The 288,358-nt window shown below is 36.1% G+C and overlaps 2 protein-coding genes across 5 annotated transcripts; both read left to right on the top strand.

The window, feature by feature from the left end:
- Nucleotides 1–78,291: 78,291 nt before the first annotated feature.
- Nucleotides 78,292–88,536, top strand: Slitrk3 (SLIT and NTRK like family member 3). 4 transcript variants are annotated; one of them, XM_036189533.1, is made up of 2 exons: nucleotides 78,292–78,355; nucleotides 84,405–88,536. In XM_036189533.1, the coding sequence occupies exon 2, from the start codon at nucleotides 84,423–84,425 to the stop codon at nucleotides 87,363–87,365; it is 2,943 nt and encodes a 980-aa protein (XP_036045426.1). In that variant the 5' UTR covers nucleotides 78,292–78,355; nucleotides 84,405–84,422; the 3' UTR covers nucleotides 87,366–88,536. The 4 variants fall into 4 exon arrangements, with proteins under 4 accessions (XP_036045426.1, XP_036045425.1, XP_036045427.1 ...); XM_036189532.1 differs by lacking the exon at nucleotides 78,292–78,355 and adding an exon at nucleotides 78,387–79,354; XM_036189534.1 differs by lacking the exon at nucleotides 78,292–78,355 and adding an exon at nucleotides 79,393–79,469.
- Si (sucrase-isomaltase) lies at nucleotides 78,299–251,807 on the top strand. Its single transcript, XM_036189531.1, has 50 exons — nucleotides 78,299–78,355; nucleotides 112,088–112,403; nucleotides 178,520–178,570; nucleotides 179,473–179,590; nucleotides 181,039–181,145; nucleotides 184,784–184,901; nucleotides 185,280–185,389; nucleotides 187,026–187,177; nucleotides 188,694–188,865; nucleotides 191,667–191,766; nucleotides 192,691–192,803; nucleotides 193,532–193,657; nucleotides 195,270–195,401; nucleotides 195,489–195,608; nucleotides 197,768–197,881; nucleotides 199,657–199,741; nucleotides 201,216–201,333; nucleotides 202,802–202,973; nucleotides 205,448–205,564; nucleotides 207,334–207,488; nucleotides 208,876–208,960; nucleotides 209,661–209,717; nucleotides 211,423–211,547; nucleotides 213,634–213,722; nucleotides 216,068–216,117; nucleotides 216,790–216,960; nucleotides 217,197–217,352; nucleotides 222,180–222,386; nucleotides 222,602–222,756; nucleotides 224,131–224,299; nucleotides 226,527–226,623; nucleotides 226,733–226,845; nucleotides 226,932–227,057; nucleotides 228,372–228,500; nucleotides 229,309–229,419; nucleotides 230,679–230,741; nucleotides 231,707–231,823; nucleotides 233,469–233,556; nucleotides 235,084–235,222; nucleotides 237,215–237,348; nucleotides 238,276–238,310; nucleotides 238,403–238,519; nucleotides 240,903–241,051; nucleotides 243,297–243,381; nucleotides 243,463–243,519; nucleotides 244,070–244,194; nucleotides 246,898–246,986; nucleotides 248,755–248,804; nucleotides 249,002–249,169; nucleotides 251,367–251,807. Exons 4-50 carry the CDS (start codon nucleotides 179,473–179,475, stop codon nucleotides 251,433–251,435), a joined length of 5,454 nt encoding a protein of 1,817 aa, XP_036045424.1. The 5' UTR covers nucleotides 78,299–78,355; nucleotides 112,088–112,403; nucleotides 178,520–178,570; the 3' UTR covers nucleotides 251,436–251,807.
- The last annotated feature ends 36,551 nt before the right edge of the window (nucleotides 251,808–288,358 follow it).

The raw sequence follows: 288,358 nt of genomic DNA, 5'->3' as shown, positions 1-288,358 counted from the left end.
TTTGCAATTGACATTAAAGAAATTTATCAACTCATGTAAAAATGATAAAACTCATTTTATGTAATATAAGAATAGGATAGAATAAAATAAAGAAGGGAGTGTTGCTCAAATCTGCAAACCCAGAACTGAAGTTGAGGTGGGGGATCATCCAAAGTTCAAAGCTGTACTGGACAACATGATAAAATTGTCTCAAACACTGAAAACAACAAAATGCAACAAAAACAAAAGTATAATATTTCTGTAAAATAAAAACATAGTACTGAAAAGTGTGGCACTGGATTATATTTTTGCTCTCATCTTTTTTGTCCTTGTAAAAAGCACAGGGACAAATAGCCAAACAAATGGAAGCACATGAATTAGGAACCAAAGGCTGTGGAGCCCCGAGCTGGAGCAGGCCCTTTGGATAAGTAAGACAATTGAATAGCTTCAACTGTTTGGGAGGCACCCAGGCAGTGGGACCAGGACCTGTCCTTAGTGAATGAGCTGGCTGTTTGGAACCTTGGGCTTACACAGAGACACTTTGCTCAGCCTGGGAGGAGGAGACTGGACCTGCCTGTACTGAATCCACCAGGTTTAAATGAATCCCGAGGGGAGTCTTTGCCCTGGAGGAGATGGGAATGGAGGGGAGGGGCTGGGGGGAAGGTGGGGGCAGGAGCGGGAGGGGGGAGGACAGGGGAACCCATGGCTGATGTGTAAAATTAAAACACAAATATAAATTTTAAAAAGGAAAAAAAAACATATTCTCACATTTCAAGCATACTCTCAAATATAGCATAATGCTTTGAAAAAGAACTTTGTCGTATGATTAAGAAGTAGTTTGAGTTTTGTAGTATCCACCAAAATAGCCTCAAGGCTGCCCAGATTCTGATACCTTCTAAATGAATAAACTTTATTACAATATTTTTCTTAATCCTGTAATCCTGAATTTAATTTTTGGTTTACATCTCTGTTGTTAAGCTTTTCTTTGTGTGTGCATATCAAGTTTTCTAAAGGTACTTTGCAGCAGCATTGAAGATGTGTGCCTCAGAGGAAGAGAAGGGGAATGAAGAAGTCTAAAGTAATAAGAAATGTATGATGGCAATAACAGAATTGTAGAGAACAGATTCAAAGCCAATCTAAATAGAATCGGGCCCACGCTTGAAGCTGACCTGAATCCAGATGGCAAAAATGTGTGATTTGATATTGATTAGCTGAAGTCCCCAACAGGAAGCTGACAGGTGAGTGAATATTTGCCAAATTAAGTCAAGTCCTGTAACATGGGAGCTAAATGGGAACTGTGGGTATTTTCCATCACATTGTTGTAAGAAAATTATACTCAACTTCAGAATATATAGGATATATATATCCAAAATTATAGGAAAACAACAGAAAATGATCCCTAAAAAACAACCACTTGCCAAATATACTGGATTCAGGATGAGATGTTATGGTTTACATTAAAAAATCTTTGGATAAAATTTTTGTCACCACATATGACATCTTAGTGAATAGCCTAATCATTTTAAGATGTCAGAATGATAGCTAATATTTTTTAAGGTCTAGGATACAATATCAGTAATGGTAATATACATCCTAAAACATTTAATTGGTATTACTAAAAGAAAACAGTTAAATATGTTTGATATGTACATTCTGTAGGAAGAGGTTCTGGTTATTTTACCATTATTGCGGAAGCATTTAAACATGTTCAAGATATATATTCCAAACTAATGTTGTGACTGTAATAAAAGCCGGAAAACAGACTATAGGGGAGGTGATAAGTTTAGAAATTTCCCACTGGGGATGGGATAGTATGAAATGGGACACATGTCTTAGGTAAAAGTAAGGATATAAAATCATACTATGGAATCAAAACCAATCTGAGGAGTCAGACAGCATCTTGCTTAAATACAGAGGAAAGGTGGATTAGATGAAGGATGAAGAAACCAAATAGAGAGATTTCAAAAAACCCTGGCATAACCTGAGGCAAAGGAACAAGTTGTCTCCTTCATCCATCACTTACATACACCAAAGACAGGGCTCTTCTTAGACAAAGCTTTTAAGTCACACTTTACATGAGGCAAGAACTTCTACGACTAAGCTGCAACTACAATCCTGTTTTGAAAAGCAAACACTCTGTCTTTTTTTTTTCATTTTTCTTTATTAAAAAATTTTCTACTCACTCCACATACTATCCACAGATCCCCCCTCCTCCCTTGTCCCACCCCAGCCCTCTTTCCCAAGCCACCCTGCAACCCCACATTGTCCAAATTGAGGTCCCCTATTGGGAGTCAGCAGAGCCCAGCACACTGAGCTTGGCAGGTCCAAGCCCCTTACCACTGCACCAAGCCTATGCAAGGTGTCACACCACAGGCACCAGGTTCCAGAAGCCTGCCCATAGACCAGGGAGAGATCCTGATCCCCCTGCCTGGGTGCCCCTCAAACAGTCTGAGCTAAACAACTGTCTTCTGTATCCAGAGGGCCTAGTCCAGTCCATGGGGGCATCACAGCTACCAGTCCAGAGTTCATGGGCTTCCACTAGTGTGACCGGTCATCTCTGCACATCCTCTTATCATGATCTTGATGACCCCAGACTGTAATATCTCTCCTCTCTCTCATCCATTGGATTCCCGGAGCTCAACCTGGTGCCTGGCCGTGGATTTCTGTATCTGCCTCCATCAGTCACTGGACAAAGGCTCTATGATGACAGCTATATTATTTGCTAGGCTGGTCATCAGAGTAGAATGGTCCTGGCACCCTCTGGACCCTTGCCAGCAGATCAAGGTGGGGACAACCTTCTGGATTCCCAGCATCCTGCTGCTTCCTATTCCCACGATTTTCTCATCTATCATGGTATCTTCCTCCCTGCCCTCCCACTCTGTCCCTGTTCCAGCTTGACCTTCCCATTTCCCTATGTACTCATCCCCCACTCCTCACCCTCTGCCACTCCCCCAACCAGTCCACTCATGTAGATCTCATCCACTTCTCCTTCAAAAGGTCATCCATGTGTCCCCTCCTAAGGTACTTCCCTGTTAGGTAGCCTCTCTGGAGTTGTGGCTAAGGTAAAAACCAATAAAGCAGCTTATGTTGGAGAGGATGTGGAGCAAGGGGGACACTCCTCCACTGTTGGTGAGAATGCAAACTTGTACAGCCACTCTGGAAATCGGTATGGCAGTTTCTCAGAAAAACAGAAATAAGTCTTCCTCAAGACCCAGTTACACCACTCTTGGGCATATACCCAAGGGATGCTCAATCTTACCACAAGGACACATGCTCAACTATGTTCATATCAGCATTATTTGTAATAGGAAGAACCTGGAAACAACCTAGATGCCCCTCAACTGAAAAACGGATAAAGAAAATATGGCACATATACACAATGGAGTATGACTCAGCAGTAAAAAACAATGACATCATGAAATTTGCAGGCAAATGGATGGAACTAGAAAACATCATCTTGAGTGAGGTAACCCAGACTCAGAAGGACAAATATAGTTTGTAATCACTCATAAGTGGATACTAAATATGAGGGAAGGGATGACCAGACTGCAACACTCTATCTTTTAATAGATCATTTGGTAGAACAGAACACAAGCATAGAGAAGAGGTAAAGATGGCTGGTGTGCACATTTCTCATGAGTCACAGCTTTTACATATTTTTTACAGTCTCTGGTCATGAGGTATCACTGCCTCTTTTCTCATAATATAGTACTCCAGATTGTACATGCTCTTCCAGCATGCTCTCTTCCCCAAACTCCCCACCCCATCGCTTAAGGATGCAGAGTCTCATCTAAAGAATATTTTGGAGCTTGGCATTGTCCCTTATGTTCTGGAGCTTGGCCTTGTCCATTTTCTGACCACAGGCTCAGGAATGTAGCTACTGACTGCAAGTTTCTAATTCTAACAATTCTTAGACATTCTGGCACCAGCCAAGGGAGAAAGAGCTCTAGTGACTGCTGCTTATCTGTGATGTGATGAGCTCTCAGAGGCTCCATTTTCAAAATGGACCACCACAGTTTATTCCTTACAGTAAGGATATTTTTTCTCAAAGATCAATGTTATAATGGTTAATTATTTCTCTGTTCAATTACTTAGATTAAATCAATTCAAATTATAATTAATTATAGAAGAAATGAGTATGAATAAGGAATAAATAGCAAATCTGAAATTATTTAAAACAAATAGCATCTGCTAATGTTTTAGAATTCTGTTCTTTTATGCGCTCTTCTCTTTCCCCAAAATGTCATTTTTTCCTTGTAATTTACACACTGCTGTTTGTTTATTCTTCAAAGCATTTCTCAAATATACTGCTAAGCTCTCATTGGAAGTAAATGAGTTCTGTACCATAGACTCCACAGTTCGGCTTCTTTATTAGGCATAAGAAGTAAAGATCATTCTCTTGACTAACACCAAATAAATGCTGACAGTGCTATGAATCTTGGTGGATTGTTACGAGAGTTCAATGAGAGTAAACACAAAATACCTGGGGGGAAAATAGGCATCACTGTGCCTGAGCATCTTTCTCATTAATCCCCCACTAACAACAGTGTTCAATGAATACTTCTAATCAAGAAATAAAAAGAGAAAAGAGATTACAAAAACACAAAAGAAAATCACAGTTTTAAGAAAGAAATCAATGCAAAATCCTTGTTCTGAAAAATGAACATTTTAGTGCAGAAAGGCAGATAAGTCATAAATAAAGCATAATATATGCTAAATGATAATAGATGTCCATCAAATAAATGAACAGGGAATATTAAGGCCATAAATGAGTTGGTATTTTAGATAAACAGGTCACGGGTCATCTTACACAGTAATATCTTGACTGTAGTGGTCTCAAAATAGTAAGAGCACCAGAGAACAACAAGAAGGCTAGCAGTGCTCCTGGGAGAAAGAGCAAAGATTCTTCTCTCAGCATTTTTACCACAGTGTCACTGTAATTACTTCTGTGAGCTACACCAGACTATTCAGTTCCTAGTAGCTGGGATCACTTCTTATCCATCTTTGAATATTGCCAGTAGAAAATGAAGTGATTAACACCTGACGTTCAATGGGAAATATAGTAGAAAAACTTAAGTTCACTGTGGCTTCCATAAGCAAATTAAAATCTTGTTAGATACTTTGCTGTCAGGTTAGGAACTATGTGTTTCAACTCTCTTGGGCTTTTGTTGTGTATTCTAAAAAATAACTAAAGCTTTATTTCCTAGAAGATTCATTAACTGAGATAAAGTGATCCTAGTTTGCATTTAGAATGATATAAATGTAAATTGTATATTGTTTCTCTTACTTGAGACAACAGAGCTCCTAATCATTTGAGTGTCATGTGGTTCGAAACTTTAACAGATTTGGAAAGCACTGAATTTGGGTAAATGAAAGGACCAACACCTAATTTTTAGAAAAGAGGATATAGCCACCTACCCTGTTAGCCTGGGCACATCCAAAGGATGAGCTAAAAGGTATGCTAAAGGAACAAACAAACAATGAGTTTCCTTATAAAAATGCACCAATATATACAGAATTGGAGTGTAACTGACTCCGAAAGAAGAAAGGGTCCTTGAAAAAATGTGCCATAAGCATTAGAAGAATGAATGATATGTAAGCTTTTGAATATAAATAGATTTTTATTTTTTATTATCTGATGCTCATTGTATGAAGTGGGGACTTCCATAATGACATTGACACAAATATAGCATGTACTCTTTGACCATATTCACGTCTATTATCATCTCTTCCTCTCTCCACATTTCTGATTGTCTTTTTTGATTTTCCCAAATAGAATCCTTTCCTTTCTTCATGCATGCGTGTGTGCGTGTGTGCGTGTGTGTGTGTGTGTGTGTGTGTGTGTGTGTGTGTGTAAAACTACTTATGAGACAAAACATGTGATACTTACTTTTCTGACACTGGCTTACTTTAATTAATATAACAATATCTAGTTCCATCCATTAAAATGGCAAAGGTTTATTCCTCATGTTTGATTAAAACCACACATGTGTGTATTCTGAATTTTAAACCACTCAATTTGATGATCAATGTTTGGCTACATGAATAATGCTATGATAAACATGGATGAGCAGGTATCTCCATTGTATGTTACTTATTTTGCTTTGAGTATCCCAGTGAGGGCTTCTGGTAGTTGTAGTTTGAGCTTGTTTGAGACACTTTCACCCTTATTTCCATGATGGATAAACTTGTTTTTATTTTCCTACCAGCAACGTTAGGGTTCACATCCACATTGTGAAATGTTCATCAAATGTCCATGTGTTTGAATACTTGTTTCCAAGTTTCTTCTGTTTGGAATAATTATGGAACCTTTAGGAAGTAGATCCTTGCCAGAGAAAGTATATTACTAGTGGCAGGTTATGAGGTGCTTGGTGCCATGTCCTCTTGGCTCTATGCTCCTTGAGTGCCAATGCAATGTGATAGGCAGCCATCATGACTTGACTGCCATGATTTCCTTTTGTGATGGAGATGGGCTCTAGTCCCTTAGAAAGTTTAACCCCAAATAAATCCTTTCTCCTTAAGTTGGTTTGTTAGGGTATTTTTATCACAACAAAGTTAAAAGACAATCAATGTTTTCCATTCTCACTGGAGCAACATAAAATGTCAATGTCATTTGGATGTCCATTTCCCAGCAGACTATAGATATTTAGCATTTTACTTATTTATTTATTATCTATTTGGATTTCATCTTTCAAGAAGCATCAGACGCATAGTTGGCAAAAAGTGTCCTCAAATACTATAGCATATTTCTTCACCCTTAGTTAGTTTTAGGACCAGCAAGATGTCTCAGTGGGTAAAATCATACAGCATGCAAACACAGCAGCCTGAATTCAGTCCCAAGATTTCATAGTAGAAGGAGAATACTGCCTGCTAAATGTACACTCATCTCCAAAGGTGTACCATGGCACGTGTACACAAGCATTCAGATGCACACACACACACACACACACACACACACACACACACACACACACACACACACACACACACACAGAAAGAAGGAAGCCCAGTAGGAGAAGAATATGGATGGCAGAACAACATCAACAACAAGCAGAAGCCCTATACCTTCTCTAAATAGATTTGGGAATACATTAGAAACATTCAATTCTAAAAAGTAAATGTTATTGATAATTAACTGAGAACAGTGGAATTATAAATAACCCAAAAGAATGTCTCAAGAGAGAAAAAGAGAGATCTAGGGAATGCACTCAGATAGTCTAATCAGGATTTCTGCAACATGTGCATTGAGACTAGAGACCCAACTTGTTCCTATATGTAGTAGGAATCTTAAAAGTTCTTATTAATGAAATCAAACCCAGTTATTGGGGTGATTGCTGGAAGATCAGAGACACAGAACAAGCCACAGCTATCTCACCTTGCTAGTTCCTCAGGTGATCCTTTTTCCTCAGGCTGGAAGCTTCTGAGTCCTCATCCCAATGGCTCTCAGCTGAACTGTGTTGCTCCAAATCCTGAACACTTAACCAACCAAATGCTTAACTAACTACATGCTTTTTCTCCTTAGTTCCTGGCCCTCACGCCTTATATACCTTTCTCTTTCTGCCCCCACTCCCTGGGATTAAAGTTTATGTTTCTGGGATTAAAGGCTTGAGTCACCATGCTTAGCTGTTTCTAAAGTGGCCTTGAACTCAGAGATCCAGCTAGCTCTGCCTCCCAAGTGCTGGGATTAAAGGTGTGTACCACCACCACCCAACTTCTGTTATGGTTTACTCTTCCCATTTTCTAGCCACCATTTCTGGCTCTGTTCTAGTGGCTGTCTGTTCTCTGACCCCAGATATGTTTATTTCGGGGAACACACAATATTTCAGGGAACACAATACCCACCACACCTATACTTGGAAGAAAAAACAAAAACAACAACAAGGAAAGGGGATTAGTAATATACACAGCCTTCCAAGGGTTTTTGTTGTTGTTGTTGGGTTTTTTTTGTTTTTGTTTTTTAAATAAAGGTTAGTAAATCTCTGGAAGACATCCAGATGAATACAGGAATCAGGTTTACTTCAGACCTCTCCTTTACTGGAGGAAAGGGAGCCCTATAAAGAAAGCTTAGAGCATGTTAAACATAATACACAGGAACTGGGAAAAAAGCTCAGCATTGAGAACACTTGTTGATCTCCAAGAGGACTCAAGACCAGTTACAGCATCGCCATGAATGATTATAACCACCTAAAATTCCAGAGTCATGTGATCCAATGCCCTCTTCAGGTCTCTGTGGTTACATAATCAAAAACACAAAATAATAAAATATATTTTAAAAACATATTCAATTTATTTGTAATTTATGAGTAAAGACTTCATGGTAAATATATAGGGTCACAAAAAATGACCCTAATAAATACCCTTAACTTGTAAGTAAAATGTGTCATATAATTTCTTAGAACACAGAGCATGAGATAATAATTTTTAATGTTAGAATGAAAATTATAGTATCAGTAATTTAATAGAACTTACTGCTTTAATATTCAGTCCTAAGTCAGTCAGTTCTACACAACTACCTATTTCTGACCACTTCTATAGTTTCACACCTGAAGTAATGTTTTGCTCATGTAATTTGTGTTTGATAAACTTCTTTTTCAAGACATATCTCTTGAGTATACAGTGTTAATCAAGAAAGCAGATGCAATGTGTTCATTGGGCTGATAAATGCTGAAAACATAAATATTGCTCATATTTCATAATTGATACTAACAGTCTATGCAGATGAGCTATTAGGTCAATGGATTATTAACACAAAGTTTTGATTTTGTTTTATTTGATTCTTGCAAAGTTTTTTGGGGGGATTCTCAACAACATGAGGTGTGTTTTAATTTAATAGCAAATAAGTTTACTTCATGACTTTCTTAATATTTATAATTCATGTGGAGTTACCTGACCCAGTGTGCTGCCTTGAGTTTAATTGAGAAACAATAAATCAATTTAATGTGAAATTATTTGTCATTGCATATCTTCTTAAATCTCAAGACATGTTGTGCTTCAGTAATTAAGACAGAGTTAGCATATAAATGTGTAACGACACAAAAGAAAGATGTTTTAATGCTATAAAAATGTTGAGCTATTACTGACAATCTATAAAATTATATATGATTTTAATACTTTAGAATATGCATTTTCAAAGTGAAAATTATTTAAGATGAAAAAAATCAGTATTTTAAAATTCTGCATGTATTTTCTCAATGAAATAAAGTAAAAGCTGTGCCTGAAATACTAAATATAATATACATTATTACTTATCTTATCATGCTAGGTTTATGTATTTTTTTAGTTTTAAGATATTCTATGTGAAGCTTGGCACTGGTGGTGTATCCCTTTAATCCTAGCCCTTGGGAAGCAGAGGCAGGCAGATCTCTATGAGTTCAAGATCAGCCCAATCTACAGAGCTAGTTCTAGGACAGCCAAGACTACACATATAAACTCTGGATCAAAAAAAAAAAAATGCTATGTGAAATTGTAATGCACTTAGTAACTGAAAAAATCAATTTTAATTTTTTTTTGCTTTTTATTCAACTGCTTTTCTCCCTGATATTTTTCTTACTTGAAACAGTGTGTTAACCACTGAGTGATAACAGTGCACCCTTATATATCTTAAAATATTTTATTCTTATTTGATTCAATAACGTGTATGAAGAATACAAAATTTTCAAGGTTTCCAAATGTTATTAGTCATAAGAAAATTGATTTGTAAAATATCTATTGTGCTAATGAATTGTTTTCCATTATAAATTGTATTTATTCCTCTGTGTCTGATTGTGATTCTTATGATGAAGGTAATTTTACAGTAATCTGTAGGTAGTAGAAGAGCTATGCCTGATCCCCATTACACACACAGTTATAAGTAGACCATCTGATAGACCACAGAGTCCTTTACATCTATATAGTGAAAAGTGACAATGGACCCACAAATACAGCATTCAGGAACTTATAAAACTAACACATGGATAAGGTTCTTGATTATGTAGTATGACATATTTGGGGAACCACTAACTGAACAAATAAACTGAGAAAATGAGTATAATATATTTGGCTTAAAGTTGGGAACAACCCAAATGTTCCTTTTCTTAGTTGTTCATGTATTGTGTACCTGAAAATTTCTAGGCTTAAAATGCTAAAAGTGTACTGTTAAAATAGTTTCACAAAAATTTTAAATATTGCAAGGAGGCCTGACCTTCTGATAGAGACTCCCTTTACACTGTAGTCACATGGTATGCATATTTTATGAAAGTAAAGCCTTTATTTTTCTTCTTCTTGAAATGGACTTTAATTTTATAAACTTGCAGTAGAATGCTGTCCTGTGGGCATGACATGGACTTTGCCTGTGTGTGACTGACATTAAATTGGGCCCATTAACTTTGTATCATGGAGGTGTGTGCGTGTGTGTGTGTGTGTGTGTGTGTGTGTGTGTGTGTGTGTTCACAAGGCCCAGTCATATGCAGTTAAGAGTTGTTGGGTGAGAGACTAGTTATTCCCCCTGTCCTAAGCTGCCCATGCTACCATAGGATTCCAATTGTTCTCATTGGCTTTCCAAGCTACACCGGGATTCTTTGTCTCTACCCTTGGTGCTTTAGATGGGCTGTGCTCACATCTTCTTAGATAAAGTCCAGAAGCCAAAGCTTGTAGAATTGCTTCACCTGAATATGAATTTAAGAAAAATTCTGAAATTTAGCCGATTATGTTTGTTTTGAGTTTTGTTGTAATTTTGCTTATTTTTGAGAGGAGAATCTCATTATTGCTTAGCAGGGAATTCAACCTGCCACTCTCTCAGCTGGATGGGTGCTGTGTTTAAAGGCATGTGGCACCATACCTAGCTATAATTTTTTTTAATAAAAAGAACAAAAATTACATCATTTGTTGAAGGACTTATAAGGTCACTTAGCTCCTGTTGTCATTTTTCAAAAAATATATATCCATTCATTTGACAGTAAGGTGAGTATGAACCTCAAGATGGTTTTACTGAACCTGGAGTAGAATAAGAAAAATAAGCTCTTCAAAGAGTCTTCTAAATATAAATCTTTATCTACAAAGCTTTGTGTTTTATATTCCCTTAGAAGAATACTTGACTGAAATAAAATAAGAAAGAATTCCCCTCTTAGTATCCAAAGGCAACAATGGATATTATTCTGTTTCGGTCACAGTCAGCAAATGGACTGATGGAAATAACACTGTTCACTGTATCCCCCAACGGTACAACCAAGGAAAGTCATCTTGGAGTGGAGGCAGGGAGAAGGGAAGGACAGGGGAGAAAAGAGATGGGGAGGTAGAGCTATAAACGTTTAAAATGTAGAAGCTCATTGTGAACCTTAGAAATTATAGTGATTAAATCTACTTTTTACATATTTACTAGTATATGTTAATTATATACAAGATGGGTTTGACATTTCCATACATGTGTGTGCATTTTGATAATATTCTCCCCAGTTATCCCTCTTGTTTCCCCCTGACAGCTGTCAGTCCACTTCCTCTTCCTAACTACTTACTGTAGGTAACCCTAATTAAAGTCTTTGGGTCACAAAATAAGTCTGTACTTCAATATTGGCATATTTAAAATACGTATCATATTAGACAATTTCAAAATCGTTCTCTTTTATGTCTGTGTATAAATGATTCCCAAACTGTTGAGATTTATTTATTTCTATGTTATTTGTATGGATGGGTGCTTTGTCTGCATGTATGTCTGTGAACTACATGCTTGTAGTGCTCAAGTTAATCAGATGTGGGTGTTGGATACTCTGCGACTGGAGTTATAGACTGTTGTGAGTTACCATGTAGGTGCTGAGACTCAAATCCTGGTCCCTGAAAGAGCATCTAGTATTCTTAAGCTGTCTCTCTAGCTCCAAACTTTCTTTGTAAATAGACTTTGTTGGATATTCAAAAATTTTAATCCTCCCCAATGAAATATCATTTTTGTCTGTGCTGTACCTTCATCTCAAATTCCACTTCAATGGATTTGTGAAATGCAGTACAGTGTGATATATCTTAATCACTGAAGCATACTGTTAATTCAGTATATTTAAAATTGATAACAATTTAAGATACTGGACCCAGAACAAAGCAACCACCTGCTTTACAGTTGATCTACAGCTTGTGTGATACACTGTCCCTCCCCTACAAGGTATACTTTCTGTCAAGGGGTAAGTCCTGTTTCACTAATGAATAGTTGGGTGTCATCAAAATGGAATGGACTTTGCATCAGTATTATATGCTCTAACACCTGAGAAATAGCTGCTGCAACAAGGCATGAAATAATGATAGTATTTATGAATACCACCTGACTGACTAAACTGTATCTTTTGGCTCGAGTCTGTTATCACAATTTTGTCCTGAGTGGAATGACATCTCTAGTAGACAGATATCCGTCCTGCTTTCCATTTCTGTTCTGTAGTAAAATATTCTGATAATAAGCATTTTAAAAGATCAAGGACTTATTTACTCTCACAATTGTATGTTACACACCACCATTTGGGGGAAGTCAAGGCAGCAGTCAGCCCAGCATTCTGGCATATCTCATCCAGACACAGGAGCAGAGATAAAAGGAGGCATCATGCAGCTGGTCCACTGCTGTGGCTCAGCCAGCTAGCTTTCTTCCCTCTTACACATTTGGAGCCCACACTTAGGACAATTGTCCATACCTCAAAACATAAACAAGACAATACCTACACACACCCTAATTCCAAGGAACTGTGAATACTGTCTTATGAGGACAAAAAGATCTTTTACATGCCACCAAGTTCTTTATATAATTATGTGTCTAAAAAGGCAATCTAAAACCACAAGAAAAATTGGCCTTTTGGGCATCTAGGGTCACTAAATATACATCTATCCAAAATAATCTTACACCAAGAAATTCTGCAAGACAGTTGATAAATCAAGAATATTCTGGTGGAATTAGGGAACATCAAGTGGGCTCAACCTTTAAAATTCCAGGGTTTTCTAAACATCTGTGATGGCAACAAAAAGAATCTCTAGAAGCATGATATTACAATTGTTTTCAGCTTTCCTCTTTAGAGGCACAGGAGAAATAAGTTTATTTGTATGACTGAAGGTAAAGATTACTGTATATCCTGTATAGTGTGCTGTGGAGGAAGCAAGAATAAAATAAAGGGTAATCTACCTTACAAATAAAGCACACTTGCAAAAGAATCTCCCGTCTTTCGCTCAAATAAAAGAGAATTTGACAGGAAATTTATAAGCTGAAGTAACAACAAAACTACAGGAAAATAAAAGTCAGAAAATGCTGGAATGAGAAAAACTCAGACATGAAGTGATCGGAGGAAGCAAAATTGCAAGACCAAGAGAGATCTCACATCATTCTAGTATTAACTAAAACAAAAGAATATAAACAATAAAACCTAAAATAGAAGTATTTTCTTCTTCAAAGAAGATAGGTAGAAAATATTATATTAACAAAAACCGGATACTTTGCAACACTATGAATAAATACGATGACAGAAAGTGAGTTGGGAGGAAAATGTTAATTGTGGCTTACAGATTATAGTCCATAATTGACAGTGAAGACAAGTCAGTGTCACAAAGCAGACTCTTGAAGCAGAAATCAACTGGGAAATGCTGCATTGTGGCTTGCTACCTTTCACATACAACCCAGACATGCCTGCCTCTGGAAGGCCCTACCCACAGTAGGATGGGTTCTTCTAAAGCAATTAGCAGTTCAGAAAATACACCATAGATTTGGCACCAATTCCTCAGCTGAGGTACTCTCTTTCCACGTGACACTTGGTTGTGCCTAAATGACAGCTGAAACTGCCTATCACAGACATAAAATATTTAACCTATTCAGAGACTGCTAAATAAGTGATAATGAACAATGAAAATTAGGATTAAGAAATCATCTTTCTGAAGTAAGAGAAGTTTTGTAACAGAGCATTTACAGGCAAGACCACATACCAGGAAAAGTTGATCCACAAGAACATAAAAAAAAGACACAGTAGGAAAACTTTAGAACTTTAATAACATGTTTGCACTTTTCTTATAGTTAAAAAAAGCATGTGACTGAAGAGAAAAAAAATGTTTTGTCGTCAAAATAAATGTTAACATGCAGGAAAGAAGAAATGTCACGTTTATAAAGCTCAGGGAAAGAAATGTGATTTTTAATAATTTCACACAAACAAGTTTATGTTCAAGCTTAGAAACAGGGGATGCTGTTTTCAGTGAGCCCTTCTTCATATGCAATACTGTATAGTAAAGATAGCTGGGGAACCAGGAGTGTAGTGAGTTCCAGTGAAAACTAATCCATCCTGGAGCTAAAGTCACAAGAAAGTCAAATAGTTCCTAATGTGGATACACTCAGAGAAATTACAGATATCCACCATGATGCATATTTGTAAGGGCACTTCATCCTACCTTGTGTTTGCTTTTGCTTTGGTTTAACATTGCAATTGATTAGATAAGTCGAGATGTGCAATATTTCACATGAGTGACAGTAAAGGTTGAGGGAAACAGGAGAGGGGGGACACAGTGGAAGAAGAATCAGATGTTTTTGATCTGGGGCAATAAAGGAATGATGTTTCCAGAGATGATGCTGCCTCTAAGGAGATGCTTTAACAGTAGACAAGGGGTGGGTTTAGTGACAGGTGACACACATTAGCACTGCAATTGAACTGGGTGGGAGCACAGAAAAACACAAATTTCAGCCAAGAGGATAAAGTGTGTACCCGGAGCATCACATCCACCAAATGTCAATGAGAAACAAACAATTGTCTATAGCACATTTTGAATTTGAAGTCCAGATTAATGATAGATCTTGTGAAATTAATTTAGAACCAAATTTGCTTTCTTACAAACCATAAAATATTCACTGCATTCTAATTCTGCTCGCTTGAATTAGAGAATTTAAAAGAATTTAAATGTCTATTTCCTGACATTTAATTCATGTTTCTAAATTATATGCAAAAATCTACCAACTCTGAATTTTTCAGTTAATAGAGTATGTATAATTTCTTAGGATAGATATTTAGGTTTTATACCCACAATTTCAATACATTAATGTTTACAATTGTATTTGGGGTTTTCATGATTATGAGAAGCTAAGTATTGTTACTCTTGAGCCAGTTAGTGTATCACAATTACATTCATTTCTTGGTGAGCTGAAAGGAGAGGGTTCAGAGGGTCAAGGTGCATGCCACCAGGCCTGTCAATCAGAGCTCCATCCACAGGACTCACATGGTAGAACAAAGAACCAAGACCTGCAAAGTGTCTTCTGACTTCCATTTGCATGCTGTGGTACATGAGTACACACACACACACACACACACACACACACACACACACACACAATCTACTTCTTTTTCTTTTCTATACAAAACTCCATTTTTTTCTAAAAATCTGCTTGTCCTTCACCACATTTTCAGACTTGATTTTCTTTTTGTGGCAACATCTTGCTGTGAAGGCCAGGCTGGCCTTGAACTTTCTATTCTGTTGTTTGGCTTTCTCTGTTTGGGCATGCAGGCTTTGTCGCCATGCCTGTGTCATTTAGCAACTTACCCTACTCCTTCTCATATCATGTAACAGCTTATATATTAAATTATCTCTTTTTATAACTTTATTTGTGGGAGGAAAATGGTTATTTAGCTATTCATGAGATCAAAGGTCTTTTATTCTGTTAGTTTTTCCTTTTGTCCTCTAAAGTCTTGGAAGGAATATGCTTTTCTGAGGCTGCTAATTATCTATGACCTCAAAGTTTCAGAATCATAACTATAAGAACATCTTTCCTTCTACTCTCCCATAGAAAAATAGTACCAGTTAGGGTTGTTAAGCATAGATTATTTAATTCAATTATAACTATGTTAAATTACATTTCTTAGATTGTTATATATAAAAGTGAATAGATTTAACTACAATGTTTGGAGAAGTTCATTTTTAAAGTTGAATGACATACTGCATTTAAGAATAAGGTTTCCCAGCATTGCTTTGGGGCTTAGAGTCTCGTGAATTACTCAGAGTAAAGTAGATGGTACACATGCTTGAAAGGATGATGGGAATGAAAAGGTTGATGTGTTTCATAGAGAAACTATCCTTCCTCTATTTTTATAATTGTTTAAAAATAAAATAAAATCATGTATTAAATTAATTACATTGAAATCAGTCATGTGATTAAATCGATTGGTTTATTTACCAGTTAATTAGTGTGCTTTTAAAGCCCACAGAGCAGTAGAATAACGATACCATACATCAAAAATTAGCCCTTTTGCAGGTAAAGACTGTCAGTAATTATAAAAACCAGATATGCAGGGCAGTGGTCACAAGTCATAAACTGGACTACATAAAGATTTATAAATCCATTCATATTCCTTGAAAAAAAATCTGGGGCTCATCACTATTTCCTACCACTTGAAACATGTCTGTGGAAATGATGACCCACTTCCACTGAGGAATTCTCTTGATGATGATGGATGGTACATTATACACATGAAATAATGTTTATAAGAAGTTCTTGGTCACTCCTTTGCTTAGAGAACACATTTCATCTACTAGAAACCAGCACAAAAAGGAGGGAAAGGAAAGGAGGAGTGGCAAGATATAGAGGTTCTTCTGGGGGAGTGGGAAAAGAAAGGGCTTCTGAAGGAGGGGAAGGGGGTAAATAAATAAGAAATGGGGAGCAGGGGAAGGGAAAGGGAAGGATACAAATGATTTGAAAAAAGAAATGGGAAAGGGTCTCTTTAGTGAGTGGATGTTACTATACATACAGAAAAGGGGGAGATAGCAGTAAAATAATAATATGGATGCCTGAAAAGGCCATGGGTAATCATATTATTAATTATTTACCTAAAAAGCTATAATTCACATAATTGAGTATATATAGTTTGAATGAACTTTTCTCATTTAGGTTAATGGTATGAGAAGATCTCTTATGAATTGCTGGTAAAGGCTGTCTTAAGAGACTCCCCAAACCCACAGGCTATTGGTGTTGCCTTTGGTTATCCCCCAGAGGTGGAACATAAGCCCTTATTGCTTAGGACACCATACACTTTAAAAATAGGGCCTCTGGAAACTGAGTTGGAACTGATCTAAATGCCCCTCCCTGAGGAATAGCTTTCCATAGAACCAGAAGGCACCATGTAAACTTCCAAAGGACAGAGGAAACCAACAATTCTACCCAGCTATGATGCCTGTGAACAACATCAACAAGCAGCATGGCATGAAAACCCAATGAATGTATAAGTGTCACACATACCTTGGCAGTAACCAATAGCTTTCTAATTAGACTTAAGACATGCCAAACAAGAAAGATACCATGCGTAATATTTAAAACATAGTTAAATACTCAGTGTTATTGAAATCATGGTTATTAGAGGAGAATCTACCGCCACTAATCTGTTAAACTAGCATAATCCATAACAATGATCTATCAACATTTGTCCTCATACCCACAGATAAGTGCAATCTTCAGCCCTATCAAGGAAACATCTCTTCACAATAGATATTGCTACAGAAAATCACAACCAATCAAAAGGCAGGCCTGTGGCGCAAGTTCCTAATGGTTCCATCTACAAAACATTTCTACACCTATGGCACAGGGAACACTGTAGAAAAGGGATCAGAGAGATTATAAGAGCCAGAGTTAAAGGAGTTTTCTTCACGATTATGACTCTTAGTAACAAAAAGTTATAGCAGTAAAGTCTCACCAACATGATTGCCAAAGCATGAGCTGAACAAAAATGAAACTAATAACATTCCACAATTGACAGAGATAAGCTCAAGAGATCTTAACCCTACAGAAAGAGCTACAGGCAACTGAATAGAGCTGGGAGCAGGAGATTTGGCCAATCCCAGGGGAGAGCACATCAATGGATTGTCCAGTGCCAAATGGTCAGCACTGAAAACATACATACAAACAACATTATATGTACTCAACAGGTTATATATAGAAATACATATAAATATGCATATATATATATATATATATATACATGCAATAACATATAATGAAAAAAAGAGCCCATGAATATGATGGAGACTGAAGAGGCATGTATGAAAGGGCTTGGAGGGAGGAAAAGAAAAGAAGAAATGTTCCAATTAAATTGTAATCTCATAAACAAGCAAATAGGGAAGTAAAAAAGAAAATCTTAAGAAAGCAAATATTTCAGAAAAAAGAAAACTAAAAGCACCAACAATAAAGGAATAATCGCAACCAAAGTCAGAACAAATGGCAGCCAATGTAAATAAATCTAATAGATGAAATAAAGGCAGAGTAAGAAAACACCAGTGTCTTAAAATAAGCAAAGAATAAATTCAAAGCAAAGTACTTAGATAAAAGAAATATGCTAAATGATAAAAATCATTTTTTATGTTTAACTTGTATTGAATATTAATAAAATATTAAAATAAGTAAAATTTAAAGCAAAGAAATAAAATAGTTAGACAAGTAATAGAAAAATAACAATTTTCTACTAAAAATGAGGAGGCAGAATAGAATATTTTAAAACAATTCAGTTCCAGGCATGTAAAATATGAATCTCTGTCTCTTCCCACACACAACACCACAGAACAGCAATAACAAAAGCTGGTCTTAAAATGCATAAGCGTCATTTCTGCAGCCTCACACACGAAACTAACACTAGAGAGTAGGCAAAAGTATCACTATAGAATTGAAATTAAGCACTGACAGATAATACAATATGTACTCATCTCAATAACTATTGATTAAGTGCTATGGAGTGTAAAATGTATAGGGTAAAGGGGAAATTTTAAAAGAAAATTGCAACAAAAATATAGAAACTGAAATAGATTTCAGTCTCTACAGTGAAAACTGCACCATACTGAAGAATTCTGTCAAGAATATCACCCCAAAACATAGATTCATGTAACATAATTAAACACTAGGAAAAGAAAACATGAAATTTTACACTCAAATCTACACAGGCAAGGTATTGCATTAGTATTCCACTTTTTACATCTTCAGTATTGGCCGAGATAGTCAGGTCTAGAAGTTATATCTTCAGTGTCTCCTCAAGCACCCCCTTCCATGTTGCCTTATAAAGCAACTACATGGGCCTTTTGATTCATACTTCTAGCCCATCAGTCTTATTTATACATTGGCACTTTTGAATGTGCAGTTTCCTACACCTGAAATATTGGTTTCTTGTGTTATTATTTGTAATGCAATGTTCTCACACAGTTTAAGTTGGAGTATATTTCAAAGGTGACCAGGTCCTGAAAGTCTTAACTTTACCAATGGATTAACACATTTGGGTTCATTATTCAGGAGACTATTGGAAATTTGTGGAAATCACTGGAGATGGGAGCCTAGGTAGAAGATTTTTGCTGTGGAGTTTACTCAAAGTTTCTTTTTCCAGGTATCTGCTTCTTCCTCCATTTCCTCTTCCACCTCCTTCTCTAGCCTCCACCATGACAGACATGCCTACCCATGGTCTACCCTATGACTGCCAGCCAAGCACAGGCTGAGCTTCTTAAACTTTAAGCCGGAATAAACAAGCCTTCCTTCAGGGTTTGTACTGAGGTGTTTGTCACAGTGACACAAGCAGAGAGGAGTGTATATAGCCCATGACTTGTGCTTGCAGTTTTCACCCAGGACAGAGAGGTTTAGTGGGACTGAGCAATTGCTCTATAAGGTCTACCCGTTAGAGGCAGACAGGAAATGTTAACAACTGAGTTGGTGTATGAATAATCAAAGAAATGGCTGCCAGCACTGGGAAACATCTTAGATAGAGATATTGAAAGGCAACTTCCATGTTTCACTTTTGGGGGTTTCTGATATTACTTGTTGGTAGACCACTTGCAGTCTCTACAGTGAAAACTGTACCACCATACTGAAGAATTCAGTCAAGAATATTACCCAAAAAACATAGATTCATGTAATATAATTAAACACTAGGAAAATAAAACATGAAATTTTACACACAAATCTACACACACAATGGTATTACATTAGTATTTCACTTTGTATACTTTGTATATCTTCAGTATTGGCCAAGATAATAAGGTCTAGCAGTTACACCTTCCAACCACAGTCCTTTAAATAAAATGTATTTACTCTGTAGTCCTTTAGTTATATTTGATATAGTTATACTTACCTTGATTCTGAAACAAAATATTTCTAAGGCAGGAGGAATTATTCTGATGCCCAGTCCATGGTTTCAATACATCCTGGCATGGGATAGCAGTAGGAGCTTGAGGCTGATAATCATATGTATCCACAGTCAGGGACCAAAGGAAAAGAATGCTAGCTCTCATGTCTATTGCATCCTAGGTGATTCTAGTATTAACATTGTGTTTGCTTTTTCCTTTCTTCTCAAAATGCTTTTCTTTATTGTATAAAGACATATGGTGAATGCAATCTCTAATCTCTTACTTTCTTTGATGCCTTTTCTTTCTGAGTAGTGTTGTCATCTTATTTTAGTGCCTATTAGTTGCTTTAGTGGCAATTACTTTTCGTTGCCTTCATAGATAAACAAATGAAATCAAGTTCATTAATGGTTAGTAAAATGATGCAAAAAAGGTTTAGAAGAAGAGATGAGCAGTATCACTAAGTGAGTAAAGATGTGTGGAGAGTCAGTAAGGGCTAAAGAAGAGAAAAAGCAAACAAGAATTCATTACACACTTGACTAATTTCTGCCTCTAATGGGCAAGTGCTCACTGTCTTGTGATGTTCAGGCCTCCATTGGTTTCTGTCCACAGAATAGACCATAAAATAGAAATGCATGTTGCCAAAGTGAGGCTTTGAGCATTATGATTTTGCAGTTTATAAGAATCATATAAGATTAATAAATGGCAAACAAACTTGATATTTTTACCAAAATATTCTTGCCTATCTATTTCCTCTTTCTCCTCCCACAACAAGTCCTTAGTAGACTAGGAGGTCTTAATTGCTCAACACTCTCACAAATTATCTTTTCACTAGCTGATGCCTCCACCCCTGTACTTCAACACTCCATAACTCCCAGAATTGAGGTAATTTTATTCAATAGGCAACAGGTAAAATCGGGAAAGGAAGTAGAGGAAGTGGGCTGGGTCAAGGGTCTGCACAGAAAGGTCTGGAAATTCAGCTTTATTTGACCAGTATACTTCGCTAATCTTGCTGGGGTCCTTTGAAACCACATGATCCTGATGGAGAAGCAATAAGGAGCTTTAAACTGCAGACTTGGAAGAGGCTTTGCTTGCCTTCTTTGGGGAATAGACTGCCATTCTTACTGCACTAGGACTTTGCCCAGGTTTCACCCCATTCTACTCTGAAGCACCTAGTCTCTATGCTCAAGTGACTAACAGTAGCTTGTGTTTCTTCCTTGGTTTTCTCCAGAAAAGCTGTAAATCCTAAACCTGGGCTGTGAACCAGAAGTCTTCCCTCCCTAATCACCCAGGTTGATCAGCTAGAAGCTATCATCAGTGGCTAGGGGCTCTTCTCCTGCAGAGGATAGCAAGAGCATCATGGGTATTTTCCTAATTGACAGGGGCAGTGGTGGCAAACATGATATAGCCTAGAGTCATTTGGGAAGAGAGGACTTTGATTGAGAAAATGCACCCACCAGTCTATCCTGTGAGCAAGACTGTGGGGCATTGTCCTAATTAATGATTGATGTGGGATGGTCCAGCCCAATTTGGACTGGGGCAGTCTTAAGCTGAGGATCTTGGGAGCTGTAAGAAGGCAGGCTTAACAAGTCATGAGGAACAAGGCTGTAAGCAGCACCCTGTCATGGTCTCTGTATCAACTCTTGATGCTATATCAAAACTAAAGGTTCCTGCCTTTACATTCTGCACTAACTTCTCTATATAATGAATGTGCTGTGACAAGGAACTATATGTTGAAATAAACCCTTTCCTATCTAAGTTTGTTTTGGCCATGTCATTTTTATCATAACAATAGAAACTGTCTGACCTGAAGAGGAAATGTTGTGTGGTGTAGCCCTATGTTAAGGAGTGTTTTACTTCGATTTCTGTTGCTGTAGAAAAAAATAAAATATAGAAAACAAACAAACAAAAACACACTATACACTAAGAAAAACAAATTACAGAAAGAAAAACTACTCCGTTGTACACTTCCAGAACTTTATCACAATTTATAGAAGGTAATTGGGAATCCATCTCCCCCAAAACCTAGCTGTAGCACTCTTGGGCATATACCCAAGGAATGCTCAATCATACCACAAGGGCATTTGCTCAGCTATGTTCATATCAGCATTGTTTGTAATAGCCAGAACCTGGAAACAACCTAGATGCCCTTCAACTGAAGAATGGATAAAGAAAATATGGTACATATACACAATGGAGTACTACTCAGCAGAGAAAAACAATGACATTATGAGGTTTGCAGGTAAATGGATGGATCTAGAAAAAATCATCCTGAGTGAGGTAACCCAGACTCAGAAGGACAAGCATGGTATGTACTCACTCATACTCTGTGGATTTCGCTCTGTATAAATAAAATGCTGATTGGCCAGTAGCCAGGCAGGAAGTATAGGCAGGAGAAGGAGAGAAGAGAATTCTGGGAAGTGAAGGGTGGGGAAGAGAGAGAGCCAGCCACCACTATGACAAGTGAGATGTAAGGTACCAGTAAGCCACGAACCATGTGACAACATATAGATTAATAGAAATGGGCTGAATATAAGAGTAAGAACTAGACAATGGTAGGCCTGAGCTAATGGCCAAGCAGTTTAAATAAGAAAAGCATCTTGTGTTTATTTTATAAGTGGGCTATCAGACTGCTGGGGCTTAGTGGAATCTGAAGAAAAGCTCTCCAACTATACTCATAGGAGGATATTAGATGTAAAACAAAGATGACTAGACTTCTACTCACAACTCCAGGGAGGCTAGAAATCAGGACCCTAAGAAAGACACAGGGATCGCCCAATGACAGAGAAATGGATGACATCTACATGAACAACCTGGACAACAGTGGGAGTAATGAAGGGCAAGGTTCGAGGGAAAGAGAGCTTAGGGGAGCAGGAGATCCCAGCTGGATCAAGAACAGAAAGGGAGAACAAGGAATAACAGACCATGATAAATGAAGACCACCTGAGAATAGGAAGAAGCAAAGTGCTAGAAAGGTCCCCAGAAATTCACAATTATACCTCCACTGTAGACTACTGGCAACGGTTGAGAGAAAGCCTGAACTGACCTAGTCTGGTGATCCGTATGGCCAAACACCCTAACTGTCATGCTAGAAATCTCATCCAATGACTAAGGGAAGTGGATGCGAAGAGCCACAGCCAAGCCCCAGGTAGAGCTCTTTGAGTCCAATTGGCGAGTAAGAGGAGGGTTTGTATGAGCGAGAATTGTTGAGACCAAGATTGGAAAAAGCACAGGGACAAATAGCCAAATTAATGGAAACACGTGAACTATGAACCAAAAGCTGAGGAGCCCCCAACTGGATCAGGCCTTCTGGATAAGTGAGACACTTGATTAGCTTGAACTGTTTGGGAGGCACCCAGGCAGTGGGACCAGGACCTGTCCTTTAGTGCATGAACTGGCTGTTTGGAACCTGGGGCTTATGCACGGACACTTTGCTCAGCCTGGGAGGAGGGGACTGGACCTGCCTGGACTGAATCTACCCGGTTGAGCTGAATCTTCAGGGGAGTCTTTGCCCTGGAGAAGAAGGGAATGGAGGGTGGGCTGGGGGAAGGTGAGGGTGGGGACCAGAGGGGGGAGGACAGGGGAAGGACAGGGGAACCCATTGCTGATATGTAAAATTAAATTATAAAATAAAAGAAGAATATAATTACTTTATTATAGATTTGTTAAGGAAACCATATTCACTCATGCTTCCCTGGGATGAGATGTGAATAAACCAGAACTACATGTTTACCTGACATAAAATCTTTAGTGATATCTCTGACTTCCTGAGATACTTTCAAAGTGTAAATTTGTATATTACCACAAGTTAAATCTGTCCCTGAAAACACATGCAAATAACATGTTATGGGATTAATATTTTAGTAGGAAGATGGAGCCCCAGGCTGGTAAAGGCAAGCATTGCCCTGAAGGGGCTTCACACTCTAAGGACTACACACTTATTTTTTTCTTAATCAAAGAGAATAGTCAACTATAAGTGGAATAATCCCAGCCAAAGAATTCACAGGCCTTACGTTAATTTCTATTTGTGTACAGAAAAGTGTAAAATAGCATTGTAATTTTCCTTACTTTTATTTTACAGTTATTTGTGTCTATAGGGGAACACACATCTAAATATTCTGAACCATATTATGGCATACAAAGAATTACAGACAGAAGAATTGTAAAATTTTTTTCTGAAAAGGTATCCCTCATATTCTTAATTTTGACGTGCCGTCCTTGAGTATGCTTTCTTTTTCTGCATGGCTTTCGGGATTAGTGGTATTATTCATTAGTCATACAATTCAGCACCATATTTAATCACTTTAAATCTACTCAACCTATTAGAATAAATAATCATTAACTGTGTAACTCCAAAGAAATGTGACTTGAAAGATAAGCATGCATGGATGCAGAAGTACTTGTTTTTATTTTAACTTCCCTACCAAAGATAATGTATCTCACCTACATGTTAACATTTGATTCCCAAGAAACTGTTCACACTGTTCAGCTTTTCTCTTATCCCATTCTTTCCTCTTATTCTCATCTTTTACCAACCACCCACTAAAGAGCAGAATCCACTGGGGTAATGATTTTGTAAAGTGAATTTCTATTCAAAGCAAAGTAAACAGCTTAGCACAGTGAAAACTGCCATGGCAATAAATGTTTTAGTACAAGTTTCTTCACCTGCAGTGGGAAGTGCTCCCATGGTACCTAATACCAGAGGTCACAATTCGAAGGTCAACAGCGCCCTCCACTGGCGCAACCATCAGTGCATGTTCTGAACTACAGATTTTTGTGAGTGCCAAATTGGAGATTTGAACAGATCAATGAATGCTAAAGATGTTTAAAAATGTGAAACCTTGGCTAGCAAGCAGGTAAGTGGTAGCCACAGGGATATTAAGACTTCAGTGAAAATGTAATAGGGAAAAATCATGATAGTTCATTTAAATCCCAGAACTTCTTTCTGGAGAACACTGAATGTATCTTGCTGATTCTGCAGTTCATGACAAGATTCCAATGGAAAGAGCAGTGGTTTGCAAACTACTGCCAATGGAAAGTGAGTGAGACTGACTCCTGGGCTTTTTATCCTGGTATTTAGAAACTGAGTAAGTACATTTTCAGATTGAGTGACTCATGACTCATGTTTAGCTTACATAGCCCATGCTTCTTCTTCCTAGGCATCATCTAATCTGTTATAATCTGAATATGGTCCCCACAGAGTTCATGTGTTGGCGATATAATCTTTAAATGCTTTTTTTTGATAATGTTTGGACCTGGTCCCTTGGAAGGTGATGGAGACAAAGGCATTCATGCAGGTGGGGACTGCATGATGGCATTAACGGCCTTCTAAGAGGAAAGGACATTGCTTATCTCACTGTAAGGTGCCTCCCATCATGTCTTGGCATGAAGGCAGTTTCCATAGGAGGAGCTGGTGTGTATATACTGGACTTCCCAGACATTTGAACTTTGAGAAGCAAAAGTCTACTGGGTGTAAATTAACCACCCTGTGCTATTCTTTTATATGAGTAGAACATGAACTAAAATAGAAGTGGAATTCTCTCATTTGCAGGTGATGTGATTCACGAAGAAAAAATAGCATATTAAAGCATGCATCTGCCCCCAGGCCAGATCACCAGACACTTATTCTCCTATGTTCTTTATGAACAGTGTTTCTGATAGTGTGCTGCCAGCACCAGAGAACCAGTAGTATCAGCTGGGACTTTGTAGAAACTGAAACTCTTCACTGAGCTTGGTAGCTCAGACCTCTTATCACAGCATTTGGGAGGTTGAGGCAGGAGGAGTAAGAGCCAGAACCTGGCCTGGAATGCATAGCAAGAGAGAATGGATTTGAAAAAAAAAGTGAAGAAGGAAAAGAAATTATGATTTAGAGCCTTATTACCACATTACAGGTATTTGAAGTAAAAAACCTGGGAAGTGAAGGTCAGTGTGTGTTTTATCAGGCCCTCAAGGTTATTAAAGATGTGTGTTAAAATTTGATAACTTAATTTCTCGCAATTATATTCAATTTTTAAAGATATATTTATACTATTAAGGACACAAAGGAATTCTGACATTGTTTTTATACTTTTTTTAGTAATTGTGCATTCAGACAAACAAAGGATACACTGTGTTCTCACCTGAGGCAACTGTATCCATCCACCTGTCTCATCTTATTTTTGCCTCAAACATCTGTTCATTTTTTAGAGTCACTCGGGGAACAATTTATGAACTGTTATTATTATTATTATTATTATTATTAAATTTTGCCTTCTACCTTGAGATTAAAATCCATATCAACTAGGATTTACTTCCTTATTATTGGAGACATTTTTCTACCAAAGCAATTTTAAAACTTCATTTATTAACTAATAGCACTGGCTATCATGTTCCTATACATTTGGGGAGACAAAAATATTTTATCAATGGATATCAATATTGCTCAGTGGTTAAGAGCACTGCTTGCTCTTCCAGAGGACCTGGGTTTGTTTCCCAGCACCCATATCAGATGTCTGACTGTTACCTATAATGTCAACGACAAGGAATCTGAAACCTCTTCTGGCCTCCTTGAGCATCAGGCACACATGTGGTTCACACGCATACATGTAGGCAAAACACCCATACACATGAAGTTTTAACATATTGTTATTTATTTTATATGTTATATAATATATATCTTATAAGTCTATGTACATATCTCATGTTTGCATCTGAATTTAACAAATGAAATTACACTTAGTGTTTGTTTCTAATAAAACATTTTTATAAGGGAGACTTATCTAGACCTCCAGGTTTTTGTTTGTTTTGTGAGGCCTGTCTAAAAGCCTTGCACATACTAAGCCCACAGCAGTACCTATTGGCTATAACCCCAGTCTATGTTTTCATGTGTTTATTAATTAATTTATTTTTATTTAATATTCATTGGTGTGTTGTAGTTGGAGTTTTCCTGCCTGGCCCACAGTCTAGGACAAATTTCTCTTACCCACCAATCCCATAGTCACTCAGACCCAACACAGTATGGCCGTGGGAGGCTTCTTACTACTTCTTCTATCTTAAATTAACCCGTTTCTGTTAGTCTATACTTTGTTACATGGCCTGTGGCTTACCGGTGTTTACATGATGTTTCTAATGGCAGCAGCTGGCAGTGTCTCTCCCTCTGCCTTCCTGTTCCCAGAATTCTCTTCTCTGCTTCTCCTGCCTATACTTCCTTCCAGGCTACTGACCAATCAGAACTTTATTTACACAGAGCGATATCCACAGCAGTGTGTTGACTACATGTATGACTGTGTGAGCATGTCCAAAGCCCTGGAACTGGAATTACAGACAGGTGTGAGCAGCCATGTGAGTACTCGGAATTAAAACCAGGTCTTCTGGAAAAGCAGCCAGTGCTTTTAACTGCTGAACCATCTCTCCATCCCCTGATTTTTAAGATTCTTTATAAATTCCTGATTTAAGATAGAATTCTACTCAAAAATATTCATTTGGAATGATACTTCTCTGCATTAGCAGGATCAACTAGAGTTGATGAAATACTGATGCTTGGATTCTTTTCACAGCCCATGAAGGCTCTGATTTAATTGTTATGCAGTGAAGAAAATGTATTAACTTTTTTTTTTATTCCCAGATAATTCTAATGTGAAGTCAAAGATGAAAGCAATTGATTATGAGTGACGTCCACATCAGCATCAAACGTTGTATGAAAACATGAATCAACCCAAGCCACTGTGCAGAAAAATAATTATGTCTAGCTCAGAACTACCAGATTAGTTTTTGGAGATTGTTGTCTTTACATTAAAAGGAGAAAACGATGGGAATCAGAGAAGAAAGTCAAATACTTATATTACTGAGAATTTATGTTAATTGCTTTCAATATCTTACCTTTGCACACATCTGAGTCCAAGGCTGACATATGAAATTCAACTTTCATAAACAGATACCTGTGAGGATAATAACATGGCTCTGAGGACAAAGATGACTGCAACCAAGCCTAAGAATTGGAGTTCTGTTCTCTAAGCCCACATGGTGGCAGGAGAGAACCAACTCCTGCGACTGTCCTCTGACCTTCACACCGGTGTTGGCATGCAACTCCTGTCTCTACTATAGAAATACATAACTAGAAAAACTTATGCTTTGTCAATACTTTGGGGAATTCAATGAAAGGTTTATTCATTTGTCTAGATAGTTTTTAGGGTGACATTGTTTTTTCTTTTTTTTTTTTTTTTTTTTGATGAAAAGTCTGTTCCTGGAATATAAAAAGCAATGCCAACTATTTAAGTATATTAATAATGGAATGTTGAAGTATTCTTATTGGTGTACCTTTGTGAAAAATACTAGGTTTTATCACTTCAGCAAGAACTTTCATATCGTTGTTTCTATGTACTTATAATAGGATGTATTTGAAAATAATAACTAAAGGAAGGGAAAGATAAAGCAAAAGCATGCTTTTAATTTGATGGGTGTGACATAGAGAGTGAGAACAGAATCCAGAAATTTAAAGTCAATACTTGGTAAATGTTTCACAATCTCAAATGTGCTGCTGATTGCTCGATTATAAACTCTCTGGATCTTGTCTCTGATAGGCTCTGGGTATAATACGACAAAATATAGAACCTTGAGAAGTTGAATATTTTAAGGAATTTGAGAAAAAAAAAAAAGAAATGACAGAAAAGTCCCTGGCTTTCCCTCATCCTTTCTCTCCTGAAGTGGGTCATAAAGCGAAGAGTTTTCTGCCCTTCTCTCCCAGCCTGGGCCTGATGAAATTGCTCTCTCCAGGCTGAGGAAAGGATCATCCTTATCTCTGAATTCAGGAACACAGAAAAAGGACTAAAAAAGGAGCATTGTTAAATTCCCGCAGTTCATTACTTGCTAATGGATCATACCCTCATTGCTCTATCATGTTTTTTCCAAACTATGCACTCTTCAAATAAATTACATATATTATATAAAATAGGTTTGCCTATTTCTTTGGGTCTTTGTTCCTTAGGAAGATTCTTGTGTCACATAAAGTTTGTATTGAGTAAATCATTTTGCTTTTGTCTTATTAATAATTAGTTTACAGCCAAGAAAAGATTCCTTTCTTCCTTTATCATTATGCTTTCAGTTTCTTGGTGAAGATATTAACACTATGCGAGATAATGGGAATGAATAAAGTAAACTCTATGGGATATTATACAGAAGTGGCTTCCTGTGAAATCACCATATTCTTCTGTTAAATACCAGTTTTCCATAGTGACCCAAGTCTTTTGCAAAGATCAATCTTAAGAAATTCTGTCCAGTCAAAAGAAATATTTTTTTTAAAAGAGGAACAAAATGGAAGCAATGTGGCTGGAAAGGTGAAAGGAAAGAAAACTAAGAATACATGGAGGAAGAATGTTTTAATTTAAAAGCCATCATGCATTTAAAGATAGTTTATGAAATTCAAATGTCAGCATGTCTTACAAATTATAATTCAGAAAAGACTAAGGAAATGAGTTGATGGATGTACATATGCACAAATACTAGCAATTATTTCCTCATATTCTCAACTTTTTCTTTGTTCTGTAAATTTCAGCTGAGTGACAAATTACAAGTGGTTTTTCTTTTTGAAAAAAAAAAAAGCCATTTGTCTTTACAAATGCTCTGATGTGCGTGACAACATTTTTTGAAATATTTTTTCTTGTTACAATCCAAAATATGTCAGCCATAAGAACCATGCCCTTCTAGTTTTGTTTTGTTTTGAACAGCCTACAGCTTCACGGAATACATTTTATTTGATCTTTAATCACTTCCTCTAGTAGATGGTTATACTCACACAATCTAAATTAGAATACTCTCCTTTTCACATAGTTCTATGTATGTCTCTAAGTCTAACTTTTGGAATGTAAGAACAGCCCCTTTGTCCTTTCCTTTCCCAATCTCTCACTGTGCTAAAATACCATATTTTCAGGACATAGTTTGAAGCTTCCCTCAATATTCACAAAAGATTGATAATTAAAATTAATAATATCATAAAATGTAGAGATTCAGTCTGTACTGAGAAGTTTTATGCTGCCATGAATTTTTGTCTATGTGTATATGGTTTTGCTGATGATCTATGTAAAAGTGGAAATGGAGTTTTTTGTTCTACACAGAGCCAAAGATTCTTATTACATTGCAAATAAACTGATCAATGAGTATATCATAGTGTTTTTACATATTATTGTGGCAATGTATTATTATAGTTTTTGATGAATAAAAGGTGGGCTAGAACTCTGAAATTCCCAGAAATTTGCACATATGTAAAATGATGTATCTATTAAGATCTGAACACATATTCCTCCACATATAAACACTTGGTCAAAGACTCTCAGCCTTGTTTTACAATCATCTTTGAAAATTGTTGGTTAGGGTGGGTATTTTGTACACAGTAGGCTGCTCAGTGGTATTTAGAGCCTCTAAAAAATCCTTCGAATAATTTCTACAGGAACACAAATGTCACTTGTGCAAAACTATTTCCACTAAGAGTCATTGATTCTGCCCTTTCTATCTCGATGCTCATCATCTCCAAGAAATGTATTAGAAATGTCAACTTTAAGGGAAACCTGGGAGCATTAATACAGAAAAATTATATTAGCTTAAGTCTAAATCTCTAGAATCATCTTAGGTAAATATTTATGGAGTCCCACGTATATGTAAATTATATCCTTTTCTTTGTTATTAGTAAAATTTAATATAAGGTACAGGGTCTGACTTACATAGTGTATCAAGTAGATATGACATGATTTTAGTAACTTAGAAAGTAAATTTTATATCACAAAATATAATTCCTATTCACTGAAATTCTTCACAGCCTTTAAACCTCAATATTCTAAAGTTCACTAACTTGTTTTGGCATAAAATTCCTATTTTGCAAGATCTAAAGACTCACAATAAGGTGAAACATTTAATGTAGTCTCAAACTTACTTGAACATTTTTTAATCAAATAAACATGTTCTTTCACAAAGGTGCAAAATATGTACTGGCAATTCATCACCCCCTATCCATAGCTGGAGAGTCAGCCTCCAGCTACCCCAGGAATGCAAAAAAATCAACGAATTTGTCAAGGGCTAGACTTTTTCTATCTGAGGGGAAAAAATAAAGAAACACACACTTTTCATTGGTAACTTTCTCTTTTACTTCATTTTAAATAAACCTCTCTGAGAATCTCTCTTTCTCCACACTGCTACATTCTTTACATAGAGCTATATCTCTTTCTTTACCTACATACATCTCTCTCTTACATGGTCATACATCTCTATACACAGTTACATCTATTTTCCCACAGCTACACATCTTTCTTTTACATACATTTGTGGTATTGTGTTCCCCTAAAATATTGTGTGTTCCCTGAAATAAACTTATCTAGGGTCAGAGAACATGTCAGCCACAATATTAAACATGAGGATAGGCAGTGGTATCACATGCCATTAATCCCAGCACTCTGGAGGCAGAGCCAGGCGGATCTCTGTGAGTTCAAGGCCAAATTGGAAACAGCCTGGCATAAGGTGACTCACACCTTTAATCCCAGAAAGAGAGCCTTTAATCCCAGGGAGTGATGACAGAGAACAGAAAGATATATAAGGCGTGAAAACCAGGCACCAGAGCTAGTTAAGCATTTGGCTGGTTAAGCTTTTAAGCTTTGGAGCAGCAGTTCATCTGAGAGCCATTGGGATGAGGACACAGAAGCTTGCAGCCTGAGGAAACAAGACCAGCTGAGGAACTGGTGAGGTGAGGAAACTGTGGCTTGTTCTGAGTCTCTGATCTTCCAGGATTCACCCCAATAACTCACCTCAGGTTTGATTTCATTAATAAGAACTTTTAAGATCCTGCTGCATACATTTTTCTTCTACACCTCTTTCCTACACAGCTTTATCTTCCTTGTCTCCACATAGTTACAAATCTCCACACAGCCACAGCTATATATCTCATTTACGTAGCTCTGTCACCATACAGCACTTTACACAGTTCCTTCACATTGTCTCACACAGCTCTTTACACAATTCCTTTACACAGCTCCACTATGTAGCAGCAGGTCTTTCACATATTTCTCTCTCTCTCTCTCTCTCTCTCTCTCTCTCTCTCTCTCTCTCTCTCACTCACTCTCACTCTTTCTCACATACACACATACACACACACACACACACACACACACACACACACACACACACACACTGCACAGGTCTTACATAGCTCTACACAGCTGCCTCTCTCTAAACCACCACTCCTCTGAAAGCCAAAATTTTCAGGGCCCAACGCATTCTGATAACACAAAATAAGTCACATAGTTTCTCTTAGGCTACAGGTTGACTGGACAGTGAGTAATGTTTGGCCATGCAAATAGTTCTAAATTGGTGAGGCTTCCCAGACAGAAAGTAAACAGCTGACTGAACTTTGAGCCTGTAACATAAACTGAGGCTAGGACTGTGTGAAAAAAAAAGTTGATTACTGTAGAAGGTTATATCTACCACAGTTGCCTCATATCTGACTTGACTCAGAAACAAACAACACCTGGGAATTCATCCCTGTATATTTGTTTCAACCAGTTTATTTTGAATATGTTCTGAAGTCTAAAAATAGCTGTCTTTGTGACTGAAAATACTATTTCTTTCCTGTATCAGTTATGAAAAATATTCTAATATTATTAGAATTATATAGCTTAAGCAGAAATCATCTTCCTGACCATCCTCAGCTATATGTATGCCCAAAAGATATAAAAACACAACAACAGATACCAAGGAACTCTAGAAAATAATGAAGGCATACTTTAAAAACCTGCACTAGGGCTTGGGGATTTAGCTCAATGGTAGAGCGCTTGCCTAGCAAGCGCAAGGCCCTGGGTTCGTTCCTCACCTCTGAAAAAAAAAAAAAAAAAAAACACCTGCACTTCTCCAATTGGAAAATCTAAAAGAAATGGATAAGTTTCCTGATATATTATAGGTATATGAATATATATGGACATACATATCCTCTTACAAAGTCAAAGGAAGATACATAAGCAATTTATAGAGACCTATAACCCTTAATGAAATAGAAACAGTCATTAAAAAATCACTCAACAGCAACAGCAACAAAAAAATTCAGGGCTGGTAGCTTTAGTGATGAATTTTCCAGGTTTTTAAAGAAGAGGTAAGGCAAATACTTGTAAAATTATTCCACAGAATAAAAACAGTAGGAACACTGTAGAATTCTTTTAATGAAACCACAGTTACCCTGATAACTAAACTACAAACAAGAAAGGATTACAGACTATTTCCCTTATGAACATACATGCACAGAATATAAATAAAATAATTACAAACTGAATATAGCAACACATCAAAAGAAAACAAAATCTTCCACCATGATCAAGTATAATAAAAATCAATTAATATATTCATTATATCAATAGACTGAATGACAAAAAACACATGATCATCTCATTAGATACTGAAAAGACCTTTGACAAAAATCTAGCACTCCTTTATGATAAAAGTCCTGGAGAGACTAGGAATACAAGGCACATACCTTAAAATAATAAAGATTATTTATGGAAAAAGAATCGCCAACATAAACCTAAATGGCCACAAATTCAAAACATTTCTACTAAAATCAAGAACAAGATAAGGTTGTGCAGTCTCTCTGTACCCATTCTATAAAGTACTTGAAGTCTTAGCTAGAGTAATAAGACTACTGAAGGTGATCAAGGCAATGCAAATAAGAAGAAAAGAAATAAAAGCATCTTTATTTATGATGATAAGATAGTATGTACAAATAACCCTAAAATTTTGAACAGGTAACTCTTACAGCAGAAAAATACTTTCTGCACATTAGCAAGACACACAATTAATTCATGAAAATCAGTAGCCTTCCTATATAAAATGACAGATGGACTGAGAAAGACATCAGGGGGAAAAGCATCTTTCACAATAGCCTCATAAAAATATCTTGGAGTAATTCTAACCAAATAAGTGGAATTTTGTATGATAAACACTTTTTAAGACATTGATAAAGAAACTGAAGAAAATATCAGAAGTTGCAAAGATCACCCATGCTCATGGATCAGTGGGATTAATAAGTAACGTTTGCCAACCTACAAAAGTGAACTACAGATTTAAAGCAATCCTCATCAAAACTTCAACAAAATTCTTCACAGATAAAGAAAGGACAATTTTCATTTTCATATGAAAACAAATACACACACACACACACACACACACACACACAAAATGGTAGCTAAAACGATTCAGAGTAATGGAACCACTGGAGGTATTACTATCCCTGATTTCAAATTGTAGAATGCAGCTATAGCCATAGTAATAACTAGTATTATATTGGCAGAAAGACAGACATATCAATAAATAAAATAAATTTGAAAACCAAGATAGAAGTCCACACACTATGGACATCTGATTTTTGATAAATAAGCCAATAGCACACACTGAAAAAGTAAAAGACCGCATCTTTACCAAATATTATGGTAGTTCCTCAAAATCCAGGTATACAACACTTGATCATATACCCAAAAGATGCTTCATTCTACTACAAAGAAACGTGCTTAGCCTTGTTCATTGTTGCTCGATTAGTAGAAGTTGGAAACAGCCCAGATGTGGTACATTTATACAATGGATTGTTACTTGGCCATTTACAAAAATTAAAATCATGAAATTCACAAGTAAATTGATGGAGCTAGAAAAAAAAAAAAAAAAAGATCTTGAGTGAGGCAACCCAGACCAAGAATGGCAAATATGGTACCTATCTGCTTGTATGTGGATGTTGGCTGTTAAGTCTTAGATAAGCAAGCTTCAATCCATATAACCACAGAGGTTATGTATAGAGTAAGTAATGAGTGTTGCATGATGTAGCTCCCCAGGAAGAGGAAACAGAATAGATAGTTATGGATGGACAAAATGAGTGATGGGATGTGAGGACAAAAAGGGAGTGGAAGAAAGGAAGGGATAACTAAAACTAAGGGCCATTTGAGGGGTTATTTGAAAACCTAATTCAATCAAAGCTTCCTGAAATATCTACATGTATGACAACAGTCTCAATGAAACCACCAAATAAAGGGGAGATGCAACCTTAACTGAACATCTCTTGTCACCCATTGAAGCATCTGGTGTCAGGAATGGGTTACATCTAATTGAGTTGTTGCACAAAATGGGCACCATGTGAACTCTCCAAAACCAAGTCTATTGTCAAGGCCTTTGGTTGCTCTCCTCAATCTAGCTGTGAGGCACTATTGCTGAAAACAACACCTATTCTACTCATGAACATGGAGAAGTCAAGCTGGTGCTCACCCTAGAGGCTTCTCCCATACCAAGTAGTGTTCATTGTACTTGAAGGTACTCTGTGTGCTACCAAAGGCAAAGGTAAACACCCACCCAACTGCAAACACAACACTCTATAATGATGGTATGTCTACAAGGTGTGCTAGTACAATAGTGGTACAAAGCTTCTGGGAATAACCAAGAAATATCTGTTTGGATTTAAGACCCACTTCATGAGATGAAACTCATACCTGACACTGTTTGGTGGTCAAGTTCCTAGAAAGCGATAGGTCAGGACTTAGGGGAAACCCAAATACTATTGTGTCCTCAAGAAATGTTGCAATAAAAAGAATCCTAGAAACATGTGCTATATTTGTATATCAGCGTCTTTCTCAGCCATCATCAGAGAACCTTATTCCTGCTGTATATCTGAACAAATAGAGAGACCTACAATTGGACAATGTGCAGAGATTGAGAGATCTTGAGTGCTCTGTCATGAATGGCATGACATCATCAAATTCCTTCAGTGTTCAAGGAACACTGCAGAAGAAGGAAAGCAAAGATTGTAAGAATCCGAACACCAAGAAACAAGGCCTTCTGAACACAGCAAGTTAGATGCACATATGACCTAACAGACACTGTGGCAGCAAACACAGGGCCTGCATGGATCTGTATCATTTGGGGTTCTAGTGCTGAAAGATGAAGTGTACACAAGCCCTCATCCCTAACCCAGACACTATATCCAACTGATAACCACTTACAAATCAAAATTTAGTTTTGTCCAACTGAGACTCACGGCAAATACACACCACTTTCAAGGGCAGGTCCAATATTCAGCAATAGATGGCCAACACAAAACAAAATCAATGTTATGTTTTTTAGGTTCTTTATATCATAATGATTTGTCAGGGCTCATTATTACTTTATTTATACCTGTCATATCTTGTTTACATAACATGGCTTCTAGTTTTGTGTTTCTGTGGGAATCCTGTGTCTGTGACTATGTGTGTCTCTGTGTCTATATGTGTTTCTTGTGTTTTTTTCTTCAGCTCTGGTTCTTCTGATTGTTTCTTTTGTCCTATTCCAGTTTGCTTGGTTTTGTTTTGCCTTATTTTATTATTACTCTGCCTATTTATTTTCTAAGGAAAGACATAAAGTATGTGGATCCAGATGGGATGGGAGATAGAGAGGATCTCAGAATCATTCTGGGAAGGAAAACCATTATCAGAAAATATTCTATAAAAATGTATTTTCAACAAAGGAAAAATAGAAAAGAACAAGAAAGAGAAGAAGGAGAAGGAGAATAAATGAAGGTGTGAGGGGATATGTTAGAAGATTAGGCAGTTGAAGGGAAATTTGAGGGTGGATGTGATTATATTTCATTGTATAAATTTATACAATTCTCTAAATAATGCCTTTGGTCTAAGATGACGCATCCAAATTTCCATGATTTCAAACAAAATTCATTGTGGGTAAAAGAAAAAAAACTCTTGTATATTCTCTCTTTCACAGAGATATCTCCTTCATAATTTGGTGGATAAAGGTTAGAGCAATGTATATTCTGTGCAAGAACTCTGTCATTGACCCACCAGGCCAGAGCTAACTGTACCCTTTGAACATTAATATTTTATGATTTTGCACATAGGGGTTTTGCTTTCATTTATTCATGCACAGAAAGTATAGATCAATCATATAATTGTTGGAGCTCCTAGAACATTAAAAAATTATGCTTGTGCTGTAAGCAGCCTCTTATTCAACAATTCTCCAACATAGTTATTCACATATACATTCAATTTGATCTGCACCATTACTTAGGGACTCCTTCTGGTAATGTATGGGTTGTGGCATTTTCTATGTGTCCCTTCTCACTTCAGCTTACAGGCAATGGATTTTTCCATGATTAGAATAATGTCAAAATATATAACCACAAGGAGTCATCATCTCACTAACAAATCAAATCCTTCCATAAAAGCTTCTGATTTAATTTCTCAGCATAAAATGACCTCTTCTATTAAAATCCCACTCACTTACAATAATCTATCATTATGCTTGTCAATCTCTTCTAGTCAGGAACATCCCAGAAGCTGAGACTTATTTATGTTTGCTTTTTTCATTTTTAAGTCATTTCACTAGTATTTAGGAAAATGACTAAACATATTACATGCTCAGTATGCTACTTGCTAATTACCTGAAATGATGGAGGTAATACAAGACAAAGAAAATAAATCATCAATTTATTTTTTACCAATTTAACACAAAGGGCTTTGTCCGGGGTTCAAACAGTGCTGTGTGAGACAGGGATAAGAATACATGCAAAGTTCTTTGCCTACAAATAGTGATTGTAGATCCTAATACATACTTTGTCTTACTATTGAACAAAAAGTTCCAAAAATGACTATTTAAAATGCTTTCTGATTACATAGCATGACATTTTAGTGAAGATCAGAGGAGTTAGAACTGTGATATATGGACAAGCCACTGACAGACAGTATGTATGTCATAAGCAGACAAAGAGAAAAGACAAATTCCATAGATATGAAATCCTTTGTTGTATTTAGCTAACCGGAAGGAAACCAGTGTAGTCGAATCTTGTAAGCAATAGGAAGTGTGACATGAATGACATGCGGAGAGGAGATTTAAGCAATTAATCAGAGGCAAGGTTTCCCAGAAAGACCTGTCTAGCTTTCAAATACTAATCCTCCTGCCGCAGTTCTCTGAGTACTGGGATTATAGGCATGTGTCACCAGGCTTGACACAGATTACAAATTTAAAACGTAATGTCACTGGTGAAGAAGAATAAAAGAGGGTAAGAAGACCAGAAAAATGCAAAAAAAAAAGAAAGAGGAAAGAATCGTCAGTGAACATAAACCATTTTGTTTAAAATTCTATCTAAACCAGTAGTACTTAAAGAATGAAATGATACTCAGAAGGAGGAGGACAATGAAGAAGAAAAGAGTTGGAAAGAATAAGGAAGAAAGGAAGGGAAGGAGAAGACAGAGGAGTAGAGTAAACTCATTAAACGAAAGTATTAACAAGAAAATCTACAAGATGTGATAACATGTTTCTCCTGTTGTCAGAAAATACTTTCCCTGAAACTAAGGGAATGTCTCTTGGTTCAGGGCTGCTCACACTGTAATACTCATTAGAATAATCTTGGTCTTTCATTAAAGTGCAAGTTCTAACTCTGTAGGTCCAAAGTGGAAATTTTAGACTACATTTTTTCCTATATTTAGTTGGTGTACATTATCACATATTTGTTGAATAGTAAGGTAATACAGATAGACAACATGTCATCATCAAGTTGGGCGTATTAGCATTTCCAACTCAAAACAATGCATTTTGGAGTTTGAGCAGATCTTACTTATGAGGCTCATGCTGTTCTCAGATCTGTGTTCTACTGCCTCAGCTTCCATGGCAAGCCCATCACTTTATAAACAGAGGCCATTTCACTGTGCCTGTGTTCTATGAACTCTTCCTCCCTACTTAAAAATTACAGTAAATCATTATCAACTTGGTAAAGAAAGTGATAACTTACCCCAGATAACAATATAGAATATATTATCCAACCTCCATTTCCTCTTCCTTACTTCCCTTATGAATCTGGTGTAACACTAGCTAGTTGGATGATGCAGCAAAAACTGGACATACTGTGTTACTCAGTTCACTGGTCACAATTGTAGCCTATTTGAGGTCAAAGAGAGGTTCTCTCTCACAAAACAAGGAGGACAATTCTTGAGCATGGCACATAAGATTGTTCTCTGGCCTCCACATGAATGTACACACACACACAAAAAAAAAAAAAAAAACAAAAAAAAACAAAAACTGATCATATCACCTGCTGCAGCATTTTCAAGGTATTTACAGGTGTCACTGATGTAAATAGTTATGTAAACACACTTTGAGCATCAAAGTTTAGACAATGCCCTAGGCAAGACATAGCTTTGTTACAAGAACATGTAGAAAGTTTGGGACAATTCAAAAACAAAATTGAAATCTGCATGCTTGGTTTTATGAATTCTGTACTATATTAAAGGGTCAAGTTAAATGATGAACCAGCAAATCTAACTCAGAAAAACTGAAAGTCAAATAGTATATTCTGTAATCATTTCTATGACACAATTGAGATTTGTCAAATCTAAGAGAATGAAAGAGAAAGGGGTCTCCAGACAACTGTGAAGTGCTGCTGGTCTCCAGACTTTGTACTTCCATACACATGAAATCTTCTAAACTACCTACTGATCAGCTCTCCCATACTGCTGTGGAGTTCCTCGATGCTTAACTTTGCTTCTTCTGTTTTTAACAAATGGCTAAGTTTTTAGAGTAGTGATGGGGTGGTGAAATATTCTGGGGTGCATTTGAGATGAACTCATCTTTCCTAACCTTTTCACCTTATATTAGCTCATATTTTTAAGTGAGAAAAGACCTCAGAAAGAAACGAAGATTTATATCCTGGCATTATAGTCTAACTTAATTAACTAATTACACCAGGCAGTCAATATAAATTAGTTTGTACCTATCAAAAGCTATTTCAGTGTTAAAGTTTTGACAGTAATCTGTATTGCTTGGAACTTGAAGATCTTCAAAAACCCATATGCTAAACTCTTGTTCTTTAGGGTTGTTTGTTTTTTCTTAGGAGATGATAGAACATGCAGAAGGTTGGGCTTGTTGGGCAGTCCTGGAGAGATTTGGAGAATCTACTCCCTTTTGATTCCTCAGCATAAACTTTGACCAGGTACTCTACAATGTATGGAGGGCCCAAAAGAATACTTTCACCTCTTCTTGGACTAGAGCCAGGAGAGCTGTGAACCAAACTCAATCTGTTGTCTTATATGCAAATCATCCCAGGTATTTTGTTGTACTGGTGGAAAGCTGAGTAACCATCAGGAAATTAATATCAGAACAATCTTATATTTTCCTTCTATTTCTTTTTTTATTTTTTACATGTCTAAAGTGAATTTTAGTTGGTCTCACCCATTATCTTTTTTTTTTTAAATCTCTCTTCTTTCTCCCATAAAAGTAACCCTTTCATTCTTAATAAATCCACCTTCTACTTGTGTGGACATGTGTGCCCAAATGATGGCTGTTTGCATGAGAGTTACTGGAAAATGGACAATTTTCTGCTGGTTATACCTCTGAAGCAACTGGCAACCAGAGCCTCAGAAGCCCTTCTTCCCTTTGTTGTGGGGCCTGACGTTGCACAGGTCTTATGTAGTAACCAGAGCTTTGGTGAATTCAGGAGTAGGAGGAGGGGCCTGTCATGTCCTGAAGACATTGTTTTGCACACACCTCCCCAATCTATTCTTCAAACTCTTCTGTTCTTTCACATTTTTATCTTATCTTCATTGAAGATGATGGCTAAATAAATGATTTCCAATTGTCCACTCTGATGTTTTGAGCTTTTGAATATAGATTTCAAAAATCATAATGAAACTGAAAATATTTTTATGACTAACATACTTTGGTGCTATGATTATTTGGGATTTTAAAATATTACACATGCTGGGTTTCTCTGAGTAAGAATTTCAAAATAGTACATTGAAGACAGAGAGATTAACAGATTTTTCTATGTTATTTTAGCACATTTGTAAAGGAACAGTTAAAAATAACAAGCACTAACTTCCAGTATTATACAAGCAACAGCACATTGAAACACAGATCATAATTAGGAAAAAAAAATCAACCAGTACAGTGATACTTTGGGGACATGTAACTAACAGGAGCAAAGTATGATTTTTTTTCACTTTACAAGGTTAATATACAATACTAATGTCTTGAACTTCATTCATTTACTCAATTTAAATTTATAAAACAGATAAAATATCTAAATCTCAGGTGGAATTCATTACATTACAAAGTGCATGTTTCAACAGTTTGATATTTTTCTTCATGATTTCTGTCCCAACTGTGAAAATTCTTCCTTTCATTACTAGATTTTAGAATTGGGATGTTCCTTTAGTAAAAATTCCTCTGTTAGCGGGAGAGTTACATTTGAAATTATTACCTTCCTTCAGTGGTCAATAATTGATTGACTTACACAGAAGTTTGTAACTTGGTCCCAGTTTCCAAACCAGCTATGCTCTAAGGAGCCATTCAGCTCCCTGTACCAGCTTATTTTCCTTTCCTGTCCTCCATAACTATTAATTCCAAGAGTACCAAAGCAATTTAGTACCCTCCACCCCTGCCATCCTTTGTAATCAGCATTAACACATTTGACTTGTGTTTTTGATATTAGATACTACATTTTCACTGGTTCTACTTCAAGCATGAGCAACCACAACTTTCAATTACCAAAGGCCAACACAGTGCTCTCTAAGAAATCATGCTAATACCTTTCACCTAGCCTAACCCTATAGAAAGGCAAGGCCAGGGTATAATTCTCTCTACCATAATCCTCTTCAAAAAGGAGATTGTGGTAATAGAGGGGAAAGAGAGATAAAACGGGTAGGCATATAATAATTAGAGTATACTGCATACATATATAAAATTGACAAAGAAGAAACTCAATAAAATGATAAAAAATTCTCTGGCACCCTTCTATTGTCCTTTTTCTTCTTATGTTTCTTATGAAAAGAGTAAGTTGCATGAGAGTTTGTAACTCATCATTTTTATTTATTATATCTCAGGATAAACTGAACAATAAAGGGGGAGTCTGATAAATATTCAGTCACTTAGATAAGATTTGAGACTCCCATGGTCTTATAATGTCAGAATAATACAAACTCAATAAAAACATCACAGAACCAGTGGGAGCTAATCAAATTGAGGAAAATCAGTACTAATTTAAATGACAGTTTCAAGTTATCTTAAGATGATTAATACAATTAATCCTTATAAAATATGCTAAGAAATAATAACAAAATTGAAACTCAAGTTGAATTTATATGTAATACAATCAGTGAAAACAATTATATGAATATTACTGACTTTCTCCTGCACAGATGGTATTTTCTGACACACAGCAGGAATCAAACACATTAAGTCTCTTCTAAGACTAATGATGATGGATTTGCAACTGATCTTATAGACTTAAAGAACCATTTTTTTTCGTATTTTTTAAAAGCAAAAATGACCATATGACCCAGGTCAATGTCTCCATAATTGACAGGATTGCTTGTCTACTTGTCAGCCTTAGAAATCATATTAGAATTTCAATATTAGTTGTGGTAGTATTATTTTTACTATGCAATATATATTTATTTATAACAATCTCTATCTCCCATGCCCAGACTACTCATTAATTTAATAAGGCTTATTATACTAATGTTGACATTACTGAGATAAATCAAATATATGGGCCCCATTCTCTTGATGTTTCAAAATCCATCTTGGGTCACTCATACCAACAATTTAAATTATATTTGCAGTTAATTTCTTAACTTAATTTGTTAATTTTGCTGAGCCAATGTGTACTATCATGCACTTGTGGAGGTCAAGTACAACTTGTGGGTATTGTTTTTCTCCTCCAACCTTATGGTTCCAAAGACCAAGCCAATGACCCCAAACTTGGGGATGAGTGTTGTTGCTAGCTTAATTACCATGCAAGCCCTCAATTAGTGACTTTTAAAATCTATATTTATTAACTGCCAGGTTCATTTTAATATTTCCATTAGCTAGTAAATACTACATTGCAAGAAAATCTAGCTACTTGGCAACGAACTTTCACAACATACTCTTCCTCAGTTTTATGTGTTCCATGGGTGGACACATGCTGTCTTACTTATAGAAGGACCTCTAATCTTCCAAGCATTATCTGTAAAGAAACTGTGAAATTATCTCCCAGTACTCTAAGTAACTTAAATAAAAACTGAATTATGCTTTAATAACACTAGAGAAATACCATAGTGAAACAGGAAAAGTGTACACCTCTGTACAGGATTGCTCTCTCTGGGTCCATATCTATCACTCACTTGCTGTTTGGCCAAAGACAAGTCAGTGTCTGCACACAATTCAGCCTTCTCTGAAAGTGGGACTGGTGCTATCCACTCACAGGACTCATTATCCTAAAGCAATGACTATTACACTATGAAATAAATGTGTAAAATGTCTATGATGTAATAGATGAGTAATAATAGTTTTATATTATAATAAAAAGAATGGCTAGACCTGTAGCTCCTGTGGCTGCATGTGATAGAATTAAAGCCAAGCACTATATCTTTCTCAGGTCCCATCCTTCATTTAGCAAGGTGAATTTAATGAACCAAAAGCAAAGTCTCAAAAGTTGAAATATTTCCATGATTTAATATACTATAACGATTTTACCAAGAATATGAAAACTGTACATCTAAAGGCAGATGGTAGAAAAAAAAGGAAATTTGTAACAGTGGCCCTTAATTTGGAGGAAATTAATAAATCTAGTGATGTGAAAAGAGAAAATAGGTTTCCTTATTCAGACAAAAATATCTTTCTTGCTATTTTGGTGATTATATATGTCCATTTTGTTCTCCTCTTACTATAGACTCCAGCATAAAGTGACATTAAATTTTCACTTTTTGAGAAAAGTTACAAATAACTGTGACAGAACCATGAATTAGGTGCTGTAACAAAGTCAAGGTACTTTTTTGTGTACTTGGAAGTGACTTTTGTTTTTCATAAATCAATTGACAGTGTTGGTGTGTTTGCATTTCTGGGTTTTCTATTCAGTTCTCTAGAAATACATGTATATGTTTTTCTGATATCATACATTTTGTTTACTATAGTGTTGTGTTTGTAGCACAGTTTGAAATCAGACAGGATTATACTTTTACATGCTAATCCTGACTATATGGGGTTCTGCTTTGTTTTAATTTTGGTTGGTTGGTTGGTTGTGTATGTGTGTGTATGTGTGTGTGTGTGTGTGTGTGTGTGTGTGTGTGTGTGTGTGTGTAGTTCCTTATGAATTTTAGTATTCCTCTTATTAAAGAGTGACAACCAATTTATTGTAAGGATATGTTGACTCTATTGATTAGATTTAAAAAATCAAAAATTTCAAGCAGAAATGGCTAGATATTCCATGTTCATTGGTTGGAAAGTTAATGGTGATAAAATTATTCTACATTTAAATGCAATCAATAGAGAAATTTTGCAATTTCATGGTGGGTCTTTCACCTCATTTCTTAAATATATCCTAGGTAATTGATGTATCAGTTTTGAAAATTTCAAGGTTATTCTGATTTCTTTTTCTGATCACTTATTAATGTATTAAAATACTACAAGTTTTTGTGTAATGATTTTCTACCATGAATATTAATATTATTAATTATGGAAAGGTATCTTAAATAAATCTAATTAGAAAAACTGACAATTTAAATGAAGAACAAAATTGGACTCTTTTCTAATAATAATATGCTAATATCAACAAAAATGAGTTAAATATTCAAGGAGCAGACACTATAACATTAGTAAAAGTGAAGGAATAGTATGCAACACTACTCTGAGAAATTACTGTTTGGATTTGACTTCAACATCACAACAAAAACAAAGAGAGTCATGTATTACTTATGTACCACAGCCAGGACAAATGCTAGTGTATAGACAGTCCACAAAATATCAGGGAACTTACAAGTCATGCATCCAATAAGACATTAGTAAACAAATAATCCACACTGTTCAAGCAGCTCAGCAGTGAGAAAAAGAGGAAAAAGCACTGATTAAGGAATAGACAAGAAACCTGGATGGACATTTTTCAAAAGTAAATTTGCAAAAGCTCCAAATCTCTAGAGACTACAAAGCCTATGCTAGCTATGGACTTCATGGCCATACACTGAAAGTTGCATATAGCACCAAGCTGAGAGACACTAAGATGGTACTCTCAGTCAGACAATGGGAAAAAAATGGAAGGCTGTGGGGAAGAGATACTGCCAGCTGCTGCCATGACAATCGAGATGTAAAGCACAGGTAAGCCACAAGCCATGTGGCAATTTATAGACTAACAAAAATGGGTTAATTTAAGATATAAGAACTAGATAACAAGAAGCCTGTCACAGCTATACAGTTTATAAGTAATATAAGCATCTGAGTGATTATTTTATATGTGGGTTGTGGGACTGTGCAGGCTTGGTGGCACCTGGAGAGAAGCTCTCCAGCAACAAATACCACTATCTATGTGCCTATGAGGGACACTTTTTTCCCCAACCACCAAATTTCTATCACAGAAAAAGGACCCAGGGTCTTCCATCTCTCTACTGTGCTCTGTGCTTTCAGCATAATGATACCTGTTGCCATATCAGTAACAAAAGGAAATCATAGGTAGAGATTTAAAAGACAACTGAAAAAAACAAAACAAAACAAAAGAGAACAAAAATCATACTAGTTTTAACCAAAGTATGATTGGTTCGTGTATGGCTATTGGCTGCATCTGAAACTATAAAGTAGTTCTCACACTTCCACCAGATTTACAAGGTACGCTTGTGAAAAGTTTCTGCTCGGCTTTCCCACCAAATTCTCAGGGTTCATATGTTTGGGAGAGAGGTGGAAAATATTCATTCCCAAGAAAGTGCTTTGGTCTTGTGGAAGGCCCATGGATCCCTCTTTGAGAACGCTGTATATTGAGTTTAATCTCGACAAACTGTGAAAAAATATCTCCAAGTAACTGGAAATAATTTAAAACAGTAGTAAATTTGTGAGACATATCTTTTAAAGACAAGTTAAAAAAAAGAGAAAACACATAAAAGGAAGAAAAGAAAAAAACTATCATGAAACACCCTGAAAACTGTTTTCAGCTCCAACCAATGTTTCTCAGAAAACATTGGCTATAATTCTGTTTGTCTAAATTGTTTTAAATTTTACACATGAGTACTGTATTTACACTGTGTCACCACTGCCCCCCTTCCAGTTCCTCCAGTGTCCCCATTTTTCCTAACTCTCAAATTCACAGCCTTGTCTTCTTTATTATGTACATCTATTATATTCGGTCCATCCATAGCCACCGAATCTACTTAATGTTGCTTGTATGGACATGTGTTCACAGCTGACTCCTTGGAATTGGATGACCTGTTGGAGGATTGTCACTGGAGAAAACTGATTCTCTCTCACCCAGCAGCCCTTGATGGCCTGTAGCACTTCATCTAAGGTGAGAACTATGGAATTTCCCCATCCACATTAGCATGCCAATAGATATTCTCATTATGCCAGCCTTGCTTAGGAAACCATCTTGTTGTTGAGGTTTCCTGTGTGCAGCTTGCCCACCATGTCTAGAACTCTCGGTTTCACAGTAGGCATCCTGGTCCTCTGGTTCTTACCACCTATCTTCTTTTTCCTGCATCTTACACAAAGTGTCCTGAGCCTCAGGTGTGGGTGTGTCAATGCATTTCTTATCAATTAGAGTTGAGCACAGCATTGTAATGTGTTCTCTTCATTTCTACAAGATGTAAACCTTTGTAATAGTGTCAATGTGTTTCTAAAAGGAGATTCTTTGATGAGGGGTAAGAGATATGCTTATGTGATACATGAGTATAAGGTTGTTTTTAAAAAGTTAGAAATTAGCCAGGTGGTGGTGGCACACACGTTTAATCCCAGCACTCAGGAGGCAGAGCCGAATGGATCTCTGTGAGTTAGAGGCTAGCCTGATGTACAGAGTGAGTTCCAGGACAGGCACCAAAACTATATAGGGAAACCTTGTCTCACCCCCCACCAAAAAAAAGTTAGAAATTATGTTGGTTTAAGAAAATGGTAGTACTCAGTTTATCTATAGCGACTGTGACCTCTGTGGCCATGGGTAGTTGGGTACGTGTGCATTACCAAGCATGAATTCCCTGGTCCCAAGAGGGCTTAAAGTTGAATTAGACAGCTCTTGGTTACTGCTAAGATAAAGGTGCCACTATTGCTGAATTGGGGATGTTAGCCAGCCTGCTTATCATTGTGCTTTGCAGGCTTTGCTTTTCTCTTTTGGCAGTTTGCAAGAACTGTCCTACAAGAACCAGTCCTCACATAAATACCTTAGGTCAGTTCGCGCTCAATTCCTTCAAGGCCTGTGCCTGAAGCATGTAGTGTCTTCAGTAGTAGGACTGGTCTTATCTTCAAAATCTGGTGGACAACCAGTGCAAATTACAATAACCTATGTTACGATGGAGGCCTCTTAGACTTCCTTGGAATGGATGTTTCTCATGCATGGCAACAGAGCTTTTGTTACATAGTCTATGTTCCTGCTGAGATCTTTATCACCCTATGCCTCATAGGGCTCTCTCTCTCTCTCTCTCTCTCTCTCTCTCTCTCTCTCTCTCTCTCTCCCCTCCCCTCTTCCCTCCCTCCCTCCCTCTCTTCCCTTCCTCCTCCTCTGTACACACACACACACACACACACACACACACACACACACACACACACTACATTTTTATATGTAAAACTGTTTCCCTAAAAGAGGGAAGAGAGTTTGTAATTCATTTTTAAATTTTAAGTACCAAACACAATAAAGAATGTAGGACATTTTGGCAGAATTTTCTTTTAATGTAACTCATTTAACTACTGTAGACTCAAGCACTAAAAAGGAATGTTACTCACTGATTACAGGGCTTCAGGAGAAGTACTTAACTTGAGAAAATAGAAATCATTCATCAATGGCACACCACTGTCAGTCATTGAAGTAGTGTGGGAGTGTGCCTTTTTAGACAAAATTAGATAATTCTGCTTGAAATACCTTCACGCAATCATATACATCGCCAAATTCCAGGTTTAGTTCATACCTATTCACGACTAATATTCATAAGAAAGAAGAGGGAGAGAAGGAAGAAAAAAGGGAAGGAGGTAAGGAAGAAGAAAATCAGGAGAAAGAGGGAAAAAAGTTCTTTAATATCACTCTTGGCAGTGTGCTGGCTCACTGGTTTTGATCCCTGTGCCTCTGGGATATGCCCAACACTCCCTTTTGATTCTGCTATCCTTGCCTTGAAGTTTAACCTTCATCTCAAACTTGCCAATTTAAGAGATAACTGATGGCCACCTCCATATCAGTCTGACTCTCCTCTGTCATTTTTCTCTTACCAGTTCAGAGATATTAAAGCAAAATGAAGTTAATAAATGCTAAGAGATATTACCACTCTTCTTCAAGATACTTCTGATTTATGGAGGTTGTTAAATTGGCTCTGGCCTGAATAAGGCAGCTTAATAGTGATGTGGCTTTTCAAAGATTTTGTTTATTTGGTTGGTTTTGTGCAGTCTCACGATGCATCCCTGCCTAACACAGTGCTATGTTGACCAAGCTGCCCTTAAACTAAGATTGTCCTACCTTTGTCTTCTGAGTGCTTGGATCACAGACCTGCACCAGCCATCTATGCCCTTCTACAGTTAATCTCTTACAGAGCACAGGGGAATGTTTGGATGACAGCTTCATCAGAGGGCTGCAGGCACTCCCTTCTTATGCATTCTGTGTGGCTAAGGAGGGAGACTGACAACTCATTTTCTAAGTAAGAGTAGAGTATTAGGTGTAATAGCTTTAAACCTGCACAGTCCTCTTAACTGAACAAATTACACCTTGGAGGTCTTATAGCTGAACAGCTTTCAGTTCATGTCTTGTCAGAGAATAATTCTCAAGGAGCAGAGAAGTGAGGCGAGGGATTGAACGAGTAGGGAAATGAAACATCAACCATGTAAAACTTCTTCTTCTACTGGCATGGACTTTAATCCCCTAAGCAAAGATGGAGAGATGAGACCAATGCTAAACAGGAAGGCTAGATTAGAGTAAGGTTTTAAATCCCACATTCTCCAAATCTGAGGTTTATAGTGAATGGAAAAAGATCCTAGAAAAATCCCAAAGGAATTCCTAAATGGGATACCTAGAGCCTCATTGGATAAATTTTACAAGCACATCATCAGGTACTGATTGAGTTAGTATAAAGTAGGGAATTAACAAGGCAACTCCATGTAGTTTATTTGGTAATTATTAGGAGGTTTATTTCAAAGTAACTTAAAATCAGTAGAGGCGTCAGTTACAGGATCTAGGAGAGGTGAGGTGCAGTCCTGTGTGGGTTCTCTAGAGAACTCTGACTTGGTCTGCAGTCCAGCATCCATGATCACGAGTAGCCAAGCAAGCCTGCATGTAAGGAACTCGGGTCTTAAGGGTTCCCATCTAGGCCACACCCCAGGGGCAGGTAATAGGTAGGCATGGCGGTTACCCACAACAGCCTCCCTAGGGGCAGTGCTTCAAGGTCAAAGCTACATTGGTGGTTAGTTTTCTTCCTCCTATTGTCTCCAAAAATGCTAAGGGAAACATCTTTAATAATTTTCAATTTATTGTCTTGAAGGACAAGGGTGATTTTATATTTAATGAATGACTTAGTCTAATTTAAAAAATAATTAGAAATACACTGACAAATGATTTAACAGTATTATATCTTTGTCATTTTAAAGGTAGTTATTTGTCTTCAAATCTTAATGCCTGAATTTTATTTTAAAGTCTTCTTTATTGATTACAAAAACAAACATAAACACAGCTGGATGATGGAGGTGCAGGACTGTAATCCCAACAGTCAAGAGGCAGAGGCAGGCCAATCTCTTAGTTGGAAGCCAGCCTATTACAAAAAGTGTGTCCTAGGATAGCCAGGGCTTCACAAAGAAATACTGTATTGAAAAACCAAAACCAAACTAAAATAAACAAACAAAAATAATAAAAAATTTTTTTTACTATTTTGGTAGCATTCTCTTTGGATGAAGTTGATAATGGAAAATGGCTTTTCATATTCTCAAATGCCTTTCTTTGAAGGGAGGGAAAACAAAGCGAATTACTTGAGTCTCACATCTAAAAGACGCTAATGCTCAAATGAATAATGTGATGGAGTTAACTGTGGCCTCAAAGGTTCGCAAAAAGAAGATTGATTCTAGAGATATCATTATAAATATTGATTTAAAAAGTCTTTGCCTCAATGATTATAATAGATAGAAAATGGAGGAATCCTGAATAAAAGGGATTCTAGCATAGTGGAGCAGGAAGTCATACTGTCATTAATGAAATGACAACTAAAATTAGGGGGCATGTTACATGAACAATTTTGAAGGGGACCAATGACAAGGCTGTATATCATATGTTCAACTTTTTGTCAGTTAAGCATAAATACAGAGATGGAGAACATGTGTTCATAAGTTGACTCAGACACACATTTGTGATGGAAGGGGTTAGGATAGATTCAAGTCTTCAATACAAATAAGGCATTTGAGATCACATAGTGAATTCAGTCAAAACCATACAAGCACAAAGAGGTGGTAGAGCCAAGGACAGAAATCTCAGTGACTAAGTACAGAAAACAAAAGATGTGGGAATCAACTGTATTTTACTCTTCAATAATCACATGAGTGGATCATCTGCTGTAACAAGACAGCAGGGCAGCAGCATTAGTTCTTGCTAATTTATTGCAACCACATTTTAGTCCATTTATCTCATCTTAATAAAACTCACCACTATTTTAAAAATGGTAATACCTGTGATTCTCTTTCAATGTGTGCATAAGACATTTCTCATAACCTGATTTTATGCCAAGTTTTCAAAGGCACATAGCTTAATTAGACATGACTTTTGCCTTCCTGAGATATCCTCTGCAGAGTGCTCAAACATTTTACTATGGAATACAGTTATTTAGCACAGTAATTATTCCAAAGAATTACAATTTAATTCCCAGGGGTTGGGGAATAGTTCAGCTAGTAAAGTGCCTGCCTGAGTTTGGACCCCTAGGACACATGGTTTGTTGTTGTTGTTGTTGTTTGTTGATTAGTTTGTTTTTACCAGAAGCTGTAGTTAAGCACCTGTAACCCTGGCTCTGGGAAGATACAAACAGAGGATACCTGGGGCATGCAACCAGAAAGTCTTGCCCAGCCCACGAGCTCTAAAGAGAGAATCTCTCTCAAGAAAATAGAGTTATATTTACAAAGGAAGGCATTAAACATCAATCTCTGGCCTCTTTCACACAAACATGTAAATATCTATAAATATATGTATATAACACACATAAATATGTGTTATATAAATATAAATATATATGTAAATAAGAATAATTTACCACTGAATAGGGCTTTTTAAACATTTGGTAAATTGACTTTTGGATTTATCACCTTACTTTATATACATAAGGGCCACCTTAAGAAAGATAGGCAACTATTTCTTCCCCATGCAACAGGTTCTCCTAATCTATAAAGATGGTAAGTGTATCTTGCCATCTCTTATTAGGCTTGTCAGCAGAGCAACATGTCAATGATGGAAGCGTATCACTGATGATAGATGAAATTTTATCTGTTCTTTGCAAATATTGAAAACTTGTATCTCTGTTATGGATTTTCAATTCTGGACAAAGACTAGTTCTTTTCCTCAAACCTGTGAGACATCCATGTTTTGTTTTTATATTTTTAATTTTGTGGTTCCAGAATTATATAGTAGGAGTTAGGAGTAGAGCTCAGTGGTAGAATTCTCGCTTAGCATACAATGTTCTTGGTCCTTGAGTTCATCTCCAGTGTGTGTGTGTGTGTGTGTGTGTGTGTGTGTGTGTGTGTGTGTGTGTGTGTGTGTGTGTGTGTGTGTGTGTGTGTGTGTGAATAAAAGTCATATTATATCATAAATGCAACCATAATTACTACAGAGGAAGCTATCATTAAAAATTAAGAATTTGGTTTGTGATGTATGTACTTATAGTTAGACATTTTTATCTACATATACTATAATATCTATTTTTCTCATTTATAAAGCACTGTAGTAAAATAAGAAAACTATTCAATAGTGTTTTTCCATATTGATTTCCATAAAATCAAATATGAGACATAGGAAAGCAATGGAGAAAAAAAATCACTAGTACAATGCAAACCCATTATCTCTGTAGCAAATATACTCATGGCATTAGTAGTAGTGATTTGGATGGTTTTGTGTGGCTGGTGTGCTGATCAGCTGTGTAGATGGCAAGAAAGTGGTAGCAACAATGATCAAGTTAAGTGATGAAATCATAATCCATGAGGATCCATCAGGTGTCCACAGTAAGCTAAATACAGATGCAGTTTAAAAGGAATGAATATGTATTTCCACTCTTTAAAATTTTTAATATATAATATGAAATATGATTTGACAGAAAGTTCACACAAGGTAAAAACTAATAAGCAGGAGGAATACATAATCTGGCTGATAAAAGGCATTAATGTAATATTGAAATATTTTAGTATATATGCTATGATGAAACTCAGAAGATGACATTTCATTTTGCTCTAAATTGAAGCGGTCAACCATAGAGTTTGTTCAGATCTCTTCTCTACAACTTAAGAGATATTTCAAATGACTACAATTAAATTGAAAATGCCTATGATGTCAGATTCTCAAGATGTAACTTTGAGGGGAAAGTTGAGAACATTAAAACCATTTAGCCAGGACCTAAGAAAGCAGAAACTTTTGACAGCTGTGGACAGATTTATGAAGAAATTTGAGTTTTAGTCATACACTTGCGTATTGTTGCATAAAAGCAAACTTAGGGTCAAAGGGGACTAGATACAGAAATAAAAATTAGGGACCAACACAGTGAATTTGCCCCATTTAGTAGCAGCATATCACAATAATAATGTATATCAGCATTTAAAGGTATCTCAAAATATGATCAACTGCCTAAGTATGTTTCAATGACCAGAATTAAACCATTTGGTATTGAGTAACCAATTGGTGTGCACTTGCCTGGGGAAGACTATTAATCCTGCTCTCAACTCTCCTAAGTTTACTGTAGTTCTTTGTGTGGGATGTGGCTTCCTGGGCTCCACCCTCCTCCCCTGGATCATAGTCAATGATAGTAAGTTTCTTATTGGTATCCTTGTTCAGCTCATTATTAGACAGTTATGTCATTGAGAATTTATGGATGCAGCTCCTGACATTATCAGGAGATACAATCTCACCATAAATGACTATATATTTAGGAAGATATATGTGTATACACACACATACACACACACACACACAAACATATAAAACACATATATGGATGTAACAACAGTTAAAGGAAAAGAGGTCATGAATTTGACAATGAGCAAGGAGTTTACAGGAGTGCCTGGAGGGAGGAAAGGTAAGAAGGAACCCTCCCATATATAGCCCTTGATCCTTTTGAAATTCATAGCCTCTTCTTCATGAATTGTTGTTATGATATACATGCATACATATATATTTATAATATACATAATAGATTTTAAAAATAAAAGAACTGTTTTTAAAGGTTAAGTAATTTCACTCTCTGGAGCTGCCAAAACAAAGAAACAAACTCACAGCCACATGGCCACATGACAAGGTACTTTTTTTTCTTCAAACAATCTCATATCTTCACATTTGCATTACTTCTATCTCTGCACTTTGAATTAAATATTTATCTGTTTCCTCATTTATAGACAATTAATTGTATCATCCTCTTTGTTGTATCTATCTCTTGGTTGTCAACCAGAGACAATTTTGTCCCTGTCTCAGGTAACACCTGGCAAAGTCTAGAAATATTGACTTTTTGGTACAAGTTGGCAAGGTACTACTGACCCCTAGTGGGTAGAGGCCAGGAATGGTGCAAAACAAAACAAAACAAACAAACAACCAAAAACACCTCATTAAGAACAAGGAACTCTTCCACAAGAACAGACCAGTGTGAGGAGGGCCATGGCTGAGCAACAACCCAAGGCCTTTAAGAAATCACCCCTGTTCTATCCATCTGCAACAGTTAGTAAACTCAGTTCAGCACACCTGAAACTTACAGCTGCCTCTTTTGTACCCCACACCCCACTTAATCACAAGCATCTGAGCTGGAGGCTTAGCTCAATAGAGAAAGCTCATAGGTAGATTGCCTGCCTAGAACACACAAGGTTCTGGCTTTCATTCCCAGTATTACACAAAACAGTGCGGTGGTTCATGCCCGTAATTCTAACACTCTGGAGGTGGAGGTAGTGAAATCAGAAATTCCATATCATCCTCACCTACATAGTGAGTCCCAAGCCAATCTTTGTCTCAAAATATAAATAATTAAGATTAAATTAAAAAAAAAACCTCCTGGCATCCTACTATAAAGCTAAGGTACTGTCTATTTTTAAAAACCACCACATTAATTGCTCAATATGAGCTAAGAAAAAAAGTGTCTTTAGCTTCTTCTAATTTCAAATCTTCTGAATCTACTTCTTTTTTATTTGTTTGTTTTTGTTTTTGATTATTTGATCAACTCCTAAGTTGTCTTTCTGAATGCCTTCCCCCCTTTCTTTCATTATCTTCACTGACAGTACTTGCACACAATCTCACAGCAAGATTTTTTCCTATTTCATCCATTTCATTGTTGCCAGTAATATTTTCATAAATCACAAAAGCACCTGCTTCTCTGACCCTGTAGGCACCACAGAGAAGCCCCTTTGTCCACTGAGTGCAGGGCCATGTGGTACATGCCTGGAATCTCAGAATTCCTCCATTTGTGATGGTGGCAGCATGATCACAAGTTCAAGGTCAACTACAAAAAACGATTGAATTTGTCTGAACAAAGAAACGAAAGGCTAAACACCGAAATACAGACAAAAAAATGTTTGAAATTTTCTGTTGCCTTGCAGAGATCTAAGCATTTCCGCCTCAAGTTCTCTCAGCAGTTCCGTGCTATATTGTGTGTATCTCTTGGGTGCTAAACTGTAATGACTGGGCACAAAGATGTTTACATATGAAATATGAATTTTAAAAAGACACCATGGAATGTGCTTAGGTATGTATGTACAGCAATGAACATATGAAAAGCACACAGATCTCAAAGTTGTTTTTAATAAGGTAAAAAAGTAAGCCTGGGGTCGAGCCAATGGAGCCAGGCCTTTTCTATTTGCCTTCGGAAACTGAAGCGATTTATCCTGTCACACACACATGCACTCAGTCTCTCATCTAAACCGAATTCTTCCTACAGAGAATATGCTGGCCAAGAGCAGAGCCAGGTGTACGAGGGAAGTGCAGATGGGGCTCCAGCCAAATATCCACAAAGCAGAGAGTTCTGTAAATAATGAAGAGTTTACCAGGATAGCAAAAGTCTTCTTGCAGGTGCAAGATCCTGGATGTTGGTATATAAATCAAGTTGCTAGCTCAGTTCACACTGAGTTCTCGGCTTACTGAAGTTCTGTACTCCTGAATGTCTTTGTTTCAACCTGGTGCTTGTGTAGGATAGAGTAAGAAACCAGAGAAGACAAATGAAGCCACTCATAACAGGGTAAATAAAATGAAATTAAAATTGAGGGAACAAAGAGTTAAATATCCTTCTCCTTCATGAAAAGATCTTTATTCCTGCCATCAGCACTATATTTAGTTTTCTTTTATCTGGATTTTAATACCTTAAAATTAGTTGTCATGCACACGTAACTGCTATTCTCTGTGGTAAATAAACTTCTGAAGTGCAGCCTGGGTATCAGTTCCTCAATCTGTGTCATTACTGTAGCTTTAAAAACATCCTGAAGTCTTGCTGTCTAAAGCTCTTTCATTTCTGTCTACTTCATGCATTGTGTATTTATCTTTATAATAAACCTGATCTGATACAAATTAATACCTTATCAGACATTAAGAAACCATTGCAGAAAATACAGTTCTGGAGCATTTCATTCCCTCTGTGCTATACAGGAAATTTCCTCCTCACAATCTCTTCATAATAAAAACCAGATCAGTAATTGATCTGTTTAAGTAGTGTTTTAGGCTAAATTAAACAGAGCAATTTCTCAAGCTCCACAGAATGCTTATCAGCACACAAAGAATTTAAAAAACTAGCAGACTCGTTTTAAAGTATCGGCTCTCACATCTAATCCCCTTATATAAACCTAGATATTTCATTCTTCCAATGTTGTACACCATCCTGTCAGACTTACAGTTTTTTCACGTCGCACATGAGAGCTCAATGCACCATCTACTTGTCTATTTGTGATTTGCTCAATTTTGATTTATATACAAACATAAGCTAGGACCAAGTTCCACTTTAAATTTTCAGAAACACTTAAGGATGCAACAATGAACCATATATATATATATGTATTTATGTGTGTATTTAGCTGAAAATATATATATTTTAAAATTGGGGGTTGGGGATTTAGCTCAGTGGTAGAGTGCTTGCCTAGCAAGTGCAAGGCCCTGGGTTCAATCCTCAGCTCCTCAAAAATAGAAAAATGTTCTTCCACTAACCTATATTTCCAGCTTTAAAAAAGTAAAACAACAACAAAAACAACAACAACAACTACAAAAATCTAACAACAAAAATAGCCAGGCGGTGGTGGCACATGCCTTTAATCCCAGAACTGGGAGGCAGAGCCAGGTGGATCTCTGTGAATTCGAGGCCAGCCTGGGCTACCAAGTGAGTTCCAGGAAAGGTGCAAAGCTACACAGAGAAACCCTGTCTCGAAAAACAAACAAACAAAATTTAACAGTAGCAGTTGAAGAGGTGATACCACAATTGAAGAGCTTTAGCTATTCTTGCCCAGGACAACTCCAGTTCTATCCGTATCACTTACATGGTGGTCTACTGTGACCTGTAACTTTAGTTCCAAGGGATCCATCAACGTCTTCTAACCTCCATGGGCGCCTGAAGAAATTTGGTATACGTACAAATATACACTCAAGCACATTTACCACGAGAAATAAGTAAATGACTATTAAAATGTAATAATGAATATAAAATATATTTCAATGATTAAGACATGAAAATCAGACCTGGCAGTGGTGGCACACACCTTTAATCCCAGAACATGGGAGGAAGAGGAAGTAGTCTCTTTTCCACTTTCATAACTCATTTGGTCTCTTGCCCACCCCAGCACTGATACTTCATTTCTCCAGATAGAGTCTTTCAGTGGACCTGGAACTAGATGAGTGACTGGATTACCTGTCCAGAAGACCCTAGAAATCTATTGTCTCCACCACTCCAATGTTAAGCTCACAGGCACAGGATACCCCAATCAACTTTTTATGAAGGTGCTGTGGTTGGGAGGTCAGGTCCTCATAGTGGCATGGCAAACATTTCACTGACTGAATCAACTTCCCAGTTCCAAAAAATATTACTTTTGAAATAACAGTATATATATAATATTACTTATACTAGGATTGTTTCTGTGATTTAATGCACAGCAAGTAGATGATATTGCTTATGTTACTTGGTGTTAGAAATCCTTCAAGGTCAAAGGTGACTCTTCTTGTTACTTACCATCCCCACTACTTGGTACTAAACCCTGTACCAGTATCTCTGAAAGGCAATGAGTTAATACAAAATTATCCTGAGGCCAGGTAGTGGTAGTGGTGCATGTCTTTAATTCCAGCACTCAGAAGGCAGAAGCAGGCGGATCTCTTTGAATTCCCAGCCTGGTATACTGAGCAAGTTCCAGGACAGGCTCCAAAGCTACACAGAGAAACCCTGTCTCAAAAAACAAAATACAATAAAAAACAAAAATTATCATATGTGAACTTGCTTTTTGTTTGTTGGTTTGTTCCTGAAGGTGTCTGGTTAAAGGTAGAAGGTGAATAGACATGTGAAGAAAGTCAAGAAAAAAAATTAACTTAAAAAATAGTCAATTGGATAAATCACAAAGCTAAGGAAAATTTATTTAAAGGTTACAAGCAAGGTACAGCAGGTTAAGAAGCCCTTCTTGAAGCTCTCTGGGTTGAAGCAAGAAAGGACCTGTCCAGAGGCAGAATTCTCAGCATTGGCATATGCATAGGTTGTCTGTAATATTTCTAGTTTCAGTTAAACCTTCTAATATCTAAGTGGCCAATTTATGTTCATCTCCACATATATGAGAGTATTTTAGGATATGTTTTAACCAACAGTTTCACAGCAAATATGTAGTTGAAGGTGGATTAACAGAGTTGGACACAAATCCTTTGAAAATGTTTTAGGAGTTGTGGAAATGGTCCCACATATAGAAACACTTGCCCCCAAGTAGGACAATCTAACTTCAGTTTCACAGTAGAAGGAGAGAACTGAATGCCAAGCATAATCTATATGTGCTTACATTTACACACCCTACATCACACATACACACACACACACACACACACACACACACACACACACACACACACACCATGCACATATGCACATAAAACACAATACAATAAAATAAAGAAATGCTTTGAAATTGTAGAGATTGCTTAAATTTCCTTCTAAACACATCCAAACTATTCTTCGACCCTCCGTATTTCAAGATTGTATGTTAGATCAATTTCAATGCTACTACTATAAGAATTTAAAGGTTATATTTAATCAGAACATGCTTTTTTACAATAAACTAGAAATATCACTTTCATATTAGGAAATACATTAAGCTGCCCCACCTTTACTGTTCAATAACAGATCTACAATTATTAGTAGGTCACTTGAAATACAGTCATGGAAGTTATGCCACCTAATTTAATATCTTCACTAATAATACTAAATGTATTATTGTCAAAAAGTTTGTAAGTCTTTAAAATACATATTTTGGATGATTAATCTTCAGTATTACAAGTATTTTCATCAATTCATTTTTCCTTACAGAAAGCAGTTAAGAAAGATCTTGCTATATAGCTCTGACTGGCTTGTCATTTGTGTGCACTCAATTTAGAGGGATACTCCACATCTACTTCAGAAGTACAGCTATTGAAGGCCTGAACCACAATGCAGGTATCTTTTGTATATTATTTAGAGCAAGACCCAACATGTACACTCTAAAACATAATACAAAACAATTAACCTCAAAGGTGTGGTACCATTTTACTTTAAAAAGAGCAGTCATATTGTGTTTCCCAAAGAGAACTTAAGGAAGCTCTAATACAATGTTTATAGCAAGGACTAAAAAAATGATGATATGAACTGAAAAAAATCAATTTATTTTTTTAATTATCTATAAAGCTTCACCTTTATTTATTTTTATTTATTTATTTGTTTGTTTATTTATTTATTGGTTTTTCAAAACAGGGTTTCTCTGTGTAGCTTTGCACCTTTCCTGGAACTCACTTGGTAGCTGTCCTCGAACTTACAGAGATCTGCCTGGCACTGCCTCCCAAGTGCTGGGATTAAAGGCGTGTGCCACCACCACCCGACAAAGCTTCATCTTTAAATGGCACGGTTTGCCCTCACTTTCTTATCCTGAGAGATCTACTAATATAACAGACCAGCACAGGCTCATCAATTGCTGTCCAGTGTGAAATTCTAGAGGATTATTAGGAAATGCAGAGAAGGAAGGAACTAATCTTGTGACATCTTGCTTTAAAAATGTTAATGGTTATCTCAGTGGTGAGGTGTTTTTCCAGCACACAGAATGTTGTCCTAGTTTCTAATCACAAATTGACACTGGTTGTGTTAGTTTAGATAATCACAAAATGTACATTGGTTATGATACACAGACATAGAACAGTCAGTGTATTTACTTTCATAAACTTGCTACTTCCAGACACATCTTACTTTCAAGAACCTTCACTGTTTGCCATTTATGCTTAGTTATCTTATTACATTTTTTTTAATTATTGCAAGTTTGTGTTTTAAATAGCCTGAGAAAATGAAGCCTTCAAGTCTTGAGTGTTTTTGCTTTATTTTGACATTAACCAGCTGTAGTCTTCCAGGATTTATATTTATTTATATTTATATTTATATTGTAATAGTAGTAGATCTATATTTGTTGATTTGAGATTAGGTCTCACTCTGCTACCCACCCAGGCTAACCTGTTCCTCATTAAGTAGCCCAGGCTGGCCTCATATTCAAAGCAGTCCTCCTGCCTTAGCCTTCCATGTGTTAGGATTGCAGAAGTGTGCTTTTACATCTGTCTTAGTCTATCTACTTTCAACAAATGTATGGTGAGTGACAGATTGCCATGTCTCTTAAAATTTTTCATTCTCCTTTCAGCCTCATTTCCTAGTCATCTATCTTTGTGATTATCATTGCAGCATATAGGCAGAATCATGAATGGTACTTGTTATAAACAAAAACAGTGATCCACCACCTCTAATACTGAATCCAAATTTTCTGGATTCATCTCTGGGGAAGCAGATTATAAGCATCACTCTGAGCTTGCTGCACGTCTAGGAGTTGACAGGCTCTATGAAGTAATTTATGGGATAGGTTCAATCTCAATGTTGGCATTCAATAGTAGTAGAGATTGTGTGGATCTCTCTAAGTGTTATTGAAATTAATCATCACAAAAGGCCTATACAGTAAATACTACTCTTGACTTTACACTCAAGGAAACTGAGGGTTAAAGCAATACCAGGCCAAGTGCTGAGAATTGCCACCATGCTGTGTGGATTCTACAGCAGGATACAAAAGACAAAGCACCCAGGAGTTAGACTTACCTTTGAATTCTGTCACTGTCACTAAATGACTTGATTTTGTCAATGAACTACTTTGAGCAGCAGTTAATCATGGGAAAGTGCTGAACTTTGTAAGTGATAGCGTACCATGATCATTCAAAAAGCATTGGTCCATTCCTGTCTTTAACTTTACCTCTACTGTATACTATTTCCTATTTTAAAACTCTTTCTGTGGCCTGTTTATTTTTGACTAGACATGCTTCTCCACCTTTAACAACCTTATTAATGGATTAAATTAGTAACTTAAGATGATTATTTAAGAGGCACATGTATTATATAAATCATCACAGCAAGCCTGTTCAAACATGCTAAAATCAGAAACAATGAAATTTCAAATTAGAAGCATATTAGACAAAAGCAAAATTCTTGCAAAATGATACAACAGTTTAGTACAGTACTTTTTGGGTAAATGAAATAATATATTTTGAAGATTATGATAACAGAAACACAGCATGCTATAAAATTTACTTATAATCCATACTGTGTACTTATGTACATATCCATATGTATTTGCATATAATTGTGTCTAAATTTGTGGAGAGGAAATGTCACAGTACGACCAGTAGTTCAGGGTTTATGAGCAATGCTATCCCTTCATGGCAGATCCTAGGTATTTGGCATATTTTCTTAAAAATGCAGTTTTGAAAAAAAAAATAAGCATTACAAGAAGTAAATGAAATAAAAAAAAACCCTGCTGTAAACTACTAAAACGAAGCACACTATCTTCTCTTCTTTCTCGGCCTAAGACCCAATAAGACTATATTTCTCACAAAGGGTTTCTTTTGTTTCTAACATGCCCTGTGCTTGAGTTGTTCAATGACATATAAAGATCCTCTCAAGCTGTGTACATGAGAGAGTTTAGCCTGACCATATATGGTTTGCATGGAAATTCTTCAAAAAAAAAAAAAAAATCTGCAACAGAAGGCTCTGAAATCAGGGAACAAACTGTTTTTCACTGTGTGGGGGTTAATTATCCATTTACATGAGAACAAGCTTTCCCCCGATAAAAGCAAAGCAGCCCATTCCCACCTCTAGCCCTTGTTTAGTCTATCCCATGTATGGATCTATATCTTATATTTTCATTATTATTCTCTCTGTGACCTTGGGAATCAACTGGACCTATGGGTGCTTTTATTTTTAATATAGTGGAATGCTAATATTGCATAGCTGACTAGTTTTTTTTTTATTATTTTAAAGACCAGCTCAGTAATTAATTACAATCTAATGAGTAATTCCTCAGTGTATTACCCAAATCATATTTATATGACACTAAATCAAATGCTGCCTTTACTGACATCAGAACATGTAAACAGACACAAAAGACCATTTCATCAATACTTTGGTCAAGCAAGACACAGACACTGAGCAGTGTTGGACAATATTCAGCTCTGTGTCTAATCTGGGAAGGAGAGAGCAGGCAGAAACTTCAGGTGGTAAGTGTGAGAGCCAGGGAGAGAATTAGAGTTAAGGGGAATGGAAGAAAGGTGCTAAATGCATTCTAGAGAGCTAGGGCAGAGGAACCTCAGGGAAGCAACACTTCAGCAAAGATCTGAGGAATGAGTAGGAACTAGCCAGCAAGCTGGGCAGGACAACAATCAGTTGGCATTTGCTCCCTGATGCTCTGTGCTGGATCTCAGGAGCTGCCAACACTAACTTCATGCCAGATGACAAAGGATCTGAGTGCCCACAGCTGCAGCTGTGGATATATATGCTCTCCCTCCCACGTCCATTGTTAATGAGTCCAAGACCTGAGAAAATATGTCTTAAGAACCACAAATCTCTCCTGTTAGTCTTTGGTCCTCAGACAGCAGAGAAGCATCTACATCTGCTAGGAATACAGCTGAAGACCTTTTCTCTATCTCTATCTCTTGCTAAAAAGAGTAATTGGCCGTTCCTAAATCATCTTTATACATCTCATGGCATGCTTATAAACATGCATATTATAAGAAATTACTGGATATTTTTTCCAGGAACAGCTCAAAAGCATTCAAAGTCTCCTTGTAGTTAATTCTTTCTGTTTAACTGAATGTGCTCTTACATATACAAGATGTATTCTGATTACTATAATCCTCCACCATTCCTAATCTCCCTCCCACCACCATTAACCCCTCTCCTCTCTACAATATTTTTTTAAACATCCAAATCATTTTTTTCCTTGAGACCCACTGAGTCTAGGCATGTGTGACTAAAGTTTGGAACTATGTATCACAGTCTGTTCTTTTCTCAGAGTGTACCCAACTGGAGATGATTTTTCTTGCTATAAATTTTTCTCATTTTTTTTTTTTTTGAGCCGAGGATCGAACCCAGGGCCTTGCGCTTATTAGGCAAGTGCTCTACCACTGAGCTAAATCTCCAACCCTATTTTTTTTTTTATTAGAAGTTCTAGGTTGGGGCCATACTAACATGAGCTTATGCAAAATTTCAGAGAATGTGGTAGAAGGTGCCTATACCAGATCTAAATAGCTTCATGGAGTCAAGATCCATTTCATGTTATGTCTAAAGAGCTGCTTAATTTCACACAATTAATTAATAGCAAGGGAATGTCTCCCTCTTCTGAGACTTATGAGATGAGAAGCTTCCCCAAACAGTCATTGGAGTGACTTCCACTTTGTGCATTAGAACCCACTGCTATTTCTTTACACCTATATATTTTAATTTGTATGAGAAATAAGGATTTCATCTTTATTTGATTTCATAAAGTAAGTAAACTTCTGCGGCTGCCAGTATGTGTCATACGTCAGGCAACGCCAAAAGAAGCATTGAGTTTGCTTTCTGCCTTTGTGGAGTTTATTGCACGGTCAGAGAGGCTAAAGAAAAATCATGTTAAAGGGATTCAGTGACATGAATGCAGAAAATAGTGACACCAGGATACACAGAGAGAGAAGCAGCATTTTCCATCCACGATTAAAGAAGACTACAGCACACTACCAGGGACAGGAAAACCTTCATTGGTTTTTATATTTGTGGATTTTTTTTTCAATATAAAGCAAGGTCTCAGTTGTGTTACAGTACACTGTTCATCTTCCAAATGCTAGATTTTATAAAATCATATGATCTTCTGAAAGAAACTTTTAAAAACTCAAAGAAGCATGTCAATCCCAATATAGTATACAAAGAAAACAAAGGTTGTTTGCATTGTTTTAAGCCAAGCACTAGGGTAAAAGTCCACAGTATATACTTCATTGCCTTTTTCCCAAGCTGAATACCCAGCACTAGTATCACAGTGCAGCTTTCCTCATGATTTAGTTTCCAAGCTATGTCATAACCAGGGCTGAGAGTCAGTGAAAGGACTGGAATGTCTTCCTACTTCATCTCAAGCAACTGACAAGAAAGCATGAGCAGGTCCAGCAAGATGGAAACCTAAGAAATTTGTCATATTGACGCTGATGGGAGTAAAAGCCTGACTCTGCAGATTCGCTCAGTGTGAAACTAAAATTCTGTAGTTGGTTTGACTGGCATATATAAACTCCACTGACACTCGGGTTTTAACTTTAGAAACTCCACCCACTCTTGTATATGTCTAGCTAAGTAAGGGGCAAGTAAATCAAGACTATAAGTCATCTTTATACAGGAAAGTTCTCTCTTGCACAACAGGGCCAACTCCAGCTATATTTTTCTAAAGCTGTTTCCTCACTATGAATGGTAATTAGGCATTTCTGTTTATAGTGTACTATGCATTCACTTATTGCTATTGACTTATCGCCATGCATAAATTCCTGTATTTTTTTCCTTCCCATTGGATGTCACCATCTCAAGTAACAAAACCTACACTTATTCCCTAGTTTTCTCATACTCGTGTTCTAGTCCATACAAGGCATAGACATCATTAATATCCTGGGGAAGAAGAGAGGGTGCCTCTTGGGAACAGGAGCTGTAACCCCAATCATGCTATCCAACCTCCCAAAATACCACGGAAGGCAACAAAGGTCTCTCAACTGATCACTTTATATCACAGGAATTATTTTATTAATATGATGATGGATGATGATGTTGATGATGATTAGAGAGTTCATCCTAAACTAATTCATACATACCCAAACCAATATATTGAAGTATTCTCACTGATTAGGTAAACATTTTAGCATACAAACTCTTCCTGTAATTCTCAACCTGCTTCCCTGTAATTATCTCGTTAACAAGTGTCATATCCCACTATGGCTTTGGGAGAGATATGAAGTTGAACAAGAAAGTTGCCCCTGAACAATCACGTAGTTTACAGTTATCTTCACAACATTAAATAAAAAAATAACCTGGAAGCTAAACTAGTAAAAAAAAATAATAATAAAGGTAAAGTGGAATAAAATTCCACATTAGTTATGATGATTCCACAAAGCCATAAGTCTATTTTAATGAAATACTAACTGTAAAGACATGGAAGGTGGAGCGTGTATTACATGGCGCATTATCAAGAATAAAGGGAAATGGTCAAGTTCTCACAGTAACCCCATTTCACCATTCATTCACTCCATCCTTCGCCTTCTTTCCCTAGTTTGGTAGAGACAGATTTTTTTAGACAATTTCTAATCCATCAGCACATAACATTGAAAGAAATGAAGATTGTTGGAAATTACGTCTTGATATGATGGGGAAAACTTAAATAAAATGTCATTTATAATTGAACCTTTTTTCCAGTTCTTACTCTCATGTACCACATTAAGGTATTGTGAGACTACTAAATATTCATGTTGTTTATTATATTGGGGTGAACTAATGCCAACCCTCCACAAAAAGCCTGTGGCATTTAAAACCCACATAGTATTCCCCTACCTAGATCCAGTTCACCACTGGCATGAAAAACGAATCCAGCATAATCGAAGTGCTTAACTGGAGTGTCTTTCTAGGGCTTCATCACACCTGCCCAAATCATGCTTCCCACGGGGTCTTTAAGAAGAGGACTTCACATCACACATTCCAATTTCCCCGACCCAGGTATTTCACTCTACTCAAATTCTATGTACCATACTCTTGGCCACATTCTAATAGCATTTAATTTTTGTTTGGAGTTTACTGTGTATTCCTCTTCTTAAATTTGCCCAGGTTGGTGATTGAATTGGCAACCTTTAAGGGCAGAGTCTCAAAAGTTTCTAACTTGTCACAGCATCCTGGGCTTTGTCTCATACACATTCTTGCCTGTGTAGCTCTCATTTTCCATTTATAAGGTCAAGTGGTGATGCTTTTCAAAATTCAGTTGCTGCTCAAGCTTCTCAGGGCATCGTAGGAAGGTAAATACATTCTGATGTCAGTGTTGGGTAACGACAGTAAGTAAGTCTTGGTTGCACTTGTGCCCATGCATTTCTGAACCTTTGAGACTTTCAGTTTTTAGTTGGTCACATAAACTCCCAGTCAGAACTATCAGGAATATCACACATAACCCGGGATGGAAAGAATCTGTATTTATAGGTCTATGTACCTTGTCCCATATAATCACCTCAGAAAATAGTTTACACTCAGTACACAAAACCAATCTTTTCTCAGAATTTAAAAGCGCAGAAAGCTAACAGCACAGCTGAATGAAACATGTACGATTTAAAATACATCAGCAAAGCAAGTACAGCCTCCTCTAAATTCACATTTAATTTCTGATCAATGTTCAACCTGCTTTCCAAGTTATCTAGGCAGAAATACGGTGTGAAGGTACAGATGTCCAGCCATGTGCAGTAACTGCGCAGTGGCAACTTGGAATCTGGAGCACATATATGTTAGTGTGTACACAGACACAACACATCTCCTCAAGGCACATCAGACCTTACAGAATGTACATGCATGTATATATTTTTTCATGGTGTTCTCACAGGTACACAATGCTCTTGCTGGAACACAGCTATGAAAATATTGATGTTTTACAGGTGTGGTTAAGTCCACACCTGCAAATAGAAATATTTCAATCCTAATCCATAGTAGAGAAATATTCCTTTCCATTGTGTTTTAAAAGTCATATTTGTTTTTTTTAAAAAACTATACAGCAATACAATTTAAGTTTATTTCTTTTTCTAAAAGAATACTCAAAAAAGTATTTTAGCGTCATTATCATGTGATTGTTTAGACTATAACTTGTGTCCTTTTTTTTCCCTCAACAAACAATTTTCTTTAATCATTGTATCACTCTTGGGGGGAAAATAATGAAACATTGTGACCTCAACAAGCACCCATGATCTTAGTGAAAATGAAATGGATATATACATATAGGCACAATTCAGGACACAGAACATTTGATACACAAAGGATGATCAGACCAGTTCATACCCAGCACAGTTCCATTGAGAGTTTCTGTTGCACATATCGGCTCCTCTGCCCACGATCAGCGCTGCTTTGAAATACTACAAAGCAATCTACACTCCGCGTGCCTCCTGCTTAAGTTCTTTACGTTCTCAGAAATGGAAAGACTCGACTCGTACAGTGAGTGATGTCTTGCTGCCGCGTTCCACCAGAGACTTCCGAAACCCCTCTCTGAGCTGAGCCGGTGGAGCCCAGATGCTCAAAGCTTCACTCTCAGCAGCAGGCAACTAGCCACTCTCTGGGCTGAGATTGGACTCTAGTTCGCCATCTGGGGGCAGCTCCAGGCAGCTGCAGCGAATTTTTAACAACTGTGGGTGGAACAAGAATGTCAGCAAATTCTTTGTTAAATAGGCAGCATACTGTTTTATTTACACACTCTGCAGATAAGAAAAGGGAAAGAAATGGAAGGAAGGAAGGAAGGAAGCAAGGAAGGAAGGAGGGAGGGAGGGAGGGAGGGAGGGAGGGAGGGAGGGAGGGAGGGAAGGAGAGGGGAGGGGAGGGACTAAAAAAGAAGGAGGGATGGAAAGGAACAGAACTAGGGAGTAGAAAAAGAAAGAGAGAGAACAGAGGGCATGGGGTAGGGGGAGAGAGAGAGAGAGAGAGAGAGAGAGAGAGAGAGAGAGAGAGAGAGAGAGAAGAGAAACGAGAAAGAGACCGTCACAAAAGCACTCCATTCTGTCCCTTATACATTTCTATGGGATTTATTATTTTCATATTTTACAATAAAGAAAATACTGCTATTTCATATATGCATAAACTCCAAAAGAGTGAAATTTAGTTTTCTACTTCTTGGAAATTCATCTCAAAGTAAGGTAATAATCACAGGCTCCTATCAGAAATGTCCACATCTTTGATGACTTGACTCAAAGACAGTTCTGCAAAACAGAAACTTGGTGTCCGCACTGAGAAGAGCAGCATGTTAAAAATGGGCTGCAGCCCAGCAACACTTACAGACCTTGCAGGTAAAACATGTACGACACCAACTAAGCGAGTGTGGGAACCAGAAAAAGCAGTTTTAGTGAGTGCCTGTGACCAGAGGTTATAAGATTTCCAAATTACAACAGTAGTGTCTTCAATGATCTCTAAATGCCCTTTAAATTTGCTTCATTAAAGAACAACACGTTTTAAGCTCTGTTAAATGGATCAAATATTTAAATTTTTTCTTCTGTAATGTCTATAGAAAAATCTGATCACTGTGTGTTTCTGTATTGCCTATGGATTGGAACATCTTCTTTTGGGTGCTGGCACATAGATTCTGCCATGGACCAATACTCGGGACTTCATTTTTCCCTTAAAATTCTACTTTCAACCTATGTGATTGGAAATTCAGCTATTGAGATAGTGTATTTTTCCAAGAGATTGTGGATCATTGTTAGGTTACGCTTTCTCTAGGGCCCTTTGGGGAAATAGAAATTCTTAATTATCACAGTTTAAGTCAGGAATTAAGATTTTATAATAGAATAAACATAGGAGGAATGTGTTTTCTTGGTATTCAAACTGAGTTTTTTATTTCTATAAGTATTATGAGTAAATATGGTTTTTATAATATATTTAATTAAAATATTTTAAAATAATATTTTCTATAAATATGTGTAAAGCCATAACTTTTGGAGAGTTTGTAAAGACACTAGAAAATACATGTTGTGGTAGGATCCAGACACAGTCACGTCTTCATGTATGGCACTCGCAGCTGCTTGCCTGCTCAGAATGAGAACTCCTACATGAAGTGACTTTTTTGCTGGCCTATGACTACCGATGTCTAAAAGCACTGAGACAACCAAAACAGTCATATATTCTCCATAAGACTACAGGCAGAGACGTTTAGCAATGTGGAGATAGCAAGGAAACAGCAGACAAACTGTGCAATACTTATCAAAACATCTTACATAAACATTTAATAGAAGCATGTAGATAAATTTAAGGAAATGTTTTCTTCTGTAATGTTTTGGGCTTTGCATGACAAATTTTTTTGTAAATATTCCTGCAAATTCGAAGAATGATTTTTATATAAAGAATAAATAATCTAGTCTTTGTGTGAAGAGAACCTTAAAAAGATGAGGGCTTCACTTCGGATTGTCATAATCAGAGATGTTTTGCCTATATGTATCAGAGGCAGGAGCTTGAAGGTTTGTGAGTTGCTGTTTCTTGCAGAAGAGGTGACTGTGTAATTAAGAAGGAAGTTCTTGTTGACACCTTTTGCTCTTTAAAAAGAAGGCTTAAATTTGGTTCTATGATATTCAGAGCAGGGAAAGTAGAGTGAGAGAATAGAATCCTCTAAATAGATAATTTAAAAATGAAAATTATTTTTCTTTTTTTCAAATATTTTGATATTCATGCATGCATATTATGTATTTGGATCAGTTCTACCCTGTTCTCTCTCCTTAATTCTTCTCTTATCCTCCCTCTCCCAACCACTTTCCCCTTTCAAATTCATGCCTGCTCCCTCTGAGTCTATGTGTGTGCCTGGATAGCCTTTCAGAGGCAGAATCCTGAAAAAAAATACCACCCTGTCAGACATTCACTGTAAATAGTTCATCATATAGGGGTGGGACTTCATGAGAAAATTATTTTTATTTCCTTAATTTTCCATGTCAAATTTAAAGAAAGATTAATGAGACATACAGTGAGGTCTAAAGAACTGAGTTCTAAGTGTCTGTCTTTATTAAAGAAGTACAATAAAGGTCTGAATTAGATTTACATTGCTATATAACAATCTACTAAAAACTTACTGAGTTAAACAAAACATATTTATTATATCTCAGTTTCCCTAAGCCAGAAAGTGGTCCAGATTTAGCTCAGATATTTCCTGTCCTCTGAGTCTCCCAAGGTTGTAAACTGGGTTTCAGGTGGATTATGCTCTGATCTAGAAGTTTAACTAAGGAAGAATCAATTTTGAAGTTCCAATAGATTGTCAAAAATCTCATTTCCTTGGGGCCATAGAACTCATCATGGCTTGCTTCTTCAAGGCCACTAGGAAAATGTCTTCCCTTGAGGGAAAAGACAAATATTTCCTGAGGACATTTACCCTATTAAGCCAGATCTGCAAGAAAAAAACTTACTCAGGTAACTAAAAATAAGACCTCGAGGGACTTTAACTAGATGTGCAAAACTCTTTCACATTTTTCAGGTTATATTGGGTAGAAAAGAGTAAATTCTGCTTATAGGAATACAGAGGAGATGAAGATAACCCTATGTTGTCAATCTAGAATGTGCTAAAAACATATCTGTATGAAGACTCACATGGCTTCTTGCTATTATTTAAAAGCTTGGAAGAACAGTCTGGGAGAAGTTGGAGTCTAGAGTCAACCATGTCCCATATGTTAATAATATTGTCTTTCCATAATATTATTTAAAATATTATTAAATTGTAGCTTTTGTAGCAAACATGCTGTGCATCAATGTCAATTCACAACACTTAGTCTATATTTTTGTATATTTTAGTATACCCAAGAGGTACTTGAATTTTAACATATTCACTTAAGAAAATGATAGAAAAAGCTTACACAATGGAAGTTATTTCAATCTATTATATTCATAAAGTTTAGATCAAAGACATGGATATATCTATCAGAGCGATGTTGTAGATGTGTACTGTGTCTGTGGGGGAACTGAGTGTCAGAAGAACTCAAAAAGTTATTTTGTCAGGAAGTGGAAAGGATGCAGAAGGTACACATATTAAATTGATACAATAAAGACAACTGATACAGATATAGCCCCAATGATCTCACATGCTAGGCACATCCATGTATATCTGTTCAAAGCCTCCCACATGGAATGAGCCATGCTCTTAGCTAGCTCAGTTTAATTCAACTAGGTATATACACCTGGCTACAAAAATTATACACCCTGTCCTTAGCCAAACATCTATGAATTGTGTGACCTTAATGAAAAAATACCAATTAGAGTATTATATAAAGGAGAAGTCCAGTGGTTTCCAGTTCCTCAGCTGAAAGGTCATGCAGTAACTATGAACTTGGTGCTTGCTGATGCAAGGAAAATTGATTTGAGGGAAGAAAAATAATGTAAACTCAGAAGGATGTAGCGGTTAAAAACAGCATTTACTCATTTGATCCTTCAGTGCTTTCTCATGAATTTCCTGTTAGAGACTGTGTACCATTCTAGGGAGCACAAACACTACATTGAGCTACAGTCCCTGTTCTCAGGAAACTTGCTCTTGTAGTAAGAGGTTAACAGGCTGTCTACCAACAAGTATATTATACATCACTGTCATGGAAACTACAAGAATCAGAAGAGAGGAAATTATGATGTTCAAGATCAATGGGAGAATTACTACAGGGAATCACTCTCTTTGTGTGTTTTCCATATGACTGAAGGACTCTAGTCCAGCTTGACAAGTAACTAGTAGTGGGCAGCTATGGTGGCCTCCTCCTGCAATATGTTCCTGAATGAACAAAAACTTACTACAAACTTCCAATAATGTGCAAAGTCCACAATTCTTAGTCTATTGTCCTGTGTATTTTAGTAAAAGAGACAAAAGATACTGGAATTTTAACATATTACTTTTAATAAATGAAAGGGAAGTCTTATAGAGACATTAATTATTACTGATTATATTGTTGAAAGCAGCCATTTTTCAATAGCATTGGCTTAACATCATAGAACCAAAAAAAAAAAAAAAAACCCACAGCCTCATGAATATCTAAAAATTCTCCTGATATCTGATATCAATAAAAGTGTATTGAATTTTAAGGAATGTAATTCATTCTTACACTTTGCTTTTAGAGAGTCATTTTGTCTCACACTAACTAAATTTTGTTATTCATATGAGGTCTCACTATGGAGCATAGCTGGGTGGCCATGCACTTCACTTCTTTCAGCCTCAGCTTCCTGAATGCTGTAATTTCTGGCATGTACCATCACACCCCTTAAGATACTAAGAGCCAAAACAATGAAGCAAATATTTTATAGGAGTCAATTTATTTTACATTTTACATCTTCCTAAAATACACAGGGAGAAGAGAGAGAGAGAGAGAGAGAGAGAGAGAGAGAGAGAGAGAGAGAGAGAGACATAGAAACATATATATATATATATATATATATATATATATATATATGTTGAGATTTTTTTCCCCAAAAATGTTGGGGTAAGGGATGCTTAAGGGGCATTTCCCCAGTGCTCTTTGAATGATAAGGCCCTACTAAATTAAGAAGCAAGAAAAGTTGTTTAAGTCAGATTGTCGTTTAACTACTTGAGGATGCAATAGGAAAACTACATGCACAGATGAAGAAGTAATCTTTTACATTCTAATTAAATATTTCGTGAATTCTTTTAAAAGATGTTTTATGATGGTGAATGGATGTGGATGATAAGGGTAGGAGCTCCATATTATCTCATGAAAAACTAGTGAATAATGCCTTAACTATATCCCATATATTTACATTTTTGTCATAATATTATTTAAAATATTCATTAACTTGAGCACTTGTAATAAACACATTCCCCAGTTCACCAATATTTTTAAAACACTTATATATGAGGAAATACAATTCTTAGTAATCACCAGCAAAATTGCTGTGTTTCATCAGATCTGATGGGAAATGGCACCCATCTGGCATTCTGTAATTTCCGTTGGACATTCATATGTGGAAAAGAATCAATTTCAGTGCTTAAGAGACATAGTTATGGACCTTAGAACTAGTAAACATTAGTTGTTTAATGGCATAGAAATGAAGAGGGAGCTTTAAGATAGCCTGTGGACACCAGAAGAAATTTTATAAGCCAATCCCAGCTGTGACATAAGGGCAGCCACATTCACGGAATCTATAGCAGGCTTTTTTTGTGATGAAGTAACTTACTTCAGAAATTGATGACATTGAGAAAAACAGTGTTCCACGGCATTCTTGTTCTACATTTAAAGTACAAGACCAAAGTCAAGAGTCCCATCACTTGTAAATTCCAAACATAGGCCAGATGCAAACCTAGCACATTGTCCTATAGTCAATGAGGAAATAATTTTTAAACATTCATATTGAAATAAATCTCATTTCAAAATATGCATGTGATATTGATATTTTCTAATAACTTTTAAAAATTCAAAAACTGAAGGCAAATTAATTTTATTTATAAACATCAGCCTGTACCATGTAAGTTAATCTTCAGTTAATACCATCACTGTTGTCTATAATGTTCTCACCAGTTTTAAAACTAGATGAAAGAATATATACGTACTTTATGTTTGCTCCCAGAGAAATCTCCATGAAAGTGAAATGTCTATTTCAGAAATAATTTTCAGTACTATAAATCCTGCAACATTTATCACTCTAATCATACTAGACCAATAGCTTGATGGCTTCTGTTACACCTCAGGCTCTAACTCACCTTTTAATGTCTATTTTTGCCTTCTGTATTATTTTATATTATCCTATTTTCTGAGGCAGAGTGTTGTTATGTATCCCCGACTATCTAGAAACCCTGTGTTGCTCAAGCTTGCCTAGAAAATTCAGTACAGCCCAGTGTGTCCTCAAACTGAGCATGTGCCAGCCTTACCCACCCAATTCCTGTAATCATAGGCATGTGTTGCCACATCTGGCAGCACTACTTTTGGTCACTACTTGTCAGGTGACTCTCTTATATGCATATATCCATGAATGAATAGACAGCTCATCACCTGACATTTTAAAACAAACCTCCAAGTGATAAAGCTAAGTCAAATGAGTACTAAGTGGGGTCATTAAAAGGAAATTCCTCCCCTCAGAGCTCAGGGACCCCCCATGAAAGGGGAGATAGAAAGAATGTAAGAGGCAGAGGGATGATAGCAAGCAGGAAAACAAGGCCCTCTAAATCAACAAAGTGAGGCTCATAGGAGCTCACAGACTGAAGCAGCAATCACAGGGCCTGCACTGGTCTACTCCAGGTCCTCTGCAAATACATTGTAACTTTGTGTTCAGTACTTCAATGGAACAACTGCATTTGTGAATGAGTGGGTCTCTGCTGATTTTGCTCTTATCCTTCTGTTGGTTTGCCTTGTCCAACTTCCTTGTGATGGCTTTTGTTTCACCTTATTATATTTTATTTTGTTATGTTTTTTTTCCTCCTAGAAGCCTGTTCTTTTCTAATGAGGGACAGAAAGGGGATGGTTCTGGATGGGAGGGGAAGTGAGGTAGTACTGTGAGAAGTAGAGGGAGGGCAAACTGCAATCAGGATATATTGTATGAGAAAAGAATCTCTTTTCAAGAAAAGAGAAAATATTTTCTACCAGTTAAATTTTTCTTAAAGTGAGCTGTCCTGAAAAGCAGCAAGCTCTACTCCATTGGCAATATTTAAGCACTGTCTTGACAATCACTTGACTTCAGATAGTAAAGTACAGATTCCAATATTACATAATTGATCATGGTAGGTCAGTGCTTCTCAACCTTTATTATGCTGCACACTTTAATACAGTTCCTCATGTTATGATTAGGCCAACCATAAAATTATTTTGTGGCTCTGATTTTGCTACTGTTATGAATCATAATGTAAATATCTACTTTGCAGGATACCTGATATGTGACCCACAAAAGGGTAGCAATTCACAGGTTGAAAACCACTATGCTAAGTCTATCTTTCAAGTCCCATTAAGATGATTCTGCAATTCTAGAAAATCATTATCAGGGGCTGGTAAGATAGCTCAGCAGTAAGGTTATTTGCTACCAAGCTTTTTCGATGATGTAAGTTTCATCCTCAGAATACACATGGTTAGGAGAGCACTAACTCTTTGAAGTCGACATTTAACATTCACAAGTGTACTGTGACATGTGCATGCACACACATACACCCTTTGGCACACATCCTCACAGAGAGAGAAAGAGAGGCAGACATACACATTCACATATTTACACCCAAATGCTAAAGAAATAATGTAAATGCATTTGTAAAAATTCCTATTTCCTTCTCTCACAATATTAGCACATTTAAAATCTTCCTTTACTAGTAAAATACATGTGATTTACCTTTTTCCAATATATGTCACACTTATTTTTATTTCCAATTTTATTATTCAAATTTCAAATTATTTTAAAGAGTGTATTTCATTGATCTATCCTTGTTTCAAACTTCAAAGACCTTTTATCTTTGTAATTTAATTTAGCATCTACAGTTAATTAGTGCCAAATAATTTAGGCCAGTCCCTTGAAATTTTATGTAGGAATCATCTGTGTTTAACCCATTCTTTAAACAAACATTCAGAAACGCTGCTCACAGGAACAGATAATCTTCGATTGTCTTAAAAGAGTTCTACTAACTTTTCAGATTCAAACACTTTTTTGCTTAAAAAAAATCTGAGGTCTTAATTAGTTGAAGCATAAAAAGTGTTCTGAGATTCTTTAGTGAAACAATATAAATGAATGAGTAACTGAATTATCATCTAACACTTTCTTCATATTGAGACTAATCCATTAAATTCCTAATAAGGCTAACAAACATACATGTCTGCTAAATGCTCGCTAGGTTTTCATGAAACATTTTTGAGGAAAAAGGGTGTGAACTCCTTTTGAAGCTTTACAAACAGTTCAAAGTGTTCATCTATGAAGGTGTAGAAGATCTGCACAAATAAACACTTGTACAACTATTGCACCCTCAGTCTCAACTGTTCAATTCCTCAAATTCCTCAACTAATGTTTACATTTCCTCACACACACACACACACACACACACACAAAGAAAACCACAATAAAACCACCAATTTCTGTTTCTCACATTCATATTTGCTAATTTTTTGAGGTTATATTCTCATTTAAAACATCGTTTATAACTATTTTCAATTGTTTCAATGGTGGTAGCTCAAAGTTGCAGTTAGCATTTTGCTCACTTAGTGTGCAATGTTAATTATGATGCACAAATAAAGAAAAGTTGTGGGCTTTATGATTGTTGTGCAATAGCTTAAAACAGATGAACACAACATGTATATAATCAGGGTATGCTGCAATTTTTCAAAGATGTTTGCATGTAGGGTGCAAAGGCTTTAGGAGCCCATTGCATGATAAACTATTCTCATATTTTTCATTCAATGTTACACATATCAAAATATGTGTTTACTTTTAACCATCTGACTGAATAATATATAATTAGCCAAGAAAACTCTGTCAACATTATTCATCTTAATTCCATTGTTTTCTTCTGGAAGATCACAGAATAATTAAAAGAGAATTATTTGGAAAATGTATTTTCTTTATGTCATAAAATTTATGATAGCTAGCATTATATGGCTTTTTGGCTGGTCTGAAAATTGCATCTTACATATTGGTTTTTATGTTCTACTCTTACTCACTATTACATCATCAGTAAAACGCATCTTATTTTCTTTTTTTAAAGTGGAAGTTCCTACTTTCACAGTGTGAATGTTTCATTAAGTAAAAGTATAACAACAGATCCCTTTGTAATTAACACAGAACAAAGACACCAAAGGCATTTTACTCCACACATTTTTTTTTTTAAAATCTGGCCTGAAATGTCTGTCCTTATACTGTCCATTTGTAATACTAACAACCTGTTCTACCAACTTGACGTTACTTCTTATGAGTAATAAATATGTGAGTATATTTGGAGTTTTCTCATCAAAAATAACCACAAAAATCAAATAAAGGGAAAGTAGAACCAAAAGCCAAAGAGAGTCATCTCCTTTAGGGATGATGAGGTAAGATTCTTTCAGGGTTATATTCCCTGGCCTGGAGGCAGGAGGCACGTGTTGATTTCTCACTTGCCTATGTGGAATATGGCAGCCCCAGGAGTTGTGCAGCCACACCACAAAGCCTGAAGCATCTCGACTCATCACCCTACTATTGCAGTTTGGTTTTCTGATTTTTTTTTTTAAGACATGTTGGCAGCCCTTCCTGTACAAAGCTCTTTGAAACCCAATTTGGAAATCTCATTAGGGAAACTTCTGTGACAAATGTCCCTTCCATACCTAAGTCTTTACACACAGAATACTCACAAGGAAGGTAGTATTAACCTAGAAAACACTGATAAAAGTCTTTGGATTTTGTCCCATAAAACTGAAACACTATATTTAAAAAAGAACAGCCTTGATGTCACAGTGCTTTGGTCATGTTCTGGGTCATTGTAGATACTTTATTAATAATCTTAAAGGACATTGAGTATTTTGAAGAACAAGCTGAAATGTTGAAAGTATGACATTCTAAACTCCCACTTTACAGAATACCTACATGGTTACCATCCTGAATCAACTTCGTTTGTATGCTCATGTGTTCTGTAAAGCTGAACAGGGCCTTCTTTTGGGCGTGACTAACTCTGTTCTCTCCTTTTTAATGATAGTAATATGGCACTAGATCATGAGTATTTATGTCTATAAAGCAAATGGACAAAACTCTACAAGGGGTGAAATATCTCCATGCCTGTCTCCTATAGGTTGTCATGTGTAACTTAAAACAATGCTTAGCTTCTTTACAAGAGGTAGGCTCGAGTTCTTTTGAAAACTTCTGAAATTAGGGCCAAGTTCATTTTATGCTTACGATGATATTACAAACATAATTTCACTTGTCTTGGGCAAGTTAATGTTTTCACATCTGGAAGGAATGGTAAGAAGTACAGGAATGCCTCCCACAGAGTGTACCCTATCCAGTTTTGGAGTTAGTGGGAATGCTGCCCTTTCTCCAACACAGCCTCTGATGAAAAGGATCTATTAAAAACAACTGCGTTGGTTTGCACTGCAGATTGGATGGAGGAGCAGTGAGCGACTGCATTATCAAGACTGCAGTGGGGGCAGTGGTCTTCTGGATCATGGAGCACTTCCACATGTGTGCAATCATTTCCCTAATGTCCTCATCTCATTTGTCACGAACTGGTATCTGGCGGCTCTCTCTCAAATACGCTCCCACCTCCAGCCATGCCACAGTTTCATCACCGCCCCCCCCCCTCAAGCCCCCACGTTAGCAAGTATAAAGAGATGAGGAAATACGTGTACTTTCAGACTGTCAACCTATGTTGCATGACCATTGGCGATTTCTGCAAACCACTAGGAATGGCTCCTGGTAGGCATTCAACGATGTCGCTCTCCCACCCCCCAGCCCCCGATATAGTTCAGATGTTCTTAATTTGAACATCTCCCCCCACCCCACCCCCTTCAGTTTGGACTGTAATTTTCCGAACAGCCATCTCTCATTTGCAAAAGTTAAAAATCAATCTACAGATACAGAATGCTGACTTCCTGACAGGATCTCTCTTAGTGAAGCTGGCAAATTGTGACCAATAAATAGAAAGGAGAGAGGGAGAGAGGGGGAGAGGGAGGGAGGGGAGAGTGGGAGAGAGAGGAGAGAGAGAGAGAGAGAGAGAGAGAGAGAGAGAGAGAGAGAGAGAGAGAGAGAGAGAGAGAATCACTTGCTTCCTAAGCAGGGATTTGCCTGCGATGCGCGGCGAGAGGACTGCGGCGGCTGATTTACACAGTTGGCGCGGAGGAGGGGCCGGGGGTGCGGGGGGACAAGCTGGCTGAGGCTCCAGCGATGGGCTGATCTGGGGGCTCCCGAGCGCCGCTCCCTCGGTGCGCGATTTGGGGGCGGCTGATGGCTTTGCATTCGGGTTCCAGCCCTGCGTTTTCTATATTGCCTCCTAGTCCCCGACCTGGCGCTCCCAGTTTAGAGGCAGACGTTTGGTAAGTAACGTGTAATCTGATTTTAGTTATTTCCTAGGCCATCAAAGCGGTACTTTTAAAGCAGGTCAGTCTTAAAAAGATGCGGTCGCCGCCACCGCCGCCGCCACCGGGAGCGTCTCCTTGGCCTGAAACGCTCGCCCCCCTCCTCTGCCCACCTCCCCCTGTCCTCCGGCTGGAGAAGTGAGGGCACTCGAATGGTGGGCTGTCAGGGGACTCACACTCCGCCAACGGGATCGCATCGCCTTCCTGTTCTGCCTGAGATTTCCCAACGCCAAGTGCAATGTGGTGTGTACAGCCATACTGTTGTATCTGTGTCCTCACCCCCACCCCCCACCCCGCCACCTGACCAATGCTGGGATCTGAGATCTAGTCGCCCCCTTCCTGCCTCTTTTCCGTCTCTCCCCACCCTGTCTTCTCTCATCTCCACGCCACCCACCCCCACTTCCACCCATCCAAAGGGCAAAGAGCAAAGACACACGGAAAAGGCAAGGGCTAGCTGTATCTCCTCTAGGAGACCGAGGCCGCAGGCAGGGATTGCGCTGTGAGAGACAATCTTTCAGCGAGATACAGAGCAAGAGAGAAATCCAGAAAGGAACCGGTGCTCCCGGGAACCGGGGAGCTCGCCACTGAAGGAAGAGCACCAAGATTTTCCATCAGGCGATCCCGGTCCTGGGACGCTCATACAGCCTGCCTGCCATCTGGGGCAAGGACCGAGAGCTATGGTCCTGAGTCCACGGTCGCCAGCATCACCGCGCTAGGTGCGCGCCCCGCTCTCCCATCGCTATGCAGCGACCATTTCCCTCTAAATCTCAAAGGTGGACCACTCTAAAAGGATTACAAGCGTGATTTGGTAGCCTTTCCGAAAGTTGGTGGCCGGAAAAGGGGAAGATCCTGGGCGACAGAATGACGGATACAATGCAGCCTTGCGGAGAGTTTGCCCCTCCCGCTGGGAAGCCCCTCGGAGCGAACCTCGGAGATCCTGAGCGCTCTGCACCATAGGTACTAGTCGCCATCACTTCCTACTTTGCCTGATTGAAATCAGTCTGTCTCTTATGTAGGATGTGTGCTGTAGAACGCGTAGACTTTGGCCGCTGGATCTTTCACACACTCACAGGTGCTAGGATTTTTTTTTATTATTATTATTGTTATTTTTAAAGAATTGGATCTGTTAGATTTAAGGGCATTGGTGAAGGAAGGGCTTCTGGAAACTAATATAACCTCAGACCCCCTTCTTCAGGGGGAAAGAAATCTTAACTCCTACATATAGGCCAGGTGGCCAAGAGGAGAGCCGCCCCCCCCCCCCCCCCCCCGTGAAGCACTGGGTTGTATTTTAAGAGATAGAAGGAAAACGGATATATATATATATATATATATATATATATATATATATATATATATATATATGCGTTGTGTGCCTTGCCTGCCGGCAGCGGTTTAGAAAAAGCTCTATAGAAGGCTCATAGCTCTTCAGAAAATGAATGATGCAGCATTTTAATTATTTGTTCCAGGGAGATCGTTTCGCTTCCATATTGGAATATTTAATCTTAGATCTGGAATGAAGGGGGAGCACTGACGAGGGGGAGGTGGGAAAGGGGCTCGCTGGGTAGAAAGAGCTTCTTGTCTTCCTGTCCTTCTCTGGACAAATAAATGGTGCCGGCGCTCCCAGCAGGACGCAGAAGAAAGCAGCCCAAGGGCCCAGCATCCTCTAACTTTCAGAGCTTTTCCCATCCTTTAGAAATGCAATGCTAAAATAGAGGAAAGGGAGCTCGTGAAAGGGCCTTTAGGACGTGGCCAAAGTCCAGCACTTAAGACTGTAGTTTCAGAGACCACTGGGACATGGTCACAGAGGCCATTTACCATGGTTGGGAAGCCCAGGACAGCCTCCTGAGTACCCTTTCATTCCAGTAGAGCCTCGATTCCCAGAGGATCCCTGGAACAGCTGCTGCCTTTGCAGGCTGGGGTTGCTGAAGAGGGAGGTAGAACTGCCCTGTCCTGAGCTTAGGCTTTCTATGTAGGCTTGTTTCCAGATGGGAACCTCTCTGAGAAAAGGGTGGGTCTGGGATGTGAAGGGTGCAGGGTTTTAAAGAGTCTTTCAGCCTGCTTACAGATTCTGGTAGCTGTTTCCAGTCTCAGCTACTGTGGGGCAATGGACAGCAGCGTGGATATTTTGAATGCAAGCTATCATCTAGATCTTGGACTGACTTTTAAGGACACTTTGGTGAACTAAATGAAAGAGATTTCAGATCGATAAGAAATTCACACCTATCCCTTGCTCTTCTCCTTTCCCTTCCCTTTCCCTTTCTCCTTCTTCTTCTTCTTCTTCTTCTTCTTCTTCTTCTTCTTCTTCTTCTTCTTCTTCTTCTTCTTCTTCTTCATTTACAATTGGATTTTGCAAGATGCCTTAGAGGAAATCCATCTTCTCTACCACCAACTTTGAGGCCCTAGCAATGGAGTTCATTTATCTAGTGGTCAGAAAGCCCCCGCCACCTGTGAGTTGATGACAGAATGGGGGGAGGGGTTCTTGCACATAGCATCATACTTCCTGATTAACAGATTCCCTTGCTGCTTGCTTGACACTCCCCAGATTCACCACCAAGTTGTGCTTCCTCCTAACATATAGGGCCTTTGAAAACTCCTTTTAGAGGGAGGCTGTGAGAGAGAGCAAGAGTCAGAGAGAGAGAGAGAGAGAGAGAGAGAGAGAGAGAGAGAGCTGGTTGCTTCTACCCTGTCAAATCTTCATTCGTCTGGATACTCAATATTATTCCCTTTGGGGAACACTAGAAAGGAGAGAGAAAGAAAGAGGGAGAGGAGGAAGAGGAGAAGAATGCAGCAGGAGGAACTAAAGGAGGGGAAAAGCAATGCCAGAAATCCCCTTCCCTTGAAGTCTTCCAGAGGAAGAATGTGGATTGTCCCATTGCGATTCAAGGTTCTTCATTCCCTACTAGTGGAGGGGAGGGGAGTGAGAAAGGGAAGAATGAAGGGAGAAAGGGGTAGAGACAGGGAGGGAAGAAGGGATGGAGGGAGCCAGAGAGAGAGAAGCTGGGAGGGAATGAAAGAATGAAGGAAGGATGGAAGGAAGGAAGGATGGAAGGAAGGAAGGATGGAAGGAGGAAGGAAGGAAGGAAGGAAGGAAGGAGGAAGGAGAGGGAAGGAAGGAAGGAAGGAAGGAAGGAAGGAAGAAAGAAAGAAAGAAAGAAAGAAAGAAAGAAAGAAAGAAAAGAAAGGAAGGAAGGAAGGAAGAAAGGAGAGAAAAGCAGAAAGTTGGAAGGCAGTGCATGGCAGTTGGATTCAAAGGAAATTTAAGGCTTTGGGCAGCAACAAAATGATTCTGGTGCAAAGGGATCGAAGCAAAATGCAGGAGAAAGTCAGTCCAAGTATCTTTGGATGGTTCAGGGTTGAGCTCTTATTTGGGACACCCAGCCAGAGACAGCCAGACTCAGCTCTTCCACCTGCGGGATGTGGGTCTATAGCTCCTCACAGCCTCTGAAGGAAGTCTGTGAAAAGAAAGGACCATTCCAAAGACAGTTTCACTTTCCCAAGCCTTTGCACGTGAGATGAGACCTAGAAAGCAAAGGTCCAGGGGCCCCTACTCTTCTCAGCCTCTGCCCCAGGCCTTTTCTCCAAAGGAATGTTTCCCTCGGGGGCTCTCTTCCTCTTTCTGGATTTTGCTTTATTCTTTTGAACATTTATCCTCTTGAATGTTTTACTTTTTTTTAACTCCCCTTCATGCTCCCGCGCGCACCCGCATATGCGCGCTCACGTGCACAACACACACACACACACACACACACACACACACACACACACACACACTCACACCACATGCAATTGTATAGTCAGGGCTTCTTAGTGCTTGCTCCTGACCCAAGGCTAAGCGAGTTCCTCTTCTTGGAGCCTATTTTCATGACGTGAAACGCTGGACGGTTTTCAGCATACATTAAAAACCAAACAAAAAAATGCAACGCCAAACAAGTCCTGAATCCTGTATTGTGATTTGTGATTGAGCCTGCCTTCCCCTCTGCCTTCCTCCCCACCTCCCCCCACCCCTGTGCCCCACGGTGTAGGGTAACCCGGGAGAGCAGCAAAGGAGGAGGCGCGCCCAGCAGCAGCCTAGCTGGAAGCCTGCTGCAGCCCCATCTCCTCCCTCTTTTATTGAGAGTGCCAAGCAGCAGTCCTGCATCCTAAAGAAGCCCATTGAAGAGCCCCTTGCATTCTCTGCACGTCTCAAGCGAGCTTTTTAATTTTTTTAGGGCCTCCTCCCCTCTTCCCTAGCCCCTAGCTTCAGTTTCAACCAGACTAGACTGGATGAGAGAGAAACCGTAAACTCAAGCTTTGTTTTCGTTGCTTTTTTTTTTTTAATTCTTTTCCATACTCAGTGCTGAGAAACAAAAAATTAAAAATCAAAATCCAAACCTCCTGCAAAATAGGTAAGTCGAAGAAGCCTGCAGCCCGGCTGCATAAAGCCCAGAGGAGTGGGAACCCCCCCCCCCCATTTTTTTCTAGAAATGAGGAGGAGGAATGTAAGTAGATTCTAACATTTTACACCGAAGCCAAGGGAAGACCAAGTGATACTGCGATGTTCTCTCATCTGCCTTCTCTGTCTCTTTTTCATTTAATTGTTTCTAAAAATTGACTATTACATGCCGGAGGCAGATTCCACTTTGCTTTCTCAAGAGTTTCTTCTTGCAGCTGTGTTCATGATATGCCAGTGGAATGTAAAGATTAGATTCTTCCTACTTTCCCTATAAATTATTTCTTTGTGTTCCTTGGGTTTTAAGTTAAGGAATGCTGCCTTGATATACGTATCCTGTGTGGGGAGAAAGCATATGTAGGAGACTTTGATTTATTTTTATTTATTAAAATCAACGTTTAAATTCGACTGATAATTCACTTAGTTGGGAAGGACACTGTCATAAAACTGGAATATTATGATGTATTTACGTACACATTTTCCTATGCTGATAACAATAAACACAACAAGAAAACCTTTGATAAAGGCACTGCATGTTTCCAGAATAGGGCACTGGATTCATTTCTTCTCACTGGAAAAATAAACGTCTTTTCTAAAATGTTTTCACAAGCTAAATAATTTGTCAGAAAGAATTGAGGTTCCCACCCATTTTAGCCTTTAACTACCTACTTCTCTTCTGTCCCTGTACAGCTTTTTATGGTTCCTCAGCTGATCCCCAAAGCGCAGATTCACTCCAAACTAAGCTCTTGCAAGTGTTTTGCTGCAGACACTCCCAGGCTTAGCGACCTTTAGCTGTCACTATGTTTAGCTCTGACAATTGCATGGGCTTGTTCTTCAGGGACCTCATCACTCCTAATGCTTTCAACAGCCAAATTAGAAGATATGCAGAAATTATTTATTTAACTAAAGGATACTTATATTTTCTTTGCTTGGGCAGAAGGGATTGGGGTTGAGTACACACTTGGGCAAACATAGTAATTAAGTAACTTTTCATAGTTCATTAAAATAATTTATTAAATTTTTTATAACAATCTTTCACATCTCAAGATCTGATATTGGGCAATAGGCTCACCTGTTTTCATATTCTAATGTCTTTTGGTTATGCCACATTTGTTTTTTTAATAATAAATGTGTACAATTTGAAGAACACCCCTTTTGCCTATGACTTCCAATAAGGTTTTAAATGGCAAGTCTTAGTTTAAATAGGAAAGCAAGTATAATGACTAAGCCATCGCCTTTATGTCTTAATCTGCCTATGCCAAGGCCGAGTCAGGGTTCTAATTCTGTTGTTTTTATAAGAGGAAGTCAGCGAAAGCTGCTTTTGTTCAAGTCACATAACACTGACTGAACAGGGCTTCGTTCAGGAAAATGTCACTGTATGTTGCAATATGTCAGTCTCTTAAACTGAAAATACAGGGAACACCTTAAACATTAAGCATGGTGTTGCCTCATTTGGACTATCAGTTCAATACCTGCTGAGGTTTTCAAACCACTCTTGTTTTTAAGAAAGAACCCAGTTGTAGGAGTCCATTAGAGTAGTTCAAAAGCTAAAAATCTGCATCTTTATTTCTGTTGCAGTTTTACAATCAACCAGGAATGATGAAGCCGTCCATAGCTGAGATGCTTCACAGAGGGAGGATGCTGTGGATAATTCTTCTAAGCACAATCGCTCTAGGATGGACTACCCCAATCCCCCTGATTGAGGACTCAGAGGAAATAGATGAGCCCTGTTTTGATCCATGCTACTGCGAAGTTAAAGAAAGCCTTTTCCACATACATTGTGACAGCAAAGGATTTACAAACATTAGTCAGATTACTGAGTTCTGGTCAAGACCTTTTAAACTGTATCTTCAGAGGAATTCAATGAGAAAATTGTACACCAATAGTTTTCTTCATTTAAATAATGCCGTGTCCATTAACCTTGGGAACAATGCGTTACAGGACATTCAAACCGGCGCTTTCAATGGTCTTAAGATCTTAAAGAGACTATATCTCCATGAGAACAAACTAGATGTCTTCAGAAATGACACCTTCCTTGGCTTAGAAAGTCTGGAATACCTGCAGGCAGATTACAATGTCATTAAACGTATAGAGAGTGGGGCATTTCGGAACCTAAGCAAATTGAGGGTTCTAATCTTAAATGATAATCTCATTCCTGTACTTCCAACCAATTTATTTAAGGCTGTTTCTTTAACCCATCTGGACCTCCGTGGAAACAGGTTAAAGGTTCTCTTCTACCGTGGAATGCTAGACCACATTGGCAGAAGTCTGATGGAGCTCCAGCTGGAAGAGAACCCTTGGAACTGCACCTGTGAAATTGTGCAGCTCAAGAGTTGGCTGGAGCGAATTCCTTACACAGCTCTGGTGGGAGACATCACCTGCGAGACACCTTTCCATTTCCATGGGAAGGATCTCCGTGAAATCAAGAAGACAGAACTCTGTCCATTGTTGTCTGATTCTGAGGTGGAAGCCAGTTTGGGGATTCCCCACTTACCATCAAGCAAAGAGAATGCCTGGCCAACTAAACCTTCCTCAATGTTGTCCTCTGTCCATTTTACAGCTTCTTCTGTTGAATATAAGTCCTCCAATAAGCAGCCAAAACCCACCAAACAGCCCCGAACACCCAGACCACCATCTACATCCCAGGCTCTATACCCCGGTCCAAATCAACCTCCCATTGCCCCCTATCAGACCAGACCACCTATTCCCATTATATGTCCTACTGGGTGTACGTGTAATTTGCATATCAATGACCTTGGCTTGACTGTCAACTGCAAAGAACGAGGATTTAACAACATCTCTGAACTCCTTCCAAGACCCTTGAATGCTAAGAAGCTCTACCTGAGCAGCAATCTGATTCAGAAGATATACCGCTCTGATTTTTGGAATTTTTCTTCTTTGGATCTCTTGCACCTGGGGAACAATCGCATTTCTTATGTCCAGGATGGAGCTTTCATCAACCTGCCCAACCTGAAGAGTCTCTTTCTCAACGGCAATGATATAGAAAAGCTGACACCAGGTATGTTCCGAGGTTTACAGAGCTTGCATTACTTGTACTTCGAATTCAATGTCATCCGGGAAATCCAGCCTGCAGCCTTCAGCCTCATGCCCAACTTGAAGCTGTTATTTCTCAACAATAACTTGCTGAGGACCCTGCCAACTGATGCCTTTGCAGGTACATCCCTGGCTCGGCTCAACTTGAGGAAGAACTACTTCCTCTACCTGCCAGTAGCTGGCGTCCTTGAACACTTGAATGCCATCGTGCAGATAGATCTCAATGAGAATCCTTGGGACTGCACTTGTGACCTGGTCCCCTTTAAACAGTGGATCGAAACCATCAGCTCAGTCAGCGTGGTAGGGGATGTACTCTGTAGGACCCCCGAGAACCTCACCCACCGTGATGTGCGCACTATTGAGCTGGAAGTGTTATGCCCAGAGATGCTGCATGTTGCACCACCTGGGCCATCCCCACCTCAGCCTGGAGATTATGACCCCAATGGAGGACCCACAAGTGCTTCACCATATGAGTTCTCTCCTCCTGGGGGCCCTGTGCCGCTTTCTGTGTTGATTCTCAGCCTGCTGGTTCTGTTCTTGTCAGCTGTGTTTGTTGCAGCAGGTCTCTTTGCCTATGTGCTCCGTCGGCGGAGGAAGAAGCTGCCCTTTAGAAGCAAGCGGCAAGAAGGTGTGGACCTTACAGGAATCCAGATGCAATGTCACCGGTTGTTTGAGGATAGTGGGGGCAGTGGTGGTGGGAGTGGAGGTGGAGGTCGACCAACTCTGTCCTCTCCGGAGAAAGCCCCTCCCGTGGGTCATGTGTATGAGTACATCCCGCACCCAGTTACCCAGATGTGTAACAACCCCATCTACAAGCCTCGAGAGGAGGAAGAAGTGGCCGCCTCAGCAGCCCAGGAACCGGGAGCTGCAGAACGTGGATGCCCTGGGACACAGCCACCAGGAATGGGTGAGGTGCTCTTAGGAAGTGAGCAGTTTGCAGAAACACCCAAGGAGAACCACAGCAACTACCGGACCTTGCTGGAAAAAGAGAAGGAGTGGGCCCTGGCGGTTTCCAACTCCCAACTTAACACCATAGTGACGGTGAACCATCACCACCCTCACCCTCACCACTCCTCAGTTGGTGGGGTTTCAGGGGTAGGTGGAGGGACAGGGGGAGATTTGGCTGGGTTCCGCCACCATGAGAAGAATGGTGGGGTGGTGCTGTTTCCCCCTGGGGGAGGTTGTGGTGGTGGCAGTATGCTGCTAGACCGTGAGAGGCCACAGCCTGCTCCATGCACAGTGGGATTTGTGGACTGTCTCTATGGCACAGTGCCCAAATTAAAGGAACTACATGTCCACGCCCCTGGCATGCAATATCCAGACTTACAGCAGGACGCCAGGCTCAAAGAAACCCTTCTCTTCTCATCTGGAAAGGGCTTCACAGACCACCAAACCCCCAAAAGTGATTACCTCGACTTAAGGGCCAAACTTCAAACTAAGCCGGATTACCTCGAAGTTCTGGAGAAGACAGCATACAGGTTCTAACAGAAAGAAGAGAATAAATTAGTGGCTTCGTTTTGATTTTCAAAAGAAAAGGAAAATAAAAAGAAATATATCCCCGGCTCCCATTACACTTGTCCCAATAACTCCATCCTCACAGTCCCCCCCTCGCCCAGGACAGAACTGAAACGCATGATAACTAGAGAATACAGAAGTGGGCTCTCCCCTTTCAGATGTGACTCTGAGGAAGGGCCGTACTCAGATCATTAATCAATGAAGTGCCTTCGCAGACTTTTGCCAGCAAATGTTATCATTATTTTTTTATACTGAAACCCGAGACTTTGACTGTGCCATGTGTGAGGTATAGCGGGGATCATTGTATTGATCCTAATTGAGTAAAATTCAATGTGTCTTTTTATTTTCAGTAACTTTTATTCCCTTTAGTTGCAGTTTTGTTTGAAAGGGAGTGGGGAGGTTGACATTTATGGCTTTCTCTCCTTTTCCCATCATGGCACAGATTCTGTACATGTATTAACAATGCAGTTTGCTGCATGCTTGAAACTGCAGGATCGGGAGGGAGGGGCGGGTCTTGCTCGAATGTTCTCACACTGTTGTCTCTTACACACATATTCATGTGCACACAGCAAACATCTACAAACACTTAGGTCCTTCAGTCTGCACTGGGTGCAGTACACACACACACACACACACACACACACACACACACACCTCCCACACAACTTAATCTGCTAAGTTCGGGTTTGATCCATTTTTTCCTCTCCATAGCTCCACGTGCCCTTCACTCCTAGTGTACAGCTCACAGCATCTCTCCTACCACCCTGGGAAAAGTCATATTTGAGGCTGGATCCTACTGCAGTGAAGGCTTGTTGGTTTAACAGCTTGGAGACACACCTAGGGATGATCACCCTCCTTGTGACATTTCATCCTGATGCCAAGATTTTTTGAGAACATCTGCACTTTCTTATATATATATATGATATTAAAAAATAAAGAAGCAACTGGGTATATATCACTAACAGCTTTGTAGGAAGCACTTTTAATGTTTTCTCTCTCACACACAAAGATTCAAAAGAAATGTGCATATATTTATTCTGTAATTTCAGTGATTATAAATTGTAAAGGTAATGTTTAATCATTGTATAGTGATTATGCGTCTGGTATAGCTTTCCTAATAAAAAGTTTTTGAAAAACATAATACATTATATATAGAAGATACAAAGCTTGAATTTAAACCAGCTGTACCACGCCTTTCCTACTTCCATTTAAAAGTATTTATTTTACTTGACACACAGAAGGCTAATTGATTAACAAGTCTGATGCACTGTGATATTGATAAATCTTACTATACATTATTCATATCCCATATCAGGATTAAATTGGGGCTTGGATATGCTGATCTATAGTTCAGTTTTTTCATGGGTTATAAATCTCCAATTCAGTTTCCCAGCGAGGCACTGTTCCATAGGTGGAGTGTGACCAGGAGAAAATAAAGTGACGGGAGTGAGGAAGGATAGGGTTGTTCTGGGCAAGATCACTGAGCATCTGTGTGTTTCAAAACAGGAGATGACTTGAAGGAACAGAGAAACGAAATAGCTCTCCTTTAAATAAAAAAAGGAACACTAAAATTAGATCCATCAGCAGCTTAGGTAGCATCACACTCTCCATGCACATGAACAGACCCAGAAAAGCTGAGGATAAAAGGGACTGTAGAATATCTGTTTCATCTGTGAAAGTTGTCATTTTTATGTTTGGACATTGTTTTCCCAATCACTCACAGCAAATGGACCCAGAAATGATTGAACGAAGACATATGATATTGATTAAGTTTTCTTTTTCTGTCTAGAATTTTTAAAAATGTTTCAAAGTTAATTTGAAGATACGTTGAGTTATGATCCATGTACACGTGAGCAAAACCAAAGAAAATAGAAATTTAGGATGCAAGACATTAGCGATAGAGGCACTTACCGAGAAGGGCCAGTAGAGGGCAGCAAAACTCCAGCGATCTTCAGACGCAGCCACTGCTGGATTGTAAAGTGAAGCTAGAGTTCCTTCAAGTTGCCCTTAGAAATGATCATTACATGCTGAATGTAATTCACCACGAGTCGCTGAGGCCTTACATTACATCATTTTCCCACACACATGCACACACAAAGGATAAAACCACAAGTTTCTAAAGCTGTATGGTGTATACATAAAGGCAGTGTATTAAATGATGGGGAAAAGGTGAATGTCTAGAACATGTTTATATAACCATTAAAACTACATACAATGATCAGTGTAGATGTGCATAAAGATAAAATACGCAAGTACTTATATATATATAAATGCACTTTCAGGGCTTCTTTGCATTTGATATGTGGCATCTGTAATTTCTGTCCTCAACTGTTCAGTCTATTTTGGAGTTATTTCAGAAAGTCCATAAAACTAATTACAGTCTCTTTATGTAAAATACCAGAATGAAGCTCTCGTTGCTCAGGAGAGTTGGGCCCCTTATAAAAAGAGATGACGTTTATGCTAACTGTCCTACAAGTCACCTTTGCTGGATATTTCATCTTCCATACTCTTTCTGATCATCATCTTTCCCTATTTACTGTTGCTTGTTGTTCTTATTTTTTGGGGGAGGATAAAATTACAATACTGTGTTCACCGGCTTCGCAACCTGATTTAGAGGGAAAAATCTGCAGTGACTATTATCACTGTAGTCAACTACGGTTACTAGTAACCTGGTTCTTCCTAATCAGTCTTTTGGTGAACCGAAGAAGTAGGAGCAAAAAAACCCTAGATCCTACAAATACTAATAACATCTTCCTAGAAAACCATGCATTCTCACAGCCCAGTATATTAACCATATCAGGTTAAATGTTATGCCTAAGGACCCTGGTGCTTTTGACAATTGGAAAACAAGTCTCCGCAAACCTTACTGAATTAAAACATAACTTGATAAATGTAATATTTATATTTTACTTATCAAATATTAAAATAAGACTGTCTTATCTTAAATTTCACCCACGAATGAAGAATAAATTCATTTATACAGTGAGAACAAATTTATATAAGAATGAAATTTTGTATTTAGAAGGACAATATTTTGCTTTCGTGTAGATTTCTACCCCTGACTCAGACACTTATTTTAATTTTGCATTAAAACTAAGTTAACAAACTTTAGCTTGTAACAATAGACATTATTTCCATTAAATTCCCTGGATAGTGATATAAGGATGGGTTAGCAACTGTTTAATGTTTCTTATTGAAGTAAATTAATTATTATTTTTTTTTTTACTAAATAACTAATTCCCTCAAAGCAATGTTCTGCTACTGAGAATGACCAAGGATCTGACAGTTTCACTTTTATTCATTACTATTTTATTGGTAATTACAATAATAGTGTTTGGAAATAGCAAACGTATTGTGATGTCCCTTCAACTCTGACATGATCAGTGTGAAATGACGGCAGATGATCAGTTTAATTGAGACTAGCTTTCAAATATTGTATATCATTAATAAGATTATTTATGTAGATGCTTTTATATTTTGACTAGAAAGATATTATTTCATCAAATTGCAAAATTATTTAAAACAGGATGATGAATATAATATTTTAAATAAAAGTTCAGAGATAAAATAATGAAGAGAGTTTAATGACTGATTTGGAAACTTTCTCTTTTTTTTTTTACTTGGAAATTTTAGTTTTAAAGCCTTATCATCTTATGAGAGCTTGTTTGTGTTTAGGGTTCTGAAAGTCTTAATGCTGCTTCAGTAAGAAGCTCCTTCAGCAAGCGTAGCACAGTGTTAGACTCATCCAGTGTAAATCCAGTATTTGCTCACATCTATCCTTTGGCAATTACACTGTCCATATGAATAAGTTTTGTGATTCTTTGAAATGATCATGAAGGAAAAGCCCATGAAAACCCCCACAAAATGTGGTATGCATGACCATGACAATCAAGGACACTATGCAGGGAAAGGATAATGTAAGGACTTTCAAACTCATGTGATTGAACATACACATTTGTAACTTACTCATCTCAAATTCCTCATCTGTGAAATTTCAGGTGACCAGACCATACCTTTAACTAAATTCATTGCACACATGTTCTATCTAATGTATTACAGGCCTTTAAAAATAATTAGAGCAATAACAGAAATAAATTTGGGAATTGTGTGTAGAAACATGCACATAGCACTATCATAAGTATATATACATCGTATACACATGTATATAGTTTATATGCAGAATTATATGCAAATTATGCACTGTCCTACATGTGTAATGACTTCAGTTTTATGCAACTATTTTTCCTGCTTTCCAGTAGCCACCATCCAGGTAAAGTTGGATGAAATGATAAGTTTTCACTTTGTGTTCTTTCACATTTAAAAAGTAAAACTGCAATCAAGATTTCTGAATTTAAAAGTTTTTTTAACCTCCCATTCTGTTTCATTTTGTTAGTTAAATCACAAGGGAAACTTTTCAGTTAAAATGGTGATTCATTTTAACTAAAAATTCAGAGTGAAGGGATGTATATCTTATCTGAATGTGACATAAGTCAAGTGAAAAAACACATGCTGCTTCTTACATTTGCCTGCCTAGAATAATTTTCAGAGATGAAAACAATTTTAGGGACCCTGCTCATTGGACTAGCTATTTGTAAGTTATCTAGAAGCAAGACTGATGTTGTGAAGTTATAATGCAAGAGAATTAAAATATATTTTATGACATACATATCATTTACTGTTTGGGACACCAGTTACTATTACTATTCTGAAAATGTTTAATTATAAATACAGTCAAAGGCAGGGGTAGCCATGTTTATTATGCTCTTCCATCTACATCAGAGATTGGTGAGAACAGAATTCTCTCCTGGTGCCAATGTGATGCCTCAGCCCACTTGTCGGTTCTGATAATATGGGCCTCTGAAAATCATGTGCATATTTCTAAGAAAGCATATTTCCTTTCCATCACACATGGGTACTCAAGTAGCTTTAGAGTTTTAATAAAAATTATATTTATATATATATATATATATATATATATATATATATATATATATATATATATAAATCATGGATACATGGCCATATTATAAGAATTTATGATTTGACCCAACTCTGATCTTTAAACATTATTTAATAATGAACACTAGCAAAAGAAGGGTTCCTTCACCACCACTCAGTTATGCTAAGGCCCAGGCTGCCTGAGTTGATTTTGCTACTATTTGTTGCTTAGCTGTTTTCAGAGAATCACCTAATAGGGTTTGCAATGTGCACTGTATCAAAACAAAGTAAGTTCAACTAGAAAGGGTGTGCTGGTGACAGCATTCATGGATCACTTTGTTCCAATTAATTTGCAATGTTCTCTATTTTTGTTTGTTGTTTTGACATTTGGACTTAGAAGCCCAAGCTATTTTTTAAATCTCTAATTAGTCCAGGCAGGATTTAATCTCATGGCAATTCTCCTGCCACTGCCTCTGGACTGCTGGGATTAGAGGTATGAGCTACCATGCAAGGCAATACCTTAAGTGTGATGTGTCAAGACATGCTTTTATTTTTCTGACGTACTTTATTACATTTGAATAAAAAAAATAGCACAATGACTGTAAATAGCTTTAATTCCAGGATTACATTTCCCTTCCTAAAGGATGACAAAACTGACTTCTAAAAATAGATTGGAAGCAAAGGTATTGTCCAACTCTGGACAGAATGGAAGAGAGGTATTCCTCCAGCACGTTCCTTCCACTATTCCTGACTCTGCTCTGCACTATCACCAGGTTCTGAGTCAGTGCTCAGGTGTCTTGGCACCAAAGGCCTGTTCAGTGATCTCAGGGCAAGCTGAGGTGAAACCAGGGGTTGATGAGAGCCCTCAGCTCAATGGCTGAACATCTGGGTCCCTTACCTTGTCTCTAAACTTAGAACATAATTCAGTCTGTCCTCCTTATAGAGAAGTCATTTACATTTGGTGAGAAAAGTCAAAACCTATAATTTACTGAAATCATTAGTGACAAAAAGAGAATCAGAGTGCATTTGAAAATTCAGAGTCAAGTGTTGAGGTCTTAGACCTTGCTTTCCATCCTCCAAATACCTATTACCTTTGTCATAGCATCCAAGTTATTGACTTAACTAACTTCAAATGGTAATGTTAAATTTATGTCAAATAACTTCTTTTTATGACAACTTTTCGTACTATTATGAATTAATATTTTAATTAATGCTATTAATATTTTCATAATATCACATTGCCATGTGGAATTCTTTCTTTTTAAAACAGAGTTCTTGTCGGGCAGTGGTGGCGCACGCCTTTAATCCCAGCACTAACGAGGCAGAGGCAGGCAGATCTTGGTGATTTCGAGGTCATCCTGGTCTACTGAGCAAGATCCAGGAAAGGCGCAAAGCTACACAGAGAAACCCTGTCTAGAAAAACCAATAATAATAATAATAATAATAATAATAATAATAATAATAATAAAAACCCAAAGTTCTAATGAAATGATCCAAGTTGTTTTGAGATTCACTATTTTAAAAATATATATAAAAAAGTCTCTCCATTGCTATGTTGAATTCTTATCTTTCTTTTTAAAACTGAATTCTGATTAAATGATGAAACTTGTTTTTAATATTTGGTATTTAAAAAAACATAAAAAAGTCTGTCAAACATGAAAATTAATAACCATAATCTGTAATGAAATGTATTTGGATAAACTACCTTCTGATCTACAGAAACAGTACTTTATATGTGGTAGAGGTGTTTTTTGTTTTTAGGGTTTCATTTGTTTATTTTTCTATTTGTGTTTTTTGTGGGTTTTGGACTCAAAATTGAAGTTTGATTCCCTATTTCTAATAGATAGTTCTTTTTTAACTAGGCATCAACTATATTAATTTGATTAACTGCCATCAGTATATGGAAAAATCAAGTCTGTAAATTTTTCCTTTTATCTTCATAATTTCCAACAAAAAGCCTAACCAGAGGAGAAATGAAAATGTCCTTCTCTGACAAACACTTAATTTAGATTTAGTAGAGGAAATTTGAGCTAGATTTTCATATTAACTCCTTGGGCCCCTAACTTTGGAAGGTTTAAATCTACAGGAGGCTCCTATGTATTTTCACCTGTTTTTAAGTCACGTCAGTTACTATCTGTTAATATGTTGATTGACTGACATGCAATTCAACTTGAAGAGTAGCTAAATTAAGTGTAATTAAAAATGTTTTCTGATGTAAAATTATCATTGGAAAGACATACAATAATGTGGATTACATTATTTAGCTTAGTTTATGGTCTAAATACACAAAATAAATTGTGACTTTTTCTATTTCTTTATACATTTAACATTTTTGTTATTTGATAATGTCATATACGTATATAATCTATTTAATCACATCTATCCCCTGTACTTTCTCCTGGGTCCCCAATATTAATATGCCCTCCCAAGTTCATGTCTTCTTGTTTTTATAAAATAACCCACCGAGTCCACTTAGCACTGCCTATAAAAGCAAAGGATTTGCTAGTTTTTCCTGTATCAATTTTGTTTATTTGGGGTCAGTTTAATACAGCTTTTGCATGAACCCTGTGCCACAGTTCATTTAAGAAACTAATTATTAATATCTATTCATGAGTGCATTATTGTTTAAATGTATGCAATTTATCACATAGTATATTTAAGAACTATTATTACTATTCCAAATAACAAATACTTGAAGAGTTTTTTAAGTAATGGAAATCAGGAACTTAAGATTTATTTAATGTGGTCACATTGGCAAGAGGGACACATATTCAGCAAAGCCCTCAAGACTGTCTTTGGGGTTCTGAAATGAGATCAAAGTCTAAATAGAGAGCTAAGGATTTGTACATCCAATGAAGAGTTTGTATTAATTACAGTACTTGGTTCTTACTTTTGTTTGTATTTAGAATTCTAATAAGGTAAAAGACATTGACCCTGTTTCTTGACTTGAATCATAATCCTTTTCACCATTGGTCAGAATTTTCAATATGCTTTTCTGTGAATGAAGTGATGCGGATGAGATCTTTGTTCTAAGGTTGGGGTAGGGAATGTGGAGAAGAGGACCTACAGGTACACACAGCCTGAGTTTCTTCTCTTTCAATGTTCATGACTATAACTGATAGCTGAATATTGTTCAAATGAATTCTGAGTACATTGGTGTGTGTGTGTGTGTGTGTGTGTGTGTGTGTGTGTGTGTGTGTGTATGTATGTATGTGTTTTCCATCATTAACAGCTTTGTCAAATAAGACAGTTTATATAATGGATTACTATACAGGATAATATTGTACAGATTAGGATTAAAATTTGATAAAGCATAGTGAGGAAACATGATGACTATATGAAATTGAGATGTCATGCTTTGCTGACTGGTCTGTGGCTGACATTTAGTAGTCTCTAGTGGTAATTAGATGTGGATAAATAGGTCTGAGATGTTCTTTTCAATGGTCTCACCTTATTTCAAGAAAATAAAATTCAGAATTTCTCAGTGTTGTTAGGTCTTATCAGGGGGAGGCAGAGTGCAGATGTTTATTGGGAGGCATTTCTGAAGACTCCCTCCTACTTAGCATAACCACAATAATATGTTCACTGTAAATGTATCTTCATTCATAAACTGCATATCTGTGGCAAGAATCCTGGGGTTGCAATGGCATTATAAGAATATGAAAGTATAGTCTACCTTCACAGTACTTTGTCATTGAATATGTAAGGATGCATATTTTACAGTTGTATGTTATCTTATTTTAATGGCTTTTGTGTTTGGTTTTTGAGTCAGGATCTTATATAGAGTAGACAAACCTCAGTCAAACTCTAAGTAGCTTTGGATGACCTTGAAATGCTGACTCTTCCCATTGTGCCATACTTTGCAACATATTTCTAATCAGAACTCCTTCCTTTTCTTGTTTTTTCTCCTTTTTTATTTATTATATTTGTGTTTTAATTTTACACATCAGCCATGGGTTCCCCTGTCCTCCCCCCTCCTGCCCCCTCCTTTCTCCCAACCCCTCCCCTCCATTCCCATCTCCTCCAGGGACAAGAGTCCCCTGGGTATTCAATTCAACCTGGTAGATTCAGTCCAGGCAGGTCCAGTCCCCTCCTTCCAGGCTGAGCAAAGTGTCCCTGTGTAAGCCCAAGGTTCAAAACAGCCAGTTCATGCACTAGGGACAGGTCTGGGTCCCACTGCCTGGGTGCCTCCCAAACAGTTCAAGCTATTCAATTGTCTCACTTATCCAGAGGGCCTGATCCAGCTGGGGGCTCCACAGCTTTTGGTTCATAATTCATGTGTTTCCATTAGTTTGGCTCTTTGTCCCTGTGCTTTTCCAATCTTGGTCTCAACAATTCACAGTCTTACAGTCCCTCCTCTTTCTCAACAATTGGACTCCTGGAGCTCCACATGGGGCCTGGCTGAGGATCTCTGCAACCACGTCCATCAGTTATTGGATGAGAAGAACTCATTCCTTTTATCTTTCCTATTTTTTCCTTTCTTTGCTCTTTTCCCATCTTCTTGTTCCATTTTTTTTCTTTCTTTCTTCTTCTGATGCTAATACTTAGACCTAGGGCTTTGGGTGTGCTATTTAAGGGTTCTAGCCAATGTTTTTACTTCCTGGATCCTATAGTACTTACAGAATACCAAGAACTCATCCTTCTTCCCGTATTTCTAACAAATTTATTGATAACATTATATATTAGGCACACAATTGTGGGATCAATTGACAACATTTTAAACTATATATGGCTTGACAGTCCTACAAAAATTGGTGTTCCTTGGGTATGTAACTCAGAGAAATGTTGTAAAAATGTTTGTAATGTGAGAGAAGGTATAAGCAATATGAGGTTAGGAAATGTAATGAGTCTCTTATTCTTCAAGTTCCTTTTCAGCAGTATTTACTTTATCATTGGTAATAAACACTGAAGGAATTGTGTCTGTTGGGAATGTTTCTAGACAGAACCCAGTGTAAAGAAAACAGAAATGAAAGAGATGAGTAATTAAGTTTATTTCTGTCTTCCTGAGTAGCAAATTGTAGAAAAGCAAATCGTCAGTAATATTGAGGAAGAGTAGACAGACTGTAAGAGGCAGATGACCTGGGCATCTACTTTAAGACAGTGTCTATTAGACATGACAAGAGAGCTGCTCCCATGACATCTCAACAATATAATCACCAAAAGAATCTGTGCATAATGACAATAGCATTGACATGCCAAAGTTAAAAAGGGATATCTCAAAAGACTCCACCTCTAGATGAAGATTTATAGGTGTTTGCTAAGAGAGAGAGAATCAGTTTTCCCAAGGATGAACATCTAATAAAATATCAATCCCAAGTGGCCAGCCCCAAACACATACACATAGGAGCAAAACTAAATGAACTAAGAAGGGAGGGGGTTATATTTATATATTCACATGTATGTGTATACAGAGTAACTTTCACAGAAAAACCCTGTCCAAAAAAACAAAACAAAACAAAAACAACAACAACAAAAACCCCTGTGATTAATTTGAAAATTTATAAATGATTTTATGTGGGTGTTAGAGTGCAGATAGGTTGAATGGAGGTTCTAGGAAAAGGTTTCCTTCCCCAACATTGAAAATGTTAACAAAATTTAATCACAGATCATGAGGGACTGATTCCTAAGAAAGTTAAAAGCATTCTCACTGTTCATTAAAGTATACTTGCTTTATTGTTTATAGTTCAGAGACTAGAATATCAAAATTGTTTATAGTGGTTGAAGATTTCCCATTACAGCATGATTCTGATTTTGCTGAGCTGATATCTTTTCAAGTGGAATGCTGTTATCTATGAAAGGGAACAGTAACAAAAGCAAAACACAAAAAACTAGAAAAACAAATCCTCTCATAATAACAGAAATGGGAAACAGTCTAGATGTCTATCAACAGATGAATGTGGTACATTTAAACAATGGAAGACTGTTCAAAAAATCATGAAATTCAGAGCAAATATTGGATCTAGGAAAGAAATCATCCTGAGTGAGGTAATCCAAAAGAAATATACTATGTATTCTTTTATATGTAGAAGTTAACTTTTGAATTTTCAATAGGCACAGGACAGTCTTAATAACCATAGTCTTATAGTTATTGAGTAAAGAACTAGGTGAAGAAGGTGATCGTCTGAGGAAGAGGAAATGGAATATATAGTTATGGTGAAACAGTGGGCTGACTGAATTAAGAGGATTAAATGATGATGAGGAGGCTAGCAGGGCTTAAAGAAGGGAGTAAGGGAAAGGACAACTAACACCCTGTTGGTCTCTATGAGAATGATCCCCATAGGCTCATGTTTTTAATGCTTGATCCCAAGTGAGTGGAACACTTTAGCAAGGATTAGGAAGTATGGCTTTGCTGGAGGAGGTATGTAACTGAGAGAGGGTCTTGAGGCTTTAAAAGCTCATGCTAGGTCCCCCCTCCATGCCTCTGTCTCTCTCTCTCTGCTGCCAGCAGATCAGGATGTAAAGCTCTTAGCTACTGCTGCAGCACCATGCCTGTCTGCTTCCCACCAAGATGATCATGTACTAACTCTCTAAAACTGTAAGCAAATTCCTAATTAAATATTTTCTTTTATAAGAGTAGTCATGATGTCTCTTCATAGTAATAGAACAGTAAATAAGACAAATACTAAAGGACATTTGAGGGGTCATATGAGAATCTACTACTGTAGAAGCTGTTAAAAATATATGAAAGAATTGTAAATAGAGTCACCAAATATCAGAAGAAATAATACCCCAACCAGATATCTTTCTACACTAAATGAATACTCCAGTATCAGGAGTGGGTCACATCTAATTGAACTGTTGGCCAAAGGAGTATAGTGGAAACTCTTAAATAACACTGGTTATTGTAAAGGCTATTGGTTGATCTTTACAAATTGATGGTAAGGTCCTATAGCTGAAAACAACACTTACATATCTCGTTGAACTCCAGCTGGTGCCTAACTAGAGAGTTCATCCCTACTGTCCATTGTTCATGGTATTTTAAAGAGCACTGCAAAGTAGCACAAGAGACCCTTGAAAATCAACCCAGATACAATTCCAATGATTTACAATGGTGAAACCTGCAAAACACGAGGGTGCAATAGCACAAATGTGGTAGAAGTAGCCAATCACTCTCTGATTGGATTTAAGGCCCCCTCCTCGAGAGGGAACACATGCCTGACATCTCCCAGTCTCCCATCTCTAACTGAGAAGCTGTCTCCAACTGGCATCTGCTGTCAAAAGAAAATAATCATTTTTCACCAACAGCATTTCAGTGGGTATATAAAACACACTTTAAAGTAGGTCCCAACACAAAGTCAACTGAATGGTGTTTTTGTAGACTTTTTATCTCATATTCCTTTATTTGGGCTTTTCTTTTTTTTAATCTCACTGCTCTTTTTCTTCTATGTTTTGGTTTCTAATTTTGTGTTTCCAGATTTTGCGTGTGTGTGTGTGTGTGTGTGTGTGTGTGTGTGTGTGTGTGTGTACACATGTGTACACATGTGTATGTGTGTTTCTTGTGGGTTTTTTTTTTTAACTTTTAAAAACTTTTATTTATTTTGTTTTGGTTAATTTGCTTTTTGCATTTTGCATTTGTCTATTTTTTTTTCAAGAGATAGAAAGTATAAGGAAGGTGTGGAGTAGAATGGGTAGGGATGTGGAGAGGATCTGGGAGTAGAATGAAAAGAGGAACTGGAATCAGAACATAACGTGTCAACATTCAATTAAAGAAAGAGGATGAATCAAGATTAGTGAAAAGGAGAAAGAAAAACAACCCAACAACTATCAATGTTTTAAGTGACTATTTTAAGGATTAGATTTTTTTTCTGTTTCTTGCTATTGTCAGGTAACAACACCACAGCAGTATGCAATGTCATCCATTTCTCTGTGCCTCTCTGCTGAAGCTGGAACTGAGACACCAAAGGCTTCATCCCAAGAGAATTCTAAAGCTTATACAAGATAGTGAGTCTCTGCAAAATACACATAGCCAGGAAAACAGGATTTGAGAGATTCCTCCTTGCTTCAGTACTGCTGGTCTTGTTTATTTTTGTTTCTAGTATTGAGGGTGGGACTCTCTGCCTCAAGCATGAGTATCAAGAGCTCTGTTACTGAACTGGCACACACAAACTCACCCTTGTATCACAAAGTGTAGACCCAGTAAAATATGGCTTGAAAACTCTCCAAGACTTTTTGAAAGTTTCAGTTCTCCATTGGCCTCAGGATGTGAGAAGAGACTCAATTTCAAGACTCATCGATGGCATCCATAGAAAGAAGAGAATGAAAATCCACATTCAGAATAAGGGACATGTACTAATGAACATTCTAATGGTCCTCCTTGGCAATGTCAGTTTTGCAAAACCTTAGAAGAAAGTAATTATACCTATGACAATGGCCTCATAGAATTTTTTCCCCCTTAATGTAGCAAAATCTCAGATCTCATCATATTTGGAACCCATTAGAGTAGATTATAGTAACGGGGGTTAAAAACTTTTACTACACTCATGATCTGTTAGTTTAGCTGATATTTAAAGACCTCTTGTTTAAGTAGGTAACTGGTTAAGCATGTAGAAGAAGTGAATACTGGTTTAAGAGATCCTTTATTTCTTCATAGGCATCCCTGAGCCAGGCACAGATGAATCTTTGTGTGTTATTTTTCATTTTGGATGAATAGGAAGTAGTAAAGATTTTAAGGAAAAGTTTCTTCAACCATCTTGATGTTATTATCTTTCTTTTCTCTCTCAAAGCTTTAATTTCCCTCAAATAAGTCTTAAGTGCCACAAGGCAACAACACATAATTTGTTGAGTATTTTAAAATTACACTTTTACTTTCAAATAGTAATTGAAAATGATTTTAATGTGTTTCAGAGCTCCTGGTGATAGAATATTTCAAAGAAAAAATGTAAAACTATTGTTAATGGAAATCTAAGAAATAAGACAGTAGAAGAGTATTTGAGTATTAAGTGAGCATTATTTTACATTTTTACCTAGAATTTCATGCCATAAAACTTAGGTATAGGTACCTTAGAAACTAATTAGGCTATTGGTTTTCTTTATGTATTCGTGAATATTTAGACAAAATTTTGAGGCCTTATTTTAGACAATTCTAAAATTTGAAGACTATTCTAAGTACTAATATGCCAAATGACCTGGGTTCTTTGGGATTTATTATTCCCATGTGGCACAGTACTAAAGCTGTGTCTCAGGAAATAGTTTTGCTAAATTTAATATCAACCTGAACAGTAATGGCTGAAGGTGTATCGATGCAATCTCCTGCGTATTTATGTTTCCCTAACTCTTTTTTAATGATTGCTAAATATTTGATGAAAGTTATGACATGATTGGTATATCTCTGTGCCAAATAATGTCATGAATTGCTTGAGGCACCAAATCAGGCAAAATGAAAATCATGGGTGGAAAATGTGTGAAGTCAGTAGACACTGGAAAAATCTCAGTGGCTTATTTCTGACTAACTACTGAATCCAACACACTGAAGACCCAGGTGCAGCATGCTCTAAATGCTATCAGTCCTGGGCAAATCTCTTACACTCATAAAGTCCTAAAAAACATTTGCTACAGTATATATACATATATATGTATATAAATGTATAAAATTTGAAAATATAATAAACTATTTATTTACATAATAAATAAATATAAACTATTTTATTTTTATGTATTTTAATTAACAATATACATTCCCAGATTCATTGGTTGATTTAAAGATTTATTTTATTTTATTTATTTTATTGCATTGTTCTGTACACATTCAACATGGCAATGGAGAGACTAGTTTTTATATTTGTTTAAATACTGACTCTCAGAAACAACCTGAATCATTTCATCAGAATGCTTCTGATAAAGAAAGATAGAATTCAACATGGAAATGTGATACCTGGTGAACATCACTTTAAATAGTGAGAAGTATGAAAAGCTGTCATAAAAAGAAGATATTTCACATAAATTGAACATTACCTTTTAGTTAAGCCAATATTTAGTGAAGTCAATATTTTGGATGCTATGACAAAGGTAACTGATAGTTTTTTAAATAGAAAACAAGGTCTGAGACTTAAAAACTTAGCTCTGTTTTCAAATGCATGCTGATTCTCTTATTTACTAGTGACTTCACTGCATTTCTGGATATGGGTATGTTCACATGTGAGTGTGAGTATCCATGAAGTCTGGAAGAAGCTGCCATGTCTCCTGGAGCTGACGTCTTTAGTCCTAGTTCAGAATGTGAGAGGTGGAAGTGTAAGAAGTCAAGTTTATACACGTATTTATAAAAACTAGACAAGGAGTATATAAGGCATGAGATGTTAAGAAAATGTTTAATTTGTTCCACAGATTGGTTGAAATGCAATTGATATGGTATATTGGTAGTCTCCCGAGAAGAGCTTACATGCAAACAAAGAAACTTAAAATATATCTATGTAGATCAGTGGTTCTCAAGCTATGGGTCACAACCCCTCTAGAGATCAAAAGACCATCTCAGAAGGGTTCAGCCTAAGATCATTAGAAAACATAGATATTTACATTATGATTCATGACAGTAGCAAAAGTACAGTTATGGTGTAGCAATGAAAATATTTATGGTTGTGGGTCACCACAACATGAGGAACTATATCAAAAGACAACAGCTTAGGAAGGTTGAGAACCACTGTTATAGAGGGAAGAAGAACCAATGTTACAATCCCAAGGTACTATTGATAGAAAAACTACTCTAAGGTCATAATGGAAATTTGATGTCAAGAATCTCGAATGATATGCCTTCCAGTGTTCAGTCCATTCCTAGTCTTGTCCTCTTTAGAGAAGTAAACATTGCTATCTTGAATATAATGACAACTTATCAAAATTAGTTAACTTTGGTAAATCTAAAATATATTTAGTATAATTCTATTCCGAAAAAGTTCAGAGTACTTTAATTTTTAATTATTATGTGCCTCCCCTTGTCTGCTAATGTTAAACTATTTCTTCCAACTCAGAGAGGATGAAGATACTAGTAAATAAAAATGAGGGATTGCTCTCTGTTTACATCTTGTGAAAGAAGGGCACAATATTTTAAATACAGCAACATAAGTATGCTTTACTGACAGAAAGCTCACCAGTGAACTCAGTTGACCCAGTAAAAGTGGAGCAGTTGCAAGTTGCAATGTGAGGGGTAAGAATGTTGTCACAAGGTTGCCTTTTTTTTTTCCAGTATTGGATATAATCATATGACTCAGCTCTTGTCAACTATGTGGTTTTGCAAGTGTCAACATGCACATAGCTTTTATGTCAATGGTAAGATTTTTTGGTGTAGTTGTCTACTGTGATGCATTCAATTTATATGTTCTCTGCCTGCCTATCAAGAAGGGGGAGTGTCAATAAGGTAGTGTGGGTTTCATAGGAACTACATTGAAGGGATATTAATACATTACAAAATGTTACATTTCTATTCCCAAGATGGAATGTTACATTTCTATTCCCAAGATGCATGCCAATTGGTAGAAGGAATTCAAACAAATAAAGGCTCTTTCAAATTGTAGAAGAATCCTCCTGACACTGATTACATTTTCCTGAGTACTGGTATCATGAGGCTTGGTATACCTTGTATTCAGATTATTTCCCAGTAAAGACACAGGTCCTCAGGCTCAAGCATTTTCAATAGGTTTTAACTGAGCAGTGCAGGGAATACTGGAATTGATTTATCTTACTCCTGATCCTGGTCATACAGTAGAAGTGCTATACTCTGTGGTCTCTCATATACTTCTTTGATTTATTTGATCTGTTTGTGTTATTTTTCTGAAATATTTTATATGTCAAGCAGTGGGAATAACAAGTGATGCTTAAAGCATTCACAAACAAGAGAGTGTTATTAAGAAAATGAATGTTTTCATTCAGAACTAGCATGGCAGAACCAGACATGAATCCCATTAGAAGATTTTGTTCTTTAACTGCAGCCCCGGGGGAGAGATGAAATGGCAATGATGAGTGACTTCATGTGGATAAACGAGTGACAGATGGGCATGTGGGCTACACAAACCTTCCCGTTCCTTCCTTTTCCAGAGGGTATTTAATTTTGATGGTGTTTTTGTGGTTACTGTTGTTTTTGTTTATTTGTTTTTAAGTTGGAGCCAGCTCTGCTTTGTGTTTTCTATACCGAATCAAGCATCACAGTTTGGTATGGGTGGAAGTATTAAGGCAACTCCATATAGTTAAGAGGGAGGTTTATTTTGGGGTTTTATTTACAACAAGTAACGTGATAGGTTACAGCATCTGGGAGAGGTGAAGTGCAGTCCAGAAGTGTTCTCTGGAGAACTCTGCTTGGTCTACATCCAGCATCCAGGGTCCAGAAACCAAGAGAGCCAGCACATCCAGATCTCAGATCTTAAGGGTTCCTGGCTCAGCCCACCTTGTAGGTGTGACAGTTACCAGAAGCCTCAATAAGGGTAGTACTTCTATGTGAAAGCTAGAACAGCTACCCACTACAGTTTGGTGATTTTGAATTTATTTATTTTTTTGATAATTTCAACATGGTGAAAATAGGAGAAAACCTTTCAATAATATATGTATCTTTAGAAACTCTCTGGATAAGCTTCTAGAGACTTCTTTTCTTAAAGAAAGAATAGTAATTTTACAGTCTCAGTTCTGAATGTCTTTACCATGGCTGTCTGTGATACCGGTGTCTGAGTCTACTTTAGACAAATCCTTTCTCTGCACTGGTATGTCCTCTATATTTAATTATTTTTCCTGATTCTAGTGAGACATCTCAAATCATGCCTGAGCCAGAAGCTGGTGACAGCGAGTAGCATGTACACACTCATGACTAGGCTGCTCTTCACAGCTCATTCCCATGCAGTCTTCCTCACCCAGAATCAACTACTATTTGTATACAACAATAGCAAAGTCTGGATATTATCTAGAAGAAAACTTTAACTAAAATTCTGCATTTAAAAGTCTATAACAGGGCCAGGCGGTGGTGGCACACGCCTTTAATCCCAACACTTGGGAGGCAGAGCCAGGTGGACCTCTGAGTTCGAGGCCAGCCTGGTCTACAGAGTGAGATCCAGGATAGGCACCAACACTACACAGAGAAACGCTGTCTTGAAAAACCAAAAGAAGCCGGCACATGCACTAGGGATGAGTTCCGATCTCACTGCCTTGGGGTCCCCTAAACAGTACTTTGCGCAGCCTTGGTGCAGAGAGGAGGGCCTCAACTGAATGTACCAGGCTCTGCTGACTCCCCATTGGAGACCTTGCCTTGGAGAAGGAGAGAATGGGGGCATGGGTTGGGGGAGAAGGTGGTGGTGGTGGTGGGGAGGGACGGAGGATAGGGGAGTCTGTGGTTGGTTTGTAAAATGAATAGAAAAATCTCGTAATAAGAAGAAAAAAAGAAAAATGTCTGTAATAGGAGAATCACTCAGTGACTTGGTTGTAATTATTCAGACATCTGCACTTTTAAAAGGGCTCCTAATTTAGAAAAGTTGCTGACTTACTCAAATAACATAAAATTATTAAGCACTCCTTTTACTAAGAACAAAAGCATCACATGCAATTACATACTAAAATGGCTCTGCCTATTTTATAGAGAGAAGTCTGAGGCCTTGAACTTGATTGTACTGCCTTGAGCTTGACTATAGTGCCACCTTTACATATTTCTCTGAGTTTGATCAAAATTATATACTTTATGATAGACAGGAAAAAAGGTACCACTGTGACAGATTGGTGGAGATTATAGCAGTTAATCACTATGGGTCAGAATTTCCTCAAGTTGTCCAGATTGCAGTCCCACCTAGTTGTCATCCTACACTAATTTCAACAAAACTATCATTTGAAATATTTTTATTAATTCTTCGAAAGTTTTACATTACATATTTTGATAACACCCTTACCTTCTTCACTCAGCTCCTCCCACATCATAGTCTACCCTCTATCTACTCAACCTCTTTTTAAATAGTCCATCAGCTCTAATTTGTGTTGCCCACATGCTTCTAGGTGTGTAGCCAAGTACTGGAGCATGGACAAACTACAAGGAGTCAAAACTGTATAGAAATTTAATTTTTATCTTCCCCAGAAACCATCAGTTACCCATAGCTTCTGTATCTTTGAAGTTAGGGGTAAGGTTCATCTTTCATCCCCATTCTAGAATTTTGACTGCCTTGATCTTATTCAGCTATATGTGTAGGTGACTATAGCTACTGAATTCATAAGTGCATCAGTCCAGTTATGTTAAGAAGATACTGTTTTGCTCTTGTCCTTCCCAATCTCTGGCTCTTAAAATATTTCTACTATCTCTTCTGAGGTGGTCCTTGACCCTTGGGGAGGGGCTTGTGATGTAGATGCTCCATTTGAGCCTGAACATGCCATAGTCAATTATTCTCTGTACTTTGACTTTTTGTGAGTTTATGCCTTAACCCTTATCCACTATGAAAAGAAACTTCTCTAACAAGTATGAAAAGCTAGACTAATCTACGCACACAGAGATATGAATTGAGAGGTCAGTGTGGTATTATGTCCATTTAACAAAATAATAGTAATAGTTTCTGTTGTTATCTGTTTTTTATTATCTACAGTAGTCAGAGATTGCAACTCTGCTGCTATCAGCAGTTGTTCAGCTGCAAGAGCTGCAGCCTGAGGAGATCCTGTTCCCTCAGGCAATGACTCTTTCAAAGCTACTAAGGAAAACTTTATCTAAATTTAAAGATCTCATGATTCAATAGTTTAGGTGAAATTCTGCTTACTGACAGAGGCTGAATAGCAAGTAGCTAACTTTCTCTCTTTGCTGGCATCTTCCAAAACTCCCAGTGTCCTTCTCTCAGCTCCCAATTTAAAAAAAAATGCTCGTGGGATTGTGGATTTAGCTCAGTGGTAGAGCGCTTGCCTAGCAAGCATAAGCCCTGGGTTCATTCCTTAGCTCTGGCAAAAAAAAAAAAAAATGCTTGCTACATGTCAGCTTCCTGTCAGCTACTTGCTGTCAGCCTTCTTCTCACAGATTAATTTTATTTACTCAAACATCTTTGAATTATTAACAAAAGCAGTAGGAAAAATTCAACATGCTTTAAAATAATATTCCACTAAAGGTTCAATCATGAGACCTGGGAATTTCCTGACCGTTTCTTTGCCATGTTTAAAGTACCATGCATGTGTTTCCTCCTGGAATAGGATTTCAATACAAAGAGAAAGCAGTTGGTTAATCCTATAATATACATGTCACTAATGCACTCTTGGGCATATGTTGCCATACTGGTCATTATTACAGTTCAGAGGTGGATTGGGCTGTTGACACAACAAAATTATTAACTTCAACAGTAAATCTATAGGCATTAGAACCATTCGGATTTCTAGAAATTTAGGAGATAAGACACCATAATCGTAAAGTAAAATTATAAACATAAACACACACTGCATAATGGTAACTCTCAGCCATCTTTAGAGTATCCAGCGTAGTAATTTCTGTGTCAAAGATCTATAACAGGGAGAGTATTCTGTACTCTTTATTCTATATCTATCTATGCAGTTGTGTCTCTGCATCTCCTACAAGTCACAGTATTTTCTTCCTAAACTGTTGAACTATTTCTTCCCAGTCTTGACCCCCAATCTTATCAACATTTTGCCTACAGCAGACAGATGATCATTTCAAAGTGCTACCAGGCTCATATTTGCATCAAAATGCATATAACCATTCATTTGTCTTAGCAGTTCTAATATCTGTAACATCAACACCCAAAGCCCTATCATGATGCCTACCTCTGTCTTTTCTTTTTCATTGACTATCTTCTAAGTCATTCACTCGTTCAGGTGGTATTATCTTAAAGTTCTGGCTTCAAGTAAAACTTGACATTAGTATTTGGAGAACAGGGTTGTGGGTGCTAACCAATATAGCTTTCTTTCTTTCCATCATTTAAAAAATGCTAAAGTGATGTCTTACAGAACATATTCCATATTGCCAAATTCCATCATTTCTTCTTAGTGTTTAGATATTTATTCTTCATTCTTCACATTTCAGCTTAAAGCCACTTCCACAGGAATGTCTTATCTGACTTTGCATGGAAATCTGGTCTTTTGTACTACAATCACAAAAGACTACTTAATATCTCTTTAGAGTAATGACAATTGGAATACATTGTTTGTATGATCTTCAATCTAAAGAATAACTATGTCACTAGGTTCTGAGTGGTTTTGTATTTGAAATCTCTTCTAGTAATACCTTTATAATGTTAAGGTGATTTCTTAATTGGTTTGCTCAGTACTTAACACATTATGTGCACTCAATAAATATTTTTGAATGAATTAATCAATTAATATATGAGCATTTAAACCTAATCAGATGCAATGTGACTAGTTTAGGGATCCCCACTTTAAATCCAGTACTGACTAAACAGCCTTGGCACAAGAACATCTCCTAGGCATTTTCAAGATGTTTAAGTCTCTTGTGGAACCAATACAGTCAAATGTCCTAGTGCAAATAATACATTGCTGGTTAAAATGACCTGATTTTACCCATGCTTTTCTTCTATTTTCAGCAAGTTATAGTCCTTTTGTAACTTTTGTATTTGTTATTAAAATAGCCTGAGGAATTGGTGTAATTTTTCATCATTATGACTCAGTTCTCACTGTAAATAAAGACACTAATGTTCTGGTTTACAGATCATTCCTTTCCTATTTTAAGTAATATTAAACATTGTCTCAAGTCTACAAACAAGTTTCCTGTACTGAGAGTAGAAAATAATTTAGAAGAGGGGTTGTTAAGGAAGACAAACCAGTCAAGACTGGAACCAATCTTAAATGCATAAGCACACCCATGTGAATAGCAGTCTAGAATCTAGTATGTGCTTTTAAAAGATTTTTCAGATAGTCTCACTAACATAGCTGCCTAAACATGAGCTGAACAAGGACAACAGCAATCAGTGTGCCAAAGTATAAAGTACATGGGAAAAAGACCATGATGGGTCAATCCTATAAACACAGAGAGAGTAAAAAGGAGAGGGAGAGAGAGAGAGAGAGAGAGACAGACAGACAGACAGACAGACAGACAGACAGAGAGACAGAGAGACAGAGAGACAGAGACAGAGAGAGACAGAGAGAAATAACAAAACTCAAACAAAACAGCTAGAGAGCAGGATGAGCAGTCTTTCCCAGGAAGGAGCACACCAATTAGTTATCCAATAGCAAATGCTCAGCCCTGAAAACATACATACAATAACATGATACAGACTGAGCAGAAGAGAGCAAGGAGGCAAATACGGGAGGATTTGGAGGGAGGAATGGGAAATGGGAAATGATATAATTATAATCTCAAAGATGAGAGAATAACTACAAATATGTACATGGGACTTTATATCTAGAGCATAGATGCTTATGTTAAAGGGAACATTTTAGATCTAGGAATTCAGTATCTAAATTACTCAAAATGGGAGAAGGTCTAGCAGAACAAGGAAGGAGTTTTGAGAAAATTGCCACATGCCTTTCACTTATGGTGATGAAACCAGCATCAATAGACTCACATGACTAGTGAAACATCACTTCAAGACTATTTCAATGAAAGGTACCAGGATCTGTACATACATGTAATAGAGAGCAAACTTATAAGTAACATCTGTATTAGTTTCCACATATCCTAAAGAGTCCATAACGAATTAATATGGACTGAGTCTTTGACACATAAATCTTTTCAGGAGACATTTAATATTTGTACTCTTGCACTAATTGTAAATCCAAACAGGATAGTTAGTAGTGTAATTGTTGAACTCCCCAGGAAAGCAGATGAATATAAAATGTGTAGTATAGTTTGGCAAGATATGAGCTCTAAAATTAGAATGAATGGCCCTCAGTCCCAAAGTTCTACTGAGGACGAATGAAGAGAAATTCTGAGATTAATGTGAAAGATCCTTTTCATATAAGTCTCTGTAATCTAGTAAGGGGCTGGTCCAGATTTTAAAAATGTATGAGCCAGTAGCATTTTTCTTCCTATAAAACAGATTATATTAGCAAATAAGAGTAACGATACAAGAGGTAAAAAAAGGGGAAGATGCTAACACAAAAGACCTCAGGTAGGATAACCTTAAAAAATGAATTTTGTGAAATTCAGTAAATAAAATTTACTAGAAGATAATTAGTACCATGGTTTAGAGACATGAAAAAAATTAAATTACTATTTGAACATTAATAATATTATGTGTCAAAATAAAGTGTCTGTGTGAAGGAGCCAATGAAGAAGAATTAACATCATTTTTTTTTAATTTCAAATGGGTAAAATTAAACAGTAATAACTAAACTAAGTTCCCCTCTTTAACATATTCTGAGGAGTAGGCCTGGCATGTGTTTGCAATGGAGACAGGTAAGGTTTAAAAAATAAATAATTCCTCAGAGTAAAAAGAAGAAACATAATGACCGAAATAAGGGTAGTTCGAATTAAACCCTGTCTTGGAAAAATATTCTAGACAAAAGGCATTTGCAATAATCTATAACAGTAGTTATTGAAATAGTAAATTAGAAGATCAAATTTATATTCTTCCAGGATTACAGGAAATATTTATTTATTAATAGAAAATCATCTTGAGCATGTTAAAGTAAGTGATGCCAGTAATGTATAAAAGTAAACTGTAATTTGGCTGCTCTAGCAGCCCTAGAAGAGGTTATTATGTACAAAAGTCAAGCACTAGTTTTGAGTTCTTGAATGAAACCATACCATTTTGGTAGATGGAACTTCAGTGGAGAAATGCTTCCACCAGACTGACATGTGGGCAAGTCGTAGTGCATTTTCTTGATTGGTAATTGATGAGGGTAGGCTCATCCCACAATGGGTAGTACCACCCTTGGGCAGGTGGTGCCAGGTGACATAATAAAGTATGCTGAGCAAACCAGGAGGAGAACGCTAAGAAGCAGTACTCTTCCATGGCCTCCCTACAGTTCTGCCTCCAGGTTTCTTCTGCCCTTGAATTCTTATCATGACTTCCTCAGTGATGGACTGTGATATGGAAGTGTAAGATGAAATGAACTCTTGTCCTGCTGATGTTGTCTTTAGTAATGGTGTTTTATCACAACAATAGAAACAATGAGACAATATGGTTTGTTTTTATGGAAGCTGCATTAAGCTCTAAACATATAAGTGGTGTTGTATGGTGTACTCTTTGAAAACCTGTGGGATAGGATTTTATAGGACCTGATTCAACAATGCTCAGTGAATTATGTTCAAGCAAGGGCTAAGAAATGAGAAAAAAGTTCAGGATATAAAGTAAAAAGAAACAGGTTCTTAGGTAACAAAGATTTGTGTGTTCCAAGTTTAACAGGGCTTCATTTTTTTTCCAAAAGGAAAACTTTTCTCATCATTGTCCGTCCATCTTCGTCTCCCAGTTTTTGTCAACTATGTCTAGAACCTTTAGAGGTCACACATTTTGAAAAGAACTGAGTAAAATTCCTGAAGATAATTAACCTCCATTGTGATTTAGTTTACCATAATAAAAAGTATGATACTACATGATTGTGGAATTAACTCTTTTGGTAAGGGTCACATGAAGGGTGGGACTTGTGAAATTCATCACACATTTTTTTTTTCCTGTGAAGTTACATATTGAGGATGGAGACTTAAGGAAATCCATACAGAATATTTCTAAGGAAAATTCTGTGTTGTGATAAGCCCTTCCTAACAGCTATCAGAGGATACACACATCATGAATTACCTGTTTATCTAGGATTATCTGTTGCTAGTGGCTTTCTGGGTACAACATGTCTGTATGTAGAGATATAAGCATAGTCTAGTATCTTTAATGAATTTAATAAATTTTGTCATTTTTTTCCAGGCCATTGCTTGACCCTGTGTTATAAACAAAATTTCTCCAGAAAAAGAAACTTGAAAGTTTTGGACTATTCTGTCATTGCGGACTTTGAAACGAATGAACTTGTTCATAGCTACTTAATACTTATATTGAAGTACTACATTCCTGCCAAGGGAGAACTTTTGCAAAGAATGGTAACAACTAGAAAAAATGTAAATATTGTTCCTCATTATGAAAAATAAAAACCAAGAAGACCAAGAATGTAGTATTTTCATGGATTAGTTGAGAAATGAACACCTTTTGTTTCGAGAGAATGGTGAACTTGTTTGGAGAGACAAATGTAAGTTTTAAATGAATAAGAGGGTAAGACTATAATATTTGTTAAATTAAGGAGAAGGAAAATTTTCTGCATGCTTTAACGAATTATAATAAACAGAAAATAAGACATAAGTTGTTGTTTTATCTCTGGTAAAATGATATGAATGAGAATTTCAAAATGGTTGATGAGATGAACCAGTTCTTTAGAATCAGATATCCATTTTTTACAGTTATTTCCAAAAATTTATGCTTATATATGCTAAACGTAGTAGAACAAATAGTTTGCAAAACAAACAATCAAAAGCATCTTCAAGGTAAACAAAAGGAAGACTAGATCTGAAGTGTATGTTGCATGGATCTCTTGTAGGTTGTAAATAGTGTCCATCTCTATCCATAAAAGGTTAAAACCCTGTAAACATTTCTTACACTCCTACCACACATCTGAAGCAGTAAGAGATATATGCAACACTTGAAATTAAGTTCCCTGAATTGAGGGGATTGTTTCTTTTCATGGAAGAAGAAATTAAGAATTCATTTTAAAAAATAGAATTTAAAACTTGCAAAAAGACATTGAAAGTTACCTCTGTGACTGTACTGGCTGTCTCACTTTCTAGTTGTATCTGTTTGTATAAGTAATAACTAAAAATAATTTTGACACGATAAGAATTTGGGCTACTTGGTATCTGAAAATAGAATTAAGAGTATACTAAGTAAAAGAGAAGCATCGGCTTTATAAATAAAGATAACTAGGTTCAGAAATATAAATTTTACAGCATTTAAAACCAGTAAGAGTGCAATACATGCCCTGGGGAACTGTGTGCTGTGGATAATTTTACAGGCAATTCTACAAAACACAGAAGAGGGACACATTCCAAAGATCTTCGTGGAAATTGTACTAAGTTTATAGCAGAACTGATCATAAGATTTGGAATCTCAGTCCCAGAATGGAGTTCTCATCTACATATAAGCATGTGTTCCCCATACATAAACATACTTCAATAGATTTAAAGTTAACATTATCAATATGTATTGATTTGTTATAAAAGGGACAGGGCAAGGGAAACAGTTTGGCAGATCTGCTATGGGAACAGCCTCTGAAGTCTGATTGCTGGGTTCAAACCATTTTAACAACTTCTGGGCAATATTAGTCAAGGATCCATAACAGAACTAACAAGAAAGTCTTCCTCATAGGATTACTGTGACAATAAAAGAGCCAACTTATTGCAATCAGCGTGAGGGTAAGCAGCTTATAACAGTACCCGGAGAGCAGTCATTCCCTCTTTTATATGTTACAAGCATTGTTATTATTACTCTAACTAGTTGGAGACATAATAGAATTTGCTTATACTTGTAATATAAAATGTGACTGAAAGTTCAGTGTCATGTTCACATTAGATGTGACAGGGATGCTTCATATACATTTATTTTTCTCTTCATTTATATCTGCTATTATTCCATTTCTGTGAAGAGACACCATGACCAAGGCATATGCATCTCTCTCTCTCTCTCTCTCTCTCTCTCTCTCTCTCTCTCTTTCTTCTTCTTCTTCTTCTTCTTCTTCTTCTTCTTCTTCTTCTTCTTCTTCTTCTTCTTCTTCTCTTTCTCTCTAGTTATTTTTTATTGAAAATAGAATTTTTTTCATACAATACATTCTGCTTATGGTTTCCCATCACCCTGCTCTTCCCAGTTCCTCCTCACATTCTCTCTCATCTAGAACCTTACCCTTTCTGTCTCTTGTTAGAAAGCAAATAGACATCTAACTAACAATATAGATAAGATAAACCAGAATATGTTAAAATAACCAACCAAACAAACACACAAAAAACAAAAAAGAGACAAAGAATAAGCTCAGGAAATGCATATAGACACAGTGATACACATGTTTGCACACATAGGAATCCCATGCCAACTGAAAACCATAAGCCATAATACATATGCAAAGGGTCTGTATGGTTCACATTTAAAAAAATAATTTAAAAATTAAGAAGTTCCTGATTTAACCTTATGAGACAAAGAAGCTCCAAAGATTCAGTTGAGTTCATTTCATGTTGGATGTCTACTGCCAGCTATGGGACCTATCCTTAAGAGTTTACGTTTTCCCAGTGAAACTTGCTTAAAGAAAAGTCAGTTTCCATTTGCAAATTGGCTATCCATTATAGACTGATTTCAGGTTAGGAATGAGTATACATGTCCACTTCTCCTTTTCCTTCTAGGAGCCCATCTTCTACAGACCTGTGCAGCTTGCCACAGCCTTGATGAGTTCATATGTGTGTAGGTTGCGCTGATTTTAGAAGGCCTTGCTTTCTCGGTGTCCTCCATCCCCTCTGACTCTTACATTCTGTTCTCCCCTTCTTCTGTAGGGTTCCCTGAGTCTTGCATGGAAGGATTTGTTGGAGACATCCCTTTTAGAGCTTAGTGTTTCAAGGATTCTCACTCTGTCTGTATTTCTGGCTGTGGGTCTCTATATTTGATTCCACCTGCTACTGGAGGAAACATCTCTGCTGAGGGCTGAGCAAGGCACAGATCTATGAATATAGCAGAAAGTCATTAGGGGCCATTATATCACTATATTTCATTAGCAGAACAGTAGTGTTAGGTTTTAATTTAGGTACTTGGCCTGTCTAGTCTTAAGTTCTTAGCTACCAGTGTTAGGTATGTGTTCCATCTCTTGGAGTGGGTCTTTAATCTGATACTTGTTGATTACTCCCAGAAAATTTGTGTTAGCTGATTTTAGGCCTCAGAGCAAATTCAAACTAGGCTGAATTCCTTATAAGTTAAACATTCACAGATAATATACAAGGACAAATTCGCTGATTTCTAATTGTTGAACCAATAACAGGCACAGAGCAACATTGGTGCCAGTTCTCCACTTGCTAAAAGTCTGGCTGATAAAGACCCTACTCCCTATACAAATTCCTCAGTAGCTTGTCTCACTGGGAACTGTATCCCCAGCCTGAGCTCAACCTTGCAGCTGAGTGTTGCTATGGGTACTCACTCCCCTCAGATGTAACTTTTATTTGTTTCCATGGGATGTATAGGGGGGAGGTATAACCGAAGAGAGAAAATAAGAACTTGAAAAAAATAGAGTGATAATCAGTATGTGTATGAGCCTTATTCCCTCAGATAAATAAGAAATATTCCTAAGTTCCGCTACTCTGAGAATTTCTTTTTATTGCTGAGTGCAGTTCTGGAAGCTGGTCTCACAGGCTGCAATAGGAATGCTTAAGTCCTTTATCTAGGCCAGGTAGACTATGACAACTTACCTATAGTCACTGTCCCATATCAAGACACTTCAAGGTTGTGCCTACCTTTGGCCATTTTTTGATAGAGCAGCCTATGTCACACACAAAGTCACCAGAACGACAAAGATTCCTTATACTCTCACCTAAATCAACACAATGTTTGATTAGGACCAAAGACTACATTTATATGTGTTTCTTACTGTGGCTTGTGTGGTAATATTTTATTTGTGCTCTAGCAAGCAAAGTACAGGCTTGGGCCTCACAGATGATAGATATGCTTCTGTAAATGGTACAGGCAAGGCTAGGACTGTGTGTATCCCCCGGCACTGTGATATCTCAGAGGTCCTACCCATAGGCATAATGGAGATGGGAATGTCTAGGATATACCCAATGTTAGGCCACACCATCGCTGTAGATGAATTTCTAAATGGTCTTATTAAATAAAAAACATGGAGCCAAATACAGTGGTGAAAGCCTTACAGATATCAGGGAAATAGGGAAAGCCACCAGCCAACTTTACCTCACCAACTCTGCAGCTTCCAAATGTGAGTTACTTCCTGTCTACCCACACACACATATGCCTTGCTGTTCTGCCATCTGATTTGCACTCTGTCCAGCTACATCACTTCCTCTTCCTACATAGCTCTGTAACTTTCTGTCTATCTGTACAGACCTTCAGGCCTCTATGGTTAGTACTGGGATTAAAGGCATGTGTCACTATGCCTTGGCTCCATTCCCTAGTGTGGCCTTGAACACACAGAGGTCCTGTCTACTAAGTGATAGGATTAAGGGCATGTGCTACCACTGCCTGACTTCTTTGTTTATTATAATGGCTGGACTTTTTCCTCTGATCTCTAGGCAAGCTATATTTATCAAAGCACAAATAAAGTATCACCACACATTCCTGCATTAAGTTTCAGGGCAAATAAAAGCAAGTACTTTTCTGTTCTACCCTAGGGAGTAAAGAATCTCATTTCTACATATTATCTGAGGTTAGAGTATTCTTTTTTAAAGCAGTCCCAGAATCTCCTAAATATATTCTATTATATTCATACAATATATTCTTACCATATTTCCCTCTACTTCAAGGCCTTCTATATGCTCCCCACCTGCCCAACTCCATGTCCTTTCTTTTTTCTCCCTATTTTGAAAACAAAAACAAAAACAAAACAAGCAAACAAAAATCCCCAAACAAACAAGAATTAAAAAAAAAAATCCCAAGAAACACATCCCCCCAAACCAAACCCAAACCAAACAAACAAACGCTGATATGAACACAAAGTAGAAAACTACAGTATACAAGCAAAAGGCCAGTAGGACAAAAAGTTAAATGCCTGAACAAAGACAAATAACACAAAATGTCTAGAGAAATACCACTGAGGTTGTTTTGTTCTGGTAGCTACAGTTGGGCATGGGGCATACCCTTAAATGTGGTTAATATACCCTGTGAGACTCCATTGGCGAAAAATGAATTTTCTTTCTAAAGCAGATGTCAATTGGAGAAAGCTTCTCAGTGAAGGATAGGAGATCATGTCTACCTACCTGTTGCAGCACTAGGACTTCATCTGGTTTGGACTTGTGCAGGTCCTGTGGATGATGTCACAGTCTCTATGAGTTCATATATGTATCAGTCCTGTTGCAGATAGAAGACACTGTTTCCTTGGTGGTGTCTTCCATTCCCACTGATGCTTACTATAATTCTGCCTCTTCTTCCAGAAAGTTCCCTGGGCCCTGAAGGAAAGTGTTTGATGAAAACATCTCACTTAGTACTGAATGTTCTAAGGTCTCTCACTCTCTGTGTATTTTCCAGTTGTGGGTTTCTTTTGAATTCCTTTCTCCTTCAGGAGGAAGCCTCTTTGATGGCAGCTGAGTGAGAAAATGATCTCAAGTTATAGCCGAATGACATTAAGAGTAATTTTGCCACATTTATCTGGCAGAAAAATAGTATTTCATTTCTCATAAGCCCATGGCCTATTCAGTCTCAGGTTTTTGACACTAAGCTGTGTCATGCATGGCTTCTATCTCATGGAGTAAGCTTTAAATTCAATCATAGAAGGGTTGGTCACTCTCACATTAGTGCTATTCTTTTTGTTTTGTTTGTTTTTTTGAGACAGGATTTCTCTGTGTAGCTTTGTACTTTTCCTGGAACTTGCTCTGTAGACCAGGCTGGGCTCGAACTCACAGAGATCCACCTGCCTCTGCCTCCGAGTACTGGGATTAAAGGCGTGAGCCACCACCTGCTGGCTAGTGCTACATTTTTCCCAACATGACTTGTAGGTAGGTCACCATTGTAGGTCACAGGGTTTGTAGGTGCATCCACTTTCTATTTTGGTAGCACGCAGACTACATTCTAATACCATAAACAGTAATTATTGGGGGTGAAGGCTCTAGATAGGCTGTAGCTAAACTTCATGTCCAATGAGATATGTGTCTACAGTAATAGGACTTAGCATCAGTTTGTGAAGAGCAACCTATAACCATGGCAATAATAGGCTGGTTCTTGACTGGGTCCTATCTGAATCTTGTAAATATAAGGTCCTGTATTTTCTTAGTGGTGCACTATGATACACACCAAAGACACCAGCAATATAGGCTGAAACATGATCCTGACCCACTTTAGTGTAGGTTTTGCCTGGTACTTGGGTTATTCCAAATTCCTTAGAATACTGTCCTCTAGACATGTTTACTGAGGTTGGGAAATAGAGGGTGTAGATATTCTCTTGACTAAAATTTGTTCTAAACTTATATTTGAGTCTTACTATTGGGGTGGACTACACAGGCTAAAGAATCAGGCAAGTATTCCTCCATGTCCACTCAATAGTCATAAATGATGGCAACCAAACTCAGGCCTGTTCTGTAGGCACAAGTCTCTGAATGTTGCTGGAATCAGTTTCATTATTGAGGTTTGGGTCACTTAAAGGTCTATCAGTTTCTATTAGATGTTTGATCTCTTCACTGGAGGGGTTGGCCCATTTCTTCTGCCCTACTCACAAGAAGGTACCGTCCCCCACTGCACTGTGGTGACTCAGTTTGGGGTCTTTCTCTCTGCTGATTGCTCTATCCAAGATCTATAGGCTTAGTCTGTAGAAACTGACTAGGATATAGAAATTGTGAGGGCTTGGCCCAATACCAGCTTATACAATGATGTGTCTGGTACTAGGTTTCAAGTTGAAATTTTGTTAGAAGTCTTTCAACCAAAGTGGACGATGTCTTTTTCATAGATGAGTGGTTTGGAGTAGAGTACTTCCTTCATATATCCCCAAGAGTCTTTTTCTAAAAGCAGGCATGGTTGTCTCTCAGCTGTTGACCTCCACTCTTTTGATGGTAGTTCAGTGAGTGAATGACAGTTCATCTTGGTGTGTCTGTGGGGAGCACTTGTTGGAAGACTTGGTGCAGCTGCTATCTTACCCTCTTTCCCTAGTCCAATTAAAACCATTTTTTTTTCTACATGAGCAGGTACATATCCTCATATTTAAGTTTATAACCAAATTAAATATCAATTAAATATATGATGTGGAAAGCCTAAAAGACACAAGGACTATATAAAATAAGAACTATGCTCAGCTTCTCTTAAAGCTTGCATATAAAGAACTAAGAATACATTTCTAGTGGATAGGTTTTATTATTATTAACTAAATATTTATGGCTTTAACTTTTCTTTTTTTGTGAAATAACTTATTAATACACATGGAAACATAGATTTCAACAAATGGCTTCTGCAGGTGAGCTCTTCCACCTGCTTCCACTGTGAAAAATAGCTTATAAGAGTTGTGTTGCCAGACGGTGGTGTCGCATGCCTTTAATCCCAGCACTTGGGAGACAGAGCCAGGCGGATCTCTGTGAGTTCGAGGCTAGCCTGGGCTACCAAGTGAGTTCCAGGAAAGGCAGAAAGCTACACAGAGAAACCCTGTCTCGAAAAACCAAAACCAAAAACAAAACCAAAAACAAAAAAGAGTTGTGTTGTGAATGGACTCAATTGATTTGCATCATGACACATTGTGATTTTCTGCAATGGTTACTGTTTGCTGCAAAGAAAAGTTTCTTTGATGGTGGACAAGAGCTACACTTATCTGTGGACATGAAAGTAAGTCTTGGAATATAGTTAGGAATTATATTGGTCTAGAAAGTAATGGTAATAAGGTTCTCTTCTGAGATCCATTCCATCAATAGTCATATGTAGTTGGTTAGTTTCTAGTTCCATGCATGACTCCCCTCCTAATGTTTGGGACTTATGTCCCATTACATAGCTATTGTTACTGCCAAGACATGAGTGCCATGCTTGACATTATGCCTAAACAATACCTGAAAAACGGCAATATCATATTAGTGCAGAAGGGAAAATCTCATGGGATCCCTCCCCTAGGTAAAGAACTACAGCCAACTAATAGCAGTTGAGAGAGGAAGAATTGGCTTCTTCCATGGATAAGCCCCCTAATTGCTTACCCCAAATAAGATGGTCAGGCCTGAAATCACATACACATAGCAATACTAAACAGACCCAGCATGTTATATTTATATATTTATGCATTTTTTTTTTTTTTTTTGGAGCTGAGGATCAAACCCAGGGCCTTGTGCTTGCTAGGCAAGTGCTCTACCACTGAGCTAAATCCCCAACCCCATTTATGCATTTTTTAATGTATACCATACTAATAATCAAAAGAAGCTATCAAATTTAGAGGGAATGAAGTGGAGATCATGGAGGAGTTGGAGGAAGACAGGGAATATAATATTTTAATTAAATATAGTATTTTATTCAATAAATATATAATGTTTTAATTAAAATTTTTAATAAAAAAGAAGAAAAAAGTTTATAAGAGAAAAGAGTGATATATATGCCATTGGTTTAATATAACTCACTGGGTTTTCAGGCACCACTGATTATCTTGTTAGGGAATGAATGAATAATCTTGCTTTTGCATAGATAGTGTTTCATTATAGCCTAGAATCTACTGTAGCTTATACAATTAACATTGTGAATATGGATAGAGAGTGGGTGAAGGGAGTTCTTTCTTTTTTCTTTTTTTTTTTTTTTTTTGGTTTTTCGAGACAGGGTTTCTCTGTGCAGCTTTGCGCCTTTTCCTGGAACTCACTTGGTAGCCCAGGCCAGCCTAGAACTCATAGAGATCCGCCTGGCTCTGCTGGGATTAAAGGCGTGGGTGAAGGGATTTCTAGATAGGGAATTTTGAAGGACTTGGGAATTATTTTACTTGCTTTGATTTTCATATTTGGATAATAGTTGCTATTTAGCAAACATATATGTTTAAAATTATTTCTTCTTAAGGATTATTGAAAAGGTTAGAAGAAAACCATATCAAGAAACATTTAAATAACGAGTTATTTTGTGAATGAAAATTAAATACAGAGACCCACAACCAGACAATATGCAGATAATGAGAGAACTTGTAACATTCAACCCTAAGTGCTATGTATCCATCAAATCTTTCCTCTACTCAGGGATCAGGAATACCCCTGCCTGCTGCTTCCAGAAGAGGAGCCAGAAATACTGAAAGAGCCTGGTTATTGTTGTGCAGAGTTCCATATCCCCAGGAGGCCCGCTCTTTTCAGAAGAGGAAGGAGAGTGAGTGGATCTAGGGAAGAAGAGAATTGTGGGTGAGGGACTAGGAGAGTAGATATGGAGGAAACTGAGGTCAGGAGATTTAAAAACAAAAACCAAAACCAGCTGGAATGGATGGAAGACTCCAAGAAAAAATAAAAAGCCCTCTAAATCAACCTGATGGAAACTCACAGAGATTGAGACAGGTCTTCTGGATATACATTGTGGCCTCACGTTTAGTGTTTTTTGGTGGGATTCCTAAGTGTGTAAACTAGTACGTCTCTGGTTACTGTGCTCTTTTCTGTCTCATCCGATTTCAATGAGATGGTGTTTCTTTTATCTTATTGTGTTTTATTTTGTCATGTTTGGCTGTGATCTCTTAGAAGCCTGTTTTTTTCTGATGAGAGACAAGAAGAGAGTGAATTGGGATGAAGGGGAGGTGGACAGGAACTAGGGAGAGTAGAGGGAGGGTAACTAATCAGGATATTAAGTGAGAAAGAAATCTATGTTTAATTAAAAATGGAAAAGAAATACTCAAATAACAGTAATTTCATTACTAAAATTAAATTATTATATTTCAACATTTTCAGCTTTTGTGAACATGTATGTACATGTGGATACATATGTGTATGTATATTTGAATGTGTGTTGGTTTATGTATATGAGGGTACATATTTAGGGGTGTGTGGATGCTCAAAGATTTTCTCAACCTTTCTCTATATCTTCATTACATTCCATTAACACACCTTCCTCCAGCTTCCCCCAGACCTCCCTAGCATATCTCCTCTGGTTATACCCGTTTCACGAAACCCCCAGAGACCACCAAGGAGCTGGTGTCTGATGCAAGCACATAAGGGTCAACCTAGGCCTCCGAATGGCAGATGGAAGGAAATGTGGCTGTGGCCACGAGCCCAGGTGTAGAGGGTTTTTATAGGGAAAAACTACAAGCCTGGAATTGGCAACTTGAGATTGGGTAGAAGGGGTAAGGTGATTTTTTGAAACTATTGATATAGATTTTTGGTGGGGAACCACAATCTGCTGAACAGGATTATCTGGACTGCTCAGCAGGATTATTTAGATATCTCCAAGGGCCATAAGCCACAGACAGGATCCTGTTAAGCTTTCTTTCCTGTATAAACAGCAGACAGGATGTCTGCAGGAGGATACAGCTCTGTATCTGTTCGAGTTATCGTGGCATATTCCTGAGCCTGTAAAGTTAAGTCTAGGCCTTTACACTATCTCTCACAACTTCATGTTGTTTTTGTTTGTTTGTTTGTTTGTTTGTTATAATTCACTAAATCCAACATTCGTAAGTCTCAAATACTTATTCATCTATATGTGGTTGTGTATTCACATAGTGTGTATTAAAGTATGCTCTGCTTAGAGCATACTTATTTTGCGTAATACATCTATATGAATTTTTCTTTTTCTTTTTTTGGTTTTTGATTTTTCGAGACAAGGTTTCTCTGTGTAGCTTTGAGCCTTTCCTGGAACTCATTTGGTAGCCCAGGCTGGCCTGGAACTCACAAAGATCCGCCTTCCTCTGCCTCCCGAGTGCTGGGACTAAAGGTGTGCGCCGCCACTGCCACCACCACCACCCGGCTAGAATTATTTTAAAGATACTTAAAATCATTTACTAATCTTCTGGAGAAATAGTTTATTGGCTAAGAGTACTTTTTGTTCTTCCTGAAGACACAAAGCATATTACCTGAATCCATGAAAACTGGTTGACAACCTTCCAGAGCTCCAACTCCAACTGCTAAAATACCTTTTTCTGAATTTGGCTGGTACCTAACAAATGTGACATTGGGACAGGCTGGGAGTGAAGTGGGGGCTGGGGGCAAAACAGCTTGATCACACAGCTGCCATGTCAGGCTTAGAATCCCAGAGACAGCTTCTGGCAGGCAACACAGGGACCTAGGAAAAGCCATAAACTGACCCCACCCAGGGAGAGCTGGCATCTAAGGGGAAATACCTGACATTCCAAACATCCCTATACCCCTAGACAAATGTCAGCCAATCAGGGCCCTGAACCCTGAAAATCCCCTCACCTCAACCTCTTCTATGATAAACAATCAAACAAACAAACAAACAAACAAAAAAACACTCTTCATGGGCTCTGGGATCTCTGCTTTTGTCACTTTTTTGGACAGAGAGTCCAAGCTCCAAGCTTGAAAATAAATGCTCTTTGCTTTTATATACAGAATCCAGTCTCCATTGTGGTCTTTTGGGGGTTTCTGTGATCTGGGCATAACAGCATGTACTCACACTCAGATTATTTGTATATACACCTAAGTATACATACATATAAATACTAAATATCTCTATCTATCTGTCTATCTATCTATCTATCTATCTATCTATCTATCTATCTATCTATCTATCTTGATGGAAAAATAGGTTAGACCCAGAGGTGCACAGAAGTTCCAAATAACCTAGCATTAGGTTGTGTTGGTCTGGATATTGGGGTGGATCTGGGAGGAGTTAAAAGAAGTTGGGAGTAAAATGTTCAAAATTACATTGTATGAAATTCTTAAAGCATTAATAAAATATTTAGTACAAGTAAAATAAATATATTAGAATGTTATTCAGCATATTCACAAATTGGATGTTTGTTATTGAATTTTTTACTGTATATTATTTGATAAAACTATATTACTTCAATGCGTAAAAATATACAGACTTTAGCAGAAGTATTTGAATGTTATATCAATTAGCTTTTAGAATAGTTCAAAATCAGAATAATAAATTCTGCATGTAGTAGGTGTTATACCCAGAATCCCCCAAAGACAACCAAGAGAACAAATTTGAAGAAAAAGAAAAGAGTCTTTTTACTATGAGTTAACTCGGGACTCTCCATCTGTCTGACATAGTAGCAGAGCAGAAGAGACCTCCAAGTAGCAAGTGGGTAGGGTATTTATAGAAAGGGAAGCAAGGAGGGTGAGGCAAGGAGGTTTGGGTTCTGCAGAGTACATAGGAGCAGACTCAGGATTGATGTCTCTCCCATCCAGAGGTGCTGTCCTTGGTTAGTTTGCAGCTGCAAGAAAACTATTATCTCTTTTAGTTTGAGTGGTTGTTGTGGCTACTACTCTTTTCCTTTATCATGAGCCCACTGGCTGTAACTTCATTATTATTATTATTATTATTATTATTATTATTATCATCATCATCATTATATTTGTGTTTTAATTTTACACATCAGCCATGGGTTCCCCTGTCCTCCCCCCTCCCGCCCCCACCCCCACCTTCCCTCCATTCCTTCCCCTCCATTCCTATCTCCTCCAGGGCCAAGACTCCCCTGGGGATTCATTTAAACCTGGTGGATTCAGTACAGGTAGGTCCAGTCACCTCCTTCCAGGCTGAGCAAAGTGTCCCTGTGTAAGCCCAAGTTTCCAAACAGCCAGCTCATGCACTAAAGACAGGTCCCGGTCCCACAGCCTGGATGCCTCCCAAACAGTTCAAGCTATTAAATTGTCTCACTTATCCAGAGGGCCTGATCCAGCTGGGGGATAATGTGGTACATATACACAATGGAGTACTACTCAGCAGAGAAAAACAATGACATCATGAGGTTTGCAGGCAAATGGATGGATCTAGAAAAAAAATCATCCTGAGTGAGGTAACCCACACTCAGAAGGACAAAAATGGTATGTACTCACTCATACGAGGATACTAGATGTAAAACAAAGATGACTAGACTGGCTGTAACTTCTAGTGGGCTTCTTCTACTACAAGAGGAAATTCCTGTAATTGGAATTAGGGCCAAGGTTGGAGGCTCAAGGGCAGATCATGCCAGGAGCCTACATTCTGTTAGGTGTTTTCCACAGCCTGTCCTTGCTGCAGAATAGTCAAGGCAGGGATTCGGGTAGGTGCCTGGGTCCGTAGTAATACAGAAGTAAAAGGTACTTAAATGAAGTCTCACTCAGATTTTACATCAGGTCTCTTGTTTCCCCTTACCCTCATTCTGCACCTGAAAAAAAACAAAGAGTATAACTTTTACAGTATCCTTAATAAACTCTGAGTAATATGTTATTTAAGATATTCTGCATTTTAGTTAGTTTGGTTTTTTGTTTTGTTTTGTTTGTTTGTTTGTTTTACAGACACAGTTTCTCTGTGTTACACTGGAGGTCCTAGAAATCATTCTGTAAACAAAGCTGGTCTTCAGCTCCCAGGGCTCTACCAGCCTCTGCCTCCCTAGGGCTGGGATTAATGGTGGCCTGGGCCACCCTTTTCCTTTGGTATAAGAGAGATATGGCAGGGGAATTTCTTCTGCTCTCATTCCCACAGTCACTGCTCCCCTGCATCCCCACCAACAGGATCAGCTCTAGTGTGCTGCCCAGTGGAGGAGTAATGCTTGCTCTCCCATGTACTGCAGCTGTTGAGGGTCAGGGCCAGTTCTCCCACTCTTGTGGCCCCAGGGGCCAGTTCTCTCATCTGCCCAAGGTTGCAAGGGACAAGGGGAAGAAGGGCAGGTTTTCCTCACCCATATCAAGGAGGAAGTGGGGTCAATTCTCCTGCTCTCATGCACCCCCAGGTCTGTTCATGTGCGCCCCGACAACAGAGAATATTTACTCCTAAGTTCCATGTTTTTCTACTTTCTTGCGCATTCATATCACCAATGGACAGATGCCCCAAGTAGAGTAAGCTAACAGTGATGATTTTCACTTCTGAATCTGTCACATATATGACCCAAAGCCTATATCTCAAAACCAGTATAAAGTATACTATATTTGGTTTCATTTATTCATTTGTTCAATCTCATTTCTCTGAGTGGGCTTCTCTAATACCAGTCTCTTATGACTTTATTCAGAAGCTACTTCCTCTTAGTTTTTGCTTGCTGTTTGCCTTTCTTGTATGATTGTTTTGCTCTTTATTGAACAGAAGTGGAAATACAGGGAGATGTATGATATCAAGTTGGGTCACTGGAGAAAATATTTTGTGTTAATTAACAAAAAATATAATAAATATTAGTTTTATGAGAATTAGGAAGGAAAGGAATTATGGGAGAATGAGCTAAGCTAAAAGAAGTTAAATTTGGGTGCACTGTATTTGAAAAGCCTGTAGGCTATTGGATGGGAAGTAGTAAACAGCTGAAGTACACCATGATCCAAGAGTTTCATAGTGAAGAGGGGGGGAGCAGTTCTAAGTCTCCTTTAAATGAGAAATATCTGAAAGAGTACAATCAATGAAAAATAGAAGGGACAGAACTCTGAGGACCTACATTCCATGGCTCAGTGGAAGTTATACACTTAGAAGAACCTTTTGGCTGAAAGTGGCTTTAAAGGCAGAGCTAGTGGCATTTCCATTTGGCATAGAGTTTTCCCCGTAAATGAAAACAGATTATTTTCTCATATAATGTGTTCTGATTATGGTTTCCCCTCCATCTTCTCCTCCCAGTTTCCCTCTACCTCTCCTGACAATTAAGTCCACTCACTTTCTGTCTCTCATTAGAAAAAATAAATAACAGTCATCTAAGTGATAATAACCGAACATAACAAAATTAAATATAATAAAGTAACAAAAAATCACATTGAAATTGGACATGGCTAACAAACAGAAGGAAAGGAGCCCACAAGAAGACATAGTAATTTATAGTGGATATCCCTTGATAGGCTCATATGGGAATTTCTCTTTTAATTACAATTTACAGAGAATAGCAATGTATCCTAGTTCTTTTCTGACAGTTAGTGCTATGTTATTGACAATAATCTTTGGTATTTGCCCAAGTAAGTATTAATACATTTATTTTAATTTCACTAATTCTTTAGACATCATCTTCTCCACCTTCGTGATTTCTGTTTTAGAGGAGGGATAGCAGTGGAAACGCAAATAATAACTTAACAGAGATTTATAAGCGAATAAAAAGTTGCAGAACTGAATTGCAACCTAATATACTCAATAAATTTGATGGTACAGAGAATGTTGATTTTGAGTTTTAATGTTCTGATCACTGAAATAATGTGAAAAAGGAACTGTATAGTTTGCAACTGTGGAGAAAAGAACGCTGGAAAGATGAGGGAGGCAGGAAGAGTTATGAGTTTGGTTTTATGGAAGGAAAGCAGTTTGGAGTCAGGCAAAGAGGCAGCTCAGCTGTGCACGTGAATTGTGAGTGCTCTGACTTTCTCGAGCTATAAAGTGAAGGTGCTGCAAACGACATCAAAGGCAAAACAGCATGGTTAATATAACTAGGGATGACTATGATAAAGCAGCATAACGTGTTGTGTTAGTGGTAGATTTTGACCCTTGGAATTTAACACAAATAGCTATGTTATATTAAGTAGACCTGCATCATAAAATAATAAAGCTCTAAAACTGAAGTAGATAGTCCAGATAGAATTGTTCAAATTACATCATTTTTACAACTGAGGAAGTAGAGAAAACTTAGGTTATCTAAGGTTGAACTGTATATGAGTAACAAAGTTAAATTAATTGATACACTTGAATCATATCTTATTGACACTACCACGTGACAGTTTTCTATGGATTTTTTTCCTTTTAACTGAATTGAGTTTTGAGTCCTTTGTTCTCCAGTACTCAATGGATTGGTAGTGATTTATTTGTTGATAATAAAATTTTCATCAGGTAAAAATACAGTGATGTGTATTGGATATTTTTTGATTCAAACAGATTATATCACTATTTTTAATTGGTGTTTTCATGGCAAGAATACAAAGTATAAAGAATAAAAATATATCCACATTTTTCTTCAGTTAATATTGAATTCTTGGTAAATTCTATTGCTATTTGTGGAATGGATTTCATTAATTGAGTGGAATATGATTTTAAGTTAGTCTTCTATATAGAATCACATAACCAAATTGGAGAATTACATTGCTAGGTGTCTCCTGTGTCATATGTCCGTAATTTCAGCACTTAGAAATCTGAGAATAGTCAATGTCAATGTCAATCTAGGCTACAATGGAGAACCACTGGAGAAGCTGAACATCTACCTCTACCATGTTGCAATGAAGAGTTCCCATTCTTCTTTGAGGAATCAAGAAGTGTCAGAAAAAGCCAACTAAAATGGGAAATTTTCTTACAACATAGCAACATTTTCATATTGTATAAGATATAATACAATATAAAAATATGCAGGTCACAAACATAAACTAATCCACATCCAAAGACCAGAAACACTTTGAGGCTGAAGGTAAAAAGTTGATTAGTGGTAGTCAGCACTGAAACAGTAGAGATAGGATAATTTTTTGACAAAGATAATTTCATGACAAAGTTGCCATAAGAAAAAAAATGCTCCCACAAGCACTCATAAACCTTGAAAGAAAGAGAGAGAGAGAGAGAGAGAGAGAGAGAGAGAGAGCGACAACAGGTAAAAAAAACTTTTTACCAAAATCATTAAAATTCTACCCACAAAAGAAAACCAGAAAGTGGAAAGTTTATAATATAAAGACAAAATAATAGAAACAGAAGTTGCAGGGGATGGGTGAGAAGAGACTGAGATGAAATTAGAAGACAGACTAAATAAAAATTGCCAAATATGAGCAACAGTGGAAACTAAATCTCTTGACAGAGAACAGAGCAGCTACACATATGAAATAAAAACAATCACAGTAGCATGCAAAGACCTGTGCAGGGTCAAACCAAACCAAATGTTATCATGGACACTGGAGTTAGGCATACAGTGCCACCCTCAGCCAAGGAATATTTGAAAATGTATAGCAGTTAAGAGAGGGAGAGTCAGATTCCTCCAAAAGCGTAGACACTCATAAGCAAACCACATGCCAGTGGAAGGTCACACAACTAAAAGTATCTGGACAACACAAACTGGATTTCAGGGTTTATTTAAAAAGAAAGAGAGTACACAAACACAAAGTTATTTGGGTAGGGAAGAGAGTGGACCTGGGATGAATTGGTATTAAAACACAATGTACAGAATTTTCAAACAAGTAATTTTAAAATGACCAAAAAAATTACTATAAATAAAGAGGCCAAAACAATTAAGAAAACAAGCTAGCTCTAAGTCACTTGAATTGATTAAATGAATCAGGTATCCTGTGTTATTCAATATAATTTATAATGTAACACTCAGGGAAGTCAAGCAAGTACTAGGAAAACATACAAAACCCAAAAAGTAACTCTAAGCAAACTTTAAGTAACTCACAGAAAATCAGAAACAAAGAGACTTTTAAAAGGAACACAATTAGTGAGTATGATGTAGTTGGAGTTTTTCTGCCTGGCCCATAGTCAGGACAAATCTCTCTTACCTGCCAGTCCCACAGTCACTCAGCCCCAACCAAGAAAGCACACAGAAACTTATATTGCTTACAAACTGTATAGCCATGGCAGGCTGCTTGTTATCTACCTTTTCTATCTTAAATTAACTCATTTTTGTAAATCTATACTTTGCCACATGGCTTGTGGCTTACCGGTGTCTTTACATGTTGCTTCTCATGGAAGCGGCTGGCAGTGTCTCTTCCCAGCCTTCCTCTCTTCCTTGTCCCACCTACCCTATCCTTCCTCCCTGGCTACTGGCCAATCAGCACTTTATTTATTTTAACCAATCAGAGCAACACATTTGACATACAGAACATCCCTATGCACTATGAGATATTACATTAATTATGCAAACACAGTAATTCAAACAATATTGTCAGATTGGATTAAAAGCTATGAGTCTATACACAACCCCATGTAACAATCAGCAGTTTAGGTTAAGTTGAAAGTACAAGGACATGAAAAGAGTTTATGGAAGTTTTACTGAACAAAACTCAGGAAAGGCTATATGAATTACAGAACAAAGAAGTCTTAAAACGACACAACTTGACAGAAAGGAGACTTTACGTAATAATTAAAGTGTCATTCTATCAAGAAGACTCAACTGTTCTAAGTACTGGATTGTGGAAAAAGTGTTATATAATAACTATCAACTTGGAAAACTTTGGTAACCTCAGAAAGCTGAACTTTGACACATATTTTTTGCAGTATTAGACAACAGGGTAAGTTGTCTCATCCAATTGTATTCTGATACTAGGTGTACGTAGATGAAGTCTTGATAGAAGCTTGTTCAACCTTCACTTTAGATGCCCGTCATTAATCCTAAGTTGATTTAGTTGTGTTGGCTTGACTCTAAATCAAGATTTCCACAACTCCCTACTTAGGTTCAGTGAATTAGCCCCAGAAGCTGGCAGAAATAAGAAAAATTCCCAGTAGTTTATCATAAAAAATAAGACAAAGAAAAGGTGGGGGATCTGTGGTTGGTCTGTAAAATGAATAAAATAATTCTTAATAAAGAAAAAAAAAAGGATAAGACAGAGAGTGTGGACTATGAAAGGCACAGGGTAAGGTTTTGAGCAGGGGAATGGGGACTTGAAAATTCACATGTGGATATCTGTGAGAACTTGTGAGTAGACCAGAAGGGCATAATCCATATGAACAGACATGGTAGGGAGCCAGGCCTGGTGGTGCAAGCTGATCCTAGCACTTGCCTGAAGCACGGGGATGATGAGTTGGAGGGCAGGAAAGCCTGAAAAATATAGCAAGCTACTTTCTCAGAAAGCAAAAATGAAAGAAGCAAGGAAAAGGGGAATAAAGAAAGAAAAAGAGAGAGAACTCGCCATTTCTCCCTTCATAGTTGGATCAGGAACCTCTGACATCAGGAAAACCTTATGTTCTACTTTCTGACATAATGGGTCATATGTTTTTAATGGCAGCTAAAGACAGAAAGGATTACAGGTTCTATGTCTTGTTGAAGAGAGACAGCGATAACCTGGGAACTGCAGTTAAAAAACTAAAACTTCTATATTGCACATACATACATTATAGTGTTACAGGTACAGAGGAGCACTTCAAAGTATGTGAAACAAACAGTTAAACACTGAAAGGATAAACAGATATGTCCAACAGCAACTAAAATTTGATGCTTTAATATTACTCTTCCAAAAACTTAAAATAAAAATAATATAGGAGAAATAAGCAGCAGCAGAGCATTCAAAGGACATAATAAAACATCTGCAGAACTCCCCAACTAACAGCAGCAAAGCATAAATTCTTCTAGATCCACTAACACAGAATAAATTTGTGGCAAACAACAAATTTAAAAGTTAAAATGAATAGGGTCATATAAAATGTACTCTTAAAGTAAAATTGAAACTCAGTGACAGACACATAGGAGGAAAATCTGGAAAAACATGTAACTTTACAGAAACATTGTAAAATAACCCAAAGCATGAAGAGGAAGTCTCAAGGAAATCAAAGTGTACAGTGGACTGAACAAAGATGAAATTACTTAGACACGATGCACTTGCCATATCACCAGTAATTGAAACAAAGAGGAGACACCCACCTTCAATAACAGGAGCTCTAACACCAAGAACTGAGAAACAAGCAATCAATTTAAATCCAAGGAAAAAGGGACTCAGAAAAAAGGAGAATCAAGTGAAGTTGAGAACATAGAATAATAAAGAATATCTGTGAAAAAGCAGCTCTTTGAAACAATCAATAAAATAGACAAAATAAAACCTTGACAAAATTCAAATTTCCAACACTAGGACCTAGAGACAAAATCAACAACAGTAATAGTAGTGGTTATGACACATTTTGAAAATTATACATATAAATTTAAAAAAAGCAGTCTGACTACTCAAAAATCATAATCACAAGCTACAAAATGTGCAATAGGTAATTTTGGGGCAGTGCAACTATTAAAGTAATTACACACACACACACAGAGGTTATTTCAAAATTCCTTGCTAATATCCCCCAGCACTAGATATTTAACTTATGAATTTTACTGAATGTATTAGAAATAGTTGACAGCGTTTCATTTCTAACTTTCCTAGAAAACCGAAAAAAGCAGTTCTTAATAATTTTATTAAAGTAGTAATACCTGGATATCAAATTAAAGGTAATAAACACATTTTTAGAAACATTTGCTAGATTTATTTTTTATTATTTTATGTGAGTGAGTGAGTATTTTGTCTACATTTTGTATACACAACAAATGCATATCTGGTGCCTGTAGAATTCAGAAAAAAGGCATTGGATACCCTGGAATTGGGGTTAAAGAGGTTTGTGAGCCACCAATTGATGCTGAGAATCAAACCTGGGTCCTTTGTAAGAGCAATAGTGATCTCAATGAATGAGACAACTCTTTAGCCCAATAGAAACAATTTAAAATCTATACAACTACATATACTGTGAATAAACATGCAAATACCCTTTAAAACATAGAATTCATAAAAACTACATAACATAATATCATGGGATTTATTTCAAAGTCTCAAGGATGACTTAATATTTGAAGAGCAATTTATGAAACCCATGATAAAAATAGACAAAAGTAAAGGATAAAAAGTTCTAGCAATAAATGCAGAAAAAAAATCTATTGGCAAAGTTCATCAGGCACACATGATATAAAAGAAACAGACCCATGCATGCTTCCCAGCTGACAGGCCAGAGTCCATGAACTTTCACCAGCTAGGGTCAGCTGTCTCTGTGGTTTTCCCCATCATGATCTTGACCCCACTTGTTCCCGTGATCCCTCCTCCCTCTCTTCAACTGAAGTCTAGGAGCTCAGTCCAGTGCTTGGTTGTGGATCACTGCATCCACATCCATCAGTTACTGGATGTAGGTTCTATGATGACTATTAGGGTAGTCACTAATCTGATTATAGGGATATCTCAATGGAGGCCTTAGCCTCTCTGAGGAGCAGATGTGGTGATGGGTTTGGAGAGCTGGGTGGGGCTGGAGAAAGGGAGGGAAGGGGACCTGGGATTGGTATGTAAAATGAAAAACAAATAAACTTAAAAAAAAAATAGACTAAGACCCACAGCTAACATTGCAGATAGCATTCTGTATCTGTGGGTAATACATTAATATATTCAACAACGAAAATATGACAGTTATTTTTTAAAAATTAGTAAATGATTAATCACTAATCAGTTACTCTTTACATGGACTAGAACAGTAAAACAGTGAAAAAAATCAAATAATAATGATCTTCTAACACAGTGTTTATTGGTCTTGCAAAAGGCATAACCACTACTAGAAATTTATATATATATATATATATTTGCAATTGTTCTATACTATTTAAAAACATTAAATAAATAAAAAATAGTGTGTATGTGAGAGTGTGTGTGTGTGTGTGTGTGTGTGTGTGTGTGTGTGTGTCTATAGAGATGATTACTTGAGGTTTTGATAATCAATTAGGGGCTCTTTAATTGGAAAGATTGTTTTTTCCGTTTCTCAGCAGCCATTAATTCCTGAAGTTCTTATTCTTGTAGTGGTTCCCTGTGAGATTTCCCTCTTCATGTTTGCATATCAACTGGTGTTGTCATCCTCTATGTCTCATTTAGGGGACCATTCTGTTGAGATCACGGGTCCAGCCTTACTGTCATATGCAGAAGATATAATCTTTCAGCAAGTTTCCTGTCCTCTGGCTCTTACAGTTTTTCTGCATCCTCTTCTGAGATGGTGCCGAGCCTTAGGTATAAGGGTTGTATTCAGATTTATAATTTGGAACTGGGCACTCATGACCAGCTGTTCTCTGCATTTTGAACAGTTGTGGATTTCTAAAATGCCCTATGTCAGTTGCAATAAACAACTGTCTTTAATGAGGGGTGGTTTGAGAAATACATTATCTGTGGGTAGAAAAATATTTGTATTTAGAACTTAGAATGCAGTTAGAAATCATGTTTTAAAAAAGAATAGAAGAGGGCTGGGGATTTAGCTCAGTGGTAGAGCACTTGCCTAGCAAGCACAAGACCCTGGGTTCGATCCTCAGCTCTGGCAAAAAAAAAAAAAAAAAAAAAAAAAAGAATAGAAGAGTGGGTTCACTGGCCATACCTAGTTGGTTAGGTGAACAGTACCAGGCAAGAATTTCCTTCTGTTGAGTAGAGCTTAAGCTTAATTAGATGTCTATTTGTTTTTCCCATGCTGTAAGTGCCTCTTCTTTACCTTTGAGGGTATCATGTTGTGATGGTCAGTTTGTGTTATATGGTCATTATACGTGGGCAATAACTTTTCACTGATTTTCTTCTTTGGCACATTGTATAGCATCTCAAACATTGTGAGAGCTACTTCTGAGGGAGGAGGCCTCCAGATCTGATTCAGTTTGATTTTTTCTAAACCCTGTGTCCAAAGTATATGACATATAGGATATCTTCTGTAAGAGGGACTTAAATTTTGATTTCTGGGAAATAGCAATATATTATATAACTTGATAATGTTATAATCACACAATTCATCAATATGACCAAGAATTCAGAAATCAATAATAACTACCAAGTCATTAAAAGCATATTTCAACTGTGTATTTTTATCCTGTTTCCAGAGACTAATACTGACCAGAGTTTTCCTGACCCAACCACCTGCTCCCAAATAATCATTCAGAGGGTTAATATTAATCCTTGGCCAATAGCTCAGGTTATTACTAACTGGTTCTTACATTTTAAGTTAACCCATATTCCTTATTTATGCTCTTCCATGAGGCAGTACCTTTATTAACATGGCATGTTCATCTCTTGTTCCCTCTGCATCTGCTGATGACTCCTCTGGCTCCACTCTTCCTCATACCATCACTCTCAATTTTGTTTTCCTGCCTAGCTTTATCCTGTTCAGCTATCATAGCAACATATATTCACACAGTGTACATGATTATTCCACAGCATTTCCCACTTCTTGTCTAATTAAAAAAGGTTTTGACTTTAACATAGTAAAATTATAGATAATGAAAACAGTTATCAAGTAATAATTATGGTTACAAAATCCATACAAATGTACACTATTTAAGATTAATAGTTCTTTTGGGGTTAAAGTAGATTCAATAATCTACCCATTTATTCTATCATTTCTAAATCCCCCTTTTCTTTCTAGAAAGAGATCCCTGAATCTAATCTCCTTTGTTCAGCTTTTTCTTGACCATTACCAACAACAGCTTGTAACCAAACCCCCTAAACAGTGATAAATATCCACAACACACTGAATGACCGAAAAGTATGACCTGAAGTTCAGAAATCAATAACAACTAAACCGTTAAAAGCCTACTTCTGCTGTGCATTTTTAATCTCTTTTCAGAGACTAATACCACTGTAGTAATGATACAACCGTCCAGAAGGAGCAAGCCCTTAAAGTTAGATAGCCAGTTATGTTTGACCTTACATTTTTAGGCCTCCTGGTTGGCTGAGGCCTTGAAACTATAACTAAGAGAATTATTGTTGTGTAGATAGTAAACCAAAAGAAGGCGAAAATATTTCATTTTCCTAAAGGCTGAGGAATGACTGTACCTTCCTGAGGTCACTTTGACTGTAGAGCAGAAGCAGAAGAAACTTAGTCTGACTGCAACAAGCTAATTTGGCTGAAGAATTGGGTCATTGGTGGATTAAGATAGTCAATTTAGTCTACAATGGAGATTTTGTGGTTATTCCAGTTCCATTAAAACTTTCACATATGGACACTAAAGAGAGGAAAACTGCTCAGAGTCCATGATTTGAGCAAAACATACACTTGTGCCTGTCTTTGTCTGGTCTGTCCAAGTAAATTTCTCCAAAGGAGACTATAACTACCCATATCAACTACACCCCAGTTACATATGCACTTAGGTATGTGTATGATTGCTGGGGACTTAAACAAAACACTCAAAATGGGCAAAATATCTTTGTGATTTGAAGCCAGGTGTGGTTGTAAGACTCTGAATTCCCAGCATTTGAAAGTAGGATAGGGAACTCATAGTTTGTCTTATCTACAAAGTGTATTGGAGGTCATATTGGGCTATATGAGATAATGTCTCAAAACAAAACTAACTAAACCAAACAAACAAAAGTCTGCCACTTTACTAAACCAATATAAATCCTAACTAAATATTTATTTGTTCTTATCCACAGAGATCAGTGTAGTCCTCATTCTTAAACAAATTTCTCATTGCAACAGACACCATTACAGAAATCCACAACCAATCAAAATGCAACATTGTAGAACTCAGACAGAATTGAGACATCTAATCTTCACTTCTGCATGTAAAGCTCAGGGATCATTGTGTAAGATGGAGTATAAGGATTCTAAAACCCAGAGGATTAGGGAGTTTAATGTGGGGTTATGTCTCCTAGTAATGTCAGAAATTACACCCATAAAGTCTCATCAACATGGTTACCCAAACATGAACTGAGCAAAGTAACAATTGACATGATAAAGTGAATAAGGAAAAGCTCAGGAGGTCCCATCTACCCAATAAAAACTACAGAAAAGACAAATATGGAATTCTGAGAGTTTGAGAGGTAGTCTTCCTGAAGGAAGAGAATACCAATTGGTTATATAATGCCAAATGGAAAAATCTATGAACATATAAATACAAATAACATATAGATTGAGCAGATTGTATTTATATATTTAAGAATCCATATAAATACATTTAAAATATATAAACAGGTTTATATAACATGCATATATGTACATACCAACAATTGAAAAAATGAGGTCATGAATTTGAACAAGTCTAAGGAGAGGTAGATGAGAGGGCTTGACAGGAGGAAATGGAAGAGAGAAAAAAATGTAATTACATAATATTCTTATAAAAATAAATTAAGAAACCCTTTATGGATAGGAAAGTACTGTTATAATTTTATGACATAAATGAAATGAATGTAAATATCATTATCTACAAGATCAAATAGTAAATCTATCTAATTTACTAATGATGCTGTATAAATAATGACTGTTTACTTTTTATACTACACTCAATAGCATCTTATGTGTATATGTTTTAATTAGTAGCTTTGTAATAATTTTAGTTGTATGCTTTCAATTGTTTTTCCATTACCACTAAAGGATTTAGCTTACCAAAATGAGTCTATATTTTTGAAAGAATATTTTTCAAAATATTTTGAAAGAAATTAGGTCGCATCAATAAATTATTGAGTTGCTTTAGGATGGTACCACATAAATATCCTGCTGACCCCTAGCTGTTTTCTGGAATAATCTCCATCTGAGATGCACAGACTATCATGAGCCATCAATGTTCACTTCAGTAAATGGCATCATCCTGGGGCATCAATTTCTATACCAACCAGTGTTTATTGCTTTCTTCTTTGCTATTAAAGACTAGGGAAAAAAAAGAATAGAATACAGAACTGATTTGATTTTCACTTGGCAGACCTGGTGAGTAGACACCACATATCATGTGATTTTGTATTTTGTTCTGATTCTTTTGTTTGAATTAACACATATGCTAACTGAAATCACGTTTTGCCTCATGTGAAGAAAAGCTGCCCCATGGTTGCCAGTGCTATCTAGAGAGTTTTATGGCAGTGATTATCATACAAATTTTCAACTGGTCAAAGATCAATTTAAAAGCAGCTCAGGAAAAGGTTATTGTGTAGATTGTTATAAAAGGGGAGCAGTCTTAGCTGCAATCTTCTTCTACAAAACAGGTATGTAAGACATGATGTAAAGTTTGATAAGACAGACACTTGAAACTGATCATGTTGCAACAATGAAGGAGATACAAGAATGGAAAACTTGTAGAGCATATAGTAACAGCTTCAGAGTCTGGAAAGAAATGAAAAAAGAGATGTTTGGCAGGCATGGAATACAAAACATTATATATTACACTGTAAGATTTAAGGAAAGAATAGCTTCTTCTGTCACTTCTGTAGTAAGTCCCCTGAAATCATAGACAAAAATGTTAAATGATTCTGAGAAAAGTTTTCCTAATAATTTAGTCATTATCTAATGGAGATATCTTCAAAGACAGTGTGCATTACAATGTTACAGAGTTTCCTCTATGGATAACAGTCTTTGACATTGTCACTTTGAGCTAATTGGCAATAGCAGAATCCTACCTGGACAAGCATCAGAGTTCTCTAGTACAAAGAGAATCCCTTAGGGGTTTTGATATATTACTTGTCCAAGAATCTGTTGAATATGCAGATTCTTGAGTTGCTGACTTCAAGGTTTTGAGGCATTTTATTTGGGATCCAGAAGCTTGGTTTTGTGGAAGTTCCAGACTAATCTGATATAGTATATTTGGTTTATGTCAGAAAAATCTTAAAATGCTTGCTGCTTATAAACAGGGAGGCTGCTTGTTCAGTAATGATTCAGGTACCAGAAACTTTAGGAAATTGTTTCTCTTTGTAGTCATAACAGATGATTTTCTTAACTATAATCAAGGTTCTCTAATTATTTAGAATCTGTCAATATGATAAAATATTGACTAAAAATATAATGGCTACATTATTTATGATAGCCATATTCTTGCATATATAACTTCAATAATTGTTTACCACCACAACAAATCTCCTTAAATTGAGACACAAGTAGCAGTCTGGCATCATTGCATCCTGCTTTTGAATTTGTAAATTTTTTTTACTTCTTTTTTTTGTTTATTATTATTATTTGTTTTAAATTTTATACATCAGCCATGGGTTTTCCTGTCCTCCCCCCTCCTGCCACCATCCCCACCTTTCCCCCAACCCCTCCCCTCCATTGAGTTTGTATTCTTTATTGTGGTGCTAAGATCCAACACATTGTCTGGTGCTTGCACACCATTCTCATCCCTGTGTGATTGCCATTTTCTAGAGGCCCTTCTCATACTAAAGCATTATCTTATAGTCCTTCTGATTCTTGAATTATGTACAGATATTAATTCACCTTCAAGGTGTTTGAAGCCTTTTCTTAACTTTTTTTGGCAAAATACATTGCAAGTGGAGAGGTAGAAAGGCTAGTGTTACTGCTCTGTTAAGCTTAGGAAGGTGACATTGGAAGTGCCAATGTAACATTTTTTTCTCTGCTTTCACTCCATTACCTGATGTAATGAACCAAAGTGGGAGATCTTTAGTCTTTTTTCATATTTATTCTCTATTTGTTTAGTTATTTTTTTTTGAATTTGTGATTGCAATGGATCTATTCATACTATTAAATCTGAAATTCAGAAAACAGGTCCATACAATGTTGGTTAATTTGAGAGAGAATATAAACTTGACTGAGCAATTGATAATTAAGAGGGAGTGACTTAGCAGAAACTGCTTTGTAAATATACTTATCCTAGAAATAAATTAATATGGTTGTGAAACACAGACCCAGTTGGTCTTAGATGAATCTTGGCATCTCTGTTTAACAAGTCCATACACCTGCTTATTGGTGGGGACTCTGGTAACAGCTGCACTCAATTCTGGGTTTCCTTGTTAGGAGCATGTTTGTATAAAAGTCTTCACAACTAAATCAGTGAGGAACCTATAGACATAGCTAGCAACTCTCAAAGTACCTAAGAAATGTTTTAAAGTGCATCTGTGAGCTTTGCTTCACCATCTTCCCTTTTTATTAGGTTACATGAATTACATAAATTCATGGGTTTTATTGTCTCGAGCACAATCATTTTGATTATGGTGATCTCATCTACTGCATATTCTTCCCCTCTTATTCCTCTACCACATCCCTCATAGTCTTGTTGCCTTCACAACCTTCTTTGTTATATTATCTTTGTTATAATTTGCTAAAAGGTTTTTCATGCAAAATTTTTCATTATATTATTTTCCATACCCCAGCTCCTTCAGCTCCTTCCACCTTCCTACCCAAACAACTTCATGTTCTTCCCTCTCCTTCTCTCTCTTAAGAAAAAGCAAAATAAAACAAAAAATCAAAACAAGCTAAAAAAAAAAAAGATTAAAATACATAACACACACCACCACCACCACCACCAAATAGTGTCCATTTTGTGTTAGTCAACTACTCCTAGGCATGGGGCTTATCCTGGGAGGTGGTTGGTAAACCTACCTAGTGACATTAAGTTATAAAAAAAACCAAAACAAACAAACAAAAAAAAAAAACCAATTTTCCCTCTCTAAGCTAGTATCAATTGCACATAGCTCCTTGGTTAAGGATGAGGATTTGTAGCAGGAATCTTAACAGGTCTTATTAATGAAATCAAACCTGAGGCCAGTTACTGGGGTGAATGCTGGAAGATCAGAGAAACAGAACAAGCTACAGCTACCTACGTTGCTAGTTCCTCAGGTGATCCTGTTTCCTCAGGCTGGAAGCCTCTGAGTCCTCATCCAGAATGGGTCTCAGCTGAACTGTGCTGCTCCAAAGCCTATAAGCTTAACCAGCCAAATTCCTAACTAGCTAAACGCTGCTAGTTTTTCATCTTCATGCCTTATATATCTTTCTCTTTCTGCCATCACTCCCTGGGATTAGAAGCACGTGTTTCCATGCTGGCTGTATCCTTGAACACACAGAGATTTGCCTAGCTCTGCCTACCAAGTGCTGGGATTAAAGGTGTGCACCACCACCGCCCAGCTTCTGCTATGGCTTGCTCTGACCCCTTTTCTAGCCACCATTTTTGGTTCTGTATCTAGTGGGTGTCTGTTCTCTGACCCCAGATAAATTTATTGGGGTACACAATATTTTGGGGAACACCACATTTTGTTCATTTCCCCCCTTCTGTGTACTGGGATTGTGTCTGGTATTAAGATCAGTCCATGTGAGTCCATTTAATGAGTAATAGGAATTTAGTAAGATATAAACTGAGGAAATACACTCATGAATACAGAATGAAGTAGACAGCTAAAGTCATCCTCTGTTCTGATTGGGAGTAAATCCACCTCTCAGGTAGCAAAGAAAAGGGGCATATGACCCATCTTCCTCCCCTTTTAAGATGCTACATACCCCAGGTGGAGTTCCAGGAGTCCAATTGTCGAGAAAGAGGAGGGACTGTAAGAGTGTGAATTGTTGAGACCAAGATTGGAAAAGCACAGGAACAAAGAGCCAAACTAATGGAAACACATGAATTATGAACCAAAAGCTGTGGAGCCCCCAGCTGGATCAGGCCCTCTGGATAAGTGAGACAATTTAATAGCTTGAACTGTTTGGGAGGCACCCAGGCAGTGGGACCCAGACCTGTCCTTAGTGCATGAGTTGGCTGTTTGGAACCTGGGGCTTACACAGGGACACTTTGCTCAGTCTGGAAGGAGGGGACTGGACCTGCCTATACTGAATCCACCAGGTTTAAATGAATCCTCAGGGGAGTCGTGGCCCTGGAGGAGATGGGAATGGAGGGGAGGGGCTGGGGGGAAGGTGGGGCGGGAAGGGGGAGGACAGGGGAACCCATGGCTGATGTGTAAAATTAAAACACAAATATAATAAATAAAAAAGGAGAAAAAAAAAGATGTTACATACAATGGTGGAAAGCACCACTTCCTTCAGGCCTATAGCAAAAGGACATGAGCAGAGGAAATACTACTACATTTCCCTTTTTTGCTAAATAAGGAGATTTTAAACTTAATTCAAACTATATACAATAAGAATGATTATCAAATATTATCCAGGAGCAACAAAAGGAACTGCAACCAATAAGAATACTATCAAACAAGAAAGGCATGCTAAATGTCCAGAACATAGGTAAATGGCAAATTACTGAGATTACTCCAATGGCTGTCCTATCTTGAAGATTCTAACTCTAGCACTAATATGTTCTAGCTAAGATATTAGAAGACTGTAACTGTAACTATCTAGACTTCAATTCCATAAAAAAATCTGAGAAGGAAAATAATAATACCTGAGAAAAAACAAAATGCAAGCAAGCAAGCAATTTCTGAAATTCTTGTGAGAATAGACAGAGACATCTGGCAGCCTGGACAGTTAATTAATGTTTCTCAGCATCATTGGGGCATCCAATTTGGCTGCACACATATAATATCTGATGGACCATTTTCAGAAGCCAGAATTTTGAAAGACCATCTTAGTCTTTCTTGGCAGAGTCCAGTATTCACTTTTCTTTGTGTCCTGCTTGTCCGGAAATGACAGCATTCATACTGTCAGCAGCTGAGGCAAGGGAAGTTCTTTGCACAGCAGGCCATTTTGTTCCAAGAAAAAGACAAACTTCCAAACAGGAATGTCTGGAAGCCCAACATTCTCTTGGGATAAGATTGGTGCTGCCAGGATCAATCATGTCTCACATCAACATAATTCTAAGTTATCAAAACATTTAAATGCCATATTCTTAGGTCCATGAAGAATTTGAAGATTACATATCCATCTGTTTCTGTAAATCTGGAAAACCTACCTAACATAACTGTAGAAATAATAATCATGGGTGACTATAGTTCTGTAAGTCTTATATACCTAAATAACCTAAGAACTAAGACTTCACATTATCAAGATAAACAGTCAGCCATCTGATACACTGTATAAGGACAATCACCTCAAAATTGTGACAATACACAAAATATCTTAAACGGAGGTAGAAATGTATAGTGCAATATGCAATATGACAATAATATCCTTAATATGTATCAACACATATTGCTGTATCTTGATGGCTTTGTGAGGAAGGGGGTGAGAAAGTGTGGTGTCAGTGGCACACACACTGAGAGTCAGTTGATGGCAAACAACAAACTCATTTATTCAGTAATAGGGAAGGCCTTATATACCCTCCTCCCAGAGCCAAGTCTGTGTTGCAATCTGGTGGGATTATATGGCCATCTGTCACTGGCTGGACCTGATCAGGAACTCTGACAGTGCCTGTTGCTAGGCCCTCAGGCAGACTCTGCATGATCAGGAACTCTTAGGGCAACCACAGGAACTCCAACAACACATGTTGCTAGGCCCTTAGGCAGACTTCAGGTTGGAAGTATGTTATGTGAATGCCTTGGCAACTGATTTGAGCCAATTTCCTTGACCCTATGGGCCTGTCATACTACAAATATACAAAATATTTCAAACAGGAGTAGAAATATTTTTATAATACAACAAATATAGTTTTATATTTGTATCAATGTACAAATTATCTTAAATAGGAATATAATAGTTTACATTTGTATCAAATATATAAGAATCCATATCAGTGCAAATTATCCAAGAATAATAGTTTCCTAAAACAGATTGCTAGTAGATACAATAATCTACCTTAATATACTATACCTATTCATTCCCCTTTTTCTTTTCTAAAGGAGAATGCTGAGTCTAAATTTAATTGTTACACCCCAAACTCTATAACCATCCATCCATAATCCTGAGAAAAATGAAACCTTTGGGAGACAGGTATTGTTTTCTTAGAATTGCTTCTTGCTGATTAGGGGATGGTGGTATCATTGTGGGGTCCTGCAAAAAAGCTCAGATAGTTAGATCTCAATAGGGCTAGCCATAAAGTCTGCAGCCAGTCTCATAGTAATGGGTAAGATCATCTGAGATTATGGCTAAAAGTGTAGTATGCAGAACCATCTCCTTTTGGAACTGTCCTGACATTATCAGTCCAAGCCTGGTCACTGAGTAAGGTTCTTAGGTACAGTGTTATTTTTCTGGACCGATTAGAGTCATTGTTGTGGGGACCCCATATTCCTTCTGGAGACTTTAGAGTTTGCTCTTTGGAAACACTTATTTTTCATTGAGAAAAACTTGAACATTATTAATAACAAAATGGAAAGTTCAGATTTAGCCTGGATGGACATGGGATTCCCAGAAAGCAAGGACAAGTGTGGAGAAAAATAGAATCCTGATAACAACAGCCCTTGGATTATTGGTTTTCTTCTATCACACACCATTTAGCTCTTCCAATATGAGACAGAGTTTCTTAATTTTTCTTTTAGCCACATGCTTGAATTTAGAGAAGGAGAGTGCCACATTCCAACTCCAATTACAGCTTGATTTGTAATTGAACCAAGAACACAACCATCCTAGAGTTAAAGAGATATTGAAATTAGGCATTGAGATATTAACCTGTAGAGTTTATTGGTACCAATAGATCCTTCCTTTATGCAATAGACACCTAGGTGTCCAAGGTCTTATGATTTCATGAAGGTGGGAATTTCTATTCTCCTATAAAGAGAAAAAGCAGAATGCTGCCCCGACCCTTGTTTGTTGAGTTTTTCTTATGATGTGTAGAGTTGTCAAATCAGTGGATGAGCTATTACTTCTCCTCATCCAGGGGTTTCTCCTGTTCAAAGAAAAGTTTTATTCATTTTGTTTGCATTCATAGCTTTTCTTCTCCTGAAGAAACAAAAGCAAAACCTCTTCCCCAAACATGGGACATATCCTGGTTTCCATTCCAAGATCAATACATCTTTAAAGTAAACTGGTTGGTTTAGCTTAGGAGTCTTTTCTGTTGTCCAGTGTCTCTCTCTGGCTGTTGTTCCTTTCTCATCAGCATTGAGAAAATTCAAGGTTAATAAAGCATTATGTAATCTATTCCTAGGAGTCATTGTTACCTGTTTCTGTTTATTTAGCATATCCTTTAAAGTTCAATTGGATCTTTCTATGACTGCTTGGCTTGTGGGATTGTGTGGTGTATTGTAATAAGCAAAAAAACTGTCTCATTTTATTTGAGACATATGCTGGAGCATTGTCACTTTTAATTTGTATAGGTATTCTCATGATCGTCATAACTTCTAATAGGTGTGTAATCACAGAATCAGACTTTTTAGAACTCATAGGGGTTGCCCATTAAAATCCTAAATAGGTGTCAATGGTATGGGGCACATATTTTAATCTTCCAAATTCTGCAAAATGAAATACATCTATCTGCCAAATTTCATTTTTTCATATACATTTTGGATTACTTTCTACAGGTAACGGAGTTTGGTTACAGTAGGAACAACTAGGACATTTTCTTAAAATTTTCTTGTCTTGTTCCCAAGTGATAGAAAAGTCCTTTTTCAAACTTTTGCTATTTACATGGTGTTTCTTATGAAATTCAGAGGCTTCTAGAACATTATCTATTAATAACTGATCAATCTCATCATTGCCTTGTGCTAGTGGACCTGGCAGACCCATATGGGAACTGATGTGTTTATATATAATATATAATATATATATATAATGTTCCTTATTTCTGATTATATCTTGTAATTGTATAAATAATAAAGTTAATTCTGTGCTATCAGGAATACATTCAGCAGTTTCAATATGTAGAACAAGTCTCTTTGCATATTGAGAGTCAGTAACTATATTGAGAGGTTCTGTAAAGTCCATTAGTACCATAAGAATGGCATACAGTTCTGCGTTTTGTACAGAACTATAGGGGCTTTGAATTGCTGTAATAAGTATTTTGATTTATATCCTGCCTTTCCTGATTTATTTGCATCAGTATAATGTGGGAACTCCAGAGATTGGTTTTTGCTATACAATGTGAGGAAGGACCCTTTCAGTTCTTTTTATGAATTCTATTTTCTTGCTTTTAGGATTGCAATTGTTAATCTCTCCCCAAAATTACCGCAGGCTCTTTGCCAGTATTCATCATCTTCCCATAAAGAGGGAATTTCCTCATTAGTTAAAGGTACTACAATTTCTGCTAGGTCTATTTCTGTCAACTGACAAAGTCTTAATTTTCCTTTCAGAATCAAATCAGAGATCTTTTTAAAATAAGTCTTTAACTTCTTACTCGGTTTACATGGTAGAAATATCCATTCCAATATAACATTTTCATTCTGCATCAAAATTTTTGTGGTGGAGTGTCTAGAGGGGAATATGAACAGATGCAGTTAAGTTCTGGATTCATATGATCCACACGTGCCTCTCATATTTTCTTTTTTATCAATTCTTTCTCGGCTTCAGCTGATAATTCTCGTGGACTATTTAAGTCCTTATCCCCTTTTAGGTTATTGGCCAAATTTATTTGTCCATCTTTAGGTATTCCAATGGTGGTCTGTAAGTTGGAAATGCTTCCTAACAATTTTTGAAAATTATCAAGAGTCTGCAAATGATCTCTCCTGAGTTGTATTTTTTGGGGGCTCTAATTTTTTTGTAGATCTATCTTAAATCCCAAGTAATTAACAGTATTTTCTTTGTATTTTTTTCAGGAGCAATTTATAATCCCCAACAAGGCAAATTTTCTTTACTTCTGCAAACATGTTTTCTAAGGTATCTAACTTTGGATGAGCTGATAAGACATCATCCATATAATAGCAGATTATAGATTGTTGAAATTTTCCACGAAGTATTTCCCACTGTTTTTGCACAAAATATTTACCCACGGTAGGGATATTTAACATTCCTTGTGGGAGGACCTTTCATTGATATTCTTTGACTGGCTGGAAATTATTATAGGTAGGTACTGTGAAGGCAAATTTTTCTGTTCCCTTTTCTCATACAGGTATAGTAAAGAAACAGTTTTTTAAGTCAAAACATATAATAGGCTATTCTTTTGGTAACAGTGAGGGCAAGGACATCCTATTATGCAAGGAGCCCATAGGCTGAACAACTTTATTTATGGCTCCCAGATATGTCAACAATCTCCATTTACCATATTGCTTTTTAATAATAAATACAGGAGCATCCCAAGGGCTGGTAGATACTAATATGTTGAGCAATTAACTGCTCCTGAACCAGCTAAAGCTTGTAGTTCCTCTTATGTCATAGGCCATTGTCCAACCAAGACAGGTTTGTCCATTAGCCATTTTAAACATAGGGCCAGCGGTACTTCTGAGAGATAAAGAGCAGTTGTGCTCTGTTTATGTTCAGCCTGAACAGTTGGTGGATGTTTGTTATAGTATCTTATAATATTATTCCAAGAAATATGAATCAGTCTATATACCACTCCTGAGATTGGAGGCATTTTAATCTGGGTATTCCATTGCTGTAACAGATCTTGGCCCCAATGATTCACTGCTACATTTGCCACATATAGCTTCAGACTTCCACTTTGTCCTTCTGGCCCTATGCATTTAACCCATCTCATACTGTTTTAACTAAGATAGGGTTCCAATCCCTAAAAATTGGATGTATACCTCTTGAAGAGGCCAATTTGGATGCCATGATTGTGGTGTAATTATAGTCACACCCACACCTGTGTCCACTAATCCATCAATAACTATGTTATTAATTTGCACTTTAAGCTTTGGTCTTTGTTCATTTATGGAAGTCTGCCAAAATATTCATTTTATGGAATTTTTGAATTTTATTTTATCCATCTATCTAAGTTGTTCTATCATCCTGTGCTGAATCATTCTTTACATTAGGCACTGGGATATTTAATTGTTCTGGGGGGGTAATTTTCTTTATAGTGACTGGAAATATTTGTACCACGTTTGATTTGGAGGCCTTCGAGAGGCCCCATGAGGTGTTTCCCATTGGTAACAGGTTGCCTAATATGTCTCATAATATTGATCTGCATTCATTGGTTTAATGTTGGCCTTTGCCACATCTTCTATGTAATCCAGAAATTTGGGGTCTCCCGTTTGGGTTATTTCTATAAGAAGCACTGATTCTAGCAATTTATTCTTATATGACCTGGTGTACCTCAGTTAAACCATTTGTTACCTTGATGCCTCCTTTCACCTTTGGAAATCACCTCTCCTATCCAAGCCTCATTACCATAGTTAAGAGACTCAACACAGTTTATATGTTGAATACATTCTTTCGAAGGTGCTGACCTGACCTCTAAAGGTGTAAGTGTTCGTTTTCCTTCTGTATTAGCATTATCAAAAGCCAAGGATTGAGTTAATAATTGTCTTAACTATGGGTCTGATATTGCCTTGTTTACAGCCATTGTCAGTCTTTGTAAAAAAAAAAAATCAGTAAATATTTTTTTTTTTTTGACTCTTGAAAAAACCTTTATATATAGCTCAGTTGGTTTCCCTGGTTCTGGATTCCCCTCCCCAGGCATTTAAAGTTGCTGTACAGCTTAGGAATAATGTATGCTCATCCAAGGCAGTTTGTACATTTAAATCAGCAACAGCCCTCACCAAGAATTTGATCTTGGGCAGTCTCAAAACCTTGCCATTCAAAGGCCTTAACCTTTTCTCTAAACCAGCTTTTCCACTGTAACTGCTGGCTATACTCTAATAAATCTGTATTTAACTGAGTCCAGTCATCTGCTATGATTCTATCTCTAGGAGACAACATATTTAACATCTGTTTTACATATGTTGAATGGATTCCATAGGTGACTACTGCTTTTAAAATATTTTTAAAAAATATCTCATATGAATAGGTTACCAGATGTATTCTGTATGTTCTTCAAGGATGTGTATCATCTGCTGGTTTCTCATGGATGATGATAGGATAAGCCATTTTATAAGAGTCACCTGGCAATGTTATTACTTGTATGGCTCTGCCCTTCTGCTTATTAGTTCCTTTATTATCCTTACTGAGAGACTCCTCCAGAGCTTGAAATTGATGGACTACCACCTGTTGCGGTGTTTGAACCTCCTCTGATGTAAAGGATTCTAGAGATTTCATGTAATCATACAACTTTTATGTTCATCAGAAACATATGTTTCCACAGACTTTATTCCATTAACTATCAAAGATCTTTCTTCCTTATAAATTATCTGAATAGTTAATTCATTGCTCTGAAGAGATATTGTTTTATCCATTAAGTATTCATATTTAATTTCAATAGAATTAAATCTGGTTGTCCAGTTATTATTAACTGACCAAAATTCTTGTGGTAAATTAGCAGATTCAAAAGAAAGAATTCTTGTATTTAAGTCCTCTGTTGGTCCCACTAATGTTTCATTTTTGCTGTTATTATTAAGCCAGTTTTTTAATGATATGAGATGAATCACTATGCTAATTACTATTATGGTGATCATTGTATACTAATCAGGAAGGTCGTATATGTCCTGTAATATTTCATTCATAGTACAGACAAAAAGATTTCTAAATTCCTGAGTGGTGAAATTGTCTGTCATTTTTTGAGAAACACTCAAAATTTGTAAAGAAAATTTTTTATTAAAGTCTAAAATTGACAAGTAATTTACTTCAGATAAAATCCTTAAAAGATTGTCCCACATATCCAGATGTTCCAGCTGTAATTAACCAGGGTAGGGGAATGGCTATTTCGTTGTTCAATGACTTTTGGATGTAGTATCTGTGGCTTGGCCAGTACGCGTCACAGGTGTAGCACCAAAACAGATCTGATGCCCGCTGACTCGGGCTCTCAGAATGGGCTCTGTGAATCAAACACTAACCCAGGCAACTCCTACCCATGAGTACTGGGCACAGCTGCTGGGATCATCATGGATGAGGCAATACACAGAACATTTAGAAGCGTTGCCTGGGACACATGCAGACACTCTGCAGGTCTGGCTGCACATGCCTTGGTTGTTGCACACAAAATGGAGATGGCAACGGGAGTTTCAAAAGGTGGAGTTGGCAGCAGCTACACCAGACAGTTTTAAAAGAAAAGGAACAGTCTGCTGGTAGTCTCTAACCAGGCGGGGGTCTGTTACCCAATCTGGCACCTACAAGTACGAGACTAGAAAGGCGCCTAGTGCAGACACCTTTCTCTCTTGCAGCGCTCTATCCACCGCAGAACAAGCATGCTTCTGGCAGTGGTTGAAGTTCCTAGAGCTGCCTGGCCTATAGACTCCCCACATGGCTGACATTTGCAGATAGTTACCTTAGCAGGGGTCAGACAGTTCCTAGGGGCTTCACATAGACTCTGGAGGAAAGAGAAACTCATCAGTGGCTGCCCCCATGCATTAGAGTTTGGTCACGTGAGTAGCCCCAGGGAGGACATGTGGGACTCAGATCCCTGTGGTTGGACCCCAGCAGCTTGTGGGTGCTAATGAAACAGGTTTGTAGTAAGCACATGTGCCTCTAAGCAAATCTGCTGCCACTGTCACAGAAGCTGTGGGCAGGAGCCGCAGGAGTGTGGGGTCTTTTTGTTACATGGGTACCACTTATTAAGATCAATCCACATGAGTCTATTTAATGGGTAATAGGAATTTATTAAGATATTGAGGTGTTATCATGTTCCCCAAAATATTGTGCACCCTAATAAACTTATCTGGGGTCAGAGAACAGAAAAGCCACAATATTAAACATAGAGGTTTGGCTGTGGCACTCATACCTTTAATCCTAGCATTCCAGAGGCAGATATCCCTCTGGATCTCTGTGAGTTCAAGACCACATTGGAAACAGCCAGGCTTGGTGAAACACGCCTTTAATTCCAGGGAGTGATGGCAGAAAGTAGAATGATATATAAGGCATGAAGACCAGAAACTAGAAGCATTTGGCTGGTTAAGCATTCAGGCTTTCGAGCAACAGTTCAGCTGAGATCCATTCGGATGAGGACTCAGAGGCTTCCAACCTGAGAAAACAGATCAGCTGGGGAATTGGCGAGGTGAGGTAGCTGTGGCTTGTTCTGCTTCTCTGATCTTCCAGCATTCACCCCAATAACTGGCCTCAGATTTGTTTTTATTAATAAGAACTTTTAAGATTCCTGCTACAAGATATAAATTGAGGAACTACATTCATGAATACAGAACAGAGTAGACAGCTGAAGTCATCCTCTGATCTGACCCGGGAGCGAATCCACCTCTCAGACAGCAAGGAGAAGGGACAGGTGATCCTGCTCTCTCTCCTTAAAAAGGTCACATACAAAGGCAGGAAGCACCACCTCCTTTGGGCCTTATAGCCCAAGGCCATGCATTGAGCAAATACCACTACCAGTCTGATTTGAACCAGTGCAAGTCTTGTGCATCTTGTCATAGTCTCTGTAAGTTTATATGTGTCTCAGTCCTGTTTTGTCAGAAAGACACGGCTTCCCTAGAGTTATCCATCACCTCTTTATCTTCTAGTCTTTCTGCCTCCTCTTCCACCTAGATTCCTGAGACTTGAGGGGTGGCTCATTAAAACATCTCCTTTAGGCTGAGTGGTCCAAAGTCCCTCACTCTCTTCATATTGTCTAGATGTGGGTCTCTTTGTTAATTAGCATTTATTGCAAGATGTTTTTCTGATGAAGGGGTTGCAATCTATGGGTATAGAAATGTATTATTAGGGGTCAATTTATTGCTTTGTTCCTTTAACAGAATAAGACTAGCAGGTTTTCTTCTAGGGCCTTTAGTATACATAGTCTCAAGTTCTTTGTAACTTTAGTGGTGTCCTGGAGTGAGCCTTAAGTCCAATCAAAAATAGGCTGATTTATCCCTTATTTTTTTGTGATATTCTTGCTCCGGTACATTAACCATTAACCTTTCCTTTTTTTTTTTTTTTTAAAGACAAAGATTCACTGTGTAGCCCTGTCTAGCTTGGAACTAACTAAAAATATAAGGTTTCTTTGCACTAACAAAATATACCTGTGTCTGCCTTCAGGGTACTGGAACATCAAGGACAAACATCACCTTAAGGTAAAAGGGTGGAAAAGGTATTCCAAGTAATGGAAACAAGATGCAAACAGGTGTAGCTGTTGTAATATTTGGCAAACTAGACCAAAAAACAACAAAAAAAAATTGGAAGAGATAGAGAAGGACATTACATACTCATTAAAGGTGCAATCCACCAAGAAGATGTAATTCTAAACATTTATGCACCAAACTCAAGGGTGCACAATTTCATAAAAGAAATACTACTACAGCCAACAAAAACTAAGCAGAGAAATGCTGGAGTTTAAGTGTTTTAAATCAAATGGATCGGAAAGACACCTGAGGAACATTATACCCAAACACTAAATAATATACTTTCTTTCCAGTAGCTCATGTGACTTCCTCCAAAAATGACCATAAGACCCAAAGTACGTCTCAACAGTCATAAGAAAACTGAAATTATACCCAGCATCCCATATGATCACTATGGCTTAAATCTGGATTTCACCAACAGTAGAAACAACAGAATGTATGCAAATTCAGGGAAGCTGAGAAACTCACTATTGAATAAAAATTGGTTCAAGATAGAAATCAAGAAGTATATTAAAATCTTGTTATAGTTAAATCAAAGTGAAGACACCAAATACCCAATACTATGGAAAACAATGAAGGTATTTTTAAGCATCAAGTTCATAACACTAGGTGTCTACATAAAAAATAGAGAAATGTCATATTAATAACTTTGTGACACAGTAGAAATTTCTTGAAGAACCATGAAGAAATTATACCCAAAATGAGTTGACAGGAAGAAACAATCAATTTCAGAGTAGAAATCAATGAACTAGAAACAATGCAATTAGGGAGAATCAATGATACGGAGAATTGGTTCTGTGAGAAAAATCTACAGAACTGGCAAAACTTTAGCCAATTTAAAGAAGAAATTTTAAAGACAAATTTATTTTGGTGTACTTATATTCGGGCATGACATCAGTGAAGTTATATAGTGAAAAATACAAGTTCATCAAGAAAGTGCATGTGTGAATAATGTATAGACTTTTAGCTAAATAAGTAAATTGCTCATGTTTTCCAGCTAGAGTTACTCTGAAAGACTATACTTATTAGTTCATCACACAGATTAGATTACTTTAGCGAAATGTATGTTGTAGCTCAATTCAGCTTAATTTGGAGAAAATGAACATTAAGGGTGTTTAAAACTGTATAAATACAAGATGGAACTAAATGAGGGATAAGAAGGAGCATAAACTCAACCAGTGTTCACACTGACTTTCAAGTTATTAATTTTAAACTCATGATTTACTCCAATTGTCCACTAACTTATCTTCAAAATCCATCCCTTCCACCTCCCAAGTATCCAAGACAAAACCAAATCTTACTTAAAATTATCTTAAGGAGAAACATGTGATAAAAATGAGGGCTTTCCCTGTTTAATATAGTCAACAGTTAATAAGAAACTCTAAAGTCAACATGCTGATAATGTCACAGCATTTAAAGCCACTTTAAATTGCATAATAACTATAGGGCTTATGTCAAAAGCAATATAACAATGCATGTGTGCACATATCTCCTTATAGTGCCAGAATGGATGATGTGTTTGAGAGTGTATTCTATGATGTTGTGGATACATTATTAAAACTAGATGAAAATTTTATTGCCTGTAACAATGTTTTTCAAAAAAAGTATTTAAACTTTCTGGATCTCAGATTTTCCCTGTATTGCTTAGATTTATGACATCCTAATGTAAATGATTTGAAAATCTCTGGAGGCATAGCTTAAGTAACTAACCAGGAAGATTCATTGAATAACTGTAATGTGAGAAGTTTTTATGTTTTCATTTAATCATCTGTTGATGTAGAGTGTTTTAAATAATTGAGATAATTATGTTTTTTTCTATTAAATTTCTCAGTGTGTCTCTTTGTAGGATCCAAGTTTTGAAACACATTTAGATACATTTCTGGTCAAGTTGTTTGTTTTAATAAAGAATAATGTGAATAAGACTCTGGAATGCTGTTTTTTCTATTCCTTTTATGGTTTAATAATTTTCATGCCTTTTTCCATCTGAGAGATTTTAAAAAAATACTATATTTATTTTTATTTTGTTGGGAGGGACATGCATACCACTGCACATATATGGAGTTCAGAGGGCAACTTATAGAAGTAAATACTTTCTTTCCACTTTTTGACTCTTGGGAATCAAACTCAGGTCTTCTGACTTGGAAATAAGCATCTTTATTCATTGAATCATCTCATCTTTCTCTGGGAATTATTTTTTAAAAGTTTTTAAAAGTTACTCATATATTGAAAATATTATATGTAATTTTCTAGAGAAGGGTTTATTTAAATGTAAACTCTATCAGTAATATTTTGCATGTTATTAGAGGTTTAAAAAATGGCAAATTACTCCAGTCTGGCAAATAACTAAAAGAAGTTCTTAAAGTATAACACTGAAACAGATCCATGGCTATCACCTCCTTACAAAACACAAACATCTAAATTAGGCCGATGTGGTGGTATATTCCCATATCCTACACCATAGAAAGTTAAGGAAAAAGATATTTTGAGTTCGAGGCCAGTCTGGTCTATATGGAACGTTATAGGTCATCATTAAAAACAAACAAACAATCAAACAACCCTGAGACATTGTCTCAAACCCTTAAATAAAATATAACAAAGAAATGAGAAAGAAATTAAACGTATTTGATTTAAGAGAAATTTTCTAGGTTTATCAAATATAACAAATATCTTGTAGTAGTCTTTGATAAACTTAGGTTACACAACACTCCTAGGTATACATTAAATTAAATTATTTAATTTAATTTTTGTTTTAGGCAACATTTTTATTGCCCAGAGAATACTGGATTAGTCCTCTACCTACTAAAACATATTGTTGACCCAACATATTTGTCATTTGAATTCATTTTTAATCATCATGCTGAGGCCAAACTGTCATCCCTTTTCAGTGTTGTAATCACTATGGAAAAAGAAATGAAACTTGCTTTTCCTGATGAAGAGCTTTGTTAGAAACCACTCTGTCATAGCACGTGCTTCCTGCATGTGTGTTATCAAAACACGATAAGGAATTCTTATGAGTATAAGTGACCCTGGGAACTTTGAGACTTTACTTGGCTTATTCAGATAGTGCCAAGAAGCCTTCTAATACTGACACTGTACATGAATCTATTATTAATTATTTAAAATATATGACAGGGTAAACTCCAAAGTTGCTCATAGTTGATGGAAGAGCATTGCCTTTGGAGATATAACTCTATGGCTTTTCCACTGATCATGGACATTGAGCTACAGAGCAGCTGAACAAGTGTTCCTGAATATACATTTTACTTATGGATTTCTTTTCTTTCTCTTCTTATGTCTTCTTACATCCCCTTCTTTGAGCATACAGCAAAAACAAAGTAACAGTTTTGTTTTTGTTTATTAGAAAGGTTACATAGCATACATAAATTACTCCCCTTTCCTTTTCTCTCCCTTCCTGACACTGTCCTCGAGCATAATCCCAGATCTTCTCATTTATTCCACAACCTACTGTGATGACTCACCTCATACAACACAGTTATTTGAAAGTGTTTTAATTTTTAAATCATTTTCCTGGAACCCAACTGTTTTCATGTAGACTTTCTTTTCAAGAGGAAGGTGACTTCAGATAGTGACCTAACATAGATAAACCACTTCAAGTAACTGCTTTTCCTTCACAGCAATGCAGATTTTTAGGGGGAAAGTCAACACAGAGTTATTTAATATTAGACACTTTTACAAGTTAAATGACCTTAAGCTTCTCACTGTTCTTGTGCTTTGGATATCCTCACCTCTCTGCATGTCTATGATGCAGTTTGTATTTATTTGTCTTCTTAGATCTTTGAATGGTTTTTCTTAAAATTGCTTGTATATTATTCATTTTGAAAGAGAAAATATGGCTAGTTATATCTCAACAATTTACATAGTCTTGCTGACAATAATCTTTGTGTAGATGCTAGACTATAAAGATTTTCTCTAGATAAATAGCATGTAGTTTCTCTTTTAAATGACTTGATATGACCAAGAAAATACTAAATACTTAGCTTTCCTTGCATATTTTTATTGTAAAGTAATTTAAAAGTTAAACCGTGCAAAAAACTGCAGAACAAATAATTTTGGGTGAGACCTTTGCATATCCAACTTCACTGAGACTCCTTTTCTTATATTTATTCATGTCTTCAACTGACACTGAAGCTAGAAACAGACAAATGCATAAATATACTGTTTATTTTTTAGAATGGGCTTCTATTTTCTATGTTCTGAGTTATGTTTTTGTCACAAAAGTTAAAATTCCTTTGTTTTTGAATCCTCCTCAATATATCCATTTTGGTGCGCTTATGCTTGTTATAATAGCTGTCCTATCTGAACCAAGTCTGTGGTGTTCCCAATCAATAAAGGATGGGAACAATATTAATCAATTGAATGCGCAGACCTTTCTAATTTTGTCAGTCATCCTAACAGCAACAAACTTTATCTAAAAGCTAGTATGCATCAGTGGGTATATTAACAGCAGGATGATAGACTGGAGGGAATTGAAGGGATTAATGAGCCACAAAGGATAACTCCATCATTATAAAGAACAAAGATGTGGGTAAAGGATATGGGAATCCAGAAGAAAGAGCTAAGAGGTCAGGATTTGTGTTTATCTCTAATAGCTAGATCCATAAGATTACACCAATTCAAAAAGTGTACAAAAACTCAGATTATGTACAAATAATTTTCTAATTTTAGACCCATTTGATTGTAGCAGCAAATGACAATAGCTGAAAAGCAATATTTCTTTGCCATACACAAAGCTAGGTTTCATAGGATGAAAGATCTTTATTCAAATTATTCAATTTAGCATATAGAAACAAAACCTGAGATTTGTGTCAAGTGTCTTGCTCAGTCTCAAGTTTAAGCATTCAGTAGTTTAACAAGGCATCTGTCCCTAGGAATAAGGGTCAAAATTGGTTAGGATTGTCAATTCCCATAGACACAGAGATGAATATTAAGTAACCCAGATTCATGCTGACTTTAGAAATAAAAGCAGAAAACCGAACATAATAATGAATGCATTGTTACTTAAATGCTATAATATAAATACAGCATTACATATCCACTAATAAATTATTCACTAATTCTTACTTAACTGATATTTGTTTATTGTATGCTACCTAAGCTTCATAATACTGCCAAGAGTCAGTATCAAACATCATTGTCTATTCTCTGTCTTTTTCATGCATGATGTATTTGTGTTTGTGTACAAATATTACTTATGTGTGGACATGTGAAGACCAGAAGTCAATATGTCAATATGTTTTTTTTCTCTCTCTCTCCCTCTCTCCCTCTCCTCCCTCTTCTCTCTTCTCTCTTCTCTCTCCCTCTCCTCCCTCTCCTCCCTCTCCTCTCTCTTCTCTCTTCTCTCTTCTCTCTTCTCTCTCTCTCTCTCTCTCTCTCTCTCTCTCTCTCTCTCTCTCTCTCTCTCTCTTGAATCTTTGGGAATTTCACATCATGCATCCTAATTCTGCTCATATCCCAGTGCCCTCAAATCCTTCCCTCAGCCCTGCAGTATCCCTCCAAAAGAAAATTTTTACAAAATCAAACCAAACCAAAATACAGCAAGTCAACAAACACACAAACAAAAATAACGAAGCCACCTCCCACCATCTTTGCTTCTCCTCTGCTTCTCTGTCTCCCCCTCCTCTCCAACACCTCTGGTGTCATTGGCAGCTATGTGTTACATAGTATACCCTTTTGTCCAATCAGTTTTACTAGCAAATGTTCATTGTAATGTGTCACTTGTCTGGTTTAAGGCCTTGGGTTTTGTGGTACACCATCAACCCTGGATCCTCACAGAAATTCTTACAACCACCCAGAGTCACGGACATTCTGCCAGTAACGTTCCACAGGACCAGTTTTTTCATGAGGTCCAGTTGGTCCTAGATGGGGTTGATGTTTGGGTGGGACAACTCAGGGTCCTGCTGTGGGCCTGGGTGGTAGCTGAGCTGGTCAGTCCAGGCCACTCAGGCCACGTGCTTTAGGCATCAGACTCATTTCTCCCTCACCCGTAGTGAGGGTTTGCTTTACCTGTCCTGAGTGCAGGGGCCGGCTCTCCAAGGAGGGTCCATATCAGCTCTCTGCAGTGTCTAGCAAGAAGCAGGACCAGTTTTCCCAGGACCAAAGAAACAGCTCATCATGGCCCTCTGATTTCATCATGCACGGTCCCTATGGCTCCCTGAGGTCAACAGACCCCAGCTGCAGCTGTACCACGGACCAGACATGGCCCTTCGCAGCATCTTGGGCCTGATGACATCTTGGCTTTGGGTAGAAGCACTGGCCACTCACTTGATATCTTTGGCCCTGGTGGCAACATGACCCACGGTACCACCAAGGCCTCAGGTTGTAGCCCCAATACTGGATTTCAGTGCCAACTTTGATGCCAATACAGGTCTTGGTCTCCAACACAGACCACAGCTGCCTGGTAGGACCATGGACCCAGGCATGGTCTCTGGCAGCAGCTGGGTCTGGATGTCACCATGGCCCTAGGTGGAAGTGCAGGCCACTCAAGTAGTCATGGCCCCCTCAGCAGCATGAACCTCAGAAACCAACATGGCCCCAGACCTTTGGGCATTCACACAGCCTTCAATGGTAACATGATCCTTGGACATCAATACAGACTCTGGCTGCAGTAGGGCCATGGACCCAGATATGGCCTTTGGCACTAGCCTAACCTGGATGACATGGCCCCAAGTGGCAGCACAGGCCGCTCAAATCCATATGGCCTCAGCTGCAGTATAGTCCCTAAACTCCAACAAGGCCACAGGTTGCAGCCCAAACTCTGGGACTTCTTGAAGGCCCTAGTGACAATGTGGGCCACTGACTTCCACATAGACCCTGGCTTCAGTATGACCACATCTTTTCCTCTTTTGAAAAGCCATCACTTCATAGAGCTTTATACATATTAAAGTTACTGAAGATTAAAAGACCATGATTTACAAAATGTGTTTCATTAACCTTTAAAATAGTTCTTGTGTCTTTTCCCTGTTCCTGTGAATTGAAGGTATAATCTAGTATAACTTCATCTGCTGACATTCTCTAACTCAAAAGCAGCTTTGCTATTTTGTAACAGTGTTGTCAAACATGGGACACTTCTTACCCTATTAGCCTAACAGTGTTAAGTACACACACTTTCATTGAATCGCCAGAGACTAAAGGAGAGAGAATATTCACTAATACTGTCTTTTTCTTCCTTTTTTTTTTGTGTGTGTGTGGGTTGTTTGTTTGTTTATACAAAGTCTCTTGTGGCTCAGATAAGCAAGGAAGACCTGAAACTCGTGACCTTCCCTCATCCACCTCTTAAGAATAGGGATGACAAGATTGTGCCACCACAACTGGCTCATGTTGAACATTATTGAAGCATGCAAAGGCAAGCTTTTCATTGTGAGACTTTCATTTCGTGCTGATTCACACCCCACCGTCCTATTGGGTTCTTCCCACAGACCTTGTTGCTCCCCTTTCCTTCCCTCAAACACTCCTTCTTCCTGCTTCCAAGTCACATGCATTCTCTCACTCTCTCTTGTTTCCCCTTGCACCCCCTCTCTTCTGTATCTTCTCCTCTCCTAGTCTGTGTATACTTTCATTATATGACTTTTAAATAACATTTAGTGATATGTGTGTGTGTGTGTGTGTGTGTGTGTGTGTGTGTGTGTATCGCTATTGCAGAACTACTTGTTTTAACTTGAATTTCCTCTATTTTAACTGCTCTAAAGGCAGTGGGACCTGGGAGAAGGGATCTCATAAATGAAGTAGACTAAAGGCTCTTGCAATAGTCATCTTTATTTAAACCATCAGACAATTATACTCTGAGGGTCAAGGAAGGTCACATGATTAAAGTTCCCCTGAGTTCAAGCGGTATACATTCACAAGGACAAGCAGCACACATGGCAAAGCATATTTTTTTTCATAGCGGCATATAAAATATAATAATAGGAAGCAATAATGAATAATCTGAAGTAAACTCACTCCTATCTGCTACACCTGGGAGAAGCATGAAAACACAGTCCAAGAACAATTCTATGTTTTGAAGAAACTGACGTCAAGAACATTTGTGTTATTTTCTTGGAGTTTTCTCATAAGCACTAAGAATTCTCACAGACTCCATTCTTGGACTATGTTGTGATGTTTTAGTGTCTCTGACGGGGTGGGTCTGATCATAATACATTTGCCTGTGTCTCTGATTATGCCTCCTTTATTTTGTCTACATATTTTAATTATATTCTTTTCCTGCCCCAATCCTTCCAGTTCCACTCCCCCTCCCTACCCAACTTTAAGTTCTTTCTCAACAACAAACAAGAGTCCAATATAACAACAATCCCCCAAAACAAAAACCCAAAACCCACAAACAAAAACCCAAGATAAAAACAATAGCAACAAGAAGGAAGATCAAACAAACAAACAAACAAAACCCACAAAGCTGTAACCAAATGAAAGCACCCACAGACACACACACACACATACACACAACACACATACACAATTGTTGAGTCCATTATATGTTGGGCCTGTACCAGTCTATTGAAGAAAACTGCTTTTCCCTCTCCCATCAGGTATAAGTGACAGTTCAGTTGTTAACATTTACCCTAATAGCTGGTATTCATTCATTCTTTTTCCTTCCTTCCTTCCTTCCTTCCTTCCTTCCTTCCTTCCTTCCTTCTTCCTTTCTTTCTTCCTTTCTTCCTTCCTTCCTTCCTTCCTTCCTTCCTTCCTTCCTTCCTTCCTTCCTTCCTTTCTTTCTTTTTCTTCCATTTTAAATGCACTGACCTGGGAATGCTTGGAATCTGAATTCAGAGTTTCAGCACTAATTTGGAATTCCCATAGTCAGTTCTCCTCATCTCCATTAGCCACTCCCAGCACCACTGGTACCTAGTACCACATGGAGCCTGACTCAGAACTCTAGTTAGAGACACCACAATCCAGTCCCTTCCCTCTTCACCTGCTCATCTCTCTGCTACCCTATCAACAAGCTCATCTGGGACCACTTGGTGTCCGAACCAGAAACCAGAAGTGGCTATCATTAAGTGAGTTGTTTTTTCTAACTTCTAAATGTCTACCAGAGACTTCTAACTTCCCTGATTTACTAAAACCTTGATATTGAAGTCCAGTGTGAATTATGTGCTATTCCTCCATCACTGGCAGGTACTTATACTAACTGGTGATGTTCTGTGCTTCTAATGACCAAGAAGTCTCTTCAGTTAGGGCTAACAGACTTTAAGGAAACTTTGTGATTGTGGTTGTTGAGGTAGCTGAACTAGAAACTGATTACAAAAAGATCAGACTGTCATGTTCAATGAAATACTGGATAAAGACTGATTTTCAGCATGAATTAATACATTTAAATACAAACATATATTTTTCTTTCTCTTGCAGATCTTATTTTGTACTTTTGTTAAAAAAAGATTTTTATTTTATAATTAATTTAATTTTATATATCAGCCACGAATTACCTTGTCCTCCCTCCTCCCTCCTCCTACCGCCAGCCTTCCCCCCAATCCACCCCCCATTCCCACCTCCTCCAAGGTAAGGTCTCCCCTGGGGAGTCAGCCCAGCCTGGTAGATTCAATTGAGGCAGGTCCAATCCCCTCCTCTCTGCATCAAGGCTGAGCAATGTGTCTCAGCATAAGCCCTAGGTTCCAAAAAGCCAGCTCATGCACCAAGGACAGGTCCTGGTCCCACTGCCTGGGGGCCTCCTTAACAGTTCAAGCTCATCAATTGTCTCACTTATCCAGAGGGCCTGGTCTAGTTCCATGGGGGCTCCTCAGCTATTAGTTCAAAGTTCATGTGTTTCTGCTAGATTGACTATTTGTCCCTGTGCTTTTTCCATCGTGGTCTCAATATCTCTTGCTCATATAAACCCTCCTCTCTCTTGCCAGTTGGACTCCTGGTAGCTCCATCTGGGGTTTGGCCGTGGTTGGCCGTGGATCTCTGCATCTACTTCCACCAGTCACTGGATGAGAGTTCTATCATAAGACTGCACTGCATGTGACATTTTCTTGTTAACTCAGAAGTCACATTAAGAACCTGACACATTTGTTAATCATCATGTGGAGTGAATCATTTTATATTATCCAATATTTTCCATATTGTTTCAACATTGGGATTAAACACACATACTTAGGTCTCAAACTTAGCTGTTGCATGGACTTTTTAACAGGCACTAGCTTGGTTGCTAGCATTGATGGAAAATTTGGGTAACAGTAGGAATCCAGAGAGCTTTGGTTATTGTTTGAAGTCAACCATGCTAAAGTCCTGGGAAGGACTTAGAATTCTGCCCATTCTGCTTGCCCCACAGCTCTGCTGCTTCTATGTGTCACAGTTAATGTTCCTGTTGATAGAAAGGAGACTCTCTAGAATGGTCATCATTTCTAAGGTTCCAAGAACTTTCTTTTAACAGAAAGGATTTCAAGATGCTAGTGTCTGTTTGAGGTATAGACTGCTATACTGCATGCTTTACTAAAATGGTGACATTAATGTTACTTTATATTAGACATCATGTGCATTTAAAACTGATCAATGTTGTCCTGAGGCACCCTCTCCAATATCATGTTTTATAGACTATTCACATGTTGACATTTGGCAACCTGTCATTTGGTTTCAGATTTTACTACTTTTTGCCTATTATATATGATTCAATGAGTCTTAACAGTGACTATTAACAACCTAGAGTATACTCATGATTGCACAATGATTTTATTATCCATTAAAACTGCTGCCTCCTTCTTCATTATCCAGTACAATTGTTTGCATTTTCGAAGCCTCACATTCATCAATAATCAACAACAATTATTTATTCTTTTTTTTTTTTTTTTTGGAGCTGAGGACCAAACCCAGGGCCTTGTACTTGCTAGGCAATTGCTCCACCACTGAGCTAAATCCCCAACCCAACAACTGTTATTTATTTAATATTTAAATTGTTTTCAGAGTGGGGTACAGTTTAATAACATGTTTTTCAGATAGATCTAAAAAAGATGTTATGTAAATCACAATAGAATTAAACTGAATTTCTATCATGTTGTTTTTGAGACAGATATATTAGTATCTGTATGAACCGTGAACTATATGCAAAGTCAAAGTTACAATTTCTACTTAGGGGAATTTGATTTGAATCAAGTCAGTGGTTCTTTACGGAGGACAACTTTTGTAGCTATATAAATGTTCACCTACTATGTCCCACACACTGAAGTCACTGGGAAATAAAATAAGATGTAACTAATATTAAAATACATTTTAAAAGTATTTTTAAAAGTGAATTTATTTTATCTTACATATTAAACCAAACAACAACAACAAACACACACACACACACGATACAATAAAAATTCTGAGAAGGAAAATTCCTTGAGAACTGAATTTGGTATATGCATTTGTGTGGCAGAATTGTGCATGTGGCACTAAGTGAATGGGGAGGTCAGAGGAAAACTTGCATAAATAAGTTATTTCTGTCTTCCTGACATTTGACTATAAGGATCCGATTCAGACTTGACAACAGGCGTTCTTTACCCACTAAGCTGCCCCGTTGACCCGAATTATCAAATCTTAACGAAATAATTAAAATTTGAAAGACAAGAAGTGTATCCTTAAAGCTTTCTCTAAAACTGGTGGCACAGAAACGTCTTGGAGTGTTTTAGGAGAAAGTCAAGAGAAAAGACAGAGTATGATTCTGGAACTATTGACCTTGGGAGATGAAAACTCATTCAAGTAAAAATATACAGTGAAATGTTATATATTTGTGTTCTTGGAGAGAAGAAGATGAAAATAGAAATAATATAGAGGAAAAAGTTCAGCATGCTGCAGTTTAGATGAGAAGAAAAAGTAGAAAAACGAGTTTAGCTGTTTTCAACAAAGATATGACAGTTGAAGGGTGAGTTCTCCGAGGAATAGGATTGTAAGAAAAAACATGGGTCTAAAGTAATTTTAAAAGCCAATAAAATTTTTTTTGTTGATCTATCTTTTGATATCTAGCTCAATATTCTCTTGACAATCATGGAAAATATGAAGAGTCCATGTTCAGAAAGCAAAGCTACTGCCTCAAATTCCTATCTCAAAAACAAAGACTTATATCAAATTCCATTTAAACCAACATACTTTTAACAAAGCAGTAAGTCATCTCTATATAAACTAGCCACATCTTTTCTTATGGAAAACTTGATCCCATCCAAGTACATTATCCCTTTGGCATAGAAAACAGAGAGAGAGGAAAACTATCTTTATTTTTTAGAAGTGCCTAGGTAAACTCCACACTTAACATTTTTAGCCAAGACCCAGAATTGAAATTGAACATGAATTTTTCTATTTGCGATTACTAATTTCTGATAAAAGCTGTAATTTTTTTTAGCTAATCTTCTGTTTTCATAGGTTCTTTTAAAAATTATTCTAATCTATTTTATTGTAAATTGAGTATATATATGTGTCTATGTGTTGGAATGTGCAAAATGGTGGAAGTGTCACAGAGGCCAGAAGATTTGGTATCCCCTGCAGATGAAATTATAGGCCGTGGCGAGTCACAAGACAAGGATTCTGTGAATCAAAATTGGGACCTCTGCAAGACCAGTATGCACTCTTAATCACCAACCTGTCTTTCTGGTCCCATTTAAATAGGTTCTTAATCTAAATTTTTTCATTATACAGGAGAATCATATATACAGTCATTTCATGAGCTTTAGGGTAAGTTGTATGCATGCATGAAGATAGTTAGAATGGAACACTAGTTATTGCTTTGTAACTGTGTTTAGTTTTCTGACTTGTTTCTTTTGGATGGCAAAAGGAAAAGTTGAAAAATGGTACATTTTCCATTTTCATTTTTTTCTAGAACAAAACAATTGGTGGATATGGCTGGTGCTTGAAGCCCCTGATGTATGTGCATGACAATGAGCATTCAGATGCACAGACTCAAGGTGAATTCCAGGAAGGATGGACAGTCCACCTGCAATCTCTTCTAGGAAGAAGGACACAGGGTATACTAGTTGACTAGCCAGTCTAGAAGAATATGGAAGCTGGGGGTTCAACATAAGATAGCAGATAATGACTATGACCAATGACACCCAATGGTAAATAGTAACCTTCACATTCTCTCATACATGTGTTTAAATACACTCATGAACACATGTGCCCACACATGTGAATGTGTACACACACTTTCATGTACATTTCACAATATACTCACACAAAATTATTTACTATTTTACTCAAAGTTACTTGAAGTACATATGATTTTAATTATTTATATTTTTCAGAGAAGACATGAATCTAAAATTCATTTATGGAAATTTTATCACACATCACAAGTGTATTAGGGTTCTTAACTTCCTTGTGTGCTATAATGAGTCATATCTATTGACTCAAAATAACTAACAGGTAGCATGTTCCTAGCCAAAATATCACTCGTGTTTGTTCCTATCACTTTTGACGGATAAACAACTGTCTTGTTGATTAGTACAGTTTGATATTTAAACAAATTAGGAAGGAAATAACTGCATATATTTATAAAGAATTAAAAAACAATGGAGTATAATAAACTACATTTGTTGCTTACTCAAATTATTTACATAGGAATGAATTATAAATATAAATAAAATAATGACATATAAATCTGATCATAGTATTTACATAGTAATAAGGATGACAGTGGCACTAAAAGAATTTCATTTTACATATTAAGATTCTTCAGATTGATTAGCGGTAAATACCATGTTTTTAATCACTGATTGTCTTTCTCCTGATAGGCTCTGTGAGACAAGTTTTTATAACTTTTAAAAAGACATTTTATTCTCTGTGCCTAGAATAGAACATGATATTTGGAAATTGCTGAGTAATTATTGAATAAGTAAATAAAAACTTAAGCACAAACATATTCCACAAAAATAACTTTTTAGTATTTACATCTCTTTGGAATATTCTAAGAACTATATATGAAGTAGCATCACATGTCCATAATAAAAATATAATTAATATGTAAAGTATTTAAAATGACCTATTAATTTTGTTGATTTAATACTCACTTCTAGTGAATATTTATTTATATGAATGAATATCTACTCTAGTTTAGAGGAATAAAGGATGTGGTGTGTGAAAATGTCATTAGCATGGAAGAGGCTAATGAATAATCTGCTAAGGTATAATCCAGAAGAGTATCCAATTTTTCTAAGAGGTAACACTTGGTCAACTATGTTTATTATAGCTTTATTCATAATAGCCAACAACTGGAAGGATCCCAGATGTCCCTCAACTGAAGAATTGATAAAGAAAATGTAGTACACATTGGTGTATTACTCAGCTGTTAAAAAAAATTAAAAAAAAAAAAAGAAAATTTCAGGCAAATGGATGCTGTAGTCAGATGTTTCTATCCCACGTACCAGTTTGCGAATAATTACTCAAAGGCTTAATATTAATTATAGATGTTTGGCCATTAACTCGGGCTTGTTACTAGATAACTCTTATACTTAAAATAACCAATAATTCTATTTATGCTTTGGCACATGGCTCATGGTTTTTTACCTCATTTTTACAATTCTACTTGCTCAGTGACTGGCTAGAGTCTCTCTGACTCCGCCCTTCCTCTTCCCAGAATTCTCTTAGTCTGGTCACTCCGCCTATACTTCTTGCCTGGCTACTGGCCAATCAATGTTTTATTAAATCAATTAGAGTGACAAATCTTTACAGTGTACATAAGCATTATCCCACAGCATTTCCTCTCTTTTTGTCTGAATAAAAAGTTAGATTTTAACCATAATATAGTAAAACTATATACAACAAAAGCAATTACTTAGCAAGCTTTATTTGTTAGAACAAAAACAAAATATCACCACAGGATGCAACTAGAAAAAATAACCCTGAGTAAGGTAAACCCAGACCCAGAAATATAGTAGTGCATACTAGCTATTAAGTAAATGATAATCAGGCTACAATCCACAGTCCCAGAGTAAACATATAAACAGAAGGACTCTATTGAGGGGACTCATAATCTTTTCTGGGGGAAATAGAATAGATTTTGTTGGTGTAGCGGGGCTCAGTGAGGACAAGAGTGAGAGGAATCAGGAAAAGGATAGAGGGAGAGAATTTGGGGAGAGAAAGTTGCAATTGGAGGACATTGGGGGTCAGTGTGGAATCCTAGTGTAGTAGAAACATCCTGAAATCTATAAGGAATACCCTAGTGAGGACTTCTGGTAATGGAGGATATAGAGTCTGAACTGGCTATCTTTTGCATCCACACAAGGCTTCCAGTGGAGGGACTGGTTTACATTCCTGTTGAGTTGTTGGGTAAGGAGGAAGTCCAAATGGAGATCTCTGAACAACACAGGCTGATGCTAGGACAGGTCACTCTCTGAAAACTGACAGCAAGACCCCATTGCTGAGGACAACTTCCACACAGCTAATTGAATGTATAGAGGTTGAGCTTGTAGGCTTGAAGCCCATGCCCTACACTGCAAGGATGGCCAGGAACCAGAGACTAGATATCTCAGAAACCTAGGATAGACCCAAACAAGACTGTCAATAGAAAAAAGAACAATGAAATGATTCATAATGATATTCTGCTATACTCATAGATCAGTGCCTTATCCAGTCCTCATCAGAAAGGCTTCCTGTGGCAACAAATGGGAATGGGTGCAGAGACCCAGAGTCAGACAGTATGAGGAGAGTGAGTGTAAACTGGATGTCTCCATCAGGTCTCTCTTTTAGGAGCTCCAGGCATCTAGCAGAAGATGCAGAAAAATTATTCTAGGAGTCATCAGGTGAGACACCTGGAGAACATGGCCCACAGAATCAACTAAGTAGAGCTCACAGAGACTGAAGCAGCAAGCACAGGGCATGCATGGGTCTGCACCAGGTCCTCTGCATATGTGATGGCTATAGTCTGATGATTTTGTGAGACTCCTCACTGTGGAAGCAAGTGTGTTTCTGACTCTTTTGCCTTGTCTTGGGTCTCGTTTTCATCTATTGGGTTGTCTTGTCCAGCCTAAATATAAGGGGTTTTGCCTTGTCTTATTTTATCATGGTTTGTCCTGCTCAACTGTCATCTCTTGGAGGTCTGCTCTTCTCTGAAGAAGAAACAGGTGTGTGTGGGCGTCTGGGAGAGAGAGGAGGAGGGGGAGCTGGGAAGAGTGCAGAGAGTGGAGCCTGTGGTTGGAATGTATTGAATGAGTGAAAAATATGTTTTCAACAAAAAGAAAAAAAGAAAATTAAATAAAAGGTAGCATCTTGATCATTCCCATGTTCTGTTTAAAACAGAAGTTGGAATTTTCATTATTGGACAGAACAGTCATTTAGGGAAATTACATTAAATTTTACTCATCAAAATTATATACTGTAACATTTATAATACATATTTATTGCATATAATGTAGCCTAAATCTAAATTTAATCCCAAATATCATTCTAAATTTATATTGCAGCTAAGGTCTCTCAAACATTCTGAGAAGAATGAGTACAAAGTTAATAGTGTAAGGTTAACTTTGTATATTTCTGAAATCTGTAGGGAAGTCACTGGCAACATAAAATGTCTTTTTAGTCTTTGATTTATCTAAATTAGACAGTTTTCTATCACTTCATAAAGAACTCTTTTGTTCAAAAGGGAAGCTCTTTGGTAGTTAACAGGCCTGTGATTGGAGTCTTACTTTCCTCTCTCCTCCCTCAGGAAGAGCTGGCCTTCCTTAACACATTAACATGTAACCATGGTCACAAAGATCTCAAGATGTGGCACTTATTAATATTTGAGCTGGGAAGATTTTCTTGGTCCAATAGCTGTTCAGTGGTTTAGAAAATAGATGGACTAAATGACCCTTTGTATCCATCTTTCTTCCTGGAAGCATATTCTTGAAATGACTGTTAACATGGACATAGAAAAGCCTGTGCTGCCTCGACTGAATCTATCAGGCTGACCTTAATCCCCTGGGGAATCCTTGCTCTGGAGGAGATGGGAATGGGGGGTGCACTAGGGGGAGGAGGGCAGGAGGAGGGAGGGCATGGGAATTCATGGCTCATATGTAAAATTAAATTAAATTATAAAATAAAAAGAAAAAATATTTAAAAAGCCTGTGTTGGAAGTTGGTAGATGTAACATTAGGAATATCATATAGACATGGTAATTTATAAAGATTCTCTTATTACTGTCTTTCTGAGTCTGGGTTACCTCACTCAGGATGATTTTTTTCTAGACCCATCCATTTGCCTGGAAACCTCATGATGTCATTGTTTTTCTCTGCTGAGTAGTACTCCTTTGTGTATATGTACCATGTTTTCTTTATCCATTCTTCAATTGAAGGTTGTTTCCAGATTCTGGCTATTACAAACAATGCTGATATGAACATAGCTGAGCAAATGCCCTTGTGGTATGATTGAGCATTCCTTGGGTATATGCCCAAGAGTGCTATAGCTGGGTCTTGAGGTAACCCAGACTCAGAAAGACAAACATGATATGTACTCATTCATAGTAGGATACTAGATGTAAAACAAAGATGACGATACTGCTACACAACTCCAGGGAGGCTACCTAAAAAAAAGACACAGGGATCGCCCAATGACAGAGAAATGGATTAGATCCACATGAACAACCTGGACGACAGTGGGGGTAATGAAGGGCAAGGTTCGAGGGAAATAGAGCTCAGGGGAGCAGGAGATCCCAGCTGGATCAAGAACAAAAAGGGTGAACAAGGAATATCAGACCATAATAACGAAGACCACATGAGAACAGGAAGAAGCAAAGTGCTCGAGATGTCACCAGAAATCCACAATGATATATCCACTGTAGACTGCTGGCAATGGTCAAGAGAAAGCCTGATCTGACCAAGTCTGGTGATCAGATGGCCAAACACCCTAACTGTCATGCTGGAACTCTCATCTAATAACTGATGAAGTGGATACAGAGATCCTCAGCCAGGACCCAGGTGGAGCTCCAGGATTCCAATTGTCGAGAAAGAGGAGGGAGCGTAAGACTGTGAATTGTTGAGACCAAGATTGGAAAAGCACAGGGACAAATAGCCAAACTAATGGAAAAACATGAATTATGAATCAAAAGATGTGAAGCCCCCGACTGGATCAAGCCCTCTGGATAAGTGAGACAATTGAATAGCTTGAACTGTTTGGGAGGCACCCAGGCTGTGGGACCTGGACCTGTCCTTAGTGCATGAGCTGGCTGTTTGGAACCTTGGGCTTACACAGGGACACTTTGCTCAGCCTGGAAGGAGGGGACTGGACCTGCCCTACTGAATCTACCAGGATGAGCTGAATCCCCAGTGGAGTCTTGGTCCTGGAGGAGATGGGAATGGAGGGGAGGGGATGGAGGGAAGGTGGGGGCGGGTTCAGGAGGAGGAAGGACAGGGGAACCCATGGCTGATATGTAAAATTAAAACACAAATATAATTTAAAAAAAGATTCTCTTATTACTTTCAACATTTTACTTTAAACATCATTTGAAATTCCCCTGTAGTAACTCAGAGATAACATATAAACGTTTTATAAGTTAAGTTCTGCTTTTCTTTTTATTTCAGGGATAAAACACCAAAACCAACTCAGGGGAGGGAAAGGGTTTTTTTTTTATCTTACAATTTATAGTCTTTCATGAAGAGAAACCAGAGCAAGAACTCATAAAATTGGGAGTCTTACAGCAGGAACAGAATAGAACATAAGAAGGATGTTTCTTACTAAATTCTTCCTCAAGGGCTTGCTAGCCTGATTTATTATACAACCTAAGACCCCAGGACCACCTGCCCAGAGAGGGTACTTCCTCAATGAGAAGGACTCTCCCACATCAATTATTAGTCAAGAATATACGCTACAACCTTGCTTATAGATAATCTGATGGAGACATTTTCTTCGTTGGGGATCCTCTTCCCAAATAACTTAAGCTTCTGCAGGATTGACAACAAAACTCACCATCTCAATTCCCAATAAAAGAAATTGAGTATTTGTCCATGTTTCCTTGAAAACTTACTATCATTATTAAATACTTAAGAGACTTAGAATTTAAAATAAATTCTATGACGTCCTTGGAATTAGTATAATACAAGGTTTACTGTACATCTTTAAGCATATGAAATTACTTTTTATATATTTAAATGTGGATTTTGAAGATAGCTTTAGGGTTTTCAGGTTATATGGCAAAGAAATATGGTTTTAAGTTTCTAGATGTCCAGTTCAGAGAAGTAAACTTCAGCATATCAGTGACCAGACTAATTTCAGGGAAGTCTACTTGCCTTTAAAGTCTTTTCAACTTTAATGTGTGCATCTTCTATTTCAGCATGGTAATAGCTATTTGAGTAGAGTCAATTTTCAAAGTCCTTAAACTTTACTTTCTGTTTTTAATATATAAACAAATATTCCATATTTTCAAAGTATTTTTGCCTGTAATAAATTTCCTAAAATTAAAATATGGAGATACACTTAAAGAAAACTATAAACAAGTTGGTAGTTTTAGATAGATTTTTAGAAATATGATAAATTTTCAAAAATGTTTGCATTATTTATTATATCAAAATATATAGTCCAATATTTATATTAATTTAATGTTCCATTTTAGGTGAATTTTGTAATGATTTTACATGTCACAACCTGAATAACTAATAATCTTTGAAACATTCCAGTCCCCCTAAATTTCTATTTTCTGAATGATCTTTGCATGACATCTAAGATTGTCATCTTTATAATGATGATGACTTCAGGGTCTTGTCTTCCTCTTGTACTCCTCTTTCTGTTCTCCTCCTCTTCCACTAGTCCCCTCTTTCTCTCTTCTTCCTTCTCTTCTGTTTTTACCCCTTGTCCTACTTGTCCTCTCTTTATCCTCCTTCTGAATTCTAACTTCACCCCTTGTCACTATGGTCCTCTGCTTCATCTTGATGTTCTCCTCTCGTCCTCCTGCCCTTTGTCCTTATGATCTTCCTCTTTCTCTGTTCTGCTCCTTCTCCTCTCTTCTCTCTCCTTCCTGCCCCTCATCTCACCTTTCTGCTTTGCCCCTTCCTCTTTACTTCTTCCCCCCTTTGTTTCCCCTCCTCTTCTTTCCTTTATTTCCTTGTTGGTGAAGTTTTTGACACGTTCTCACGCAGGATCAGTGTCTCTCCCTTTTCACTTTGATATATACTTCTGCTTCTGGCTTCTGTAAGTAAAGGTCAAGTTCTTAAAATCCTAGGGCCTCCTGCCAACTTAGCTCCACTTCCAAGCCTGTTATTTCATTTCATTTCTGGGTATATTTTTTGTAAGTCTCTGAAATAAATAGGAACTTTCTGACAATTCTGTGTTTTTTAAAAATATCTCCGTATTATTGCTGTGAATGTTAAAGTTTGGTCATTTATTCTTTTTACAACATTAAAAATCAGCATTGAACTATAAAGATTTTGTAACTCTTACTCTAATGTGCATATTTGATATGTTTACCTACCGTAAATTTCAAATCCAGAAATGCTAATTCATATGTCTAAGTACATTGATCTTTAAAGAGAACATTTTAGCATAAATCTGTTTTGATTATAGTAAGTGTCACTCACTATCTATTTAATTTCACTCTAGTGTTTACAACATCATATGCTATTTTATAACCTACTCAACTTTGGGTTATTTTGTTTCACTGTTTTAACAAACATTTTTCTACAGTTTGTATTTTGTCAACTAAAATTTTTGTGGCTGGAGAGATGGTGAGCAGGTACTACTGCTGATGGTTAGTTTTTGTTAACTGGGCACAAACTAGTCATTTGCAAAGGTAGGACCTCAACTGAGGAGTTACCTACATCATACTGGCCTGTGGGCATGATTTTGAGGCATTTTTTTTGTTTGATGATTGATCCTGAAGTGCCCAGACCAATGTAGGCAATGATATCCCTAGATAAAGAAGGGCTTCTCCTGAATAATAATAATAATAATAATAATAATAATAATAATAATAATAATAATAAAGTAGCTGAGTAAGCCAGGGAAACAAACTAATCAGCAGCATTATCTCACGGGCTTTACTTGAGTTTCTGCCTCCAGGCTCTTCTCTTGCATTCTTGCCTTGACTTCCATGGATGGTGGACTGTAAACTACAAGCAACATAAACCTTCTCCTTCCAAGTTTGCTTTTGGCCAGTGTTTTATCACAGAAGCACAAAGCAAACTAGAACACTGCTCTTACAGAAGGAACTGAGTTCAGTTCCCAGCACCAAAATTAGGCATCCCCCAATTGCCTCCAGCACCAGGGGAATTGATGCCTCTGGCCTCTGTGGACAACCTGCACATACCCAAGCCCCCCATAAGCTCAGCAATATAATTAAGAATAAATCTTTAGAAATTCACATTTATATTAAATTACAACATACTATGCAATAAATGGCTGCTACATATAATTTGTTTCTGTTCATAATTGAAGAGCTATGATGGTTTCAACGGAGCTAACCCTCTCAGTAGTTTCTAAAACAATTACTTAAGGCCAATGTTAAAGGAGAATGAGAAGAGATATAAAACAGTGGCAAAGAAAGAAAAGGATGAAAGAAAGTGCTCAAGGAAAAGACCAACTCATAGTATCAGGCACATGGGAATCACAGGAGAGAATGTATGAAAATGCAACCATATATATTTCATGACGATTAAGTTTACTTTAAAAACAAACTTTGACTAACACATAAATATTCGATTTCATAATGATATTTCTGAAACAATATTTTGTGGTTCCTTCTCATCTCCACTCATCTCTCTTCCCCTCCCTATCACCCCACACTTTAGTAGCTTCCTATACTTCTCTTTTTCACTTTTTCCCACTTGGCCTCTCTTCCTCAATACCTGTGATTTCCCCACACACATCATGCCCACCCCCAGTACCAATAGTAGCCTTTCTAGTATCAGGGCCTCATGAACTCTCACATGGTTTTACTAACATACACACAAACACTCAAATTAGGGTCCACATATGAGAGAGAACATATTTTTATGTTTCTAAATTTGGGTCAACTCAATGTATGTGGAAAAGACAAAAGCTAATATATAAGATGTATGAATATACAAAAGAAAATGTGAAAGTGGAATAATTAAAATTGACAGTTTCATCCAAAGATGTTGAACACTTGTACAAATATTTGATCTTAATAGAGAGATAATAAATGCAAACAGGCACAAACTGAAAATTAGTGGGGTATCTTTATACCTTCAGAGAATTAAAGCTGATGCTAAAAAATTAAACTGAACATTAAAAGTCATTTATGTTATTATTTTCATAAATTAGAAGTTTCTAATTGTTGTTGCTGAGTAATTTGCCACGTTATGTATATGTAGGATTGGCAACTGAATTCTTTACATTTTAAGGAGAGTTTGAATCAAGTAATTATGAAAATTTTGATACAAAATTTATGTCTCATCTATATCTATTTTCTATAATTTTTAATTGATCTTTTATTTTATAGATGAATATTGTATTTACTTCATTTCTACCCTCTTCACCTTCCAACTTCTCACATGCTTCCCAAAATGTCCTTATTGGTGAAATTATTAATGCCAATTCACGTAGTTAAAAGGGAGGTTTATTTTGTGGGGTAACTTACAAATGAAGGGATAGGTTGCAGGGTCTGGCAAAGGTATGGCACAGTCCGGCGGTGTTCTCTGGAGAACTCTGCTAAGTCTACATCCAGCATCCAGGGTCTTAGAACCAAGAGAAGCCTCTCCTCTTGATCCTGGGTCTTCAGTGTCCTCTCTCAGCCCTGCCTTGTAGGTGTGACCATTACCAAAGCCTCAATGGGGATTGGAACTTCCAGGCCAAGCCTGGAATGGCTACCCACTACACGTCCTCTCTTCTTTATGTTTTCTTCTTTAATTAGAGTTTAGTAATCATATGGTTTTATATTTATACATTATACACTCATGTATCTCACTGAGTTTATTAGTGTTGCTACTGTGTACATGTGTTTAAGGCTGCCATCTCACCACTTGGGGTTGGATAACATATCAGAGAGATTTAGAAAAGTACCTAGAGAAAAGTGATTCTTTCTCAACAGCAATTGTTGCCTATAGCTCTTTATCTAGGGGTGGGTCCTTGTGAAATTTTTCACAACTATGTTGACATGTCTCCTGGAATTGTCATTATGCAGATCTTGTTTGGGAAACCACATTATTGAGACTTTACAGATACAACATTCCTACCAAGCACAGGAGCTATCATATCACACCAGACATCTTATTCTTGCCTTCTAACATTTTTGGCATATGACCAAGCTATACCACATATTGTCAAACACCCAAAAGATTCTTTCTACTACAGAGAATCTTGCTCATCCTTGTTCATTGATGCTCTATTCATAATAGGAAATGGAAACAACCCAAATGCCTTTTAAGTAAAGAATGGATAATGAAAATGTGGCATATATATGCAATAGAATCCTATTTAGCTGTGAATAAAAATAAAATCATTAAATCTATAAGCAAATGGTTAGAAATAGAAAATATACTGATATATACATATGTATGTGATTATATATAGAAGATAGATAGATGATAGATAGATAGATAGATAGATGATAGATTGATAGATTGACAGATATAGATTTAAATGTAGTTAGGAGATATAGAGGGAATTAATTCTCTCCATAAGAGCCATGGGCTATATAACAAAACACCACTACCTCCCTATCATATAAAACCTACTTCTGAATTCCTAGAGTAGTAGTCCAAGAGACTCTCAAAACAATTTATGGTCTTTCCATTGATCTTGGTTTATTTCCTGAATTTGAATTTAAGTCTCCATTGAATTACACACTTTGTACACAATACTTGAAGAATTTAATCTGTAAAAGACATTGTAGTTTCCTCTGTGAATATAGGATTTAATATCATTGAAAGGTGCTATGCAAGTTGCCAAGGGAAAAATAGCTAAAAATTCTAGGAACCATGGCAATGATTGTCCCAGCAATATACCCCCAACGGTTAAATAGTGGCTCTTTTATGTAGAGAGTAGTCAATAACTGTCTAGTTGGATTTAAGGTCCATTCAGTAGGAGGGAATTCATGTCTCACACAAAAAACACAGCTAAGTACCCATGAATGAAGAGCTTATAGACCCCAGAAGAGAACCCAAGGTTGCCATTTTCTTAAAACAATATAGATTATAACTGTATAAAATATTTATCTTTATACACACAGATTAGTGAAGATTTCACTTCTTATCCACATTCCTTTCAGCAAGACCTATCAGCAAGACAATAACAAAGATCCTCAACTGGCCAAACTTTAGAGTGACTATGTGGTAAACAGTCATAATTAGTACAGTTATAATAAAACACTCCCAAGACAGAGAAATAGTCAGATGAAATTTTATTTTAGCATTTTGAAAATATGTATTTTACTTTGTAGAACCAGAAACTGGATCTTAAATGAGAATGCTACCCATTCATTCATTTGGCTATTCTTTCATCAATAGTTTTTTAAGTCTTCAGAATAGAATATCTTCTAATAGTTGGGAAAAAGTTCTACCCAGGAATGTGGCTTTTGTACTTGAAAGGTGATTTTACAAGAACAAGTATTTAAAAAAAAAAAAAAAGCCAAGCAGTGGTGGCGCACGCCTTTAATCCCAGCACTCGGGAGGCAGAGTCAGGTGTATCTGTTAGTTCAAGGCCAGCCTGGACTGCAGAATGAGTTCCAGGAAAGGCACAAAGCTACACAGAGAAACCCTGTCTCAAAAAACCAAAACAACAACAACAAAAAAAACAAAACAAAACAAAACAAAAGAACAAGTATATATGCATATATACTTGTGTCTTGGTTTTAGCTTCCAAATGGTTATTGTTACCTTGGAACTTAATTAGCTAACATGTATCATCCTTATATACATTGTTTGCATTCATATATTTTTTTTCTAGGAGGTTTGGGGAGAGTTTATGGGGATTTTCTACATGTATTCACACAGTCTTTAGGTAGAAAATAATAGTCTCAAATTTTCTGTTATATTGAACTTATTTTCTGCTTATGGAGGCCAGTCTAGGGCAATCTCATCTTATTTCTTTGTAACTAGAAGGTTTTCATTTCTCCCCAGAGTCTTGTAATGATTCAGTCATACTGGCCTTTTGTTGTTTATGTTCACATTTGTACTCCAATTGCCTTGAATAGGAGTTGTTCTTTCTTTTGTGATCACATTATTTTAATATTGCTCTGTTCAAAATGAAGTGAGAGACTGTTTACAGAATTCCAGTACTATGTATGAGTCAAAGTAGACTGCCCTTGTGACAGTAAAGGTAGAACAGTGGTAAGAGACAATGAGAAATGATCTTACTCTCTCATTGAGCACAGCACAAGGTAGTTTCTTTATCTCTTTTAAGAAAAAAAGGGTTATTCTTAAATAAATTTGCCCAAAGAATTTGTGAGCAAGATAGATCTCATATCATGTCCTATGCTCTCAGAAACCATAGTAATGATACCTTCAATTCACAACATAATCAATTCTATAAAGTATGCAGTATGAATTGAGAAACATTTACATTATGGTTTTGTAAAATAGATTAGTGTCATACATAAAAATAAATGTATGTTGCTTAAGTCCTATATTCACATTTTCTTCTTATGAATTTCCTCAGTTCTGCCACTTTAGGGCTAAGAATATACATGATTAACTGATATAGATATAATAGGATGAAAGGGTAGGTTAATGAACTTTCAAAGATCAACAACTTGTTTAAAATGTTTTACATTGGTATAGATTTTAGTTTATTGATACAAACTTAAAGTTAATTTTGTTATACTGTGTGTATATTTATACTCTTGTTTAAGGTATTATGTTTGTACAGCTCATTTAAAATTGTAATGGATAATTAAAAATAGATTAATAATTAGTCATCTATGATAATCATACTTGTAGGATATTAGTTAAGTTTTCTAGGTATTCATAGATATATTTTAGATAGACAGGTCATCTTCAAACCCTTCAGAGATCTACAGAATATGGTATTTAAAATGTTTTAATAACTTTGGAATTTTTCTTTTTTGCTATGACTATGAGACATAGCAGTCGCTGGCAGTGTCTCTCCACCCAGCCTTCCACTTCCCAGAATTTGCATCCTTCTCCTGGTTCTCAGGTAATATATCCTTCTGAGGTCTTTGATATGTTTGAAGACTAGGTAGTTATAATTTCCTCATTTATGATAAAAGATAACTTAGATATAAAACCTTAGACTCACAAATATAAGATAGATAGAATATTTTGTTTAATTTTGCTAAAACTAATAGACTAGATATAGTAACTATAAATCTTGCCTGATAATTGTTTTGTTATATATAATTTTACTATGTAAAAGTTAAAATCTTCCTTTAAAAAAAAGAAAAAAAAAGGGGAAGTGCTGTAGGATATCGCTCTGTATAAATAAAATGCTGTTTGGCCAGTGGCCAGGCAGGAAGTATAGGTGGGACAAGAGAGAAGAGAATTCTGGGAGGTGGAAGGCTGCGGGGAGAGTGACACTGCCAGCCACCGCCATGACAAGGAAGATGTAAGGTACAGGTAAGCCACAAGCCACGTGGCAAAGTGTAGATTAATAGAAATGGGTTAATTTAAGATCGAAGAAGTAGATAATGAGAAGGCTGCCACGGCCATACAGTTTATAAGTAATATAAGCATCTGAGTGATTATTTTATACATGGGTTATGGGACCTCGGGGCTTGGTGGCACCTGGAGAGAGGATCTCCAACTACAATTAACTCTTACATCATCATTATTTTCTGATGAAGTATTATCACATAATTGTTTTCATCTGAATGAATATGATTTTAACTATTTCTTTATACAGTGAAAATTAAGCCTGAGAATGAACAAAATCCAATAGTCTATAAAGAAATAGCTTCAATGCCATGTATGGGAACAATGACGGAAACTTAGAAGTGGTCCTGAGGGTTCATGTACTATATTCAGTGGTTCTTTGAATTTTTCTGCGCCATTTGAAGTCTTGTGATGTAAGATGTCAGCTCCAACCTTTGATTTATCACAGTGAAAAAATGCTAGCTAAGTGTTGGTCCTTGTAAATATTTTATAATCTACATTGTTCAAATGTTTTTTAAATTCATAAAAGATAAAAATTCTTAAAACCATGTCCAAATATTGAAATAAAAACAGACCTTACAAAGAGTAAAGCCATATTTCCTACTATCTAGACATCAAAAGCTATCTAAAAACATGGTTATTAATTAACTTGGGATGGAAGAAAGGTAATATTTATATAAACCACTTTCAGGGCTGAGTTTTCAGCAATTGAATGTTGAACAGAAGAACATTAAATGTTGATAAGCTTATGAAAGTGCAATAAAACTTTATGAGTAGTCAATATATACCTGAGCAATTTTCTCTGATCATTACTTTAACAGCCTTGCCCAGCTCCATCAGAACACAGCAAACAGGACAGGCTATGAGCTAAGGTAAGTCTCCAGGTCCCATTATATCTCTATGCTCATGTTTCTAAGCAAACATGGTTTTCTTTAATTATGTTAGAAATAGCCCCATTTCTAATTTTTTTAATAGTCAGATAGTAAATTTGTCATTCTAAGTATGTTTCTTGTTCTGAAAGCAGGGGAATGAATTTAAATTTTATGAAATATGAACATTTTTCTAGCTTGTTATAACAGTTTTTGTTCAAATATAGGTAGAACCTTGGTTTTGTTTAAATATTTTTATGGCAGAAAGTAGATTTGAACATTTAAAAAATACTGGAATACTCCAGTTATTGTGAAAGTATTTTTTTAAATAGTATCTGCATTAGAAGAATAGACTCTAGATTCATTACATATTTTATTATTGCTTGCAGAACCATAGAATAACATCCATCAAGATATCATTTAATAAAGCAGTATTCATGTAAAATTGGTTAGCAATTGTAACTTAAGTAGTTTTGCTGATTAGTATTGCTGTTATTTTCACTCACAAAGTGGATAATTTTAGGCCCTATTGTTTTTAATACTCATACATAATTTGATTTTTGAATATGTTTTTTGTTCTTGATTTCTACATAAAGGAATGTTGGTGTCATGATACTATGCATTTTCAATTTTTTTGTTATATTATATTAGACTTTATAAAATGTGCTTTTTCAATTTTTGTTGAGATTACAATATACTTATATTTCATCCCTCTACCCTTCCCTCTGCCCAAAACTCTTCCCTGTACTCTCTTCAAACTCATGGCTCTTTGTTTTTCATTGTTCTTACATATATAAATGCCCACAGCCTGTTGGCTCAGAAATTAATATATAAAAATTCATAATCAGTTGTGGCTTACTGACAAAAAATTTTATGTTTAAGCACAAACTCTTTTCTTTTCTCAGATGGCAAAGAAGAAATTCAGTGGATTAGAAATCTCTCTGATTGTCCTCTTTATCATTGTCACAATAATAGCTATTGCTTTGATTGTTGTTTTAGCAACAAAGGTGCCTGCTGTGGAAGGTAAGTAATACTCTCCATTTTAAGCAGTAGAGGGAAGTTAAGTATCTGTGGGTTAAAAACTGGTAAGGGGAAGTAATGAATTAACTTTCATAAGTTGCAAGTTGCCCTCTTGCTTCCACAATCATGTAATAACATCAAAGCAATACCCCCTGACCAATGAATAAATGAATGAGATCAAAAACAGTTTTTAAGTAATTTACGAAAAGTGGTATGAAACGTGAACAACTCAGTGAAAGTTCCAAAGTTGCTACAACCTTTTCTGTCTACTGAAGTCTGATATTTTCAATAGAAAGCACTAAAATTAAAGCATCTGTGCACTTAGACATTAGTGGACTTCCTAGCATACATTATTTAAGAAAGAGAAATGAAGCAGAGTGGTAAAGTATTAAAACAGGTGGAATAACTTGCCAGTGGGATCTCCCTCCTCCAACATCTCATCACTCAGTTTTGAGGATGCCAAGATTTTTGCTTTGGTTTTCAGAAATTTGAACAGTACATGGGTAGGATAGACAACATTCTCTTTGTCCTTGCTGTAACTGATGAAGTAGAGAATACATGACAAGGTACAAAGAAGGTGACTTAAGGCTTTGTGTTTCTAATGATCTTTTCCTATCCTAACTAGAGGTCCTTTATATTATTATTGACCTCAAATTGTCTTTTCCACTTAAATTTCCATTGAACAGACAGGAGGTGAAGAGGATGTTCTACAGTGTACTTAAGTCAAACACCAGTTAGATATCCCACCACTCTCACTCTCATACCTTCTCCTGGTCATTGACAGCTCTATAAAGACAATATTCTTTTTAAAAAGAGGTATTTAGTAAGTAGACAGTGTTCTGCCTGCATGTATGACTGCTGGCCAGAAGAGGGTGTCAGATCTCATTACAGATGGTTTGAGGCACCATGTACTTGCTGGTAATTGAACTCAAGACCTCTGGAAGAGCAATCAGTGTGCTTAACCTCTGAGCCATCTCTCCAGCCCCTCTCATTTCCAACAGTTTAATGAAGATCTAAATAAAATGTCAGGTTCTACCCCCCCAAGATAATATTCATCTCTACTAGAAATCAGACCATGCCCATAATTTAAAAATATTATTTAAACCTTTTGTTTTATTGACCAAGACTTGAATTTTCATATCTTCTAGAATCAGAAATTGATGTCATTTTAATTAAACATAAAATGAATCAACGTGTTAAAATATTAATTACTTGAGAAATACATAAAAATAACTTTAGCCGGGCGGTGGTGGAGCACACCTGTAATCCCAGCACTTGGCAGGCAGAGCCAGGTGAATCTCTGTGAGTTCGAGGCCAGCCTGGGCTACCAAGTGAGTTCCAGGAAAGGCACAAAGCTACACAGGAAAACCCTGTCTCAAAAAAACCAAAATAAATAAGTAAATAAAATAATAATAATAATAATAATAATAATAAATATTTTCTTCTTCCAGTAACTGAAAATCCAACTTCAACCCCTAGTGTTGGAAAGTGTCCCAGTGAGCAAGATGATCGTATCAATGAAAGAATAAACTGCATCCCAGAACAAACTCCAACACAGGTCTGCCTAGAATGCTCTGGATGATTTTAGGAATAAATACACCATTATTTGAAGAAAACTGCTCAATAGAGGTTAATTCCATATGATTAAAGATCTAAACATAAACTTCCCTTAAGTTTCCATTATTTCTCTGGATAAACATACCACAGAATTGATATTTCAATGAGCCTGCTTTTGATTCCTTTGTTCTTCTCAAGTTAAGAGGTTAATATCCATCCATACTTACCAAACTATTGTTGATATTATAAACTTTCATGAATTTCCATCGCTCTTCCCTACTTCTTAATGTATAATCTGTAATAGCACAGGGACCTTGAATAACACTTGAGCATAAGCTATGTTATTTGTAGTGGCGGGGATAAGAACAATTTCTAGAAAATTAAATACTACTCACTTTTCCAAATATATTACTATTTCATTGTATGACAACTAGAAGAGAAGCTTGTTGGATTCATGTAACCATACATTGTCTCAGACTTTTCAATTCACAAACCTTGTGAAAATAAAAGTCAATAAGTACATGTCTTTTATGTCTATATTTGACAAGTCCTATAATATTTGTGTTTGAATCTCACTTCAACATTCCTTATCAAACTAAATAATAAAATATTTACCAGAACTTTCATGCATTATAATTTACATAGGATTTTCTTATTAGTTTATCAGAAACTATATAAATAAATGAAGTATGCATCATAGTAGTAAGCTTACAGTAATAACTCATATTACTCATTGATGGAGTAGCTAAGTAGATCAGTGATCACTGTTATACAGATGGAGGAAAGTTGATATTCTGATTACTATTATTCTCAAGAAATTACTGAAGATTAACCCTAAATTCTTTTTGGAAGAACATTGGTTTTCTAGGAAAGTAACATATAAAAAGGCAGTGATTTATCTCTGATGCCATCCTTAGGTCTTTCTTGTTTATTCAATCCATTAAGTTGCTGAAGAATATTTTCATTTTCATGTGTTTAGTAATAACTTAATAGTAATGAACTTAGTTATAAACTAAGCTCGTGAAGTAAACAAATTCTACTTCATGCATTTGCATTTGTCATTCAGTAAGACAAAGTGAGTCCAACATTGTGTTTCAGGCCTGTAATTCCAGCTCCCAGGGAATCTGAGGCAAGATGATCATGAGTCTGAGGCTAGCATGGGTAAATTAGCCAAGATTATAAATACGTCTTCAATGCACTAAGTGGTAGAGCGCTTACAAAGCATTGTAGGGTCTGGGCTGGACTCAAAGAACAGGAAATGAAGTTGAGGTAGAAGAAGACAGCAACAGAAAAGGGGTTTCTTGACATTTAGAAGAATAAAACCTCAAACTTAGTCAAAATAGTTTATCACTCTCATACATTGAATTTTAGACTTAACTGGAAATTCAAAGAGCTTATCAAGGCTAAGTGAATATGTCATAGGAGTTCTACAAGTGTGTACAAAGTTCAATATTAGCTCATGTTCCATAAACTAAGTAGGCATTAGTCATTAACTCGTATATTAAGATGTTTTTAATTAGATGATTTTCAAAGGTAAATTTTTACTGCAGAAAACTGATAAAGTAAATGATGAATGAATAAAAAATAAAATGTGCCAGAAATCAGAAAAATAGTCTAAGCATTCTTCCTTCTTTCTCATACTTAAATGCCACTGATTCAGCTTAGTGTTATACATTTATGCAGTAGAATTCTAATTATAGTATATACATGTATTCATCATGCATAATTAAATGAGAATTGAAGGGTTTTTGAAATTTTATTCATGAATTTATTTAAATTATGACTAATGTATTTCAGTGTTTCTTAAATTTCTGTCTGTCAAGCAAATCATAAAGAAACATGAAATTAGAGAAGCAAATAAGAGTATTAAATAATTTAAATACTAGGAAGAGCAGCAAAACAAAAGAAACATTAAATTCTACAAATGAACTAAAATTAATAACAATCACCTTTAAAGTTCATATTATTATAATTTTTTTATTTTTTATTTTTTGGTTTTTTGAGACAGGTTTTCTATGTGTAGCTTTGTGCCTTTCCTGGAACTCACTTGGTAGTCCAGGCTGGCCTCAAACTCACAGAGATTTGCCTGCCTCTGCCTCCCCAGTGCTGGGATTAAAGGCATGTGCCACCACCGCCCGGCTCCATATTATTTTTAAACTAACGCTATAATGTACGTATGTAGTGAGTTACATTATGCCTGTCAAGTATTTATGTTTACTTAAAGAGTCCCAAAACAGGACCTTATTTGGCAAAAGGGTTTTCAAAGATCTATTTCAAATATTGACTTTATATGGAGAATCTATTCAGAGTAACAGATTGAATAACGTTTAATGAAGATCAGAGTTAAGGGATGCCAACTCTTCCTGAAGTCACTGGGAGTCATGGAAAAAAGGAAGATTCTCCTCTGGATCCCCAGAAGCAGCATGGCTGCCTGGACATCTTGAGTTAGGACATCATACCAGTAGTGCTCTGAGAGTTTATTTCTGTTGCTTTAAGGTACCTTTTATTTTATGGTTTTTATGGCAGCCACAGGAAAGTACTAATAGAGTATGTTTTGAGAAATTTGCTATAGTTCCACTTTACTACATTTTTGCTTTGTCAAACTATGCTTATAATGTTCTCTGTTTTTTTTTTTTTTAAACATAACCTCACACGTTTTCTGATTATGACATCTATGTCTGGGTCTACTTTTGTATTTGAACTAAATTAAAATAAAACATCTCTGAAAGATTACTATAATGGCCATTGTTTTAATCATTTTCCAACATACCTTTGTGTTGTTGGGGATGTTTTGATATGTTACAGAACTAGAGGTACAACTGTCCAAACAAAAGCTGCATATGAGTGGTGTCAACTGATCCTCTTTGTACTCTCTCGTGTAATGTATGCATGTGCATGACTGTACATGAAGACATTCTAATGTGATAGGAAGATAGAAAACAGGAGTTTAAAGCATATGTTCAATTGATCAACATGTACAATTTGAAAAACTGTTCTCACAAAAATATGAAAATATTGTAAGAGTATTCAAAGTGCAAGTATGTTTCATAATTGAAAATTATATGGCTATTCAGTTGCACTATTGATAATGTTCAACATCATCCTGCCATTCAACATTTTAAGCATGTGTGCATTTATGGCTTTTTCTACTTTATATGATTTTTTTTAAAGTAGGAAGTAAAATCAATCGCTCTAAGTCAACATTTTATAATGTTTATTAAATTAGGGTAATTTGTTGTGACTATTTAAAATAACTCAACTGCTAAGATGTTTAGCTAATACATGGTTGTAAATTTGTTATAAACTTTTGGGCTGAGAATGTGATTAAGTGGTTGAGCAGTTATCTAGGATGTCCAACGTCCTGTTTGTCAGCACTAATCTTTGCTGCATGGTATATGGGCTTGAATTACATCTAAATTTTTATTTAAGTAACTTCACCTGCTTTAGAAGCTTAATGAACACAACATATATATTGAAATTCTTCCTTATTAGTATCATTAAGAAGGAAAAATCATAATTAATGAAGGGCATAAAGTTTTAAAACGTGTGTGCTGGGAGTGATAACAGTAAGTGAAAACAGACTCTAGTACGTCTGATTACAGTGCTAATCATGTTATTCATTTTAAAATATTTTTCCAGGCAAAATGTGAAGAGCGTGGCTGTTGCTGGAGCCCATGGAACAACTCTATCATTCCTTGGTGCTTCTTTGTAAATAACCACGGCTATAATGCAGAGGCAGTAACTGTAAAAGATACTGGTAAGGAATGTCCTTCTCATGATAGATGAGTATATGTTCTCAGTTAAATGATTTATTTTATGATTTCTTGAAAATAATATCTTCAATAGAATCTAATAAGTACATATAGCAAAATACAATATTGAGGCATTTTTCACAGTTTCATCATGTAATATAAAAAGAATTAGTTATTTATGATACAATGAGAAAATTATTAATATAGATACATTATGAATAATTGTTAATATCCATGGGGGGAAGGCGGGGGTGGGAGAGGGAGGACAGGGAACCCATGGCTGATATGGAAAATTAAAACACAAATATCCGTATAAAAAAATAAAATAAATATATTTAAAAAATTATTTCAAATGTATGTCCTTTTCTCCCCCTTTATTTAAGGACTTGAAGCCAAATTGAACAGGATCCCTTCTCCTACTCTATTTGGAGAAGACATTCAAAGTGTCCTGCTCACAACTCAGAGTCAAACCCCAAATCGTTTGCGGTTCAAGGTTTGACTTTTACTATTTCTAAAGATTTATTTCTGTTTAGTTTATGTGTGTAAAGTTTGTCTGTCTATCTCTGTGTCTGTTTGTTTGGGTGTGTGTTTCTCCTGAGAGATGTACCCACAGAGGAGAGATGAGGCCAATATATCTCCTGGAACTGGAATTACAGATGGTTATGTGGCATCATGAATATGCTGAGAACTAAATCCATGTCTTCTGCAAGAAAGAACAGCAACAGACATTAACGATAGAGCCATGTATACACCAATAATATTTCTAAGAAAGATTTTGTGATAATGTGTACTAAAAAACATGCTTTGTCTTTTTCCTTTCCATGAGTTGTCCACTGTGAGAAATATTTATGTCAAAAAATAACTACAATACTAGTTACCCCTTATGTGTCATTCTCTCCTTGAAGACAATATCAATAAGAAAAGTTTCTTTTGTAGTCATTTTTCAAGAATTCAAGCAACATATTGTAATTTAAAGTTTGATTTGATAAAAGTTGACAGTGCTCTATGAATGTAGTGGTTGAAACTTCACACTTGAGTTTAAAATAAGAGACTACTGGCTTATAGGAAGGGATTAATCATGTGCATGCATGCTCACGCATACATAGATATAATCTGTAGAGGAAAACAATGACTTTGCAATTTTTTTAGGAACACATTCAAAAGATAAATGGCTTAAATTAGTTATGTATTAAGTCAGTTTTACACTGGTAAGGATAGAACCCATGAGAATGAATATGCTAAAAAGTAGTCTACTACCACAATGTATGACAAAAATATTATTTAAAACTCTTCAGTGTGGGTGTGGTTTGTTGAGACAAAGTTTCTCAATATAACAGTCTGGGCTGTCCTGGAACTCGCTTTGTAGAACAGCCTGCCCTTGAGATCTGCCTGCCTCTGCCTCCTGAGTTCTGGGAATAAAGGCATGTGCCATCATGCCCAGTCATTTGAAAACACTTTATTCACTGTTGCAAAGAACTGGAATAAAACTAGCTGCCCATCAACAGATGAATAGATAATTTACATATATATATATATATGTGTGTGTGTGTGTGTGTGTGTACGTATAGTATGATATATATAGTATATGTATAGTTTGCTATTTTAATAAAAAAATATAATTACAAAGATTAAAATAATAATGGGTGGAGGAAGTACTAAAGAGATTAATAAATAGGAGGTATGAGAAAGTATATATACCTAATAGTTTTCTGGTACTAATTCTGTCAAGATGGTGGATAAACTTGTAGGAAACATTCTGTACTACAAGGTTAAAATCCAGTGTGAAGCTTCACAGCTTCCATCCTCATGGCTGTTTATAATCTAGAGGTGTCATTAATTTCAGTGTGTGATTTTTTTCATTTGTGAGTTTTTAAAGTATTTTAAAAATAAAAATTAAAAATATTCAATCTTCATGGGGGTATCTATAGAGTCAGACACTAAAGGCACTTATAATAACTTTGAAAGCTAGTTGTAAATTATATTATATTATATTATTATTATTTACATTAATATTAATTTAGTAATTTCTTACTATATATATATATATATATATTTCACAGCTTGTATGTAGTAAATCAGAGGTAGGAATTTCTCTATTACTTACTGTTTATATATTAAAATTTTGACAGATTACAGATCCAATTAATCAAAGATATGAAGTGCCCCATCAGTTTGTAAAAGACGTTGCTGGAATCCCAGCTGCTGATGCACTTTATGATGTCCAAGTCACAGAAAACCCATTCAGCATCAAAGTGATCAGGAAAAGCAACAAAAAAATCTTGTAAGTGATGCTTTCATTTTGCATTTACATCAGTTCCAATAGGTGGCCAATATTATTCTCTTGTCAGAGGATAAGAACCTCTTAATGTCAGTTCCGGTTCACAAAGAATATCCCAAAAAAAGTATAAGTAAAGATCTATAAATATTATGATGATGAAATAATTTTGATTCCCATTTAGAAATAAACTAAAATACAAATTTGAAAACATCAGTTGATTCCAACCAAAGGCAGAGATGGAGAAAAGTCTGATAACACTGTAAATTGTCAAATTTACTCAAATGAAAGAATGCGTGCTCTGTTTGTTACGCTCATTATTACCTCTTTTCCAAAAGAGTACTCAGAATTTAATGGTTTTTACTCAGTGAGGTATGAATTTCCATGGCAATGTCAAAATCTATTCCTCATACAGATCAAGTTAAATACAAATTGAATATTTTCATTTAGAATGCGTTGTCTGGGGCAAGGAATAATTGTTGCAAAGAATTTAGTAATTTCTTGATAAAATTTCAGTCTTCATGCAGGAAGCATTATATGTATGCACACACACACACCATATGTAACAAGAATTAATAATAAAAAGTTATAGATTTTAAAAGGGTAAACAGGGATATACGGGGAGGAAGGGAAGGGGCACTGATACAGTAATTATATTATAATTTCAAAAAAGAATTGTTTTAATAAAGTGATGATTTTTAAATGGAGAAAAGTGAAGACGCTGGCTCTATGTTAACAGCTAACGATGGACAGTGTTGAAAAGCAAAACTCATAACATGACTTTTACTAAATTTATTTGGAAATTTTTATATTTTGCTTTGTGAAATTTCCTAAAAATTACTTAATTCTAAGCATAGTAATTCAGCACAGGAAGAAAAAAAAATCACTGAATCAATTACGTGTGAACTCTAGATAATAATTCTAAACATAGTATTGAGTAACATGATACTTATCTTGGGTCTTGATCATAGTCAAAGATAGGAGGCTTTTGCTAATTAGACATGAAGAACATGTTTTCAAGATTTTTTTCATGACATCTATTAGTTTTAAAATAGTGGTTTTGAAATTAATTTTACCATGCATGAATGAAACCTGTAGAGTGATGCATTAAACACAGTACCAAGGACAATGAACACAGTTAAAACCTGAGTCTGCAGAATACGATTCAGGATCTTTGAAAACATGGCTTGCTTCATTCATTCATTCATTCATTCATTCATTCATTCATTCATTTACTTATCTATTGTTTATGTGTAACACAAATGATAGTGGTAATTAAACTCTACAACTGTAAGGTGGACTAAAGGGTAGGGTGCCTGTGAAACTTTGTATTAATGAAAATGAAGTTATGCTGATGACATAAACAAGTTATATTTGTGGAACAATTTATATTCCCTAATCATGACTGCAGCTGAAATCTGACACCTTAGAAATCAAATATCTTGGGTGATGTCTACGTTTAACTAAAACAAAGGAATATTTCATCTGTACACACACTATTTCTTTTTCTTCTGTGGTTCAGGTTTGATACCAGTGTTGGTCCACTGGTGTACTCAAACCAATATTTGCAGATTTCAACAAAACTTCCAAGTGAATATATTTATGGTTTTGGCGAACATATTCATAAGAGATTTCGTCATGACTTATACTGGAAAACATGGCCAATATTTACTCGAGATGAACTACCTGGTGATGTATGTTATTATCTTGGCTTTATAGATTAAATGATTATACTGGAGAAGTTGATACATTCATGGCAAATGACAATATTATTTATATGACACTGCTGATTAAATTATTTACATAACAGAAATACCTATCCCAGCATTGTATTTATTTTAAAAATTATATTTGGCAACAAAGTATCAAGTTTATTATAGAATTTTCAAACATGATTTGTTTGTCTTGATCCTCCTCCACCTCCTCAAAACCTTCCCTTCCTCCTGCTTCCAGACTTGCACCCTCCTACCCCCAGTAGCCTTACTGTTTTTTCTGTCTCATTCGTTCAGTTTTCCTCTCCCTTTCTCAACATCTGTTTCTCTTCATGTTCACTGTTCTGGTTACATGATGTGTCTCATGATAGAGAGAAAGAGAAAAAATGAGAGGTTACGTGTTTAAAAACCAGTACTCACAAGTGAGAGGGAGCATATGGACTTACCTAATTACAGTATTGTCCTGTTCCATTCATTTCCCCATAAACTTCAATATTCTTTAAAACAAAATAAAATATGGTTGTATATATTTATCACCTTTTCATCATTCATTCATCAGTTGATGGTCATCTAGTCTGGTCTATTTCCTTACTATTATGAATAGAGTAACAGTAAGTCTAGATATGAAGGTATCTCTGTTGTAAGATATGTAGCCCTTTAAGTAAATGTCCTGAACTAGTAAACAGCAGCAATATGGTAATTTTGTTTTTAGTTTTTTTTTTTTTTAAAAAAAAAAACTTCTATACTGATTTTAATAATGGATGTACCAGTTTACACTCCCAACATCTTTGAACAAGGGCTCCTATGTCTACACATCCTCACTTGGGTTTCTGGCCATTTGTTTTATTGTTCTTTTTGTTAATTAAAAAATATATGTATATGTATTTATTTCATTTATTTTTATATGTGTGTGCACTTTGTCTGCCCCTATGTATGTGTACCATGTGCATGCCTGGTATTTGCAGAGGTCAGAAGAGATTATGGATTCCCTGGAACTGGAGTTACAGTGCTGAGCTTTTTCGTGTATTTTCTAGAACTCAGGTGCTCTGCCAGAATGCCTTGTACTCTGATCCACTGAGCCAACTCTTCAGTTCTCGTTTGTTTTCTTGATAACCAGTCTTATTCAAGCAAAATGGAATCTAAGTGTTGTTTTAGTTTGCATTTTCCTAATGGATAAGAATATTGAACACATTTTTAAATATTCATTGATCTTTTCTGTACTTCCTTGTCAGAGTCACCTATTCCATTGATTACTTCAGTTGATCATCAGATTTGTTCTTTGGGTATCTTGCAGTTCCTTATATATTCTATCAATTAACTACCCTGTCTGTAATATAGCTGTCAAATATTTTCTCCAGTTCATAATATGGCCTCTCTTTTGCTCATACCTTCTTGGCCATGAAGATTTTAATTCTAATTTGCTACCTCTTTGCCATTAGAGACTTGTTCAGAATGTTCTTCTCTGTACCTAAACACTTGAATTATTTTCCTACACTGATTTTAGCATTTTATGTTTTTAAAATTAAGAACCTTAAGTCATTTTGAATTCATTTATATGAATTTCATGCAGAAGCGATACATAGAACTAACTTATCTTAATGAAGTCTGATAGAAAAATATCTTCACTAATTGATTTTTTTGTCAGTACTTGAGCATGCATTTATAGCTAAGGACTGCTTACTTTTTACTTTTGTATTTTATTATTCTATTTTTAGTCCTCTTGTAATTAAAGACAATGATCTGGAATAATTTCAATTACCATGCTCTCCACAGGGTGAAGTATCTACCTACCTTTAGTCACCATCCATGGCAGTTACGTCAACTTCCTCCTGATCCACAGCACTCAATCCCCTAAAACATCTAGTTTTTGCAAGAAAGATGATTTCTTTGTAAATAACACAATTTCAGATTGTTTGTACTTCACATAATAAATTATATGAATTATCATGTTACAAGAACTTCTCCCAGACTCTGCCACGAAGAATTCAGCTTTTAATACTTTCCAGAGCCTCCCACTTTGAGAGGATCATAGTCAGATTGCTTTTTTTTCTGAATGGATTTGTTTTTTGCATTAATGTGGAACTTTCAAGGCCAAAGGATCAACCCCTAAATTTATATTTACTTAGTACTTGGTTATCGTTATTATTTTTAGACATGAATGCATGCTATTTCTCCAAAGGAATAAATGGACAGTTGTTTTAAGAAACTTTCCTTGGCACAAAAACTACTGTTTAATTCTAGCAGTATCTGTTAGAGTTGACAGCATTGCCCTCTGAAATAAACACCAGGCTAAAAGTTTCTTCAAGCTGTCATTCTACACAGGCTTTCATTTAAGCTTCTGTATAAAACCAATCAGATAGACTTAACTTTTCACTTGTTCTCCTTTTTAGGACTTGCCTGTATTATCACAGGCTCTTAACAAATACACTGCATAATCTAAGACAGACATCTTTCTGTGTGCCCTATAAAAAAATGGGTCCTGATGAGTGTTGCCATAATATCCACATGGATTATTGAAATATTTCTAATTCTAATAAAGCAAAAAGAAGCAAGTGATCTAATAATACATGTTAATGTCTCCTTTTGCTAACATAAAATAATTAACTGCAGTACATTATATTATTTTATACTATAATTTTTATGTGATATATCATAAGGGAAATTAGTGTAGAACTATAGAAGGTTAAATTATAAGAGTAAATAAATTTGTAAAGTCATTCTAGCTTATTTTGTTTTCACATTAGATTGAGTTCAATATTTAAAATTTGAGCTTCACCTTTCAGAATAATCATAATCTCTATGGGCATCAGACATTCTTCATGGGCATTGAAGATAACTCTGGAAAGTCATATGGTGTTTTTCTCATGAACAGCAATGCAATGGGTAAGCATGGTTTATTTGATAATATATTTACATGGAGTTTATCTTGACATGTTCAAACACACTTTTGATTCCTATCACAGATATTTGATTTCAAACTAAACAATTTTGTAAAAATTTTATTGGGAGGTTTTAAAATTAGGTTTTAGCTGTGAGTGTTTCTATTTGGGAAAGTATACATTGTGTTGTGACTCACAGGCAATCTTTTTCCCTTCAGAATAAAGCTGAAATGCGTTCACACAGATAGGTGCTAGATGCAGCCTCACTGTCCAGATAAGTTAACACACTACTTTCAGGAAAACAAAAACTAAAATAAACCACAACAACAACAACAAAAAAACCAAAACCAAACCAAACAAACCCCGAAAAGATCTTTATGGCCATAGAAGGAGTAAGTTCACTTCAAGTAATGTAGAATCTTTTGTTTCCTGTATGATATGAACAGAATATTTTAAGAGTTGATTGAATGCTATTGAAGAGTTATAATTGTTCAACAAGAAAAATGTTTTTCATAATTATTCAGTCAACTACTTGTACAATGTTAAGTTAAACACTTTTAGGATTCCTTTTAGAAATTAATGCGTGGTAAGATGATTTTTCAATTGAAGTTAAATTGCAATAACTAATTGAGATACAATTTTAGCAAGACATTTGTTCATGTTAGGAGTCTACCCTCTATGCTCTGCTAATCAATTTCCAGAGAAGCCATGCCAGCTTTGGATAAGGATTCCTGTCACAGGCCGTAAGACTGGCACCTTCTGCTTTACCCAGAGTTGTTCTTATTTTCAGTAGTGTAATTCTCCTTAACAACTGAGCATGATGTGCATTGATACCGTTAATAAGAGGCTCTTAAATGTGTGCCACAATTACTTCATCATTATGAGCATTTCTCACACTATGTCTATGTTTTCCTACTTGTATTTGTAGAGATTTTTATCCAGCCAACTCCAATCATTACTTATAGAGTTATTGGTGGCATACTAGACTTTTATGTATTTCTTGGAGATACACCAGAAGAAGTAGTTCAACAATACCAAGAGGTTGGTTTCAGACTGAATTTGTCAAATATTTCTTATTAAATAAGCTTTATAAGTTATAAACAGCATTATAAGTTGTTTAACAATTTATTGTTGCATATATAGCCTTTCTCATCAACATGTATTTTTCTTCTCAAAATTTAAAGACATGGAATGATAATTATTTCCTCCCTGTATAATGAAATATGCATATATTTTTATTGAGATTAATTTTTATGATAGGATAGCTGAGTTCAGATGCCATATTTATTTAAAATGTTCCATATTAAAACTTTATTTAGTTACGATAATTTTTGATAAAGCAAGAGAAAGCATATAATTTTGGAGAATAAGAATAGTCACTGAAAGTGTAGATCATTCATAATTTTGATCAGAATAGGAAATGAAGATATGCCAAAAAGTGTTCCTTTGTGTTATAATACTTTTTTACTATACTTTAATTCTTGTTATTAATTTTTCATGGTAGACAAATATATCTTTGCAAATGTTATCTTCCTGAGTGTCTCTTTAACAGAAAATACACAAAAGATGTGGGACAGCACATAAATTGACAAGTGTTTCATAGAAAAATCTTTGAGATTTTGAAGGAAAAAGTAGAATTCAGATGGGATTCTGTATTTATAGCATGTATTTCAGTGAGTACGAGAGGGACAGTAGAATAAAAGCACATCATAGTAACTCCAAAGACATTTCTCTTTTTTGAGACTAACTGACTGCCCATTTACCTCAAGCTCATTGGACGACCAGCAATGCCAGCATATTGGAGTCTTGGCTTTCAACTGAGTCGCTGGAATTACAAGTCACTAGATGTAGTGAAAGAAGTTGTCAGAAGAAATCGGGAAGCCGGCATCCCATATGTAAGGGGAATGGGGATTGGGGGACCAAAGATAAACATTATAACATAATAGGAAATGACTCCAAGAGTCAGGGTACACAGATACATATAGTGTGCTAGATTGATGTTCTAGAACATTTATAATTATAAAACTGATTTAATGGTAAATTTATTCTATATCCATATATGATGTTCATAGGCCAATTGAATTTATTTCCTTTTGTCTTCTTTCAAATTTATAATATACTTACATCATATCTCACTTTCCCTATCCCCCTCCAAACCCTCTAACATATACCTCCTTGCTTTTTCCAAATTAATGGCATCTTTTATTTTTCAATTGCTTAAAAACATATTTTTGAAAAAAAATTATCAGGAGTTATATTAAAACAAAAATGTTTGTTGGTAATTTTTAATGTAATTTTTGAGAACTTGTAAATGAGTGCTGTATTTAATCATTTACACCTTTCCTCTTAGACTTCTAGTTCCTTCTGTGTTCTCATCATTCCTTCTCAGATTCCTAACTTATTATTTAATTACTGTTATATACACTGGAGATGTGTATATAAATATATCCTCCTGAGTACATTTAATGTTGTCTGTATGTATTTAAGGCTGGCCTCTTAGGATCAAATAACCTATTCCAGGCCTTGTCCCTAGAGAAGGCTGATTCTCCCTCTCTCAGCAGCTATTATTTGCTAGGAATCTTCATCTAAGATTGGAACTTTGTGGGATTTCTACCATCCATGCTGATACACCAAGTGGCATTGTCACTGTGCAACTCAAGTTTAAGCAACCTATTATTAAGATTTCAGGGTGTCACTTCCTGTCACATACATTTACAGAGCAAATGTCCTGGACCTCTGGCTCTTAGAATCTTCCTGTCCAGTCTTCTATAATATTCCCTGAGTCTACAGGGACTGCACTGTAGATATATCAGTCTGAGTTGGGACATCATGATCGTCTGTTTCATACATTTTCACCAGTTGTAGATTGCTGTAAATGTCTCCGCTGGCTCCTAAAGGAAGTTTCTTTGATTAGGAGTAAAAGCTGCACTTCTCTGTGGGTATGAGGAATGCAGTTAGCAAGTATATACATTTAGTTATATACATTTAAGTATGAAAAATAACGTTCTGTCTTCAAAAGTATATGTATGTATGTGTATATATGACATTAATAGGACTCACCAATGAAAAATTCAGTTAGTGGTAGTGTAAGGTCTTTACACTAAAAATGAGAGAACTAGGAACAGGAGACTGGTTCAGCAGTACTGCATTTACTAAAAAAGGAAACAAAATAAATGAAACATAAGAATGAAAGTAAACACTTTTATGAGCAATATTGTCTCTTATTTTTTATGAAAATAAAGAAAATTATAAATTAATTTAACTTTCTCTTTGTTTTTCTTGAAACCATGACTCACACTGTAGCTCAGGCTGGCCTGAATTTTGAGGACCTCCTACTTTACCTTTCAAACGTTGATATTAAATACACTAGCTTGCTCTCTCATAACTAGATTGAGTTCATTGTTATGTTAGTTTCTCTCTGTATGAAACAAAATGTTTGTGCTTAAAAACTGACATTACAAGAAAGCTCTTTCAACTCTCACTGAAACACACTGTGCTAATTTTCAGGATGCACAAGTCACTGATATTGACTACATGGAAGACAAAAAGGACTTTACTTATGATACAGTTGCTTTTAATGGGCTTCCTGAATTTGCTCAGGATTTACATAACCACGGACAAAAATATGTTATCATCCTGGTAAAGATAAATTGTGTAGTAAAATATTTTTTTATCATTACACATTTGTATGTTAACATTACCTACAGAATCTAATTTCTTTATCAGGACCCCGCCATATCTATAAATAAGCGTGCTAATGGAGCAGAATATGAAGCATATAAGAGGGGTGATGAACAAAAGGTTTGGGTGAGTGAGCCAGATGGAACTACACCACTTATTGGAGAGGTAAGTTCTCCCATCCATTAAATTCACGTGGCTCTGGTTTCCTATTTAGCAAACTTTGTTTGTGTAAATGGTGTGTGTGTGTGTGTGTGTGTGTGTGTGTGTGTGTGTGTGTTGTCTTCTTCTTTGGATTTAAATTGTAGTTTTGCAAGGATAGTTTAGTCAGAATAAATATGCCATTAGTCCTTACAGGAATTTAGGTGTACAAGAGTAGATAGCAAGTCATTTAAAGTCAACAATCAGAATCAATGCCAATAAATCTGGTACACTATTTAAATTCTTACAAAAATTCTGCAATGTTTGTGTAGCTAATTTAATATAAAATATTTTCAAATACAAACTGAGTAACTTTATACTAGGCAATGAGTTTTCTGATTTACATTTAAACCTCAAAATACTATGTAGTCGCTGAAACTGTTGCAAGGAAGAAGACTGAAATATAGAAAACTGAATTAAAATTTCAAAGATCACAAAACCAACTATGAATGAATTCAAAAGATGCCTAGCTTTTAGATATATGTATATTGATATGTGTACCTGTCCACCTGTCAGTAAATCTATTTATCAATCACTCTATCACTCTTTCACTCTATCTATCTATCTATCAATCAATCTATCTATCTATCTATCTATCTATCTATCAATCTATCTATCTATCTATCTATCTATCTATCTATCTATCTATCTATCTATCATAGCTAGCTATGCATATGAATGCAGGCTTATGTGTGCCATGGCACGTATGTTTGAGAGAGGGCCCTTGTTTGCTGAACTCTCTTGTTTCAGGAACTTCTAAGGATTCTCTCGTCTCCTCCCATTCACTTTAGGAGTGCTAAGATTTTAGACTGTGCTACTGTTTTGGGAATCAAAATGGAAATCTCATGCTTATGTGACCAACACTTTCCTGATGTAGCTACCTGCCCAAAATGTGAAGTATATGTTTGGATAGAATAAATATTCTTTTTTTTTTTTTTGAGCTGAGACTGAGCTAAATCCCCAACCCTAAATATTCTTTTTAAAAGCATACTCATAAGTCATGTTAAAAGCAAAGAATGACTCTATGTTTGGAGTTGGTAAATCACTACTGTGGTTTAATAAAACTAAATAACACTGTAAGAGGAAATAACAATTTTTAAATATGTATTTATTAAATCATTATTTATAATAATGACAAATATCGTACCTATCCTTACTGTAGTTAGGTAACCTAAACTTTCTATGGCAGCATTTCTTTCCATGATTATAGGCTCCACCAGACCTACACATGACTCTGTTGTTACTACCCTATAATATTTCACAGATTATGTTTTGTTAACACTTGTCACTGTGATACTGGGCAGATCAGCAAGCAATTGTGTTTATTTGGTTTTAAAACTACATAAACTTGCCCTAATTAATAAAAAATAATTATTATTCCTTAATACTATTATTTGAGGAACAGATAATGAAATATAGTTTGAAAAGGAGTACATAATCAAGAGACAACATAGTATACTTTATCTTTGATATCATAGGGTCAGGTCTTTGATGTCTTCAGTTTAAATTCCTGTCAGCCAGGTGTGAGGAGGATGGCTTTGAACATTCTATGTGACATGTCTGTGTGTCACTTGTCTCACCTTCAAGATGGATTTAATTAACCTACCTTATATGTAAAAATGACCAAAATGTATCTTCCAAATTTCTGTTGATTATTTTGTTAATAATTATAAAAATGTTTAGAACACAGAAAATGTCTAGTGTATATTGCTATAATAATGAAATTTTCTTATCTTGAAGTTTTTGGAAGTAGATGTCTCTGGAAATGTAGTATCATGCTTTCAATTAATGAAACTGGGATGCATCATATTACTCTGGTTTATTAATCTGATCTACAAGGATACTAAGAGATACAATTACTTCTACTCCATATGACATCTATAACTTTTTTTTCTTTTCTAAATACTTAGTGCTTCTTCTTTATATTTACTTAACTATGTTCCCTTAAGGGAGTTTAACATAATGTCCAGATAATTTTGAATGTAGGCTGCACATGAGTCATACATACCTACTGAAGTAAAATATTAGAAATTTAATACTGAAATTAAGTACATGTGTTTGAAATAACACTTATTTTTTAAATTCCCTTTTATTCATATGTATATGTGAATGATCTGTTCATCTAGGTATGGCCAGGATTAACCGTATACCCTGATTTTACTAATCCCCAAACCATTGAGTGGTGGGCAAATGAATGCAGTATCTTCCATAAGGAAGTCGAATATGATGGACTTTGGATTGTAAGTAGCTATTGTAAACATAAAATGATTTATCCGTAGATACATACAGAGGCATGCATTATGTATCTATATAGTGAATGTATTTTAAATAAAATTTAAATTATTTCTATCACTTTCTAAAACACAAACACAATTCATGTGGAAGAAAGGAATAAAAAAAAACCTGTAAATTTAGATGTTTTTCTCCCTTAATAGTGGACTTTGAAAAATAAACTTAGTTGTTTATATGAGGAGTTACATCTTTATTCCCTTTCATTTTTTCTGAGATGATTGATTTGGGGATAGGCCTAGAACAGCACAATCCAAAGCACATTTGAAAATACACAGGGGCCAGCTGCAGCCCTGTGTACCACTAGTGCCCACCGTAGGAGGCTTCTCTTCTACTAAGAGATGGAAGAGAAGAACCTGAAATCAGCAGTGGTCTGTATTTTATTTCAAAATACATTAAAATTTACTTCCTAGATGATTTATGAAATCACTGAAGAAAACCATAATGTTTGGAAAATTCTTCGGATGATTTTTGTTTGCTTGTTTTCATTTTACTTAATCACAATTTGCCATTTACAAGGCAGTCCCATGAGAGAATAGTCAAGGCAAACCTGTATTTGGGTAACTATAACCCTATTGGAGGAATAAAAATACCTCAAGATTCTAAATCCTAAGCTTAGAATAAACTTCTCTTAAACATGAATGCAAAAAACCAAACGAACAGAGGTTTTAAGAAAAGCAGAACAGCTCTGTACAGTATTAGATATTGATGATGAGGGTTCTTTGGCAGTCTGAGTCTGTTATCATCTTAATGAGCTCACTCATAAGTTAGTTATTAATTTATCTAGTAAATTAATAGTTATTAATTTATCTAGTAAATCAATGGTTATTTATAATTTATCTATTTGGGAGTTGTTCAGTCCACAGAAATGGATGACTCAACTGGTCTTCTGTATATATTAGAATCATGTAAAAGTATGCTGCAATACCAGGTGAAGCCAGAGCAAGGGCATGCAGGAAAGGGCAAACACTTCCTTCTTCTCTGTTCTTCATATAGGCTGCCACCAGAACTTGTGGCTCAGATTTAAGGTGGATCTTAATTAAGCCACTTCAATTGACTTAATTAAGAAAAATCCGTCTCAACTCTATTGCGCAGCTTGAGTTTTAATTAACTGAAGATATAATCCAATTGACAATAAGAATATCCATCACGTATACCTTAAAATAATTTCCCAAGACTTTAAAAAAATGTGTTTAACAAATTCTTAAAATAAAATTAAGCTAGCTTAAGTTTCCTTGAGAAACTTTCTTTATGCTGCTCCTAACATTCCATGCCTCCATTACTTATGACAGTTTAGAAGCGGTGGACCTACGCAGGCTGAGTGAATGATAAAATCTAGATAACTGCCCATCAAAATCAAATATGTATAAGAATGACTTGCTAGGAGAGGGGATAAGTACATCACAGTGAGAAAACTGACACAGCTCTCTCACATGAGCAGATGTGCTTGGTGTAGATTTATAATTCTGTAAAGCGAGAGGTGTTTGCAAGATTTGAAATCTCTCTTCCAGTCAAGGTACCTGTCCTTGCATACGCACCCCATCTTTGGGTCTGTTATGTACATACACATGTATGTCATATATGTGTATGTGTGTGTATATAATCTAGGAATTAAACAATTTCAAGGATGTCTTTTTTATTTATTTTATTTATTTTTTTTTTGAGGATGTCTTTTTAAATAGCATAGGGAATCTGATATACACAATTTATCTTTCTATCCACTCAGGACATGAATGAAGTTTCCAGCTTTATTCAAGGATCTCTGAAAGGCTGTGCTGTCAATAAACTGAATTACCCACCTTTTACTCCTGGTAAGTTCCATTTGCTTACCTAATTACTCACAGTTGAGACAAAATTTGTGTTGACTTACAAATTCTAAAATATATTTCTAAATCACAAACTTTTTATAATTTTGAATCTTAAAGTCACTAATTTGGTTTCTTTTCCTTTGCCGAATAGAATAAAGTGTGGTTATGTAGATGTAATATGTGTTTATGTATGTGTTGTATGTATGCACAAATGTTTTCAAGTTCACAGATGAGATACTGAGGGTCTTCTCTACTGCTCTCTTATTTATATTGACCTTTTTGTGTGTGTTGTTTGTGTATGTACACATTTGTATGTTTCCACATGAACGCATGTGGAAAATAAGATGTCCATTTCTTCATCTATTCTTCTTCATCTTTTGTTACTTTTATTTATGTGTTTATTTATTATGACCATATGAGTGTATGCATGCATGTTCATAAACATATAGCCTTGTGCTGAAGCACGGAACATAGAAGAATGTTTCTGCTTTACTCTTCCATCACCCTATCTGTTCTCCTGAGGCAGAGTTTCTCCTTGAAGTTAGGGTTCACACTTTCCTAGCATACCCTAGTGACTTTTGTTCTGAACCACTGAGTTATAGATCTGCACTCTACATCCAGCTAGTTAGCTTGGAGCTGGGATCTAAATTTCAGTACCCAAGTTTTCAGAGCAAGCATTATTAATTATTGAGCCAAACTCCCTCAAAACTCATTTTGATATCTGATTTCTTCAGGAAAGCTAGAGGTCACTGACTGATTAGATAAGAGAGAGAGAGAAAGACAGAGAGAGAGACAGAGAGACAGAGAGAGAGACAGAGAGAAAGAAAGGAAGAAAGAAAGAAAGAAAGAAGGAAGGAAGGAAGGAAGGAAGGAAGGAAGGAAGGAAGGAAGGAAGGAAGGAAGGAAGGAAAAAGTGAGTAGAGAAAGTGGGGAGAGAGAGAGAGAGTTCTGCAGATCCACCTGTCTCTATCTTACAGTGCAGGGAGAAAAACTCACCACCATGTGTTCCTTGTATGTGAGTGCTAAAGATTTAAACTCAGGCACTCATGTTTGTGTGCTGAGCACTGTACATACTGAGGCATCTCCCCAGTTCCTAACCAATGTCACATTTAAACAAACTTGTGTACCATAAATGACTAAAATTATTATTTGGGAAAATTCTATATAAGTGTGTAAATTGCAATTCATTTATCAGTAACTCTTGCCCATGGATTTATTTATTATTAAAACCATAAACTACAGTTACATTAAATTATCTTAAATGAATTAATGCTTATAGTATTTACACATGTTGCTAAAATCATTTTCCAGTCTCCACAGGCATGAAATGCATAAACCTAATTCGATATTGTTCAACTAAATGTAGTCTTCTGTTATTTTTTTTAATCAGGTACAAGAGAACAGATTAAAAAATAAAAGACACAAATGTTATCATAAAATATCTCATGAGAATGTTTGCTTTCCTATTTCCTCTAAGGTATTCTTGACAAAATTTTATATTCCAAAACCCTTTGCATGGATGCTGTGCAGAAGTGGGGGCAACAGTATGATGTCCACAGCCTGTATGGATACAGCATGGCCATAGCCACAGAGAAGTAAGGGAGATCTTATGTAGAAACCCAATGATGTTTTGTTCATACAAGTGTTTCTGGAAGTTTAGCAATTTAGATTAAGAATTAATCTTAGAGTAAGAATTGAAAAAAAATTCCTCATGGTAAATTTCCACGGTATTAAAATATTTTTCTCTTTTACTGATAAAGGATGTTATCAATGTTAGTTAGTTATCAAGAATCACATGCCACGGAAATTTGCTTAATTACTAGAGGTTATCCTTTACAAATTTATTCTATTTATTTTCTATGGAAAACAATAAAGTTACTTTTTTTTTTTTAGCAGCCTTGAAGTTCTCAACTGGCTTAAAAAGTAATGATACAATAGCTCTTCTTTACCCTCCAAAAATATGTGTTTCAATTCACTTAGTTTCTAAGTAGATGAACATAATAGAATAAGGAGCATGACACAAAACAGAAGCAGAAACCCAGCGCTTACTGACTTTCTGTTCCTTAATAGTGTCCCATAAGGTTCTACAGAGCAGTCACTGATAGCACTCAGATCTTAGGTTCAATATATTTGCAACTTTCTTTTTAAGTAAATGTTCATATGTTAATCCCTTGCTGGTGGCAAATCATGCAAAGTATCAAAACTTTTGTACATTTTCATTACTGTGTTGACACTTCTCTTTGTGCACATCAACACATATGAATCGGAATAAAAGAACACTAGGCTATTTATTAGCTTGGTAATGGAGGACTAAGGTTGGTTTTGAGGGAGCATTTCTAGCAAAGGCTGGAGAGATGAAGTGGAGGAGGGAAACGTTGTAGTTCTATTTTAAATAACACCCTTCAAAAATAAATTAATAAAACCTGAATGCAATGTGAAACATTACTTTTTGTTTGTTTGTTTGTTTTGTTTTTTGGAGACAGGCTATCTCTGTGTAGTTTTGGGGCCTGTCCTGCATCTTGCTCTGTAGACCAGGCTGGCCTCAACCTCACAGAGATCCACCTGGCTCTGCTTCCCGAGTACTGGGATTAGAGGTTTGCACCATCGCCACCCGTCAACATTGAGCAGGAGAGATGGCTCAGTCGTTAAAGGCTAGGCTCACAACCAAAACATTACACTTTTTAAATAGGTAAATTATTGGAGGAAAAAAAAACCAGCAATGTTTTGGTTCAATATAATACAGCTTATAATATGGAAAAGGCATGTGATGATACCATATTTTCACAAAGCGAGTGTGGTTGACTTCATATTTTGAAGTACTTAGAGGGTTTTTTGTTTGTTTGTTTTTGATTATTTCCCTTTGAGACAATATTGTCTTTTCCAAAGATATCCTTCTTTTGTATTTGATCAGAATGTATTCAAATGAGCTACATTTGGGTAGTTAAATGCAAAACTGATGTGTCTGAGAAAGGATCAAATATACGCTTGAAAGTAATATTTAAGTTAATGGATTCAATTTTATTTTAGAGTAATACTTATGTTTTACTTTGGTTATATTTTTAGAGCTGTAGAAAAAGTGTTTCCAGGTAAGAGAAGTTTCATCCTCACTCGGTCCACATTTGCTGGCTCTGGAAGGCATGCCGCTCATTGGCTTGGAGATAACACTGCCTCTTGGGAGCAGATGGAATGGTCTATCACTGGAATGCTGGAGTTTGGTCTGTTTGGAATGCCTTTGGTAAGACAGTTTAATACCAGACAAAAAATAAGGGCAGAGTAGTGGTCAAAAATTTTAAGGTTAAAAAGTATAGTAAATTCTAAATATGAATTATGAGTCTGACAGTAAATCTAACAAAAATAGCACAAAATTCAGAGATTCAAGATTATATAAAGTCATCACAAAATATTTGAAGTGCATGTCTAATGATTGCTCAGTTTTCTTTCATATATATGAATAAAGTGAACATCTAAAATGCAATGAAACAAAGTAACTTCCATGCACAATATTGAATTTGGAAGGTAAAGAAATACATTATCATAATATATACAAACAAATTCAGCAAAAAACAAGATGAATTTCAGAAAAGGAAGAAAGATAGATCTATTTCTGAGTGTTAATAATTTGACATTTCTTAATGAAAGTTTGTATGTTTTTAGCTATAAGGAAAATTTTTAGTCTTAAATACTAAACCAAAAACACAGGCAGGCAAGTATGGTTGGCATGCATGCAAGCTCAGCCCCAGGGAAGCTATAGTCAAGATCAGGTTAGACTTCTGAGTGTCAAGTACCAGGAAAAACTGGACTATGTAGCAAAACTTTGGCTTGAATAAAAAATAAAAATAAAAATAAAACAAACCAATATATGCTAACTAAAACAAAATCAAAGACACAAATAGTGCAAACTTTAATTAGTGCATGATTTAAATATAGGAAAAGGAAAGCAATTAACCAGAAATGAATAGCAATGAAAGAAAGATTATTTCAATGATGCAAAGAGGAATATGTACAAATACACACAAGCAATTATTTGAAAATTTGAACAAACATATTAAGTTAAAGCATATGCTAATAAAAAATAGACTTTAACAGAAAATGTTCCTTAAACCATAAACACTGATATCAACAATATAAAACACTTATTTTGAATTATTTTTACTAACTTTTCATGTGTCACTCTATTTTACTCTTATTCAGTCTTCTCCCTCTGTCCCAGCTCACCTTCCCTGATCCCCATTTTTAAAATTATTTGAAAATTTCATATTTGCTTATCATGTATTTTGATCAAGTTCACTCTTAATTCCCTTCCCTCCACTTCTTTCTCTATCACCTCCAAGCTTCCCCTCTATTTTTAAAACATAATGAGTCCACCTAACGCAGCCAGCATTTACGTTGGTGTAGGGCAGTCTATAGAAGCACAGAGAAACTCTCAGGGATATCATCCCTGAAGAAAATTAACTCTTCCTCAGGAGCCATTTACTATCAATAACTCCTCAGCTAGGTGTGGGGCTTCATGGGCTGGACTGGGATCCTGACTCAGTCAGTCTTGTAGGCCTTCTTCCTCATCTCAACATGACACATGTATATTTATTTTCTCTTTTTGTCTTCTCTCTCCTTTCTCTTAAGGTCTTTAAAGGTCAGAAATCATAAAGGATTACTCAATAAATTGAAGAGTTATACCACATTTGCAAATAATTGCTATACTAGAAACACAAACTTTCCCCAAATTGAAATCCAAATTCACTGCACATGATTTTGTTCTGTCAGATAAAGAAACAGTAATTAACACATTGAATATGGTCTGTGAGTTTGCAATGGCTTACAATGAAAAAGGCACAGGCTCATGTATATATACATACCTTCTAAATGCTCCACATTACTGTAGATATATAAGGAAAGTACCAGATACTCATATAAATTATTAATTATGCATTTGAAAAGACAAAATAACACATAGCTATTTCTCATGTATTCTGTAAAACGTCAATATCAAGTAGATAAAAGACATGTAATTAAAGTAAAGTTTAATCACTTTAGAAGAAAATATGAGTATAATTTATGACATGTGAGAGGAATAATGTCTCAGAACATATTGGACAAAATTACAGATGAATGTCAATTGGATTAAAATGAAATTAAACATTTTGCCAATCAAAAAATATCTTAATGGTTAAAAGTAGAAAGCGACCACCATACTGGGAAATGATAGTTTCAATTGATGTAATCATAAATGATTAATACTGAATTTACAATGCCTACTGTAAATCTATAGAAAACAAGAAAATGTTTGGAAACCTTTGGAAAATATGTGACAAACAATACTAAAAGAAAAACCTCTACATACTCAAACACTTCAAAAGATCTCAACCTAAGCAAAAATCAAGTAAATTAAAGTTAAACATTGTTGAGCCACATTTCATGTAAACCAGTGCTAAAAATTAAGCCTGGTCTTCAAGAACGTTTCCAAAAATTATCAATAGGAACATTTAGGGCATGGAAGTGAAGGAAGGAGGGAGATGGGAAGCAGAGAATAAAAATAATGTGGCTAGAGATAAAGAAGGATCGAACATGGAGAGTAAATCAGTTTAGACGATTTGTATGAATGCCATAAAACAAATAGACTATGAGCAATGCCAAATAGTTAGTGCATACATTGGAATGTAGTAGACAAAGCAGAATGTTAACACTGTGAATAAGAGAAACACTGTTGTTTAGGTTGGAGCAGACATCTGCGGTTTTGTAGCTGATACTACTGAAGAACTCTGCAGAAGATGGATGCAACTCGGAGCTTTTTATCCATTTTCTAGAAACCACAATGCCGATGGCTATATTGTAAGTGACATTTGTTCCTTGTGTTTTTAAACAAGCACAACTGTATTTTTGAGCAATGATCTTTCATCATTATAAATATGGTTAGATAAAAGGTACATAACATATTTTATAAATAAATGTTTGAAATAAACTTCTCAATGTCAATATATTTTATGTCTAAAAATGGACAAATGAGAAAAATCACAGAACAAAATGTATGGATACTGTATTTTTGTCTTGGATTTTGATAGTGAAAGTTTCAGTTTATTTTATAACAAAATATAACAGTATATGCAAGATCCTTGCAGTTTGGTTTTTTTATAAAAGGAAGTCCCAAAGTTCAAGACCCTTATAACTGAGCCCAAAGTTATTTTGTCATGATTAAAAGTGCAATAAGCATATCAGCAAAGACAATGCTAATTATTAAAGGATGCTTCTGAACTGGTAGGAACAGAATTGTAAGAAAATTCACCTATTCTCATCTGAAATACGCAGGCTGTGGGCTGTCATGGACACATTTTTTAAAAAGAGAACCATAGCATCCATTTAAATCTTCAAGTCAGTTAAGAACATGCTGATCAAGTTTCATAGTTTCAGTGTTCACATGTTGCTCTCATACAAAAATCTTACTTACATTTGGGAAGTGTCAATTGCACAGTTCAGGCTGTAAAGAAACTTCAGAGAACACAGTCAAAACTGGCACAAAGGAGATTTTGGGGAATCCATGTCCATAGGAGAGCTTTGTACAAGCAATGCTATATACATTTGAGTTTTCTAAAATGCAAAGGGCATGACAGAATGAATATGGTAATGATTAATTAGCAAAATGCATATGAAAGACAACAGAGTGACCATGAGATAGTGGAGTAGTGAGACTCTTCAATCCAATGTTGAGGTCTGGGCTTCATGAAGCTATCAGAGGGTGGCAATTGGATAAAGAGCACCAAACAGCAGCTGGTTTCTAGCAGGCTCTGCCAGGTCATTGGGAAAGATGTTAAGGTGAACAGGACTACTGGAATAGCCTTGAATCTCCAGAACACAGTCAGGCACAGCAATGCCACTGTCTATTATGTGCTTGGGATTAGTTTAACAGGAAGGGTGATTTCGCTGTAATTTTAAAGGGAAACCTCTGTGATCCCACAGCAAAATGTGTAAACAAACTTTATCATTGTTGTCCTCCTTGGTACAGAGAGGCAGTTACTACATAGGTAGAGGATCTTTTGGTCTCAGGAGGAGTTTTGAACTTCAAAACTGAAGGTTGCTAACTGGCCAGGAAAATTTGTTGTAGTTCTGGATCTGTAGTTGTTACTGTCCTTTCTGAGGTCCATGGCTATGAACAGGAAAGAATCCATTAGTACATTTCAGGCCTGTGCTTGAATGTGCTGTGTACATCCTATTGGTCAAAGTATGCCATGAAGCTGAGCACAAATTCCAGTGTAGGCATGCTGTTATAATTGAAATAAGCAACAGATTATTTGACTAAGGTCTTGAGAACATGAAAAGTTAGAATCATCCAAAAAATTAGTTCTTTGAAATTTGGTCATTTTTTGCCTAAAGTGTATATTTAAGTGAGAAGTGTATACTTTGAAATACAATTTTAAAAATGCAACTGAGGATACAAATCCTGAATCATCCAGTCATAAAGAGATTATACTAGGGACAAATCTTATTTTTTATAGAGGAGCACAAATTCAAACAATTTGCTTTAAACACAATAATCAAAATGGTTCCATTTCAAATGTTTATTTACATTTTCTTTTCTCATTTTAATTTCTTTTGATATCATACAGGAGCAGGATCCTGCAGTTTTTGGACAAGACTCTCTTTTGGTAAAGACATCAAGGCACTACTTAACCATCCGCTACACGTTGCTTCCTTTTCTCTACACTCTGTTCTATAAAGCCCATGTGTATGGAGAGACAGTTGCAAGGCCATTTCTTTATGAGTGAGTATTGGGAATTATGAGTGAGAATTATGATTTCAGGGGTTGGAAAGCTGTCTCATAGGGTTAGAGACCTCACTCTGCAAACTTGAGCAATGGAGTTCTAATCCCCAGAACTAATTCAAAGAGTTAGACACAGCTGCTTTTGATTGTAACTACAATATTAAGGGGCACAGAGAAACATGGGTCCCAGGAACTCGCTGGTCTGCCAGACTTGCAGGCCAACCTGGTCAGCTCCTGGTTCTGGAGAATGGCCTGATCCAGGTAATAAAGTGAAAAGCAAATAGAGGAAGACAAATTTCTTTGATCTCTACATGTGAAAATGGGCATGTGCACTTGAAATTCCACATGCATGCACCACACACACATACATTGCACACATGTGCACACATCCATGTGCCACACATATACACATCATGACACATCCACACACACACCAAAAAACATAACATACATGCACACCACTTGCACACATCATACAAATACACATAAAACAGAAATCATAGTAAAAAGTATATTCAGAAATATAATAAAACACTAATAGAAAAAACAAGATGCAAAGTGGATCTATGATTACTATTTTTCTACTTGTATAGAAACCTTTCTGATATATATATATATATATATATATTTCTAATATATATAATATATATATTAATAAATATAAACAGGGTAGAAAAGATAAAGCTACAAATGAGATAATTTAGCAAACTTATAAAAGAAATTACATAAAAAATACATCAGGGATGCCAGAAAGATTTCACTTAAAAATTAATAAAAATGGGGTTGGGGATTTAGCTCAGTGGTAGAGTGCTTGCCTAGCAAGGACAAGGCCCTGGGTTCGATCCTCTGCCTAAAAAAATTTACTAAAAATGTAACAATCATGTATTGTGAAATCACCTAAATGTAGATAGTGTGGTATAATTATAAAAATGTACATTGTCTACATACTTATATGATATGAACAAACAAGGTATTTCTTAGGGAATGACCTAACGTTCCTTATAAACGCACATTACATTTTTGTTGAAAAATACTGAAAGTACATCATGCAATAATTCTAGAAATTTAGGGACCTGCTTTACAAGAAAATAATAAACAAAAATTACTTATTAGACATTAAAAGTAGCCATATATTTATGGTAGAGTTGTTAGCAGTTTGAGTATGAACTAACTCATGCCTGCCCTTCTCTTCCTCTCTCACTCCCTCACTCCTCTTTGCCTGTATTCCCTAGTATATGCTGGAAGAACTACATTAGAATTATAGGTTAAAATGACATAGTAAACAAACATTTAAAGTAATGATTCTCAGAGAAGAGCTGAAGAGATAAAGAAAATGAGGAATTTTGCCTTGTGTGTTTTGTATCTTAAATATTATCATCATTCTTAGATTTTATGAAGACCCAAACAGCTGGATTGAGGACACCCAATTTCTATGGGGCCCTGCACTACTTATCACTCCTGTTTTGAGACAGGTAGGCTTTACACGTGTATTATATTTATTGTTTAAAGACAATTTTGCATGACAAAATTTGTCTACAGTTGAACCTGGGTGCCACTTACTTCTCGATGAACTATTTCAAGCTCACAAGCTCTCACTGAAATTTAAAATGCCAAAAGATTTTAAAAATCACAAAGTTATTTTGATACATCTAGATTACAAAATATATAATGAATAACTTAGCAAAGGTGTCTGCAGAGTCAGTTTTATATTGAAAAGTTTATATTTACTGCATTACCTCAAAGTTTATCATAAGGCTAATTAGCTTACGCTTAGGGAGACATAAACATAGCAGTTTTGCTAAGATGTGAATAAAATAGCTGTGTAAAACATCTGACCTAAGAATATGTAAAACAAAAAAGCCAGCTAAGATTATGTGTTTTCTGTTTCTAAACTCTAGTGTCCATGTAGTTTATGTAGCGATGAACACTTTATATGACAATAATCATTTGGCTTATAACAGCACAATTGCATACATGAATTATAATTGTTCTCTACATTAAGCTAATAATTCAGAACTACTGGAGTGTAAGAACAGAGAAGTATTGTTTTTCTTGAGAATGGAAAAATCTAAAATAACTTACTTATAGGAAGATTCTTTTCAAAAAATGTGCATTATATTTTTTGTTTATTTACTATATTTTGTATATTTATACCAATTTTATTTATTTTAGGGAGCAAACTCTGTGAGTGCATACATTCCTGATGCTACCTGGTATGATTATGAAACAGTAAGTAACCTAAATGTATATAATGCACACAAGTATGTTTCCACATAACAGTGTATCTGCATCTCTGTTTGGGAGTTCTGAGATTATTATAAGAAATGTTTCTCAACTGGAGAGCTGTATAAAAATTGATGTACAATTATTCTACATTACACAAGAGCCAGATTTTCCTTTTTTTTCTTTCTTTTATTTTTTAGCTGTGGATTGAACCCAGGGCCTTGTGCTTGCTAGGCAAGCACTCTACCACTGAGCTAAATCTCCAACACCAGATTTTTAATATGAAGCCATATTTTTAAGAAAATATATTTTTGTTCTTAAATGAAATTAAAGGGGTATTTTAGAAAGGAATGGAAACTTATTTAATTCCTGTCTTCTAGTTTACATCTGCCTTCTTGGTAGAAAATTGAGATTGGTTTATGTGTTTTTAAATACAAAAATTAAATCATTGAAAATGTTTTTTCAAGGCCAACTAGAAAAGCAAAAATAATAGCATTCAAAATTCATATATACAATTCTTTTTTTTTTTTAAATTTTTTGGAAGTGGATGTTACTAAGAAATCTTCAAATTCAGATATATTTATTTTTTAAAGTCATATTCATTTGACTGAGCAAGGCTTTTATTTGAAATAATGCTTGAAAAGATTTTATTTTGTGTGTGTCATTTTTATGTTATTTACTTCTTTATTGTTTTAATTATGTATTTATGGAGCAACATGACAACTTAATGCAAGTATACAACCTGTAATGAACAAATAAGTTGATGCTTGCCTCTCAAGCACTTTACATAATGCTTTGATTAAAACATTATAAATGTACATAAATATGAGTTCAGTGTGATGTTTCATTGCATTTGTCCATTCTAAACTGGCCTTATCATTACCTATTGTGTACTGTCTTTGAGCTCGTCCTTTAATAACTGTTGTTGCTATGAAATGAAAAAAATTGTAAAATGGTCCTTTTGGATGACAGTTACATTACTCTGGCTTAAAAAAATAGTACTTATTTATTACTTTGTTAATCAAATTGTGTCTTGGTATCTCTTACAAAACCTCCTTCTATTTTCCCTTCTGTAAAGTAGCACAGAAGTTCCTCCAAAATCTACTGATTACATTGCTATCAGATTACATTACTCTGGAATGTATGCAATGACAGTGGCAGGGATGTTTCAAAATGATATACTCTATGTTTAAGGTTGCACTATTCTGAGAGTAATGTATCAATCACGCTCTACGTCCATTAGCTGAAGAATGTACAAAGAAAATGTGGTTTACATGCAACATACTATCACTCACATGTTAAAATAATGAAACCCTGTCTACTGTCAAACAATGGGTTGGGACTAGAGGGTGTTCTACTGAATGACAGAGCCACGCTAAGGACACATACCATGTATTCTCTATAAAATATAGATATATGTCTGAATGAAGAATCATAACTATTATAAGCATGATAACTTAAAAGAGAGTAGAAAATGTGGATATAATAGTTAATTATTATAGTAAGTAAATATTTCTCTCTATCCTATTTTATATATTAGAAGAATATGAACTTATTTCCATATGCATTGAAAACTGAATGAAAATTATTTCTCTCCATGATTATAAACAAATACATGGCTAAGTAGATAAAATATATAAATTACAAACATTATGAAGCAGGATTTAAAATGTGTGTTAACAATAAAATAACATTTATTCTTTAACTACAGGGTGAAAAAAAGCCATGGCGAAAACAAAGGATTGATATGTACCTTCCAGCAGATAAGATAGGATTACATCTTAGAGGAGGCTATATCATCCCAATCCAGGAACCCAATGTAACCACAACAGCAAGGTAAAATGAAGGACCATTACATAGTCATATAGGCTCCTTATGTTTTATTTGTTGTATGTAGTATGTCTGGTATCACAGACTACAAACTTCACGTATGTCCACACTCACATTTTTATAAATTTATAACTCAAGTATAACACTGCCTGGCTTCTATTTTCTGCAAATATTTATTGAGGAAATATGAGCGAATATATCAGTTTATGTTAGCCTTCTAATACTTTGGTTTTCTGGAATTTATTATGTTTACAAGTGTTTCATGAAAGTGTTCTCAAAGAAGTCATCACCCAGATCTTCCTGAACAACAGAATCAAACTTGGGCTAATGTGTGTAACATATTTTGTGTAGAACAGTTGCTAGGACCCTATAGTGTCAGAAGCGTTATCTTATGGTGATACAGCAAGAAAATATGTAGTAAGTGACCTCATGATTCATTTCATTCTAACTGACCTCACTTTTGATGTTATTGCACGTTTCAATGTTTTAATTTTAATTTTAATGTTTAAAAATAACACTATTTTAGTTAGGGTTACTGTTGCTATGACAAAACACCATGACCAAAAGCAAGTTGAAGAGGAAAGGGTTTATTTGGCTCCCACTTCCACATTGTAGTTCATCACTGAAGGAAGTCAGGACAGGAATTCAAGCAGGGATGGAACCTGGAGGCAGGAGCTAATACATAGGCCTTGGAGGTGTAGCTGCTTACTGGCTTGCTTTCCATGGCTTTGTTCAGTTTGCTTTCTCATAGAGCTCAGGACCACCAGGCCAGTGACAGAACCATGTATAATAGCCTAGGCCTACCCACATAAATATAGCATGAATCTTAATAGGTCTTATTAATAAAAACACACCTGTAACCAGTTATTGAGGTGAATGCTGGAAGATCAGAGACACAGAACAAGCCACAGGTTCCTCACCTCACCAGTTCCTCAGCTGGTCTTGTTTCCTCAGACTGTAAGCTTCTGAATCCTCATCCCAATGGCTCTCAGCTGAACTGTGCTGTGCTGCTCCAAAACCTATAAGCTTAACTAGCCAAATGTTTCTAGTTTCTGGTCTTCACGCTATTTATATATTTCTACTTTCTGCCGTCACTCCCTGGGATTAAAGGCTGGATTTCTGGGATTAAAGACATGTGTCACCATGACTAGCTGTTCCTCAAGTGGCCTTGAAATCAGATCCGGCTAGCTCTGCCTCCCAAGTGCTGAGATTAAAGGTGTGCACCACCATCGCCCAACTTCTGCTACGGCTTGCTCTGACCCATTTCCTAGCCACCATTTTTGGCTCTGTTCTAGTGGCTGTCTGTTCTCTGACCCCAGATAAATTTATTAGGGTGCACAATATTGTCTTGAACACAATACCACCACACATAAATAACTAATTAAGAAAATGCTCTCAGGCTTGCCTACAGCAGGATCATATGGAAGCATTTTCTCAATTGGGGTTCCTTCTTTTCAGATGACTCTAGCCTCTGTCAAATTGACATAAATTTATCCAGTACTGCCATATTTTTAATTGAGTAGGATAACTAATGCATTTCAATTTAAGGTTATATTGGTTGAAATGAACATTGTTGTTTACTTTAAAATTATATATATACTTGCTTGTCTGTATGTGCACAATATGTATGCAGTGCACACAGAGACCCTGAAGAGGTTGTAGTATTCCTGATAAGAAAGTTACAGACCGTTGTGATTCCCCTGAATGGTGTTACTGGTGACAACACAGAGGTCCTCATAAATAGCACGAGTGTTTTTAACACTAAGCAATGTCTCCAGCACCCTAAATTAAACATTCTTCAAACACATTTAATTTTTTAGTTTTAATTGGAATGTTACATTGTTTAAATTTTGCAATGGCATAGCCTTCAACAATTAAATATCATATTTATATATTGTGTTTTTGTTTGTTTACATGTATGTGAATTGTCTTTTAACTCATAATAGTATATGCATATTGAAATTATGAATGCAAAAATATATAGATATTAGTGTTCATTTGTTAATACACAACTAAACCTTGTTAGGTGGAAATGTATTTGCTATAAAGTTATAATTTGATTACAAAATTATTTTAATTCTTTACACTGTAGCCGTAAGAATCCTCTAGGCCTCATTGTTGCATTAGACGAAAATCACAGAGCCAAAGGAGACTTCTTCTGGGATGACGGTGAAACTAAGAGTAAGTCTCCGCGTCCTCTGTCCTGATGACTCGGTCATTTAGCTTTGTCCATACAGGTTGCATTCCTAATGATATTTTTAAGTTTCTTTATGAAATTTGACTTCACTATTTGACTTGTTTATGTGATTAATATATCAGCTTCATGAACTGGTGCATTGCAGAACCTCTTTGACAAATGAATGTGATTTTTATGTTACATTCATACTTTTTTATTTTTATTGATTTTTATTGATTTATTACTTTTATTAAGAGATTTTTTGAAATTCATTTTAAATATCAATCACAGATTCCCCTGTCCTTCTTTCTCCCACTCCCCAGCCTCCCCCCAACTCAACCCCCATTCCCACCTCCTCCAAAGCTAGGTCTCCCATGTGGAGTCAGCAGATCCTGGTACATTCAATTGAGGCAGGTCCAAGCCCCTCCTCCCTGCACCAAGGCTGTGCAAAGTTTCTCTCCATAGGCACTAGTCTCCAGAAAGCTGGCTCATGCAGTAGGGACAGGTCCAAATCCCACTGCCTGGGGAGGAGGGTGCTAAACAATTTGAGCTAAACCACTGTCTCACTTATTCAGAGGGCCTACCTAGTCCAATACCATGGCGGATCTTCGCTATTGGTCCACAGTTCATGTGTTTCCACTAGTTTGGCTAGTTGTCTCTGTACTTTTTCCAATCATGGTCTCGATGTCTCTTGCTCACAGACTCCCTCTTCTCTCTTGTTGATTGGACTCCTGGAGCCCCACCTTACCCTGGTTGTTGAAAAAAAAAAAAAAAAAGAGTACAATTAACATTCATACGTTGAATTTGATATAACTTGTCAAATTTTCAGTGTAGGAATTGCATCATATTTTTGAGTATTTTGAATAATTCATTGTAATCTTTAAACATGAAATGTTATTAAGGAAAACAAAAATGAAACCAATAATTTCAGATGTAGTTAATGTCAGTGTCAAATTATTAAAGATAAAAAATTTTCCTTTCCATTATTTAAAATGCTTTAGTATATAGTTTGAGAATTTAGTACCATCACAAATAAACTAAATAATTAATAAAACAACCACAAGCCATTTTATTATACAATGTTAATCATACCTATTAACTTTATGTTTTTAGATTTAATTGATCCTTTAAATATTTACTGATATTATTTTAATTTATTTATTTTAATATGTGACACTTACATAATAACCATTTTATTTGTGTCTACAAATATTATCATGTAGTTTCCAGTTGAACTCATTACTTTTCAAATCTCATTAAATTTTATTATCCTCAGTTTCCTTCAAATTTGGCTAGTACTAATCTTCAGTTTTCTTATAACAATTCCTTAGGAATGTTTTAGTACATGTGTGATATAGACATCATTATTTTCTTACATTTCCCTCATTAAGTGTTAGTTTATTTATAGATTAAATTAGTTTTTAGTATCTCTCTACATTCATTCACTTTTACAGAATAATGAAAAATAATAGATATAGAACTATAAAATAGAATTGTGCTATATCATGTTTTCATAGAAAAACATGTAATTTCATATCAAAAATATAAGATACAAATATCACTTGAAATAGTAATTTATAACAACATATCATTCTTTATAACCTTTGCTATTGTTTTAGTAGTGGAGACACGGTCCCATAGATCCCAGATTGGGTGATGTTCTCACTCTACTATACCTCTGCCTCTCCAACTGGGATTACAAGCTCCAGACAATACAACTGACCAGAATAAGTTTTGTTTCTTCTGAATTTCTAGACTCTTTTATTACTCATGAGAAAAAAACTAAATTAGATAATATATTTCACAAGGAAATGAGATAATAAAAATTTAATATTTTTTCATTATTTGAAATACACATATCTGTATATGATTTTAATTTTAATCACTTAAAATGATATTATAACTGCATCATAATTGCAACATGTCTCCTTTTTTTCTACCTCAAATCAGGGCTGACCATTAGACAGAGAATAACCATGTTGAGCCTCTTCCCTGGGGAAGACTTTCTCCCACTCTCAGCAATAATCAGTTGCCTGCAGTGCATTGTGAAGGGCTGAGTCCTCAGGAGCATTCCTCCACATACATGATATATTTTCATTGTGTTCCCCACACATTGATTCACTTCAGCCCACCTTGTAGCTGCCCAAGCAATTTCCTTCCAAACTTCCTGACGTTTTTTTCTTTTTAGTATAAGTCTTAAACTCTGAGTCTTGTTACTAGAAATGTAAAAGTAAAAACTGTTTACAGCACTTCATTATTATGGTTTTAAAATAACTATTATATAAATGTAAAGAAAGAAAAGAAAATTTATTTCATTTTGATCAACTAACTATTTATTTTTCAATTTCAGATACCGTAGAAAGTGGAACCTATATATTGTACAACTTTTCAGTTTCCAATGTAAGACATTATTTTGGAAAATATATGTGTTCCTTAATGTCTATTATATAATTTATTATAGGCTACTTCTGGGGAGTGCTAAAATTTCTCCCTAGTTTTCAATAAAATTCAGGTAAAATAAATTGTTCAATTAATTGTTAAATTGAAATTACTAGATTATGAACAAACAAAACCTTTTTATTAACTCATTAGTTTATATTTATAATTAAGCTATGCATTGATTATTTGTTCTTTAAGTCTATTTTAACAGAGCTTGAAAAATAATTTATATATATTCCATATGTTTTAATATGTCAATCACAGTGATAATTCATATATATTTGGCAATAAAAAATGAAAAGTATGTGCACATTTAATTTTTTAAATAACTAATGAAGTTTTTCACAGCAGTTATATTTATTTATTCTTTCTAACAATTCTGAATTATCTCTTATCAATATAAAGGCTAGAATAAGAGATATTATATATTATGACCTCATATGTGAAGTCATCATTAATTCTAAAACTAAAGTTTTATGACATATACGAACAAAATCAGTTATATGCACAGTGGTACCTGGTGGGATGGAAGGATGGATGACTCAAACATTTCCTTTTTTCATATTCTATTCATTAGTCTGGTTAATATCAGAGGGCTAGCAGCTAACATTGCTTCCTACTGTTGTTCCTCAGAATGAACTGATTGCTACTTGCACACATTCGGCATATCCAGAAGGAACTGCCCTCTTGTTTAAAACAATCAAAGTCTTTGGGCTGACAGAGACTGTCACAGAAGTCAGAGTAGGAGAAAGTGCTCAGCAAATGAATGCTCATCCGGGCTTCACTTTTGATGCTTCCAATAAGGTAAACTGGTCACTTTTAAATGTCTGATATGCTTTTTATGTTCTTTCATACTCAATTTGGAGTTCTAGATATTCACGTCACATGCCTTTCCCCACCCCACTTTATGTTTCTGTTCTTTGAAAAATATATCAAAATATTAAATAATTCTGAAAACCTACTGGGGTTGCTGTACTTTGACATACTTTTAAATTTACCCATCATCAAGATAAAGAATTAATCATTCCTTTTATTCACAGGTTCTCTCAATTACAAATCTTACCTTTAATCTTGGAAAGAATTTTATAGTTAGATGGAATCAAATTTTCTCAGACAATGAGAGATTCGGTTGTTACCCAGATGCAGGCATCGCAACGAAGGACGTGTGTGAACAGAGAGGATGCTTATGGAAAGAGGTAATAGCAGTTTTCTTGTGAACAAATATACAATTTTCATGTAAACACATTAGTGGGATACACATGCATATTAGATTCAGAAGCATAAAAATTACATACATTTATGAATTTTTTGGTATTTGAAGTTTGTACATTTAAATGGCAATCCAACATTAAATAAATTCATTTTTTAAAGATGTGGCTTAGCAGATGACAGATGAAGTGAACAGATAACTCACTTTTCATTCGGAATGGATGATATAAACTTTTCTCTTATAAAATAGCATTTTGTTGTACTTCCTCTGTACATTGTACATTGACCATAGCTGACTGGCTAAACTGGCAAGGTATTTTGTCAGAGGTAGCAAGTAGTTTCAAAACAAATTTTCAACCTATAAAAACTTGGATCCAGGGTTGGGGATTTATCTCAATGGTAGAGCACAAGGCCCTGGGTTCGATCCTCAGCTCAAAAAAAAAAAAAAAAAAAAAGACTTGGATCCGTGTCAGTCTGGGATGCTCTAGTTATTTTGGCCAGTCTGAGAAGAATCATCACCATGTATAGCAGGTGTTTTTAGCAGTGCTATAGGACAGATGGATCGATGTGAAATATTCTCACCTGCTACGCTTATTATTCAGTTCTTGGCCTTTTCTTACATCTCTGAATTTGGAGAGCAGAGTTTATAAGACCAAGTAATTAACTTTCTGTTACAAGACTAAAGCTACAACACATCATCCATCAACTTCCCAGGTGGTTCTACTTATGTGTAATACGTTATAATTTCTGCTTCCAGGCAAATGCCCCCTTTCCTTTCTGTTTATAAAGAAGTGCATAGTGTTTATCATTAGGAATAATTAGGCATATGAATAGTAAAAACAAAAACAATTGGTTCTTTGTAACAACTCTGAAGGGGAGGAACAATTTTGAAGTCAATGTGAACAACGTTAAATGGTATTTGGTACTCATTATCATGAAGCTTATTGTTCAAATGCAGTTACAGTCCCAAAGATAAATAAGAACACATTTTTCCTAAAACACAGATAACTTCCAAACATCAAAAAGTGATAACATGCACTTTCACAGAGTCAGTCATACTTAAGAAAGAAATATCAACTGGTAACGTGAAAAGAGCAGCTATTTGCCAGCCATGTTTCACAGCAAAAAAGGCCAGTGTGACTGAAAAGAGAGTTAGTGATGGAATAACATCAAGAATTGTGTCATAAAAACATGAAAACAAATCATTTAGATTCATCAGACAGTCCTTTTTTTTAGAATAATGAGTCTTAGCCTGAGGGAGGTTGCTGGAAAGATACACTAACGCCGCATCTGAACTTCTATTGTGATGTCGCCATCATTATTGCTGTGTTAAAGAGACTATTAGAGAGCCAATCAATTAATTTGGTATGGTCATATTTAAATCAATGAATGATTAGTCTCGCACATATTTCACAAAAAAAGCCAAGAATTTTTGTTTTCTCATTGAGTGTGGAAAAAATAGAAGAGCAACTTTTGACTTCAGGTTGTTGGTTTGAACAATTGGAGAAAACAAGAAGTGCGTGAGGAGAGATAGAGAAGTCTTTGAGGTTGGGGAGCAGGCTTTGAGGAGAAGCTTCTATTTTAGATATATTGAAGCTAATATTCCTAATAGAAGTTCAGGTACATCTATCAAGTAGCAACACACATTTAAACATCTTACAGGATATTTCCTCATCACATGTCAGTATATGTGAAGTATTCAAAGCTATGCCATGGAATGAGGTGACCAAGGGAGTGAATGTGAACAGAAAAGGGACGATCAGTTCAAAGACTAACCCCTGAATTCATAATTCTCCATCAGGAAAACAAAAAGTAGCAAAAGTATTAATATAGAAAATTCGTGGGCTCTTGGAAGGGAAATTAAAAATGCATCTTAAGCCAGATAAAATGATCTATCATTCAAATTACAGTTATAAATCTATGAGAAGCCTTAAAATTGGCATCCAGATTTGGTAGGATGAAATTCATTAACATTATTGACAAGTAAAATGTTGAATGGGCTTCATGGCTACTTTAACTTAGTTAAAGTAAAATGAAGTGAAAAATTGGAAATTTTAAGGTAGTAAATATGATAAAATTTTCATTTTTTTTTCCTGTAAAGGAAAAAGAAAACATGGAGCTATGGGGGAAAGGTTTGTGAGATGACAGTGTTTTTACTTTCTTTTTAAAAATTTATTTATTTATTTTTAAGAAATTTTCTGTTCATTTTACATATCAACCACAGGTGTCTTCCTTCTTCCCACCTCCCCAGCATTTCTCCCCAACCCACTTCCCATTCTCATCTTCTCCGAGGCAGGACTCCCTGGCTGAAGAGATGACTCAGCCATTAAAGGCTAGGCTCACAACCACAAATATAAGATCGTTTTTTACTTTCAAAACGAGTTAAGTACAGTCAGCCAATATTATTAAGGATAACCTCTATGAATGGAATATAAGCCATACAGGAGAAACTGGAGCTGAGATAGAAATGTCTTCAACCAGGGGAGCACTGGATACACAACTAAAATGGTTCTTATTTGATATAAACCAGACAGTACAAACCAGTTACTGGGAAGTGACATGGTATGTAGATGTGATATTCTGCTCTGTGTTGTATTCTGATTGCTCTCCTTTTCACACACAAATAATAAGGAAAGCCATGAATTCTTACTGCAAATAAAAAAGGTGTTGGTCAGCAGTGAAGAACAAATACTTTTGCACAGGTTTGGTGATAGTGGCTGAAGAGTAGAGAAGTCGACTAGGGTTGCAGCATTAGTGCTCACTGGGTCAGTTGTAATTTTAGGAAATGAGAGTGATCAATATAGTGCTGTATTCTCCTACTCATATATATCTGTACTGCTGAGGCATAATGCAAACTTTTTTCCAGCACTGTGAATTTATATCGAGAATATAATATGAGAATGCTAATAAGGATGTATGGATTAACGTCAATTAAAAATGGGGGAATTTAGTGATGGAGAAATGTCAGCTTGATAAGGAAGGAGGAGTCAAAGGTAAAAAGTGAAAAACAAGACAACATTGGATGGTGTGGTTAATCCAGCTGCATTCAGACTGTGCATAAGTCATGATGCTTATTCCAATAAGAAAGCAAATATATAGTTTTTCTTCACAAGACAGTACAGAAATGAATCACTGATAGTATCAGGAAGCGTAGATCTTTCCTAGAACTTGAGGTCCATTAGAGCTTGCTCCAAGTCTACCCAGTGGTCAGCAGTTTTTCTGTTTCTACTTAATCTGCCATTAATTTTTTTCTGAGCCCTTAATGTCCTAATTGATCTGATGTCATTTGAAAACATCACATCTCAACTTTTCAGAATTACTATTTTCAATGTCACAGCAACTTATTTAATTCTCTAACATACAGATTTATTGCCACATGGTAAATTTGTTTTAAAACAAACATTTTTTAAATCATTTATTTTAAGTTTAGGCATTTGGACATTTCTTAGAAAACTCGAATTACTTATTTTTCTGTTGAATACTTATCATATAGGTACTTAGGCTGTTTTTATGAATTATTTTGTTCAGTTTATTATTTTTTAAATTTTGTATGGATGGCATATATATATATATATGGAAACCATATGTGTTCAGTGCACATGAAGGTCAAAACATGGGACTGGAATTTCAAAAGGTTGTGAGCCACCATGTTGGTACTGGGAATCAAACTCAGGCCTTCCAAAAGAGAAGTCAGTCTTTTAACTGGTTACCCATCTCTCCACCTTTCCCAAAATTATTAATACTAGAATATACACACTCTAAAAGAATGCCAGTTCTAATGGGAATGATGAATGAGAAGGGGATAGTGAAATTCAGGAAAATAGCTCTGATAGAATCTTGTAAACTTGACCATTGTGTAAACTGACTTTCGAATGTGAACCACAGTATTCATATTTTAGAAGGATTGTTTTAAACAGATACTTTAAGCACCTAAAATCTGAGTAGCTAAAGCAAAACAGAGTTAATTATTTTTCTTGTAAACAGAAATCAAAGTTCGGTTTGTCAGCATTTTAAAATAACCAGTGTGTCAGATTCTTCCATACGGTTTGTCTTCAAAATTCATCATAGCTATTGACATTACATGTGCAAGCTACCCAGCGCAAGGTAGATGGGAGGAAAGGACCATCTTGATGTGATTAGTTTGTATCAAATTCTTTTAAGGAGATTAGGGTGCTTTACACAATTTCTGAAAAATAGACTGAAATATGGAGAAATGTATTGCTTCTTGAGAAACTATAATCAATCAATAACTATGGAAGATTGTGAGAAAATGCTATAGTAAGATATTTAATACTCAATGCTGTAGTTATCAATTTCCTTTTGGGTACTATCTACTAATGTCAAAGAGCAGATATAAAATATCTTAATTCAGAGTTCCTGTTTTAAATCTTGGTGGGAATGCCATATTCAGCTTTCAGCACAAGCCTTAAAGATACTATGTTAGTATCAACATAAGTGGAAGAGAAGAAACTACAACTTTGTATCTTACAGTTACTTTCGGAAAGAAAAATGGCAGCATTTTGAGGCATGAAAATAAATACAGGCAAAATTTAATGTTTGTAAAAGCAATACAGTTTATATTATTTTGCACTGGAAAACAAATGTTTGATCATTTGTCTCTACTATTCTAACATTAGAGTCAATATGTAAATATGTGATATAATAATTTAGAACATATCTCCGATGAATAATAGATTTTTTATTATGAGTTACACTAATTCTTACTAAGCTCAGATAACATCTTCCTGTTTGATTTTTTAAATTCAAGTTTACAATGCTTACACTTTCTGATGTTGAACACGTATTGCTTTTAGGTTCAAACACTATCCAGTGCTCCCGACTGCTACTTTCCTACAGACCACAATCCCTATTCATTAACTTCCGTTCAATATTTGCCAATGGGTATAACAGCTGAACTCCAGTGGAATCCTGCAAACGCCAGAATAAATCTTCCATCTAATCCCATCTCCACTCTCCGTGTGGAAGTAAAGTATCACAAAAATGACATGCTACAGTTTAAGGTAAGTTTCAAATAAAGTTTCTTAGGAGAAAAAGTTAAACAATTTAATATTCTACTGACTTCATTAGGTTCTGCATATGCAATGTTTGGTGTAAGGTAGATATGCAGAATCAGACAACAATTCTAAGTGCTCCCATTGGACATGTTATTTAAAACATGTGCTCTCTCAGCAGTAAGAATGAATACTCCTATATTGTTACTGTTCCTCTGCAATAGATTTACGATGCCCATCAGAAGAGATATGAAGTTCCAGTACCATTAAACATTCCAGACACTCCTATAAGTTCTTATGAAAATAGACTCTATGATGTTGAAATCAAGGAAAATCCATTTGGCATCCAGGTTCGAAGGAGAAGCAGTGGAAGGCTTATGTAAGTGATTAAATTATTTGATACAAAGGAGAAAATTTTTAGTTTAAAAGAGCAATATGCTAACAGTTGGAGTTTTATTAAATATTTCCCCCATTTTTATATTTTTTAAAAAATATACTCATAGAATCATATAAAAACTCATTTAAAAATGCTTTTATTTTATAGGTATGATTACTTTTATTAATAAGTATTAGATTCAGTATTATAATAATGTAAAGCAAATTCATGTTAAAATACATAGTGAGTGATAATAAAATAAACAATTAGAAATGTGTTAAGCAAATGAACTATTAAAGCTGTTGAGAATATTTGTGATATCTGGAATGTGATAATCCCGAAAAAAATAATTTGAGCAAAATATGTATTGATATTATGGTGAATAAATTTATTTAAAAGATCATTGTCTTTATTTTCACCAGTTGCACCAGATTTAAAAGCGTTTTCGGTTAAGCTCTCTAAGCCTTCTTTAAATGCTATCAGGACTCTGTCAGCTATTGGCAGTGTTGATGCAAATAAAGAAACCCTGACTGACCTGGTTTAATATGATTTTATTATTAAAAAAATTAGTTTAAAAGGTTAAGAAACAAATTCATTCATGAAGCAGACACTTGGGGACTGAAAAGGTACTCATCTTATACAATACTTTCAGAAATGATGTGAAAGCTTTGAGTGTGCCTCTGATTTTTCATAATACCGACACCTCTCCTTTGCTAGCCTTGATTGCTTTTCAATCTTCTATCTTCTCACAAATAACTAAAGTGAAATGCATTCCTTTAAAACACACTTCTTCCTATATTCCATATGAATATATGCATTATGAATGCAAAATACAATAAAAAAATGGCTGACTGCAGTAGCCGGGAAGAACTTGAAGTGGAAATATCTATTGTGATCATACCCCCGATAGGATTATTTAAATTACAGAAATTAAAAAAACAAAAACAATGATTACCCAAAAGGATAGATCACATTTAATTTTAGGATGTAAATCAAGGAACCAATATAATTTTTAAAAGTTTTATTTTTAAGACAACTTTGAACTAAAGATGAATACATATAATATATTCTCATCTTATATTTCACACAATAGTACATAAAACACAGTTTACTTGTTAAGTCATTAACATAGTCAAGAAAAATATACTGCAGTAATAACATATATTCATTTGAGGCCTTGAGGTAATTAGGACTATGAGAAACATCATCTCTTTTAATATCACAAAGAAAGAATTGACATTATTGTTTGCAATGTGATTTTCTGTTTGCATATAGAAAAATTATTTGTTTACTTTCAAGACAACAAAAATAACTACAGCTATTACTTTTTATTGTACATATATTTACAGTGATAGGCTTGTTTCCTTTTATTTTCAGCTGGGATTCTCGCCTGCCTGGATTTGCCTTCAATGACCAGTTCATTCAGATATCTACTCGTCTACCATCACAATATGTATATGGTTTCGGGGAAGTAGAACATACAGCATTCAATCGAGATATGAACTGGCATACTTGGGGGATGTTCACAAGAGATCAACCTCCTGGTGTAGGTACCCATATGTCGCTGCCTTATGAAGAAGCTAAGATAATGATGGGGATCTAGCTCACTTTTTTGAAGGCTGATAGCTCAAGATTGAAACAATGCAAAAAGTGCTAGAGATTCACAGAGATGATGCAGTGGTTTTCTAAAAATAAACAAAAATAACAACAAAAACCAACAACAACAAAGAAAACTATCAGAAATCATTGAAAAAAGTACAGAAAATACAATTGTTGGGTATTTTTAAAAAAGCGTATTGAACAATTTCTTTTAACTTTACTTCATGTTTTATCTTTTAATTTTTGGAAATGTATTTTTATTTGTTTTTGTTTTTTGTTTTTGAGACAGGGTTTCTCTGTGTAGCTTTGCACCTTTCCTGGATCTCGGTCTGTAGACCAGGCTGGCCTTGAACTCACAAAGATCTGCCTGCCTCTGCCGCCTGAGTGCTGGGATGAAAGGTGTGTGCCATTACTACCCTGGAAATGTATTTTTAATTTGTGTATCTTTTTTTTTTAATCAACTAAGTCCAATTACTACTTCCCATATGCACATGGGCATTGGATCATCTAGTGGAGCATGGGAAACCCACTATTAGATGGTAACTAACACTCAGCTGAGGGTGGGACACTCTGGCTCTCCCCCCTAATCTGTATGGAGATACATTGCAGACAAATGCAGGAACTGTTAGTTTATGTGTACAGCAGTAATGTTATGTCCACAGGACAACATTTCACAGAATTCTTCACTCCTGACTCTTACATCTTTGTGCCTTGTCTTCTAAAATGTGACCTGAGCCTAAAAAGTTGATTTAGAGAAATAGATGTCCTAAGTGTGACTGAGTAGTCACAGTTGCTTAGTTTAACCATTTTGAACAGTGATACATTTTTTACGACCAAGATCAGTTGCAGCTCAAGTCTGTAGAAATAAACATGACTTTGAAAAGCAATTTGACAGCATGCTCACTCAGAAAGGCAACATCAGTAGGTTCTCTGCTAGAACCTATGGCTTTCCTAGTCATGGTTTTTGACCGTGTTTATAGTATTAGACCTGAAACACTCAAGTCCAATCATGACAGTAGGTGGTTACTTCCATATACTATCTCGCCACTATTGACAAATTGTGAATCTTACCAGGTGAGTCAATATTATAACATATAGGTTCCAGCACTGGACAAGATCACTGATGTCTTTTCTACCCCCAGAAACCTGCATAGCACCTTGCAACATGTATGAAAGCTAAACAGTTTCTTAGCCTTTCCAGCCACATTAAACAAAGCATACTTATCCAGTATTTCTTGAAATAACTGCTTATAAATTTTATGTTTCATTGTTCATGTTACATATAATAGTGATTTGATACTATCCCCTTATACTCCCACAGCTAAAATTATACATACTATTTAGTCAAACTACTGCTTATATTCATCACAAATATTTGTATGTGTTTTGATACTTTACAATTCTGTTTTGAAAACAGAACAAATTTTCTTAATACTTAATTCAATGAACAATAAGTAATATTATTATTATAATTTCAAATATAACATTAATAAATGTGTTTCAAAAACTAGCTCACCTTTAGTTTTACTGCTTAAATTATACATTTAGGAACAAATAAATTAATATTGCATTCATTTTTGTGGTGATAGGCACAATCCATTGCTATCTTTACTGTATTGAAATTGTATCAGAATCTATTTGAAAGAAGGCTATATCAAAACTATTTCTGAAAACTCTTCAATATTAATTTAATAATTATTTGATAATTTTTTCTTGATTCCACATTTGAATAATTTACTACAATTCAAGTTTAGAACCACAAATTACATAGTATGCGTATGTAAGTTTGTATCCTTATAAACTCTTTCTTCTTGACAGGTTCATTACTTATATCACTATGATTATTTCCAGGATGTTTTATTTTAGGAAAAATGTCAACTTACAAATAAAGTGAGAACCTAACTTCTTGAAAGAAACATAACTACACTAACACCAGGGTTTTTTGCCAGTTATTGTTGCATATTTTCATATTAATTTGCACACTCTATGGAAATACTAATTCAAACAAAAGAAGTAATAATTTTAAATGAAGTACATTTGTTTCAGTCAAGTAGTGTAACTTGGTAATCAGGAATATGTTAATTTGTGAGATCAATCTTCATGAATTTAAACAGCGTTGATGTAGTTTGTGCTTTAGTTCTCCTAAATATACAGTATGTTTTTATTTGTTTCAGTATAAACTTAATTCCTATGGATTCCATCCCTATTACATGGCTTTGGAAGATGAGGGCAATGCTCATGGAGTTCTGTTACTAAACAGCAATGGAATGGGTAAACCTATTATTTGTTAAATTTCTCACATTAAATGGGTAAATGTGATCCAATAACAAATAGATATCTCACATATAGATAAAAATTAAGTCCTATTTTGAATTTTCAGATGTTACTTTCCAGCCAACTCCTGCTCTGACATACCGCATAATTGGAGGGATCTTGGATTTTTACATGTTTTTGGGACCAACCCCAGAAGTTGCAACAAAGCAATACCATGAAGTATGATTAAATATTCATTTAAAACTATAAAGTTTTATTTATAATGTAAAGTACTTCTTTTATCTTACATATAATATTTTTTAAAGGTAATTGGCTTTCCAGTCATGCCACCGTACTGGGCTCTAGGATTTCAGTTATGTCGATATGGATACAGAAATACTTCAGAGATTGAGCAACTGTACAATGATATGGTGACTGCTAAGATCCCCTATGTATGTATACCAATAAAATAGATCCTGTAAGGACGGGAGGAAATGTTTCAACACCATATTCTTAGGAGTATGTTTTGGAAATAATGCTCATATTTTGGTGGTATCTTCATAAATGGATGTGGGATTTTTATATATCTTTGTCAGATACATAAGTAAGGAGCTACAATATTCCACCTTTGCCTACTTTCAACCTTTAGTAAGACCCTGATCTGTTCTAAGCAAAACTCTTCATGTTTTTTTTTTTTTCCTCTTGTAAGTTGTGGATTGCATAGCTATACATATTCTCTATGTTCTCTTTATGTTTGAGAGATCTATAGTATCACTGGTAATGTGACAAGTTTGAAGGTTTTCAACATTCAACTGCCTGACTTGAGCCTTGAAATATATAATTGGAGTACTTAGAGCTAAACAGCAGGCTTTACAGAATAAGTTCTTTCCACAATGCTTAGAAATCAGTTTGTTTTCATCAATGAAAAGAATTCTAGTACCACATAAGCATTGCAGTATATAATTCCTCCATGTAAGTCCTCATTTTACATCATGAACCTCACTATATGACATTGACATTGATTCTATATCAGAATATAGTGCTGCATTATTATCAGAAAATTATATTCATACATTGAAAATACAGAAGTATGCAAGTTGATATTTGAAACTGAGGTTTTCCAATATTATCCTAATATGACAGCTACAGTTTTTCCAAAAACTAGAATAATCAAGAGTAATGCTGATTAAGAGAAAATGGTTGGAAATTAGTTGCTTAAGATTAATTTGAAATTTTTATGGTAAAATTCAAATTTGATGACTTAAATATATTTCTGACTTTTTAAATATAAGCAATATATCCTTTAAGGTATTTCAAAAATCAATTTGACTTATTTGAGAAAAATTTATAATAACTGGTAGAATTATAAATAATTTCTTCTTTTTGTCACTGGTACAATTATCATAAATTATTTTGACATGATTTATGGTTAACATGAGTTCAAAAGTATTTCTTTGTGTATGCATGAAATTTCAGTTTTTTAACTGACCATATTACCATAATTTCATAGCATTAAAAGTCTTTTTGTCTGTTACCCAAGGAAACCAGTATTGCAATATAGCTGATTTAGGATGTTTACTTCTCAAATTAAATTATTGTTGAAATATTGACCAAACCAATCATCCATATAAAATTGTTTTTATTTTAGAGTACTTTCAATTCTTTATCACCTTTTCCTCTTCTTTGACACAGATTTTGCTATACAGGTGAAGCTAGACACAACCTCCTTAGTGCCATTACCAAGTTGTCTCTATTATCTATTTTAGGATGTTCAGTATACAGACATTAATTACATGGAAAGGCAACTAGACTTCACAATTGGTGAACGATTTGCGAATCTTCCTCAATTTGTTGACCGAATAAGAAATGAAGGGATGAAATATATTATTATCTTGGTCAGTATTTATTTTTTCATGGATTATATTATTTGTTTATATTTACTCTTCTAAAATGAGTGTATGAAAGCTTTTCAAAAAGAAAGGGTATACTTTGGGCTTCAGGGCCTGGAGATGGCTCAGTAAATAAGAGAATTTCCTCGTTTTAAAAGACCCGAGTTTTGATAGCATTGCCCATGTTGGGCAGCTCACAATGACCTGTAACTCCAGCTCCAGGGTAACCCAATTCTCTATTCTGGCCTCCATAGGCACACTTGTTGCACACACCCACACCCAAACACAAATAAATACCAATATTAAAATAATAAATAATAAATATTAAAAAAAATAAAAAATTCAAATACTCCTCCTATCTATTGATTTTTTTCCCATCAACATTTTATTTTGTTTACTCAGGTTCTCACTACCTACCTTAAACTAAGTTATGTGTGTATAGAAGCAAGTCAAGGGACAGGTATTAAAGGCAAGTTGTGCTCGAGTTACCACTCAAGTTACAAACTAGCTTTGATTTTTGAAGAGTGATAGTAGATATTTTTGTCCCTAAGTAATTTTCAGGTGTTTTTTTTTGAAACAACAACACAAAAAAAATTCAATAAGCGTGGCTGTGCTTCTGACATGTGTTTTTGAGCATTTCTTAGAATATAGCTATGGCATTGGTATCTGGTCATTTTTCCAAAAGGGAGCAGAACACTACAAGAGTGCAAAAGGACGAAGTGACAGCATCTCTGAATGAACACCCAGCAAGCTGCAGATTGGCTCAATATGTAGTTTGTTTTCATTTTGTTTTATTTTTATGTTTTAATTTTAGGATCCAGCAATTTCAGGAAATGAAACAAAGCCTTACCCTGCCTTTGATCGAGGAATACAGAAAGATGTCTTTGTCAAATGGCCTAACACAAATGATATCTGTTGGGCAAAGGTACCTAATATTTTAAGTTTAATAATTTTTCAAATGTTAGGTATTTTATTTCGTTAAATATTCTAAAAGCATGTTTGGTATGATAGGAAAAAAAATATAGATTTAATAACTAAAATATTATATGTAGTATCTGATCTAAGTATGAATTATTAGGCATAAATAGGGGATTCATACAAATCGTAAAATAAATTTTTTCTCTAAATTGGATTTTTATTAAATTTTTAGATATATTTTGTATTTAATAATGAAACTTCCAATAGTGGGGTGGTGGCTCAGGATGCTTTGCTGTGACAAATGCTTATGCACTTTTACTTTCGTTAAAACTATGAGTAAAATGGTTTTGGGTCATGTTGATGTTTTGCTTTGAGAACTGAACATGTATGATGGAAGTGAAGAAGGAAATTCATTCCTTGAATGTTAGAAGCAGTGATACAGAGATTGAGTGAATTATGGCAATATCTGGATTTGGTTTCCATATAGTGTTAGCTAGGATTCAGCAGGCAGATGGAATTGAAAGATGAAAAGTCAGAATTACTTCTACAATGGTGTGCGACATTCCTTGGTGTGTGTGGGACATGTCAAGACCAAGCAGCACAGCCCTGAGGGTGCAGAGTAAAGGGCTGTCAGCAGTCACAGGATTTGTAACTAACTGCTAGTAGGAGCGAGGGAAGTCAGGGCTTAGCCAGACCTGGAAACTTTTTTCTGTGTGAACTGTGTCTGAGGTAGAGAGAGTTAAGTCAAAGTGCCTCTTGTTGCAGCCTCTCGGCTTCATGACCTGTGATGAGGGTTGGTTGTTTCCTGGGAATTCTATAAACAACAACTTCCTGTAACTCTGGGCTTGTTTTAGGATCCTGGACTTGGGATATTTCTTTCATATGTAGGAAAGACATTCCCAAACATCCAATAATGATTTCACATATTCCTATGATGGTGACATAATTTGCTAGTTTAACGATATAGAGTTGTGTTTTTACCATTGTCACTGGATCAGAGTCATGACATCAATTTTGAAAATGGTGGAGTTCAAGCACAGTCTGAACATTAGTTAATTATATTGTATCTGTGGTGGTTAAAGGGAAGGTAAATAAAGGAAATATAATATTTTTTATCATTCTTTTTCTCTAAGTCTAAAAATAGTGAACAATGAAATGGATAAGATATAACTATAGGGATTAGAGGGCCAGAGATCTCAAAGTTAGACTTTATCTCTAATAATTTTTATAACATTCATTCCTTATTCATCTTGAATGTTCCTGCAGGTTTGGCCAGATTTACCTAATATTGAAATAAATGAGAGTTTAACAGAGGATGAAGCTGTTAATGTAAGTTTTGTATTATTGGACTTTGTAGCTAAAACACATTCAGAATTTGGGATTAAAAGTCATATTAGTGTATGATTGAATTTGAGTATTTTTCTTTAAATGGAGGAAGTTTACTTTAAAATATTTTCCATTTGATTAATTTTAATCACCTTTAATGAACTTTTCCAAAACATGAAACTTTAGGAATAAATAGATGAAGCAATGATATATTTTACATTGTTTTCATGTGACAATAATATCAATTACCAAAAGCTCCAGCTAGGAGTTGAACTTTTTGGACACTTCCTCTCTCCGTGCTGGGTATTCATCTGCTTTGAGCTTGCATAGACCTTGTGTATGCTGTCACCTCTCTGTGATTCATATATGAAACTGCTCTATTTTGTCCAAAACGGTTTCTTGTAGCCCTCTACCACCTCTGACTCTTCAAATCATTCTGGCTGTCTTCCCCAGTGATCCTTGATCTGTTCTCTGTCTCTGTCTCTTTCTGTCTTCTCTGTCTGTCTGTCTGTTGTCTGTCTGTCTGTCTGTCTTGTGTGTGTGTGTGTGTGTGTGTGTGTGTGTGTGTGTGTGTGTGTGTGAGAGAGAGAGAGAGAGAGAGAGAGAGAGAGAGAGAGAGAGAGAGAGAGAGAGAGAGTTTTTGAGAGGTTTTTGAGAGGTTTTTCACTTAGTTATGTAGCTTTGGCTGTTCTGGAACTCACTCTGTGGATCATGCTGGCCTCAAACTCACAGAGATCTACCGCCTCTGCCTCCAGAGTGCTGGGATTAAAGGTGTGCACCACTAACACCCTGCAAGCTGTTCTCGTATCACTCACTTTCTCTTTGTATGTGTATCCCTGTTCCATTTCCCTTGGATGCTGGAGAGAAACATGTGTAACTAGAGTCTGAAGACAAAGTTCTGCTCACATATGCATGTTCTCTGAGGACTTTTTGAATATAAGCATGCACCTCCATTTTGTTTTGTTTAGGCTTCCAGAGCACATGTAGCATTTCCAGATTTCTTCAAGAATGCCACAGCAGAGTGGTGGGCAACTGAAATTTTTGACTTCTACAATGAAAAAATGAAGTTTGATGGCTTGTGGATTGTAAGTGAGCTTTTAAGATTTTATTTTAGGTTTATTTTATAGTTTTTGTAAATCTAAAAATGCCCGTATAACCCTGTACAGGTTAGCTCACTCTTTCATTGCTCAACATGGTTATACAAAAGAATGCAAAAAATAGACATTTAACAATTTAATATATATGTATGAGTGTGATTTCTTGGGCTTCTCAACTTGACCAAGTATCCAAAATAGCCCATGTTTATGATTATGAAAATATACTAACCACTTATTTTATTTTTACCTAATGCAAAAATAACACACTCAAACATTAAACTTTTACCAAAGTAATGTCTTCTGAACAACTTTCTTATCTTAGTAAAAATATAGGTGCATAGTTTATAAAAATAATCAACTTTTCTATAAGTAAATATTTACTGCAGGAGAATGTACACAATGCTTGTCTAGCTGTTTAGAATAACATTGCTTGCTGTGATACTTTGGCACATGAATACTTGTATTTACTTTGATTTTAACTGAGGAACATGTAGTGGGGGTACTGCTGTGTGAATGCATATAGGATACACAATTGCATAATGTACAATTCAAAATCAATGTTTACGTGATATATAAGGGATATTTCATAATTATCCTTGGGAATTATATATGGGTCAGGTGTGAGAAGTCATTTCCCAAGAGCTCCTCAGGTTTCTGTCTATTCTGTAGGATAACAGAGATTCTAGTCCATGTGCTCAGTAGAGATGCTCATTGTTTCCTGGCCCTTTGGCTGAGATCAAGCATAGAGATGCCCCTTGAAGCTGGCTATATTTTAAGCTACAAATTGTATTTGTTTATTTATCTATTTATTTATTTATTCACTTACTTATTTGATTGTTTTTTATTTATTTATTTTTTAAAATTTTTACATTTTTAAAATTCATTTTACACACCAACCACAGTTCCCCCTCCCACTCCTCTTTTTACTCTCCCCAGCACCTCCCCCTTGACCCATCCCCAATCCCCTCCTCCCAAATGGTAAGCTCTACCATGTGGAGTCAACAAGGCCTGGTCCATTCAGCTAAGGTGGGTCCAAGATCCTCCCTCTGCATGAAGGCTGAACAAGGCGTCCCACCATAGGGAATGGGTTTCAGTAAAAGCAGCTCACGCACCAGGGACAGATCCTGATCCCACTGCCAGGGTCCCCTCAGACAGACCAAGCTACAGAACTGTCTCCCACAACAATTGATGTCACCTTGAAGGACTAGAGAGGGAGGAGGTTTTAAGATATATAATATGATTTCCATCATGGAAGCCTATTATTCATTTCACTCTTATGTGCATAATCTACAGTGGGTATTACATTATTTTATGTGTTTAAAGTGAGGCAGATTACAGCAGTCACTTTAAATATTCTGAAGAAAACAATACATCTTGATGAAATGTTTTATCATTTTGAAATATGGGTTAAACAAAAGGCTGTTCAAACCCAATTAACTCATTTGCACCTTAGCACTTCAAGTTGATTACCTGGAACTCCCAGGTAACCCAGACTGCCTAAAGGTCATGACAGTACTGTCTCAGTCTCCTGAGTGTTGAAACTACAAACTTGTGTTACCTATGAAAGTTCACAAATTATTATTTTCAACAGAGATGTAGTAAAATGCTGAAAACCCCTTTTGTTCTCTTTCAGGATATGAATGAGCCTTCGAGTTTTGTAAATGGAACAGTTACTAATCAATGCAGAAATCATACACTAAATTATCCACCTTATTTCCCAGGTAGAATCTGATGGCCATACATTTTATAATTCAGTACCATTATTACTGTTCATTGTCTATTCAGAACTTAAGTTGCAGTAAGTGGAAATTCATTCTAAAATTAAGTAGTCAGTCACATAGTTCAATATGCCCAAACTCAGGTTCAATATCTAATAATTCAACACTGGTTTGAGAAGAAAAGTAAATGTTTTATTTATGTACCCATAATTCTATTTTAATTTAATTTGTTTTGTTACAGTTTCCTCAGAATTTTCTATGTTAAATGATTTAATACCATTTACTCATTAAATACAACTTACAATAACTATTCTAATGAAGGGAAAATGGATGAAAAATATTCTCTGGTCATCTGTGATCTGGTGACAGCTAATGTCTGGAAGGAGGAATCAAACACAATGTTTGTTGAAAACCTCAGTGGCCTTGGATCTGAGATTTGTGCTCCAATTGGATTGTTTTAATGAAAATGTACTGAATCAGTACTTTTCATTTAAATGAATAAAAAGTAGTAGAAATCTCAGGGATGAAAAGATGGCTTAAAGGTAGAGTGCCTACTGCTCTTGCAGAGAACTACAGTTCAATTCCTGGCACACACAAGGGGCAGCTCAATACTGTATAAGTAACTCCAGATCCAGAGGATCCAATACTGCTTTCTGGACTCCATGGGCACTTATAGTCATGTGCCTTTGCACATATACACAAATAAAAAGTAAAAAGGAAATCTTGAAAATTGTGTGTAACTGACACTGTACTCAAGTTTTAGATTTTTATACAGGGTTCACCAATTATTACATAGATCCCTACAGATGTCAAATTATTATACACAAAGTGTACAAATGATTATAAATCAATCATTATTTTAAATCTCATATATATACATATATACACACACACATATATATATTATAATTAATTTAATTTTACATGTCAGCCATGGATTCCCCTGTCCTCCTTCCTTCACCCCCAGCCTCCCCCACCACACTTTACCCCCCATTCCCACCTCGTCCAAGGCAAGGTCTCCCCCTGGGAATTCAGCCCAGCCTGGTAGTTGAGGCAGGTCCAGTCCCTTCATCCCTTCACTAAAGCTGAGCAAAGTGTCTCAGTATAGGCCCTGGATTCCAAAAAGCTATCTCATGTACCAGACTATTGAAATCTCATAATCTGAATAGCAAAAAATGTGTGAGTGGATGTAATTTTGTCATTTGAGGGAAAGATTACCTGTTTTATATGGCACGTCAGGCGTTTCAGAAAATTTATAAGAACAGGTTGTTCATATATTCTCCATAAAGAAATGTTTAAAGCATTGAGTGATTATTATACAATATGCTATAGTAATCTGAATGGATTACTATCCAGTTTATACCTGATTAAAACATTACCTTGTACTTCATATGTATCTTTTAAATCATTAGTAAAATTAGAATCTGAAAATTAAGGATTAAAGAATATTTGGTTGTGAGCTACACGTTTGAAGTCCTGTTCTTCTAAGTATTATTACTACATTTTTCTTTTTTTTTTTTTTTTTACCAGAACTCACAAAAAGAACGGATGGTTTACATTTCCGGACCATGTGCATGGAAACTGAGCAGATTCTTAGTGATGGATCATCAGTTTTGCATTATGATGTGCACAATTTATATGGATGGTCACAAATGAAACCTACTCTGGAGTAAGTAATGTTCATCATTTTCTTCTCTGGCTTTCTAGTTCACTTTTTTTTCTTTTCTTTTTTTTTTTTAAAGACAGACGTTCTCTGTGTAGCTTTGCACCTTTCCTGGAACTCACTTTGGAGACCAGGCTGGCCTTGAACTCACAGACATCTGCCTGCCTCTGCCTCCTGAGTGCTGGGATTAAAGGCGTGTACCACCACCACCAGGCTCTAGTTCGTTTTTATATTCATTATATCAGCTTCAAGGTTTAATATTTCAGGAGTCTTGCCAAATTTATTTCTTTTCCAATTGTTCTTTGTAAATTATTTCTTCCTACCTAAGTCTCAGAAGAAAACAATTTCTGTCTATCAATCAGTGGAGCAATGGAACAAAATCTATCTGTCATTATAGCCTTATTGTTTGTATTTTTTCATGTTATTGGCCATACTTATTTTTCCCCAAATATACTCAGCACAACAATTGGTGAATAATGTTGAATGTACAAATGAGTAAATAAATCTTGAGTAAATATGCAGTTTAAACTAATTATTAACATAATCCAGATAACCTCCCACCAGCATTCAAACAGACCCCAGCATAGTCTGGATAATGTCAAGTTGGTAACTAACATTTACTATGACTTCAATAACAAAGCAACACAATGAATTGTTACAGCTAAGCACATGCTGAGATTCACTGTGTTTCTTGCTATGACCAGAAAAGTATCTGATTCTGATGATGAACTTAGTCAACATTAAAATCTACCTAATTATGTATTTGGTTGTCATCTCCTGATATATTTGGGTTTTTTTGTTGTTGTTGCTTGTTTGTTTTGTTCTGCTTTTAAGACTAGATTTCTCTTTGTAGCCTTGACTGTCCTAGAACTCAATCTGAAGAGTTCAGGCTGGCCCTGATCTCACAGGGATCTGCCCGCCTCTATATCCTGAGTGCTTAAAGGCATGAATAACTTAAAGGCATGAATCACCTCTGTCCATCATTCTGAAAAACTTTTATAGTTTGTATTCATATAAAGTTATTTTTGAGTAAGAGCGAGTTTTATTTCCATTAATAGAATCTATATGTATGTATCTGCTAGTCGGAGAAAGAAAGTGACAGACAAAAAGCAAATGAGGAATGACAGAGAAGAGGAAAGTGAAAGAAAGAAATGCAGAGAACATAAACTAATGTATTATTGCATTATATTTTAAACTTGAATATGTTTTAATATGCATAAGTCATCAAAGCTACTCTATCTCTCTAAGGGTAGAAAAGAAAAAGAAGGCCAATTATAAACAAATTGGTATATTTTCTTGATGAGATTTGACTTGGAATAAATTCCACAACTAAAGTGTGATGATTCTTTATTTAAAAAAACTAAATAATCCACTAATATTTTCATTCTTTATTTACTGTGAAGCAGGGGAGGCCTTAGCAAATATATTGTTCATATTAATATGTACAATAAAAGTGATAGGTTATAACTGAGAAGAACTGCATTGATTTATCATTTCATACTTCTATTAAATGTTGCAAATTTAAGTAGATTAAAATGCTCTATTTGATTAATTAGCTTAATTAATATTATTTGTTGTTACATGCATTGAAAGATTAAGAAAGGAAAATTTCACATTATATATGCATTTCACTCTAGCAAGTTTTAGAAGGGAAGAAATTTATTTGTTGTACTTTGGAGCGTTTTACTCCATAGCGAGTGAATGCTCTGTTATGAAGAGTTGACTGTGACAGGAAACCTGACCCTGAAGTAGATACTGTGTGTTCATGGAAGTTGTTTGTATGGAAATATTTAAGCCATACATGGAAAAAGTAACTCAAGCCTCCAATCCCAGCACTAGGAAGGCAGATCTCTGAGTTCAAGGCCAGCCTGGTCAACAAAGCAAGTTCCAGGACAGCAAGGGCTACATAGAAATACTCTGTCTTGTAAAACAGCAGTAAAAGAAATATTTAAAGAAAATAAATAATGTAAACATGCAACATATATCATCATTGTGTAGTGCATTACAGAAGACCACTGGCCTGAGAGGGATAGTCATCTCTCGGTCTACATATCCAACGGCTGGGAAATGGGGTGGACACTGGCTCGGTGACAATTATGCAAACTGGGACAACTTGGAAAAATCTCTCATTGGTATGTGATAATTATCTTCTATTGTTGTTTTTAAGCTCTCCAATAAATATTGCTTTGCATTGTGCTAAAAAATATCACAGCTAAATTGGAAGAATTAAAATACATCGTTTTTATGACACAAGTCATCATTGAAATGTCACTAGTCAGAAAGTCATAATCAGGGATACTGCAAAGAAACAAATGACTGGTGATATTCAGCTAGTTTACTTAGATAAAAAAATCACTATCTGTTCTGGACCCTGTTTCCTAGTTAAAGAAAGTACAGGCTTAAAGAGACACTATTCTAAAGCTAAGAAGGAAATGTATAGACATTATCTGCTTGAGAAGAAATCACTGAGAAATGGTCAAGAAGGAAACACATGAAATCAAAGCCTTTTCTGAAGATAGAAACATGGCAAATAGCAATGTCATTTCAAACCACAAATAAACAATTACTGGTTTCATTCTAGGCTTAAATTTTATTGAATAATGAAAGATTCATTAAAACTATAAAACTATATTTAGACTATTTCTTTTACCAAAAAGCTGAGAAGTTACGTGCATTCTATTTTGTTGAAGTTATCATTTTAAATATTACTTAATAAGAAGAATTATATTTGTTTTATATTGTAAATAAATGGTTAAATAATAGCAGAAAAACAATTTATTTTTAAAAATGAAATTAAGGAAAATACTACCACTCAGTCCTATGCCGCTATGTTGTGTTTATAACTTAATTGTGTTTACATTATGTTTTTGTGCTATTGTCTCTACTGTCTTAAAGCAAATGATCTCTTATTTTTGAGAATATCATTGACACTAATAAGTAAAATAAGTATGATTATAATAGCAAAATGTTTTATTTAATATGAACACACACACATATATACAGAGAGAGAGGGAGCATCTTCACTAATAAAATACTAAAATTTTTATTCTAAATTTTAGGCATGCTGGAATTTAATCTTTTTGGGATACCATACGTAAGTAAATCTATTCATTTTATATTTGTATTTGTAGTATGTAACCATTAAGAAATAGTACATAATATGCATTAAATATAACTGTCTTTTAGGTTGGAGCAGATATCTGTGGTTTCTTCAATGATTCCGAATATCACCTCTGTGCTCGTTGGATGCAAGTTGGAGCCTTTTATCCATATTCAAGAAACCACAACATCCAGTTTACTAGAGTATGTAATTAATACATTTAGGTCAATTTTCTTCTATTGTGTTTGTCCCCTACACAAGCTTAGATTGTATGTTGTTATTGTTTCAATCATATTTTACTTGACAGAGTTTTACATGAATGCTTCAGATCTTCTCATGTTGATGAAGTACTTGGCCTATTTTTTTAAGCTTTTTGGAACCTGAGGTGTGCTCACGGCACACGTTTGATTGGGGAACACACATACTGTACCTGTTCTATAAGACGGTGGAAGTGTTAGGGGAATGTCCTACTATAGAACTTATTGCACACTGGGACAGAGCAACAATAAAAAGTCAACTTGGCACTAAATTGGTTAGAAGTATGGGACATTTGCAATGATGAATGAAATGGGAAGGTTGAAAATCAAATATCTAAAGAGGAAGTTGGTAAATTGAGAAAGAAGAAACGATAGCACGAATTGCAGGCTCAGGTTTCTGCACAATGCCAATCACTGAGAGTTATTAACATATTTCCATACAAATTTTGAGCGCTGTATGAAACAGTGCTTAATTTCATGGAAAACTGTGAACAGTTAGAGACAATATCTTAATAAGCACCAGCTTGTGCTAAACTTTTAGTTAATAGTGCAGAGAAAGAGTGAACTGACCAGAAAATATGTTAGTCGAAGGTCGACAATATAAAGACATAGTCAAAGCATATTTCCTAATCAACAAATGCCTGCTGTGCTGAGGAAATTTTGTACCATCCAAATTTCACTTAAACTAGAAGAGGTAGGTTTATTTTCTTTATAGCCAAAATTCAATGATACAAAGCAAGTTTTGACTACATTTTAAAGCAGATTAAAACACAGAAAAACTGTGGTGAACTGTTTTAAAAAATATGAAAAATACAATTGAAACTTGTTACTAGTGTAGGAGATTGAGACACTGGAGGAAAAGGGCAGGGACTAAAAAAGGCCTAAACCAAAAAGGAGCGATTTGGGGAATATGCATTGAGAATGTGTCTTTTAAATATTTAGTGTATCCATTTTTGTGATTTGTTATATTCTAATATGATTTATTTATATTTATATCTCATTTACATTTAACATATTTTAAAGTAATAAGAGCAAGGGTTAAGGAATATATAGTTGAAGAGATGCATGGAGATTCTGCACCTGAATGGTAGTTCCTCCAAAGATTGTAAAAGAGAACATTTGAACGCAGATCTCAGTGAGGAAAAATATAAATATTTGGAGGAGGAAAACTTCAAATGTAGATTGAAAAGTCCCTAAGATGGTAATATTGGTGGAATTTTGGAAGAAAGATAGCATAGAGAGGAAAGGACAGATGAAAAACATTTATAGGTAAATATCCCCAGAAAAGAAAACTCAATTTGCTTAAGTATGAATTAATATAAATGAGCTTAACACTCCATGCCTTAGATATATATGCTAGTGTAAGACCAAAACAAAAGCTGAGATTAATTAACTTAGCTATATCCTATGATCTTTGTGTCTTTCTACTTACCTGACTATGAAACTACCAAAATATATTGTGTATATCTAACATATATTATATATAGGGTCAAACATAATTTAATAATTGTTCAGCTAGTACAGTTTCAAAACATTGATTGTTCTAATAGTGCATCTTCCAGGGAGAATACCAGGTTATCATTCCAACTTTCTTATTTTCCAAATCTATTAAAGTTGGAATCTTCATAAACATGATGTATCTCTAAAAGACCCCCCAATGATTGCTATTGACAAGCATGAGAGGTGTTCTTTGTAATTGTGAGGAAGTGCAGTTTTTATACATGATACAAATTAAAATATACAGTGATCACTGTCCCTCATGTTTTCCTAATATGAACAATATTTTTGTAGATTCTTAATACTGCATCAATATTATTGTTTTGACTGTAAATTCCCAAGCAGATTAAAATGCTATCATTTAAGACTAGTGTGATATTCCTCCTGCATTATAAATACTCAGTACTGTAATCTATTCATTTCACATGAAAATGCATGGCATGTGAGGCTAGCATGGGCAGCTTGGTATATCTCTTGATATTTCAGGTCACCCTTGTGTAACAAACCATATCATTTCCTTGCTAGACTTTAACATTCCAGTACTCAATATTATCATAACTGAGAATGTATTCATTATTTTTTAATATATGAACTGTATCTTATATATGTTTACATAAATTAAGAATCCAGCTTAATTTACATTATGTCTTTAAAGTACTAATATTGTACCACTCTCAATCTTCATAAAAGGAGAACTGAAACAGCATTCAGAAATTTTGTAAAGATAGTTCATAGTACATGACATTGTTAATAACTTGTTAATTTTATTCTCCAATATGAATGTTAAGATTTAAACAATGAGTTATGGCTGCTACATTATGCTTTCTTTCAGAGACAAGATCCTGTTGCCTGGAATCAAACTTTTGCCGAAATGTCAAAGAACGTTCTAGAAATCAGATACACTTTGCTGCCCTATTTCTACACACAGATGCATGAAGCCCATGTTCACGGTGGCACAGTCATCAGACCCCTAATGCATGAGTAAGTACAAGCTGGATTTTTTCTTCCACAAGTAGCTTTCCTTTACTTTAATCTCTTATCTATTGTAATACAATATATTGTAGTTGCTTTCCTGTATATTTTGAGCTATTAAAGGCTTTACAAAAAATAAGTCTAATAAACCTACTAATGGTGTCAGTTAGCATATAAATGCCCTAATTATTAAAAAGAAATGCTTATTTTAAAATACCTCTTTAACTTATTATGAGGCACTTTGCTTCTCAACTCTCCAAATATTTTAACTGAGTAATTAAATGTAGTGGCCTGCCAAATTTTACTAATAATCAAGTAATAAAAATCATAACTGTATAGTATAAATTAAGAACGAGTACTGAAAATAAATTTATCAAAATAATAATTTTCCTTTGTATGCCTTCACTTTTTATTAAAGATTAAAATATGTAGCAAATAACAAGGAGTGGTGTGCTCAGCCCTAAATGGGACATCAATACAGTTCCTCCTTTCCCAAGGCTCAGCAAGCACTGTAGGCAGGAGAGATGGAATGCCTGTAGGAGCCAGAGGCTGTGGATGATTTCAATTGAACAGTGTTTTCTACACAGCAGGGCAACTGCATATATGAACTCACCATATTGTGACAGTGTGCACAAGGCCTGTTTGTGCAAGCTCAAGCCAGACAAAGTCCAAGCATGGAAGGGGAAGGCAGACAGAAAATCCTACTCCTGGCTGAGAAACTATTAGTAATAGATGACTGGTAGGAGAGGAGAATTAGTTTGAAGTGTATAGCTTCTGGCAGGTTGAACACACTCCAGTGGGTGGCCATAGAATGAAGAGTATATAGGTAGCACTGTTTGGACCCAGTAGCTTTTTATAATAAAAAAGAGGACAGAAAGTAAGGTATGGAAAACAAAAGGATGTGGAAGTGAAAGGACCTGGCAGTTGTGAAGGTGATTAAAATACAAACTAAATTCTCCGGGAAATTATAAAGTGTTTTAAAAGAAGTAAGGGTGCAGTGAAAAAAGAAATGCATGCCTCCATTTGCAGTACATCAAGGTTGTACTCTTCCCTCACCTGCCGCTCTCCTCTATTCATTGTTGTAATGGCACTCTTACGTTTCAGATTAATCCCTTTTGCATCTCTAAATTTGGAAAGTCTGGTTATAGATTCTGAACCCTTTGTTTTGTTTTGTTTTGTCTCACTGAGAGTGCTTCATGCTTCAGCTTTGGTCTCACAATGAGTTCAGTGACGGCTAAACTTCAACTTCTTCCTTATCACTCCTCTTGGTTGCTACTAAAACAAAACAAAAGCAAAACTAAAACTAATTATAAAAATGATTAATTGTTTAATTTCAATAGCATAAAAAATGGGAACATTTGCTAGTGACTCTAAATTTGTAACTTTTTTTCTGTGATCATGTATTTTTCAATGTTATAAATCAACTTACATACAGGAAAATCTTTAATGACATAATGACATGTTAGACAATATGAAGAGCTCAAGAAAGGCAGCCTCCCCTACCACACACACTGTGACACCGTTTATCTTCGTTGTTTTGAACTAAGCGTTCCCTGTGCAGCAGTGTGACTCTAGCTTCAAAGGTCTTATCTTAGTCCGATACCTGTTAAAGTAGTATCTCTACTTCAGTGGCCCTCACTTACTTTTTATTATTTTTAAGGTATTTGAATTTTGGAAACAGAATTTTACTTTGTGTATTTAGAACTCATGATGCAACTCACACTGATCTTCATCTCATGGCAATTCTCCTGCCTCAGTTTTTATGTACGGAATTACAGGTGTAAACCTACACACCTTGTCTTTAAAAAAAAAAATCACATTTTAGAATTTTAAAAAGAAATAGTAAACATCCATATAGTGAAAATTTTACAAACTTTTTGCAGGTTGTTTGTAATTCCTGTTTCCAATTTTGCTGAACCTGAACTAGACAAAGTTGAGATTTAAATACCTGTATACTTAGTCTCCTGTATAAACTCTAGTTCATAGTGACTTGTCATTATTTTGTTCAAATATTTCTTAACAATCCTTTCACTAGAACATTTAGACATAATTTGGTTTTACTCAGAAATTATATACTGCTCCACACTATGTTCCAAACAAGCAACTAGCTTTTTGTTTTGACTATATTTGAGCATGGTTTTTAAGTAAATCCACAATGGTTCCAGAAATCTGGGGCCTGAATAAGCATTTTATGGTGTTCAGAAGAGAATGTATTCTTTGGTCTAATTGAATACCTTGTGATTCTTCTGTGAAGGTTCTTTGACGACAGAACAACCTGGACAATCTACAAGCAGTTCCTGTGGGGTCCAGCTTTCATGGTGACTCCTGTTCTTTACCCTGTAAGTTTGACCATTGTTTGTTACCACAATGATTTGGTTGGATTTCAGGTGATTTCAATGACTTTATTTTTTCAATTCCAGTACATGAACAGTGTGGAAGGCTATGTCCCTAATGCCAGATGGTTTGACTTCTATACGGTAAGTTTTGGAAGAATTCTTGGAAGTTAACTATCCTGAAATATGCTATGTTTGGATGATTCATATGATAAGTTATGCATTTATTTTCTACTCAAAAATTCAAAATTAGTTATTTGCTGTTAATTATTGTTGAATCAAAATAACATACCATGAATGATTCATTTATCTGATCTAGTGTATTATGTGGTTCATTGTTTGGGTTTAGTAAATAAACACAAAAATATATACTATATTACAAACATGTGTTGCTTCCTTTGGCTAGGGAAAAAAATGGTCATTAAAAACAATAGAGTGTGTTATCTTTTGTGACCTTGCAATTCCACACATTTGTGCCTAGGAGATCTTGAAAACAATTAACAACCATGAGGAATAAAATGTAACCAGGACCTAAGGATACACTTTAAACAAGATTTCCTTTTTTAAAGTCATATTTGTTTTGTTAGTTTTTTAAGTAGAAAATTGTAACAATTGATTTCATGATTGTGCTTTTTTACATTCTTGCATTGCTCATTATTTCATTTCTCATTCCTCCCCTCCTCCTTGTTACCAGGGGGAAGACATAAAGGTCAGAGGACAAAAAGAAACATTTCCAGCTCCTTTTGATATAATAAATCTACATGTCCGAGGAGGTTATATTCTACCATGCCAAGAACCTGCACAGAACACATATCTCAGGTAAGTAAACTGTTTGTAGGACTTTTTTTTTTTTTTTGGTAATATATCCTGTTCCTAAAAGTCAGTGGTTAGAAAGGATCTGGGATCTGACCTTTTCCCTGTGAGCCTTCTGTAATAGTAAAGGTGCTCAATTATAAACAGAAGGAATGGCAGAAAAAGAGGCTTTTTGATGAACTTTGGTTTTCCCTGCGCTCTCATCCCACAAGAATGACCTTTTCTTATTTGGGTAGTTCCTAAAATTGAAGCTTTGAGTCAGCCGAGCATCCACTAATCTAGGGGAGTTGAATATATTTTTATGAGATGCAAACCTATCCATCCTGAGCTCAGAAAAAGACATTCATTCTCTTTAGTATAATGGACAGTGAATATAATAATGAACAGTAATTTATAGCATTTTAAGATATGATCCTATCTTATCTTAAACATCACCTACTCAAAAATTTCTTAAAAATGAAATTCAATTTCTAGTAGCTCTTTACATTGCAATATGCATAAATCTTAAAGACTCATGGAAAATTATCTCCGAGTAGCACATCCTCTTTAAAAGTAAGGCTTCCCTAAGTATGAACTAAAATTTCATGTACATGAGCTCACTGTACAATATGCAGGGCATTTGTAAATGAATACTTTGTCTTTTGAGTGGCTAAGCAAGGTCATAATCGCTTCATTGTTAACTAGGGCATGGAAATAATAAGCTCTTAAAAATATTATTTTGGCATTTTTAAAATTTTTATATTTGAGGCAGAGTCTTATATATTGAAAACAAGCTTTGAACTTGCTATGTAGCAAAGGATGACTTTAATCTTCTGACCCTCCTGTCTGTCTCTTCTTCCTGAGGGCTGGGATTTCAGGTGTGTTCCACTCCACCCAGCTTCTGTAGGGCAAAAGCTCACACCCAGTGCTTTATGCATGCTGGTCCAGCTGTCTAAATATAGTACATTCCTAAACCTGAAAACAATATTTTCATAAAACTTTCTAGAATTGTAGAAAACTAAGAGAGGGTTTAGAGTCAATTTCATAGCCTCTTTATCATAAACAGCCTCACCATATTTGATGAGCCTGCAAGAGCACATCATTATCATCCAGTGTCAGTAGTTTGTAACAGGGCTCTTTTACGATCTGTGCTTGTTGTAAACAAGTGAATAACATCACACACAGCAGCTCCATTACTCCAAGCAGCCTTTAGTTTCCATCCACTCAACCACACTGAATCCTTTGCACCCACTGAGCCTTTAGCACTCATCATTTGCAGCTCATAGAATGACCTGTTTTGGGAACTACATGGCTTGCAGCCTTTTCAACTGAATTTCATTCATTTAGTAGACGCTCACATAGTCCCTCCATCTCATAGCATCTTATTTCATTTACTTATATCAATGAATAATATTTGATTTTATGAAGTTTACAGATTTGAAATCCCACTTTATTTGGAAGATTTCCTTTTTGTTTCACTGGCTACCCATGAACAATAGAGTTCACAATAGCTCCTGCAAACTACTAAGTTCCCTGATGTCTGGAGGAGCAGGACCTACCTTTCATCTTCATAAAAGCTTCACCTCTATGAAGACAAATGGAGACAAAGCTGCTTTGAATTTCACTATTGTTATTCATTATTTAATAAAACATCAGGCCCTTTCTTTTTTAATTTATGAGGGCTCCTAATGATACGTCCAACCTCAGAGGAGTGTGAATACTTTCAGTGCCATGTGGTCGATGTAGGAGTGACTCTTTGGCTTGCTTATGCTTTCGTATGGCTACTTTGCTGGAAAGCTACAAGATGAAACCCAGCAGCCTTCAACAGACTCCGCTTAACTACTTGAGCTATCTCCCTATATATTAATAAGAATATGTAATTTGTATGATGAAGAACTCTCAGTTTCACTGAGGGAGGTCTTTCTTCTCCTTTTTTTTTTGTTTATAGGGTGAGGGTCACATCTTATATGGGGTACTGTCACTACATTTACACAGAATTAGAGAGTAAGCCATATGACACTTTAATATAATTTTCATGAGTATTTGTAAATTGTGGGTTTGACCAGCTTTTATTTCTGTTTTCAAGACAGAATTTTGCTATGCAGCAGATGTAAACATTGAATTTGTGATGTTTAAATTCTGGAAATATGGGATTAGAGTTACATGACACTATGCATATCACTAAATCAGATTTTATATTTATAAGACATAGTTTTCTTTAAGTAAATACTAATATCCACACAAACATTTGTCCTTTGCTGTATTTGTATAAAAATTGAATATGAAGTTATTGAATAATTGAGTTTTTAAACTCTGTATATATTAGGAATCTTAAGGACAGTATGCTTCAACAAAGCAACAACAACAAAAATAGTTTGTTAAAGTAATACATTTCTTAACCATTTGATGCCTTTAAACCAAGTTACTTCTTACACATTGCTAGAGTGAGCTATCTTTTAATTACTATGCACGAGTCCTCCTCTGGTTAGTGGCAGTAGGTGGACTCTTAGAACCCAATGCCATCTGTGACATTTTACTTTGAATATAATGAATTTCTTTTCTGTATCTCTTTTTTTCTAATTTATAGAAGGAAACTTCTTAGTTTTCTCTGTTTAGATGTTTATTTCCCTAACTTCCATTCTATTCATATTCTTTTTATAACTATCATGTCATAAAATATCCTACTCTGAACACATGGATAGACTCAAGAGACGTATTTCTTTCTTGTAGTCGGAAGAATTTCATGAGGCTCATCGTTGCAGCCGACGACAATCAAATGGCACAGGGAACTCTATTTTGGGATGATGGAGAGAGTATAGGTGAGTGTTCTGTTTACCAGATGAATGGAGGTGACAGCGTGCACATTCCCTACATTGTATTAACTTTGCACTTACAAGCTGAGCACAAATCTAGAGATATCAGTTAATGTTAAAAGAGTATAACAACTGTATGAAACAGTACACACAAATTTTAAACAATAACAAAAAAAACTTAAAGACTCTTCTCCTACTTTATAAGTACTTAAGTCATATATTAAAAGATAAGTTAAGAGAATTGCAATGGCAGAACTTACTTGTAGCAGAAGCTGGCCCAGTGCTATTTACATTGACATAGGTCGATGAGCCAAACACATTGTGTTCCATGTGCATAAGTGATGCACAAAACATATCTCTAAAATCCTGGGCAGAGGTTTAATCCCAGCACTCAGGAGGCAGAGCCAGGCAGATCTCTGTGAGTTCAAGGCCAGCATGGCCTGCAGAGTAAGATCCAAGACAGGCACCAAAACTACACAGAGAAACCCTGTCTTTGAACAAACAAACAAACAGAAACAGTACATACTCTGCAAAGCAGGCTGAAATAAGTTTGCTTTCCTTACTGTGTTACTATTGATTTTTTGTTTTGTTTTGTTTTTCTTTTTGCCTTTCTTTTTTAACATACCATGTTTTTTGTTGTGGTTGTTTCTTTTTTTTTAGCCATAACATATTCAACTTTCTTAAACCTAAATTTATTTCCACTGTATTCATAACTGTGTCCCAACATCACAATAAATATCTAAACCTCTCACTATATATGCTTTGCTCTCCATTGGCATCAGGCACACCTAGAGGTTTTGTTAAGAGTACATATTCTGAACGTTGTGAAGATAACTCAAGCTTTAATGTACTTACCTTAAAAACAGAAAAATCTGATTTCTGTCCCAAGAACATATCACTTCCCACTTTTTTTCCAAATCAGAGTAGTTCTTGCCAACCTTCACGGAGGAATTGGAACCAGCCAGAGCTTTGGAGTGAGATATAAACAGTGTAGTCTATGTGACAATTTCTGGGCTAGTGGGAGAACCTGTATCAAAAAAATAAGAGAGTTGGATTAATCCACCTTTCACACATAAATGAGCACAAAACATATGTATATATACCTATATGTATACATACACAAATACATAAAAAAGACATGTCTTCTGTGTGAATATATAGAAAAATGCTTCTGGCAGAATATCAGTCTTAGAATCAGAAAAATTAGCAACAAATTAATTTTCAAAAAAGTAATGACATGAATAGACCATAATTTGCACATATTAACACTTGTGAATAGGTGGCTATTGAAAGACTTTTCTACATTATGCCAGGCCATGTTTGCATCATATATGTGACTGTACTTTTCTTTTTCCATCTTCTAAATCCTCTGATCTTGTATAAGTAAAAGGAAAATCATATTTATATTTGTATTTTTTACGTTTCTTCATAGGCTTAATTGTCTTATGACCGACTGTTCCTTTCTACAACGAGAATAACAGCAACAGTAATAATGATTGTGATAAAGACAACACATATCTATTACAGTGTTTCTGTTATTGTACATAAAATTTGCCAAACAGTCTTTTGTAAGTGTTGGCTGTCTTATTATGATGGCAAGATGGACTTTAGATAAAGTCATGGGTCTAAATAACACTTTTTGTGTTTGTGTGTTTGACTTTAGCTAGAAATGCCACAGATATGGCTCCATTTATAACCAGAAAAAATAAGTATACTAGTATTTACTATTGTTCTTTGAAAAATAAAATCACTACACCTTTTTCTCTCTCTACAGACACTTATGAAAGAGATCTATACACCTTGATACAATTTGATCTAAAACAAGTATGTAATACCTTCTATAATCAATTGTACTAAATAATATATGGAGTTTTATTCTCTATTCATTATATAAAATGCATTATTTAATATATTTTAATCACTAATTTGCTTTGCAATATGATTCATTTTTGTGCAAAGCTACATATTTTTCTGGCTATTTACTTGAATTTTCAAATGGAGATTTTCCTTTGCCTTTACAGAAAACTTTAAAAAGCACTATACTGAAAAATGGGTACAAAAACAAAAATGAGATGATCCTTGGAGATATCCATGTGTGGGGGAAAGGAACAGCCAACGTCTCTGAGGTTAATTTGATTTATGATGGAGAGACACTAAAACCTGCATTTACTGACAATGCAGGCAAGGAGGTGAGTGACATACAGATGTGCTTTTACTCAAGTGTGACTGTGAAACATCTCCATGACTTCTCATGGGCATCACCAGGACAAAAACAGAATTGCAAATTAAGCGTGTTGTTAGTCTTGTTGTATTCACATACTTATGTGTCATTGTTCTCAATAACTTGGCTTAAAAATAAATTTAATGACAGCTATTCTATAATTTTCCTCATATAAAATAAGCAATATTAATTTAGATTAATACACCAAATTGCTATCAATAGGAACAATTCCTCAAATACTGTTTTCAGAAGAAAAGTTTACCTTTAAGCATTGCATATATCTTAGATAAAATGTCCCTGAAATTGTTTCAAAATTAATATAGCTCCTTTTAGCAAAATGAATATTGTCTTCAGAGAGACAATAGAGACTCTGAGCCAGGCATTAGGAGTCTTGTGTCAGCAGTACCACTGTCTACATTGGCTTTTCATTTTCCACTATAATTTTAGGTTTTCCCTCCAAACTTGGCAGATATGTAGAAGTATGCAATCTGTCAAGTTCTTTCACATCTAAGTTGGGTGAATACATGACTCATAAGTGTGGGTTCAATATAATATACATTTAAAAACTCAGTTAACTCAATTTCCTCTGAGTAAGGCCATGTCTTCATGATTATATCTGTGAGAAAAACATACTTTTCAAATTTAATTTTGTATGAAAGAGCTACCAATCAATCAGTCACTTTTATTGTACTTAGTTTACAGAGTAATAGGTTGAGCAACCTCAATTTTAGGAATGACAGCTTTGGACAACTTTAGGTTCTAATGAATGGCCCAGGCTTTTGGTGTTAAAGGGTACCATGGCCATACCTCTTTCATTGGACCCTCTGAACACTCTCTGTTGATACTGATATCTCCTCTTCATGTTGAATTTCCACTTCAACTTAGAATTTAGTCTTTCTACTGCTTTGATGTCAAACTAACCTAAATCTCTTTAAATTATGTCAACATGGCGGGAGGAGCAGTTTGGGATATATGGTGCCCTTTCTTGGTAATAGTTGATGATTTAGTTCTTCAGATCTACCTTGCTTTGAAAATTGTACTGGCTTATAAAATTCCTAGTAAAAATGATACAAATTTAATAATACTTTTGTCAGAGGTAGAAGGTCAAGAAATTGTTTCCCTGTAAAAGCAAACTGATTCTCCAAGGTCCAGGTTTTATGGGCCATTAATCGCAGTTTGAAATAAATTGTGTTATAATGTGTACTTTATAAAATTGAATTGCATAATGACAGCTGAACAGGGTCAAGTGAGGTATTCTGACATGTTATTTCAAATTCTTTTGGGACAATTATATCATTTAAAAGTATACTCTTTCAAAATAAGTTTGCTTCATTGATTATACCCCTTTTCACAAAAGTGTTAATGTTAAGAAAATTACTTTAATGCTTTTTAAAATCATATCCATTTAAAATGGCAAATATAAACAGTTCTTTGTCAGTCTATGTCAATAAATCTCATGCATGAATATATACCTCAAAGTCACATGTGTTGGTTATCCAATACCAAATGGTCAGCCCTGAAAAAATACATATAAGTAACATTATTCACACTGAACAGATTTTATTTAGGTATTTAGGAATATATATTTAAGTAACAACAACTAATGAAAGCCATGAATTTGAAAAAGGACAACATAGAAATCATCAACTTGACATACTCCAGAATCACCTGGGAGAGAGTCTCTATGAGATATTGTGTAGACTAGGTTGGCCTGTGGGCATATCTATGGGAGTTTGGGAGTTTGTCTTGATTGTGTTTTTGACATGAGAAGACCCAGTACACTATTCCATTCCTCGAGTCTGTGTCTCACACTGTATTAAGACAGAGAGAGCTGAGTGCTGGCAAGAGGTCATGTATCTGTTATGTGATGTGACTTGTTCTTTTAAGTGTCCAACTTAAAAGGTCCACTTTGACATCCTGGTATGATGAATTAAAAACTGGATTGTGAGTTAACACACACACACACACACACACACACACACACCCCTTGTGAGAACCACACACACAGAAAGGATCATGTATAAATGCCATCATCAAAATAAGGAGAAGCTATATCTGTTTATTTACAGATGACCTGATATGGAAATGGTGTTTATTTTTTAAACATGTCAGGAAAACATAATTATAATTAAAGAATTAATTGTAACTTTACTTCCTGTTTTTAGATACTAATAATTGAGCTGCAAAAATGGAATGTTTCTCTTTATGAACCAATAGAAATCAACTGGTCGTGAAGATTACTGTCAGTTTGAGTTCCTGAGGAGGAATTGATATCAGGTTCATAGTTTACCCTCATACACTTCTCTCTTCCTGAATTCTTACGTTCTTTAAAACAGAATTGCCATAGTCTTTATTTGAATATTTCTGTCTTGTGTACATCAAAGGAAGTGCTAACATGTTCTATTAACGTGACCTGGATGCCACTACATTGAAGGTTTAGCAGGATTTGTATAATTACACTTACCTTTTAAACAACAACTAAACCTGTAAACGTGTATGCATGTAACTAGTATATGATTAAAGGAAGTGATTTTTTAATTAACAAATTTTTTGAAATATAAATTATACGTAATATTGTATACAATTGCATTGACTTAACTTATTTAACAAATCATAATATTTAATCCTTTTTGTACTATGTATATTTAATTGCAAAACAGAAAATAAAGGTATATAAATACATTAAGATGTGGCTTCTTTTTCTATATTTTTTCAAGGAAGCTCTCTCATTCAGGTTGCAAACTAAAATAAGTTAATATAACATGATATTTTAAACAAGAATATCAAAATTTCCCAGTTCATGAGTACTGGTAGATATCTCAGTGTAGAGTATCATCTTATACTGACAGAGAAGTCAAGAAAGGAATCACCTAATTTTATCCCTTCTCTGGAGGGCATTAACAATTTTATGAAAACTCCATCCTCATGGCCTAATTATTTCCAAAAGGTCCATGCCCAAATGTCATCACATTGGTGTTTGAAGTGCACAAATGTTGGACCTCCTGTGTTTAATCAAAATCATTTTCTTTATTTACTTTATTTCACAGACAAGGGAAAAAATAGTGTTGTCTATTCTTAGGCATTCAGGCTGTAGGGCTCTCATTCCTAACATAGATCGCCATGTTGTCTTTGAGTTTTCAGACTTCAATACAGCTGCAATAATCAGCATCAAGACTGGAAATGAAAGGATAGACACTTAAGTCAATGGGACAGAATACAAAAATATCACAGAAATATGAAAATAGTAGAAAGGTCACTTGGATTGTTTTTTTTCCCTTTATTGCAAATAGATTGTTTTCTCATATACCCAAATTATAGTTTCTCTTTCCCACATAATTATAGTTACTCCTCCCAGTTCCTTCCCATAGCACCTTCCATCCAGATCCACTCTCTTTCTCCCTCTTGTTAGAAAAAGAACAGGCTTCTAAGAGAAAACAATCAAACACAACAAAATAAAATACAATGATATGATGCAAAAACTATTATACTGAAGTTGAACATGGCAACCTACCAGAAGAAAGAGTCCCAACTGTGGCCAGAAGAGTCGGAGACCTATTCATTTTCAAAGTTAGGAGTCATATAAAAGTAAATAGTAAGCTAATGGTGATAGCATATAATCACAGGACCTGGTGTAGGCCCTGTGCTTACTGCTTCAATCGCTGTGAGTTCATATGTCCCTTTCTTCCTTGATTCAAAGGGCCTTGTTCTCCTGATATCCTCCATCCCCTCTTGCTCTTACAATCTTCCTCCTCTTTTGCTGGATTCTCTGTGTCCTAAAGGGAGAGATTTGGTTGAGACATCAATCATACTTTCTCTTTGCATAATGTCTGGCTCTGGCTGTGTCTCTCTGCATTTGTTTCCATCTGCTATCAGAGGAAACCTCTCTTGATGATGATTGGATAAGACATTGATCTGCATTGATCTGTGAGTATAGAAGAATATAATTCAGAATCATTTTTTTGATTTTTTTTAGACCAGTAGTGTTTGGTTTTACTGCAGGTCTCTGAGCAATCTAGTCTCTGGTTCTTGGTTACTTAGGCAGTGCCAGGTATGGATTCCTTCTTCAAAGGATGGGCCTCATGCCAAATCATATAGTGGGTGGCTAATCCCACAAGTTTTGTGTCACCATTTGTAGATGTAACCGTCTTGTTAAATAAGAAACACAGAGCCAGTTGTAGAGTTAAAAAACAACAAGGTCAGAGCAAGAGTGGAAAACCTTACCCTTCATTGCTTCTGCTGTCCTTCCTCTCTGCAAGAAGCCACATGACAAAGTATAGATTAATAGAAATGGGTTAAAGACAGAAAAAAAACCTAATTACAACCATTTCCTCAGCAAATTTTGCAGACAGGGCAGATTGTGAGTTGCTGGGGATGCTGTGAATGTGTTGCTCTGATTGATTGATAAATAAAATGCTGATTGGCCAGTAGCCAGGCAGGAAGTATAGTGTAGGCAGGATAAGGAGAGAGGAGAATTCTGGGAGGTGGAAGGCTGAGGGGTAGCATAATGTAAGATACTATTAAGCCACGAGCCACGTGGCAAAGTATAGATTTATAGAAATGGGTTAATTTAAGATATAAGAACAGATAGCAAGAAGCCTACCATGGCCATAGAGTTTATAAGTAATTTAAGTTTCTGTGTGTTTAATTGGGTCTGAGTGGCTGCAGGAGCTAGGTGGACACAGGAATACTCCAGCTACAGTGAGTCAAAGGTTTTGTGCCTGGGTTGGTGTCCACATTTCTCTATTGGTAGCCTGCAGAGTACCTTCCCATACCACAGACTAGAACATAGCGGTTTGTATACAATTACTCTAAAATCTTGCATGAACAAATTTAGCTGGAATTAGAAAGTTATTGCCACTATATGATATTTGTAGATAAGTAAATTCTAAAAACTTGAAAGCAAGCTTATCTTTGAAAAAGACATGCCATGACTAAGATTAGAGTTCCATAAATTAAATTTAGAGATATCGCGTATTACTCACCCCAAAAAATTTAATTTGTGATTATTATTTATTGTATTGCCTTAAAATGTGCAAATAAAATATTTACATACATGTTACATTTACAAACAAAACATAATTTTTTATTATGTATGTGTGTGGTTATGTGCATGTGAGTGCAGGTGACTGTAATGGCTGGAAGAGGGAATGACATTCTTCAGAGCTGGAGTTACAGGTACATGTGAAATGCCCAACATGAGTGCTGAGCCATCCTACAGAACCTAAACTGTACATTTTAATTACATATTGTTATCATCTTTGCTCCAATCCCCAGACTGAGTACTCTCTGGGAGCATGAATTACTCATTTGTGTACCCTTAGTTCTCTGGAGAACACTAAACATTCAGAACAGTTTTGGGAGTGCATGCAATGGCCCTTTTAAATGCTGACACTTGGAGTTTGTAGGTTAGCTATCATTTCAGCAAAGTGGGAAGTTACTAAATTCAGAAAGCAACACTACAAAGATGAGAATTTAACTTGCAATGTTGCCTTCTGTTTTGCTTTTGTGCCCTTATGTGTAGTTGTAAGTATTGGGGATGGTAAAAGAAAAAGTATTCAAACAAACAAACAAACAACAAAAACATTACTTTGTGTAGAAATTCCTAGAGTACTCCATTTCTTCGTTTTCCTCTTTTTAAAGTGGTAGGCATTGGGCTAGAGAAATGACTTCTGTGTTAAAAGCTCATTGGTGTTCAAAAAGACCAAGATCCTAATCCCAGCACTCATTTGGAGCTCATACCATCTGTACATCCCATTCAAAAAAATCTTCTGCCCTCTTTTGGCCTTTGTGGGCACTTCATGCTTCAAGTGTATGAATATGCACACAGACAAAACAACCACACCCATACATTCATAAATTAAAAATAAAATTTAAAAGATAAATATTGAAGAAGCAGAAATAATTATTTATCTTTTCAATGGTGAAGTTCTCCACCCAATTAGTCATATATATATGATAAAGTTTAGTTGATAGAACCCTGAACTATCAAAATATAGGAAAAATTTACATTTTACATATTGAAAATACAGTTTCACTCTATTTGGTTCAATACATCCTAATTAGTATAAATATTTAATATAAGACTTATAATTGTATCTTATCTCCTCAAATACTGCCAACTTATAAAATAGACTTTTTATTAAAATGACAAACTGTTATTTACTAAGAAAAATTGAAAATGAAAGCTTACACATCCCATGCTTAATTTATACTTAAGACTGAAATCCACAGAAACATCCCATCACAAAAGAAGGTGGGTTTTTTTTTTTTTTGAAAAATATCTTTGTAAATTTAGGCAAATACAAGACACAACAATCAAAGAATGTTGAAGGTTTATGGGCTGACACCTTAATCTGTGCTCTGTTATAAATATTAACTGTGATTAAAAAAATCCATGTAAGTATACATGAATTAAACTTACAACCTGCAAACATGTAAGGTTGTATGATTAACACTAATCATCAAGGTTGAGGATAGTTTCTGTCAAACAGACCTAGAGGTGGAGAGATTATATTTGATAGAGGTGCTTGAAGATAACCAGAGAGATAGTATGTCTTTAGAAATAGAGGAAAGATAAAGCAGGTCTTTGGAGATCCAAAGAAACACACATATAGAGACATACACACACACACACACACACACACACACACACACACACACACATACACACACACACACACACACACACACACACACAAATACACACACTGCAGACATTTTACAGGACAGCAAAGGTCAAGAAATTAATTTCCTTACCACGGTACCAAAAAATGGCATTCTTACAATAGTTTGAGTTTTTCTATTAACACTCACTAAAGAATTCTGTCATTTGATACTAAACCATGTGCTGTTTATAAACACTATTACAGTGTTGGTTATCTATGTGTATATTAAATATTTTGTTCATGGTATTTTTATTTTCCAAATTTTCAACTACAAGGACAAAATTAACCATGCTATTGGAGTACCAGGTTTTGATAAGTTTGTACCACAGAATGTATACACACACATAAACATTTATAATTCATTTATCAGGGAAAATTTGCAAGTATATTCATCTTTTTGAAACATACTGCGCCTCATTGCTATCAACAGCACCCCTACTATCACTCTACTGTGCAATTTACTACCAGAATTCTTTTCCTCCTTCGTGTAAATTAGTAGTTATTGCTTGCATTTGTAATTATAAAAAACTTTATTTTGTCTTAACTTAAATGCTATTGTAGTTTTTATGCTTTTATAGCAACAAAAGAAAGCAAATTCATTTAATGCAAGGATTTAACATGAAATGAAACAAGGCTGCTACTCCTCTTTTGATGAGTTTCACTATGTATAATATATTCATAAAATTAGATGTAATATTAGCTATAACAAAATATGTAATTACATATAGCATGATATATATAATAATACATAGCGTACAGAGTCAGAGATTTACTTGTTATTTTTACATAATTAATCTAGACTGACAGTCCCATCCCCATTCTTCTCCCCATGTCTTTCTCCTCCCTCCCACTTGAACCACTTTGTGCTTTTCTCTCACCCTGCATTCTTCTTTCCACTTCCTTGGTCCATGTCATCTGCTATACGGCCTATGCCACTCTGAAGCCATACCCCCAGTGATGATGCCAAAGCTGATTCCAGTTCCTTGCTACTTATCCTACAGACCAATTATTAACAAGGACGTGACAATGCCTGTGTGGTAGAATAAAGCATTTTGGGGTATTTTCTTGGAAGTGGAATAGCTAGGTTGCATAGTCATTTTATATTGTGATTTTTGGATAAAACTTCACACTGATTTCCACAGTGACTATGTCAGTTTACAGTCATATCCATACTTTAGTCTTTGAAATTCTTACATATGCACCCAGTGCATTTTAATATAGTCACTCCCCTCTAATATATCTCCTTTTCAGATTCAAGTCCTCTTTAATTTTTGAATTTAATTTTTTATTATTTTACTAATTATATTCATCCTCAACTTCAGCCTCTATCTCTTTCTAGATAAAGAACTGTCTTTCTAGACCTCTACCACTTAATGATCTCTCTTTTATTTCTTTTTCCTCTTTTACTAGTTCAGTGATTCTAAGTTTTGATACAATATACTCCTAGGCATGGGGCCATCTAATAAAGTATGGTCTATCTATCAGGAGACACACAGCCTTTTTTTTTTCTTCTGTTTTTCAAGACAGGGTTTCTCTGTGTAGCTTTGCACCTTTCCTGGAACTCATTTGGTAGCCCAGTGACACACAGTCTTAAAAACAGGACTATTCCTCTGAAAGAAAACATCAACTGTTCATAAGGGATAGGACCTGTAAATCTCTTCCTACTATATGCTAGAATTTTGACAATTTGATCCCGTTCAAGTAACCACAACTTATGTGAGTTTATAACTATTGAGATCCTGTCGTGTCCAAAAGACAGCTTTTAGCTGTTGAAGCAAGAGATCATGCTCACCTCAAATGCCACAAGTTGCTAAATAAAAAGCCTAGTGCTAGATGTAGTATACTTTCCCTTGGATTGTTGGTCAGATGGATCCTCTATGGCTCCCTTATCCTCAAAAACAATATAGGCTATTTCTGTTTCTCCTAGTTTCCCACCAGAACTAGATGACAAGACATTATTTCTTCATATACTACATACTTTGAACACCGAACATGGGGAAATTAAGTTGGTACTGACCAGGAAACAGTCTACAGGTTAGCTTTCATAGTACAGGAAGGTACTATGCAGGCTGCTGGATCCACAAAATCATCACAAGTCTTACTTAATAATGAACAGTAATAATGACCAATATGGCAAGAGGCACCCATGGATACATAGTTGCATGAATGTTATAGGGGTAATCACCTGCTTTCTGTTTGGACTTAAGTTCCATTCTATAGGAGAAACCATGAAGTTTTTACTGAAAATCTGGCCAAGAACACATGGTTGAGAAGCTCAAAGGACCTAAGGTCAATCTACTACTAGTCTACTATGCAGACATAATATCAAACTACTCTCTAAATTGCTCCCTCTATAGAAAAGTGTTGTTCCTAGATCTCACCAGAAAAGTTTATTATGACAATAAATCAACTCATAACTGTTCACAAAAACAGAAAATATAGCTCTTGTGCCACATAATTATCAAAACACTAATCATACAGAACAAAGAAAGAATATTGAAAGCTGCAAAGGAAAAAGGCCAAGAAAGGTATGAAGGATGATCTATTAGACTTAGACCCAATTCTCAGTGGAGACTCTTAAATCAAGAAGGGCTAAGACAGATGTCCTAAAGACTCTAGAGACCACAGATCCCAACTCAGACTATTCCTAATAAAACTTTTGAACATTGTAGGTGGCAAAAACCCCAATATATTCCATGATAAATAAAATTTAAACAATAAATGTCCACAAATCCAGTCTTATAGATAATACTAGAAGGAAAACTAATACAAGGAGGTTAACTACATCTATGGAAACACAAGGAATAAATGATAACACACCAGCAACACCAGCAAAACCAAAAGAAGGGAAAAACACATACAACAACAACAACAACACTACCACCACCACCAACAACATCAAAGATACACATTACATCAGAGTAAAGGGTTGGAAAAAGATTTTCAAAGTAATTGTTCCTAAGAAATAAGCTGTTCACAGCCATTCTAATATCTAGCAAAATAGACTTCAAACCAAAATTAATCAAAAGAGAAAACAATGGACACTTGATACTCATCAAAGGATCAATCAACCAATATAGTCATTCAATTCTTAACATGTATGTCTCAAACACACAGAATCCATGTTTGTAAAGGAAACACTGCTAAAGCTTAAGCCACATATCAACTCTTACATATTGATAGTGGGGACTTCTCTTTGCATACACCCAAAGGAAGCTCCATCCTACTATAAGAACACTTGCTCAACCATGTTCATTGCAGCATTATTCATAATAGCCAGAAACTGGAAACAACCAAGTTGTCCCTCAACCAAAAAATGGATAAAGAAAAATGGGGTACTATTTCATAATGCAGTATTTCTCAGCTGTTAGAAATAATGACATCAGGGAATTTGGAGAAAAGTGTATGGAACTAGAAAAAAAAAAATTATCCTGAGTGAGGTAACCCAGGCCCAGAAAGACAAACATGGAATGTACTCACTTATAAGTAGACCTTATCTGTTAAATAAATGATAATTATTCTATAATTCATAGACCCAGAGAGACTAAGTGACAAGGAATGCTCAAGGTGAGGACACAAAGATCTCCTTGGGAAAGATAAATAAAACAGATTTTATGCATGGCCTAGGGGTGGGTGAGGAGAGAAACAAGAGGGATCAGGAAGGGTGGGGGTATGGAAGGGATGGAAGAGTACTAAGAGAGACTATTGGAATTGGGGGACATGGTTGGGGAGTAATGTAGAAACCTAGTGCAGTGGAAACTCTTGGATCCTATGAGCATGATCTCAGCAATGTCCCTTGTAATGGGAGATACAGAGCCTGTCTTAGTTAGGTTTTCAATTGCTGTGAAGAGACACCATAACCACAACAACTCGAGTGGCAGCTTACAGTTCAAAGGTTCAGGCCTTTATCATCATGGTGGGGAGTATGGCGGCTTGTAGGCAGATATAGTGCTGCCTACATCTTGATCAGAAAACAACAGGAAGTGGACTATGTGTTACACTGAGTGAAACTTGAGCAAAAGAGACCTCCAAGCCTGCTCCCAAAGTGATGCACTTCCTCCAACAAGACCACATCTCCTAATAGTGCCACTCCCTTTATGGGCCATTTTAATTCAAATCACCACAAAGCCTTAGCTGGCCATCTTCTGTAACTAGGCAAGGCTCCTAGCAGTGGGACTGGGATATCTACCTAGTCATAAAGCCTTTGACCTATAATTTGTCCTGGCTGAAAGATGTGCTGGAGTAATGGTTGTGCAGAACTCATGAGAGTAGCCAAGCAATGACTGGACCAACTTGAAGATCACTACATAAGAAGGAGCCCATACCTGACTCTGCCTGTTTGGTTGTAAACCAGAGGTAGGATAACCCAGAGACCCAGAACAGAACCAAATATAACTATCAGAACAACAACAACAACAACCAAAAAGTCGATAAAATGATTCCTAGGGTTATTCTGCTATTTTCATCAGAGGGGCATTATCCAGAAACTGATGGGAGCAGATACAGAGACCCAGAGGCAAACACTAAGTAAAGTCAAGGGATTCCTCTGCAAATGAGCAAGAGGAAGTACTTTAGGAGCTAGAGAGGTCAAGGATACTACAGAGAAGACAGCCCACAGAATTAACTAAGCAAGGCTCTTCGGTACTCACAGAGACTGAAAAGGCAAGCATGGACTCTGTATTGGTCTGTGTAGCTAGAGTTTTCCTGCCTGGTCCATGGTCAGGACAAATCTCTCTCACCCGCCAGGCCCATAGATACTCAGAACCAACCAAATAAACACACAGAAACTTACATTGTTTACAAACTGTTTGGCCATGGCAGGCTTCTTGTTATCTATTTCTTTTATCTTAAGTTAACCCATTTCTATTAATCTATACTTTGCCACATGGCTCGTGGCATACAATTACCTTACATCTTTCTTGTCATGGCAGTGGCTGCCAGTCTCTTGCCTTTGCCTTCCACTTCCCAGAATTCTCCTCTCTCCTTGTCCCGCCTATACTTCCTGCCTGGCTACTGGCCAATCAGCATTTTATTTATGCAGATCAATATCCATAGCACTTCCCCTTTTCTTTTTTCTTTAAAGGAAGGTTTTAATTTTTACATAGTAAAAGTACATATAACAAAACAATTATTAAGCAAGAATTACAGTTATAATATTAAGGAAGATACGCTATCTATCTTATATTTGTGAGTCTGAGGTTTTTATATCTAACTTTTCTTTTATCATATTTGAGGAAATTATAACTATCTAGTCTTCAACCACATCAAAGACCTCAGAAGGATATAATATTACCTGAGAAATGGGAGAAGGAGGCAAGCAACTTTGGGGAGTCTTGCAGGGTAGACAGAGACAGCTGGGAGCCTGGACAGTCACCTAGCAGTTATAGTTACAAATATATATATATATATAATATCTTAGATAGAATATATTAAGTATTAGACTCAGGTTCTTTAGGATAGGACATCTTTTGGAATGATCTTTGTAACATGCCACCTACCCACACTCTAGACTTCCCTGGATTTTAGTATGTGTTTTTTGCTTGATATTGTTTGCATTTATTGTAATACCAACTTACCTAGGTCATTATCCCTATTTGCTCCTGGACAATATTTGATAACCATTTCTTTGTATATAGTCTTGTATTAGGCTAGAACCTTCTTATTTAGACAAAAGGGGGAGATGTAGTGGGTAGCCATCCCAGCCTTGGCCTGGAAGTTCCAAGCCCCATTGAGGCTTCGGTAATGGTCACACCCACAAGGCGGGGTGGAGGGAGGAAGCAGAAGACCCAGGATCGAGAGGAGAGGCTTCTCTTAGTTCTGGGACCATGGACGCTGGAGGTAGACCAAGCAGAGTTCTTCAGAGAACACCGCTGGACTATGCCATACCTTTCCCAGACCCTGCAACCTATTCCTTCATTTGTAAGTTACCCCACAAAATAAACCTCCCTTTTGACTATGTAGAGTGGCCTTAATAATTTCACCAATAGGTCTGAGCTAGGTGTGCATATAACTTATCGTTGTGTACCTTGGCATTCATATGGATCTCTCAAGGATGGAAATGATCAGTGTCTTTGACTCCTGCTTGCATGTGGGACCTCTTCCTTCTCTTGGGTTGCCCTGTCCAGCCTTGATGTGAGGGTTTGTACCATCTTATTATATCTTGTTAGGGCATGTTTGGTTGATAGTCCTGAGAGACCTGTTCTTTTTTTATGGTAATGGAGGAAGAGAGGGTATGAGAGATGGGGAAAATGGGAAAAAGGAACAGGAGGTGTCTAAGAAGAGGAAATTATACTCAGGATATAATGTGTGAGAGAAGAATAAAAATTTTTTGGTTTTATTTGTTTGTTTTGGGGAGGTTATTTCATTTTTTGTTATTTTTTTTTAAGGCCACTAACTTGTTTGATTGGATTAGTGCCCACAGGAATGGCCACATTTTAACTTAATCACATTACCTCCAAATAGAGTCACATTTTGTGGTACTAGGGATTAGAATTTAAAAAGAAGAATTTTTTTTTTTTTGGTGATGGTACATTTCACTCCATATATTGACTATATGATTTTGACCAAGTCACTTCTGAACCTGTTTCTTCTGAGGTAAATGGAGCTAAAGTTAATTTTTTTACACAAAAAGAAAGAAAACACTAGTGGCTTAGCTGTATTAGTGAAGTCTTTAATTCCAGCACTTAGGAAGCAAAGGCAGGTGGACTTTTGAGAGTTTGAGGCCAGCCTGGTCTACAGAGTGAGTTCCAGGAAAGCCAGGACTATACAGAGAAACACTGTCTCAAAAAAAAAAAAAAAAAAAAAAAAAAAAAAACCAAAAAACAAGCAATCAAAAAAAGAATTCTAGGAATAGCTGGTCATAGCCACACACACACCATTAATTCCGTCACTTGGAATGCAGAAGTAGGCAGGATCACTTTGATTTCAAGGCCAGCATGGTGTACATAAAGAGTTCTAGGCCAATCTGGTCTGCATAGAGAGTTATAGCCCAGCCACGGATGCATAGGGAATTCAGTCTCAAACAAACAAACAAGAACAGCTACAACAACTACTGAGACTGTGGGACTAGGGAGATGGTTCAGTGGGTTAAGTATCTCCTGTATAATCATAAGAACCTATGTTTGGCTCACCAATATCTGTGTAAAAAAACAAGTTGTGTGTGGGTAAATGTATACTTATGGTACAAGAACTGGCAAGGTGTACAGAGGATATTCACTGGCCAAGCAATCTAACCAATCAGTGATGATGAGTGATATTGTTCTGTAAATGATGGGTGATATTGTTCAGTATGCTGTGAATATATGTTACTCTGATTGGTTGATAAATAAAGCTGTTTGGACAATGGTGAGGCAGAATAATGTTAGGTGGGACATTCCAACTAGCGAGATAGGAAGAAGAAAGGCAGGGTAGAGAGACGTTGCTAGCCATAGCCAGAAGAAGCAAGATGTAAAGTACCAGTAAGCCAGAAGCCACATGGCAAAGTACAGAGTTATAGAAATGGTTTATTTTAAGATGTAAAAGCTAGCTAGTGAGAAGCCTGAAACATTAGGCTGTATACTTTAAAAATCATATAAGCCTCTTTGTGTGTTGGGTCTGAGCTGTTGTGGGCCCAGGTGGGCCCAGAGAAAACTCCAACTACACAGTAAACTCAGGTTCAGTGAAAGACACCCTCAAAATATATGGTAGAGAAGATTTTGAAGATGATACCCAGAGTTGACCTCAGGCCTGCACACACGCATACACACGCATATACACACACACACACACACACACACACACACACACAAACACAGAGAAAGAGAGAAAGAAAGAGAGAGAGAGACAAATATCAAGACAAAATAAAAATACATAAAGAATTCTAAGAATATAAGAAATTGAAATTTTAACATATCACATCATGTATAGAAAGGCATTAGAAAGACAGACTTGTGGTACATATGTGTTGACTTGAAAATATGGGCAGCAAGTTATTAATTTACTTTTTAATATTTTTATTGTGTGTATATGTTCCTTTGTGTGCAGATACATGTGGTATGTGTGTGTATGGGTATAGGTCAAAGGAAAATCTTGGCTACCATTCCAGTGCCATTCACTTTATGTTTTACACAGGGTCTTTCATTGGTCCCAAGAGTGTCCATTAGTTTTGAATGGCTGGTCAGAAAGCCCCAAGGAACTTTTAGTCCCCACCTATCCAGCAATGTAATTTCAATTGCCTACATGGATCCAGATAGCTGGGCAAAGAGTGCACCTGTGTGATCACAGAAGAACACAATGTGATAAATGGATAATTTCACACTTGATAGATGGATGAATTTTAAACTGAAAGATTTTCTTCTATGGATGTAAAGATGGTATAGGGGTTACTGCTCCTCCACAGAACCAAGATCAGTTTCCAGTGCCCACATCATACAGTTCACAACTGCCTGTAACCCCCGCTCCAGGAAATCTGTTGCCATCTCCTAGCTTCCTCATGTACCATACCACCTTATAAAGGACATACTTTCTGTCTCTCCCTCCCTCCCTCCTCCATCTTCTTTCCTTTCTCTCTCCCTCCCTCCCCCACACTCTCTCTGTCTCTCTTACACACATTTTATAAATGAGATATTTAAAAAAATAGCTTGTCCTCCCATTTTCACAGGGATATTGGATTTCATGATAGATACTTTATGCTTTAGAGGAAAAGGTAAGCAGTCTTTCTAAGATTAAAAATAAAACAAAAAAAGTCTAATGCTTAAAAAAGTAAATATTATATGTATATGTAAGGAGTTGTTTCTACCCTATCTTCAGATGATAATTAATGTAGGCTAAGACTTAGCTTACCTGAGGACATTAAGATACTTCCCCACAGGTATCATTTTGGATTATAAAAATAGTTCCTTTAGAGATGTAAGAGAAGATTCTCTATTAGGAGTCCTTTTGCAAGAGACACTTAGCAATTTTGTACAAACATATATCACATAAGAATGTAGAAAGGTTCATTAGGTAGACAATACCACCAAGTATTAGTGGGAAATAGTTTTATAAATTTAGATTATTTTGTTATTATACTATTTCCCATATAATGGTAATAACACAATTAATTTCTACATTTGTATGGACTAAAACTAATGATAATTGAAAAGTATTGAACTAAGAGTCTGAGGAAATGCCATTGGTGCTGAATGTATATTTGTTGTGTTTGTAGACATCAAAATTTAGATATATACAATAAGCTCAATCTAGACTAGGTGTTTGACTTGAAAAAACAATTCAGAGTATAGTGCTAATAATGAATGTAAGAGTCTGGTTTATTTCTGTTAACTTGTTTTATTATGTTTAATTTGCTTGAATTTTTCTAATTACTTGGTCCCGTGTCTCTTACTTTACCAGAACATAAAGACACAGTCATCTGTTAATTAATAAATAGCTGCCATTTTAAGTGATCATTAAATTGTGGTCATTCTTATTTTTAATATGAAAGTGTTATTATTAATAAGGGATTTTAATCCACTGGAATTTAAGGCTGGATAAGTTGTCTTCTTTTGCTTGCCAGCAGGTGAGAAGCAAATATAAAATGTGGTATATGACATTAAGATTTTCATTGCATTATATGGCTAGTTTTATAAAGAGAAAAGATGATGAAGTGTGTGACAAAATATGTGCCAGAGCAGTTCCTCACTATTCTTATTGCAGACACAGTGTTGTGCATTAAGCACCATCCACTTTGAACCTGGATGAACTCCTCCTGCACTTTGAACATATTATTAATATGAACACACATGTAATCTTTTAAATATCTTATATAATATTATAAAGATATTAGGAGGTTTTATTCATTTAATATATGTTTATTTTGTATCAAACGGTCTTAATATATCTCTGGTTGGCTTGGAACTGTATAACCCAAGATGGCCTCAAAGTGGTAATGACCTTCTTGTCTATGTAACTAAGCAGCTAGAATGCCAAATATTTGCCATTATGCTTATTACTTAAGGAAAATTCAGCGAATTGCCTCTTTAAAATAAAACAAAATTGTGAAAAGAAAATATTTGTGGTCATTGGAAAACACTACACTCAGAAATGTTCATCACCTAGGAAGATCAATATTCATAAATTTAGGGAACATAAAAATGTTCTTAATATATTGCTTAATAATAGAATTCTAGCAATAGTGTGAGAGCAGAAAATACCCACAGCATTTATTTCAGTCTGTTCTGTTTCTTCATATAGTTACAACTAATACAAAATATGTGTTACTGTTCTTAAGAAACTGTACAGATTTATAATTATAACAGTTAAGGTGTTACAGTTTAGTGTGAAATGGTCACTGCATGTATTTATTTTGCTAATTTCTTATTGTTAGAACATAATATTAGGTTATCTTTTCCACCCTAATAAGAATACAATGTGACGCTTCCATCTAGATTTAATCTTCCTTTGAAAACTTAAAGAGCTTATTTAACTTATATCTTTAACAGTAAATGAACATCAGTAAATCTGTTCCTAGGATTCACATTTCAAATTTTCATATATGCAAATTATAATGTAAATGTAAGTTGTATTCTTCAAAACTACAAGGACACTTGCTCAAATCCACATTAAAATCACCAAAGGAGCAGCTCACATGGAGACACTGGAGACAGCCTTGAAGTTGAGGCTGTATTGCAAGTTGGTCTCTCTTCTGAAATAAATGTGACCCTTACTCATATTAATGTCCAAGTATGTGTGTGATTGGGATTTAGACCACTACAAAATGGAAAATTACCATGCCAGAAACTCTTTAAGTCATTATTGAATTATCTAAACCAAGAATGCAGATGAGAGTTTTTATGGCATTTCATTTCAGATATTTATATTTTCCCTTCTGGTTTGAATTTCAAGAAGTTGCTCTGAATTATTTAAAGGCTATCATGCTGTCTTTTTAGACTCTGAGGAAGACAAATCCCCTCTTAGTCACCTGCTAGAAAATATTATTCTCAGTCAAAAGATTTGGGGGCAGGTTCTGCCATCAGACTAGTTAAACAAGGCAACAACAATTTGTAGTTAAATACTCACTTATTTGAGTCCTCCCTCCCACATCTTCCCTCTTCCTCCCATCTAGATACACAGTCATTTATATTTTAATAATGAAAACTACCAGATAAATCATTTTAGTTTTAGAAAAAAGGGTTGCAGAATTACTGGCTCTAATACCGTTTCTCTTTTACCTTTAATTTAAATGAACACCTGTAAATCTACTACTATGATTCAAGTTTCAAATTTTCATATACACAAATTATAATAAAAATTAAAGTTATATTCTTCAAATTCCCACTAAGATCACCAAAGGAGCAGCTCACATTGAGACATGGGAGGCAACCTGTCTGACAAAGTGGTCAGCCCTGATATCATCCATATAAATAACAAGTGATTCTTAAATAGAGTTTCTCTGTCTGTATAATGTTTACTTGTGTGTATATGATTTCAGGTTTGTTCACTTGGTATTGGATAACCATTGAGCAGGCTCTTTCCTGGAGAAGATGATCATTATTTCTTCAGATCTCAGCATTCTTAATTGCCTTTAGTTCTTTGTGGAGAACTGGGGCCCATGGAGAGTTTAGGTTGTCTATTGTGTCATCTTTGTCCAGGTCTCATTCAATCATTGCTGTTGTGACCGAGGGTTGTTTCTTAGAGATGCACCCTCACAGGAGACTTAGCTGCTTCTCTGGCTCTTCCATTGTTGCTACCTACTCTTCATGATGCTCCCCGAGCCTTAACACTTTTTATTTTTCCAGCATTCAATGAAGTTTTATTTTGTTTATATCTGTTTGCTATTTGTTTTTGGAACAGAACCCCCCTGTAGGCCTGGTTGTTTTAGAGCTTTTGATTTTCTTGCCTCTGAGGCTCCCATGCTCCATTCTAGTAAATTCATCTTAAGAACTTATATTCTAGGTACCACAATGCCCAGTTATACCATCAAAGCAAGGGGAAACTAAATCAAATAAAAGCCAAAAGTATTTGTTTTCCACCTTAGCTTAGGTGATTAGTTTGTCTGTATACTCTATTAGCAATATATAACTCTGAGAGTTTATTTCTGTTCTTAACACATAGAAAATTATTCCTATCAATAGGATTTCAGTAGCTGTTATGTTGAAAATTGTGGTAATAGTCATTTGTTCATTTTTACTAAAATTGATTTAGAACAAATGAATATGTAGGTTGGAATTTAAAATATCTAGTTTTACAAATTAGGTCAAATTAAAAATTATTCCTCCTTTTTCCAGTTAATCTTCAGTAAAATTCTATATAGTGGTTTTTGCATACTTTTTGTTGTTTTTGTTTAGCATATTTTTGCCTTTTTGGTTTGTTTGATTCAATATTTGTGGTGTGTGTGTGTGTGTGTGTGAGAGAGAGAGAGAGAGAGAGAGAGAGAGAGAGAGAGAGAGAGAGAGAGAGAGAACAAGAATGTATGTGTTTTGTCTTTTTAAGGGACAGAAAGAAAATGGAGTTGTGTGGGTGGAGAGGTGGTGGAAACCTGGGAGGAGTTTAAGGGAGGAAAACTATATTATCAAAAATATTGTATGAAGACAAACTTTGTAAAACCAATAGCAATATCTGTGAATAAAAAAAGACCAGAAACTGAGTAAATTGTAAATAGAAAATGTTTGTTAATACTCCAGTGAAGAATCTAGGAGTCCAGAGTAGGAAAGGCTGTATGAGAAGAGGATCTACTTGTTGAATCACAGGACAAAGGGGATCAGGTAGAGGAAAGCATAGAGCAGGAAACAGAGAAGGCCTCCTGTGGTGATTTGAATGTAAGGCCCCCACAGGCTCATAGGGAGTGGCACTATTAGGAGATGTATAGGTGTAGCCTTGTTGGGGAAGTGTCTCACTGGTGGTAAGATTTCAGGTTTCAGAGCTCAAGCCAGGCCCAGTGTCATTCTCTCTTCCTGTTGCCTTAGGATGTAGATGTAGAACTCTCAGCTACTTGTCCAGCACATCTGTCTGCCAGAATGCCACCATTCTTCCTGCCATGATGACAAGGAACTAAACCTCTTAGCTATAAGCCAGGCTCCATGCAAATGTTTTCCTCTAGAAGAGTTGTCATGATCTTGGTGTCTCTTTAGAGCAAGATACCACCTACCTGTCTATATAACCTCTCAATCATGATAATTAGCTCATTAAAATTATATGATAATGACCTTCTGTTTATGAGCATGGATTTCCTATGACTTAGGTGTTTCCTAAAAGGATTCAGTTCTTGATATTCTCCCCATAACAATCATTCATTCTAAGATTGAAGTCAAAGCTGGACTGAATAAAACAGATAAGTTTTATTTTTAAAATGTTTAAAGCAAAAAAAATCTTTCTATAATTTTCCGCCTATAATAAAGCCTGTTTTTTTTTTTTTTTTCAAAATTTGAATCTAGAGTATAAGAACAACTTAAATCTGGTTTTATTTTTTTCTGTATTTACCAATTTTGGGGATCTTATTTTCTTTAGTAAAACCTTTTGTGATCCAGAGGGAAAATTGTCTCTGTCTTAGTTACATCTCTCTTGCTCTGATAAGGCAACAAGACCAACACAACTCATAGAAGAAAAAGATTATTTATTTGGAGCTGATAGTTTTAGGTTGTTAGTGTCCTTGACCATCAAGGCAAGGGTGCACGGTGACAGACAGGAAGGTGTGGCACTGGAGTAGTAGCTGGGAGCTTTCACCTCCGTTCAAAAGCACAAGGCAGAAAGACCTAACTGAGTGAGAATGGCATGGGCTTTTAAAACCTCAATACCCACCCCAGTGACACACCTCTTTCAACAAAGCCACACCTCTTAATTCTTCCCAAAGACTTCCACCAACTGGGGATCAAGTATTCTAATATGTGAGACTCTAGCAGCCATTCCCATTGAAATAAACACTGTCCTAAAGATATAATGAGCAGGGTGTGTTGTAGCCAGCATCCTCACATTGGCTTGTTCTCTGGTTTTCAGTGGTGGCTGGCAGCTTTGGAAAATGAAAGCAGCATGCTCTTCACACTGGGTTGAAAGGCTCTATGACATTAGTCACGAGAAAATGATTACTACTCTTTGCATATCTGTATTTTCTCTGTGGACTATGTTCTTCAATTTTATTTTTATTGTTCTTGAAATATAATCTGAGGAACAGTGGCTTTCAGTAGCCACCTTGGATCATAAAAGTTAATATTATAAGTAAACAAAGTTTTGTTGCTGATTTTTTTCACTATTGTTGCCCAGGTGTATCACAGCTACATTAATTTTCATCTATCACAAATATTTATTAAGGGCACAGTCTTATCCTGGGTTTTCAAATGGGGGAGTGGCTATGAGTTATTTTTCCTACAAAAGTTATCTAAGTACTGACTCCAACTGTAGCTGTAAGAAGCTGAGAATTCATCATAGTTATCTATGCCTGCTGTGTTGGTGAATATGTGATAAGAAGCTTTTTAATTAAATGTATTTAAATTACCTCGAAAGCAAAGTGTTCTATCTAGTTGTTTTGCTTATTTATTATTTTTTAAGTTACTTATTTATTTTTTGTTTATTAAGTTAACATAAACTAGGATCATTTGAGAAGAGTAGGAATCCTTAGTTGCAAAAGTGCCTGTATAAGATCCCACTATTGGCAAACCATTGTGGGTATTTTCTTCATGGAATTCTGGACATCTATCCAGTTAAAATGATACTATCTGCTAGGCAGGTAGTGCTGGGGTGTACATGATATTAGGCTGAGCATGTAGCTCATGGGAAACAGGCTTACAGGCTTCAATTTCAATACCTGACTTGAGCTTTTGCTCTGACTCTCTTCATGATGGATGTGGTGATATTGTGTTCCTCAATATATTGTGCACCCTAATAAACTTATCTGGGGTCAGAGAACAAAACAGCTGCTAGGTAGACATAGAGCTCAGGAAGTAATGGCAGGAAGCAGAAAGGTGTATAACGTGTGAGGACCAGGAACGAGCTGGTTAAGATTTTAGGGTTTTAGTAGCAGTTCAGCTGAGATTCATTCCAGATGAGGACACAGAGGCTTCCAGTTTGAGGAAACAGGATCGGCTGAGAAGTTGGTGAGGTGAGGTTAGCTGTGGCCTGTTCTGTCTCTCTCTGATCTTTCAGCATTCACCCCAATACCTGGGTAAATGTTTGTTTTTATTAATAAGACCTTTTAAAATTTGTGCTACAGATGGACCGTAATGTGAAAGTGTAACAAACTCTTTCTTTCCCAAGTTGTTTTAGATTATGATGTTCTATTACAACAGCAGAAATCCTGATTAAGACACAGAACATAGATATTTTATGAAATGTCTCCTATTTATCCACCTTTCCAAGTTAAGTAATATTTTCTCACATTTTTGTTTTATTGAGTTCTGCCACTAAAATCAGATGAAGAATAACATATCCTTGTTTATGGTATCCTAGGTGGCAGGGACAATGAAGACCAAGAATTTAAGATACATACTGAATACGAGATGACTGAGTTCTTCAAACTTTCTGAAGTTATTTCCTTCAAGAGTTCTTTTAAAAGGTTTATTTTCTTGTTTTTACATCATAATCAACACTTCCTCTTCCTCCACTCTTCCCAGCCCCTTCCATCTCCCCAGCTCCTCCACTGCTTCTCTCACAGGCAGGCACCTCATGGATATCAGCCAGCTCTGAGACCAGGCACCCCCTCCTCCACCAAGGTTAGATGAGGCAATCTGGCAGGAAGACTGGGTCCTAAAATCAGGCAACTGAGTAAGAGACATCCCCCAATGTCACTCCTAACCCAACTGTCACCAGAAGGCTTCACCCAGCAACTGATGGAAACATGTGCAGAGACCCATGCCAAATATTAGGCAGAGCTTGGGTATCTTGAAGATGAGGGGGATGGAAGGATCATATGACCCAGTGGTGTCAAGGGCACTACATGAAAACCCACAGAACCAACTAACCTGGGTTCATAGGTGTTCACAGAGACTGAACCAACAACCAGTGACTCTGCATCACTGACCTGGGAGCTCTGCATATACATTACAGTTGTGAACTTGGTCTTTGTGTGGGACTTCTGAAGTTTTTACAGTGCATTCCTTGGGGTAACTTTTGTATTTATTAGATGATGGGAGAAAAAGTAGAATAAAAGGATGATTATTCTCACATATGTACAAGGAGCTAACACTCTGTCAACCGACTACAAGTATCCTACATCATTTAATGTGACATTTTAATAATATTTAGTCATCCATGTCAGCATCTATTTATTGCTTCTTTTATTCTTTTCATACTTCTGTAGATTCCTTCAGGCAGAGCTTACTTACCTAATACCTATGTCTAAGCATTTCATTTTGTGGTCATATACCTTGTATTCTTTGTAGTTCTTAATTTCAATTGATATCTTGCCATGGAGAAAATAGTTCAGTGTTCTATAATACTGTATTTTCTAACTTTGATGCATCATATAGTTGTTCAGGATGTTCAATTGACTTACTAATGTCACAGGAATCATGTCACCTTTGAAAGACTGATGGAGTGGTGGTTTGAACAAGAATGATCTCATAGGCACCTATATTTGAATGGTTGTTCTGCAGTTGGAACTGTTTGAGATCTATGAGGAGGTTATGGCATTGTTGGAGGGAGATGATGGGTTAGCTACTTTCTTGCTCTGCCTTACAGCTGTGGATCATGTAAGTTCTCAGATACTTATCCAACTCTGACTGCCTTCCTTTAGCCATACTCCCTGCCATAATGCTACAGACTCACCTTCTAAAACTCTAAGCAAACTTCCAATTGAATGTTTCCTCCTATATGTTGCATGTGCCATGGTGTCTATTCACAGCCACTAAGACAATGGCTTTACAACTGCCTTCTGAAACCTTATGCATTTTAGTTAAAAATTGTTGTATTTTTAAAATATAATCCAGGACTTTGTGAATAATAGTAAATAGGAGTAGGAAGAAAGGACTTTTTCCATGTTCTGATATAAATAGGAAATAGCCAATTCCTGCCCAAAATGATTTTTTCATATTCATATGCTTTATCAATTTGATGTTGTTTCTACATATTACTATTTTTGTGGAACATTTTTAAAAATCATTACTGAGTGTTGAATAGAGAATACATTTACTTATTTTCTTCAACCCAGTCTGTAAAATCATATAAATAGAAAACTGAATCAGCTTAATTTCTGTTTTCAACTGTAGCTTTGGTCATCAGTTGATTAAAATACTACTAACAGGTTTATAGTCAGCCCTCAAATGCTGAATCTAATGTACTGGAAATCCATAGTGTGAAATTATGTAGAAACAGACCCATAAAGTGATATGCACCCTCTGGTTCATCAGCCAATCACATCATTTTAGTTGGGTAGAAAAGTTGTCACCCAGGAACCCTGCATCATCCTTTCTGCCTGCTGAGATCTGTTTATTCTCCTCTATAGTTGGCCAAGTTTGAATCTCATTCTGTTCCTTTTGTTTTGTGGCAGAACACTGGAAATAATCTGAGATTTCCCAAAAGAATGCTTTCAGTTGGAGATTTAACTGAGGATCTGTGGTAGACCATTGAATTGGAAACTGGGACCAGCTATCTATATGGAATCTGAGACAAAATGCCGTTTCTGTCGACATCAGTTTTGGAATTTAAAAGCTTCACACTTTTTGATGAGTCTTACCTGTATCATGAGAGTAATAATTGAAAGACGCCACCAAAGTCGCAGTTCCCCTAAATACCCAAAAGAGCTGAGGGAAGAGATATCTTAAAACAAACAGAAGTGAGTCAGTTCCCCCTCCCTGGAGAGGGTGAAGTCAGGTGTTCTCAAAAGAACAAAGCCAGGGGCTGGTGGTGACAGATTAACCATGAGATGCCCCTCTCTGGAGAGAACATGACCAGCCCCCAGAGATGGGTTGTAAACCTCCTGCCTGACAGGGCAAACAGACAAGCTGAAATAACACAAAGTCCAAGCCTGGGAAAAACTGGAGAAATTAAGGATGGACCCTACTAACCCCCTCCCCCCTAAGGAATTTTGTGGGTTTTGCCTATAAAAACTAACTTCCCCCACCAAAAGAGGAACTCTCCTCCTTGCCTTGTGGTGTCAGTCATGGTGGATGAGAGTTCCCTGCTTGCTTGAACTACGCATGTGCACAAATCGAAAAAAACCTTGCTTTTGCATTCTGGACAATCTTCAGGCTCTGGTGGTCTCTTTGGGGGTCCTATTCTGGGCAGAACAATAATGATTACTTAATGTAAAAGACCTGGTGAGAAGGCTCAGCAGGTAAAAATCACAGGGGTCATTAAATCTCAAATTGTTAATCTTAAAAGCACTGTGATCCACTTGGTCAAAGGGGTGACAAAGTTGTCCCATGAACTCTGCTGGCATGCTGTAGATATGTGCATCCACACATAAGAACATATAGAATAAGTAACGTGTAAGCAAATAGAAAATATTGATAGTGATTATAAATTTTCATCATATCTGCAAAATATCTGCATAACAATGTTTAGACTAGGGTTTGACCAAACAATATAGCCTAGCTAAGTAGATGTATAAATTCAATGATCACAGTTTTAAAATTTTAGTATTTTGTATTTTCATTATTAAATATTATTTTCAGGTTTGAAATTGATGACTTTTTTCAATGATTTCTTTATGTAGAGAATAGTATTTTTAATTTATATTGTCCTCTTAGTGCATGCAATTTTTGTAGGAAGTTAACAAATGTTGTCAGTTCTGTTAACTGAAAACAAAATCAAGTTCACATTTAAAAAACTAATTAGTACAAATAGTTTAGCTTGAAACTCCATAAATAAAAAAGTAGCACCACTTTAAAAAAAAAAGAAAGAAAAAAAAAAAAGCTACCATAGACATTAACATTTTATTCCCATTCAGAGTGATTTTCTTCAGGAAATAATTTTAACAAAATCAAAATTTTCAAATAAATTTTATTAATGGTTCATCCAATTGGATGTGTATTATTAGATTCTTCGATATCATAAAATTGTAGCTTTCGTGGACAGTCGACACTTTTAATTAAATAGGTTCACAAAATAAATAATTTTAGATAATATGTGCAAACAGACTAGCTCACTTGCAAGTGATTGTGAGGTTTGTTTTCTTTGCATATTGCAGGTGTGACTAAATTCTAATTTCAGTGAAACTGGAGTTCTATGCATTTTGCATGACATGAAGTAGGTCACAGCACAACTCTCTGGTACAGATGTAACTGAGAAAGCAGCATGATGTGCTTTCCCTTCTCAGCCTCAAGCCATGCTAACACCTGCCTCTGTGGGTAATTGACTTCTGTCAGCAGGTATGTGCTCTGTTATTGAAAGTGTGGTTTCCAATTCATTGTGTCTGACAAACAAAAGGGCATTGATTAGGATCATTGATGGCCATCATTCAGACCCTAGCAGTTATTAAAGTGTAAATGCAACTCACTATTGAGCAATCTCATGTTGTTCTATAATAGGAAAAGGAGATATTTCCAAGAGAGGGGGTGGGAAGAAAGAAGAAAAAAGAGAGAGAGAGTTCTACAACACCTTGTTTCACAAAGGAATTCAAATCCACATTATTATAATGGAAAATACAGGAGAACACATAAACTTAAGATAAGCAGCTGAAAGAGACAAGTTCATGTTGAAGGAATGAATTGGTCATTGTAGAGAAGGGAACTGAGAAAGCATAATGTCATTCACTATACAGTAGAACTGAAACAATTCATAATGAAAAACCATGGACAATCATCCAAAATTCTAGATAAGATTATTTTTATAGAACATCAGCTTAACAAAAGATGAATAAAATATTACAATAGAAAAGAAATAATTATTCCACTTAAAAACTCACACATTTAATTAACATATCAGTTTTGTAGACTTTATACCAAATGATGATAAACATCAGCTTCCAGCCATATCGATTTATTAAGTTATGAATTCTTCCCACTTAATCACAAAGGCTGATCCATAAAGTGTTACAGCAAGTAGATTATAAGAGAAATTATTTGCTTTATAATATCATTTCTGATAGTCTCTATGTTCACATCTTTCAGTGAGCTTGTTTCCTAGTAGGATATAGGGTCTAGAGAGGCAACAACTGTTGATCCATGGGAATGACTAATATATAGGGGTCATGTGAAATAAGTAAATGTGGGAAATAGAATTTTCCATCATGTAAGTTCCCTTTTCCTCCACCCTGTAGACCCCTCAGTCATCCTGCATCAGGGAATACACACAATCAATGCTCCCGCAGTGAGACCTCTGCCCTTCACTGTTCTGATTAAAGCCAAATCTGCTTCCTAAAATGTGGTGCTTCTCCTCTTTCCACACAGCCTCCATCAATCCCCACCTAACAGGAAGTGTATCCTGTTTGCCTCTAAATGGATCTTCTGATCTCCGGACAGATGCCCTGGGGAGTATTTTCTGCCTACATGGAGCCCAATAATGGAGAAAAAGAGCCACATAGATTTATCTTTCTATTTCTAGAGCCGCAGAAGCCCTCTTCTCTACATCATATTCTACATTTTTTATAGGGCATAGGGAGTAGTGTCTCTGTTCCTATATATGTAATTCTTCCAACAGTTAGTATATTTTTACCTCAGTGAAAAGGGAGACTTTTAACAAAGTTATCCTTTTCCAGGTCATTAAAAAAAAAAAGTAGCAAGCATTTACCTCATGAAAGGAAAAGGCACACAACACTTTAGACTACATTTAGACTTGAATATGATTCGGCTTTCTCTACCCTTGTTTTTCTTGTTTACTGCAATTTATCTGTGTCATTGAGCAGTTTATGTCTAAATGTAAACACTTTACATGTTTGCATTATATCATGTGTGACATAAAGCTAAGGTGCTGTAAAGATATAGATTATCGAACTCCTGAAAGGGCGGAATAATATGAAAAGCTAAATAAAGCACAGGTGCAAGATTAAGGTTATGAGCCTCGTAAAGTGAAGTAAGAGCTTTGTGCTCCATCTTCAACATCATAGATGACTTCGGAATACTTTCATTATTGCACGTGCATGTGCACACAGACAGACAGACAGACAGACACACACACACACACACACACACACACACACACACACACACACACACACTAGCAGGCTTGCAGGCATGTACATCATGTGGGTCTGGGATGTGAGTGGAGGTAAAGCTGAAGGCAGAGTGAAGTCAGAGGACAATAATCAAGTACAAGTTCTTTCTTTCTACCCCGAGTTCCAGATTTGAATAGGCCCTCAGCCTTGTGGATATAAAGGAGAATTCCTGAAAAGACATTGGTGGCTGCTAAAACCTTCAAAGATTGGAGAGTAGAGCATGTTGCTGATTAGCCTGCTGAGAATTTCCTTGGGGTTATCTTTAGCCCTCAAAAGAGCCATTGTTTGCCCTTGACCTATGAGACTTAAAACCTTGTGATTACCAATGAAAGAGCTAAGAATGCTGTCAAATGGTGTCTGGGACCTATCTGCCTTGCTTTGACCTGCTTCTCTGATGTACCCACCAATGAGTTTTCAAATTGCCTTGATTTATGACTTCCTTTGTCCTGCTCCAATAAAAACTCCATGAACTTGGAACCTGAGGCAACTCAGTCCCATGATTCCAGGGCCATAGTCACTCAAATTTGCCTCCAGAATAAACTTCATTCCCTTTGAAGTGAGACTGTGTTTTGCTTCTGTTGTTATTTTATTTGCTTAGACATTTTTTTTCTAATTTTGCATAGAAAAAATTTCCATACACAACAAGTAAGCATTTTTACTTTTTGGTCCAAACCTACATCTTATTAAATATATTTAACACAAAGGGATAATAAATTTGTATATCTAAGTGTAGTTCTCTTGTAAAGATGAGATATTTTACTAGTTTTCAAAGGGTTAGGTTTTTTGTTTTGTTTTGTTTTTTTACTATACTGGCATAAAGAAGTATGTCTGATAAAGGATAGGTATGCCACAATCCACAGACGCCAAGAGTTCGAGAGTCTAGGTAATAAGGAGAGTTGGGGTCGGGGCACGGGATACCAAGATCTCCTTGGGAAGGGGAAATAGAAGAGATTTCCTAGGTAGACTGAGGGCAGGCAGGGATAAGAGCATGAGCAGTCAAGTTGAGGAGAGGAGGAGGGGGATGTTGCTGAGAGGACTGCTGGGGCCAGTAATTTGGGGTAGGGTGGAAGCCTGATGCAGGTGACTCTCCCAGATGTTATGAGCAGGACCTGCTTAGATTCCTAGCAATAGTGAAGAAATAACCTGAATTGACCCAATTGTCATCACAGAGGCATCATCCAGCAACTGATAGAGGCAGATGCGAAGGTCCACAACCAAACCTTAGGTAGAGATCAGGGATTCTGCAGAGGAGGATGTGAAGGAGTGTAGGAGCCAGAAGGGTCAAGGACACCACCTGAAGGCTCACACAATCAACTAACCTGGGCTTATAGGGGCTTTCAGAGACTGAACCGACAACCAGGCAAGCTGCATGAGACTGACTTGGGCACTCTGCATATATGTTACAGTTATGTAGCTTGTTCTTCTTATGGGACTCCCAACAGTGGGAATAGGGGCTGTCACCAGCTCTTTTACTGGCTTTTGGGACCCTACTCCTCATCCTGGGTCACCTTGCCCAGCCTTAATACATGAGAAAGAGCTCATTCTTACTGCAACTTAATATGCTATATTTTATTGATATTTATGTTAGATGTACCCTTTCCTGGATGGAGCAGACTAGGAAAGGATTGGGAGGTGAAGGGGGGAAATGGGGGAGAGGATTAGAATGGGGAGGATAGAGGTTGGCTATGGCCAGGATGTAAAATAAATGGAAGAATTAAAAAAAGTATATCTGAGAACCAAAATTCTGTAATGATTCAACATTGAAAAGGTCAGGGCAGAGTCTATATTAATTCTGTTATATACTTAACTCTTTAACAGAACTGGGAAGCTTCTACACATGCAAAAGTTTTAAGGTTATGACTATATTGACAGGTTTACATAACTTATAGAATTATCACTAATTTTTAATTATGATCATGAATATTTCTATGTCCTAAGTAGAAAACTTGCTTTCCATCAGCAGACATTAAAACAATCCTGTGGCAGAATTTCAAGCACAGAGATCACTCTACTGCATGGTAACCATAAACTGATTATTTGAAGTCTAGTTATCTCATTTCCGGAGATTGATACTGTTTCTGCTTTACTCTAAATTGAGTTTTGAAATCCCAATTTAATTGTATTTACCTTAGTAAAACATTTCTTTGTCTTCATAGAGTGTGGAAAACATTTTAGGGAAACATATCTATGAAGCAAATATTTCACATTTTTACTAATTTTAATATTTAAGAATATTTGTGTCTATATTTCTCAAGTCATACTAATGGACAATTATTAGTTTGAATTTATTCAACTGGCAAGGGTCATATCTTATTTATAAATTTACAGTACTATGCCTACTTAAAAGTGTAGAATAGATAACCTGTATTTTCTTTGTATAATGACGTTTGAAAATAGTTCTTTGAAAAAGTATATATGAAATTCTTCTGTGTCTGTTGCTAAACATTGCCACAAGTGAGTCAGCTGGATGGTAGCCTGTCTTTTTCTGAAGGCCTTTCTGCTCCATTTCAAGAAGAAAATGGAGGCTAGGGTTTGAGTGTCTTTACTTCAGAACAATACAAGAAAGCTACATTTCACCTTCTGGTTTCTACTCTAACAGGTTTGTAATTTAGCATTTGAAGGGATTTTGAGATCAAAGTTTATATAAAGTAGTTCCCAGATATCACATACAGATGTGTCATGAAGTACATTTTAAGAAATACTGGGCTGTTTTACTCTCTTTTTTTTTATGTAATCTGAAAACAGCGCATGCTTACACAATTTCACTGAAAGTCGGCACCAGGTATTGTTATAAAACATGTCAGCTGCTGAAGTTCACATAATTTTCTATTTTAAATAATTTCAGAATCATATTATTTCTGAAAAATACTCAAATGAATGCAAATATTACTCCAAACAGACGTTTTTTGTTACATACTGTGTTGGTATTGTGTTCCTCACAATATTGTACAAACTAATAAATTTATCTGGGGTCAGAGAACAGACAGACACTAGAACACAGCCAAAAATGGTGGATAGAAAATGGGTCAGAGCAAGCCATAGCAGAAGTTGGGCAGTGTTGGTACACGCCTTTAATCCCAGCAATTGGGAGGCAGAGCCAGGTGGATCTCTGTGAGTTCAAGGCCACATTAGAAACAGCCAGGCATGGTGACTCTCACCTTTAATTCCAGAAATCCAGCATTTAATCCCAGGAGTGATAGCAGAAAACAGAAAGGTATATAAGGCTGAGGACCAGGAACTAAGTTAGTTAAGCATTTTGGCTGGTTAAGCTTTTAGGCTTTGGAGCAGCACAGTTCAGCTGAGGTCCATTCTGGATGAGGACTCAAAGGCATCCATTCTGAGGAAACAAGACCAGCTGAGGAACTGGCGAGGTGAGGTAGCTGTGGCTTGTTCTGCTTCTCTGATCTTCCAGCATTCACTCCAATAACTGGCGTCAGGTTTGATTTTATTAACAAGACTCTTTAAGATTCATGCTACAACATACATGACAACTTGAAATAAAAGTTCTACATACAGAGGAGGTGTAAAGGATTTGTAATTCTTGAATGTGTGATAAAAAATTAGTTCTTTAGTGTATTTTAAGTTATTTTTCTGGCAGGACATGAAATCAAGAATTTATAAGTAATGAACTCAAGAATCAAGAGTATTATGAGGTGTTGTCTTTGACAGGTTCTTGGGCTGTGATGGTGTGAAACCCAGAAAACTCAAAAGGATCTTTTCAACAATTCATGTTAGCTCCAAAATGCAATTACTTTATGTTTACTTTTATTATTTAGTACAAAAATTTGTATTCTTGCACAGTACTTTCATACAGATGTACATATCTGTGTATATGGAATTTAGTCTTTCTTCAGAAAGGTATTTTAGGCACTGCTGTATGGAAGCAATCATCAAAGCAATATATCTGATCTATAGAGAAATAGATTTATGTATAATATTGAAGAGACAGTGATTGTATTCAAAGGGAGAATTAGAATTATTGAAAGTCAATTCATGTAAATGCAATGTATTTACTAATTGTTTCATTACTGAAATACATGTTTGGGGAGGCAATGGTTTTTTTATGTCAATATTCTTTTGAAGGAGTCAGAGAAGACACAGTGTTATTGGTGTCAATGGTCACAAAAACAAAGAAAGAATATTTTATGATAACAAATGCCACTTTAAGGGAAACATCCATATTCCCTATCATTTTTTATTCACATGGGCTTATAGATATGTTCTGTGGTGGGTATTGTGTTCCCTGAAATATTGGGTGTTCCCCAAAATAAACATATCTGGGGGCAGAGAACAGAGCCACTAGAACAAAGCCAAAAATGGTGGCTAGAAAATGGGAAGAATAAGCCATAACAGAAATTGGGCGGTGGTGGTGCACGCCTTTAATCCTAGCACTTGGGAGGCAGAGCTAGCTGGATCTCTGAGTTCAAGGCTACTTTAGAAACAGCTAAGCATGGTGACCCATGCCTTTAATCCCAGAAACCCAACCTTTAATCCTAAGGAGTGGGAGCAGAAAGAGAAAGGTATATAAGGCGTGAGGACCAGGAACTAAGCGAGTAAAGCATGTAGTTAGATAAGCATTTTAGCTGGATAAGCATTCAGGTTTTGGAGCAGCACAGTTCAGCTGAGATCCATTGGGATGAGGACTCAGAAGCTTCCAGCCTGAGGAAACAGGATCACCTGAGGAACTAACAAGGTGAGATAGCTGTGGCTTGTTCTGCTTCTCTGATCTTCAAGCATTCACCCCAATAACTGGCATCAGGTTTGTTTTTATTAACAAGTACCTTTAAGATTCATGCTACAATGTTCTAGTAAAGAATATAAGGAAACTGACTTCTCAAGATATGTATGAGTATGCTGTGATAGACAATAATTATTCAGTGTGTTCTAAGTATCACGTAAACATTTACATTACAGTTAATACTCATTCTAACTTGTCAGGGTAATTGAAATTAAATATTCCTTAGCTGTGCTAATGTAGGTTCGGACATTTGACTATTTATTTGTTAATATGACATATTTGCAGTTCTAATCTTTGGCTTTCTTTCAAGCAAGAGATTTTTCATTTCCAATAAATTCTACTGAATTTCCTAATAAAGCTTATTTTGTGTGTATGTTTATATACATGTATATTTAAATATAAATACATACATATTTATGCATGTATATTTGTGTATTCACAAATGTATTCTTGTGTGTGTGTGTGTGTGTGTGTGTGTGTGTGTGTGTGTGTAGAGCAGTGAAGATTTTGCTTGCATGATATAAATGAAGCTCAATTAAAATTTAAGATTGGCATAATGGAAAGAGAGAAAGAATGCAGTTCTTTGTGGGTCTTTCACAGGTGGTCTATGAACAGTGAAGATGCTCCTAGCAGTTACTGAATAAGTCTTCCCTTCCCTGGTGTTTCTTTATAGGCAGCCATGGCCATAAAGTTGACTGAATGACGATAACACATGCTGCTAAGGCAGAATTCTCTCTTAGAACCACATGCTCTTTATTTCTACAACCTTGTAGTCATGCTTGTGAAATCCCTTGCCTGCTTCTTTAACTTTTTCACTTTTAAGAAATGAAGCCCTTTTGTTTAGGTGAAGTTAACCAGGGTAAATTCTCAGAAACATTGGAACATGGTTCTGTCAATGAAAAGTATGACAAAAAAAATCATTTCTACTACAAAATTGGGTTTAAAGTGTCTCAAGTTCAATTTTGTTACATATGAGAATTATTTAATCACACAAGTTGATTTAAATCATAATTACTATGATTTAAAGCTAAGAGTTTATGAACTCTGTAACTAAAGTGAATCAAAATTTTTTAAATAAAAACTGGTAGCCTTTTATTTTCAATTTTAAATAATCATTAACAATGCGAGGACTCAATAACAAATATATACTACTTAATCCCCTCCACAAAATACATGCATACTGTTATTTTGATGAGTATAACTAAAATGTATTCAAGGAAGTACTCCCTAGTTGATAGATACTGAGTTCATTTGTTCTAGATAACTTCAAGATAAGATATAAAGTTCCACTGGGTTATGCATTCATTCTAAGAATCACATTCATGATATAAAATGCATCTCTATTTTAAATCTAGAGTTTTTACTGTTATTTAACAACTATGTATATCACTGTGAATTAGCCACAAATAGAATGTAATGTTTACCTAAATCTCATAATACTGTTATATTAAATAGGTGAGTTTTCTAGTCATTTTATGTATTGGGTAATACTTGTTGGCATCTTATTTATTCTTTCTAGAAGATAAACATAAAATTAAGCATGATAGTATCAATTTTACATAAGATATGTAGTTAAACATCTAAAATATTTTATTAGCATATTAATAATCTTTCCATTCTGAGATTAAAATTACATTTTCAGCATAAAGGGCAAAAAGTATTTAATTAATCATTTTGTCTCCTAAATTAGCAAGTAAAAGTGATCAAGTAGAGCTTTTAAAACATCAAATTATATGACACTTATAGAGCATTATAAGTCAAGTGTTTACAGGAAAGAAATTCAACTGAAAATAAATAAAATTAGTTTAGTGAGAAAAGCAATTTACATTACTATATTTAAGCATTTATGAATATTTCGGTCAACAGAAATGTCAGCCACAAGAGTTGCTTGAATTTTAGAAATAAGTGGAATATGAAGACAGAATTCTATTATTCATAGTCATGTAAGATAATATGAATTTAAGTTATTATCTTTCATGCTAAAATGTATGGAAATTATTTAAAATATTCTACTATGGTGAATCTATAGTTTTCAGTTTGTATTAACTAACAGTAAAGATACTTAGATGCTTTAACAATTTAATTTACTAATGATTAACAGGATAGTTGGAAATACTGTCACTCTTGTAACTTTCAACTTTATAATGGTTTTATTTGTAATACTGTTTTTTAACCTGATGATTATTACAATTTATGAGTTGTTTACACAAATTATATGATATGTATTTATATTCTGTAACTAATTAGTCACTGGTAACATTATGTATATTTATTTCCTCATGGATATATTAAAGGTTTCTGTGGTTGATCAACTTCTGACACATGGTGTTCTGTTCATGTGCTAGACACAGTGTAGCATTAAAGTGATTAGGAAATACAATGAAGTTTCCCCAACAATTTTCAATTTGTGATTGCTATAATTTCCACATTGTACCTAATATTTGTTATTATTACTCAGAAGTCAAATACAGAAAACATAATAGCACTTCCATTTTATGGTAGGTGACCACTTGTCTTAGCTTTCTATTGTTGTGATGAAACACCATGACCAAAGCAACATGTGGAGGAATGTGCTTAATTAGGTTATATACCTGAATTACAATCCACAGAGGGAAGCCAATGCAGGAACTTAAATAGGTCAGGTGCATACATGGAGAGAGAAGCTGATGCAGAGGCCATGGAGGAGTACTGCTTGCTGGCTTGCTCCTCATGACTTGCTCAGCTTGCATTCTTATAGTGCCCAGGACCACCAGCTCAGAGGTAGCACCACCTCGATGAACTGGGAACTCCCACATGAATCAGTAATTATGAAAATGCTGTACAGGCTTGTCTGCAGCCCAATCTGTTGGAGGCATTTTATCAATTCAGATTCTCTCCTTTCAGATGACTATAGCCTGTATCAAATTGACAAAAATTTAGACAGCCCACCACTCTACTTTAAAAAATTAAAGATTATATTATTTACTAATAAATACCTCCATATAAATATGAAATTACAAGGCAATTATCTTCTCAGCATGTAAAATATAGCATGCTGGATTCTGTATTAACTGATATTAATTTGATGAGCTTTTAAATTCTAATAAAATGTAATCTCAGAAGTTGCATATCATTCTGGATGCCACACTTTATTAGGTGTTGTAATTTAAAAACAACAACAACAAAAAACCAAACAGCATAGGTTCCTAGCCAGAGGATCGAGATCCTGCTTCTTTTAAGGAAGAATAAAATACATGGAACTAGAAAACTTCAGAATCTTTGTGCATGAGTGTGTATTTGTGTGAAATTATAGGTGTCTATTTGTGAATATGTTTTTTGTGTATGCATATATCTCTATGTTGTTTTGTCAAAGGTTATTAGTTTCTATGTGTATCTCTGTGTATGCATGTACGTCTGTGTATGTATATATTGGTATGATATGTTTAGGAAAGGGGAATCTGACATAAGTACGCTGGATACAGTGTTGATCTTGTGACTCCTTGCTGGCCATTTGCTTCATTTTTTTGGCAATGAGACAGTGATGAATGTCTTTGGTAATTATGTAGATAATGGTAATTAATAAAAAACAGTTTGGTAAGTATGCTGCAAAGACAATGATTGGGTGTATTTATTGTGCAACAAATCTCATACAAGTTTAAAAAAATGTGTTTTACCTTACAGTAAGCCATTCTAAATACTTGTTATCCAAAATATTTGATAAACAGGGTAATCATTTTCAAACTTGAAGTCTGTGAGATACACTACTTTTTTTTTCCATTATGAGTATAGCTGCATGGCGTGGGAATTATCTTGTGATCTCTATCCATTCAATTTTATTTGCATGGCGTGGGAACTATCTTGTGATCTCTATCCATTCAATTTTATTGGGATTTGCTATAGACACTGGTTTTGTCAATTATACAAACGTGAATTGCTAGATAAATGCTTATGAACTTTTTTTAAAGAAGAAATACTTGATTTTTTAGATTGCTAGAAATTATTTCATATTCCTATTTTATTTTTTTGGAGAGATTTTTTTTTTTTCAAAGATTTATTTATTATGCAATAGAGTGTTCTGGCTGCGTGACAGAAGAGGGCACTAGATCTCATTACAGGTGGATGTGATCCACCATGATGGTTACTGGGAATTGAACTCATGACCTCTGGAAGAGGAGCCAGTGCTTTTAACCTCTGAGCCATATCTCCAGCCCTCATGTTCTTTTTCAGTTAGAAAAAATAAATACTATGATTTTGATACTACTATTCATACATAGTGACGATAGATTTAGTGTCCTGTGGGGCATTTACCCACCAACCCCACAGTTCCCCAGAGTTTTCTTGAGTGCAAGCAGCAGGAAATAATAGAAGAATTGAGATTGTGGAGACAAACAGATAGAAAATACAGGATAGCCTCTAGTGGGCCTGGAACCTATTCCAACAGGCCCTGACTGTCTCAGCCCCAGGGTATTTATAGAGACACCAAGAGGGGGAGAAATAGACCTCCCCCACACCACAGCCAAGTGCAGACCATCTCAGACACCTGCACTCAGGCCCATGGTCCAATCATCCTCTCTATGAGGACCTGCTGGGTAAAACTACGAGGAACCTGAAAACGGGCTCCCACAGTGTCCCCATAAACATATTGTTTTAGCTACTTTGTATTTCTGAAATAAACCACTGACTGTAATCCACTTGTGCAGGAGAGTGTTTATTTGCCTTACAGATAAAAATAAAGCATCAAGCTAAGTCAAAACAGAAGCAGTTCAAAGCTAGAACCTGCAGGCAGGAACTGAAGCTGATGGATAAACACTGCTTCCTGGCTTGCTTTCCTTGGCTTGTTCAGCCTGCGTCTTACACATTCTGGTACTACCAGCTAAGAGATTATACAACCTCCAGTGTGCATAACTCTCCTATATGAATTGTTAATCAACAAAGTGGATGCTGGATATTTGGCTCAATGGTTAATAACATTATTTGTTCTTGTTGAGAACCTAGATTCCAGTACCAGCACCTACATTGTAGTTCATAACCAGCTACAACTTCAGTTGTAGGGGATCCAATGCCCTCTGACCTCTGAATGCACCAGACATGCATGTGGTGCACATTCAGACATGCAGGCAAACACTTATGCAGAAAATATTTGAGACTCTGTAGTAATAGACTAGGTAATGTGTTTGACATCAGAAATTCTAACCCTTGGCTGAGTTTGCCCTTTTCAAGTATATGTAACGATATCTGCAGACATTTTTGTTGCCACTGGGAAGTACAGCAGACCTTATTGGGCACTTTACAATCCACAATACTCTACTCAACCAATAGTTAGTAGTATCTGTACATGCCTTCAATGAGAGAATTAGAAAACACAGGCAAATATCTTCTTGAGTGAAAAGCCTATGGTCTGTATGGGTGTGCACAGTGATTTCAAGGGCAGTTAGAGCTTCATGTAAGACCCCGTCTCAAAAAAAAGAAGGAAAGAAAGAAAAATATAAGATAATGTTACTAGAAAAACAATGGGCTGAATGGGAGTAAAATGGTATAATAACAGAATTGTAGATTTAAGAATCACAGCTACTACAAATTCAGTCCTGTGGTTAACAAGTTCCAGTGTTTTCTCCTTAATATACTTTATTTTTAAACATGTTGCCAAAATAATAAGGTGTTGCTTTATTAAAATGTTAATAGTAAATGATATTTCATATCACTTAAGGCAGGGATTTAGCTCTAAAATTATGCTTGATGGAATGAAACTTTCAAGTAGTATTTTCCTTTCCTAATGCCGGGACGCGTAGTCATATTTTTTCTTCTGTTCTTTAGGCTCCACTGTTTCCCTCAGCAGCTGATAGTTGCCTGATACTTCTCAGCTAGGGGGCTGTCCATTGTGAGCCTCCCTCTATCCATGCTGGAGTGTTGGCTGCAATGGACTTGTGGAGTTCTGGTGCAGGCCACAAACCGTAGCTGAGCATTCATGGTTACAGCATCCCTGTCACATTCAGAAGATACTCTTACACAGCAGCTCTTGACCTCGAGGTTCTCACTGTCCTTAAGCCCCTTTTCTATGATGTTTCCTGAGCCTTGAGTGGAGAAGTTGTGTTATAGACATCCTACTTGGGAACAGGAACTCCATAGTATACCGTTCTCTGCATTTTCCACACATAATCAATAAATAAGCATTAAAAATGAGAAATTACTTAATGATAACAAATTCCTGCATTACAATATATCTGTTAAAATATTGATAAGCAGTCAACACTAAACTCTGTTAATAAATAGATTTTAAATAATAGTAAGTAATAGATATCCTTTAATTTCTCTTCCTTCCTTCCTCCCTCCCTCCCTCCCTCCCTCCCTCCCTCTCTTTCTTCCTTTTTTATCTTTCTCTCACTCTTTCTTTCTGTTTTGTTTTGTTTATTTATTTAATTTTTTGAGATATTGTTTCTCTATATAGCCCTGGATGTCCTGGAACTTTGTAGACCAAATGGATCTTGAACTTGGAGTTCTGCCTGCCTCTACCTCCCAAATGCTGACTTTAATGGTGTACACTACCACTGTCCTGCTTAAATTAGTTAATTTTTATTTTAAACATTTAATAAAGATACATTATTAAATGCACAAATGTTAAATGTTCCACATGATTAATTTTCCCATATGTTTATATTCATAGAGCAATAGAAATTAAAATAATAGAAACTCAACCATCTTTCCCTAAAATAAATTTAATAATGCCTAGAAGGTATAGTG

Source organism: Onychomys torridus, chromosome 6 (genome assembly GCF_903995425.1).
Source record: "Onychomys torridus chromosome 6, mOncTor1.1, whole genome shotgun sequence".
In the NCBI taxonomy this organism is placed as follows: Eukaryota; Metazoa; Chordata; class Mammalia; order Rodentia; family Cricetidae; genus Onychomys; species Onychomys torridus.
Note: the sequence above shows the minus strand (reverse complement) of the source record. Positions and strands in the feature narration are given on the sequence as shown.

What these genes read in the sequence shown, in the direction of transcription:
- Slitrk3 (XM_036189533.1), top strand. Translation starts at nt 84,423, where the DNA reads ATGATGAAGCCGTCCATAGCTGAGATGCTTCACAGAGGGAGGATGCTG.
- Si (XM_036189531.1), top strand. Translation starts at nt 179,473, where the DNA reads ATGGCAAAGAAGAAATTCAGTGGATTAGAAATCTCTCTGATTGTCCTC. An exon ending in CAGAACAAACTCCAACACAG is followed by an intron (nt 181,146 to 184,783) that starts GTCTGCCTAGAA and finishes ATATTTTTCCAG; the next exon opens with GCAAAATGTGAAGAGCGTGG. An exon ending in GCAAGGCCATTTCTTTATGA is followed by an intron (nt 207,489 to 208,875) that starts GTGAGTATTGGG and finishes CATCATTCTTAG; the next exon opens with ATTTTATGAAGACCCAAACA.